At 40.2% G+C, this 243,793-nt stretch overlaps 1 protein-coding gene and 1 long non-coding RNA gene across 3 annotated transcripts; one reads left to right on the top strand and one right to left on the bottom strand.

The window, feature by feature from the left end:
• Positions 1-45,566: 45,566 nt before the first annotated feature.
• LOC113007093 (uncharacterized) lies at positions 45,567-48,077 on the bottom strand. 2 transcript variants are annotated; one of them, XR_013902038.1, is made up of 2 exons: positions 47,538-48,077; positions 45,567-47,454 (listed from the first exon to the last, which is right to left on the bottom strand). It is a non-coding gene; the product is annotated as an uncharacterized LOC113007093 (long non-coding RNA). The 2 variants fall into 2 exon arrangements; XR_013902039.1 differs by having other exon boundaries at positions 47,533-48,077.
• Positions 48,078-74,310: 26,233 nt separating this feature from the next.
• man1a1 (mannosidase, alpha, class 1A, member 1) lies at positions 74,311-243,250 on the top strand. The gene is made up of 12 exons (XM_026142320.2): positions 74,311-75,071; positions 114,720-114,816; positions 138,446-138,561; positions 148,705-148,785; positions 202,977-203,071; positions 217,825-217,948; positions 218,282-218,375; positions 225,196-225,311; positions 228,608-228,827; positions 229,841-230,013; positions 230,280-230,395; positions 235,961-243,250. The coding sequence occupies exons 1-12, from the start codon at positions 74,562-74,564 to the stop codon at positions 236,085-236,087; spliced, it is 1,869 nt and encodes a 622-aa protein (XP_025998105.2). The 5' UTR covers positions 74,311-74,561; the 3' UTR covers positions 236,088-243,250.
• Positions 243,251-243,793: the final 543 nt, after the last annotated feature.

Raw genomic sequence — 243,793 nt, forward strand, 5'->3', positions numbered from 1 at the left:
TTGGTTTTCATGTGACGTATGACCCTGAAGGTAAGCGAGTCATGGACTAAAGTAAAACAGTATGTTGGATGTGCCACGCAATGCTCAATTACATGGGTGGGAACTAGTGTGTTAGCGCAGTTAGCTCGTTAACGTGTTGGCCGTCTAGCCCTATTAACGGAGATTTGCCATGTTGTGGCGTTAAGGTCATTTCAACGAGATTAACCTGAAAGCACTAGTGGGAACACAACGAATATGACTGCACATTTACGCCAACATCATCCTAGTGCAAAGACAAAAACAACAAGCATGCTACTAACTTTAGCCGAGTCATTTAGACAGCTGTTAGCACATGATTCTCCTTATGCTGCTGAGAATATAGCCCAGAAGAAGCGGATAGTATAGCTTTTATTTTGGAAAGAGACATTTCTCTGTAATAAACTCTCTTTTCCAAAGATGAGTGATTCCTCAATCAGATACAGGGCTTGCAATATCGCTAGCCCGACGTCCTGGGGCTAGCGATTTTTTCAGTCGGGCTATTGTAGGAAGGAAAAATATATGTCAATGCTTTTGCATTCTTTCAGAAATGTAGCTGGGTAATTATGTCATTGGCATCGGTGAGCCACTGTCAATATGTGACATATTGAAGTCGCGTTTGAATTTGCGCTTGTTTTTTTGCTTTCACTTTGCAATCGTGCGAACTGTGTATAGAGAGCGACAGCACTGATCTGTGAGTGATGATAATTTGTGCACCAATTCCTCTGACATCGTCTTATTAATCGTTAGCTTACTATGCAAACATGACAAGTGAAATCTCCTGCAGCAAGCTTAAACATGTGAGAGGTTGATCGCGCAGAGAATTGCTGAGCTTATGTGAGTGCGTGTGTAAAACCAGCAGCATATATATTTTAGTTCTGCTGAGCCAAATAAGACAGGTCAGGGTGAAGAAGTGACAGCCAAAGAAAAGCTTACCACAAAACGGAGAAGTTATGACAAATCAGACTATAAGGCAAAAAGAAAGTGCAGCTTTATGGTTTCATGGACAAAAGAATGTGCAGTCATATTCGTTGTGTTCCCACTAGTGCTTTCAGGTTAATCTCGTTGAAATGACCTTAACGCCACAACACGGCAAATCTCCGTTAACGACCTACCGCCGATCGCCCCGTGCATGGGGCTAGACGGCCAACACGTTAACAAGCTAACTGCGCTAACACACTAGTTCCCACCCATGTAATTAAGCATTGCGTGGCACATCCAACATATATATATATATATATGTTGGATGTGCCACGCAATGCTTAATATATTATATATATTATATATATATATATATATATATATATATATATTTTTTTTTTTTTTTTTTTGTTTTTTTTTTTATAATGTCACAAGAAACTGATTTTTAAAGTCTGTGCTTTATACTTATCCTGCAGGTTAACATTTCTCATTTTAAGGCATTGCAGTAACTGAGAACATAAAATCTTCTCTATTCAACATAAACTTAAAGGGTTGTTGCCTGTAGCTGATTCGGATTCACATATCAGCCCCAGGTCCCACCCTATGACTTTCTGCTGCATACACAATACTTGTTTCTTTGACTTTGGCTAATACAATTCAGAGATCTGAGGGCACTGAAAACCTGATTATGCTGCTCCGGCTTTCCACAACACTGCCCGACAGTCTGATGCTAAGTAAGTAAAGTGATTTGCTGCTGAATTAATATAGTCGTTGAATAATCTAATTAGGATGCGGTTACATTGACTGTCAGACTCTGTTAGACTTTCCTCCTTCTGCTCCCAGAGGACAGGAGGTTGTAAGCTGCCATAAGACACAGGGAGAGAGGCAGGGGTATTAATCAAACACACACCTGAATTTCATCTACTCATTTTTCATTCTGAAGAGAGTGGACGTAAATCTAAATGCACTTTATACCAGTTATTTACAGTGTGGTGTTACTATTACTGCAAAGCTGAAAGGGTTCAAATACACCATCACTTCTATAAATCACAGTATTAATATCATGCATGAGTACATTTTTCACTGTTAGAAATGTGTGTGTAAATTTAAAACTTGATGCACTGTTCCTTCTCCTGTTGAGATTTACAATATGAAAAGAATATTAAAAACAGCTTCAACAAAATTTTGTGTGGAAGTTTGGATTTGTTATTATATTAAAGCATATTTACCGTTTTTGCGTTCTTCTTTTAACATTTCAGATTTTTTTTTTTTTTTTTTAAATGGGGGTATTCAACTAGGTTATAGAACTGCATGGCAACTGTTTTGAGGGTAAATCCTTAAAAGCTTAAATATTGTGGTCACTTGGTAGAAACAATGAAGTGCATTGCACAAAAACTGCTTTTTGTTTGTATCTATTCTAGCCGTTAAAGCAGTTTTGAGTTTGATTAGATGTTTCCCACAGACTTAATTCTATTATCTAGACTCCAACTAGAGAATCACTGATTGCGGTTGTCCTGGTCAAAGCGTGACCTGCCAATACCACAGTTTTATATTGAATGCACAAAATAAATAATGAAAATTCCTCCAAAATGCAATAAGCTCTCTCACCACCGACCACCTTTACCTGAGATATTTTATTATGTCACATTTTATACAAACAAAGGCAAGTGTAAGGTGGTTTCCTGGTGGACCATCTGCAGTTTACTTTGGTAAAATTAGTATCTTCAATCACAGTGAAGCGCTTCCACACTAATGGGATGTTTGCATATGGTTGTGAATGTGCACAACACAAAGCAAAGCAGGACTAAATAACAGAGCAAGCACGTATCTCCGCTATGTGGTGCCTATCACTACCCATCAGCACAATATAAACAGGCAATATCTCACTGTGCTGTCTGGGGAGCTTCTTGAGCTCACAGCTAAAGCCAACCACTGCTAGCTACAGTCCAGGACAGACAGAATACAAACCACCAGGAAAAACATAGCAGCATGGTTAATTAGCCCATACTAAAATATAAAGACAAGGGCAAAAGCAGTTGTCCACTAGTAAATAAAATATACATCATGAAATTTGCAAATTGATTAACAAAAAGAATAAATAATTTTTAAAAAATCAGTTTCAAGTTCTTACTTTTAGACTCGTGGGTTAGTCTGAATCTTTATCCGTAAAAATCAACCACGAAATTAACTTTAAACACACAAGATACTTCTAAAGATTGTTTGGTCAGTATGTAGACAAGTAGATGTGTAAGAATATTTTCCCCCTGAACTTAATTCCACTTAATAACTATATAACCCTTTCCTTTCTTTATCTGAGGAACAACAGTCAGCAGTGGGCAAAATGTGAAACATATAGCGGTTTAAAAAGCTGGAATTATATTAGTTTTTATCAGATGTGCATGTTACTTTTACTTTTTTGACATTTTTAAAGTAGTGATATGTTAAAACTTACACTGTAGGTACTCTTGATAATAGCTGGTAAATCATCTTTCTGGTTACAAAAGTGGTAAATTGTCTAAATTGTTTGTTTTGTCAGAACATAAATAACAGAGAAAACACTGTTTCTGAGTAAGATTAGCAACAGAAAGCTTGAAGGCTGAGGCAATCTTCAAATATCAAACTCAGATTCTCCTAAACCACTCTGCACTGCATGCCATTAATACATTGCTGTGATAAACCACTATAGTTTTGTACACAAACAAGCTGTTTTCTTACCCTTTTTAAAATAAATGTAGTGCTCTCAAAACATTGCTCAGAAATGTAGGAGGCTTTCAGCCAGCAGCCTGAGATATTTCCACGATATAAAACAAAGATAGGAAAACACGGTCACACATAGGGTTCACAGATTGTTCAGTGCAGATAACAAAAAGCCCAAAGGCAACAGCGAATTTTTCTCTTCCAAATAATTCAGAACAGAAAAATTCCAGGATGCAAAAAAAAAGGAGAGAAGAGCATTCATCAGAAAAACATTTGTTTATGTTAAACATCTATATGCCGCTCTGCAACAAACATTAATATGAATAACTAAAGAACTGCAACATATTTGCATCCCCTTCTAATACTGAAATAAAAAAAATGTTTAAGCTCATTTCAAGGAAAAGAAAACATGTCCTTAAAGTATGCATAAAATTAAAATCACATGGACTTTGAGAGGCCAATTTGCCATTATTTCCATGGTCATATCATGCATAACATAGACGAAGGTAGACATAGGATTAAATTAAGTCACTTTCAAATACTTTTTACTGATTCTTCCAAACAGGATTGGTAAAAGTTGCTTAATTAGCTATTTTGCATGATTTAATACAGACTTTCCATGGCTTCACCTACTCTCACTCACACAACACCTCGAGCAAATCACCAGTCACCATCTGTTTTATGACAATCTAACCCAAAAGTCCAAGGTGGAAAAGCAAGAACAATGGAACAGAACTACCTGCTGTGCAACAAGGACCACTCTAGATATTTAACTTTTTTTGTTTTATTAGAAGTCAGTCAACCCAACTGTAAATGTCAACAGAAATAGTATAATTAGAAAAACAAAGGGAGAAAAAAGGAAATGCAATTATATGGAAAACAGAAATGATAAAAGTGTGAATATTTCTGAAGATGAGTGATTATGTATATGGAGAACACAATAATCCACCTCATCATCACCCACTTGTGTTGTTCTTTGTAACTCCCTAAATCAGGAGCAAACCTCTCAGTAATGTAGCCATGTTGGAGACAATATCAAGCAGTAATTATTCTCAGGTCTTTTGGCTTTCTCTTGAGACTTTGTACATTTTCAGGAGAGGTTTCATTTGGTTGTTTTAAAAAACCTTCCTTGGACATGCTGTATTCTGGTAAAACGATTGGACATATTTTGTCAAGATAAGCCAGATATCCATTCATAAGTCAGTTAGCAGCCTGTGAAAAAGCAATAACAAAAACATGATACAAACTGGACCCGCCAACACAAGTAAGTAAGTGAAATTTAGTGATTCATAAGGTAAGAATTCAAGAGGAACAATGTTGAAAGGGACTTGCATGTCAAAGAGGGGTTGAAGACTAAAAACCACAAAGACAGAGAAATTCTGATTGTTCTGGGTTGCTGTAGTTATTATTTGGTTTTGTTCTTTTAAATGTGAAAGTAATCCAAAAAAAAGGGAGTGATGAAAAAAGTGTCAAGGAGAACAAAGTGAAAGGAGGTGAAATCAGTTTTTAGAAAATAACCTTTGACCTGAGACATCTACACTAACAAGAACAAAAAGTGTGAAGCAAAACTCTAGTGATCAAATGAAGTTGAATCCACAAGTCATTTAAAAAATAAAAAATAAAAATACTCCTTCACCCAGAGGAGTAAACAGCCACAACCACACAGTTCCTTTGTGCTGCCAACACAAAGGAACTCTGGCCTCAGCCATCTCCTCTCTGTCAGCTTAAGGACTCCCAGGCCTAATTGGTGAGTGGAGTCAGTCAAGAAGAGAAGAGAGCGAGAGAGAAATGCAACAACCCACGGTCGGTCTGTGGGGACATAACAGTGAATTTATAAGCAGAGACCGAGGTTTGAGATGTTTTAGAAACAGCATCAACATTTGACAATTTACCCATCAGGAAGCAGCGACAAATTCATTTTCATTGTTTCTTTCAAATACCCTTCCCTCAGTGTTCCTTGGTTCTTTTACATAAAAAACATGTTTGAGTATCAGTATCAGCCTTTATAAGTGATTGTGGAAATGGGCTCATTCAAATTTTATCCTCAACTTCTATTTACACATTATGTTAATATAGGAATTTGCATAGATTTTGGTCCATACTCACATGACATCATCACACAGTTACTGCAGGTTCGTCAGCTGCACATGCATGATTTGAATCCCCCATTCCACCACATCCCAAAGGTACTATGTTGGATTGGGATGTGGTGACTGCAGTGAACTCACCGCCATGTTAAAAGAAAAATCAGTTTGAAATGAAGGCAGGATGGATCTGTGCTTTCATGTTGTTTACAACAAACTCTGTCTCTACCATCTGAACATCACAGAACAATCAAGAATCATCAGGCAACATTTTTCCGAACTTCTACTGTCCAATTTTGGTGAGTCCATGTGAATTGTAGCTTCAGTTTCCTGTTCTTAGCTGACATGAGTGGCTGGATGCCACTCCTGTCAACCTGTTGTGCATTTAGAGATGCACTTCTGCACACCGTGATTGTAACAAGTGGCTATTTGAGTTACTGTCGCCTTCCTATCAGCTTGAAGCAGTCTGGTCATTCTGCTCGGACACAAACAAGGCATTTTCCCCTGAGAGAACTGCCGCTGACTGTGCCTGCATGTCTAAATGCACTCCGTTTTTTTTCCATTTGATTGGCACAAATATAAAAATCAGCTAATGAGCAGTTGAAAATTTGTACCTTAGATTATATATTATATTGTTTTTGTCATCTTATAATAATATGGCTTACGTAAAGAAGATGACTTGATTCACTGGAGAAAATAAAGGTGAGTGAATACAAATGTAATGTGATTAAATCTGTGATATTCACAACAAAAAACAAAAAGATATAGGTTACATTTGCTCAAAGCAGAAGACACTGGACATTTTCTTACGTAATCTCTCAGAATAAACATCCTGTCGTTATGGAACAATGTAAACAACTGATAGTGGCTGCTGCATACTACGGTGGAGAAATACTTTCTCGATAGGTTGAAAGGTTTCACAAACAAAAACCTCTCACAATCAAATTCAACAATTAAAAAAATCCACAACCTATGCTAAAACTGAAACTTTAAGAATAATAAAAATACAAGTAGTTTGTGCACAGACTATTTTTCAGGCAGGATGTTTTTTTCCTGTGTGAGATACTCGGCTATCATCGCTGCAGTCCTATTATTTGAATTAGTTTGCTTGCTTTTTACATGTGCAGCTATCCTGACAGTATCTGTAAGTGTAGGTGAACCACACAACAGCGCTGTGCCTGAATCCCAAGTAGACTCTGATGGAAGACTGAAGCTGCTGTACTGCTGCTTTGCATGTCGACACAGCATTAAACACAGGCAACATTTATTTAATATGACACAGCATGACTCGGTATTATATTCTTTATACGAATGATGCAAGGTATTAAAATATCTGAGTAGGTAGTAATCCTCTTAATGCAAACTCAGTCTTGAATGGACGTAACGTTAGAGGTTGTCAGTCTTCTGCTTTGCATTCGCCAGCACACAGATCCATGAAGCATTTAAGGTGAGAGGGATTTCTTTCCACCAGTCACTCAGCTCAAGAGACTGTCGACAAAAAATAAATAAAATAAAATAAAAATAGGGAAGTTATTCTCCTCACAGTCGAAGGAAACTTTTGCCTCCACTTCTGAAGAAAATGCGAGGACACCTCTCAAGGTGAGGGACTGTCCGCGAGAAGAATTTCATTAAACGAAAAAAGCAATTACTATCCGAGTGTAGGTAGCACAGTGTTTTCAGCCCACTGCAACTGAGGTCAGACATCCTCATTATGACCCATCCTCTTCATTAGTGTCCATCAGGGAAGTTTATATCACATACAATTTTGTTCTGTTTAAAATGCATAGACTGAAAGTAAAAAGAAGTAATCGGTTGTCTATATGGAGGGAATTGTTAAAGAAAACCACAAGGGTACTGAAACATATTCACATTAATTCTATGTGTCACTGTGACTACTACATTTATCTGAAACTATTGCAAAAAAAGTTTTAAGGAGTCCATTGCTCAATGAACATGTGATAACAGGGTCTGCAACCTGGCATCCAGATCAGTTTGATGTTAAATCCTATTAATATAGTGCTAGCTCAGTGTTCAAGCACTAATTGAAAATTGTGCCGTAGCACAGACAGAACAGCAGGGCTGCTTATGTTCAGCCACTTAGTTTGTTTTCCACGTCCAGCATAGAAGAAAAAAAACATATCGTATCTAACCTTGTTTACAGTGATGATTGATGTAACCAGCTTCAATAGCGGCCATAAGTGGATGAATATCAGCAAAGCAGGTAAAGATGTATTAGGTTATAACAGCTGGCTGGATGGAACATTTCTGTGTGGTTTCCATACTCTCCTTGTGTCAGTGCAGAATTTCTCCAGGTACTCCAGCTTCCCCCACAGTGCACAAACCTGCATGTTAAGTTAACTGCTGATTCTAAAAATCAGCCAAAGGTGCAAATGTGAAAGTGAATGGTTGGTTTTACTCTCTCTGTGTTACCCCTTCAATAGCCTGGTATGCCTACAGGGAGTGCAGAATTCTTAGGCAAGTTGTATTTTTGAGGAATAATTTTATTATTGAACAACAACCATGTTCTCAATGAACCCAAAAAACTCATTAATATCAAAGCTGAATGTTTTTGGAAGTAGTTTTTAGTTTGTTTTTAGTTTTAGCTATTTTAGGGGGATATCTGTGTGTGCAGGTGACTATTACTGTGCATAATTATTAGGCAACTCAACAAAAAACAAATATATACCCATTTCAATTATTTATTTTTACCAGTGAAACCAATATAACATCTCCACATTCACAAATATACATTTCTGACATTCAAAAACAAAACAAAAACAAATCAGCGACCAATATAGCCACCTTTCTTTGCAAGGACACTCAAAAGCCTGCCATCCATGGATTCTGTCAGTGTTTTGATCTGTTCACCATCAACATTGCGTGCAGCAGCAACCACAGCCTCCCAGACACTGTTCAGAGAGGTGTACTGTTTTCCCTCCTTGTAAATCTCACATTTGATGATGGACCACAGGTTCTCAATGGGGTTCAGATCAGGTGAACAAGGAGGCCATGTCATTAGTTTTTCTTCTTTTATACCCTTTCTTGCCAGCCACGCTGTGGAGTACTTGGACGCGTGTGATGGAGCATTGTCCTGCATGAAAATCATGTTTTTCTTGAAGGATGCAGACTTCTTCCTGTACCACTGCTTGAAGAAGGTGTCTTCCAGAAACTGGCAGTGGGACTGGGAGTTGAGCTTGACTCCATCCTCAACCCGAAAAGGCCCCACAAGCTCATCTTTGATGATACCAGCTCAAACCAGTACTCCACCTCCACCTTGCTGGCGTCTGAGTCGGACTGGAGCTCTCTGCCCTTTACCAATCCAGCCACGGGCCCATCCATCTGGCCCATCAAGACTCACTCTCATTTCATCAGTCCATAAAACCTTAGAAAAACCAGTCTTGAGATATTTCTTGGCCCAGTCTTGACGTTTCAGCTTGTGTGTCTTGTTCAGTGGTGGTCGTCTTTCAGCCTTTCTTACCTTGGCCATGTCTCTGAGTATTGCACACCTTGTGCTTTTGGGCACTCCAGTGATGTTGCAGCTCTGAAATATGGCCAAACTGATGGCAAGTGGCATCTTGGCAGCTGCACGCTTGACTTTTCTCAGTTCATGGGCAGTTATTTTGCGCCTTGGTTTTTCCACACGCTTCTTGCGACCCTGTTGACTATTTTGAATGAAACACTTGATTGTTCGATGATCACGCTTCAGAAGCTTTGCAATTTTGAGACCCTCTGCAAGATATCTCACTATTTTTGACTTTTCTGAGCCTGTCAAGTCCTTCTTTTGACCCATTTTGCCAAAGGAAAGGACGTTGCCTAATAATTATGCACACCTGATATAGGGTGTTGATGTCATTAGACCACACCCCTTCTCATTACAGAGATGCACATCACCTAATATGCTTAATTGGTAGTAGGCTTTCTGTCATGGTCCCTGTGCCTCACCAGCTGATTCTGTATTAGGCAACATGTTTTCTCTCTCTCTCTCTCTCCTGCCGGGGCGATGCTCATTATGGGCTCCCGCCCCTGGCCCACGCACCTGCTGCCGATCGGGATAATCACAAGGCCGATTTAAGACAGCAGCACTGTGTCACTCGTCGCTGGATCGTTGAGTTATCAGCATCTATCCCGGACCTTTCCCTGCCTGCCTGTCATCCCGTGGACGAGTGAGTGGATGGTGTTTCCCCAGTGTGGGGAGTGAAGAGAGAGAGCCTTTGGAGGACGTCAGATTCCCGTCTTTTCCCTCACATACCCCGGAACCCTGGACCCCCCTCCCCTCCCTCCAGCACTTTGTAAATAGCATCACCTGGTGTCGTTGTGTAAATAAAATCTGTAAATCCTGTAAGGAGTCCCGGTCTGCGCCTGAGTCCGTTAACTGAAACCTGACACTTTTGAGCCTGTACAGCTTGGAGTAAGACAACATGCATGAAGAGGATGATGTGGACAAAATACTCATTTGCCTAATAATTCTGCACTCCCTGTAGAGTGCACCCTGTCTCTCGCCTGTGTCTCTGTATGGACAAAATGTGTTTCTTCCATCGTATTTATTTCAAATAAATACAATTACTGCAGTATAATAGAGCATGTCCACTGAAGCTTAACGATTGGGACCATTTCTTACATTTTCTTATCATTATTATCTTATAATTTCTTATCATTTTGCCCCATTTTCTGGTCAATTTTCTACTTCTTTCCTATAAGTTTCTGCATTTTGAACTTTTGACTTTTATATCTGTATTTGTATCTGTATATGAGATATATCTATATCCATCTATATCTCAAAGTAAGTGTCTTTTTTGTACAAGATGACTTGATGAAACCTGTTCAGCTTGCTCTGACTGGAAATAGAAAATATTAACATATTCTAACAGCTGCAGAGACCCATGTCCTGTCTCTTTTAGACAAATTGATGCAGTAAGATTCACGAAGCAATCTATGTCTGCAACTGTAGGCAATAGCCTTATTGTGCACTGCCTATATGGCTGGGTAATTTATATATTCTGCAGACATGGGCATGAGCTCTTCACTGTATGACTCAAATAAACCGTAAAAAGCTGAAGTGATTTGTTTAGGAAGATCATAGAGACCAAGAAATGTTAAAAATCACACTTTTCAGGAGGAAATGCACATTTTCAGTTAAGAATTAAGAGATTTTTTCACTCTCTTGTTAGTCAAAACTTTCACCCTCGGTGATTTTCTTTTTAAAAAGCCTTTATCACTGTCATCTGTGCACAGCTGTAGATTTGACTACAACTGCTGCTTGTTATTCATGGGTGAATTTGTAGGAAGCTTTTTAAACTTCACCATCACTCTACAGGTAAGTTCTTGGAAGCAGGACAGTGAGTCCAAATGTGTTATGTGTAAGAAAAATGTTCCTCAAGCTGAGACTCCAGCAGCTCTCAGCCCTTCTAACAGCATCCTAAAACACTGACCCGAGTGGTTAAAGTGCCTTTTTATTCAGTGACACCCAACCCAGTGTCTGCAGTGAAAAGTCTGCAGATTTTCATTCCAACTTAACATGTCATAGTAGCAGATTTCTCGGATTTCAGTTTCTCTAAATTGAGCTGCTAATGCTTGATAATGCATTCATACAATGAAACAAGCGCTCAGTAGCAATAAAATTGAACGGTAAGATCAAAACTGAAATGTTTTTGAGGAAATGTGGCCTCACATTTGTATCCCTCTCTGCCTTTTTCTTTAAATCACTGATTACTTTACGTAACAGTAAACCGACTGTACTTATATAGCACTTTTCCACTCTATTTGAGCACTCAAAGTTCTTTTTCACTACGAGCTTCCTTCACAAAAGCAGTTTTTTCGATGCTTAAATGCTTTCACTCAATCTCCAACAGATGCATCAGCAGCAAATCGGAGTGTAGCTTGCCAGCGGAAACTTGGACATGCAGACTGGAGGAAAGAACAAACTTTCTTCACTGTAAATATAAAAATTCAATAAAGATAAAAATGCAAAACCAGTCAGACGATTCTACAAACATTCCTTTGCATGGTTTAGGAAGCAAAACATGGGCCAGAAAAAGCCTGCAAACATCAGTGTTTTAATTTCCTTCTTGACAGAAGGAGGACACCGATTGAAGAGATTTTTAACCGTTAAATCAGGGCAAAAAAATCAAAAACATGCCCAATGGAAATTGGCTAATAAACGTACTTCAAATGAAGGTTAAAAGCAAACAAAATCATGCTAATGTGAGTTAAATGTACAGTATAGGTTTTATTCTTTGTGATGACATCTGCACAATGAAAAGCTGGTGACACAAACACTGTTCAACATTTGCTAGATGGTTAAATGCAAAAAGCTGCAAATGAATATAATAATGAGCATTGTTTCCTCAAAGAAGCTATTATATCGAGTAATCTTCAGTGAGAGTCGACTATAATTTATGTTTTAGTAAAAAGAATCTGGCCGGCATTGCTTCTCTGAAAGTGCACTTTACTTCGCAGTTTCACGACTATTAGCTCAGAACTAATTATTTGCATTGGTTTTTACTTTCCTGGGTTCCCTGGCCTTTTCCCTAGGATCTGTTTCATCACAGTGAGTCTAGCCTCAGGCATTTCCTTTCTCCACTCAAGTGTACGAGAGACTAAGCATGCGTTTTACGTGGTGGAGTTTCAGAGGGGTATAGAGAGGAAGATTTTTTTTGCTGTTTAAAAAAGAAGAAACTTTTTTCCTGTCAGAAATTAATGCCTCAAAAGCCTCCCAACCAATGCACTCTAAAACCATCATTCATCTCTTGCAGAGCTGAAAGCTAAAGTTAAATAAATGATGACATTTATGAGACGCACACCTGTGAACCCCCAACACATTTGTCACTCAGAAAATAGAGGAAAAAAACATGCCACTGCTAAGACTAGTATGTCTTCTTGAAACTAGAAAAATAATCACATTAGTCTTTTTTATTTGTCCTCCCACCACTTCCATCTCTGTCTTCTTCACCACAGTCATTATGTCTCAATGATCCCCTCTCAGTCCAATTCTCCCTCTGTCTCGCCCTCCCTGCCAAAGTGCCTCTCTCGGCAACAGTAATTCTCATTAATTATCACTGCAGGCATGTTCCGGTGCCAGAGAGCCCCAGGTGTCGAGCCTCGGTCAAACCTCCCTGTTCCTGTTAGGGGGGAGTCAAGCTTTTCTGGAACAGGCAGGGGGTTAGACATCTTTACCACCCATCAGTGCAACAGAGCTTAACTTTATCTCAGAGATAGGGGCAGATTAATGAGCTGGTTTCACTGATTATACAACTAGAGTGTGATTGTGGAGGCCACAGTCAGGTTTTTTTTTTTTTCCAGCGGGAGATACACAAAGAGATTGTTGCTCCTTCACGTCAAAAGGAGCCAAATGGATGGTTCAGGCATCTGGAATAAAACCAGAACTCACTAGACAAATTGTGTCATTTGTTTATCCTGGTAGCACAATGGGATCGGGAATGCCCTGCTCAGTCACTGCACCCTGACTTCAGGAGGGAGGATGGATGGATGAATGAATGAATGGATGGATGGATGTTCATCTTGCACTTTTTTAACAAATGGGTTCTTGATTCAATCAGTCTGCACTGATTTTATTCACATACTCTGTATGTATTGCATTTGGCTGTTATTTTTGGTCAAGCTACTTTCTTTAAACTCCTCTGCTGTAAGCTTCAGTGTGTGTGTATACATGTGTCCATGTGAAAATGCCCTCCCTTTAACCCACACCTAGCAGAAGGATGTCAGCAATAGAGAAAACAGTGAAGTGAAACTAACTTTCCTCAAGTTCAAGACAACTTAAAACCTCACAAGGTATACCAGGGAGAAATTTTATTTGAGTTCATTAACATGGTGTCAGTTGTCAGGTGCCGTTTCATCAAGATGAAACCTGAGTATCTGATCAGTAAATATAAGATTAAGTAAGTTACACTGAGCGATCTCCATCATATTTGGGTGATTCAAAGCCATGAAAGACCAATGGTTTTGTTGTCTATTCCCTCAATTATTTCTAAAATTAGCAAATATAATACATTTATTTAAAATATAGAGGTATGATGGGTGTCACCAGGTAGGGAGTTTGGTACTGACTAGAGTATTTTTGGGGTGTAAAGCCAGTCTCACAAAGGCAGCTGCTGGTCCTTTCTGGACTGCCTCCAATGCAGGTAATTCAAGGCACAGAGGAAAATAGAGGTCTGCGCTGTAGTAGATTTACCATGAGTGACAGAGAGCTGAAACTGACAGCGAATTCTCTGCACTGCAGACAACTTGACTGTAAGCAACTGAGAGTTAAAGGCAGCTGCAGGCTGTCATTAATAATCTTTCAAAGAAAACCTTGTGAGTTTTACTTCCTTTAGACTCCTGTTGTTGACCACAGATTCTCCTGCAGTCAACTTGGCTCAAAGTGAACCAAACAGGAAGAAAGTTTGAGCTTTTAGGGATGGCACGGTAAAAACAAGAAGTACACTTTATAACAAGAACAAAAAAAAGAGTGTTTCATACTGTAGTTGTTGTGTTTACATACACTGCTAAGATGGTGAAGGGTTGCTTACAAGGGGGACTGAATATGAACATATACTCAGTTACCAGTAGGGGGCTCTGTGACTAAGGATGATGGAAGGAGAGAAGAAGTGAAGTGTATGGTGAGATGTAAAATGGCGAACTACTGCTGAATATATACGTTCCATTACAAACCAAGCCGTCTCCGTTCTTCTGTCGAAACACCACAAATTGGCGACGAGGATGAGTGCATCAGTTCCGAGTCCACCATCTTTTCTTCCACATGTGGGTGAGCCGCCGATTCCATTTACTACATGGCGGAAAATATTCGACAATTACATGCTAGTAATCAATGCCACGGGAGACGCATGGCCGGATGCTAGGAAACGCGCGGTTTTGCTACACTGCTTGGGCCCGGAGGGACAGCGGTTATTCTACACGTTACCGGAGCAAGGTGATACATATGCTGACGCCATGAGCACACTGGAGAAGCACTTTGTGCCGAAAGTGAATGTCGTGGCGTGCCGTCATACATTCAGACAGCGTATGCAACGAGCGGATGAGACTGTTTCTCAGTATGTGGTGGCTCTGAGAGCATTAGCTTCATCTTGTAACTTTGGACAAATGGAAAGTGAAATGATAAGAGATCAGTTGATCTCCAATGCTCATCTCAGCGCTGTGAAAGACAAACTGTTACTGGAGGATGAACTCACACTGGATAAGGCTCTAACTATTGCGAGCCAGGTAGAAGCAGCAGTCAAAAACGCTACTCTACTCTCCACACCCGGCTCGTGTCCGACCGCGCCTGTTCAGACAGTCGACGCGGCAAGTTCCCACTCTCACCAGAGGAGAGGACCTCGCCCCGCTAAAGGCTGCACTCCAGACCAACGCAAATGGGGAGGTTCAAAGCAGCAGCAGCGGAAGTGCTTCAGGTGTGGTTCTCACAAGCACTTAGCTAATGATAAAAACTGCCCGGCTGCTTCTTCAAAATGCAATAACTGCGGGAAAAAGGGACATTTTGCCAAGGTATGTAAGTCGTCAGTCAGTGAAGTGAGAGAAGTAGTGGTTCCAGAATTGGCAGTACTGTGCGTGCAAGATGCTAAAATGATGGCAGCTATTCAAGATAAGCTTACCTGCACTGTCGACATTGAAACTGTACAAGGTGGCTCTAGGACAGTAGAGCTGATAGTAGACACTGGAGCTTCTGTGTCTATTCTGCCAGAAACTATCTACAGACAGTATTTTGCAGACTGTTCACTGGTGCGACCTAAAGTCAAACTAGTTACTTATGCTAAAGATGAGTTGGCTGTGATGGGTTGTCTGCCTGCATCAGTTGCACTGCATGCACAGAATGAAAAAGTTCCTGCTTCCTTCTACATTGTCAAAGCTGGTTCCCCGCTATTAGGCCTCGACCTCATTAGAGCACTGAACGTCTGCATCGTCGGAGGCAAAGTGGACCGTATTCAGGATGAAACTGCAGATGAGCCGGATTCGTCTAACCAGAAGTCTGCTGTGTACAATGTTGATCCTATTCCACCAGCTCAACTTGGATGTGTTAAAGGGTTCATCCATAAAGTACAGGTAAACAACAATGTGCGGCCTGTACGCCAAAAGCTGAGACGCCTGCCATTAAGTGTACGTACAGAGGTGTCAGCAGAACTCTCTCGCTTACTCAAAGCTGGCATAATTGAAAGGATCCATGCAGCTGAGTGGGTGAGTCCTTTGGTCGTGGCCAGAAAGCGAAAAAAGGAGTTGAGACTGTGTGTTGACCTTCGTGAACCCAATAAGAGCATTATTGCTGACTGCCATCCTCTTCCTCATATGGAGGATCTGTTTTCTGACTTGGCAGGTGCCACTCACTACAGCCAGATTGACCTCAGCTCAGCATACCACCAATTACCTTTGCATCCGGAGAGCCGCAAGCTGACTGCTTTCATCACTCATGAGGGACTGTTCCAGTTCACACGTGTCCCATTTGGCCTAGCATCAGCACCTTCGGCGTTCCAGAAAATGATGCAAACGGTCCTGAAAGATCTGCCTGGTGTTCGCAACTACTTGGATGACATCATCGTCTACGGAACATCAAAGGAGGTGCATGATACACGCCTGCAAGCTGTTCTCCAACGTCTCAGAGATGTCGGCCTGCAGATTAATGCTGGGAAAAGTTCCTTCTGCCAGTCACACATCACATTCCTGGGCCATGTAATCTCAAAGGAAGGCCTACGTCCAAGCCAACATCACCTTACTGCTATTGCTGAGGCTCCTGCTCCAAAGGATATGGCTGCATTGCGCTCGTTCCTGGGTTTGTCATCCTGGTTCAGTAAATTTATTCCAGATTATGCTACACTGGTGGAACCACTGCGACAGTTGCTGAAAACAGACATGAAAGTCGAACTCCAGTGGAACGAGGCAGCACATGAGAGCTTCAGTAACCTGAAAAAACTCCTTCTGGAAAGTCCCGCACTTGCCGTCTATGACCCTGACTTACCTGCTTTTATCACCACAGACGCATCAGACTATGGGCTAGGCGCTGTGTTGACACAGTTACATCCAGATCAAGTGGAGCGGGTTGTGGCGTTCGCCTCCCGAACACTGTCTCCTGCTGAAAGAAAGTACTCCACCACAGAAAAGGAGGCGTTAGCCTGTGTCTGGGCGGTGGAAAGATGGCGTACATATGTATGGGGCCGCAGATTCACACTTCGTACTGACCACCAAGCTCTTACTACCCTTCTCAGCACCAAAGGTATGAACAGAGCGGGCATGAGAATCGCACGATGGTCTGCAAGGCTGATGTGTTTTCAGTATGATGTGCAGTACCGTCCTGGTGTTCAGAATGTCATCGCAGACTGCCTCTCACGGGTTCCCCTGATGTACTCCAGCACTGACATTGATGCTGAAAAAGACCTTCTCTTGGAGATAGCTGAAGTTTCTCCTCTCTTGACAGCGACACCGTTGACGGATTTTAAAGCTGAATGTGAGGACTGCCCTGACCTTTCTCTGCTGCAACAGGTTATCCGCTCAGGCTGGCCTAAGGTGAAAAGGTCTCTCCCACCTGAGATACAGCCGTATTTCCTGGTGCGACATGAACTTGCTGTGGAATCACCGTTGGTTTTCCGGGGGACACGTCTGGTGGTCCCAAGGTCCCTGCGGGAAAAGGTGATATGCCTCGCACACGAAGGTCACCAGGGCATAGTTCGCACAAAGCAGCGGCTCAGAGAGCTTTACTGGTGGCCATGCATGGATACTCAAGTCCATGCGATTCTGTCATCGTGCTCAGTCTGTCAATTGTGTGACAAAACGGCCAAAACTGCTCCTACTCCCTTACAGCCGGTTCAGTTTCCAGATGGTCCCTTTCAGCATGTGGCCGTTGACATTGTTGGACCTTTTGACCGCGGGTCGCAGGACTGCAGGTTTGCCATCACACTGGTCGATTACTTCAGCAAATGGCCAGAAGTAGCCTTTACTTCATCAGCTACTACAGACACTGTGATTAGGTTCTTGTCTTCAGTTTTTGCACGGGAGGGAAAGCCTTGTGAGCTTACCACAGATAATGGACCACAATTCACTTCATCTGCCTTTGCTGATTTCCTGACGGAAAGGGGCATCAAGCACATCAGAACAAGTGTGTATCACCCTCAAGCGAACGGGTGTGTTGAAAGATTCAACAGAGTGCTGAAGGACTGTGTTCAGGCTGCACAGGTGTCCCAGAAGCTGTGGAAGCCCGCCGTGACAGAGATGCTACAGAATTACCGTGCTACAGCTCATGCAACGACTGGAGCAGCTCCGTTCCAGCTTCTCAGAGGGAGACCCATGAGAACAAAGCTAAATGTCCTGCCGTTTCCCAAAGACACAGGACAGTATGACCAATGCAGGGCCAGAGTCTCTCACCAGCAACGTAAGAGTAAACGCTACACTGATGCAAAGAGGGGGGCAAAACCTCCCCAGCTTGTGGTCGGTGACAGGGTGCGGATACGTAAACCTTTCCGAGTGGGGAAGGGAGAGAGACAGTTCACTGATCCACTGTCAGTGCAGCAACAGACTGGACTGAGCACCTTCATCTTGAGTGATGGAAAGAGATGGAATGCAGCCCATCTCTCACTCTGCTGCGCAGAGAATGCTGAGCCGTTGCAGGCTGGTGACGAGGTTGAAAATAACACAAGAGAAACTCCTAAAAGACCTTCTGTTCCTAACAGACCGAGACAGTTACCAGCTTGGACCAAGGATTATGTTATGAAATGAGTTTAAAAAAAAAAAAAAAATGAAAAGAAAAGAAAAGAAAAGAAAAGAAAAGAAAAAAAAGTGAAAAAAACACGCTTGAGCTGTTGGGTGCTAATGTTAAGTTCCATACTGCTAGTTCTGAGGTCCAAGTATAATAGAGGATTGATTTACTGTGATTTATTTGTGAGTTTTGTGACTTAAGGTTGTTAAGTTACTACAGTAACCTTAACGGTACAAGTATTCATTATAAAGGACGATTTAGGCACCATAACAAGATTGTATGTTAAGATCACGGGTATAGTTCAAACACCCAGTAATGTTATAAGTGAAATAGGTATTGAAAATGCTGTCTGGTTGCAAAGTTTACTACTGATAATGTTCTGTGCAAATAGTAATGTTGCCATGCTAAGTAAGTAATACTGAGGTAGTAGAATTCTGTGAGAATGAGGAGAGATGTTGTGTTTACATACACTGCTAAGATGGTGAAGGGTTGCTTACAAGGGGGACTGAATATGAACATATACTCAGTTACCAGTAGGGGGCTCTGTGACTAAGGATGATGGAAGGAGAGAAGAAGTGAAGTGTATGGTGAGATGTAAAATGGCGAACTACTGCTGAATATATACGTTCCATTACAAACCAAGCCGTCTCCGTTCTTCTGTCGAAACACCACAGTAGTGTGCAAAGGATAATCAGTTTATCCAGATTTTTTTTTTCATAATCACTGAAAACAAAATCCTAATTAAAATTTAAAATGTGATTAATCTCCCAGCCCAAGATTGACCCTGGAAAACTATTGGAGCTTCCTCCTATAAAAATTGGTTCTTGATCCAAGGCAAACTGTAGTAGTCTGAACAAAGTATTTTTAAGGCAGACAGTTAATGTGCATTATGCTCTCGATAGTGTCCCAAAATTGATTCTAAAATCCGGAAATCTTAATGCAGTGTCATGAAAAAGCAATAAACGAAATTATGTACTGCTGTACAGTACTTGCATCCTACTTCATGTATTTTCTCATTTAATGGTGAATAGGAGATGACTGTTTTTCTATGTGTTCAATAATTTCAAATTACGCAGTTTTTTTGTTTGTCTTTAAAGTTCCTACTAAATCAATGTGACTTTAAGTTTAAAGCTCCTGGTTGAGTTGCAGTATTTGGTAACGTAGTAAATTAATCAAAGATCAACGACCCTGACCAGGTCTTTAATATTTGCACTTAGGGCTGTTGATGACGATATAAAAACGTCTATCGTTTCATTTTACGCTATTGTTTGTTTCGTGGTGTTGCAAAATAAACTGTTTACGGCAATATTTTTTCATCGTTTTGATGGTCACTGTAGTGGCTATATTAATTTCTTAAAGTTCTCTCTTTCTCTTATATTTAATATAACCACACTATCGACGGACGAGCGCCTGTTTTTATGCATTAGCAACAACGAGGGTAAAACCATCACGAAACACTGCTTGTTTATTTTCCACATAAACCTTTCACAATAAAGCTCAAGATCCTGTTGAGACTTTTCAAAATAAACTGAATCACGTGAAATAGTATGCAGAGTATTTACCGATGAGAAGCAAAAAAGAGCCGTCAATTGCTAAAAAATAAACCTCAGACTCAAACATTAGAACAGGCTTTTCCCTGCAGCACGCCGCAAAGAAAACGGTGGCCGTTACAACTTATGTCTAAAAATGTGTAGTTTCATGCATCGGTAAAACACTCGACTCCAGATAAACGACGCCCAGCAGGAAATACTTCAGCTACCCGAGATTCAGAGAATTTACAGAAAATGTTAAATTTTTGTGATTTATGTTGTTATCAGACGATAGATGTTTTATATCGGGATATGAGATTTTGGTCATATCGCACAGTCCTATTTGCACTTCATAAATCAACATTATTGAACATTTCCTACACTGAGGAGTATCCTCATGTTTTAATGTGACTAAGAAGCCATCCTTCTGTATCACAGAACCTATTCCACACTAACTGCATGTGTCTGTGTAAAACACCTCTGCAAGCGCATCTTCCCAGACTAATGCACTTGACTATAAAATAACCAGATTGGACAAGCACGAAGCCCCTCTCTAGGCCAAATAATGTGATGGTGTATAGGAGCGGGGTAACACAAACTATAAGAATCAGACAAACACTCCCTCTAGCCAAAATGGCAGATAACACAGAGGGGGGGGGAAACAGCCTTGGAGGATTAGAAACGTGTACGATCTCCTGGGAAAATGAGGAGGCTCTGGATAATAGAGTAATCCAATCTGCATCAGCACAGCTTTATAATCCTTCACCTTTTTGGCCCCTATCCCACCATGAGAGGATGTTTTTCTTCATCTCTATGACAACATAACATCTTCCAAATACAATACGTGATTGAGAGGCCACAGTGTCTCGTTAACACTTAATGAAAAATGTGATGATATGCGGCGTTGTTTATCGCAGTTTTGCAAGATATTCTTATGGCTACAGTGCGCCAAGGATTGTTCGGTTTTCAGCACAACTGATTTTTAGTCAGGCAACTTCATCCTGAAACTTCATTACACCCAGATTCAGAAGCAGCTGTAATGTAGAAAATGTTCTGTTAGGGCTCTGCACAAGCCGCAGTGTGGCCATTCCCCCACATACCACCTCCAGCCAAGTGAAATTAGATGTATAAATCTACACTCAGCACTCCAACAGATATTCAGCAGAAGATAATTATTCCATTATGCATATTAAAAATCACAAAAATATATGGCTTGGAGCAGACGATCTCTCCTTGTGAGGCCTTACCCAGCATTGATAAGCAGAAGAGAACCATCAGTACATGGAAATGATCTTAAGGTGTGCGGCTGAGTGTAGCAGCAGCAAACGGTAGAAAGGCAGCTCAGCAGTGGAGATGTAATTATGATATGTCATATAACCATACTGCTGAAATATCTTTTAAAGCATGGCATGAATGAAAAATGAAACAGGGACACGAATCAGTATTTGTCATGAAACACACACACACACAAAAAAACATCTGTAGGCCACTTCCAAGACAACGGTGAGGTTGTCATGCATGAAGGAAGCATACAATATCATAACCTGGGTCCAGTCTACATATCCTCACCTGTAACGACTGACTTTAATGCTGCATCCTGAAACAGTGGAAGGTGGAAACAATAATACAATGAAAAATATGCTTTCACTGTCAGTCCTTGAAATACTTTATTTTAGCAGCGATAACGTGGTTCTATCTCTGCTGTCAAAGTAGAGGTGGGGCGATGATCCTGGTGCGATTCCAACCCTACTTTGATCCATGCATGGTCTTTCCATATGGCAACAAGCATAAACTACCGCAAGTTAATGCCTTGTGGCCTAGACACCGGACCCCGGCCTTGAAACATCTGATTGCTATGGGAAAATGTTACTACTCCAGTAGTTGATGGGTGGTTGCTTGAGGTTACTGGTGGCCACCAGCACCAAAAACATCCATTCGATGGCTTTGGCACTTTAAATGTACATGTATAGAGCTTTTCTACTCTGAGCACTCAAATCACCTTCTTATTAGAAGCCTCATTCACCTATACACATCCATAAAAGTACTTTTTTTCAATACCTTAGTGCTTTAAACCTAACCTAACATTGTCTAGGAAGGCTTGTGTAGTTGCATGCTAAATCAAAAAAGAAAATGCAAAAGATTGATAGCAGCAAAACTCTATCTACAGTTACATCAAAATCTCCAGATCAGAATTCCCTGCTTGAACTTGTTGATCTGCATGCACTGGAGTTACTGTCTGTATCATCCTGCTACAAGACCTTGATATGCAGGTCATCTGTGAAGAAATGTTTAGCTCGCGGCGTGTTGGCTTTGGAACCTGTGACACACAACTGTTATGATGAGCCGATACTGTGGAGCAGCCACACTCCTTCATGAAAAGAAACTGTCATGAATAAGTGAGAACCAAATAGCCAGGTGATCATATAAAACATTTGCCTACCTTTCTGTCTGGAGGTTTGCAGATGTGGAAACCAGAGTGAACGTCAGGTTACTTCCTGTTTTATTTTGTTACCCCTTTGTCTTGTGTGTTTATTGGTTTAGTTAGTTTAGTGTTACTTTCCCCAATTGCTTGCACCTCTGTTGTTTTCTGCAGCTGTTATAACTTCCTTGAGTTTAAGTAGCTTTAGTTTCCCCTCTTTCTTTGTCAGCGCATTAGTTAACCCTTCCTGAGATGTGTCTAGTTGGTTTATGTTCCTCATCTTCTGTGTACTTCCTACTGGATTTTTTTCACTGCTAGACTGTGTTATGTTTGGACTGTACCCCAAATGATCATTAAAAGTACATTTTGAGTTTTCACCCCTGCAGCCTTCCCTGGCCTGCATTTGGGGTCTGCTGCCACAACCATGACCATGACAGGTGTTTTGTCAAACAGGATATAATTCTGGCATGTTAAAAATATTATGTTTAAATGCACCTCGTGTGTCTGAAAGAGAAAACATGAGTTTGAGAGAAACGCTCAGTTGTAATTGAACTAAAAAGATGAAAATATTCTTGCAAATGCCATGTTTATGTTGAAGACTATTTTTTCAGTTGAAAGTCATAATGATCCTATAAACACTGCACTTACTGTAGTATTAAATAATAAATAACCTAATATGGGTCCAGCGTATAAGACGAATGTGATTCCTGAAGTCTTTTTAAGAAAATAACATTCAAAAACGTTTTCCCCTCTCACAAAACACACTTTGATTATAACTCGATGCTTCAAACTTGGTTTCTTCTGAGACAAAAGGAAACCCCTCAAAATAATGGCAACAACGAGAAGCACAAACGCACATATGTCACAAGCCAGGCAGCCAGCAGAAGAAAAATGAGCCGAATAGCTTCAAGAGACTCATTCAATATCAATAATAATAATAATAATACACACAATGCACTTAGATTGGCAGCAGTATAATTTAGTGGAATATCACACAGCCATATTAGCCATAAAACACATTTGAGAGAGCAGCAACAACCAGCCAGCTATATCACCTGACACATAAATGATGAACACAGCCGATATCCATTCACAAAGTGCATTTAGAGGAAGCTGCAAACATTTAGCTCCATACTCTGTATCCCAGTCGAGAATGAATGCAATGGCAACCTCCGACATCTACCAAAAACAGCAGGCTTATCACAAAACCAGCCGCCAGCTCACTTCTCTATATAAAAACATGACTTTGTAAAGGAAACACTCGTCACACTCTACTTCGCTCAGTAATAAATATTCACTAAAACACACACTTCAAGACCAAACACAAATGTAGAAACAAACTGCCTTACCTGTATGCTATACGGTGCTTTCCTGGTTCACTTTCTCGTTTAGGTAACTGGGTCTTCTTCAATTTTTCAAACTCCCCACGTTTCCATATTTACAGGCTTTACATGTCCCAAAAGAAAAGTAAATGAAAATGTAAACGCTAATTTTAAAATTAATAAATAATAATTATAATTCCACGTAGGTGAGTTGGCTGCAGAGCGCAGGCACTGTACAAGTTAAAGTGGAAAAGCTTGTGAAGCTTCTGTTTCAAATGAGCATTTCCTGTCATGACAAATCACCTGCAAGGAGGCCCGGAAGGCAGCCTAGCAAAGCAGACTTAGCATATCAGGTGTGTATGTGGTTTGGTAACGTAACTCAAACTTTCAAAATCCTCAGTAAGTTGAAGATGTAGCATCATTTTTCCCAGTGGGAGAAACATTTTTATAGTTCTTCGATATTAAAGTATAAAAAAATGTTCAAAAGAGATAAACAGTAAAGCTATAATGTTGAAGTCTTTAGTTCAGGGGAAAAAATGTCCACGAGCAATTTTAGGTTACCATAAATAATCTTAGATTAACGTGATAAATATGAGGAAAATATAAAAATGAGGATAAACTCCCTTTTTTGCCTTTACTAGATGGTGGATCTGTGAAAAGTGGATAAAAAGGGGCAGAATGCAGGAGAAGAGGCAAAGAATGGCAGGTTTACCTGAAATTGACTCGAAAGGTAGGTTCTTGGTGAAAATCTATTTTTATGAAATGTGTATTTAAAGCAGGCATTTTTAATGTCCTCCACAAGCTAAGAGGTTGTCATATCGTGTAAAATTGACCAGACTAAAGTGCAACACTTTATAGAGTTACTCTGATTCTTGAAAGCGATTTAATGTAGACGGTGTTCAAAAATAGGACCTTTATTTATTTATGTTCAGCTGAGACAAAGCAGGAAAACAATTAAGATTTTACATTTTTTCTTTTTGTTCCAGAGTTCAATTTATAATCTTTAAAGCATAAGAATCAGTTTCCCCCGTTCACTGTTTCTTTAGTTACTGCTTCCTGCCCTTATGTGGCAGGGAATTTTGTAACTCACAGGCCCAACCCTGCTGCCCTCTGCCTGCAGCCTGTCACCCGTGGAAAGTGCCCAGAGGTGGCAATTTAAGTACTGCACACTTATTTAGTCAACTATAAATACACACACACATTCATACACAGGCTTGTGCATGCCCTGTATAAATGCTTTAAGCAGTCATTATTCTGGGTCCTGGCACTGGACTAGCAGGGACTCAGGTCACCTCGTGCATCATCCTCACAGACTTTCAGTTATGATGACAAGCACTTCAGGCATATCACGCCTCCCTTAATACGCTGTATCTAAAGATCATGTTTAGCAGTACGTGAATCTGATTGAGAGTGCAAAACAGGAAAGTTGTACTTTTTGTTTTTTTGTTTTTTATAATGTTGCATTTTCATTACATCATTTAAAGCTGAAATGAAGCAGCAGTGTTTGCTTTCACAGCATAAATAACATCTCGAGCTACAAAATCCACAACAGGACCAGATAATTCTTGCTTTGCATAAGCCCCTCTTTAAGCAATAGCACACTTGTTTATCTGCTCTCACAGAAATTGTGCTTTTCACAACTCCAAAATTATGTTGTTTGTTTTTACAACGAGAGCCGGGATGAGGCTGAAGATGAACAGTTTGTCTCACTGAATTTTCCTTGTCTGGTCCATGAATTTGCTTCAATGACCATTTTTTTGTTGAAATATTGATTTAAAATTGAAATGAAAATTTGATGTAATTCTAAGGTAATACATCAAATAGATTTCATGATTCCATTATCTCGGATCACCTGTACAACCTGCAGCCTCAGCCGACTGACTTTAATGATTCCATCACAACTGTCTGAAAAGTTGACTTTTACTTCTTGGTCCAAACCATCTCAGACATGCCTCTCTAATTTTGTCTCCAAAGCGCTCAACCTGAGCTGTCCCTCACTCTCAATGGAAATCTCAGAATTTTCAGATCAGAAACCTACAGATGGCCTCCTAACAGGTCTCACTACCATCTTGTAAACCTTTGCTTTCACCCTTGCTTCTGTCGTTGTGTCACAAATTACCCTTGAGCCTTGTCTCCATCCACTCCACCTTGCCTGCACTCTCTTCTTCACCCCTCTTGTGCACTTTCTGGAGTTTTTTGGATGGTCGAACCCAGATGTTTAAAGACCTTCACTAAATCGGTTCCCTGGAACGTCACTGTTAAGTGGTCAAGGTATGTTGTGTTGTGTACTATCTGGATTCTGGGCTAAAATCAAATAATGACTGTTTTCATTTAATTGTTACATCTTCTTATGTCCTGTCTTTGCCTCCCTAACCTGTCTGTATATTCATGTGTCCTTTTTTTTTTGGTGATTTGGTGATTTTTGGTGATTGTTTTTCCTTGTTTTTTCCTTGTTGTGCTTTTATTTTGTGTCTTTAATCTTTTCTTGATTGCCACACATGAATTGTTTCCACCCTGTTCATACCTGTGTCAACTTGTGTAATTTGTCCCCTACCCTACATACACACTTGTGTTTCTCTTTGGTTTTGTCCCTTTATTTTTTGTTTCCTACATTTTTGCAGTTGACCAATAAGAGCTCATTTTCTCATTACATTGCCTGAGTGCTGTCCTCAACATCAGGGGATCTTGCCCCCTGATGTTGGGGCAAGACTATCTTTCTGTCACTATCCAAAAAAGGGAAAATGCCAAAAATGAAACCCATCCATCCTGTTATTTTTCACCATAAGTTGATAAACGGGATAAAGAGAGAATGAAGACTTTATTGCACAGCTTTATAAAGTTTCGCTCTCAGTGTAAAAGTAAGCACAACAGCCACACAATACTTCTGATAATGTTCTTCAGCTACGTATTGTTATCTTTATTTGTGCCAGCAGCAGTAGATTAATGTAATTTCTCAATACAAAGCTCCGTGTTCATCCAAGCTTCCTCTAAAAAAGACCAGCTTAATAAAAATTGAGATACATCATACTGTAATCAGCAGCCGTACACCCAGGGGGTGCTTTACTACAAATGGTCATTAAAACACTGACAGCTACAGGAACGTATTACGTCCTATAACTGCTGAATGGAACATTTTGGCAACATGCTCTTTTTGTTTAACAGTTTCTAGGTGTGGGTGAATTTACTGCAAAAAAAGTATTTCAGATATTATGACAGAGAGTTATGCTGCAGGAGTTTTCAAGAAGATGCTTAATGCATCAGAGATGAGAGATGGTAGTAGCTGTGTCATAGGTACAGATCTTGTGTTTGGGAAATGGAAAGGGAACACACAGGGTCAAAGTGAATTTGCTTTCATGGTCCAATCTGAAAGCAGGCGCTGGCTTGATCAAGTCGACATTTAGCTTGAGCACAGAGGTCACTCCACTGCTTTTGTGGATTGGAATTAAATGAGTTTTAAGATGGGGTGCACTCAATTTAGGATAAGAGAAAGGAGCTTAAACGGTTCTTTAAGGTGAGCTGAATCTGTATGTTTGCAACAAAACTGAAAATCAGGTTATTTCAGAAGCTTATTGATGAAATCACGTTTTGAATCCATTTAGTCTCTCATGGTCTCAAAAGGAAAATTTAGCTCTGAGTTATTTTGAGTTCTCTTTTTTTAAATTTCCTCAAAATTGATGTGTTTCATGCAAAGAGGGGGGAAAAAAGTCCGTTTACACAGGAATGTGTGCTTTGCATGCATGCAGTCCAAAGACATGCATGTAACATTATTTGTGTGATTAGACGAAGCGTTTAAAGTGCACAGGATATAATGATTCATGAATATGTGTGCAAATAGGTTGATCTAAACAGCATGAGAATGATCTAAACAGCTTTGAATGGTAAAAAATTTCGACTATTTACATAGATGTTTTATGTAAATCAGTTATTCTCTGTTTTCTTTGGTTGATATTCATGTTTTTTCACTTAGTATATTAGTTCTGTTTAAACTGAGCAGCCTGTCACCTTTAGTGAAGTTAAGAATTGCATGATAGATAACATGTCAAATATCATATCTCAGATTATATTAGGCATAATTGAAATTATAGAAGCAAAAGCCACAGTTTACTTCTTCTACTCATTTAAATGGTTACCAATTGATGTTGGCACTAACCTTAGGACCCCATTATGCTTTATACTGGAATGCTTCTTTTAGCAGCTCTAGCTAAACTGTTTTCTTTATCTATGATCAATATTCTGCAATGTTCTAACTAGTTATGATTTTATTGTATGTACGGTCGGCAAGGTCTGTCATCTCAGTTGTTGTCAAGTGCAACCGACAAATAAAAGAATTTCTCAACTCAATCATTTTTATACAAAAAATTAGCTTTTAGCTTGACAGTTTCACCAGAACTTCACGCCAAACTTGGGTGTTTTCAAAGGGATGTGTAGCTTGAAAGTTTCATCTACACGTACAATACAAAGGATATTGTGTTTGTGGCCTACAAATCTTGTCAAAACATCCCAGAAACTGCAGGTTTGTCCATGATCTGCTGTCTGCCCTGGTTGTTCATTTTGTCAAAAGGTTTTTCAGATACTGAATTTGCTATCAGTCTGTTAGCCATACGTTGCTCCGAAAGATTACACGAAAAGCAACAAAGTTGTATTGAGTTAACTTTAAAAAGACATGTTGTCAAGCAGCTCCACACAACTGGGTTACATAAGGCATAAGAAATAGTTTAAGTTTGCTTGACTGGTTTCTGTTATTATGGTTTTTTCATTGAGTACATTTGAAGCACTTACTTAACACAGGAGGTGGAAACACTTGCTGTTACATTTTTACAGTTTTTTACAGTCGCTAACAAGCGCCTACCCATACTTCAGATACTTTTTCTAAACTCTTAACACAGACCCACACCTACAAAACACAATTGGCCAAATGGATAATATCCTTCCCAAAAATACACTTTGTTAAATATATACTAACTCCTCATTTCAAAATTAGAACACATCTTTCTCTGCACACACTAACTGTACAAAAACACTATAAATCTGACTCAAAATGAAATTAGTCTGTCAAAGAATAACACTTGTTTTCACCTCACAAGGTACATGCAGTCAATCAAAGTACACCAGGTTTCAAAATACTGGCTATTATTGACATTACAAAAACTGCATAGACTTTTATGTTTCAGTTTTACAGGTATTTGCATGCGAAACATGCAATCCACCATATTGACACCAGAAATGTCTTGGTTGGTAACTGTATGTCCACATGTACAGTAATGTTCACATTCAAAAGCATTCCAGTAAAAAGCAAACAAGTTTTTGTTTCTCTACTGTTTACTACAGGAGGTACAGTAGAAACACGGTATGATAGGACAGAGAAAGTTTTACAGTATTGCTTACAGTGAACAAAATATCCATGAAACACACAAGAGCATTCTGAACAAAAAAACAACAGCAAAAAGCCAAGATAAAAAGGGGGGGAGGGGGGCTAATAAAAGGCAAAAAAGTTGCATCTAATCTCTGCGATCTTCAGGGTTAGGCCACATGTTTTCATCAACATCACATCTGATGTTATCCAAGTCGATGCACCTGGGATAAAACCGCCTGGTATGTCGGATCCACCCTTGGCAATCGTCAATTGTGATGTCCCTGGAGCCAGCATCCATGGCTTCAAGGAGGGACATCTGGTCATGTGGCTGATGGTCATAAACCTTCCACCTCCATGCAGAAAAGAACTCCTCTATGGGGTTGAGGAAAGGTGAATAGGGTGGAAGGAAGAGACTTACCAGTCTTGGGTGGACTTCAAACCATGTTGTTATTGCTTGCGAGTGATGGAAAGCCACATTGTCCCAGGTAATTACAAAGGTCCTCATGTTTTCACCCTCCTGACCCTGCTCTGGAACCAGGCGCTGGTGGAGATCATTGAGAAAGGCAAGCAAGCGCTCTGTATTATAGGGTCCAACCTGACATCTGTGAAGGAGTAATCCTGCATTTGCAATTGCTGCACACATGGTAATGTTTGCCCCTCTCTGTCCTGGCACATCAACTGTGGCCCTTTTTCCAATTACATTTCGTCCACGTCGACGCCTTTTGGCCAGATTGAATCCTGCCTCATCGATGTCTATGAATTCATGAGGGGCCTGGTTGGCCTCCAATTCCATAACTCTCTGAAACAAAGTTTATGTAAGTCATGTTATTACTGTATACCATACTGTACTGTAACCTAGTATTGTGTAGGTTACCTACTTGCAAAGTGCAAAGCTTATAGAACTGGACATTGGATTGAATATACACTATACCTGGACATATTGTCGTCGTAGCTCCTTGACCCTCTCACTGTTCCTCTCAAAGGGAACAGTGTAGAGCTGCTTCATCCGCACTCTGTGTTTGGACAATGTCCGCGTAATGGTTGTGAGGCTGATTCTATCGATATTGTCAAATATCTTATGGTCCGCCACAATTCTAGTTTGAATTTCATGCAGTTTTATTGCATTATTTGCAGTAACCATTTCTACAATGGCAAGCTCCTGATCATTACTGAGGAGCTTTCCTCTTCCCCCAGAGGGTGGAAGACGTTGCATTCTTTAGAAAGACAAAAAATTCAACATATGCATTACTGTATGACCATATTGACATGTCAAGTGAGAATAGAAACAATCCATGTAAAATGCAATACTTACCTGTTGGTTTGTTGAAAGATGCGTATAATGGAGGCAACCATTGACCGCCTCAAATTGGGCTGCACTCTTTCACCAGCCTCTCTTAGTGAAAGACCATGGTTGATTACATGGTCAATGATAGTGGCATGAATTTCATCACTGACTACTGTTCTTGCAGCCCTTGGAATGCCACCACCACGCATTCTTACACCTCTACCTTGCCCTCTCCTTGGGCCTGCTCTTCTCCCTGGGCCCCTTGCTCTTACTCTTCCTCGACCAGACATTACAGTGTTTGTCTTTTTTTTGTTTCCAAAAACATCACTCCTCAAGGTCTTGCCTTATAAACCCCACTGAGTCTAAGCCAGAATGGAAGAAGCTGTCGTTGGCCCAATTTACCCAACATAAATCAGCTGTGTGTCAATTATTCAATTGTTTGTTTATTATCAGCTGATATATATTTTTGATATTGATATTGTTTTTGTACTGATATCATTGCAGAAGCAGAGGTTTTTATACTGTATCTACGGTTTGGAATATTGTTTTTGCTATTGTGGGATGTTGTTTGTTAACATTTGTAGATACTACAAAAACAGTCCATAATTTTGTTGGGAGGTATAGCTTGTCTGTTAAGAAAATGTAAGCATTGTGGAAATGTGTTCACTGACTGCATATTGGGTGAACACGACATGAAATGTGTGAATGGTATGGCCACAACAGACCGATGCTGTGCTAATTGTGTTTAGAGTTTTGCAAATGTGACAACTGTTTGGACAAACGCTTGTTAGCGACTGTAAAAAACTGTAAGAAAATTTAAAAAAAAACAACCAAAAAACATTCTAAGCCCATCATATTTTGGTGAAATAACACAAATGACTAAAAACAAAAATAAAATAAATTTGTTCAACAAATCGTTCCTCCTGTTTAAACTGATAGTAGATTGAAAAAAAATCATAGTTGGAACCATTGTTACCAATAAAAATGTCACCATTCATTGCAAATTATTTCAAGGATCCCTCAGCTTTAAAGTGCATTCTGAGCATTTTAATTGGTCTTTAGAGGAAACTTTAGGTGGAGAAACTGATATCTTTGTATTTTCTGTGGTGGATTTAGTTCAGTGGAAATGTTGAACATCAGTGTTTGATGGTTAACCAAGAGAAGAGGCTGACAACAAACTCCAAAATTCAGCTTCAAGCCTTTGATCACCGACACTTATATCCTCTTTTCGTACTCCAAAGTAGCTGCGCTGGAAACATCTCAGGTTAGAGTTGTCTGCAATGGGCCTGGGAGCAAAGACAATATAGAAATCTTCTGACAACAAATCAACAGAACCGGCTCACGAGATTGAGGGTGAACACGTTGACCCTTGAAACTGCAGTTTGACAAAGACAAAACTTTGACTCATGGTCCCCCGAGCTTCTCTTCTGAAATGGTGGGATTATAGCAGACATAACAAAGAGCTTGTTTTATTTCTCAGTAAGTGAATACGGAGAAAGAAAACCTCAGTTCCCTTTAGAAATTTCAATTTTTCTCAGTAGTTAGTCAAAAGATTTTGTTCCGCACTTCTGATACCAGAGGCTGTTTACACAATAAGCAGAACAAACTGCTATTTGATTTGAATTACCATGAATGTTAAAATCTTCACTGACCTTTTTAAGAGAACAACAGTCCCACAGAAAAAAGCAAAAATGCAGAAGATTATGCTTTGAATAATCCAAACAATAAGGCATTTTTGCAATAAGTTTACTTCATTTGTGATGTCAAAGTAAAAAAAAAGACATGGAGCTACAATCTCTCTTAAAAACATAAAGTCAGCTAACCCATCTTTCAATTTGCAGAAATGGAAAAGTTAATTACATTTGCATTATATCCCAGTGAAACCAAAATTTGAGCTATGAATCATTGCTGTGTCACTATGAGTGTGTGGACATTTGTTTATCCTTTTATTTTATCTACACTCTAAAGCAACTCTTCACATTTTGAATTAAATCATGTTAGCCCTTTAGAACTGGGATGGATGAAGTCTCACAGCATTACATAAATGCGGATACTCGAGCGTGACAGTCTGCCTGTGGACAGATGGTCACTGGTGCTTGTTGCCCTGCAGAGCTATAAAACTAGCATCACTTCCTTGTACTTGGGAGGAATATGCAGCATGGCTTCAAATGCATCAATGTCACATCTAAATACAGAAGTTATTTTTCTGCATTGTACAATGAATTATCTGTCAGATATATGAATATTGTTTACATTTAGGCCCTGAAATCAGCTCCTGATTTGCTCCTTTCACAACAAATACCAGTACAGATCAGGTCTTTATTTTTGTAAAGGTACAGTCAATTTATTAGAGAAAAAGCATATACATAAATATACATTTATTAGTGTTTACACATGACTTACAACACCCTGATATTTTTTCATGGACAAAGAATAAATCCATTAAAAATACAGAGGACTGGACACTGGTCTGTGAATACGATGGCCGAGATGGATGTTGTACGTATGTAGTACACCAAAGATGGAGGAGAAGAGACGCCATAGGCATCAGCAAGCCATGGGGGCAATTTCTATTTCACATCTGCACTCTCAGACTCAAGATTTAAGGAATCATAGAAGAAGAAGATAAGAAGTTGCAGAAGTTGGAACAGTTTGAAGGACCCGTCCCATCCTGGCAACAAACTGTTCCAACTTCTGCAATCTGGTAGAAGGTTCCGCATCTTCCGGGCAAGGACAGAGAGACTCAAGAGGAGCTTCTATCCCCAAGAAAGAAGATGAAAACAGAATTCAGATGTCTAGCGGTGAGATTTTATACTCTGTAACTTTAAGACTTGATTCTCCTGTGTTTTTAACTAGCTGCCAAATACTTCAACAAATAGCATACTTGTTTCACTCCTGTGTTCTCTTCATGTGATATACAAGTTAGCGTTTCAATTTAGACGTTACTTAATCAAAACACTCTTTTTTTCTTTTCTGCAGGTGGATCAAGTTATGCTGAAAAATGACCTTTAAATAATTACTGTTGTGAAAATGTTTATTCATGTGAAAGGAAATTTATTAGATTTATGCAGGGGCATTTATTGCAATAAGCTCCGTATCAGAGAAGCAAAGATGACCACGTACCATCAAATTTGGAAGGGTGACCTTTCAGGGCATATTTTCACTCAGTCTCCATGTCTACAATTTGTTCATATCAACTTATCTAGCCAGGAAGGTCCATGTAATTCTTATCTCATTTCTAAAAATTGGATTACAGTTCCTAAAATAAGATAAAGGAGGCTCTTGCGAGGCTTGGGATGTGTGCAGACCCAGTTTCTGTGATGCCCATGCCGAAGTCCTGAGTCATTTGCAGACACTTGCGGATCCTGTTCTAGCTAGAGGCCCGGCTGTGTATCACTTTATGAGATTTTACCAGAGAGATTGTGACCTGCTCTAAACAGAAACCATGCTTTAGAACAACATAATCATTAATCTGAATGAAATTTGTCCCTGTTGAAGGTGTGATTGATGATTGTGTATCATTATGTGTATCAGTGTGTGTGTGTGTGTGTGTGTGTGTGTGTGTGTGTGTGTGTGTGTGTGTGTGTGTGTGTGTGTGTGTGTGTACTGGTAATTTTCTGTAGTTATAATTTACCAGTGTCCCCCAAACACCTTGCATGCAGGTAATTGGTTGCTATGAAAGCTAGCAGACACACAAATAATGTTATAAGGATACAACCATTAAACATTTGAGAATGTTGCAAAGCACATGAACCGAGCACACAGAGCAGGGCTAATGCTAATAGATCCAGGTGGGTGATAAATGATAAGGGGAAGTCACCATGAATGTATAATGTCAGTAAGTGGCTTTACAAACACAAGAATGCAAACATGTTGCACTGAAGTAGTTGCCGGCAAAGCCAGAGTTGCAGTCTGACTGTTACAAACTGGTCCAATCCCATTAACTAGTGGTATATACAATGTCCACAAAAGAACACATAAAGCATGAAACAATTTATCAACTTTACCTGTATATTGACAGCAAAAAAAATATGTAAAGTCTTTCCACTCAAGCTCAAAAAGGCTCTCAGTGGAATGGGACTAAAGAGTCAAGTTTGGAGTACTGTGGTCCTTTGACTTGACTCAGGAGTGATCGCTTCCGGGAGGGACTCTTTGTATAGCATAAATGGTGAAAGCTTCTCAGGGATGTGTGTTTGGTTCGATAGATGATGGGTTTCTGGGTTTGGTGAGGTGTTGTGAGGATTACCAGGACACCAGACTGAGCATGAATCTAACAAATGGTAGGTTTTTTCCATTGTCTGTCGGGCTGCTGACAGACAGCCAGACACATGTGTCCTTGCTCCCAGGCAGAGTGGAGCAGACAGCTGTCAAAAAAAATGGAAACTTTGCTAAAGGAGAACCATTTTTAGCCAAAATAGAAGAGCTGCTCTGCTGAACGACCTCAATGTTGGCACTGCACTTAGTCCCCAGCAACACAGCCACCAAATATGAAGTGGATTGGATGAATGATTGTAGACAAAAGCAAAGACCAGATAGGCAGATTCACACTTGCATACAGATTCCTGGATGGATTAGTGAGATTTTGATGTAGGTCTACACACAAATGCAGTTTAGGGGTCCACATATGATTCAGTGGTTTGTTAGCTATGCAGCAGTGAGGCAGTCAAATGTATCAGACAGCTGTAGCCATTTTAAAACCATCATGCTCTTGTGTTGGGATTGCTGGCAGTATTATCACAGCAAGTCATGTCACTCCAGCTTAGACGCCTTGCAGGGAGCCCAGGTCGTTGTGTAGCTGGATGGCATCATGCCTCTGCTGAGTGCACAGCAAGGTTATGTCATTCCAGCAGGCATATACACCACAGAGGAGTGGCTTCTGCCAGGCTGCATCACAGCATCCCAGCTCCTGTCTGAATGAACACGGCTTATCCTCTCCACAGTCTCACTTTCTGCCTCACAATAGAGCTGCTTTCACATCACCCGGAGGCTGTCAGCCAGGCCACAGTCGCCTCACTCTCAGCTTACCGTAAATGAAAGCAGCGACAGATAATTAGGTTTTCCGAATTATCTAGTATTTGCACACATCAAAAGATTTAGCAGGTGCAAAATAGGCGGGGAACAAAAAAAATGAAATTTGATCCTCGTAAAATCAGAGCTTTCTTGTTAACATGTAAGCAGTTTAGAGCTGTAGACTTATGTTGTCTGTCTTGTTGACTTGTACTGGTTAATTTGCTATTCTCCCTCTGCTTCTCTTAGTAGTTTTATTACAGCTGCCACTTGAAATTCTTCCACTTTTCAGAAGATGTAAGTTTTGAAAACACAGAATTTTCCCATTTTTCTTATATATATATTTATTTATTTTTAAAATCTTGACATTGTTGAAGATTTTTCACAATGCATCACTGGCTCTTTATCTTGTGAGATTGTTTATGATACATCCATTTGCGATGTGTCCCAAGGCGAAAACTTGAAAGCCCTAAAAACTCAGCATATTGTGTCCCTGTTTTTATGTTTTCTGTTGCATAAAATAATATTTAAATGCCAAAGAAATCATCTCTGCCGAAAGGACTAACACACATCGTTGTTCCTAATGGTGGATAGTTAAGCTGTTTAGTCACGATTAAAAGAGAAGGTCATAAAATGGGGAGGGAAAGATTTTAGTTTTTAAATAATGAGATTCACAAGAAAATCCATATGTAGATGGATTAGCATGACACGCGCTTCTAAAAAGTCAAATCCTCACAAGATACTGACATTCTAAAGTTTTAAAACTTTCACTGAAATTACTTTTGTCGCTCAGTTTGATTGAGGAAAGCCTGGCACCATGGAACTCATTAACAGCCAGCCTATTATTCAACCAATTGTTCTCTTGTTTTGGCATTGGTAATTTGTCTACACAGGAAAGGAAATTACTTTGTCTTTGGTAGTTACTCATTAGAAGTGTGGTTCATTAAATTCTCTGACCTGACGTCACAGTAGATTTTTCTTGCTGGTGCAAAATAAAGGCATTCATTTATTACAGTTAATGGCTTTTCCAATTTATATTTGACTAGTCCTTCTTGGACGACACAGTTTCCTAAAGAGAAGACACAAACCACAAATTTACCTCTGCATTGTGACAGGTATTCCTGTTTTTCAAAGCAAAAGTGAAACACATGATGTGACACTGGATTTAAAGGAACCTATGAGAGTTACTGCAAATGTGACTGTCCTACCCTTCTCTCATAGAGTCACTCCACAGTCAAACAGGGAAACGTGAGCAAAACAGACCTGCAAAGCAAAACAGATTGAGCTGTGAAGTGGCAGGCAGATTTACCCCTCCACTGTAAGTAAGTGACTTATTCTCTTCCTTGGCTTACCGCATCCATGCACATGAATTAGCATGCATTTATTCCATGCCACGATCGACTGCCTCAGACAGACTAAAATAAAAATAGCACTGCTACCTCCTTACAAGTAGGAAAAACTACTGGTGATTAGATCAAATTTTAATTATTCTTTTATTTACTTATGATTGCCCACAGGTTTAGCACACAGTACTTTTAACCGCTGATCGACCAATTTAACTTGTGTGACAGGTGCAGAGGCAACCTGTCTCCAAACAATCGTCATCTGATTGGCAAGTAACTGCTCTTTAATTTACAGGTGCAGACAGATTGCTGTCATTTTGCAATCTTTCTGATTTAGTTTTCCCCAAAAAGTGCAACTCATCTTGCAACTCACCAAGTACGTCAATTCCTGTAAAGGAATTTCTGAATTTCTCATTTAAATCTTTGATATTCTGGCTGGACTCTGAATGTAAGTAGTGTGAATTTCAGTGCATGTAGACAGCAGATTTTAAATTCACCTGTTAATTTCTGTATTGTCACAATCAGATTGCATATAACTGCTAACTTAACCCAATTCAATTGCAAACTGATGGCAGACTCATTCAGTTTTATTACCATTTTATTGCAGTTGTAAAGCACCAAACATGTGTTGAAACTGTTAAATGACAAGAAAGTTGCAAGTAGTCACAGATGGGGTCCCAGTTTTCAAAGCAACCGTTTCAAAGGTAATAAGATCACAGTTTTATTGAACATGGCCACAATACGCAAAATATGTGCTTCAGTCTCCGACCACTTAGTGTGACTGTAGCATGACTGTGTTGGCATTCTGGATTAAAATAAAGCTGTATTTGTAGAAATATAAGGTGTAGGGGGAAAGCGCATTATTTTGAGACTACGTTACCAGACAACCTATAATTCTATACATAGATATATACTTTTTATCTCCTGTTGACAATAAAAATGAAATAAAAATAAAAATACTTAAAAGCAGTTAGATTGCAATATGCTAAATCATGCTTTGTCATGCTTTCAGAAAGGTGTTAACTTTGAAATCAAATCTCTTACATGCATCCTGCCCTTACATTTAAAAGAATTCCTTTTGATTATCTCAAATAGAAAAACGCGGAAGCATGACTTTTAACACACCCTCACTTCTAACCCTAAACAAGTTATCAACAGTCTGGTGGCTGTTAATAGGTTGAAGTAATCCTCCTTAGCTCAAACCAGACCAAATAGCAAATAGAGAAATGACAACTGAGTGGGAAGAGGCTTGTTTTACAAGGTAGGTATTAATATGGGGCCTGTTCTCCTCCAGTGAATGCCATTGTATCAAAATTGGCTGCTTTTTACCTCGAGGAGCTCGGAAATTTGTCCTTGATGAATGGGAGTGAAGTCGGTTAAAAGGCAAATCTAATTATTTACACCTGCTCTTCCCCCAGTGGTGTCCATTTCCAAACAATAGCTACAATAAATGTGGCGATTGCTATCAGGTGGCTGCAGAAATTCTATGCAGCTCCTCGTACCATGCCCCAGTAAAGTGGCTTGGGGCATGGTACCAGGTGATGATGACATCTTGCTTGTGGTGCAAGATGTCATCAATACTTACAGAAAGATAATTTATTAATAATGGATTGGATTTATATAGCGCTTTTCAAGGCACCCAAAGCGCTTTACAATTCCATTATTCATTCACACACTAGTGGAGGCAGCTACAGTTGTAGCCACAGCTGCCCTGGGGCAGACTGACAGAAGTGAGGCTGCCATATCGCGCCATCGTCCCCTCTGGCCATCACCAGTAGGTGGTAGGTGTCTTGCCCAAGGACATAATGACCAGGACAGAGAACCTTCCGACCTTCCAGTTACAGATGCGCTTCAAAACCCCCTGCAAACTGTTAAAAACAGTTAAATGTCTAAATATGGCTGTACTGGTTGTCCCGACGTCTTATATATAAAATATAATGAAAAACTCTTTTTATTTCAGTGCATTATTGATTTTTTTACTGTGGCTCTGTAGGACTAAATTCCTCTTACCCTGCACCCATGGCTGTTCTCCCTATGTTGAAAATTCCTGGTGAATTCTTTTTATCAAAAATAGATTAAAAAAATAGATTCACAAGCATTTTTTCCTCTTGCAAAAACAAAATAAAAAGTCATTTAATGAATTGATAAAATGGGACACGTTTACAGGACTTGTTATTTTAAGATTTGGCAAACACAATTAGAATTGTTGTTATTCCCACACATTACCCTTGGAAACTGAAAGGCACTGAAAAACCTGACACATGGTCAAGTTAAAGAAGTGAGCCAGTCACTCAAAAAAAAATGGAAAAAGGTACCTGGAGTGCTGGCAGCTGTGGCAAGCAGTGCTGGGCTGAAAGCATGATGAAAACAGGGCTGCACTTGACTACCAATCTACCACCCTTGGGAAAAGGGTGTAGATTTTGAATGAGCTTGATATCCACTGAATGAGAAATAAATGCCTCTCTTAAGTACCTGTCAGCAATGTGAGCAGAGCAGCAGCTGTGTTACGCTTCACTCAGAGCTTTTTAAAGACTCTTTGGCTGAATACTTAGGATGTAGAGGTTCGATGAGCTCATAAAAAAAAAGGAAAATGCTCACATAAATGCATGACAGATTACGTTTTCATTTGACCTTTCACACGTGGAGCTGACACTCTAAGCCAGGAGAGTTTTAAGCGAGGGGAGAAAAAAATCCATTCCACAAATAAAACCAAAAACCAGGATGTGATCATGATTTATTTGAAAATACAGATGAGTATGATACACGTGGCAATCTTTGAGTGACTAAAATAAAATTAATGGTAAAAACAGGCATTAGAAAGGAAGAAATGTAAATTCAGATGAAGGTTTTTTAATTATATTGGTTGGTTTCCATGCATTCCAGTAGAGGATGTCAATTTGGTGGAGGACTACAAGAATGTGGGTGTCTACACTGACAGCATACTGAAGTGGAAGATCAACACCAAGGCTATATATAAGGAGGGGATGAGCCGACTCTATTTCCCGAGGAAGATGAGATCCTTCAACATGTGCAGCAGACGGTGGAAATATTTCACCAGTGCAATGTACGTAGTCTGCTAAGAGAGCGGCACCGGAGCCGATGCAACCAACAGACTGAATAAACTGATCAAGAAGGACCAATCTGCAGCCGACTGCAGACTGCAGGTGGAGAGAAACTGTTAGCCATCAACCTGATTACGTACCGTGCTGCCACTGTCCCACTGCTATGTGCAAGATATCTGCTGAGACACCCAGTGAAATTTAAGAGACTTACGAGGTCCATGTTAGAAGGTTACAGGTTTACCACCCCGGAGAAAAAATGGTTTGGATCTTTGTGTTTTACCTTTTTTAAAACTCATTGATTTGTCTTTGTTTTGGGTGTGTGATTGTGTAATTAGGCTTGGAATAAGATGAAAACATATCCCTTCACAACAGTAACCCTTCAAGTTGGCAGATTACTTGTCCTTCACAAAGCTTTAAATCACACCTAGAGCACAGAAGGTCTTTTTATTTTTGAAAAGTGACTCAATTCTCTATGGTCTCCCTGCCCTCCTCATCTGCTTTGTCCATTTGACATGGCTTCTTGGGGAAAAAAAATAGTGCTGGCAGTATTTTAACTGAAGTGCAGCAGAGAGACACTTCTGGGACTTTTCTGAAATGCAGGTGTTCCCAAGGGGGCAGACCCAGGGCATCACACACTGCTGCAAAAGGACACCTTGTGAGCAAATGTGACCCACCACCCAGTTTGACAAATCGGCATTATTTGATGCCTTGGGAATGAGAACAGGGATTTTGGAGAGAAATGATGGATCTATTTTTTTTCCTAACAGACTGATTCAACTGTCATCTTATTTTTAGGAAAACAGGAATGATAAGGTAAGTTCATACCAGTTCTTTAATATAAATAGAGGCTGCAGCCACGCTAGTAGCTCTATGAGGCTTTACAGAGGCACACTGAACAAAGACGTTTTTAAACATCTAATGTATCTAACATAACCAATCTGCAAGCATTTTTCTGCCGCTGTTTGAATTCTCTGCAGATCCACCTCAGAGTTTTTCCTTTCTCTTTACCTTAGTTGCCAATGTTGAGTGAGAGGCATCCACCTTTATTTGTTCTGTAGGAGGCTGTAAAACTTTCCCAAAGGACCCGATACGGCTCAGTGAGTCAGTGAAGCTCACGTCTGACCAATGACAGGAATACTGAGGTGAGTTGTTGAGGATATGCTGAGGTTTCCTGTCAGTAAGTGTTGCTGGTTTTGCTTCTGTTAACCTCTTTAAAGTGGATCTAATGCTGGACTCTGACTCTTGTTGTCAGCTGTTATGGCCCGTCTAGGCGCAGCCAGACCACAACATAAAGGGTGATCCATCCCCATCCAACCCCAAGCAGCACGTCACACAATTAATACTTTGTGACAGTGATTTATTTACAATGAGTGAATTTAAACAAAGGAAGGGAGCGAATTATAAGTTCGGGGTGAACCAGAGGCCAAAACAACAAACAAAAGGTAGCCTCTCTCAGGAGTAAATACAACTTACCTAGTCAAAAGAACTAAACCAAACGACAATTACTTTCCTCCCTACCTAACCAAAACAGGAGAAAACTAATTAAACAAAAACTCGGGCCACCCCTACATGCTCCTACATTAAACCAACATAGTGAAACAGTGAACACACGGTCTGCCGGTTGGGTTGGGCCGAGGATGAATGACCTGGCAGTCCCTGGCGGCGTCTTCTTATGCGCTGCCTCCAGGTCGTTAGCCAATGGGTACGATCCATCCACCCTGGATGCACCAATCATGGAGGAGCACCTGCACACTCAAATTTACATATTATAATTACGACAACAGTCGTAACACAGCTGTCTGAAAATCCTGCATGTCTAATCTGCTGGTTGTAAATAATTGTGACAATATCAGATATAAATAAGCATGTTTATGCATGTTTTAATTTTTTCTGACTTCAGTGTAGAAGATGATGTTTGAGGTGAGGAGGAAGAGGAAGATATTTTATTAATATGCCGGTTCAATTTTCTCTTTCTTTTGCATTTTTGCTTTTTTGGTGAAGGGGACCCCTCCCACAATCTGTAGGTACAGGCGTGAATTCAAAATCCAACTAATGGCATTTTACACATGTGGCTAAAATCCAACTAATGGCATTTTACACATGTGGCTAAAGATATATGTAAAACCCCATTAGTCAAAACAGACATGTCCGTGCTGGGGAGTGTATTCAAATAAGGCGGAGAGAAACCGCAAACCTGCTCCTGTGTATTAACATTTATGAGTACAATATCCTTTTTTTCATTAAATAACTTACTGACTGCTTACTGACTGTACCTGCAAGCTCATGGACATCTGAAGAAACCTGCCAGTACTGAAACTTGTGGGAAGTGAATATTTGGATTTTACTGCAGTTTGATTTTTAAAGCCTGAACCTGCTGCAAACATTGACCTGTTGTATTTACCTGTGCTGCTCATTTAAACCGCTGAACCTTTTCCAGCCACCGAGTCTTTTGGATTTGCCAGATATTGGCACAAAGATACGATGTTTGGTGGCAAAAGCTAACAGTCCATTCAGTGGCAGCATAAACTAAAAGTCTGTCAACCAGGAAACCATCTTGGTGCCCTGTTTTTGTACTTTGTTTTGCTTCAATTCTTCTTGTTCTTTGGTTAGGTTTGCAATAAGAAGGTATTTTGGATTCAGATGTGTTCAGTCACATCAACTCTTCATATTGGATGAAGGATTGTTTTGAAAAGTAATACCAAGGGCTCCTGACTGAGTGTGCTGTAACCGTTGCGGCACAGATTCAACAACAACAAAAAAAGCACATTCAGCATATCTTGAAGACTCCTGCAGGTTTGACAAAATAGCAGAATTTGACACCCTGGAAGCAAGGACATACTCCAAAAACCAAAGCACTGCATGACATGAAAGGGTCCAAAACCCAAAATACCTTGGAAAAAGAAGTTTGATGAAATAGCCCTGAAACAAGGTGTGCTGTCTTTTGCAAGGTGTGCTGTAGTTTTTAACCATATTCCAATCATTAGTAGAGTTTGCTCTGAAACTTCTCTGGATGTCATCAGATGTAAGCAATGAAATGAATGAGAAATTTATATATCCGGCTCTGAAGTATGGGCCTTTTTTGCTCCATCACAAGAATTGTTAACGATCCCCTTCAAACAGAGAATCTGCCTCCAAAGCTCACAGACTGCATTAAGATACAGTGAACGCAACCAAGACACAACCATTTCAAAGCAAGTCTGTAAAAAAGCTACAAAATCTGTTAATAAAATTCCACGTTCCTCACCTACTACATGAGCTACATCACCTACTAGAATCAATTAATGCAGTTCTAATTTTAGCCTGACAGGGAGAGGGGAGAAGAGAGGGAGGCTGGTGTCTGTAAGGTATGTTCAGAGTGTGGACGCTTTCTTTGTCAGGATTTGGAGAGTGCTGACACAGTGCTCACTGTAAGAACAGTGTAACTTCTGTGTCCATGCTTGTCAGTCATCTTTTGGCCAAGTTCCTGTTTCTCTTGCTGTTAGGAACTTTAATGATGCTGTGCCTGTCTTCCCCTCATTTTTCAATCTTCTTTTCACTACAGTTCGATTCATCTATCTTCTACTCTTTTCTGCTCCTCTCCCTTTATTCTCTCTATTTTGCTTACATCTGGTCCCCCTGCTTTCTCCTCGTCTTCTTCCTCCCTTTTATCAGTATTCATGATGATGTGGCCTAGCTATCCTAATGAAATGCTGTTGCATTTAGAAATGTTGAAGTGCTTCAGCTCAGCCACCAGACTGCCAGCTAACTTTGGATCATTATAATGAAAAATAACTGGGACTTCTGGGAGTGTGTGTGTGTGTGTGTGTGTGTGTGTGTGTGTGTGTGTGTGTGTGTGTGTGTGTGTGTGTGTGTGTGTGTGTGTGTGTGTAAGATAGAAGCAAGTGAAGGTGTGTGGGTGTTGCAAGATTTGCTATATTAAAAAGAATGACAGATATTAAATGCACACTTTTATCATCTCAATGCATCGTCACATGATCATATTTAAATAATAATAATTTACACATTTTCAAATATGGTGTGTGTGAGTGTGTGCATCTCTACCTGTTTGCATGTGGGTTTGAAAGTCCCATGCTTCTGGTTGACCCATAAAAACAAGCCATGTCCACACCATTTGCAGATTAAATACAGATTAATAAGCCCCATTCAGTTAGTGCTCAAAGCTGTTCGCGTTAAATGTAAATTACTTCTATAGAATTGTCGCAACAAACTATGACTGCAATGAATGGTATGAAAGTAAAAACAATAGATACCAGGAAAGATGAGTCAGTGACATCAGCAACAACCATGACCCTGGTAAGATGAAAGAAAAATAAACAAAAAATGATGAGAATTTAAATGTTACAAGGAAAAAATGTCAATAATAATATCTTTGACTGTTGTACGCCAAAATCTCCATCCAATGGCTGTAGCACTCCCCCTCAGCAGTGGTCTCCCACAGCAGGGTGATGCTACAAAGCCCACTGAGGAATGGTTCATATATAGAAAAATGCAGAAGAGCAAAACACCCCAAGGCTTCCAAACTTCCCATATCATAACCTTATAGAGCAACTGTGCGCTGCACCTAAACAAGCCTGATCTATGAAGGACCCCTTCCCAGAGCCAGCTTCCCTCTGCCAGTCACAACAGGACACCTCCAGAGGTGTTGTGTCCATGCCCTGATAGGTCAGAGGTGTGTTTGTGGTAGGACAGGAAAATGTCATCATATGATAAAGAATGTATAGACCCAAAATACAAACTTGGAGGCTGGAGCTGAATAAAAAGCAAACTAACCCATATTTAAAAGAAGGAATTTTCCAGCAAGTGTCAGAAAGCAAAGTCGACAAGTGGAAGAAAATAATACCCAGGAGGGAAAACCTCACAGGCAGACACAGAGAGTGAACACTGGATAAACCCTATGATGCATCAAGGTACTAAGGTGGGGAAAACACGCAACTGAAAGAAAGGGAAGCAAAACTAAACACGGTGTACGCAAGATGAGAGACTATCAAAAGGAAACCGGAAGTAGCCAAAGGCAGAAATATTTAACACAGAAACATAGACTTAACAAACACGGGAAACACAGGAGGGTGGTAAAACTGAAACTAAGAGAATTAACTGGACAATAACTATGATAGAAATTACAAATGAAACAGAGCCTGAAGGGAGAATAATGTCATGGAAAACAAACGTAGCCAGCATACGTCACTCTGTGACAAAAATAAAAAGCAAACTAAGCAGGAAACATGACAAATAAAACTAAAATGTTGAATTTGAAGCACAGGGTTGAAGACCCCCAGGGGGCTGTGCAGCATTGACTCATGGGGCTGTTTGAGTGGCTACATACATTCAGATCTCATTTCTCTCACAACAACAGACCAATATATTTTGCTCCACTCACCAAGTGAGATATCACAGCTGCCCAGATATCTATTTTGTGCTGTCTTTAGTAAGCTTGGTTGCAGTCAATCTTCACAGGTCAGTAGCAGTCAATAGGAAAAAACATAAACACACACACAGATGCACACACCTGCTGTTTGTAGCAGCACCGCTGACTTTGCATTTACAGTCTTTTTTTACAGCTCGCTTATTGGCTTAGCCAATGCTGACTTTGCATTTTGCAGGCAAAATGAAATAACTGTAACGCAATATGTACAAGCTATAACAATAGATTTCAGCGTCCACATACTGTATTCGAGTTATAAACCATATCAACAACCACTCCATAAGCCCTGTCAGTCATTGAAAGAATAAAAATACTTTATGGATGGTTTGTAATAGCTGTGCACAGATAAAAATCAAACTGAATTAATCACCTTAATTTATGCCAATAATCTTCAAATATGTTTCAGGGATACTCACTTTATAACTATGTTCACTATTTGTTATCAGTGACACACAGGTTATGTGTGGATTATTCAGAACAGGCTGATTACAACAGCCAATCGTTTAAATCATCATCCAATGTGACCTTGAACACCATGTCAGGCGATTTCATCAGCCTTTCTACAAAGCCTCCCAAAGGGTCCTTTACACTTGATTTAACCTGGATTTCACATGAATTTCATATCTGAGAACAGACTGTGTGATGATGTATGTCTTTTGTTTCCATCTTTGACTGTCCATATTCAATATGCATTTCTGTTGCTTCCAAACTCACATCTGTATTTAAATTCAGGGAAGGGACTAGAAGCAATTTGCTGAATTGCCTGTGAAAATATGCATTATGAAATGAAAAGAAACAAAATGAGAGAGAGAAACAGTGGGAGATCTTTATGGTGCTTTGTGATACATTATTCTGACAGACCAGTTTTTATTATTCAATTGAGCATGAAAATGTCCTAATTTTGTAACGCATGTGTCACCTATAGATAATCTTCATTTATATGTATTGACATAATCTCTTTTAAGCCTTTGGTGATTGCAAAAATGACCAAAGGAGGCCTCAGATTTGCAGGGCAAACGTTAGTGATTGTAGTTGCATAGCCATTGATCGTAGGCAACCTGAGAGTGGAACAATCTCTAGTGATCTGAAGCATAAACTTAGGTTTGAGTCTTCCATTCGTTTTCTCGACTGAATCATAACATTCTTCTTTGGAAATGTGGTGGTTTCTCCAAGCATCACAGGAACATTTTTCCACATGCTGGCAGGGTATTGTCATCATTCCTCGGATGAGGCAGCGTGGAAACCCTGCTTTGTCAATGCAATCTCAATATCAGTGACCTCGAACTCAAGGTAAGCTCAGAGATAAAATTTTCTAAAAATCTTGAATGTGATAAAACAAGAAGAAAGTCACCTAGGATTTTCACATTTGTGCAATAGGTTTATCTACTAAAAATCTCACATGAGTTCACATCTCGAGATCACAGGTCAAGTTTTCAGAAAATCTTTTCAACGTGATACCTCAAGAAAGATGTCACCTAGGATTTCCAAATTCATACCCTAGGCACATCTACCAGGAGGCTTAGGGGTAGCAATAGCAGCTGCCAGTGTTTTTTGTTCAGTTTTTAGACAAACCAGCGAACCATATCTTAACAGTGGTTTACCATAAAATGTGGTCCAGAAAGTCTCCTAAAGATGAATTATACTGATTTTGTTGATGCCCTGTCTGTCTCCAGATAACCTCAGTCACAGCTGAGCTGGTGCAGGACAAGCTTTACCTTCACGCTATTTAAGAACCAGATATTACATAAATTTATGTAGCAGACGTTGGGGTACTATCCATGAAACAGAATCCAGGCTGCATATGTCATCATTGAATTTTTGATCCTCACTTTATGGATCAGCAGCGTGGTGGGGTGCTGGTGTCAGCTTTTTGATACCATCCAGTTTTGTTTTGTTTCGATTCAACCAGGAAGTAACATCCTTGATTAAGATTCTGTCCTTTGAGGTATCAGTGCTAACCATGCTGTATTTTCCTTCTGGTAGAAATGCATAAAACCTGTTATAGAATGGAGAGGAGAATAAAAGGTACCTGCAGGTCATCAACATGTTCATCAGCTCATCAGGTATTTAAATTCTATGTCACAATGGCCCGAAAGCTGGTACCAGAACTGGACTCAAACGCAGAAACCCAAGGCAGAGATGGCAAAATGTTTTAAACTACCACAGGTTAGACTTAACAGTACTGGGCACCAGGAGAAATGACATGCATCTATGGCGTGTGGCGTGGTGCCGAGGTCCTGGACCTAGATGGGAATGGGACTTGGAGGAGCGACTGGAGCGTGACAGGTATGGCTAGAGGTCGTACTGAGGAAAGAGGAGAACGGCGTTAGAATGGTGGAGTAGAGGAGCACTTGAAGGATATGAGTATATCTGGATGTTTACCTTACTTGTAGCTGGAGTGAAACAGGCTTTGAGGGAAAGGCGATGTGTTCGATGGTGCAGACTGGCTGACCTGAGTTCTGCAGGATCCGATATTGTGTGATGGCTGGAGGGCAGGCAGGTGAGGCTCAGAGAGATTTCCAGAGTGAGATAATTATCCAAGACGAGAAGCTGAAGCCAAAGGCAAGTGTCGTAGAGAGTCCAGAAGATCTAAGACACAGGAAAATTTGATTTTAAAAAAAGCCAGACACTTAATAACAACAGCATGGAGGCAATTACCAACTTGGAGTAGATGACGAACTGTCAATGAAGGAGAGTCAACTAGAGCTTAAATCTCTCAGCCTGATTGTCTTGAATCAGCACCAGGTGCGTGGAGCTGCTGGAGAGGTGGAAGCCCTGCCCAGGGGCGGAGACTAGAGAAACAAAGGAACCAGGGGGAAATTTCCAGCCACTCACCCAATTCATGACACCCCAGAAACTATGATAGAGAATTTAGTCATCCAAAGTGGTGCACTAATGCTTAAGCTTAGTTTAACTTTTTTGTATTGTTTTTTGTGGTTCTACTAACCTTTGTCATATGCTTAGGTCTGGTTCTTTCACTCATGTTTGTGCTCGTTGCCTACCCCATATTTCCACCTCTTACTAAGCCTGGACAAAGCCAACATAATTTCTTTGCTTTGGCATAATCTCAGCTCTCATTAGCACCAGCAGTACCTCACTGAGTTTCAGCCAGTTCTTCCCAACACTCTCCAGCCACTTGTCTACAGGGTACCACCAGCTGTACTTTGTACTCATGCATGTGAACAGACAACATATTATAAACATCACTGTGTGTTAGCATGCTATAAGAAAGCTACCTTTGAGGCCTAAGTAGCCCCACTGAGTTGCTAACATAGTGGTAGACTCTTAGCATACCATTGTCCCATAAATTAGAATACTGCATCGTCATTTTAACCAGGAATTTGGATTAGAATTAAAGAGTTCCTCACAGCTAGAAAAAATGTACAGTGGGGCAAAAAAGTATTTAGTCAGCCACCGATTGTGCAAGTTCCCCCACCTAAAATGATGACAGAGGTCAGTAATTTGCACCAGAGGTACACTTCAACTGTGAGAGACAGAATGTGAAAAAAAAAAATCCATGAATCCACATGGTAGGATTTGTAAAGAATTTATTCATAAATCAGGGTGGAAAATAAGTATTTGGTCAATAACAAAAATACAACTCAATACTTTGTAACATAACCTTTGTTGGCAATAACAGAGGTCAAACGTTTACTATAGGTCTTTACCAGGTTTGCACACACAGTAGCTGGTATTTTGGCCCATTCCTCCATGCAGATCTTCTCGAGAGCAGTGATGTTTTGGGGCTGTCGCCGAGCAACACGGACTTTCAACTCCCGCCACAGATTTTCTATGGGGTTGAGGTCTGGAGACTGGCTAGGCCACTCCAGGACTTTCAAATGCTTCTTACGGAGCCACTCCTTTGTTGCCCGGGCGGTGTGTTTTGGATCATTGTCATGTTGGAAGACCCAGCCTCGTTTCATCTTCAAAGTTCTCACTGATGGAAGGAGGTTTTGGCTCAAAATCTCACGATACATGGCCCCATTCATTCTGTCCTTAACACGGATCAGTCGTCCTGTCCCCTTGGCAGAAAAACAGCCCCATAGCATGATGTTTCCACCCCCATGCTTCACAGTAGGTATGGTGTTCTTGGGATGCAACTCAGTATTCTTCTTCCTCCAAACACGACGAGTTGAGTTTATACCAAAAAGTTCTACTTTGGTTTCATCTGACCACATGACATTCTCCCAATCCTCTGCTGTATCATCCATGTGCTCTCTGGCAAACTTCAGACGGGCCTGGACATGCACTGGCTTCAGCAGCGGAACACGTCTGGCACTGCGGGATTTGATTCCCTGCCGTTGTAGTGTGTTACTGATGGTGACCTTTGTTACTTTGGTCCCAGCTCTCTGCAGGTCATTCACCAGGTCCCCCCGTGTGGTTCTGGGATCTTTGCTCACCGTTCTCATGATCATTTTGATCCCACGGGATGAGATCTTGCGTGGAGCCCCAGATGGAGGGAGATTATCAGTGGTCTTGTATGTCTTCCATTTTCTGATGATTGCTCCCACAGTTGATTTTTTCATACCAAGCTGCTTGCCTATTGTAGATTCACTCTTCCCAGTCTGGTGCAGGTCTACAATACTTTTCCTGGTGTCCTTCGAAAGCTCTTTGGTCTTGGCCATGGCGGAGTTTGGAGTCTGACTGTTTGAGGCTGTGGACAGGTGTCTTTTATACAGATGATGAGTTCAAACAGGTGCCATTCATACAGGTAACGAGTGGGGGACAGAAAAGCTTCTTACAGAAGACGTTACAGGTCTGTGAGAGCCAGAGATTTTCCTTGTTTGAGGTGACCAAATACTTATTTTCCACCCTAATTTACGAATAAATTCTTTACAAATCCTACCATGTGGATTCATGGATTTTTTTTTCACATTCTGTCTCTCACAGTTGAAGTGTACCTCTGGTGCAAATTACTGACCTCTGTCATCATTTTAAGTGGGGGAACTTGCACAATCGGTGGCTGACTAAATACTTTTTTGCCCCACTGTAAATAAACTGCACAAGCTTGTGAAATGGACTCAGAAATGCAGTGGAAAACTTAAAGCAATAAATCTTAAGTATTTTGGGTTTTAGTTTAGCCACGAGTGTTATGAAATTGTCATTGATGGATGTCTGATGTTGAATATATTGCACATGTCCATACAAATCCATACATATAATCAGTATGTATGAATTTTGGACTGAGGATAATCTTGTTTGCTGTCATGTACCTGTCATCATCATCACAATATATCACAAAGATGCCGTCGCTGAAGTCAGCACAGTTAACTAAATGCTGCTTGACCAGACAAGTGTGAAAAGGTTTGCCTCACATCAGTGTAAGTGCTGTCAAAAAGATGATGGATGAGCTAGTCCATGAGGCAGAGTGGATGGGCTACAACGCATTTAAAAAGGCACTAACAGACTATGTTCTTCTGGCATGACTGGACCCTCAGATAAAAACATAAATAGTTTTGCTAAACCTGCTAATTACAGTAAAAGATGTCCAAATGCAGGCGGTTTGAATATGAATGTGAGACATATCAGTTGCAATAAAAACTGGAAACAGTTACGTTCTTAATCATATAAATGTAATTTAGCTCATATATATTTATTTGCACTTCATGACATAGAAATGAACATAACTTTTCAGGAGATGCTCATTTTTAGGGTCTTCATTAGTGCATTTGATCTAATTTAAGCTACATGGCTGTGGCTCAGAATGTAAAGCAGGGCATCTACTGGAAGGTTGGTGGTTTGCTCCCTGGTGCCTCCAGTCTGCATGTCAACGTGTCCTTGGGCGAGACACTGAACCCTGAGTTGTGCCCGATGCATTCACTGAAGTGTGAATGTTACACAGGGTGCTTAGGCATAAAAAAACGCTGTATGATTGGGTGGATGAGGCATATAGTAAAAAGCACTTTGAGTGGTTAATTAGAATAGAAAAGCACTTTATAAGCACCAGCCCATTTACTTCCTATTAAATGTTTTACTCCACCTGAAGGACTGATACATAGTTGGTGCATTATATTACTATTACTGTTAATGAAATTATTGTCACTGGGATACGGATACCGGATGACCACAATAGCACAGTTGTCTTTTAGTTCATTTCAGTTAATATACTAGAAAATTGGTTTAAGAGGGTTTAAGCACTGAAAATAAAGCATATTTAACGTCAACTTAAGACAAACAATACATGAAAAACTAATGAAACAACTTCATTTATCCTCCTTTCAGCACAAATAAGACTTGTATGTTTAATATAGTATAAAGAATTCAGATATAGGCATGGAGGGAATGCGTAATGAATTCATGCTTTATTTTAAATACATTATGCTGTGAGCTCCTGCCTCTGTGCCGATGGGAACCTTTTCAATTTGAATGTGCCCAGATAAACATAATTGCAGAATCATGTGTAGGCTCGCTCGGAGACATGGTAAATGTATCTGTGCCAGCCTGCAGCAAAAACAAACCATTTAAATGGAGTATTTCGTGGGACTGTGACATGAACAGAGTTGGCTGATGCAGCAGAAGTCCTTGAGCATGAAGCAGGAGATGAGTGTGCTCGGGGCTGCAGATGAGTTGGTCTTTCCAGTTTATTTAATGTGAGTTTAGTTAGAACAGTCGCAGAGCACAAAGGAAAAAATCTGCACTGCTGGGCTGTCTTAAATTTGTCTTGTCCACACTTTACTGATTATAGATTAAAGTGGAGGAAAAATCAGCAAGCAATGACCCTGAAACATCATATAGCGCCACATATTTGATTGCTACATTCACTGTGTGATACCTCAACAATAATTCACAAAAATATAGCATCTACATAATGTGCTGATGTAGAAGATCCAGTAGCTTCTTCTTCACGTCCTTTTTTTCACTGAATAAGATAAGATAGAACTTTATTAATCCCTCGGGTGTTTATAATGAGTTTATACACAACTCTGTATTTAAATCATTAGTTATTATTAATTTCTGGCTTTTCCTGTTAAAATGATGTTTTTCCTTCCCACAAAGCACTTGCTCATAGAGGGTCATCAGATTGTCGGGATTTTTCTCTGATTTCTCTGTATAATTGTTGGGTCTTTACCTTATAATATAAATCACCATGAGGGAATTGTTGTTGCAATTTGGCATTATATAAATAAAACTGAATTGACAAAACACAAAACAAAGTAGTTAGGTGATCTTTAACGTGGTGGTAACTTTTTATATGATCAACAATAAATCATCTATAACACCAGATTACTTTTTATATCGTTTTATTTCATCTTGCCACGCTCTGTCTGTGGTTTATTTACACAACAGAGTTAATTCTTTTCCTAGCTGGATAACTTTTGTCTCTGCTGCCGGTCTTTTTGATATACTGTTTGCTTATGGGCAAAGGCAACATTTCATTATTTTATCTAACAGATAAAATAAGTAAATTGTCAGTGACTTCTGAGATAACATTTAAGACCTTTTCTATATTTGCATGCAGTTTAAAAAAAGATTAACTCAAACTGCATTCAAAGGTGAAGGCCAATGGTGGTTCGGTGAAATAACAAGACCTGAGTTCAGTACTGTTTTAACCAGGGGTCCCCAATCCCAGTCCGCGAGAGCCGGTGTCCCTGCAGGTTTTAGATCTCACCCTGTGTCAACACACCTGAATCACATGATTAGTTCATTACCAGGCCTCTGGAGAACTTCAAGACATGTTGAGAAGGTAATTTATCCATTTAAATCAGCTGTGATGGATCAAGGACACATCTAAAACCTGCAGGGACACCGGCCCTCGTGGACTGGGATTGGGGACCCTTGGTTTTAACCCTCAGCTTCAGGTAACATGACTATCTGTTTACAAAGGATTTGAGTTAAAGTAGACGCTCTGTTTGGCTTTTTTTCCTGGGGTCAATACAATCTCCAGACAAGACACAAACAAGAACTACTCCCTTCTTTAACTTTACAAATATTCAAGTTCAAATAACTTTAAAGATTAAAACTTGGATAAAATTGTTAGATGTAAGAAAAGAACATGAGAAGTTTGAGATGTACCAAGGGCTCAGAGTCCAGTGGGAACTTCCAAGCTAGGTGAGTGGCTCCAGCAGATCCCAGGAATAACATCCGAGATCTCTGTCCAGAAGAGCGTAGTCCTAGGAACAGCTAGGATGCTGCACAAGACCCTCAAGCTCCCGGGCCTCTGGTAGAGGACCCGAGCTTGAAGGATAGACCGCCGCGGGGGCAAGTGGGGAATTTTTATTTTTTTATAAACTTTATTGTAAGCATGCATTTCTCAGCTTTCTTTTTAAAGAGGTTTTGCATGCATGTTACTCCCACAACTAGACTTTAACCCCCTTCAAATATCAACCACTTCTGCCTGACAGCTGTTATTTTTCCAGTGAGGCGGACCAGTGATGTACCAGTAAAACAGCAGCCCACAACACAAAAGTTACTCTTAACTCATAAACATAAACGCACGAATGCCCTTGCTGCATACAACTTTAGCTTAATGAGCCAACAAATAATCATGTACTGGGGAGACGTCGACCACTACAGGTAGCATTTGCTGCAGAAGTTCAGACGCAAGTGAAACCTGTCCAAAATAAACGTTTTCATTATCTGATTATTTTCTTGTTTCTGCAGTTTCCTAGAAAAGGGTAAAGGGGACACGAACCAATGTTTTGGTTTGAAGAATAAATTTAGAAGAATAATTTGAATTGCTTTCTTCTTTTACTCAATTCGTGGAAGCTGCTGAAAAGTGAGAAATTTGAACATTAATCCTTTTTCTGATATTTCTTTGTGGGATCAGCAGAAGCTTGGATAAAAAAGTGTTCCTCCCTTGAACTACCTCGCTGTCATTTACAATCTCTGTCTCACAGTCATGGTGCGTGGGGCGGTAATGGGAAGTGAGGCCGCATTGTTAGCTGTGAATGTGTGTGTCTGCTAATCGCCTAATAATTGGATATGATGGCAGAAAGTAGGCCCGTGATGATGAATTACCGGCAGCCGAGCACTGAGCATAGCAGGTAGGTGGCAGATGCTGCAGGTGCTGAGTTGGAGAGTCTTGTGGCTTCCTGCTGGTTTTACCCACCCACAGACACACACACACACACACACACACGCAGATACTGGCACATGCAAAGCACACAACTGTGTCAAAGGCACACGCTACAGGTGAAGAATCTGCATATAGGCTTCACCATGACAGTCACACACCTATAGGAAGACTTCAAACGTAATGTCAGAAGGATACAGATCAGTCATAGCTTTGACACACACTCACACATTCAGACTTGCAAGTCAGTCATATGGGAAATCCACTGAAAGAGAGCTTATATAGAAGCTGCTCCCCATGCTGAGATCTATCTCATGTGGCTAGCTGCACAGACTGCTGAAGAAAACTTGTTTAATCTACTCTGTCTGTGAAGCGGTGGCAGTCACGCTGGTTCAATCACGGTTTCGGAGCTCTGAAGGAAAAATGTTTCCTACCATTTTCTTTTGTTCTTTCATTTCATTGTGAGGGCTGATTTCTGGCCTGCATAGAGTTGTCATCCCACAGAGTCAAGCTCGATTAAACTGGTGAGATTGGCACTTGATTTCCCACAGAACTGGAAGGATTTATTCCACTTAAATCTTTCAGTGACTTCCTAATCAAGGCTCAAGAAAATAACTAGAGAAGCAACAAGTATCACTCCAGGAAATTATGATTCATGAAATAGACTGTGCCTTAAAGTATGTGATCTAATTGTGTCAGGTAGTAAGTAGGGTTTGGTCAGATTTTTATGTTTCCTGATATATTTTTTTCATCGTCTCTCTGGAGTTTTTTCCTTCCTGTCTTTGTCTCATTTTCTTGCCATTATAATTATGTATATTCTTAGCACCATCTCTCTTTTTTTGCCTACTATCCCATTTTATTCCTCCTTTATCTGAATATTTTTTCCATGTCTTCCTTGTACTTTCAAAGTTTTGAGATTGTTTCCCTTTTCTTTAAATCTATCCCGGCAATGTTAAATGGTGTCTTTTTAAACACTAAGGGTCATGAAAGATTCATTTTTTCCTACCTGACTCCATTTGAATCCTCATTTTGATGTTGTGTAACAGTTTAACTATATTTTCATTCAAGGGGAGAAATAGTGCTCCTCGGAGATGGTGTTTTCCTGTTGTGCTGTGTCATATGCTTACTTTGCAATAATGCTGAATGACAGGCAGCATATGAATGAAAAGAGTAAAAGTAAAAGAGTAAATTCAGTAATGGCTGAAGCTCACTGAACTTATTGGACTTCTTGCTGCACTTCTCTCACAGCACCTACGATGTCCCCTCCCCTCATCGAGTGATACAGAGGACTTGAGTCCTAGTCCCAACAGCAAGCTGAGATTGTGTGGCTTCTCCAGCAGCATTAAGCACTTTGGTTGATGGATGATGTCCATGCCAGCAATAGTAGATTTCAAAACTGGCTGTTCTAGTGTCTGTGTCCTGTAGAATTTAAGGAAGAAGAAATAAAAGCAAAAGCAGCAGGACTTAGGATCCAGAGCAGTGGTGAAACAACTGAAACAACAGAAATAACTTCTACAGTAAGACATGTGACACTTTTAAAAGAGTAAATACATTCCCTGTCAGGCCATTGGCTTCATTACCATCTTAATCTAACCTTAATCAGTCTGAGTTTAACTTTTTGTTAATAAGTATTGACTTAAAACATGCTGCTTATGAGCATTTTGCATCTAGAAGGTGTGATCAAAAATCCCCAAGACTGAGCACAAAACAGAAGCAGCCATCCAGCCATCGATCGTCTTCCATTTTTCCAATTCAGGGTTGTGGTGGTGGTTTCTCCATGCAGACAGGCCCTGGCCAGATGGTGGATTCAAACCTATGATCTTCTTACTGTGAGGTGACAGTGCTAACCACCACACCCCCATGCTGCCCACAGAAGCATCCATTTTTTTCTCCTTATCAAATTCACAGTCATGGACAGGCTGCCAGTCTGTTGCAGAGCTAACACATAGAGATGGAAAGCCATTCACACTTACATTCACACTAATGGCTGATTTAGAATCATGAGTTAACATACCATGCTTGTCTTTAGACTGTGGTAGGAAGCTGGGAGTACCTGAGAGAGCCAGCGCGGGCACAGGACAACATGCAAACTGCACACAGAAAAGGCCCAGATGATCAGTGGATTCAGGATATTCTTGTTATGAGGTGACAGTGCTAAGCCCCACACCAGTGAGCAACAAGAAAAAGTTCTCTCTTTGTGGATGAACTAGGAAGTTGTAAATGCCGCATTATGGGAGAGAGATGAGTGAAGATTGTGCTGGCGTGGGCAAAAAAAGCTCTTTCGATGAGCTGATGCCTCAGATTCTTCACACAAACTCACAATAAGGAACATATTCACAGTTCACTACTTTGTGAGTGTGGAAAACAAGTACAACTATATTCCTGGTCACACTCATTCAAATGAAAACTGGTGGATCGAAGCTCATAACCCATCAGTTTCAAACAGAAGTTGATGCTTCCTCTCTGCAGGTGTTTGAAGACCGTGAAGGGGAGACGTCCAAATTTAAATAAAGTGTGTTTTTTCATTTATATGAGCTGAATCCTGGAGCTTGTTGGTCACATCATTTATACTCAAAGTTTAAAACATTCTTCATTATCTCGATTAAAAACAGAAAGCATAAAAATTCCATGTAGGATTAGGGATAGAACATCCAAACAATCAGTAGGCAGTGGTAATGAGTAAGGACACAAAGCTTGTTTTTGATCTATTGTGCTTCTCTTTGCTTTTATACTATAGAAAATGTTCACTTTTTCTGGTAGTTTTGAATATTTGTCTTTGTTGTGGTCTTTTATTCCTTTTGTCTTCTGCTAAACAAGACCCAAATCAACAGCTTATCAAAAAGAAAAAAATCTGTTTCAGTTGACGGCATTCTCATATTATTTTTCACAAAATTCCAGCAGACTAGGCTTAAATGAAGTGTTTTTTGACTTGCACCACTGCAAAAATTGATTATCCTCCCTGTTAAATAAAATTGAATTCACATCTCAGGTTTTTGCTTTGCAGGTTTTTGCCATTGCTGCAGATGTGCTTGCTTGCATGCTTGCTGTCATAGCGTACAAATGCTAAATGATTCAGAACTAGCCCCAGGACAAGATTTGGGAAAGAGTACATTTCAGCAATGACAGAAAAATAGAGAGAAGGATCCCTAAAGCCCAGGCAGAACTCCGTGTTCCACAACAATTTTGTTGGATTGTCAAGGACCTCTCGACTTCATCCTGCTGTTCACAGTCAACAGTTTTGGAGAGCTGCAGTTTTCTCACCTCTTCCCTGGAGAGTCACCTGTTCAAAGGGTGCACTCTTAACAGCACACCTGACTTTTTCAAACTGTTATCTATCACCTAGAGCTCCCCCATCATGCCAATTCATACATTTATTTGAGCGTTTATAAGGCTCATATCATGGATTAAAGCTGTTTTTACCTGTGCTCTCAGAAAGATTTCATAGGTCAAGTTTACAAGGTGTTGGCATCTCTTTTACTTTCACAAGTGTCAAGTATGATTTAGGGAAACACTGTGCGAGCTGTATACTAGAAAATGTCCATCAGACATGAAATGAGCATCTGCTCAAAAGCCAAAGAAGATCCTACATAAACTGAGGACGATCTGTTTTTCCTGAGATATGAGGGCAGATTCTTGTTGAGGTTTTCGTCAGCTCCACGAGGATTAATGGGGTAGTTCCCACAGTTTGTCTAAAGAGATGTACACAGACAACTGACAAAAGAATAAATAAATAAAAGTGTATAGTGTCTGTGTCCCTGAAGTTTCTAAAAATTCTGGAGCAATGCAAGAACATTTGTCCAAAAGATCAGACCTCATTTGGTATTCGATGGCACTAGAAAACACTTTTTAATGGACCCGTCCAAAATCTGCTTAGCTGCACAAATGGGTTCATTGCAAAGGCCTTTGGCTCATAAGGTGCGTCATTTTCATACTCATCAAATCATTTAGTGACCCCTGAATGACATTGTCATGCTGGAAGAGACCACTCCCATCAGGACATGAGTTTTTCATCACAGAGTAAAAGCGATCACTTAAACTTTGTATTGATTTGTAGTTACCCTTTCCTTTAAGCGGGCAAATGAGTGCAAAACATGCCAGCAAAGTGCTCTGCACAGCATACAGATGCCTCCACTGGAGAGATTGCGCGTCAAGGTTTTCCTTTTAATTTGTATATATGACAGACTTTAGGAAGAGTTGGTTTAAGAAGCTTAATGCAGTTATTTTTTTGGGCTTGTTGATCTTGACTGATAATATTTAGTCTCTCCTTCAAGGTGCACGAATTCAAAGAGCTTCTTTTTTTTCGGCTCTATTGAAAGGGCCCATTTTTCAGCTCATTATTTTGGTTTTATGGACTTCAGCTTTTCTGCAGTTTTGCTATAGTCCCCCACTTCACCCACCCCCAGATGATGACCCGATGAGCTTTCATGAGATGTTATACCATATACAAAAGCAGTTTTTGGAGGGGAGGGGGTGTTTGATCTTTTTTTGTTTTACTTTTTTACACCAGACATAGGCCAAGGTTGACTTGGCTCATGATGTCTTAGATAATTAAGAACTAAAGGGATGCGTTGGACTTATACTTTGCTGACATATTAATTACAATGTAGGTCCATCCTACAGCTTATCCTGCTTTATTGCTTGTTGTTTTTTTGTTTGTTTGTTTGTTTTGCAAAATATGACCAGCATGTACAAAATGAACATCAGCTTGTATCGAAGAAGACTTAAATCTAGCATCTGAGAGTATTAAAAAGGCCAAGGTTGGGGGTTATATCAAATTCCCATAGACTTCTACACAATCTATTTGCACCTATAAGATTTGCCCCCCCTGCTGGCCATTAAATGAGTGCAGGTTTAAGGTGCTTCACATTAGCTTCATTTTTTAGTCTTGGAAGTTATGTCCATCCTCTGGATGCAGTCTTCAGATTCAATACAATAAATTGCTACCACTGTTAGGCTTTGTATTGTTGATTGTCATTTATGCTTAGAAATATCTACTTATATATGCTTAGAGTTTTATAATTAGTTGTAGATTGGTAGAGGTTTGATCCTTAATAGTCTGAAAACTTTGTGTGCATTCCAGAGCACTCTGGGAGCATGGGAGAGGTCGTACCTTCTCTTATTGTTTTATGGTAGGATAAACGTATCTATATCTGTTTTAGTCTAAGTGCCTTTTGTTTAGATCAGGGGTGCCCAATCCCGGTCCTCGAGAGCTACCGTCCTGCAGCTTTTAGATGCATCCCTACTCCAACACAGCTGAATCAAATGGTTTGATCTCTACAGCATGCCATCATGTTTGGCAAAGGCCTGATAACAAGCCATTCATTTGATTCAGGTGTGTGGGAACAAGGATGCATCTAAAAGCTGCAGGACGGTAGCTCTCGAGGACCGGGATTGGGCACCCCTGGTTTAGATGAACTGCTGGACTTCCAGACCAGCAGGTTTAGGGAAGTCATTTATGGGGTCACACTCTGACCCCACACACACACACACACACACACTTACACAATGCACAGGCAAGGTACTCTTTGTTTGTATGTAGACGTCATATGTTAATGAACCTATGCATATTCATGTCACCTCAATAAAAGAGCAGTGTTACGGGGGAGCGGATGAGAGCAACTGGGGTCACGCGAAGGAACGGCGTTTGTCCGGTTCTCTCCCGTGCACGAGAAACACGAAGAACTTTGCCTACTTCGTGTCTTGCTTGCTGTGTAATTATATTGTCTTCAACGTTCTAGCGAATAGGTTCAAGCTACAAACCTATCAACCACCAAATGAAATATGAAGACAGCTGGGAACATGTTTGAACAACAAGAAGTTAAAGAAACCTCATCTCAGCAGTAACCAACAATAGACACTTAATCCACTTAGAAAGAGAAAATGTGATTCCTTTGACATTAGTTTGACATTTTCATTATCAGATGTGGAACTACTAATAAAAAGTGTACAACACACAATGAAATTGTCTGACTGCATAACTACTCTTTGCCCACTTTGTTAGGTGCATCTGTTCAACTGCTTGTTAATGCGATCTAGGCATGTACACATGATGAACATTTTGATGTTTGCTTTGAACCGCTAAGTTCAAAGCAAACATCAGAATCCATAAAGGGTGATTTAGCTGGATGTGGTTGTTGATTCTAGACAGGCTGATCTGTGTAAATCAGAAACTGCTGATCTACTGGGATTTTCCCAAATTACCAAAATTTTCCCATCTCTAGGGTTTACGGGGAATGGTCTGAAAGGGAAAAAATATCCAGTGAGCAGCAGTCAGGGAAGAAAATGCCTTGTTGATATCAGAATTCAGAGGAGAATGCGAGACTGCAATGAGCTTGTTTCAATTCTGCATGTCTTCCCCCACTCTCTCTCCCCACTTTCTTGTGCAGCTGAAAGAAAGCAGCATCAACTATGTATGAATGAATGTATGAATGTTTACAGCACCTTGCTTAATCGATGCCATGAAAAATAAAGGTATTACTCTTCCACCCGTCCTCATCAGGGTTAAGAAGGGGGCTGGAGCCTATTCCAGTTACCATAGGGTGAGATGTGCAGTACCTTTTTAAAAAACATACGTACAAAGTTCAAGTATTTCGTGGTGATTATTCAGCTGGAATCAGCATTCTAGTTTGCACTAAGAAAAAAGAAAATCTAAATCAGTGTTACTGCACATGCTGTTTTTTAATAAAAAGAAGTATCTGATCACAGTTGAGAGCAGGGTTGGCAGCATCACTCTGTACTTAACTTTGTCACAGTTGAAATATCTAATGAAAGATTACCAGAAACACACGTCAGAGACTGTATATGCTGGCCTGAGCTTTCTTAAGTGTCTTAATTCGGGACACTTGTTATTTCGTTCCAGTAATGTTCCCCTGTCATTCAGTCGCTTGTATTTGTCACCGTGTGAATTAACATAATTCTTCTTGCTCTTATAAAAGAATTTTCAAAATAATTTGACTTCTGTCAGGAACGAGGGGAAGGGACTGCCGGGGAGCTACAAGTCTCAACCCAATTAGTGACCTCGTTCACTGAGCACATCGTGTCTTTTTTTCCCCCTCCTCTCTTCATCACGCTTTCTATTCACTACCACCCTACATAACCCTCCATCCTCTAAAGCCATCCTTTTCTTCTCCACAGGACCTTCTGTACTCCCTTTTCTCTGCTTTCTCCTGTTTCTCCCTTCCTGTCTCTTCACGCAAATGAGTCCATTTTGCCCCGGGGATGAGACCACAGTGGTTAAATCAGATTGGGGCGAGGTTATATTTGGACTGTGGAGAGAGAGAAAGGGAGAGAGAAGGAGGCATCAAACAGCTGGGTGATGACTGCATGGCCTATTTTACATCAGCAAATTGGCTGACAGTGAATTCTCAGGGCACTTTGAGCTAACAATATTAGTAATATTAGTTTATTTTAAAAAAATCTCCAACTCATTTGAAGCTTCCTTGCCAATTATAATGAACACACATCGAGGAGATACAGCCCTGAGCCACAGTGCTGTTATGCAGGAAAATAAAACTGGAGATCAAACTGTGACCTTCAGCCAGAGTTAAACAAATATTTGACAATGACTAAGATTCAATTATAACGCTTTATGCTGTGATCCAGATGATCCAGATCCAGATTAAATGAGTAACTGAAACAGACAGATAAACGTTTCGACTTGTTTTCGCAGGTTTTGCATGCAGCAGAAATAAAGAGTTTAAAGGCTTTAGGTTCCCTTTAGTTTCCTCTGATATCACAGAGACTTTCAGTGCCACACGGAAAACACCAGCATCTCTGTGCCAACTGCTATGATTCATACTTATATAATGGCATGAGGTGTGTGGAGGCACTAAGAAAACAAGTGAAGGAACATAGTTTGGACAGTAGCTTTCATCCTCCACCAATTGTACCAAACTTTGCCTCAGAGCCACAGTTAGAGTATATTTTCATATTTTACATAAGTTTGTTTTGTTTTTTAATGGCATTAGTTTTAAGTTAGTTTCTAGCTTTTTTTTTATCTTTATTTTTTTCATTCAAAGAAATTAGGGGCAAGATTTCAGAAGTTCAGAACAGGCATTGCAGTAAAAAAAACAGCTGGCAGGGTCGCTAGGTCTTGAACCCAGGGTGTTTAAGTTTGACTCTATTTTGTAATATTAGTAAGGTTGCTATTTTCCTTTATGCTATTTGTTTTATCCTCTGTTTGTAATCTGTTCATATTCATTTCATGAAATGCTCCAGCTAAGTCCATGTGTCTTGGTTATCTCCTTTTGTGATCCCTTTCTGTTTCCCCAGTTGTGTCCTCATGTCTGACCGGTCTCTCTTTGTCCTGTCTTGTTATACCATTTAGTAGTGTCAGGTTTGGATGTTTGAGTCTGTATTTCGGTGTTTAGTTTCCGTTTTATTTTGATAGTTTCGTGTCTTGTGTGCTTCGTATGGAGTTTCGCCTTCCGTGTCTAGTTTTCCGGATTCGTTGCAGCTGTGCCCTATGCTCCAATGTTTCCCATCTCCCTAATTACCTGGTGTTTATTTATTGTCTGAGTTTCCCTCTGCCCTTTGTCATGCCCTCCCACATGCTAGTGTGTTTTCTTGCCCTCTGTTATAATCAGGGTTGGTTAATGTTGTGAAATCTGTTTATGTTGTCCTAGTAAGGCTACCATGAGGGCAGGCACTAGAGGTCGCTAGGAGACCGGTGTGTATATGTGTTTTCCAGAAATTGATGTAGCAACGTACACTGCTGCTACAATTCAATAAAAAGCGGTTCGTGCTTGAGAACCCTGTGTCTTATTGCCTCCGAACATGACATGGTGTCAGAAGTGGGGACTTCACGCCGAGTTACACGAAGAAATGGCTAAATTTGGACCTCCAGAGCCGTTCGACTTTACACAGCCGGCAGAGTGGCCGATATGGCGGCAGAGATTCTCCCGTTTTCGAGTGGCGTCCAAGCTAGGGATGGAGAATGTGGAAATATGTTGGAAAATTCCTGCCAGGCCTGTCCACGGTGCTGCACCCCCTCTCCAATCTACTCAAAAAAGAGACTGTATGGGTGTGGGGCGAGCCTCAGGAGCAAGCATTCAACAAAGCAAAAGCAATGCTCGTGGCTGCACCGGCACTTTGTTATTATGATGCAGGCCGACCAACAGTTGTCAGTGCGGACGCCAGCAGCTGTGGCCTGGGTGCTGCACTGTTACAGGACAATGACGGGGAGTTACGGCCTGTTGCCTTTTGTTCTCGCATGCTCACAGACGCAGAGAAGAGATATTCGCAGATCGAAAAAGAATGTTTAGCATCTGTCTGGGCCTGCGAACGTTTTACCCGCTACATCCAAGGCATGGGTCATGTACGTCTACAAACTGACCATAAGCCCTTGGTGCCTTTGATCAACTCATACGACCTTGATAAAACGCCACTGAGATGTCAGAGATTGCTGATGCGACTGATGCGATTCAATGTTACTGCTGAGCATGTTCCTGGTAAACAGTCAGTGGTGGCGGACGCACTCTCCAGACATCCACTGCACGGATGCTACCCGTCCGAGACAGACAGCCAGGTCAAGGCATATGTGAGCAACGTAGTGACAAGCAAACCTATCAAGTCACATAAGTTGGAGGAAATTCGTAGAGCTACACAGAGGGACCCAGAGCTTCAAAAAGCAATCATCTTCACCAGACAAGGGTGGCCTCGGAGAATGGCAAAGAGCTCACCACTGCAAGGCTTTTATGCAGCCAGAAGCCACCTTTCACAATCAGATGGTCTAGTGCTCTACCACGATCGCATCGTAATTCCCACAGCACTCAGACCCAGTGTCCTTGACCAATTACATGAAGGCCACCAAGGACTAACTAAATGTAGAGAGCGCGCAAGATCAACAGTGTGGTGGCCCAACATTGGACTTCAAATAACACATAAGGTGAGGTCATGCAACTTTTGCAGAGAGCACAAGCCTACACAGCGACGGGAACCTCTCGTGACTACTCCTCTGCCCAATGGCCCCTGGCAAAAGATTGCAGCTGATCTTTGCGAGCTTGAGGGTAAGAACTTTCTTGTCGTTGTTGACTATTTTTCAAGAGACGTTGAGATTGCTTCCCTCTCTACAACAACCACCAGACAGGTCATTAACAAGCTTAAACACATGTTCGTTAGATGGGGCATCCAGTTAGAACTGGTCAGTGATAATGGGATGCAGTTCACATCATCGGAGTTCCAAGACTTCAAACTGAGTTATGGCTTCACCCACACTACGTCGAGCCGTCATTACCCCCAGTCAAATGGAGCTGCTGAAAGAGCTGTCCAAACGGCCAAGTACATTCTCAAACAGCCTGACCCCTGCTTAGCCTTAATGAGTTACCGCTCTACACCAATTGCAGCAACCGGTGCAAGCCCAGCTCAACTTATGACAGGACGTCAAATCCGCACCACCGTCCCAGTACTCGAAAAGACATTGCTGCCCAGTCCAGTCAATAGGGACACGGTGTGCCAAAGAGATGCTGCAGCTAAGGACTCTTACAGATTCTTCTACAACCGCAGACATTCAGCTCGTCCACTTCCTGAGCTTCTCCCAGGCCAGGATGTTGTAGTGAAGCTTGACGGGGAAAAGGGGTGGACGACTCCAGCTAAGGTCATCAGTAAGTCTAAGGAGCCGAGATCCTACTTGGTGGAGATGGCGAATGGGAACGTGACTCGCGGCAACAGACGACACCTTCAGCCTGTCCCAGGCACCGTTGATCCTGAGGAGCAGCAGCAGAGCACTGTTCCAGCTACACCGACTACTCCAACTAAAGGGGCGGCTGCTTCCCAAGAACCACCAGTAAGGCAGACATTGCCAATCCCTGTCTCGGGGTCTCCTCTCCACCCTACCACACCTGTGAGAGTGACTTCCAGGGGGCGGGAGATTAAAGTACCTCTCAGATTCAGAGACTGAGGACTATCTCCTTTCTATGTTCTAAGGGCAGAATAATCCCTTATCAGGACTGAGGGTAGTCTACCCCCGTGATGTCCTGCGTTCTGACAACACTGTTTTATGTTTAAAGTACTTTTGTTAAAGGGGGAGATGTTGTGAAATCTGTTTATGTTGTCCTAGTAAGGCTACCATGAGGGCAGGCACTAGAGGTCGCTAGGAGACCGGTGTGTATATGTGTTTTCCAGAAATTGATGTAGCGACGTACACTGCTGCTACAATTCAATAAAAAGCGGTTCGTGCTTGAGAACCCTGCGTCTTATTGCCTCCGAGCATGACAGTTAAATTCCCCATTCAGCATATGTTTTGCTTTAAGTGAGTTCAGCATTAAAAGCATTTTTTGAGTTCAAGTCCTGTCTCCTGATTCCTGCACTGGGATCCACTTCCTGACTTCCACGCTGTGAAACCAGTTGACTCGCAACCATTTAGACCAGGGGTGGCCAACCAGTCAGAGACCAAGAGCCACTTTTTTTTTACTGTGTTACCGCAAAGAGCCACATCATACGCATGGGCACACATGAACATCACCCATCCTTTCCTCTCTCTCTCTCTCTCTCTCTCTCTCTCTCTCTCTCTCTCACACACACACGCACACACACACACACACAAAATACACACATCTCTGCTCAGCCAGATTTATTGTAAATGTCACACACACCCATGTTAATGACAGAAATGGACTCCTACAGTACTAAAACCACAGACCAGTCATTTTCAACAATGAACATTGTGTGCACTGTCTCACACACACAAACTCTCAGTTCAACCAAGTCCACAAACAAAAATATAATAATCTACAATAGCATTTACTTTTATAATGCATGTTGTTTAGTGGGACTTCTGGCATTCCTTGCCTTGAACAATCCTCTTTAAATCTGGCTTGTATTCCGTTGTTGTCACTCGAAGCAATTCTTTCACATGTGTGTCAGTCAGAACAGATCGATGCTTTGATTTCACATGTTTTAGGGTAGAAAACACAGACTCGCAGACGTATGTTGACCCAAACATTGACAGTATCTTAAGCGCAGCCCGTTTGACATTGGGGTATTTTTCCATTGGCACACTTTTCCAGAACTCAATGGTCCCTTCCCTTAAAGCAGGTTTCAATTGGTCCTCTTCACAAAGATCGATCATCTCCAACTCAGCCGCAGCTTCATCTGTGACTAGCGGGACTTTCAAACAGCCGGTCTCTGCATTAAATGGGTCGACGAGGAACGTAATCTGTGGCCTTTTCAATTGTAGATCATGGAACCGGGTCACGAAGCTTTCGTGCAAGTTTTCAATCAGCGTTGCATATCTGGCTCTTTGCTTACTCAGGGCAGCGCTGGCGACTTGCCCGCTGGCTTTTAGCAGAGTGGGAAAATGCGTTAAATCTCCCTTTTGAATATGTGTCTTGAACAGCTTCAGTTTGTTGACAAACGCAAACACACTTTGCACTAGGTCAGGGAGCATTTTTAACTTACCCTGCAGGGTCAGGTTCAGTCTGTCCAAGTGACACAGCATGTCGACCAAAAAGGCCAGATCCATAATCCACTTGAGGTCCGAGAGCTCGGGATAGTCCTTGTCCTTCTTTTCCATAAACAGTTTCACGGCATCCAAAAGCTCAAAGAAGCGAGAGAGTACCTGGCCTTTTGACAGCCACCTCACAGTGCAGTGCAGCGGCAGGTCACCTGGAAGCCCTTGGTCCAGCTCAGCGATGAGATTCTTGAATTGCCTGTGGTTAAGCGCATGTGTGCGGATATAGTTGACGATTTCCATCACAGGCTTCACGACGTTATCTAAATTCAATGATTTAGACACGAGTTGCTCCATGTGGATGATGCAGTGGAAATTCCAAAAGTCAGGAATAGTTTGGTCAGCTTTGCACAGCCCCACAAGCCCGTTCACAGATCCCATCATGGCTGGTGCTCCATCCGTGGCTATTGCAGTTAATTTTGTTATGGGCAGATTTGCTTTTTCAAATGCAGCCATCATGGTTTCTTTCACATCTATGCCACGGGTTCTGTCTTTTAATGGCACAATATCCAGGAGTTCTTCTTTGATCACACAATCGTTTGAAACAGACCGTGCAAATATTGCCAACTGAGGCTTGTCTTGTATATCACAACTCTCATCCAATGCGACACTAAAATACTCACATGCTTGAAGGTCAGAGTGCAACTGTGATTCAATAGCCGTGTTAATGTCCGATATTCTGTGTTCAACAGTGTGGCGGGACAGTTGGACGTCTGATACCATGCGTTTTAATTTGTCGTTTTCAGGAGACAAGATTTCAACAACATCACTGAGGCATTTTTTAACGAACTCCCCTTCATTGTATGGCTTTTTAGCCCGTGCAATGTTCCAAGCCAGCTGATAGGATGCGAGCGTTATGGTCTCTGACCGCTTCGTAAATTTTTGGAAAAACTGTATCTGCTTTTCTGCCTGACTTTTCAAAGTGGCCAACTCGTGCTTGCGAAGTTCAGTCCCTTTTGGAAATTCCTGGTCGATGTTAGCATGGAGTGAGCTGAAGTGGCGCTGAAGATTTGAAGCTTTGAAATGTGCTAATGACGTCTGACATATAAGGCAGAATGGCTTACCATTGCGTTCAACAAAAAAATATAAACTCTCCCACTCCGTTAAAAACGTCCTGTGTTCATCTTCATATTTTCTTTTTGCTGTGCATTTTTTTCCTGCCATTTTAAGGGCGAACTTGCTCCTACTGGGAAACTTTGCGGTATTTTCATCTCACACACATGCGGATTTGATGAAAATACCGTATTGAACTCAAGTGAAGCGAACGCGCACATTTTAAAACAACAACATAAAAAAAATCAAAACACAAACTTTGATATGAACGTAAGAGCCGCATGAAACCAGGCAAAGAGCCGCATGCGGCTCGAGAGCCGCGGGTTGGCCACCCCTGATTTAGACACTCCAATACACTACTGTAATAATCAATGTTTATGAATGAATATTTCCTGAGTTTTATTATGGCACGTTTTGCAAACACAAAATATTATTTCAGTTGTTTTTTTTTAAACGTCTAGTTGTTGCTTTTAGTTCTGTGAACTAAAAGTGGGCACTGTGGGTTTTAAGCAACTGGATAAGAGAAGCGATTAAGGAAATTCATGGATAGACAAACTAAAATGTATTTCAGTGTATTTTAATGTGGTTTTAGTTACCCTTGTTTGGGTGTGAAGAAACTTCACAGTGTAACCAAGTATGTAATCAGCAGATTATGTTTTAAAAAGCATACATAGCAGATCGTTACATGGAGAAACCTTTTGAATACAAGCGTGCTGATCCACACAGGTGTTCACAGACACAAACTACTACTGTCGATCTTGCGTGCTGCACAATAACATGTAATATTTAGTATCTACTGTTATCTACTGTTAGCTAGTTTATTGTGATGGTGTTGTATTTATTATGTTGCTCTTTTTTGTTTGTTTTCTCTTCTGTGTTTTTTTTTTTATCTCCATACAGGTGATCCTGGTGTTTTGTTTGTTTTTCTTTTTTTTCTTCCCCCCTTTCTCACCATCTCTTCTCCCCTCTATTTTTCTTTCTCTCCCTCTATTTCTTTCATTCTTTCTCCCTGTCCTATCCCCCAGTCATGTCTGTCCCGTCTGTAACAACCAAAAATCAAATCAAATAAATACATAATTATAATAAAGATCAATCAAATGGACCAATATGGCAAGGCCATGATAATTCAGTTGGTAAAGTAGATCCGCTTGGCATCTTTCTTGCCCTTCAGACAACAATTCTGATGGCTAAAGATCCAAACGGGACAGGCAACAAAAAAAAAAAAGTGTACATTTGAGAAATCCATAGTAGGGAGATGAACTGGAGTGCACACCGAGTGAGAAAGTGATTAAAGTTATTGTCTAAAAATGAGAAACAGAAGACAATTATGCAGCCCTATTTATCTTTTTATTGTTACCACTTTGTCCTCTTGCACTGGCCCTGCCTTTGTTTTCTGCATCTCCTCTGCAATTGCAGGAGTGTGTTCCTCGTGTTTCAGTGGGTAGGGGCAAACCCAGTGCATTCAGTCATCCATCCTTCCCTGGATCATGTGCTGCTCACCTCTCTAGAAAAGTTACAAAATAATGGGTTGTAATCTGATTTCGATTGATGTTTGTAGATACCTGGCCTGTCTTCCCCCTTCAAAGAAAAGAAGTTTGGGTGTGTGAACACCACCCTCTTTGTCGGTCCAGCTGATGGACAGATAACAATTCAGATGTGTCTGTTGCTCTTTGAACCAAGAAGGATGTGCTGGTTACAGGATGTTGCAGTGTGTGCTGGGATACTAGCAGACACTGCAACACTACTGGAACGATAGTGATGTTGATTATAATGGTTGCTTTGATCCTATACTGCATCTGTGAAAATTTCACAGCATTAATATGTCTGAATTTAGTCACAATTTCAGCAATTTTTACTCCACTCTTTTACTTGCACGTATTTGTAGGGATCCACCCACGTATATAACCATGAAGTGGCTGCTTTTTATACCCTAACAACAAAAACAAGTTCTGGCTTATATAAATTCAGGAAAACGCTGACTAAAGAAACCCAACCTTGTTATTTAAGTTAGGAAAAAAAAGTGGCCTGAAAACATCAGACCAGATCCAACTCGAGGAATCTGAATTTCTTTGCCTGATGTGAAATTAAAAGAAAGAAACATGATTGCTACAACAATCCTAAGATGAGCTATTGGTGATATACTGTACCATAGATTTCTCTGTTAATTTTGTTGAGTATATTATCTTCTATGATAGCAGTCCACTAAAGCAGGTGATCCAACATAACATTCACAGGGTTCAGTTCCACCCCTGCAGACTTAGATAAATAAATTTCATTCTCCCATCAATCACGATAAAGGAGCGAAGGCCTCATTCCTGCATAAAAATTCAAAACCGATGTCTACCAAACACGATAATTCATTGCGGCGCAGTAAGAATGACACGCAGTTATTGTTGGTTTGAAGGCTTCATGTGTTTATCTCCTTTGAGACGCATCTAACATATCATATGAACTTAAAATATGTATACAAAAGATTTCTCACTTTCTCCGAGTGGGGTTGCAGCTGATTATTTTTGATTTTTATTATGCGGGACTGCTGACATCAGTAGATTTGGTAGAGTGCTTGCCTCCAGTGTTGACATGCTGTCACAATAGTTTATGATGTGAAATGAAAAATATTGCAGACTACAAAAAAATGCCCCTCGTCCTATTTGTAATTGCCATGTAAAGGTCGACGTGAACAGCTTTCCCCATGGGGTTAAAGGAAAATGAGTACAAAAAAACTAAGTACAACTCTTCATTTCTAAAATAACTCTTAGGGACCTTTAAGATCTAATTGCGTAGGATTGTACAGAGAGGACTTTTTTTTTGAGTGAGCCTTAAAAGTGGGTTTATCCTTCTCTACAAGTTAAACCAGCCTCACAACAAAGGATTACTTGTTCCTCCTCACCTAGAAAACCACAGCAGCACTGGGAAGCTGTTGTTTCTTTGATACATACATTATCAAAAAATACAAATGCAAATGCGACTGAAAAAGCTAAAGACAACCTTCGCGCAGTGCCGGAGTAAAGACTGTCAGTTGTCAAAACCGTTTCCACAAGAGAGTCTTAGTTCAATATTGAGATGTCACGCATTTCATCTAAGATTTAATTTTCTGCTTGAATCTCGGAGAGAGAAAGTAATCATACGGACGTGTGTCATCATTTAGACAAGTTGTCATCCCAGCATTGGAATTTCAAAATGGCAGCAAACATCTGTCATCCCCAGATTAGACTCTCCATCTCTCCACAGGTGAAGTATGGTATATACTAACAAAGATTTCGATCCAGACAGTTTCCACTTCTCAAGCTCTGCGATTCCTATTGGCGTGACAGTAATTTGTCAGATATGTACAGAAATGTAAGCTTTTATCAACCAGCAAGTAAGATGAACTTTTCAGTTTGAAATCAGGTGCACACACATCAGTAACAGAGAAGAAATCCAAAATAGATTATTTCAGTTCTCTCTTTCATAAAATATGCTCTTAGCTGTAGCTAATTCCAGTCCCATTTAAGGTTAAATTGCATGTTTTATAACCGTCTGGTTCCTCAAGCCATTACGAGTATGCAGTGGAGACAATTGAAATGATTGCCATTTATCTCTCACATTCAAAAACGGACTAACAAAGATCATGGATCTCATCAGTAAAAATCTATGTGTGCAATCATGCATGTGTGCATGTTCTTGAGCATCGCGGGACTGAGGTTTTATCCAATTTGTTAAGCCTATGAATAATAACCAGTACCCTGCACAAATGTATTATATGAGGTTTTCAATGGCTGTCAGCTGTGTATTATGAGGCACGTCACTTGCTGCACTTCTGCATAAACAAGTCTGGCATTTTTCTCTGTATAGCTGCAACTCTCTAAAGATCAGACCACGTTTTATGAGTGATCAGTTCAGAAGACTTGGTAATTACAAAAGATTCACACAGGTCACAATAACAGAGAAAACAATCTGACTGATTAACACGTAAAAGGTTGTACTTTTGATGTCTTTGTTACAACGCTGAATAATCTATCGCAGCGCGTTGGAAAAAACAAGTCAGCTCAATAGACTGATATAAAAGATGGATGTAGTGACTGTGATATTTCCCGCTTGTTAGTAAACTCTGTGTTCTGAAGCCTCTGTTTTAGCTTTTATAATGACAACCTGTCAGGGTCTGCGGAGGCAGACCGTGCGGAAACGTGTGTGGTGGACCCAGGTGCGAACACAGGCGAGGATGCAGGAGTGGATTTAAACAAAAGCGAGCCGTTTATTATGGCTGATGAAAAGGAACAAAACAGAGTGAAGGCAGCATAAGAGTAACCGTTCAAACGAAAACCTAAACTGGAAATAAACTAAGGAAAAGCTATGGCTTGGAATACGGAACACAGAGGTGGTAACACAGACGACGCGACACAGACTGTATGAAACACAGAGACTAAATACACATGAGGGATGATCAGGGGAAGTGGATGCACACGGGGAACACAGGTGACACTGATAATCATAACAAGACACGGCAGGAGTGAACGTAACACTGATGGGAGATGGGCAAAGTAAAACAGGAAGTACACAGAGGTTCAAACAGGAGGGGAGAGAGCACGGGGAGAACGCAGACATAACGGGCTGGGGAAAACATAGAATAAAACACAAAGAGAGACGAGGGCTCATAAATACAGAGAGGGGCACACAGGGGGTGAGAGTCACGAAGGGAAAACACATAAGGAACAACGTAACAGATCAACCCAGGAAGCATGGCCTAAATAAAGAACAAAATACAAAAATACATGAAAACTAAGAATACTGGGCCCACATGGCCCAGGACCATGACACAACCATCTTCATTTCCTGGAACGAAATGTGGCCATGTCTTAACAAACAGCTCATTAGCCTTGACAATCTAAGAAAGTGATTTGTAAAATAAATAAATAAATAAATCTAATAAAAAAATTCTTTCACCAGATTTTAAACATTTTGACATTACGGGAAAAAATCGGAATCTATGAGGACTGACCCTTTTGGAACAGCCTCAAATGGCCATAAAGAGCAGCTGGCGTTTATAGCACTTCTACAGTGGCTTCATTGTTCTTATATTGTGTTTCCTGTTAGCAGCCTTCTTTAATAGTGTCTGTCACCATCTGATGTTTCCTGTAGCTGCTTATAAGCCTTGCACAACAATCAAAAGGAAATGTAGACCACCACTTCCTCCAAAAGCCTTAGTGCATCAACATTGGAGGAAAGTCTTGGTTGAATAGCCTTATTCAGGTCATGGCAGAGCATCTCAAGGTTAGTGCTCTGACTTCATTTTCCACTGCTCTGATTTACCTCTGTGCTCTGAGTCTTTCCATTAAGTTTTAAGTCATGGACCGAAGCTATGTATTGTCCTGAAAGATTACTTGATGTATTCTTGAATTCATTGTTTCCTCAATAATAGAAGGGATACAAACTATCTCCAAACCATGATGCTCCCTCTGTGAAGCTTTGTGTTTGTGTGTAGTGCCTTTTCCCTGCAAGCACTGTGGATTTTTACTAAGAATTATGTTTTCTAGATGAGCATCAAGGTCATTTAAGACACGGGGGCTTTGAGGTACCTTTCCATTAACACCCATGGTGTTCACGTGTCCTAAAGTTGACACATGAACAAAGATTTTAGCAGGTTGCAGACATATCCGCAGGTGTTTCCTGTTTCTCCTGGCCTCCTTTTCAGCTCTTTCACCTTCGTCACATATTGCACCCCTGGTGTGATCTTTGCAGGACATTCACTCTTGGGCAGTTCCTTCATTTGTTGTCTTATCATACACCAGAAACACCAAGGCCCTGTGACGGTTGTTATCATGGTTCACACCAGCCAGTCTTTCTTGAGAAGATGAATGTTTGTCTTTGATTATATTTTCCTTTGGCATGCAGAACATGAGATTCTAGGGTTTTTAAACATAAAAGTCAATAAGGTTTTTCCACATCATCTGTCTTAATGGGCCTAAAGCCGCTATTGTTTTGCCCACCCTCAATCCCCCCAAACCTGTGAAAATTAACAGATCACATGACTGAAGTTCAGACAGAAAGTCACATGATATGCTTTTCTCATTTGTTAGAGAGGACTAGACTTACAAATGAGCCAGTGAGGAATTTAGCTTGTGGCAAAAGTAGTATTTAACTTTACTTTGTAATGCAAAACTGCTAATACAACAATAATAAACTATTACTACAAGTAATGTGCTCCGTTAACATGTTTGAAGAAATAAAAGTACAAATGTATTGGTGTTTTATTGTTGTTGTTGTTTTGTATGTGATGTTATTAGCTAATCATTGTTGTGTTGCATTTATGCATTGCTGTTGGTAGTGAGGTGGGTGCAGAGAGGCGCTTAGGCATTTTATGATGCTTTCAGGTAATTCTTAAAATTCCTCATTCAATACCATACCTACTTGTCTGTATCTTGGAGAGATGGTGGAGAATTTCGTCTAATAAATCCTACTTTTGTGTATATTGCTTAGGAAAGTAACAAGCTCAAAATCCCGTGTTTTACATTCCACTCAAACTCTCTCCCCGCTTAGTGAGAAATGACGGTTTCCGAGGCTGTCAGCGGCTTTATACCACGCAGTTATTGGGACACGCCCACATCAGAGCTCCCACCACTCACAGGGACGAACGTGATTAGGTCATCGCGCCTTTCAGTCACGCCCATCTACCGTGGCTTCCTGTGTGAGCCGTTGGACTCGCTCTATCTGCAGCGAGTCTCCGGTATGGACACAAGCTTCACGGCAGAACTTTTCACAGGAGATTTTATCGCTGTTGTTTTCCATCTGACACGGCTCGTATCACTCGGAGATGGATTTCTGAACGGAATAAGCCGAAGCTGAGCCCGACTCTAGTTAAATCTCCCATTTGAAATCGTTTTTTGTGTGTTGTTTGAGTTGTTAAAGGAAGAGGGGAAAATGCCAGTTGCAACTCTTCTGCCTTTTACCGCGACCCCGAATAGGAAGTCTGCCAGCCCGACTTCTTTCAGGTTGACAGAGAAATTTATTTTGTTATTAGTGTTCAGCGCTTTTATAACCCTGTGTTTCGGGGCAATTTTCTTCCTTCCGGACTCCTCCAAGCTGCTCAGCGGAGTTTTCTTTCATTCCTCCGCGGTCGAAACGAACACCCACACCGGTCCGGACAGCAGCGACGCGGGTTCGGCTGGAAACGACGACAGGCTCCTGGCAAAAATCAAGAAAGACCACGAAAAGGCTCTGTTAGAGGCTAAGGATACTCTACAAAAACTTCCCGACGTGATACAAAATGACATTCTAGCTGATAAAGCGAAAGTTACAAAGGAGAGCATGGGTAAAGGTGCGAAGGATGGCAATAATTTACCTTTCATAGAGTACCACCGCCCGCCAGGGGCGACGGGACTAGAACCCCAGGACCCAGAAACCAGGGAGAGACGGGCTAAAATCAAGGAGGTAAGGATCTGGAGAGGATTCTTGTCAAGCTGAGCTCCTTCTAAAATCCAATATTTTAAATGTGCCTTGGCGTGTGGCTGTTTGGAGTCATGGGAGAACGTGACTCAACACGTTATAGGGATTGTTCACAACCTGTCTGCTATTCGGCACACACATAAAATGCAAAAAAAGAACTAATGTAAATGTAAATTTAACTTTAGCCACGACAGTCTTGTTATCCCGAACCGCTGATTTACTTCACGCAGAGCGGTGGGAGTTGGCGAACACCAGGTACACAATTAATCATTTTAGTTAGTCGAAACAAACTGTGAGGTGGTTCTTATATCCGAAATTCACAGGATATATGTTAATGTTTATCTAATCATATTTCCGCGTGAAGAGATCTCTTTATGCTCTTCGGTGTACCTGGCAGTTTAATTAGGGAGCTTTTTGAACGCAGTTAGTAATACCGTTTTGCCTTTCCACTACACCGGGGGAAAATCAGGAATGCTTGCGAGATCCACTGCCCCCCTCCGGGCTGACCTACCTGTCTTTCAAGTTTCCCAGTCTCAGGGGCTGGTGCAGAATCAACTGGTATTAGTTGGTATATTCTCGGATGGTGGCTGGGAGAGGGGGGTAAAACACACCTTTTGCATCCTTTCATAGATCTTTATGTGACCTAGATTTTCAGTGAGCTCCATCATTCCTAACCTAAAAGGATTTGTTTTAAATAAAGAACGAACGTGTGCGTCTCTCTAATTAATAGTATTAATTATTGCAACAGAAGCTTAATTCGCTCTTGTGTTTATTTACAGTGGTAGTGTCACAGCATCTGTGTTTTTCGTTATTGAATGTTTTTTTTGTCACAGCAGATGGAAACAACGTTAGCCTTGTTGCCTGCAGCAGGGTGAAAATACCAACAGGTAGCATGTCTGCTATTATTGTGTTATGCCAGTGCACAGTGTGCGTGTGTAGAAATAAGGGGAAATCCCAGCCTTGAAGTCACAGAGGTGGTTTCAGGCAGCATCTTATGAAAGCAGCCAACCTGCTGTTTCATCTGTGATATTATGATCCTCGCAGCGCTCGACTGATACTAAAACATCCTCACTAAAACGTTAAATCAGATCTAAACCACTGTGATAGTGGTATGTGTTTGTGTCATTTTGAAAATGTGCATTGCAGGTGATGATCTCAACACTAAACGCATGTTTTGAAAAGTCCAAAGAGGGACTTTTTCTTGATATAATGCAAATGGATTTTGGTGCCAAGACTTGGGAGAATCTATAAAAACAAAAGCATTGGAGAGCAAAGAGGTAGGAAGAGGGTCACCACAGCTCTTAGGGGGTTAAAGGTACCAAACTAATATAGTGCCTGTCCCCTTGTGCTTCCAAAATTCCTTTGACACATTGGGGCATGGACAAAGGGGGCCTTTAGGGTTGTCATGCGGTGTCTGGGGACTCCAGTTTATTAAGCCAATCCTATGGGTGCTGAATTATATCTGCGCATGTAGTTTTTTCTTTGTTTTATTCCTTGAGGTGGTCGTTGAGGAGGCTGCTGCAGTCTGCAGGCAGCACTGCAGTCAGTCTCTGCTTGTAGACCCGTGGTCAATATTAGCAGATACAAATATCACAGCAGTGGATTCGCCTGACTCCTTAAATGATCCCTGACATTAAACCATGATATTTTTACTCTCAGGAGAGAATTATAATAGGGTTTTTACCTCGATACCAAAAACACCAACCAAATGATCAGGGTTGTTGTATGAAAATATATTTTAGGGATATACTTTACTCAAGAGAGAAATGCATTTTTGGCGGTGGCCAAAAAAATAAATAAACAAACAGACTCACTAAAGTAACTGTATGGAGACCAGTTGTTTATGAAATCTTGTCATTTAACATTGATGTAGCTTACTGAAGCTTCATAACAATTTAACATGGCATAGTTTCATATTACAACAGGAGATTTTATTGATACATCACTCTGTATCTGTACTAAAGCCTTTTTTCTATTGTCTGTTATTAAAGACACAATGTACTGCAGATGGTTGACAAGCCGAGCTTAAGATGTGTCAAGTACCATTGAATAAGTCAGAAACCCTGCGGTCGTGCCATCAGCCACATGAATGTGGCATTAAATAAACCATGTCAACAAGAAGCCACTCTCTTTACAAACTAAGCCATGCCAAATGTGCATTTACACGTACTCACGGTCTTCCTGCACTTAGTATCATGATGTTAGGCAAAATAATACCGTGTTAATGTTTGTGTTTTGTTAGTGAGGTCCTAAATCCCATTTCCAACATCTCAGATGGATGTTTATGCTTTAGAGTTCAGCTGTGATTTTCAAAGCGACTTTAATAACCTGGGGGGAAAGTCAGCACACGACTGTCCCATTGAAAACACAATGGTTCTGAACCCTGTGGGGTTTTGAGGTCAGATTTTCGTGTTTATAAAGTACAGTTGTAACACATTGTATTGCTGTTTTGTTTTCAATAACAAAAAAATAATAAGTCCTGTACACAATACTTTGTTTATTTTCTTCCATTTTTGAAAATATCAGACGCTGTGTCGACTTGCATGCATGGTTATAAGTTTGATTCAGGTCAGGTGCTCTATTCAGAGCATATTTTTGAGATGAACTGTAACAACCTGCAGTAGTAAATCATAAAAAGATCCAGTAGTGCTTCAAGCAGTAAAATGCAACTTTTTCTTCATGAGTTCAGCTCCTGTTTGCTTGGCAGTAAGAGACTTTGAGCTGTGATCTTCTTTCAAAACAAAATCAGCTGCGTGTTTTATTGTTAAATGAGTAGACTGAGGCTAATCGGAGGTCACTTTAGATCTCACCCAGACATGCATGTTAATCTCAGTTTCTGTAACTCATAGTCTTGCAAAAATTAAAAAAAAGGCAGAAAAGCAAACGTGTGAGGCTTCACCAACCCCAACTTTAACGAAGCGGCTAATAAACATATTGTAATCTTCTGGGAGAAGCCTTCCTTTGAACTAGAAAACAACACTACATAATAGTTGCTTTATGGCTTCTCATCATGGAAAAAAGCATGTGGCATATATAATAAAGGCTTATAAGAACTCAAAAGAAGTGTACTGACTAGATGTGTACTTGTACCGATGAGATGGTTTGAGCATGTGAAATTGGGAATATATTGGAGAAAAAAATGTTGAACATGGAAGAAGACAACAGAGGAGGTTTGTGGATGTAGTGAAGGACGACATGCAGAACCGGCTGTCGGTGTAACAGAGATTGCAAGGGATGGGAGATGGAAGAGATGGTCGTTGTGGCGACCCCTAAAGGGAGCAGCTGAAAGAAGCCTCTTTGATCACCACTGTTGAGTTGAAACCTCCAGCAGTAGCTGACAGTTAACAAGTTCAGTAAAAAAAAAAAAGTTTTTTTTTCTCCTATCACACCTTTATTACACTGTAGTAGTGGCTTCAGAGATATTAATATCCTTAAAGATTACATAACAAATATGAAGCTGATTTGTATGAAATTTAAGCACAGATGAAGGAAGCAGTCATCAGTTTGGTTTTGAGAATCACCGACTTGATAAGGATAAGCCCAAGATGATGGATGGATGCGTTGTTCACGGTGGGGCATGTGCTGTATCAGCGCCCTTCTAGATATTTCTGAGTTGATTTTAGCCATTCACGTAGTACAGTTGGACCACACAGGTCTCCAGGTTTGTGCTGAACTCCTCTACAGATCACACTTTTATCTTTCTGCCATTTCTGTAAAGCCAGTAAATTTGCTGACCAAACACACTCTTACATGCACCCCATGATCTTTTGTGACCTCCTGTGCTTTTTTCTTTTTTATGTGGAGGATTTTTAAATTATCTGAGATCTGCTATCTCCCAGCTAAACTTCACCATCTGATCGAGTTATCAAGGGATCAGCCCTGCACTGAGCTGTCGTGTCAGCGGGCGCATGTTGAGTTTGAGATGGGCAGAGCGCATACAGCATGGGTCGCTCTGTAAAGGATAAATAGTTTGTTGGGAGTGACCGCCACAATCCTACAATCAGCTCAATCTGTTTGTCTGACTCAAATCAGGCTCTCTGGAGAACCCCGCCTCCCCACTGTCAGGACCCCGGGCTTTCACATAGCAAGCTACTTTTCTGTTAATAACAATTTCTTCACCAAGATTAATTGGATAACATTTCAGTAACATTTGCAGGAAAGTCCCCTCCTGGAACGCCTTGCGATTTTATGAAGAATGAGAAATGTATTTTCTACATTTGTATTTTAACACAACCTGGCAATGCATTGAATAAACTCTTGTTAGCGGTTGAGTTAATGGGCTTATTGCTGACCCGTGTGCTCTGCACTTCCTTTGACGTAGGCTAACCACAGGTAAGATGCAGCTTGAAGCCTTCATTATGCGTTGCTGTGGACATGGACAGCTGGAGACCTGATGGCCAAGTAGCCATTCCTGTTATACCTCTTTGAAGTCCACCACCTGGGGTGCATGCTTAGTTTGTGGATTGCAATGCAAATTCTCCACACGTAACTCCGCGCGTACACAAAAAACAAGCAGGCACCCGGCACCCACCTTCTGATGAAATTTGTCACTCATACCTGAGTGGGCCGTAGTGGACGTGGAAAGTATAATGAAAGATTGAGGGTATTTTTCTTATTCTGTTCGATTTGATTTGATGTCAACATATATTAGACATTATAATGCTGTCGAGGTGAATGTGTAAACCAGTGTTTTTAACATTATTGCCAGCACTGTCTTCTGTAGCTCACAGCGTCTGAAGTTGTTTTTACACGACGCTGTTTAAGCATAGTTTAGCTTTTAAACTTGTCAGCTCTCTAACTGCTTTGGTTGAAAGAAGTAGTTGGATGTATTGTTTCTCAAAAACCAAAAAATTATCGGTGATGGTGGACAAGCTAAAGCTGGTCCTCCCGCAGTGCAGTCGCCTGTATAACATGATAGTTAACGTGTCATAACATTAATTATAAAAAGACTGTTTAGAGTCACTTTCTTTTTTTGTTTTGTTATGACTGTGTCAGATTAAAGAGGCCATTTCCCAGTCTGCAGTGAGCTGCATATTGTCCACAGCTCTTGTTGGTAGGCAGCATTCTGTGCACCATACTGTGCCCTCCCCCGTACAATGTTATGCAAACACAAACATTAGGGAAAACGCCATCTCCGTCTCTTTAAGTTTCAAAAGACAGAGGATGAGGCAACAGTTTGCATTTATTTGCATCTTGTACTGTGGAAATTTTATCTTTCAAAAGACATTTTTAGCTGCTTTTTTAGCCCAAACAGTCCAAGCATTTTTTTTTTCTACCAGTGAAAAATGGTTTGTGCAAAGGTGAGCACAGCCTTAGTTTAGGCAAAGCTGCACATAAGAATGCAAATTTCTGTATCAGTTTGATAAGGCACACAAACACAGTGTTTCACCTACAAACTCTCCTGTAATAGGCCTACATGATGCCTGATTATATCCATAGGAGCAGGTAATTGTCCAAAAATAGGAAGTGGCAGTCACGTGCCTTCTGCCCTCCTGTGTTTAAACTCATGGTTCCAAATTGTGTGACCATTGTCTTTGAGCATTCTCATATGGCTTCAGGTGATGTGTGTCAAGTCAAACCAGTCAAACGAGTATGTCACCTAACAGGAGAGGTTAGCTGCTGCTAATAAGGTGACTCATCAACACCAAAGAAACGTGGCTTATTTCAACAAAGAGCTCAGGCTGAACCAGAGGCAGCCAGACTATTTATTGGACTGTGTGAAAATGTTTAATAATGTATTGGAGACGAGTAAAGTACTGTATATGCTAATGGAGAGGTGACACGCTTGCAAAAAACAAATTGCAGTTGTCATGCTATGTGCAAATTCTACAAGGGGGCTGTCTGAAATATAATCAAAAGAAGAATTGAACACGTGTCAGATCACATAAAGGCTGTGAGTACATTTTGGCATGCTATTTGCTTTGCCTTGGGCACAGAAAGTTTGGAAACCACAGGCTTAATAAAACTGACTCTTTCTAGTAACGCCTGTGAGAAAAAGTGACTGCAAGTTTTGTTCCAACTAGATTCTCCCAGCACTGTTTAGAGTTTGTGTGAGAATGTCAAAAAAGCAGGGACTGGAAAAGCATGTGGATACAGCTTAAACACTGCAGGTCAAAGTACATTTGAACAGTAACAGGCAGAAATTTAGCCACAGATCAAATACATCACATGACAGTTTGAAGGACATGTCGTCCTATTCATAAAACCATGTGCAAGGTATCAGTGCTGGAACTCAGACTGTTCTCTAAAAAGACTTTTCTCCAACTGAAAAGCAAAATCTTTGACAGCTGCTGGTTATATGCATGCCCTGTATATACAGCAAACCTCGTCTAATGGCAAACACATTGTCTTGCCCATTCCCCACGTTATAATGCCTCATAATCCATATCTGAAGGTTCACACATTTTCACTTTGGAAAAATGAGCCACTGTTATCAGCAGACACCTTAAGCTGAAGTATTTAAATTTGTATAGGAAGATGAGGAGTTAGGGCTCTGCTAGAAAACTTATTTAGAAAGGTTAAAACTATTACTTGAAATTTTAACTCTACTTGAAGGCAGAGTAGGGGGGTCATAGGATATTATTAAAATATAGGCAGAATTCATACAGTTTCTCCTGGAGAATTCAAGTGAGGTTGTGAAGTGAAGTCGGTATCGCCTCGGTGCGGTGACCAGATACATTTCTGATCTACTGTGCCCCTTCGTAAAGACATACCAGCAGTATAAAGTGCAGACATAATTGTGCTTATGGTTTGATTTTGAAGCCAGACTTGAATTACAACCTAAAACACACCTTGAAACTTTTCCTTTCACGCTGGGGATGTCCCCGTCCTTAAAGACTCAACACTGAAGCTCTATATTTTGAGGAAGATTTTCGGTGCAGTGAAAGAGTTGTTGCAATGTATTATGCATACACTCACCTTTTCTGCTCTGAGCAACTGCTGCTGTCCTAAGTGACTCATCATCTTGTTCCTTGGTGAGTGTTTGTGTGTGATGAGGTGGAGCTTGTTGTTGTTTAGTATGCAGATGAAATGTAAATGAGCTATAAGGACAGTGTGCCTGCAGTATGTATCTTAAAGGACACATCATCCTGTCAGTCCTGTTACCTCTGTCAGCACAGACTCGTCTTTAAACTTTACACAGTGGAAACTCTAAGGAGGGGCTTGTGCGACCACATCCTGCTGTTCAGAAAACGACGGATAAATGCTGGTTTGTAAAGGTCTTTGGCTATCACGCATCAACTGCTGAGCAGTGATGAAGCATTAGTCTTCACTTTCTCTTCTGACATCTGTACAAGCCAGTCATTTCCTTCCCCCTTATTTTCTTTACTTTCCTCTGTTCTCTTCATCCACTCTTCTGCTACCTTCTCCGCTTTTAACAATTCCTGTGTTAAGGATTCAGTTCAGTGGTTTTTGCCCACTCCCAACACAGTTATGTGCTTTACACTGTGTCTGGTGCTGTGTGTGTGCATGTGAGTGTGGGTGCGTCTTTGCAAGCAAGCATGTGTTTCACAAAAAAGTAAAAGCTGCTTTGCCAGGCTTTGGAGCCTGAAATAAAATTCCAAGTCTTTTTTTCGGGCTAACTTGGCAGCCTCTTAGTCCTATTTCTGTATTGACCCTGTATGTGTGTGTGTCTGTGTGTGTCAGATAGAGTTACTGCCAGCCCCTCCAGGTGCTCTGTTTAATTGTCTAATGGCTATAATAGCTGAGGCCCACAAACAGCCCAGCAGCCTCCTGCATAAGTGTGTGTGTTTATATAGAGTAAAGGACTTGTGTGTTTGCCAATCCTGACAGTGGCGCCTCTCTTCAATAGCAGTGCCATTATTTTGAAAAGACATTAGTCATCAATAGCTGTGTTTACTTGGAATCTTTCATGTCAATAATCTGAATAAAACCCGATCGAAATGGAATTGCCTGACGCAACGCTTTAATCTGAACAAATTGGCTCACTTGGAAAGTAATTTAATGCTTTAAACATTTGTATAATTTGATCTCCAAAGGGAGATTTGTCATATAAAAGGCCCTTTGATTGTGCTGTTGTTTTATTTAAAGGCTGTCTAAATCGTCTTTACATGCACTCGTATTTAAATGAAATCGATAGATGTCACATCTGTTTTCCAGTTTCACAAAACTGTCTCTATGTCCGGTAGAAAGGAAACTAACATCTGGTTTACTTTTTCTTCAAAAAGCTGTGTAATTAATAGAATTTTTATTTGAATTTCTGTTTTAGCTTCTACTGATTATTAAGATAGGATAATGATTGTTGTCCTGCATCTACTTTGTTCTCTGGAAATGTAGATATTAAGGAAAAAGAAGTCTGAATTCACTTCCCACCAGGCCGCGGTATGTTTAGTTCAGTTTACATTTATTTATTTTATTTATTCAGTTCGTAGTTGTACTTCATGGAAATGCACTTTTTTTTTTTTAAAAGCCTGTTTTTTTTCTTCTTCTGTTTTTAAAACGTAAAAATATCACAATTTTTCCAAAGTATATCAGTAGTGGAAGTAAATTCTGTATGAAACTTTGTTTTAAATTGTGTATTTTGTATTTACTTTGAAGATTGTTCTCCACCCTGAATGACCCTCGAATGACAACACATAGTTTCGGCAGACTTGTGACATATTAGCTTCAGCTTGTGGTGTTTACATTAGACCTAATTTAATGTTAATTGTTGCACACTGCACTTTTTGACACCTAGTAATTGTCTCTGACTTTGAGTGTTTATTCTGTTTCTACAGAAGAAGGCAGCTCGGAATTGGAATAGAAAAACCACACATTTGATCCAAGCATAAAATATGTATCTGTATAGATCAGAACTTTCACAGTGAAGATTTGATTGTAAATTCTAATTGTTAATGACTAAAAATGTTGTATGTATCAGGATGTGTACTTTCTACCTTGTGAAGACAGATTATACTGCACCTCTACCCTGAGGCCAAGACACTGGGTGGCACGAAGGGCCGAGGAATGAATACTGTATTAGTGTAATAAAGTCACTGTGGATATACGGTCCTAGTGGATAGCCCACAAGCCTTTGGATATTTTAAATCCATATATTAATATAGATCGTTACTACAAGGCTCTTAAAGAGTCAGTAAGGATTGATTGGTGCAGTGTTTGGGTTTCTGGAAGGTATATAGTAGTTTGTACTGGGAGAGGATGAGGATGAATGTACATGTTCCAGGTCTCCTGGCTGTGAGGTCTCTCTAATGACTCAAGGTGAATGATAGGGGTAATTCTGCATATGCGCACATACACATGCACGCACACACATACTCATCCTATTTCTGTATGGGTGTCATATTTATGTCTATGTGTGTCTCGTAGCCTTTGTATAGTCAGATCATATCACAGGGTGATGCCCTGCATCCCACACACAACAGACCTAAATGCACTGAGGGTGTGGTGTATATTAAGCCTATAGCCTGCATCCGTCTCAGTGTACATCAAGGCCTTTACTGCTGTTGTAGCATCTATCCTCCCAGCTCCTTTTTAGCTCATGCATAGTTATTGGTCTGATAAGCATACGGAAACTGTTTTTCTGCCATGTGTAATTGAAAGGCTAAAATATATATATATTTATATATATTTATTTGTTGGGTACACTGGTCAGACAAAACAAGTAATTTCAGTGTTTTATTTTCAGCTTTAGAGAGTCATGACATTTCACTAGCGAGTGTCATCGGTTCACTGTGAAAATTGGGGGACAGATTTACCAATGCTGAAAATAGTTTGCATGTTAATATTTTGCAGCTTTCTCACACATACACTTTACTTTGTCTGTATATTTTAACAACTCATTCTATTAGTTTTCTGGGTTTTCTTTTTTCTATAATCATCTGAAGAGCAAATGAAATAACTCTCTCTGCCCTTGATTGACCTGTGAATCTTCCCGTTCCCCAACGTGCTCATTGTTTTGATAGAAATCAGTGTTTTTCCCCAAAAGTGGATTTCATTCCACTGTGGGATAGATGCTGAGCAGACGAATGCCAGCTGCAGTCCACGATGGTGGATTAGTTCATCCACAGGGTGAGAGACTAACTGGAATTGCAGCTGATAATTTCTCAGTTATTTATTAGCTTCATAGCATCGACTCTAAATCAGTTTGGACTGTGGATCTAGAGATTATGGCGTATAGACTGGCATAAAGTCGAGGTTATTGCTTATTGCAGAACTAATTTTGATATACAAATCTTGGTAAGGTATTAATAAGTTAAAAGCATTTTACACTGAGCTTCATTTCAGAGGTTTTGATGAATTAAGATGTCAGGCAATGCCACTTCAAACTGTTAATACTGCATGTTTTTAAGCATTAAGTGATGTTAAATGAACACAGTTTGCTGCACAGGATAATGATGTTTTGTTATGAGTCATATTGTGAATCTGGAGGTTTGAAATGTGCTTTCACTCATCCAACAAAAGTAAAATTGTCAGTCAGCTAATGCGGCAGTGCCTTTAGCGTAGACACCACTAAGAAGCTAGCTAAATGAATTGTCAATAACGATTCATCAGTAACCCTTCGTGGGCCCTCCACGGATCATCCAGATCACCTCTGTCTCCTTCAGCCCTCTCTCCTCCCTCTCTCCTCCACTTACATCATATTGTTTAAGCTTCCAGAGTGCTTGCAGTCCAACCATCAGCAACAGGCAGAAACAAACTGAGGGCTTTTAAAACTGTCTAAACAACACATGTATTTGTAGTCCCACATAAAAAGATCTGAAATGGATTTGCAGGTTGGTCTAAAGGAAGTCTTGTGGTGTTTCAATTGGTACTCTCGCACTCAGACTTCCAGTGTACACCGGCTGACATTTTTACCTAAAGGTGTGCTTTGCCTCTCTTTACCAAGTCCTGTCGATACACCACAGGCTTTGGCCGGCAGTAGGCAATGAAACTGGGTTTTGGCATTGGTGTGTATGTGTGTGTGTATATTGTTTTCTTCATCTTCATGCTGTGGGGAATTGCCTATTGACAGATTTCACTGACTCTACCACTGTGACTGTGATTTATCTGAGAGCATTGCACGTGGATTCTGTTCTTTTTTCCCTACAGTCATTGTCTTTGTTTCCACTCATGTTCCCGTTCTCTTTTTACAAACAGAAATCATAGTAATATATGACAGGGCTGTATTTTTTTATTTTTGTGTATCTGACTGTACTTTGATAAGAAGGCTTCTTGTTCTCCGATCTACAAGGTTTTTAATGTGAAACATTTATAGGGAGTGTGTTAACTGCAAGGTAAACCTGGAACAAAGAAAGGAATCAACACTTATCAATTAATTAGCGAGCTACAACAACAGTGATGTTGAAAGGAGAAATTAGGCTGCTCAGAGTGCACTGGGGCATTCAGTATGTCATGAAAATGCATTTCATTTCATTCGACAACTATTATATGGATAATTAGTCCGTCTCTTCAAACCTGACTGTTGTTTGAAAGCAGGCTTTTGTCGTGTAAATTGGACTATTTGTAGATAGAAGCTGAAAAAAAAAAGAAAATGGGGAAAGAATGGGAAAGATGCAGGTCCCAGGCTGGTTTCAGATCTGGAGTGCATGCTGTGGATTTTATTTTAGATCATTAGCTATCTGCCGTGGGAGTGCAATATTATTAGCCTCCTTTTTCCTTTATACAATAATATATGCTTTGTGGTGCTGCTGCATGGGACTTTGGGTGAGCACATGCATGTAAAACATGTTAATCACCATCCACACTTTTAGTGAGATTAGTGAGGCCAGGAGGTGAGATAAACAGTCAAAAATAAACAATCTAACAGTCCGAGCTCATTATAAGTTACAGATTACATTTTAAGTCCCTTAAGTAACTAAATTGGAAAATCACATTTTGTTGAAACCAAACCAAAAGAGAGAATTGAAACAGAATTATCTTAAACGATTTAAGGTAGTTTAAGATAAGAAGATATTTAAATTTATGCCAAGATGCATAAATTCAACACTGTGAGTCTGCTGATCTCAACTAAACCAATATTGTTCTTTGTTGTAATGACTTTCATCTTTAGTCTAATCACTTTGTTTTAATAGCATTAGCCATGTGAGAGGAGCTCGTGATTAGAGTATTTGTGAAAACAATTGGATACTAATGACAGAAAGTCAAGAGAATAGGTTTGTTGAAACAGGTTTTTTTTCTTGTTAATCATCACTATATGACAATAAAACATTTTTATCAACCACCTACATTAGAAGAATAATTTAAGATTGTTAGAGGATGGGCTTCGTCGCTCCTATCTGACTTTAAAACTGAAAATTATATTAAATTCACATCGATTTCTTTAAAACAAATTGATTTAACTGTTTTCGTAGATTACAGCGGTGCGATCTGTACCCTTTTGTTAAGTACTGCAGTCAAAATGGGTCATCTTTGTCATTCATGTAGATCTGAGGGGGAAAGTTAATGACAGTCATGGGGAAGTATTTCTCTGTCATGGCTTTCATTGTCTGCACGCCTGCTGCAAAGGATTTTTGAAAGCAAACAGTGGGATAATCCCCTGACTGTTAATTAGCATGATAAAAATGTTTGTTTTGTTTTTAAGTGTGAGGAAATGGAGCATGGGCTGCGTGGCAGGTAACTTTAACTATCCTTACAGTAAAATCAACCAATAAATCAACATTTTAAAGCTGGCATTTAAAACCCTTTTCTTCTCAGGGTGGTTTACATCTTTGTCACATTAGTTTTACCCTTAAAGAGCTCGCACCCCTGAGCCCTTTCGCATTCTGACACACAATGATAGACGAGAACTGAGCTAATCTAGTTAAAAGTTCCGTCCCTTTATACAACTTTCATATTTTACATTTCATGGCAGCTGCAACAAACAACATTGATTTAAAAAGATTGAAAAGACCAATATTCCCATGAGGCAGTTTAGAAGGGCTGATTTCGTCTCAGGGGAATACTGTTTTGTTTGAAGTTCAGCATACAGTAACTTTGTATTAGGATTCTGATAATGCATCTATGATATATTTTCTTGTGTTATTAAGGCAAGTTGTAGGTGGATTTCTGTTTACTGCAGATAAGTGATTTTAATTCTGGTAAGCATTATGGTTGTTTAAAAAGTGCATAAAAATAAACACAGAACAACAGTCGTCTGATATATATTTCTTTATTTGTAAAAAATAAACCCTGAACACAACATGTCAAAACTAGTCTGCGGTGGTTTTTTGGTGGATTGAAGTTGCTCTTTATTGTAACATTGCCTGGAAAATGAGACAAAGTTCAGGCCATAATGATCACATGTCATTTGATAAGAGGCCACAGTCAGCTGATCGTGTTTCCTATAAGGTTAGGTTGCAGCTCACTCAAGTTTCCTCTTCATTCACTGGTTAGCTTTGATGTCAGCACATCTTTATATGCTACTCAATCACGTAGACAAAGTCCAAGAACACTAATGTGCAAATTCATCTCCTGTCAACAACTTGTCTGCGTATTCTTGGCAACCATCAGCTTTTAGAGGCTGGCACAAACAGGCTGGCAGCTTTCAAATGCTTGAGTTGGTTTGGATTTGAAGCCCTTCAGGCTGTGTTCTCCGTAGGAGATACGGTATTTTGTGACCAAGCTTTGTAGCCCACTGATGGTGAATGCTCTTGGATATTCAATATTAATGTGTCTCAAGCACTCCAGGGGTTATGGCCGGCTGATTCTCTTCTCGTAATCCAATTCAGACTAATACCCAGAATCACAAGCTGTCAATCACATACTCCATTTATTTTTCAATCTCCCCTTCCTTCCTGCTTGCCCTTTTTTCCCAGTGTGAAGGCTAGCATTTTAAAACTGCAGCCCCTGACTTCTTGCATATTATATCAGCTAAAGACCTGCTGATCTCCTTTCACAGGAAAAGATTGGAAGGATTTTTTTTTTGGGCTCTTGCAGGGAAAAGGTTGTGTAGTATATTGTGATTCAACAAGTGTGTGGCTGTGTTGACCACAGAAAAGACCTTGTCCTGCTTTGTACTAACTCTTATTACAAAGTAAGAAACTTTTACTGCTACTGCTGTTATTGTTGCTGCTGCTGTGCTGTGGTTTTGGTTTGAATCTGGATGCTTTGTCCTTTCATTCAATCCAAACAGAGCAGCTGAAATAAGTTTTAAGAGCTCAAGCAGCATAATAACGTACACGTCTAACTGATTAAATAGTTTTGGAAGTTGGACCATGTTATCCACCAGTATCAGTCAAGTAATAAAACACAGATTAAAAACAGAGTTGATATATATTTTTCTGTAATTTCTAAACTGGTGCATCCATGTACCATAGGTTGATACTGATTGCTGTCCAGGATCATCAAGTCATCATCAGGCATTTGATCAGGATGCCTCCTGGATACCTTCTTTTCAAGGTTTTCTGGGTTGACCTAAATAGGAAGGAATGCTAGGTTGGACTCCACTTGGTGGAGAGACTATATCTCTCCCTGTGAATGCCCAAGGATCACCCCATAGGAACTGGAAAATGTTGTTGGAGCAAATCCATCCATCCATCCATCCATCCATCCATCCAGAATTAAACAACAGGGCAGTGAAAGACTGATGTTTTGGTGAAATTATGTAACTATATATACCATCTATTTATTTATGTTGCTGATGATAACAAAGTCAACTAAAAGGATTTCCTTGTTGACTTGGAAGTTCATGATCAATACTGGAATACTGAGATCAGCATCTTCAGATGTAAAGCCAAGATGCAGTTATTCTGAAATACTAACAAACTAATGACATCTAAAAATATTTCAGAAGACTTCTCAATGCCTGCTGTGAAGGAAGCAAAATACTGCTTATCAAAATCCACGCCTCCTGTATAGAAATGTCTCACAAAGAGGGGTGCAGTGCCAGAGTGTCTGTACATCACAGTGAATGTCAAGTTTAATGACTGTGTGGCTGTTACTTTGGTCATTAAATTTGTTTTCTCTTTGTTTTTGTAGAAATGTTTATCAGGTAGTAACAATGCTTTTCTCTTTCTAGAAACTTTCCCAGTACCGCTTTCCTGCACTTAAAAAAACAATTACATGCCCAACCACTTCTGTCACATTTATGCCATCACCCTAAACTTTTAGGCCACCCACCACATTCTCCCTGAACATAAGATGCAGATAGTTGTCTATGCAAAAAATTTTAATTGCTGTGAATCTTAATAACTCAGGTCAGACAACTCACACCATTGTATATGTTTTCATGCTTTTATATAAAATTGCTTCAAATTGCTTCAGATGGCACTGAAGTAAAAAAGAAAAAGAAAATCACATCACATGGCTTGCAGTTTTGTATTCAACAGTAGAATAAACTTAGAGGTTAAACCCCAATTTGTTCTCTAATGTGAAGGTGGGTACTGTAAGACTAAGTCGTTTGCCTTCTACCTACCTGTCTTCTCTTTATTTATGCCCTCTCTGCTTTTCCCCCAGTGGTTTGAACTTCAGCGTGGATTCTTTTTTTCCCCTCCTGTCAGACACTTGCACTGGCTCTGTGCTGTAATGTGCTCAGTTCAAATTACTATGGAGCGAGGCAAGCCAAATACACAAGCTAAATTATTCAGCCCAGCATCCTGCAGCCACTCTAACACATAGGAGAAAGACGAGTGTCTTTGTGTTATAATGGTAACAGCTGAGAAGTTGCATTCAGTGTGTTTTGAAAACAGTTTAAATAAATGGAGTTAATGAGGCTTGAACACGGAGATGTTTGTGGGCATTTTGCAATTTTACTAGAGGTATTTAAATAGAAGAGTCAGCAAAGGCATGAAGCAACCATCCATCCAGCCATCCGTCCATCTGTCCATCCGTTCATCTGTCCATCTTTTGCAGCAATTCTAGATATGGGTTGTAGGGGCCATAGACCCAGACCCCCTTCCCAGCTACCTCCTTCAGCTCACCTGGGAGGATACTGAGGCATTCCTTTGCCAAAAGGCATACTCTCTACTGGCTTTAGGGTGGGACCCTAGTGACCTTGTCCTGGTTTTACCTTGGGGTCTCCTTCTAGTTGGCCAAAAGTTTCACTTATAAGGCATTCAGGAGACATCACATCAGAGATTTATTGAGTGCAAAAGGTCATTATCACCAAATAACTACATCCGTGTAGCCATAATGATCTCAGTAGCTGTTTTCATAGCCATGAGCTAAAACTCCTGTCACCTGATGTCGACAGTTATGACTGTGAATCTCGGTGTTTAAACACATCTACCAAACAGCAATAAATGTATCCCCGTGGCACTAGACATTACCAAACTCCACACCTTTCTCTCCAACTCATTATCTTTTTTTCCTTCTTTATGGATTTACCTGTTTTATAGATTTTTCTCATAGCAGACAGTGTTATGGGCGAAAAAATACAAGCATATCTAATAACATCTATAAAGGCTTTGTTTTGCCTTTTAAGTGAGCCAGTAAGTCAAGCCGGTGAGTCAATATGCACAATACCGAGGCCGTGGTATTATGTCCTCCCACAGGTTAAATTCTCCAGCAGCAGGAGCCGGTGCCCTCACATTACCCTCACTGAATGGTATCTTTACTTTAATGGTCACATAAATAAAGTCGGGGCATTTATGACCCATCGAGAACTACTGGAGACGACTTGCGCTTGTGTGTTTGTACCACAGCGAATGTAGTTTATATTACTTACTCTCCGAATCTTTAGGTATCTTTGTAGAAGTGGTCTTGGAGAGTTCTTGAATTAATTTATGGGATTTTCTTTTCCCCCACTAAGGAAAAAGACTGATTATCACTCGGAAACATTGAGTAATATAACAGAAAACTCTGGAAAAACAACTGTTATTTCCTGTTTTGGTTTCTTCTCTAACCTCTAAACTCTGTGTATGTCAGTGAACATATGTCTATACTAGAGCTGGGCGATATAAGATTTTTTTCATATCACGATATGTTTTTTTCATTTCATGCGATAACGATATCTATCACGATATAAGCCAAATAACTATATTTGTAAGATTTAAATGTGCCGTTGCTCACAAGTAAAATGTGAAATAATCAGCAGCTTGTTTTGATTTAAATATTTATTTCCCATAATAAGTTCAACAGGGTAGATGTACTTAAGGAACATGAGACTTTTTCAGATAAATAAAGGCAAATAGTGCAAACTACACAAAAGGCAGCCGCTAAAGCGTTTAAGTTTCAAAATAGAACAAACGAAACAGACTAAATTGTCAATTCCACTTAGAAACAAAATATTAATTCTAAAAATAAATCTTAGTTTGTTTTACAGAAGAACAGACAAAACTGACTAACTTTTGTTAATATCAAATAAACTGAGAACTAAAAGGAAATTCTTAATCTCTCCTTGTTTTATAGCTTAGCTTTTCAAACAGTTTTAACAGTTACTTTAGTCTGACAAAAGCCGACTGACGAATTAGCGCTTTCAGTCAGAGATTGAGCATGCACCAGTTTATTGTATTTCCAGACTTGCTTTCGGCACAATTTACAGTGCGCGCTACTCAGTTTTTTGTCAGACAGAAATAGCCGAAATACCTTCACACTACGGAACTTCTATGGCTCTTCCGTTCGACAATCTCTCCGGCATTGGAACCATCATCTGTTTTCTCTTCGGTAACCCTCGGTCACGCTTTCGGTTGATTTTTCTCTAGTTGGCACACTCATTTCCTCCATTATACGGGCGGCACGGCGGCTGGCTGCTTCCCAAACAAATACACATGTGCAGCTTGGCACTTATGCTGTACGTAACAAGTCACGTGACGTGACACTGCGGCTGTGATTGGTTCGGCTCTGCGCTACTTAATTTGGATTGGCTGTTCTTCTTTTTTTTTTAAGAGTACAAGAGCGGTGAGGTCTATCGCAATAGTTTAATTTTTCTATCGAGAAAAAGTTATTTCGCAAAACATATCGTTATCATTCTATCACCCAGCTCTAGTCTATACCTTAACACCGTAGACTGATGAAGACTGACCCCACCCCCACCAGAAACTGCTCTAAAATTACCGTGCACAGTTTGACTTGTGGCAGCTTTACCAGGAGCAGTTTGCACATAGTTGTGTTTTGTTTATGTAAAGGAGTTACGAGCAAGATATTTTGACAGCTCAAGTCAGTTTTTGCTTTACATATTTATAGCTGCTGTGGTTTCTAAACGCTTTCAGCTTGGAATAACGCCACTGAGTTGATTGTGTAATAGCAGGAAGGGAAGAAACATCGCAAACTAGTCATAACGGTTGCACCTTATTACAGTGCCGCACTCAAACTCTTTAGAACGACTTGTTCTTTCATGCATGTTTGAAAAGGCAGACTACACGGCTAGTTGCTTCATTTAATACACCTGTGGGAATGTGTCTAAAAAAAACACCTGACTTCAGTGATTAAGAGGTTTGTTCATATAGTGTATGTTTTACTTTTCCTGAGCACTCAGTGGTTTTACACTACAAGTCACATATACCCACTCAACCACACGTTCATACAGTTTTATTAGATGCTTTTACTTTTTTTTTGTTTTTACCTTTCACTCTGATGATGTATCAGGGGCAATTTGTGGGTCATTATCTTACTGTACCCGAGTTACAGCCTGTGTTTGGCTGCCTTTTCTGGGACCTCAGTTACCATTTTCCTGCTGAGTTTCCTGCTGGGCTCATTCTGTAGATTCAGGTCTTAATAATACCAGCAGCAATGTTGATTTTGTGAATTACAGTCCCTGTGCAGTGGTTGTACCCTCATTTTATATGCAGTCTATGGAAACAACCAGAATTTGGATTTAATTTGACTCATAATCCAACAAAAACTACATTCACATCAAATCCTCCAGCAGAAATCCACTTGTAGAAAGCATGCCAGTCTCACACAGCCACTTCTGCTTTTCTGGGAGAGGAAAGATTAGGACCGATCTGTTTCACAGAAAAGGAAGAAAGGATTTGGGCTGGCCATGTCCCGCCACTGCTCTAATAGTTACAAATGGAAGACTTTTAAACTGTTTTAGCTGGCTAAAGAAGATGTACCCAGATAGTGCGGTAGAGGGATTTGTGGGTTTCCCATTGGGACCTTTCCTGGACAATTTCTCCTGGAGTTTATCTGCGTGTCTGCGATGAAAATATATTCAGAGAAAAGCTTTGTTTTTGTGGGAATTAATCAATTGTTTCTGTCTTGAGTGCAGCAACTTTATAAGCAAATTTTAACCAACAAACTGAAAAAGCCCATTCTTGTTTGGTCTGAACTTGTTAATGTATCAGGTAGGGCACCAGAGCTTTTACTTTAGTGCTTAAACAGCTGACAACTTTATCCTTTACAAGGTTGGAATAATAATAATAAAAAAAGATAAAAACCTGTTTTCCTCTACCTTTTTTAGGATGCTATGTACCACATTCATCCTTTAATGTGATATTCAGTAGTCCTAAACTGCACTTCAATGGGCAGGTTTTTAATCACTGCATCTTCCATAGCTGTAACTGTGCAGTAATTATGGCTGTGACTTTCCAGGTAATTTCAGGTAATACATTTGCCTAAAAGATTACAACATGCCATGGCAACCTCTTTTTAATGGGAAGCGTAATTACACTGGAGTAGTGTGAAATGTTATTTGGTCTTTTTAGTGGAAACACGGTCTAATTGTTGCATTATCACAAGTTAACTGTCAATAGCCGGGAAAATAATGAATCTAAAAAGAAGAACAGCATCTGAAAAATAATACGTAATGAGAGAACCGTACATGTTTTTCTGTTCCTGTTTTTGCTTTGACAGCAAATTTCCCTAATTTATGTGGATGGTTGAAGACAATGAGCCTCACCTATTCTATGGAAGTCTATGGAAAATCTGCCTATGACCTCAGTGAAAAGTTTACTGAGGACTTTTTGGTTTCAATTGTTAGTTTCCAGTCTGGCTAAATACAACATGATGTTCATTTATATGTTATTGTTGCTGTAGAAGTCGAGAAGCAGGCTAAAGCAAGGGTTCTTTGGATTGATAGCTCAGATCTGTACAAGTGTACAGAGTCCCTTGATTTTTCAGTCAGATCCAACAAGCTGGTGGTTAGGAAAACACTTAGGTTGAGGCCTCATCTTGGGAATACAATGGGACTGGCTGCATCATCCTGCACAGTGTGGCAGGAAGTCGTCGGACACAGGAGTGGTATAGAGAACCGGCCAACTTTTTATATAAAACGGTCCAATGCAGACTGAACCCAATTCTGAAATGCTCCTAAGATGATTTTAAACTCTCCAGACGATAGTGGGTACATAATGATGGTCATGCCAATAGTTTGCAACCCTGTACTGGATGAGTAAATGTGGTCTACATGAATTTTAGTGGGACGCATCAATTAAAGAGTTGCAGTAAACCGGGCCCATTTGTTTCCACTTGAACACCAGTTACCAGTCCAACTGATTAATTGTCCAGTGTCATTGTTGATGTTATAGAAGTGTTTGAAAGCATGTTTAGTAAAAAGGTTAAAGCCATAATAATGTGGCAGCGGAGACAGAAAGCTTTTTAATTTGTTTCTGTCAAATGGCCAAAATGGTCAGTTTCCAGATTTTCCCCTCAAATCAGCCAATTCAGTTTCCAAATGTTATTCTCTGTTCTGCTGGCCCAACTCATTTGAACAAGTGCATTTCATTTTCTGGCGTCCTCTGCCGTTGACTTCTCATCTCTGCCAACCTGTTAAGCAGATGAGTGATGAGCTCAAACTCGGCCGCCTCCCGCCTTCTCTCCCGCCTGCTTGTACTGAAGTAGGCAGTGGACGTAATAGAGGGCAGCAGAGAAAAATCAATTTGCTTTTCGCAAAGTCTTCATTAGTTTGCCTTTCGTCACGTTCTGGGTCAAACCCAGTTGGACTGCTTCCTACAACCAAGAAAAAGGTCAAGTCAATAATTGTGTGCATGTCTTCCAATACAGCTGTACAGAGCGTACTGCGCCACTGAGAGTTTTGAAAGAGAACGTTTACTTCTCAGATGTATGGTGCCAAAGTCACAGTGAAATAACTTTTGTTTGATAATGCTCAAATAAGTAAAATAATCAGAAGATGTCCTGATAGGCCGAAGGACACTGTCTCAGCTAAACTATGGACACGCACACACACACACCTACACTGATAAGCACTCACTCATCCCCCTCCCTTTCCAACGCCTTCGATGCTTGTGCCCTACCGGGGATGATAGCAGTCAACTGGACCAGCACAGATGCTGCAGGACCGGATGCGCTGTCTACGCCGGCTCTCTCTTACCCTTTACCCGCCCCTGTTGCTTGTCTCGTGTTTCTATGGTGTATTGATAGTCATGTGCTTTTGTGCTGAGGTGTTTTTTCTTTTATCAAACTGTTCTCCCACTAGGAGCTCAGTCTGAGTGGAGTTTTTTTTTCTCCTCCTCTTACCTCATGTAGTGTATTTTCGTTGTTTTTTTCCTATCAGCCTACCTTCTGACATGTCTGCCCAATGTGATGTTTGTGTAAAGTTGGTCAGAAGGTTCCTTTGTGAGTGCGCATGCGCCATTAGCGTGCTGCCTGCTGTAACCCCTAATTTCCCTCGGGATGAATAAAGTATTCTGATTCTGATTCTGATTCTGATTTATTGTTTAGGAAAAAGTTGCCAGGAAGTAAAGCAAAATTTGGCTCGTAGTTCAAATTCCTTTCCAGCATTTTGAGCCAATGTGTTGTCAGTGACCTTTCTCTTGACCTAATACATCAGGGTTCCAAGGATTTTGGCCTTCTACCAAAGGATTGTAATAAATATTTTTAAACCAGTTTCCCTAGTTGTAGTGCAGCCAATAGCTGTCACAATAATTTCAAAAGTGGATGCCATCACTAGATTTGTTTGTTTGTCCCCCGCAAAATCCAACTAGCCACTTTATTTTCACAAGATATCCAAGTTATTTTACAACAGTTTCAATCAGCGATTAATTTAATTTTAGTGTTCTTGACTATAAAGTAGCCAAATGCACAAAATAAAATAAAAAAACTTCAGCCATTCTTTGGTCTATGTGCAACAAAGAAAGGCAAATGTTGAATTTGAAATACCGGTAATCAAACAATACAAATCATTGTGTTTTGACAGTGTATAGAAGGAAGTACTTTCTTGGAGCTGTAGATGTGATTTGGAAAAGCTGTAAGAAGAGCAATGAGTCCACCATTGCGATTAGGCTTAATCAAAAGTATTACCTCTACTTCACCTCCACAGATCTGGCAGAGCAGTTTCAAAATAAAAAAGTTTATGCATTGTTTAAAGAAGGTTCTGAATGATTTCACACTTTTGAAGATGGTTGTTACATTGCAAAGCTTTGACAGAAAATTTGACACTAAATTCACTCAAAAAGACAAATCCATGCATCTAAACAAAAACATTTTTTGCTCGTGGCTATTTTTCAATCTCAATTTTCAAACAGATGTTGAGCTCAATCAAAATATAGTCATGACATAGTTTATGTGCCAATTTTGATACTTGATATGTATCCATTTATCCAAATAAATCATCCAGTGCACAAATTGGGCATGATTTACTTGATCATAAAATATTTTTTTTTATTAATCACATTACCAGAAACAGCAGGAACATGCTTGAACTTATTTTAAGTAAAGATAAAGGCCCTTATGTATACATACATATACTCAGTTTGTCATGTTTTTCTGCAGATAAAATGGAAACAATCACATCACCACTATTTTAATGTTCATCTTTTATTGTAACATCTTTGTTGGTGATAATTGAGCTTCCACTTCCACAGTTATTTAATGTCAGGTCTTTAACCAGTCAGTCACAGATATAGATTTCCTCCCTCTCTTCAATTTCATCCTCTCCCTTCCTCTGCGGACTGCCGTCGGCTAGTATTGATTAGTGTGTATTGTTGCTTTGTAGGTAGGCTCAGTCTGCTGACCATATTATCAACACTGTTAGGCACCAATCAGGCTCTTGGAAGCAACACATTTATGACCCCGATAAGGCCAACGAGTTGTGGTACAAGCTTGGAGATTTTTCCTGTACAGAAGAATTCCTGGGATACCCCAAAGAAAAATCCACCCACAATATAATAAAAACTTTTTTTTGTGAAAATCTAAATGATTTATTAGTATTTAAATACATTTTCAACTGGATTGGCTGAAATACAAGATTTCAGTATATAATGGCCAGAAATAACAACATCCATGGTCACCCTCCAAGGGCTCATTCTGAACCAAGAAGAAAACACAGGAAACAGCAAATATTAGATGTGCTGTCTGCAAATGACTTTACTGGATTGCAACTGAAGTACTCCTTGAAAGAAGTCCAGCTTTATTTAGCCAGGGAAGGTTTGACAGGATAATTTGTTCGTCTGTAGCTCAGAAGTTCTTTTTTTAAAATGCAGAGAAAAACCTCTGAACCCTATCCATTCAACAGAGATTACTAGATACTGTGTCAGATTGTGTGTGTGATAAAGCAGACTGTGTTATTCATTAGTTTTACTTTGTTTTGATATAATAATATCACAAAGATGTCTTGCAAAAACATGAGTTTGACATGAAACTCAGCGATGTTGTGGCTGCTTCTCTTTTATTTAACCTCAACTGGTGCTGCTGATTGTGTTGGGAATAAAGTATTAAACTCAGGATTTGCCAGCAGACTGTGAGAAAGTAGTACAAAACTGACCCATACAGTATATAATTGTTCGAAACACTTAACTGCTTAGGAAATCCCCCCATGATCCCTTAAGACCCTGGGCCCAAGAGAGGGATTTCTTCCTGGGTTTCTGAGCGATGAGGACATGTGAGGAAATGGGGTGGAAAAATGGTGAGGTGGGGAAGTTGTGTCTCAAAGCGGCAGCAATGTCAGGGATTTGTGGGCTGTATTTTCTGATAACTTCCACTGGCACAAAAGCAATTGTGGCTTCCAAGGCATTGTTTTCTGCTTAACTAAGTCAGCACACAGGGGAATTGTCCTGGGAATAGTGCACTCATCTGAGTGACACAGCTCTCTTGTCCTTGGGGCTAATTGCATATGCATTCATGCTGAGTTAGTGCTATCAAACCAGAACTCTGACAACAAAAACCTGTCAGAATTACAGCTACCGTCCTATATCTCAAGCTCAGTTATGATACAGCAAATACAAGAGGGAAGCGCCTCTCGTGCCATACTTATGGTTACATTTATGTTTTTTAGCTGCCAGCTTCTTCTTTGAAAATGCCAATTCACGCTTATTCTCAAGTCTGAGATGTGCACGACGTGATATGAGCTGAAGTCATCATAGTTCAGACTGTTGGAGTTTTCTATGGCAGCTCTGGATTTTGACTGCAAGAACTCAATTTTCTAACTGACATCTTTGCCCTGCGGCGGTGGTGAAAATTAAATTGTTTTGATCAAGCGTCCAAGTTCTCAAAGTTTGGAACATCAAGTTCAAACTTTGAACTTGATGAAAAATCATCTTTGTGTCAAAGTTGTGCTTATCATTTTGAGGGTTAAGGCAAAAATCTCAGGGACTAATCATGCTGATGGAGATACTAATAGACTACCACTATTATACCTCTAAAGAAGAGCTTGAGCTCTTTGTTTTATTTTGTTTTTTACTAGGATCTGGTCAATTCTCCCATTCATCTTCACTCATCTATCCTATGTGGGAAAAAGGGCCACTGTACCTTCCTTTTCCCTGCCTTTAAGCTAGTCTTCTTTTGATTGGTTGCCCCTCATAACAGGTTGAAACCTGGGTGGGTGTGGCTTATAGTCTATGGTTTTGAAATAACCATATAAAGCAGGGGTGGGGAACTCCAGACCTTTAGGGCCAGTGTCCTGCAGGTTTTAGATATCACCCTGGGTCAACACTCCTGAATCAAATGATTAGTTCATTACATTACGACTGTTCTCTCCTCTGATCTCTGTTTCCCCATGTCTGCTTGTGAAACTGGAGCTTAGGAGAGACAGTGGCAGTGTCATTAGTTATCCGTGTTGTGTATCTTACTGAAGGTCACCAGTGATGTCAAATGTGCATACTGTATGACCTTTTGGAAGAGTTCCTCTGCTTTATATACAATGATTTCTTATCATTTCTCATCAGCTTACATAAATTAACACGTGTTACTGTTCCAGATAGTTTTCCTTGTAAATGCGTTTCTGTGAGTTGATGGATAACTTTTATGACAATAAAAAACGGAACACATTATGCTTACTTTAGACAAACTACGTGACTGAAATGATGTTTTACAAATTGATTTCCATGCCATAGAGGGAGCAACTGACTGCCTGGGAGGCACGAATCCATGCTGAAACAAACTCAAAAACACTGCATCATGTTGGAAAATAGTCATCAGTTAAATGAAAATGTGATTTATAGTAAAAGAGTAAAACGATACAAAAACATTTGAATGATCCGTCAGGCCTTGAGGAACAAATGTCTAACTGCTACTCGTCCACAGCTTTTACGCCTTCACACATAAATCCAAATCTTGTTGCTTTCGTGGAGCCTTTGTTTCTTTCATGCTCGGGTCTGGATAAGCATTTTGTGTCACAGGCTTTTACTTTGGTTTGATTGTTTTTTAGTTGCTTTATCACGAAAAATCTGCCCCTTTATTTCACCCATTAAACTGCAGCTCTGTGAGGAAATTGCTGCACCTGGGTTACTGGCCATTATATTTGCGATGCTAATTATTTGTTCCTGCATTCATTTCCATGTCATACATGCATAAAGAAATACTGAAAGTACACTGGCTGCTCAAAAGGCACCCGCAACTGCTTTTATGCTGTGCCTGGATGGCGTCCTTTGAATGGTAGTCAGTGTGAACCACCTAACACGGGTGTTGCTATTAGCTCAGATAATGGCTGCATTGTATTGTATTTAGGTGTGCTGCTTGCATGGTCTTAGTGTTGTGATCAGAGCTTTAACAGCTCCATCTTTTGTCTTCACCCAGTGGACCCATTTTATTTGCCTCTTGAAACTTTTGTATCTCATTTTTCATGTTTTGAACATAATGATTTCCTTCACCAGGCTTTCTGTGTAACGGCACAATAGTTCATACAGTCTTCCGACATCCTCTCTAATATACAACATCTGATTTTAAAACACAAAAATGTTTCATAAAACTTGAAAGCTTTTTGTCGGATCTCCCATGTAAGATAAGGTCATCTCCTTGTGCATGTCCAGTCAGCTTCAAGCAGAGCAGAGTTGTGAGATTGCTCCCTGGAAGTCTTTTTCTTACTTCCATCAACTTTATTTCAAATTGGTGCAAACACAATGGTAAATGGGGTTGGTTGAGGTTGTCCCGACCAGAGATGGGCAGTAACGCGTTACTTGTAACGCGTTACTGTAATCTGATTACTTTTTTCAAGTAACGAGTAAAGTAAGGGATTACTATTGCAAAATCGGTAATTAGATTACCGTTACTTTCCCGTAGGAACGCTGCGTTACTGCGTTACTAAAACCGTGATTTTTTTTGCGAGAATGTCTCATGACAGTGACGTAAGCAAGTGCGACGTTGGTGACAGCAGCTGTGTGCAGATCAACAATGGATAATATATCGAGTGCGGGAGAGAGTATGAGCGTGCAGCGTTTAAAGTGTGGAAGTACTGACCTTACTTTGAGTTTGATTCCATAAAAAGTGACAAAAACATTAGCGTCCATCGTGCGTGGGAAGAAAACTTCTTTTTACAGCGAAAAAAACCCCTAAACTTCCGAGCAAGCACCGAGTAGCTACGACGTGATGGGAAACTCACAGAGACACTCGCGCGGATTCTTCAACTGACCGCAGCACACCTACACCAGGGTAACCCTCCGCCTACCCTGCTCCTGCTTTACAGGTGAAAATAGAGCAAAAGGACCGCTGAGTCTTTGACTTTATTTATTTTCTGCTGTGTTTTACTTGCATCTGTTTGAAAGAGTGAGTGAAAACACAAAAAATATTTTATTTTATGTGCTGGAATGTGTAGAAAATAGGTTTAAATGTTAAACTAATTTATTCAAGTCAGAGAATGTTGCATATAATTAAATGTTTTGCTTGATGCATAAAGTTAAAAGATTAAAACTGATAAAACAAGTTTTAAAAAGAGACTTTTCCATTTGATTACATTTTGTATGATGGATTATGTAGAAAAAGTAGAATTGGGCTGAAAGATCTATCACTTTATCACCTCTTCAGGTTGTAAATCGTGTTTTTAAAAAGTAACTAAGTAACTAAGTAACTAAGTAATTAATTACTTTTGAAAATAAGTAATCAGTAAAGTAACGGGATTACTTTTTTGGGGGAGTAATCAGTAATTAGTTACTGATTACTTTTTTCAAGTAACTTGACCAACACTGGTCCCGACTCAGTGTTGGAGATGCAGTGCCCATTGTGGGGGTTCAAGTTGAAGGCACTACTAGCAGATGATGGCTAGATAGCAGATGATCCAGAACATGAGATCAGCTGAATCTATAAAATGTTAAAGACTTTTAAAATGTAATTTCTAAAGGTCCACTCTGATTTGTGACATAGTATGCATCTGCTTAATGCCAAGTAGCTGCAGTGGCTGTCTGGGCTCAGAGATGGAAATGAGAAGCAATTTTCTATATCCCCAAAATAAATCAGGGGATGGATAACAGACAGATTCCCAGTAAACACTCACAGCCCGATGTGAAAAAAGCGAAAAAGCAAATGCTAGTATTTAACCAAACGTTGACGTGCTTCTCTGCTTTTGCCTTATTGTTTAATATACTGTTTAAAATTTATGATGAATTACTGCCGTTTTTTCTTTTGCTTTCTCATCTCTTACAACTCTACATGCCTTTTTCAGTCATAAATGTTCCACAAAGGCTTCACCTGTGAAGATATTTTTTTTATTTTAAGACATTTAATGAAAGCCTAAGGTTTGTTCTTATAAGCACCACCCTGCACACCGAGGAGGACCAAGCAGAAAAAGCCTTGCTTATCTGTTTTTACCAGAGGTAAACAGGAAGTCACATATTTAACATAACCGCTGTCACAGAAATAAAAAGAAAAGCAAATTGTATCTGATTTCTGGGTAAGCTCACGTCCCCGGCTGTTTGTGTATTCTGCAGCTATGATCGACTGCTACCAGTGTCTGGCTCCTGTTCATGTTTCCTGCAATTTGTTGGCTTGTAAATAACATAATTGGGCAGGAAATGTTGATCTGAAAATGCTTATAGTAGCAGTTTCACACACACACACACACCCAAAGTATAGAGGATTTATTCTAGTGAATTCGTGTGATTTGAAAATGATTTGACTCACAAATATCTTATAGTTTAACATTACCTGAAGCTAAAGTCACACCAAAATTAATTCTTGAAGCATAAATGACTTTTTGTGAGAGCCCAACAACTTCAGATATTTGGAGCAGGTACCAATAGAGTTCAGGAATACCAATTTTGTCAGCTGTGGTGCTACCCTGCTGCATGCACTATGCACTGAAGGCAGTTATTATGTTTTCTCTGTGTATTTCTCATGCTGTCGTATTTGAGGGTCTTCAGCTTACAATATAAAGCACCCTGGGTGTAATTTGGCCATATAAATAAAACTGGACTGAATCTATGCCAGTTATATCAGTTACGGTCTTTAATAATTTCTGTGTAAAGAAAGGCTTACCTCTATCTCACAGTGCTGGATATATTCGAGGGGAGAATTTGTTTGTGTTCATGTTTGTGGTGTCCACATACGGTTGGGTTTTCTCATGTCCTTATCTACCCGACAACCATCAGGTCACCTAGCTTTCTCTGATCTCACATTCACAGTCGCTCTCATTTGCACAAGCCACCTGTTACAGGGCGTTGGCACAAGCATCTCCGCAGAGAGATGCCGTCGGAGGATTCGGTTTCAGCTTCGCTTTCACCACAGCAGCCCCGGTGGGAGCGCGCACACACAGACGCACACCCACACCCCCATCTCTTTCACAAAACCTGTTTTACACACATTCCCTCAGTTACAGAATACTAAAGAGACCCTAGAGCAAAGAGGGTCATTAACCCCATATCTTTGCACAGCAGTTAATGATTTCCCACAAAGTGTGTGTACAAATAGGAGTAAAATACACACACCGGGGACTTTTAAATAAGGCCTCCATGGACTTCTGCACCCCATCGCTCACCTGTAGCAACACTTGCTTGTGCTTTATGTCATTGAAATGCTCTTTGGCATGCTGCTCAGTAAGCAGCTGTCAGACTTGGAAAAAGCTTCTCTTTTGAGTTGCTGCGGGAAATCCAATTTTTCCATTATAGATGTATTTTTGAGAACTTCATGCCCACTTTGATGTGCTGTCCTTATTGTTCTGAAGGTGAAATTCTTCTTAGTGGAAGAAATTTGGAAAAATGTTATCTTTTTAAGCACAATTTCTAAACATACTGATTTTAAAAAGAAATAATTCAAATCTTCTGGAGTCAGTGAAGTAAAGCATAAAATCTCACAGTGTTAGTGTGAAGAAATACATGTTGAATTCTCCAGAGTTGGAAGTCTGACCATATTTAAAGTGATTTGCTTACCATGCGTAGCGAGCTGTAGTTGAAGCTAGGTCCCATTGGTAGTCACTTCATTTGCTTTCCTCAAGGTTGAGATTTGTTTAACCCACCCGAAGGTTACTTTACCTGACACTGCTAAACACTGCTCTGGTTGCCACATTGCTTCCTGTGTGGACACTGATTTTGTATCAGGTGGGTTAAACTCGTTAACATGTGGGCCACAGACATCTTAGTTTGATGTTGAGTGAGCCGGGCCAGTGAAACTCCACTTTCTGGCGTTGTACAAAAGTTACACATTTAATCCCGAGGTATAAGAAAAAGAAGTTGAGTTAAAGAAATGCTGCTGCTAGTGAATGAAAGACGTCTGTCAGCATTGACTCTATGGGCTTCAATTGTGAGGAAAAAAAGTGTAAAATAACAGGAAGTTCTGGTACGCACACTATCCTGTAATTATAAAACAACATTTTTGCTTTTTTTGTTTTTAAAACTGTGGAACCACTGTAACAAAAAACTATGGGCACGGGAAAGATGTATATTAGAAACAAGCTGTAAAACTAATGAAAACAGAGTTAAAAGTCCAAAATTTGTGCACTTCTTCAGACTTTCCAAAGGTGGAGGCTTTGGAGTGCTTAGAGGATTTTTTAAATTATCATTGTGAACTGTAATATTTAGGAGCATGGGTATAGATCAATATTAATGCAACTTTTAGTCTTTTGTCAAATGTTTAAAACAAATAAACAGAAAAAAAATTCTCCAGAAATCTACGTATGCAGCCAGATCTGGACACCTGGCACCTCCTTCCTTGCAAGGCTGATGAGGTTGTTCTTGTCCGTTTACCCAAACAGTATCCCCACTTCTTAAATTTTTTTTAGTTTTCTCTCATTGTCACAGTCTTTCTTATGACCTTTTGCATTATGGTGTAACCTTACTTTCTGGTTTTGCCTTCATGTTCCTCAGTATTTTCCTTTTCTGGGTTCTTCCTGTCCCGTTTACCTTCGTGGTTTGCTCTTTTCTTTATTTTGAAGGTTACGTGCTCGTGTGGCTTTGTGCTTTCGCTTTCCACCTTTGTTCCCTTTCCAGCCATTATTATGTTATATTATCTCTTTCCCTAATTATTGACGCACCTTTGTCACATCTTCCTCTGGTTCTCGTGTCTCTGTTTTTTTGTGCACTTCTGTGTCTTATTCTTTGATTATGTTATTTAGTGTTTTCCTGCCAACACGCTGCGCTCCTTTGTTATTATTACCAAGAGTTTGTGACTCTCTGTTTGTGTTTCAATTTACTTTGTGAACCTTAGATTTGGATTTGGGGTTATCAAATCAAACATATTAATGAATGTAAGATGCTTGATAGTTGCCTTTTCTCTTTTTCTAGGTAGTAGAAAACTTTCAGAGTGTTTTTGTGTGTAATCCTTAGAAGTTGATGAATAGGCCTTTATGACTTAGAAGGCTAAACGCTCTGGAGTTATTTTGTATTCATACTCCTTAAAACCCAGAGGTCACCTCTTGTTACTTATGCTTACGCATCTCTGTTTGTTTGCATTGCACTCTCTGTCATTTATCCCAGTTATATTTCTCTCCTTGTCTGAAGGAGAGAAGTGACGTCAGAGTGTACAAATCAGATCCCCACCTCTTTTAAAGCCAAATGACCAAAGACAGAATTTATCGGAAAGGAAAATGGACACTCAACCTGTTAATCCCCTGCGAACTTAAATACTCACGAGTTAGTTTTTAGAAATAAAATCTTCTGAAATTTCATCAGAATTTCAGAGTCGGTCATTAAAATTAAGTTCGAAGTTTGAATTGAGCTTCGAGAAGAACATACCGTGACCGAATTGCGCTCCGTTTTTGTCACTCGGTGAATGGTTGCTGTGAGTGTTTTGTGTTTGTACTACATTCTGATGCGTGTTGGCATGCTGTAACACTAATTTTCCTCCATTAGTTGTCCTGCTGACAGGAAACTGTTTTACGCAGGCAAGGTTCTGGCTCTGTGTGCGGATCTGCGGGTTTGTGCTTGTATTATATCAGTGAACACAGCTCGGATATTGAAGCAAATCAATAAACGGAGAGGGGAGGTGGAGCAGGGGGGACAGTGGTGATTGTCAACACTTTTCACACAACCTTTTTTTCTTTTTGTAGAAAATAAGCTAATTTTTGGTCTCTGTGTGTCCGCGTGTGCATGTGTCTGATGTTTTGTGTTTGTGTATCTGCATGCTCTCAACAAGAACAGGTGTGTGTATACTTCAGATCTTCCAGCTAGACTGCACTTGATGATAGTGCCCTAGAAAACCATTGCACCTTAAACACAGAGCCAATTAGCATGGAGCTGTTGTGTGTCTGAAATAGCTTCAGCCACCATATCCACCGGTCAACCTCGAAAATCCCAGGCAGTTAATCCAATTAAAGTCAACACATAGGGATCCTGGACATTTAATCCAATAAGAGTCAACACACAGGAATGTTTTAGTAGTGAGAGCTACGATATGAGCCAACCGATGATTTAGAACACTGGTTGCATGTTATTGGCTCAAATTTATAATTGTGACCGTTTACTGTGGTGATATCATGGTTCCAAATCTCTCACTTACTGGCAGATTCTTATGTTTTCAAGGGTTGAGTAACAGTCCCACTTCAATTCACCCCTTATGTTATTACAGCAAATCTTTGGTTAAAGGGCTCTTCCTTTTGTCAACACTGTTAACAAAACAAAACTGGTGAGAGCACACAGTCTTAATAAAACTTTTACACACATCTTAGCTTAAAGCACATTGTAAACACAAATAGCACGTATTTTCTGTAATAACATGTTTACAGTACAGACAAAACTGGTCAAGTACCAGAAGTCAACAAGTTTCCATTATTGTGGTGAGGGCTCCATACTCCATACACTTTTGCATGCAAGCAGACAATAATCCTAATTTGACTTTTAATGTAGTTTTGATAGTTATTTATAGGAAATTAGGCAGAACCAGTGCTGATCTCAGCTGCTTCAACAGAAGCAGCATTGGACTCAAGCTATATGCAAAGTAGACAAGCATTTACTTCATAAAGAGTGCCCTACCTGAGACCAAACGCTTTGCGTAGATTTCCTGGACATGCAGAGGACCAAGATGGCTCTATCAATTAACATACTTTGATCTCAATAACAAGATCAAGGAAGGTTTCTGTTACGAGTTGGCAGTATCCGAGTGACTGGAAAGTGCATATATAAGATGGCTGTAGTCACCATGAAGATTTTTGCATTTTGAAGTATCAAAGTTAGCATTTTGTCTACTGCCATCCTAGTTTTATGAAGCTAAAAGTTACAGTATTTGGATTAGAGAATTAGGTGCCAAGTTAGCAGCTAACATTAGCATGCTTGGTTTTCTCGCTGCACGGGTGCTTCAAATAGACATGCAAAGTAATAAACTGGTCTGTCTCTACTAAACAAACAGCCAAGGTATTTGTTAGGTAATTTCATTCAAACACTGCTTTTACTTTTACACAATGAATTCAGAGGGAATCCATTAGAATTTCAGGGCTATGCTATGTACATGCTATCTAGTGACTAAAACTGAAACAATAGCAAAAGGAGCCTTTGGTAATAATGTTAGTTAGAACTGATCCCAGGGTTTTAAGTGAGCCAATACTGATCATGTGGAGTAAAACGTGTGTTTGAGTGGATCTTTTAATGTGACATGCATATAGGGGCAGTAATTAGCAGCTTCAGTAGCTTTAATTTAGGGGGGTTAAATGGAGCACGGCTATCACCTCACGTCCTTTAGATGTGCGTGGGGGAGGATATCAGAATGAAGTGCCATTTGTCATGTGTTTGTGTGTCTACTTAAAAAACCAACACATTTGACTATTCTTGAACCAGCTTAAAGTCCATGGATGAATAAGAGACTATGTGAATGTGGCATACTTGAGTGAGAGATGCACATGGAGCACATGAGACAGGAGATGAGTGTAACACTAATTAGGCCGCCTCTATTCCAGCAATGCTATGGCATATTTTCCCATGCAGGGCTCTCTAATAACCAGTTGTTCTGTGGAAAAAGCTTTAAATCAGAGGCTATTCATGCACAAGCCTCTTCTGCCTGCATGATGTAACCTGCCTAAGACCCAAACTGAAACGTTGTCAGTCATCTGAACAATGCGAATAAAAGAATGAAAGCAGAGTTTTATTCCTCTTCTGCCGTGCACAGCTCTTGTTGCCGTCGGTATCATCATGCTTTTAAATCACCACAGATACACCGCTTCCTTCAGCAGAAACATTCATACCTTTCTCCTACAGTTGTAGTCCTAGTATGTTACTTCCTATATTTCCAGGCTTTTGCCTGACAAACAGTAACAGTAAGGGTCTCTAACCTTGTAATAAACTCTTAGTCTTTTATTTTTATTAAAAAATATATATATTTCTTAGCTTTTGTTTTTTTTTTTTTTAAAAGGAGGAATAAATAACTTTAGGAAATTCCACTGTTAAGAGATATTAAAAAAAAAAAAAAAAAAAAAAAAAAATATATATATATATATATATATATATATATATATATATATATACATATATATATATATATATATATAGTGAAACAAGAAGTTTCACTATATATATATATATATATATATATATATATATATATATATATATATATATATATATATATATATATATATACACACACACATATATATATATATATATATATATATATATATATATATATATATATATATATATACATCTGTGGATAATCTCACATATATATTAGGCTTCTTTCATGTGCGTGGTTGTGTTGTAGCAGTGGGGAAACCGCTTTTCCTGGATTCTTGCTTAAAGTCCTGCCTGACTGACTTCCTAATTGGCTGTCTCGTTGTTTGACTGCTTTACCAGCTGACTTTGCTAACTTTCCCTGGCAGCCAGTCACACTGACCGAGTGCCTCGTTGACCTGTTGGTTTGCTGCCTGCTGCGGTCATTTGTGTCCGCCGTTAAAAGTGATCACAGTTAATTGTTGATACTCTGAGTGAGTGTGTGTCCTTGAGTGAGCTAGCTGTCAGTGAGTCAGCAGCAGCTACAGAAGTAGCTTTCTCACTCAGATCTGTTCACCACAAGCATGCATGCAAATGAGTGCACTCATACATGCATGTACGCTTGAATGTGAGCAGTGAAAGAAGGGTGTGTTGTACAGAAATTCACTTCAGCTTGACTGAATGCAAAGTTTGTACTGCACTTATATTTAGGTGTATAAAGATGGCAGTGTGGTGCATGTGGAAGGGGGGCATGATGTTTGCTGTTGGTTACGATGCAATAGCAACCTCTCTGTGATGAGAAAACAGTCATTTAGAGTGTGTGTTTGTGTGTGGGCAGACTTACTGTTTCAAGGTGGAGGATAACGGGGCTTTAGTGTGTCTAATCTGCAGCTAGGTTCTAAAAAGATCCGGGACAGCGCTACATAACCTGGATTAGTTGAACGGACGCAGGCAGAGCTGGAGGAGGAGCCACATCCAAGACTGAAATAAGTGTTAGGGTGTTAAATTGGAAAGCAGCGTTCACATTGCAATCAAGCCCCGGCCAGCGCCAGATTAAAATGAGATGGAACCTCAATGACTCCCACTGGGGAATCAGGTGGTTTCAGCAGCAGATAATGGGACTGAGCGGAGGAAGATGTCCCTTCACACAGGGAATTGAGCGATGTGTGGATTTAGCACAGATGAGGCAATCAATCAGCCACAGTCATAACTGGAAGAGAGAATAACATTAAGTAAAAAGCTGCTTTTCCACATGATTGATATGTTTGTCTTGATGTGTTCAAATAAACAAAATATTATTAAAAATTTACAAATGGAAAGAAAAAAATATAATCACCCTGAATGTCGACAGCATTCCTGCAGATCTTCAAAAGCTCTTGAAATTCAAGGTGCATCAAAAAGAATAATACAATTTAAGTAAAGTAATGGACAAGTTTTAAAATACATGAAAGAGTATGAAGCCAAATGTAAAGTTTTACATATGATACAACTCTTCCCATACTCGAGCAAAGTCTGAAGTAACTGCACTTTTTTCCTTAACTTGGGAGGAAACAAATAGATGCTTTTAGTTAAGGTTACATTTTGTTTGTTACTGTTATAATTGCAACTAGAACTACAGCAATTAGAATTTTAAATGACACAACTACATCAATAACAACTACAACAACTGAAGTTGCCTAAGGCTATAATCTGGCATATTTACATTTCTTAAAATGTTCATTAATAGTTATTGTCCCTCTTTTTTATTTAAAAAATGAAATAAATAAAGTAGCTACAACAATACCTAGAACAAGTACAGCAACATCTGGAAAATCAACAGCAATATTCTATTTCTGGAACAACTGCAACCAATAACTATAACAACAACACTACAAAGACTAAAAATAACTTGAACACGTACAGTATTACCTAGAAACATTATTTATAGATTACTTTTCTTAACAAAGATACAGAGAGCTTCACAGACAGAAAATTCAAATAGTAAGACATACCAGAAATAATTAAAAGCAGAAAAGAACAAAAAAGTCAATTCACATACTGAGAAATCACTTCTTGTTTAACACGTTTTAAAAGAAAATAAAGAAATTGTCACTCAAAGCGGTCGGCTCCATTTCTCAGATCAGGTCAGGTGTAAATTCTTTGTGCTCATGATAAACAGATGCCATTCCTATAAACCAAACAACAGCATTTAGACAGTTTTATGATGTTGTTTCTGGACTAAAGCAGACAGGGAAGACACTGGGATTAAAACACTTAGCATGGCTAGAATTAGGATTGTTCTACCATGGAGTTTTCTGTTTTTCTGTATTTTGGTCTTAAAAAGGTACTGAAAAAATCTTTTGTTTGTTTATACTCTGTACCCCAGATACCCTGCTTTTTTCATGACTTTTTTAGGACCTTTTCTTGTTTTTCTGAATAAATTTCGACTTTAAATTCAGGTCTGTCTAAACAGACTTTTAAGCTCGATTCAGAGCTTAAAATTTCACAGTGCTCCTTTTTATTTTTGGGAAACATGATCAGTGAGCATCTTCAATAAGAGATTATTAAATCTGATATCAACTCAGTCCATTACACTTGTAATTAGGGCTGCCACAATTAGTCGAGTAGTCACGATTACGTCGACTATCAAAATCGACTGATTTAATAGTCGACGCGTCGTTTGAAGCTTTGTAAGATCACAAAAGACGCAGGAATAAGTAGTAGAATTTAAGAGTGTAATAACGGACTGAAACAGAAGATGGCAGCACTGCATGTACAAGGATGCCAGCTGCCATTAAACCACAAAGAAGTAGCTCTGTCCCAGAATTCATAGCGCAGCCCAGCTCAGTTTCCAACAATGGCGGCATCTAGTTAGTTTTAATATTACTCTTATTATTCTTTCTGGGTCACAAAATAAACTTTTAACATATTTTTAGGTGTAAACCTCAAATATCAGCTCAGTTTATCAAAACACCACATATTTTCAAAATCGCTCCGACGTTTGTTACCCACTAGTTCGATAGCTAGCCGGGGGCAAGGCTTACTAGAGCCTGAGAGAACACCGGACTCCCGGCAAATCGTTTTCAAACCCACCGTGGTCTTTCGCTACTCAGGTTAAACATATACAAGTCACTTAGATAACTTAAAAATGTTATTGTTTGGCTTTTTGTTTGTATTTTATTTGTTCCTGAGTAAATCGGTTTGGCTGAGATTAAAGTTATAGTTTTTACACAGCTGAATAAACGTCAAGCAGACAGCTGATTATCAGAAGTGTGAGATGCTCGAGAATTTACTCCAGTGTCCTGTTATATTTTAGATAGCAAGGAGTTTGTTAAACTTCACCGAAACAATCTGCAAATTTCATTAAAATTTAATGAACTATCATCTTGTCTTTATTTTTAGTTAGCACATACCTTAAACACTTCAAGCTGTAAGCTAATGATAGTTACATAAGAGCAGATGCATGCTGGTGCAATAAGCTGTACGCTGTGCGTCCAATGGATGCATGATCTGATTAGTCGACTAATTGCAAAAATAATCGGTGACCAGTCGACTATCAAAATAATTGTTTGTGGCAGCCCTACTTGTAATTAACCAAAGAAAATCTTCATTGACTGGTTGGAGAGTGGGAATAATTTCAGTCTGTTGGTTGCAGAGAAAATCATTAAATCATTAGCCCATTTTGATGAGAGACACAGCTTGACAGCTGGAGCCCGTGAAGCTTTGGCTCGAGGTTTTGTAAAAGAACTTGACCAAACATACTTAGAGATGTTTGGATGTTCGTGTGCTCAAAGTTAAAGCCTCAAGTGTTCAACACAAGCTTTGACAGAATACCCAAACACTGACAAGTTAGCTTAATGTTTTCTGCCTGCAATATGAAAATAGCTGCTCACTGCTGAAAATTCAATATATTAACATAAAAAAAAAAACAGGTTTGTCATAGATCAAGTTAAAGACAATTCTACTTCATTTTATTTGAATGAAATGTTCCTCCCTCCCTCACTGAGTACACATAACACGAAGTAAAAAAAAAAAAAAAAAATAGAAGTCAAGTTTGTTTTACAGTCTTGCCTATCAGTCTTTGTTCTCTCTTCTTATTTCAGCTGTTGCTCTGTCTGATCTCTTTTGTGTTCACGTGTTTATCGATAGCTTGCATGAGTTGACTTTTGTAATCCAAACACATTATATCAAAAGGCTGGACAGAGAACAAGGGATGAAAATGCTAAAAATCTGTTAGAAAGTTGGATACCTTGTCAACTCCCAAGTAAATGTTGAGTAAGCATTAAAAAAAGCTACAGGGAGCAGTCTTGGTGTACGATGGCCAAAGTTGTCAAAAGCCCGGGGTCTATTCAGTACACCCTGTTTTCTTTTTTTTTTAAAGCAGTCTGTACCAACCTGCTGCAATAAGTAATGAGTCAGTTTCGGAAAGACTTCTGAAAGGAGCTGCATGATAAAACCTGTGGATGATACAGCACTGACGAGAGCCCTGATTTAAATATCCCTGGTTGTAGTCAATACATGGTTCAGAGACTTCTGAAGCAAAACCTTTTCCATCTGTGGATAATCTCACAGATGCAGAATTTATTTCCCTTAACAGTGACGGGGAGATTAAACAGGCACGATGGTTATGCTATGTTACTCACTGGTCCTGATTATTTTCCCAGAAGGAAAGTTGTTCTTTTATTATAATGGTGTTTCTTGAAATCTTGCGCTGCAGTCTCAGACTTCCTGAACAGAAACTTTTATTGTATGTTTGAAGGGCAAGAATGACAACATGTGCTAACGAGACACATTGTCACCCTCCTATGAAGTTTTTTCCCTGCTGTATTTGTCATGTATTTGTCAGTCATGTGTCCAGATAAGACCGACAAAAACAAATCTCTGAATATCTTTTAAAATTTTGATTGAGGGAACGCCACAACAGATAATGTGATTCATTATATTCATTCATGAAGCTCTAGACCTTTGAGACCGTACCAAATAGAAGGACTTGCCCTAAATATAAAAATCGTTTTACAAGAGAGCTTTTGGTCAACAAGATGTGACTGAGAGGAAGTAAACCTCTCAGGGTTTCCTAGATGAACCTGTGGAAGGATCATTAAGGTTTGCCTGCAGCTGCCTTTATCCCCAGATAGCTCAGGGCCCCTCGTGCTGTTTGCATTATGCAATAATTTACTGCTGGCTTTAGCTCTGTGTAGCTACAGTTGACCAGAGGCTCCAAAAACCTCCAAACTGCCTGATCAGGGAGTAAATCCTTACACGTGTCCCCACTACCATAACCCTTAACTTTTAAAGTTTAAGGAAATCCTCTATAAATAAAAGACACCTTGCTTTAAGTTGAATAAATACACAATGAATAATACTAGCAGGCAGTCCACATTACAGCATTGCCCAAAACAACTCTGACTATGATTTTTTTTTTTTTCGAGTATCCATTATTTTTCTCAACCTTCAGTGACGTTAATCTGAAGAACTTTGGGTCTTGGAAAGTTGGCTGATTAAATCAAGACATTGTGCTATGTCAGCTTGAGCAGTGGGAATATCTTTCCGACAACCATTGATTGAATTTGGGGTAGTTGATGTCAGTTGCAGCTCTGTATTTATTCATGCATGTGCTGGATATTTTTTAGGGTAGTTTAGAAACGCATAGTTAAACGTACAGGCTGATTCACCGAGTGAAAAACGAGCCTCATCGCTCGGTTAAAATGATTTGATTCTGTTGTTACGGCTCACAGTTTATTGTCCCGTTTAACTCTCTTCATTTCTCATCTTCTCCTCCTCCCTCTCCCCCCCTCCTACCCCTCCTCTTCCTCTCCCCTGTCAGATGATGAAGCATGCGTGGGACAGCTACAAGCAGTACGCCTGGGGTTCCAACGAGCTCAGGCCTGTCTCCAAGCACGGCCACTCCAGCAATCTATTTGGTGAGTGAAAGACCACGTATGTGTGCACGCCCAAACACGCGCACACCCAAACACACACGCACGCACGCGCGATTGATCTCTTGTCCCTGCCACCAGCAGCCTTGGCCTTTAGATTAGCAGCCAAATTGGCCGTCAGTTAGAGTCATCCATCTACACATGCCTCTAAATGTCAACTTTATCATATATTTATATTCTGTTTGTGCTTCTTCCCAGTTGTCAGTGTCTGTGCTCGTAATGAGTACGGTGATGCGGGGTGTTTTATTCTCTCTGTCTTCTTTTTTTTTTGTTTTGTTTTTCCCTCTCCTCGGTTTCACACTTTTGTAACTCTTCTCTGAAAGTCTTAATTGTCTGTCAGCCTTTCAGTTTTGAGGCTAGAATTACCACCTCTTGGTTGAATGTCTCCTCTCAGATCTGTCAAGTTTCAGTTTACATCCATGTCTCTCCACACTTAGAATACATGCAGTGAAGACTTTGAAGCAATTAAATAGGTGGGCACCAGAGATTAGTGTCACCAATTCAATAGCAGACTGAATGTGAAATATGATCCTTTCTGTTCCTTAGTGATAGTGGTAAATAAAGGCCAAAATAATGCTTTATGGCAGTCTCTGACCTTTCTCTTATGAGTCTGCTCAGTTCAGTTTTATTTATATAGTGCCGGTTCACAATAAATATGTCAGACCTACAGTATTAGAGATAAAGCACAAAGAGACAATCACCTCAGACCAGAACTCTGTAATGCCTCTTATTTTTTTCATTTGTATTTAGAAAAAAGACCCAGAGCCAATTTTATCCTATTAGTTTTTGTGCAAAATTTTTACCATAAGTACCATATACATTTTTGAGTTACTGCCAGAAATATTGTCAAAATTCTCACATGTAATCCTGACCTTTGACTATCAAAATCTAATCCAAATGAACACAAAGTAGTACAGTGATAGTAAATGTATTTATATTGCCTCCTTTACATCAAATGCAACCCCAGAAAAAAACCCCAAAACCCCCCCAATGAAACTGAATGTCCCAGCGCCAGTTTAAAAAGATGAGTCTTCAGCTGCTTTCTGCTTGAGTCCGTCGTAGACTGGACGGCAGAGAATTCCTAAAATTGCAAATTCCCTCTAATCTTTAGTTTCTTAGTGTACATTAGTGTACCCTGATCAGACCTAAGAGCTGCTAACATATCGCTGCACAGATCTTGGCTGCGTTTAACTGGACTCAGAAAGACAGTATACTGACAGTATACTGCTACTGATGATAACACATTTAAAAATAGGTATATGATAATATTGCAAACAATCCAGTGGCAACACAGTTATAGTTACATCCTCACTACTAAGTTCATCACAGCTCTCTTCTCTTGATTGATAGCACTTTAAAAACAATTCTTCATTGCAATCTTTCAATAAAAATGGTCATTATCTATACTGTATATTCTTTTAGCCATGCTAGTCATACAATGAAAATCTGAACTGTGACAGCTTTATTAATGTTAAATGGAAGTGAAGCATACATCATTTCTGCAGGTGTTTGTGTGAGCTCTGTCTGTATGCGCCACAATAACTTTAATTAATTGCGACCGATTGAATAAACGGGAGCAGAGACTGTGTTTTTAATTTAAGATCTTTCTCTCTTTTGTCCTAATAACCCCAGGGTGTTTGTTTGGAGTCCTTTAGCTGTGCATATGTAGGTGGTGTATGACGGTTTAGTGTGGGTTTGTATTGTGAGCTTTTGATAAGATGACAGCCCCATGTGACAGAGGTAGCTGAGCCTCTTCTGCTGATAAGGTTTATGCCACGATACTCTCTAGCTTGATCTGGTTTGAAGTTTTCCTGCACTCTTGCATTTTTTTTCTTTAAAAGTTGCCCTCTAATGTCACGGTGCAGTGAAGGCTTTTCATTTTTAATTCCCTCGATAATTTCAAGTAAACTCCCTGTAATTAAGAAAAGAATGAATGTTAAATGGGTGTGTCAGCTGAGTGGAAGGAAACTGAATAATTGAAGTGTTGTTTAAACTGATATAAATTAATTATTTTTTCACTCAGAAGCAGCTGTAAAAGCTGTAAACACAACAGTGACGCGTAGATTTAACATCTAGTGGGTGTTTGTCAGTTTGCCCTCTTCGTTCCTAGGGTGGTGTAAAGCTTTAACAATCAACCTGTATCCCCTCCCGTCAGATCTATCTGTTTTGGGGCAATATTTCCAGTTGTTGGTATATAAAGCGGACTATGTTATGTGGATCCGGTGCATAAGTAGGACACGGCAAAGCTATTGCATGCATTTAGTACTCCTTTTCCTCTGTTTTTATATTTTGAGGTTATTTTCCCTTAATATTGGCTTTAAAAATCAAAGCTAGGAGCAAAAGATGCTAATATACTCTGCTGAGCTGAGACTAACCAGATAGATTACATAAGGAGAAGACATGGCGCTCAAAGATTCCTGACCTGGAATCTATGGGAGGATTCTGCAGCGCAGATGGAGGGAGAAGTCTAACTTCATGTGAAGGTGGATTAAAAAAACAAAACTTTTTAAAACCTTATTTTGGGGGACACTCTGCAAACTTTTGAAGAAGTTTTCATCCGATTCGACTGATTCTATACATGCAGTTTTCAAACCCTGACGACAATTGAAATAAATTTAACTTAACCTAGAAGAAGTGCCTGAGGTAGTTTAATGGCTGCTGGGTTGCCTCTGGAAGGTCTTGTGGGGTAAACTGCAGATTTGGCTTCTCAACTACAGCTGGTTTCATAATATATTGAGAAATTATTCCACTGTTAAAAATGTGAGACAGTGAGAGGGGTTTTAAATTGTAATTGTAATTTCCTATTTGTTTTAAATAAAATAAGTTGTACTTCCTCAGGAATGATATTTTGGCCAACGAGTGCTATTTCTGAATGAAATAAAAACCTGGTACAGTTGTGAATATTACTGCACCACTTGTCCACAACTGTTTTGTTCTGTTGCATTACATTTACAGGAGCTGTGGTTATTTCGTTTTTTTCTGCACACAGTTTTATGCAGAGTATAAAAAATAAAGAAAGTGAGGTTTTCTTGCTCCTTCTAAGCAGAACTTCTGAAATTTTTCTGTTCTATTCTGTTCTATTAGCAAAAAAAGACAACCAGAGATTGGCTCTTATTTAAATATTTGGCCGGAAATATAAATCGTAGCATATCAAATGTAGACTTGGCCCTGTAAGACAGTGTTTTTCATTTTAGATTATGCCACTTTGAGTTTTTGCCTCACAAACCCCCCTCAAAGTCTTTTTCAGTACACAGTCAGGAAGATTCGGAGCTCATTTTTAATGATTGCCTTCTTATGTTTAATGAGGAAATTCAATCAGCTTTGTGTAAATTTCATCTACAGTTTCATTACTGAAATTTATCAAACGTAAACGTAGGACTAGGGAGGAAGCTGCTGTGTGAATATTAATTGTCAGATCACCTCTTAGAGTTGGTCTTTCTACGTGTTTCTCTCTTTCTCTATCCGTCCCTGTGTCTGTGTGATAGAAAAGTAAATAGGTTTTAGTTGGTTGCTCCAGTAGACCCACTTCCATCAGTAAATAAGACAGCTTGGCCCCAGGGCCTTGTCACTGCCTTTTCCAGCTCCTATAGAACATGATGTAGGACGATGATATTAGCCTGACCTGAAATATTATGCAATGAAGCCACACACCTAAGGCTGCTTCCATGATATATATACTCTTACTTGGATTGCTGAGTCAAACTAGCCAGGAGAGGTGTCAATTAGAATGATGACAATGTCCTCTCAAAATCAACAATAAGAGCACAAGAAGTATTACGAGACCTACTCTGTGTTTTCCTCGAGACAGGATTTAAAGGATTATAAATTACTCATGGTTATTCTTTGCCTAATACCACTTAATGTTAATACACTTTAGCGTGTTGCGTAAGCGTGACAACTGTCAGAGGGATAAAAATGAAACTTCCAGCTGCCCGTTTTATTTTGGTGGTGTTCGACTTTCTGGCTCAGAAATTGTCACAGCGGGTTTGAAACCAACGGTGGTTTAAACCTTTCCGATTGTCCCATTTATAATAAATGTTAGGACTGCAACTTTAAATGATTGTAATATTGTTCTGCCTCCAAAATCTTTATTAGCCATCCATAATGTTGTGCATGGTACTGTCAAAGCACAATATAGATCATTGTTCAGGAGTTTAAAAAAAATATACAATAAATTGACATTCTGATCCTTTTTTGTGAGTTGGGCTCATGTGGGTCTAAATATGTGTTTTTGAACAGTGCGATGTCTTGGATAACGCACATTTTATTTCTGTCAAACTGCTCCAGATGGGGTGGTTCTACTTTGGGGAAAGTTGGATGCGTCTCCTCTGTGGTCACTCCCTGAAGCAACAAAACTCCTTGGTCTCAGACGCCAGCTGTGCTGTCAGCTGTTTCCACTGTATCGAATGTGTTTGGCTGGATGTTGCGGCACTTTTGGGATGTATTGCAGTGCTTTTGTTTGTCCGCGTAAAAATCCTAGTGTACAAAATTTGAAGAGCTTAAAAAAAGAGGGCAACTGGACTTCTTTGAGTTTTGTGAAGACGTGTCAACTCTCATCCAACCCAAAAGACCAGGCCTCTCAGTCTTCTGGGGACCTTTGATAACACTGTGATGGCTTCTGCAGTCTTTTATGCAGTGGTCTGCTGGGAGGTGGCAGCACAGAGAGGGGCAGGAAAGAACTTGTAGACTGAAGAGGGCCAGCTCTGTCCTGGCCTGTCCCCTAGACTAGACCGCAGAGGAGGAGGGGGGAATGAAGTTTAGCCAACCTAATGTCCATTATGGACAACACCTCTCATCCCTGCATGAGACTGTGGGGAGGCCCTGAGCACCTCCTTCAGCAGCAGATTGTTAGAGCCATGGTGTAGGACAGAGCAATCAGACATAGGATAAACACCTGCTAAAATATGTGTATATATTATAATTCCCACTGCACCTTATGCACTATAAAGAATGTCAGTAACAAGGTTTTAGTCCATTTTTGTGTAAATAGTACAATTTAGATATTGTAAAAATTACTTTTGTATTGTATTTTATTGATTTGGACTTTTAGGAGTTTTTATTTATTGATTTTGTATTGTTTTTTTTTTATATTATCTCATTCACTGGGTCTTTCTGACCCTTCCACTGCTGTAAAAAGTCTAATTCCTCAGTGTGGGATTAATTAAGTCTATATCTATACCTATCTATCTATAGCAGAAGGTGAAAAGCCTTAAGAGTGTTAACCAAGATAAAATCATAGCCAAAGAGCACTGTAGAGTTGTCTGCACAGATCTCGAACTAACTTATTCAAACACCTGAAAAAGACTGGAGCACAAACTGGAGTGTAATTAATGAGCGAAGGCCAGAAAAAACAATGCAACAATTGCTAATGTGAATCGGCCAACATCGGCTCGGACGTCCATGAGAACGAGCCTGTACAGCACATTAGCACATCCATTCAGCTCACAAAGATGCACTGGAATCACCGGTGCAGTCGCATTCCATTTAGCCAGCTGTGTTATCTCTTCATGCAGTTACTTTTCCAAAGTGGTAATACCTGCACTGTGTGCAAAGTACAACAGAGGAAATGTAGAGGAATCTCACTGCTGTCAGCCACTTTGCTGCAAGTTTTATTCACATTGATTTCTAAAGATTAATTAGCATAATGTATGAATGTAGCATATTACGGCAGCCTTTTTGGTACAGTTTGCTTATAAATGTACTTTATTTTTCATCTAGGACTTGAATATTGCTGAATTTGAGTGAATACGGAAGGCCGGTTTTGTTTTCATGCAGACATTTGGACAGATTTGAATATGTGAAAGGTTTCTTCTTACATGGCGGTGCATTAAAAACATCAATGAACATTCATGATCTCAATATTTAACTGAGTAACCATGATTATCATTTTTGACGTAACCAAGTATTATTATTATACTTGCACCGCATAATATTTGCAATATGCAGCAAATTTTCCTCCGTTCTTTCAGCAGCTGTATACAAAATGTTTGTAAGAGTTACATGATGCATGGAGGTGCTCGGGATAAACTGGGAATAAGCTGAATTCTATCCCAGGCTGGGAAATTTACCAGTTGCCACATATCCTCCTAAAATATTGGCAGACTACTGTGTTTATATTCTAAGCCCTCTACTTTGGCAGACTACCAACGGTGATTTGGATATTATTTATCAACCAACATTACTAAATCTTTCTTAACCCAAACACTTTAACAAGAAAGAGCCAGAAATAATGAGGCGGATCAGGTCCACTTCTGAGCTTGTATTAGCATATAATTAAATAGCCCTGCCCATGTCTTTCCATTTGTGTAATACAGTTGCTCTCTCCACACAAAGCGTCTTTTAATTTAGGTAGTGTTAAAGGGAAACCAGTATTTAAGACATTTTTGAAAAGGTCAAGATGTTGATGAAGTGACTTGAAATGTGTTGTAGAAAATGGCCTCTTGAACAGAGGACAGCGTAGAGGAGCATCGCAGATTGATTTCATATACTGTTGCAAATGAACTGCTTCAGTTTTGGTTTGAAATTAAAAATGACTTTCAGTAAAAGTTTATTATTATCACATTTAAATGCAGGTTTCCATTAGAATGATTACTGAATTTCACAACATTGACTCTCTAATGTTTTCATCCAGCGTCTAGACTGCAGCAGCGGCTTTTCATCATGGTGCAGCAATTTCAGTCAGAAGCAATATGTCAGCTGCCCACTTTTCAGCACTGATCAATAAATACAAATTGTGCAGCTCTCATATGATCTGCTTAGCTGCGTAGAGGCTGTCTCACAATGGCATTTTGGATGCCATTTCAATACAACTGTTCAGAGGTGAGTGATTAATTTCATAAATGTGCGCCGTCTCATCTGTCTCAATGTAGGTAACAGTAGTGCTGCTCCGTGGCAGGAATTTCAAGTCACCCTCTTCGCCTTCATCCGTCTTCTCCAGATGTTTTTTTAAATGGTTTTGAAAAAGAACAAAACTGGTGCTTTTGAGCAAATATCTTAAAACATAGCCGAGACCGTTTCAGCTCCTGTCCCATGAGATGCTGTAGATTCAGCGTGTTTGCTAAAATTAAATACAGCCCGAGGCATTGATGGCATCCATCTCTCATCCTGTCATTTCCACTCCAACTCTTCCGCTCGTAGCACTCACCTCAGCTGTCTATAACCAGCTTATTGCGGTAGAGAGTCACCGACAAAGAACAGGTACAGGCAGGCACGTCCAGAGGGAGTTCGCTAGAAGGCATAGCAAGCGCACTTCTTTTATTCATCAACTTTCACAATAATTCCCACGATGTTTCGCTTTGGAAAAAAAAAGTAGATGTTTCTGATTAGCATCACCTATTTTCATGAGTTTACCTCGTGTGTGTGTGTGTTTCTTTTATTAATTATATCTGGCTGAAAAAAGGGCGATCGTGGCTCAAAGAGTTAGTTCGTCCTGTAACCGGAAGGTTGCCGGTTCGAGCCCCGGCTCGGACAGTCTCGGTCGTTGTGTCCTTGGGCAAGACACTTCACCCACCGCCTACTGGTGATGCCCAGAGGGGCCGATGGCACGATATGGCAGCTTCTGTCAGTCTGCCCCAGGGCAGCTGTGGGGAGTGTGAATGTGTGTGAATGTGAGAGTGAATGAATAGTGGAATTGTAAAGCGCTTTGAGGGCCCCGAAAAGCGCTATATAAATGCAATCCATTATTAAAAAGAACCCCATTGGTGGTGAAAATGCCCAACTAGCTTTCCAAAAACTCTCAGTTCCAATTATAGGATTATACATTCCAGGATATTTTTGAGTATTACACAGACACAGACATCTTGTAGCTGTCCTTTAAACTTCCATCATTAAGAGCTTTTTCCCCCCCATCCTAATTGTGATGACTAGAATATGGAAAATGTCCCCTGGAAACTGAATTATCGCCTTATTAAGTTTCTCCAGATCATCTAGAGCTCATTTGGATCTGGATTTATCGACCCCAGCCTTCAGCTGTACCCTGACGCCTGTTAGACATCATTGAATTTAATTTAATCTCAGCCCCATTATAAGCCAATTATCCTGAGGTGAGTCTTATACCGGGACATGACCTCAGTGTCTTCAGTGGTAGCAGAGAGCTGGAGTCTGATAGTCATATACGGTATGTTATTATTCTGTATAGTAAAGATCATTTAATGTGATACTGAGCACAGATATGGTGGGTGGATAACAACTTTTTAGGCCACATCTACTCAAAAAAGGGGGAAAAAAACCCGAGTCCCACACAGACTCCTCTGGTTTCTTTTAGAGCGTACAGCAGTGGCTCCAGTAATGATGTTTGTGTTGCTCTGAGTGTCTGTGTGGTTTCCTCTCTTTAATTGACAGCGCTGACAGGCCACTGGTTGTGCTTCACATCCGCCAAACAAGCTAAAGCGAATTGTTTCCCTGTGGCTTGCCTCTCATTTCAACCGAGGCCCAGGACGGGAATGCTCTCATGTGTTCAACCGACAGAAAACTCAAACGGGGAGTGTGTGTTGTTGTTTTTGTTGTTGTTGTTGTTTTCTCCCTGCCCATCTTTTGACTATGCCACATTAAAGGTCATCTCTTCTTGGAGAGCGAGAGTAAAAAGAGCGAAAATTTTTACGTTAAGTGATTGAGTGCGTTATCTGGTCACGTGTATGTGCGTGTGTGTGTGTGTGTGTGTCTAAGAGCTACACTGCCATCTGTCTTGCTGGTATAAGCTTTCGGCTGTTTCTGAAAACACCTGAAGATCTGACTTTTTGCAGATGCTGTTAGACAAGGAGATCTAAATCAACACTGGGCTATATGTCTCACAGTACAGTTTAGATTTTTTTTCTCTATCCTCAGCCTGCTCCCCTTTTCTACTCGGGGCTAGCTAATTCACATTGTCCTCTGACAGCCTCTTCAGGTTCGTTATTTGCTGGACAGTTGGATGGATCCATTGCCACAGGCAGTGTGAGGAAGTAAAAGGCTTGTGTGTCTTCTTGTGAGACACACGGGCTTTGCATTGGGGGTTATCTGCTTGGCCCTGCCTGCAGTGCTTTGAAAGCCCATTGGATGAATGGCAGGGTTTGCCACAGATGCTGCCAGGGTTTTGTGATGGTTGTTTTTCTTTGTGTTGTTTTTCCTTCTTGTCTCCCGTGGCCCTCTACTTCTCGCCAGACCTCTCAATGGCTCAAATGCTTCTTGTAGAGTGATGCTTCAGCTCCTCGTATCAGTTACGTGATAGTAGAAATACCCATTTGGTGTAAGCCTCTTCCTCGACTCATTTGATCCCAAATGCCAGGTTTATGTTGCATTATAAACAGCCGTTATTAGCACTCAGTAGCACAGTGATCACAGAAAGAACAATGGTACTTGTAGTCTCAATTTCCCCTATTTAATGGGCATACGCTTTTAATGAGCTGCTCCCTTTACGGCTCGCCACAGCAAATCATCTGTCTCAATCTCACCCTGTTCCCAGCATTCTCTTCTGTAACACTGCCCTCTTCATGTCCTCTTTCACTATGAATCTTAAGTGATTGTCCTCTTTTCCTCCTGCCTGGCAGCTCCATCTTCTTTCCTCAGTATATCCACATCTCTGCACTTGTCCAAACAAACTCAGCTTTGCCTCTCTGACTCTTATCTCTAAAACTGTTCAACCTAAACTGTTCCTCTAATGGACTCACTTGCAATCCTGTCCATCCTGGTCACTTGCAGTAAAAAATCTTAGCATCTTGAATTCTGCACAATTCTCCATACATCATAGCAGGTCTCCCTAACATCTTGTAAACTTCCTATTTGAGTCTCGCTGCTATCCTTCTGTCACAAATGACCCCCTACACTCGTCTCCACCCACTCTACCCTGCCTCTACTCTCTTCTTCGCATCTCTTGTGTAGTTGTTTTGGATGATTAACCTCAGGTATGTAATACCACAGAAAAACAGTCCACAGAAAAGCACAATAGCTCTCCTTTAGTGGTTAACACATCCACCTGACATGCAAAAGATCCCTGGTTTGCGATCTGTGCCAAATCAAATATGCTGATTCATCTGCTGTGGCGACCCCTTGCAAATAAGGAAGAAGCTTTTATAATAGATCTTTAAGGTTTTACTATAGTCTCTACAATTCTATATACCAGCACATTTTGCTCACCTGGGTTTGATTATTATAGCTTGAAAGCAATTTTCTGTGCCTCTGCTGGTTTTCTGCTCCAGCTGATTTGCTGAGCAGTATTTCCTGTTTCTTTTCTGTGAATGTTATATGAGATTGAGCAAGTCTTTGGCTGCAGTAAGCTTGCTGCCAGAAAAACTGATTTTGGTTGTTGGTTTAAGTCCAGCACAGATGCCTGTTTAGCCCCGGTCTGTTGTACCATTAAATGTCTTCCAGCTGGCTTTTCCACTGGCTTTTAAAAAAACAACAAATATACTTTGCCTTTGACTTCAATGTGCCTTTTGTTTATGACACAAATGAGTCCGAGCAATACAGTTAATTAAACATTAAACTATCTAAATATCTGTTTGGCTGCTCTGTACATCTCATGATGCTTATTAGTATTTTCCCACATTTTATAGATGAACAAGGACATGCTCTGTGGTTAAAATTTGATGGGGTTCACAGAGGAGAAGGTGAAAAAAGAAAGAAATACACCTGCAGTTCAGCATTGTGGGATCATTTCTCTTCATCTCTAACCATAAATAAAAAGGAGAGGAACTTCTTCTGTTTTCAGATCACACCCTGCAATATACACACTGTCTGATGCAAGGTCAGATGCGAAGAAATATTTTTTAGGATGGACTAAATAATTCCACCTATGCTGTATTAAGCAGAAGGCTACACCACAATAAGGATGATTATATCAGTGCTGAAATGACTTTCAGCCTTGAATGCAGCAGCCTTGTGTAAGAATAGACCTCGGAGATATTTCGGGGATTAAAATGTAATAAGAGGCCAGACTTTCAAGAGCTGGGAGTTTAAACCAAATGTTTACAGGGGACATCAGTTAAGTGAGGCGAGCTGAAAGACGCGGCGTTGAACTGTGCTGATAGTCTGCAGTTACTTAATGTAGCACTGTGTCAGTGATTGTGGGGTCCAGATGGGGCAATAGAGCTGTGTTGGCAATGAGAGAGAGACTTTGTACTTTACTTTTTCATACTTAAAACATTACAGTCTATTCAGTGCGAGAACTGGTTAATAAAGGGCAAAGAACTTACCTTGCTACACTAGCATATAGTGGACATAGATCAAGTAAAGGCTTGAACATTTGTCTGGTTCATCATTACTTTTTGTAGCTTTATAGGTTGTTTCGTATGTGTAAAATCGATAATAGAAACAGTGTTTGTATTGAAAACTAAATAAAATCCCTTGTGTTTAGGCCTGGTGGGTCACTGGGCTCATAATACCCTGACAGAAACCCTCACAGGTCCACAGAGCTGGCTGCCCACAGTGCCAGAGTGATGCCGCACAGCAGCATTTCAAGTCAGAGCTTTTAACAAACCTTTTAAAAGGTTATCTTGCCAGCACTGTTTTATTTTCTGGGGTTTCACAATCAAATCAGGAATGGCTTCAGGAATCACTGCATTAGTTTGCATGACAGACTTTAATCTTTAATCATACTTTATATATATCATATATATTTTTTATATATTAGCTGCAGGGCAGTAGAACTCAAACTCACACATCAGATGTTCCAACATAACATCCATGATCGCATGTGATGCTGTGTGTATGCACTGCAGCCAGGAACCTCTGGTTTCTCTTTCCTCCCACCCTATACCCTCTTACAGCCCTGCTGTGTTGCTAGCAAGGCTAAAAATAATGTCAAGTCATGAAGGCTTATGTTTTTGGTGTCTTTCTATTTCCAGACAAGTCATTTAGTTGGTTATATAGTTTGACATTGAGTCCTGGGCTGCAGCTTCGGCTTCCACACAGCACTGTGTGTGTGTCTAAATCAGATATTCAATCTCGATAATTGAAATGGATGGAGTAATTCTGCTGTGGCCTTCCCTCAGGTTTTTGGGGTGGGTGGGTTGGTGTGTGTGTGTGGGAGGAGGAGGGGGATAGAGTTGTATTTGGTGTTGTCTGAAATGATGTAGATCACGCTCTGCACAGAGGTGGGTGGGGCGCAGATAAGGGAGCACCGCTGCAGCTGAAATCGGGGTATCCATCACGCCGATGGACACCCCTTGCAGCCCCGTGTTGTAAGAACTCATCTCCTGAGCCTTTGTTATAGAACCTGGAGCCTGCCTCCACATTAATTAATCACACACACAAAGACACACACTCATGCAGCTCAACAGCAAGCCGTCTCACCTGGGCTTTGCACGCCCGCAAGGCCTAGAACAACGAACACAACGTGAGCGAACACACACAAACACACACACACACACACACGTTTCCTCAAGTCTGTCTGATACCTGGAAGTTCTCAGGCCTGAATTAAAGAAGTGGCCAAACAAAATTTACTGTACTTGGTGTTATCACAGCTTTCCTTTAAATCCCTCCTTTCTGTATCAGCATCGCAGTTTTCAACACACACACACGCACACAAATGAAGGGTGGAAATGCCTTTCACTGTAACCTTGACAAAATGTGTTGATGCTCGAGTATCTGGCAGCTGAAGTCAAGAGGTTAATGTACTTTGGGATGTGTGTGTGTGTGTGTGTGTGTGTGTGTGTGTGTGTGTGTGTGTGTGTGTGTGTGTGTGTGTGTGTGTGTGTGCGTGCACACACGCACATGCTTTTTGCCTACGATAACATGATTAGCCAAAGGCTTAGCCATCACTTTTCCTCACCTCCCCTCTGCGACCACCCAGAAAACTCTGTGTAGACTCAACGTTGACATGCTAGTTGGGGCTAAATGGGATCACCAGCAGGGCTGCGGGTGTTCAGATCAGGATCAAATTGCAGGATTAGGGATCAGCCCTGGAGTTTGCATTACATTAACATTAGGATATGGGACACGTTGTATCTTGGAAACATTGTTTTGCTGAAAAAAGGCAGTGAGCTGAGGAGAAAAATTCAGAAAAGGATTTTTTTTAAAGACTGAATTTTCATAATATGAAAGCAGTCTTCAGGTCTGTGACACTTTGGCTGCTGTCAGTCTGTAGAAGGCCGAGGCTGCTATTTTTGAGGCGAAGCTGCTGAGTCAGGGTGTTTTTTCCGATATTCATTTATCTCTACTGGTAAATCTGGATGTGTTTCTGCTGGGTGCTCGTTTATATGTATGAAAGTTTTAAAAAGTAGGTAATCTGGTTTGGATGATGATATAGAACCGATGCTTCTCATGTGAAGCAATTGGCACCTAAGGCTGCTCGATCACAGCAGCACACTATCACAGGTAATTGCTGTATTATCAGAGACAGATTGTATGTAACTCCCAACTTGACCCAAGTCAGTCACAGGGCGGTCTCCACCCGGAAAACCACCAAACTTTGCTTAAAAAAAAAAAAACCAAAACAATTTCTTTTTTATTTAAGTGGATTTCTCAGAATTTTAGTAAGCGAAGTGAACTAAAAACTAACTAAATGAAAAATATAATAATAATATGAGCTGAATTAAACATGCCACATGGGGTGGTGGTGGGACTTAAATGAAGGTGTAAAACTAAAGAAAAGGAATGAAGATAATTATTGCAAAACATAATGAGGCACAATTATTTCATCGGGATTATCTCGTTTTAATAATCAGTAACTGTGCAGCATGCTGTTCCCTGGCAGTTCTCATTTACTTTTGAACATATAAGTTAATTGTTTTTGAGTCGTTGATTTATTTCTAAACGCAAAGGAGGTAACATGCAGCGAAGGTTTGTGTTCCAGATTTGACCTGGGTTGTTAGGGTTATATTTCGTTAGTTATATTTCTGGCTGCTGGCATTGCGTCATTGCATAAATCACTTACTTTCTAACTGCTCCGGGGTGTTCATTAACACTCCACATGCACCGTGAACTTAATTTTACCTGAAGGGAAAAGTAATTATTTCAGGCTGTGCTGTGGAGGTGTGGGCTCAAGCTGGGCTTTTGTCCTCCTCGAAATGATCAAAAATGCAGCAAATTGTGACTTTAAAACAAATTTACATAACATATAAAGATTTATTCAAGAGAACTGTACTTCCCCTCTGCTGCTGTTTTCATTCAGCCTTGTGAGTCTGCATGCATACTGTATAACGACAGTTTAGTTTCTTTGCTGAAACCTGTGGTGATGATCAATTAATCAGATGGCAATTGCAATTATGATTCTGGGCTCCTAACAATCATAAAAACAAGATAACTGGGATACAATAATTACTTTTTTTGGAGTCATTCTACTCAGTTGACTAATCAATCAATTTTACATGCAACCATTTCCTTTACAGTACCTTTTGCCACTTCTTAAAAGCCCCTGACTTTTCCCCTCCTATTTACTTGTGTTTTTTGTTTTTTTTACATTTGAATGATATTTAAAGCTCAAAAAACACACAAGGTTTGCCTTAACAGTGCATCAGATTTTGAGGTCCTCGGTGGAAGGACAAAGCCGTTGTTTTTCCAGTGCAATTCAAGGGGAAAGTTGACACCGTGGAGTAAAAATCTTCAGGCCAAAAGGCACCACAGATTGAGTCAAATTTTATGTGACCTGTAGTTCTAGAGCTGACTTTATTTTGTGAGGGCACATTTGCTTCACAGGGCTGCTGTGATATAATCTGCTGCTCCACGCTGGGGTTGGATTGTGCACAACAATGAGCTCTGAATAAGTGTGAAAGGCAGACGCGAAAGCTTCATCGAGGAGTTCAGTGTGACCCAGAGCTGGAGGGCACAGCTGGCTGTTGAGGTCACGCTTTGTGTTCAGTGTGTTGATGATGTAATCCACATGACACATACTCCAGCAAGAGGCCGAACATGTATGTAGATGTTGCATTATCTTTTTCACTTAAAATATAATATTTTAGTTCAAGTGATGAGTTTGAAAATGGAAAGCTTTTCATAGCCTAATAAATTACTACTCTAGTCATACTATCTAGTCCACAAACTCTGGCATTACTGCTCTACTTTTCAGGCCCAGACATTGCAAAGCTAAATGTGACATTTTGGCCCTTTTTTCTCAGCTAGGATTACGCTCCCTCATAGTTGTCTGCTCAACAGAGCGATGTTTCTTTTGTTTTCATCAAAAGTTGAAGTTGTTGCAAAGTTGTTCATCTTTCCATACTTTTCTGTTTGAATGAACAGATTTTTTTGCACATCTATACAGGGAGTGCAGAATTATTAGGCAAATGAGTATTTTGTCCACATCATCCTCTTCATGCATGTTGTCCTACTCCAAGCTGTATAGGCTCGAAAGCCTACTACCAATTAAGCATATTAGGTGATGTGCATCTCTGTAATGAGAAGGGGTGTGGTCTAATGACATCAACACCCTATATCAGGTGTGCATAATTATTAGGCAACGTCCTTTCCTTTGGCAAAATGGGTCAAAAGAAGGACTTGACAGGCTCAGAAAAGTCAAAAATAGTGAGATATCTTGCAGAGGGATGCAGCAGTCTCAAAATTGCAAAGCTTCTGAAGCGTGATCATCGAACAATCAAGCGTTTCATTCAAAATAGTCAACAGGGTCGCAAGAAGCGTGTGGAAAAACCAAGGCGCAAAATAACTGCCCATGAACTGAGAAAAGTCAAGCGTGCAGCTGCCAAGATGCCACTTGCCACCAGTTTGGCCATATTTCAGAGCTGCAACATCACTGGAGTGCCCAAAAGCACAAGGTGTGCAATACTCAGAGACATGGCCAAGGTAAGAAAGGCTGAAAGACGACCACCACTGAACAAGACACACAAGCTGAAACGTCAAGACTGGGCCAAGAAATATCTCAAGACTGGTTTTTCTAAGGTTTTATGGACTGATGAAATGAGAGTGAGTCTTGATGGGCCAGATGGATGGGCCCGTGGCTGGATTGGTAAAGGGCAGAGAGCTCCAGTCTGACTCAGACGCCAGCAAGGTGGAGGTGGAGTACTGGTTTGAGCTGGTATCATCAAAGATGAGCTTGTGGGGCCTTTTCGGGTTGAGGATGGAGTCAAGCTCAACTCCCAGTCCTACTGCCAGTTTCTGGAAGACACCTTCTTCAAGCAGTGGTACAGGAAGAAGTCTGCATCCTTCAAGAAAAACATGATTTTCATGCAGGACAATGCTCCATCACACGCGTCCAAGTACTCCACAGCGTGGCTGGCAAGAAAGGGTATAAAAGAAGAAAAACTAATGACATGGCCACCTTGTTCACCTGATCTGAACCCCATTGAGAACCTGTGGTCCATCATCAAATGTGAGATTTACAAGGAGGGAAAACAGTACACCTCTCTGAACAGTGTCTGGGAGGCTGTGGCTGCTGCTGCACGCAATGTTGATGGTGAACAGATCAAAACACTGACAGAATCCATGGATGGCAGGCTTTTGAGTGTCCTTGCAAAGAAAGGTGGCTATATTGGTCGCTGATTTGTTTTTGTTTTGTTTTTGAATGTCAGAAATGTATATTTGTGAATGTGGAGATGTTATATTGGTTTCACTGGTAAAAAATAAATAATTGAAATGGGTATATATTTGTTTTTTGTTAAGTTGCCTAATAATTATGCACAGTAATAGTCACCTGCACACACAGATATCCCCCTAAAATAGCTAAAACTAAAAACAAACTAAAAACTACTTCCAAAAACATTCAGCTTTGATATTAATGAGTTTTTTGGGTTCATTGAGCACATGGTTGTTCAATAATAAAAATTATTCCTCAAAAATACAACTTGCCTAATAATTCTGCACTCCCTGTACTTGTTGCCATTGTCACGTGGACGACCCATCGCTAGAAATGAAAGCCTATACTTTCCTACACTATTAGCACATCTTAAGGTTTTCACCTTGTTTTTTTTAATCATTCGGACTTTCATGTTATCCCACACAGATATAGAAAAAATACAAATTAGGAATATACTGTATACAGAAATAGGAATAGCTGCATGGCAACATGTGTGCAACATGTGTATGCAGTATAAATGCAAATGTACTAACATGTGAAGTAATGGGTTATAAATATGTGAAGATATTAGAATATTTTTCTATAATGCTTGGAAATGGATGTAAATGGATTCATGTTGACCGCAAACTGAATAAGCAAGATTTGTGTGTGTGTGTGTGTGTGTGTGTGTGTGTGTGTGTGTGTGTGTGTGTGTGTGTGTGTGTGTGTGTGTGTGTGTGTGTATGCGTCAGTGAGAGAGCAACCACACATTTGTCAATCTCCCTAACTAGCTCAGTCACTCATGCACACACCCACATCACAGATTACAGCTCTGACTTTGCTGCCTGATTGCGTGAAGTGAAGGTTATTTTGTTCTGAATAAGCAAACAATGCATCACTCTCCTGTCCAGCACTCACATCCGCTCACACGGTGCGACAGTGTAGGAAGGGAAGGATTCAGTTGGTGTTACTGAGTGGTAGAGCACATTCAAAGTTTTCAACTTGGTTAATTATTATGCTGTTAACACTGAATTTCTCCTCCATGTGCGGGTCTGTGTGAGTGGAGGATTAGTGCGGCCTTTACAGGTGACGGATAACGATGCCTTCAAAGTGTGCTGCTTTCTTTTTTACTTCATCCATCATTCTATTTTTTGCTTTTTTTCTGTTAGATTAAGGAGGAGGGGGGTAAGAGGTGAATGAGGACACAAAGGAAAAAAGAAAACAAGGTGGTGAAACTCTTTAAAACGTGAAGTTAAACACATTGAAGAAGGAGAACGGATTGATGGATGCCTCAATAAAAGACAAGTGGGTGTTCGAAGAGGAGCAACTGGATGGATGATTCACAGGGACAGAAGGATACTGTTGGTTAATGACTTTTGGACCTTCACACTCCCATTTTTCTGTCATCCCTCTCCCATTTATTCTTATTCTCTGTCTTAGTACAGAAGGGTAATCATTCTTGTCTTTGCAGGACACTGGCTCTTTCATTTTTCATTTTTCCGTCCATTTCTCTCTCAATCTTGCTGGGCTCTATAGGTTATCTCAGTCTTCTAGTAGCATTTGGTAACATCAGCAAAAGTGAACAGGAACTTTAAATTCTGATTTTCACATGACAACAACTTATTGGAGCCAACCTTCATGGGTAGATAAATCTCAGGACTGTTGGTTGGTGAAGTTTGAAAATTACAGTGAAGGTATTGGGGGAAAAAAGGACCTACCAGCTTTGAAGCCTCACTTTTGGTGCTTTAACTTTTCTCGCCATTGCAGAAATGTTGTTAATTTGCACTGTTTTAAATAGCCAGCAAGGCTCAACTTTCATGTTGCAAAGACTTGTAGTTGTAGTGAAATGTATGGGAAAAGAATGGCTTTGGTTCCTTTATTCTCTGTAAATAATTTTCTGTCAGCCGTCAACAGAGGTGTGGTCACTGATGAGCAACCAGTCAATCCCAGCCAGACTTTAATGAGCGGATGTGACGGCTAGCAAACGGTTGGACAACATCCTTCTGTCACTCAAAGGAGGCACAACTTTAATAATACAAATTTTATGTTTCAGTACAGTTTTATTATTTACCCCTGACACTGCTACGAAGGGATAAATTAGCCATAGAGACCAAAATCATATCTGTACCGAGCTGTTAACACGTTTATGTTTATGGCATTTTAACGTCAGAATTTTTGGACGTTGACTTACTTTTAGAGCCTGCCTCAAGTGGTCATTAGAAAAACTGCAGCTTTTGGCCTTTAGAAACAAGCAGCAACCTTCTGGAAGTGGAAATATAAAGCCAGTGTTGCAGTTATTCTAAATCCCATTATGGCTTTTTCCAAAACAGAATCAATCCCCATGAACTCCTGTGGTAAAACTCTAGACTAAACACCTTTAAAACGCAGGTTTTGGAAATGTTGGTTTAATTTTTCAGTCCCAGAGATTACCGCTTGCCTAACTTGAATCTCTCAACAAAGCGTGGACAGTCCATTTGCAAATGCAAATAAATCCATGTAGAATAATGTGTGGAGTTGTGCTGCATACATTTAGTCTTTGTTCCCCTTCCTGTCCCTTTTATCCCAAAGGGGATAAAAAGTTCAACATATAACTTTCGTCAAATAAATCCATCTTTATCCTTTTCACCTTGACATGCAGATATCAGTTTCAAGCTAAAGCCAGAAGGCAGACGTGATAACCACAAAAATCAGAAGCAATAGAGTAAATAAAAAATATAAGTTAAGGAGACAAAGACACTGAGAGACGGTGCTGAAAAGAGCCTTCACCAATAAAATACTTGACATGTTTGTATGCAGCATTTTTCTGTGTATCTGCCAACTTGCATGCAGACTTAGCTTGTTGCTGTGGGCAATAACAGCAACGAGCCCAGAACTATTTGTGGATATGTGGAGAGAAATTTTGACTAATGTAAGAATTCCCCCATGGCGACAAGCCCACTGCCTACAGCAAATATCAGAAGGCCTGCCCTCCCCCTATACTGCTCCATCTTCATAGCAGCATCGCTGTGGTTCTCCTCCTCCTCCACTACCACTCGTGTTTTACAGAGGCATCAAAGACTCTGCCCTCTGCTGAGCCATCTGCTTCCTTACTATGTGCACAGTCGCAAACAGAAACAAAATCCTCAGCAGCGCACACATCACCTCCAAGATCATCAGACTTTGCTTTCTCAACCTCACAGACCTCCGCCGGATCTCATCACGGCTTTTTTTCTCTGTGTGTGTGTGTGTGTGTGTGTGTGAAATCCCATCTGGACATTGACACAAATCCTGGATCTAATAAAGGGAAGGGAGAGAAGGGGGAGCTGATTTTAGCAGATTCTTGGCATTGTGACCCTGCACAAGCTGTCAAACTAACATCACAGATCTTAAAGCCCCAATACATCTGTGCACTCTCTGGAAAGAACAAAAAGACAAGTGTTCTTCATTTTATGAGGCATCAATCAATGAGCAGGAACGTAAGGTCGTAGCTATCTGCTATTTTTTATTACTGATCAACCTGCCAGCTATGTATGTTGGCATTTGCAGGGTTTATCTGCACTCAGAAAGCAGTCTGTTATTTTATATAAGGTTGATCATGCTCACACTTGAAATCTTTGGAGGGGACTTCAAGTGTGAGCATGATTGACCTTATATACAATAAAGGACTTTTTGGGAGTGATGGGGTGGAGTACACCCAGGACAGGGTAACCACTGGCAGTCACTAGAAAGTCTAGAAACCATTACGTTCCTCACAAATACTTTCCGTTTCAGTGTTTTCGTATGTGGCATTAGTATTCTGGGCACTGTTTTGCCATCTGTATCTCTCACATCTCACACACACACACACACACACACACACAGAGGCAGATATAAGATCAGTGAGGGGAGAGGAAGCACAGCGACAGGACAATGGACGGCAGGAAAGTGTCTCGTCCTCTCTTTGTTGCTCTGAAGGCTTCAGTGAACAGAAAATGTGAGATGGATGAAAAACAGGAAGGGCAAGTGACTACAACAGTAACTGTATCTGCTGACACTTCCAGTTACACGCTTCCTTTATTACTGGAGTAAGAGTTTGAATAAACATTAAAAACAGATGACCATAAGACATCAGTATTGCTTTAGTGTTAATCTCTCATTATAAGTTGGATTTTTGTCCCATTTCTGATCATTTTAATGCTTAAATGCTGATTTTTCTGCCACTGTTCATCTTAATCTCTTTATGTGGGACTGCACAGCATCATCCCACATTTTTATTGGATCTGGTTTCCAACTGCAGGAAGTCTGGCTTTAATGCAATGGATGTGAGGGAAGAAGGGAAAACTGTTATCATGGATCAAGCAGAGGTTAACATGTCGCCGTCTTTTGCTGCTCGTGCAACGCCCAAATGGAAAAAAATTGTGAGTCTATGCATTTTACTAGACAACGACAATAAAACATGATAGAGAAAAGGAAATACAGCAACATTAAAGCTGACGAAACAGCTTATAACTTGGTGAATACAGTTTTTTTTCTTTTCTTTCCATTTCCCACTGCGGAGAATTGTGACTTGAGTCCATATATTATATGAGAATTTCTCTCTCTCACTCAAAAAAATAAAAAGGTGGCAAATCTAAAAAACGAGATGTACCAACCTATCTGTGCACCCTTACTGAAATCTAGAGACGATTACCTCAGTTATTAAGATGAAAAAAGGAATACATGAGTGTGAGAAGACATTCTTAATGCCTACTGTAATTTGCCTGTATGGGGTACCAGAGATCTGTGCTTGTGAACAAATTCTCAGACTAGTTTTCCGCAGTAGTAACGTGTCCTACATTTAGTTTGTGGATATCTGATCACCCTACTCTCGTCTGTCTGCAGTGTAACTGCAGCCTGAGATCCTGTGATTGATACTCAAGCCTGGGGGTATTGCTTTTGTGTTTGATATCTCATTATTTGAATCGGTCCACAAACATCTAGCAGATGCAGCCATTTAGGACAAACTGGTCACAAAACCAGTACCCTCACTTTATAGTTAAACTTCTTGAACGCTCCTTTCAGTCAATTTAAAGGCTATTCATCTCAGATTAGTTAGTTTAATATTGGTTAATTTAAATCATCAAACTTTGGCAAATTGTGGCCCCAGGGGAGGCTGTAGCTCAGTAGGCAGAGCAGGTCATCTACTAATTGGATGGTTGATGGTTTGATCCCTGTATGCACCTGTCTGTATGCCAGAGTATCTTTGGGTAACATACTGAACCCCAAGTTGCTCTCTGATGCATTCATCATAGTGTGATTGAATGGAAAGCACTTACCCGAAGAAAAAGTGCCTGTATGAATGGGTGTGAATGTGTGAATGAGGCGTGATGTATAAAGTGCTTCGAGCGCTCGAGTAGAGAAACACTCTGTGAAAACCAGTGCATTTGACATTTATAGAACACCTTTATTTTATTTTTTCCCATTTTTTTAAAACATGTTTTAAACTTTATTCTATTTAGATTTCTAACTCATTCTTTTAAAAAGTTCATTTACTGTGTAATTTCTACTTTACTGAGCTGTCTTGTCTCATCATACCGCCTTTATATTTTATTGAGCTATTCTACGTTTTTGTTGCGTGTGTTGTGTCTCAGATTTTGAATAAATTTTCCAACTCAGGATCTGTAGATGACTCATGTAACTAATGCACATTTGCTAATGTCATCAATTGTCCAACTTTGTACAGTTATAGACTGTATAGGAAAAAAAACAAAACAAAAATACTGGTAAATTCTACCCTTAACATTTCATATATTGAAAATTGAATCAAGTCTTTTAATGGCTGGTTTCTGCAGAGGCCATGAAGCTCCCAGTGCACAGTTTTTGTGCTGATGTTAATTCCAGAGGAGGTTTAGAGCTCTGCACTCGCTGAGTCTGTGGACTATTACTCGACAACCCTAAATCACTCGAATTCAAAGATTCAGAGGAGAGGCCCAATACTTTTTGTCCTTTTTTCCCCTCATTGGTTATTTGGTATTATATAGACAAACATTTTGAAATATTATTCTGGTCACATCCCAGTGAATCTCCAAAACCTCTTTAGTTGACACCAAAATGTGGGTATTAACGGCAAAGAGCTTTGGTATTATCTGGTAATGAATGTGCTTACTGTTATTCACATATGTATCTGAGATGTGTAATTATAAACCTTTTTACAACTGGAAACAGTGCAAAATAGTTTCTCACTGTGATGACTCTAAAGAAATAATAGATATTTCTAGGGAGTGAGCACAGTAGTTGTGATGGACAACAGTGTCTCTGTGCCTCGGGCTGATGATTCAGCGATGTGTCTAATGGAAAGCTTTTAGCCGCTTTTGAATCTTCCCACCACTCACAGAGGAACATAAACCAACAGATCCACACAAAAAACAAACCAGCCGCCCTCTCTGGTTTTCATCTTAACTCGAGCCACTCTGCAGCCGCATCTTTTTCAAACTTGCTTTAATGACTTGGTATGTCCTTATTATTATTTCAGTATGTTCTCCGCCCTCGCTGCTTTTCCTTCTACCTTCACTCCCTGCCCTTCTCTCTAGGTCAGCCTCCTGATGCTGATTCGCTGGTGTTTTTGTTTCCCCTGTTTCTCTCCCATCCTTTGCCTTTTCTTTCTCACCTTTAAGTGGTCAGATACTGTAACTCCTATCTGGTGTTTATAGCAAGTATGCAGGAACTAAAAGCTTTACTCAAGGCTCTACTCTGCATGCATAATGATTTATTGAGGTGTTGGGATTGTTGGGTGGGGGAGCTTGGATAATGACGGTGCTGAAATGATGGTTTGTGTCTCTCTGTGTGTCTTCCCTCCTGCTATGAGGCTAATCACTGGAGATAAGCAATACTCCTGCCGTTTCATCAGTGCCGATAATCGCTACCTCTCACCATCTGTCGAGCAAAAATAATTTATTCAACCTCCAAACATAACTTCTAGCTTCTGCTGTTTATTCACCGCTTTTCTAGTGAGTGTGGCGCCAACACCTGTTGTCATCCCTGCTATAAAAGGAATGGTTTGCTGACTAACAAGCTTTTAACATTTTGAAAGAACTTCACGGGAGTTTTTGCTCATTTCAAAAGTTCAGCTTGAGAACTTTTGTTACCAGCTTGCTGTCTGACATTCCTCTGTTTTTTATACCGGGTGCTATATGTAACAGACAAAAGCCTGCGGGAGTGTGTAATCTGTTTTTAACCTTTTGTTCTGTGTTCCTTCTAGGAAGTATAAAAGGAGCGACAATAGTGGATGCTTTGGATACCCTCTACATCATGGAGATGTTTGAAGAGTTTGATGCTGCTACTGACTGGGTGGAAAAGAGCCTTGACTTCAACGTGGTAAGTTGCGTGTGTGCTCTTGTTATGGTCAGGTATATAGCAACAATAAAATATTGAATATTATATTTTTTTGTGCAGGTAAATATTAGATTTTCTTGATATATACGATATAATTTGGAGGCTACGTCGCTCACCCCTACTACCCACTGTCCCACTGTGTAGCCCACAAAAGCATCCAGTATTAGTAGTGCATGAGTCTCTTCTATTCTGCTGAAGTGAAACTGTCACGGTCTGGCTGGGGGAAGACCGTATGTGTTGCAGGGAAGGACTCAAGCGCAGACCAAAACGTGGTGCGGATTAACAAAACAAGCCGTTTATTGAGGTTAGCAACGAGGGTACAAAATAATAGGGCATCGGTGAAAACTAAACAATAACCTAAACTGGGTGAACTAATAACAAAACATGAAAAACCTTAACCATAATGAACTGACATGGGTACCTGGAGATGAGACATGGATGAGCAGACGACCTGACAAAGAATGGCTGAGATCACACAGACTAAATGGACACAGGAGGATAATGAGGGAAGTGGCAACACATGGGGAACCAGCTGACACACATGAACATAACGACGTGACAATGGGAGAGTAAAACTGAACACGATGAACACAGACACACCAGACCTCTTCACAATAAGACAGGAAACAGTGAGATATAAACATGACAACCTGGACTGACAACATACGCCACAGACATAAAATACATGAAAGCAGGGGAGACTTAACATAGTGGAAACACGAGGGGAAAATAACTAGTAACACCTAGGCATGATAATGATAAACTTAGGAAACCTGAAGGCTACATAAACTAAACACAAAACGCTGGGTCAGCAGACCCAGGATCATGACAGAAACAATATTTAACTACATCACAGAATTACTGTGCGGGTAATCAAAGGTCCTCGACAGGTGTTATGTTGAACCAGCATCCTTCTACCTTCTAACATATATAACTCTCTGATAAATTATTAGCAGAGTAAGGTGAGTTTCAGTTGTGTCAACTAGACCACAGCTTGTGGTTAAGTAAAAGTTATGTAAACATGAAATGAAAAAGCTTTTGACGTAGCCGGTCTGAAACGCCTCCGAGGTGGTGTTGCTTTACAGTTAGTTTCCTCTTTGCTGTGTTAGCTCTCCTGCATGGTATGCTGAACAAAAACTAACATAGAACTGAGCTGACTAGATCGGCTTGCTGGCAACAATATCTGTTGCGGGATCAGAGCAATATCTGATCCAAATATCGGATTGATGCATTCGTAGCGAAAATGCCTCTAACATTTTGCACAGAAGACCAGTTTTCCTATAGGTCAATAAAAGTGTCATTGAAGAATAAGGTTCTAAAATGTCTTTTAATTTCCTGATAATTTGCTTGTAGGTATTTAATTTGAAAATGATTTCCTAAAGACTGGTAGAAAAGAGTCATAGCTCATGAATTTGACCTTTTTATACCACCATAGTGGATTATAATGAAGACTTCAGCTTTAATTCAAGAGGTTTAATAAAGTATTGCATTATTAAATTTTAAGAATTTAAATGCATGTAAATTTATGGTTCTTAGGCCATGCATTTCTAAATAAACTAATAAGATGGGAAAAAAGTGTGTGGTTGGGGGGGGGGGGGGGGGGGGGGGGAGTCAAATTTCATTCAAATAATCATCAGTACAAGCATTTTTTTATACTTTCCTCTATAAAAAGGACATACATTTAACTGGGTTTCACTAAATATTACCCCCCCCCCCCGATCATCCATGCTCCACCTTCCCTATTTGAGAATCACCGGCTTGGCTACTAAACAGTGGACGAATGTCACTTGAATATCTGAAGATAAAATAGAGAAAAATCTCAACAACTTTTTTTAAAAATAACTAACTCCTAACTCCCTCAGAAACTTTTCATATATAAATTCCTTACTTTAATTTAAAAACAAATCCAAACGTGTATTAGTTCACATTCACTTATACAAAATAAACGTGGTGTACACATCTCTCTGTTTATATCTGGTGGCATGATCGTGTGGTGGTTAGCACTGCAAGAAGGTCTAGTTTGAGTACTTTGTGTGTGTAATTTGCAAAATCCACAATAACTGTGGTGGTTCATGTATTTGGATCTTGAAAAAAGATTGATTTGGATTATTCATGCCATGTCATAAATTATCTTCTAAGTGTTCCAAGTGTCTGGCATCTAAATAACTGCAGAGATGAAACTAAACTCAAAAAGCAGTTAGCAGCTTTGGTCAAGTGGTGCTTACACTCAGCATTGTTTAGTTTGTCATGTGACGCTGAGTTTCTTGCAACAGCAAATGAAATCACAACTGTTTGCTCACAGATTTCCTGAATACAACAGTCCCACTTAAGAAAAAAAAAAGAGTCTACTACTGGCGGAAATCCCAAATTTAGATCACCACCTGTGTGCTGAGCTTCGAGCCAAATCAGTTCTCATTTTGAGATTTGTTCCTGACCAACACAGAGGAGTGAAAATAAATTCTTGAGAAGGTGTGATGTTTACTGTCAGTCTTAAATGGTCTTACAGGAGGAGGTGTTGTATATACAGACATTTAATTGAAAGTAAGAAAGATCACATTTGGAGGCCTGGTTTGTTTTCTGCCCATGTGTCTCCACTGAGTCATCACTTGGAATTTAAAAGCTTTTTTAATCCACAACACGCTGAATTACAGAAGTATGGATGTCTACTCAGTATAGCACACTTAAAGAAATGCTTCAAGTTGAAAGGTCCTTACCAAGGACACATGCTTTCACGCAGCACTCCTGAGGCTGTAAAGTTTTACTGTGAGCTTGTGAAAAATAGCAAAACATGTCATTACTTCCTGTAGGTCACACGGTGCTACTTTCCAGTTTGAAAGGCATGTTTTTATTGGAAGTTTGAATGAATGTGATCCAGCCTATGACCTAATGTATGAAATCTAACCTTTATATAGATACATGAAAAGGTGAGCAGGTGTATAAATACATATCACAGTGAGGGCTCTTTGTTGCTCTCTTAACTTGGATGTTAGATGAACCCTGCTTGTGAATGTATCTTAGACTGCATATAAAAATGAATGGTACAAACACCACGTTTGGAAGAGAGCGTGTAGTGTTGAGTTATTGGCCTAAATACACTCCTGTAATAAGTTGTACTAAAAATGATTCACATAATACCAACAGCACAAACGAGATCCCAAAACCAAATTCAATAGCGGATATAATGCAGCAGAGAAGTGACTACAGCTATAGTAACTAGCTCAGCACTTAAGTGTTACACAAAGCTAAGGCCCATAGTGTTGTGAACTTAAGCCTTAATACTATTTAAATGTGTAAATAAAAATTCACTGATGCTAAGCCTAGAAACCAGTGGGTGATGGGGAACTGGCTATATCTGTCTTTTATATACAGTCAGTGCATAAGCATTAGTTTCCCTTTAGTTTAAACCAAAGATCTCTAAAAGTTGATTTTGGACGTAGCGTCATCCAAATGACTTCTTCAGTCTTCCTGAAGATGAGTGACGAAACGTTTCTCCCACAAAACGCTGCGTCCACATGAACAGAATCAACTTTTGGAGATTTACTTTCCTGGATGATTGAGAATGCATCAAGACGTTAAACCAAAGATTTTACCACGTTTTTGTACAGGAAGCAGCCTGTGAGCATGCACTTTTTTTTTTTAACAGCAATAACAGTTTAGTTTTATTTAAAGTGCATTTCCATTGCTAAGACATAGGCTTGTGCTCATTTTAAGGATAAGACACAATTTAATAAAGATACTAAGCTGTAAACTGCCTGACATTCCAGTATTTAATGCAGGAAATGTGTCCTTAGTGATATTATATATAGACTAATGTAATTTTCTGCTGTCTATAAGGTTAGAAACAATTACCTGGTGTTCCAAAGAGCTCTGCTGATAATGGATCCCAATACAATAAATGCGTTACCAACAATAAATGTGTTACCAAAATTGTTAAAAATTATGCCACTTTGACTCTCCTGAACATCTGGAAGCATCCAGGAAATTGGTGTATTGACGCTGAATTCTGTTCCATAATGGTATCAATAAAAACCCAGAGAGAGAGCCCACGTACAGGTATAATGTTTGATATGTTGCTCTTGAGTTTTCCAGGTTTATTATTCATCAACTTGTAATTGTATGCTCATGGTGCAGGAGTTTACTTCTAATGAGCGTATGTGAATATGTAAAGCAAACAGTGAATAATATTAAAGTGCTTTTAGAGCACTTTCTGCACGAGTTGCTCAGTATTTACATACATTTACACAAAGGAACATGTTAAACTTTAGTTTGTAGAAAGTTGCGAGCAAGCACACGGGATCGTAATTGCCACCTGGGGAATATTGATTCATCAGATATAAATCCTGTCAACTAGAACTTCTCAGCTGTTATGTCCACTCGTGGAAGGGCTTATAATTCTAATAAAAGATTACACTTAAAAGTTACAGATCTAGTGCAGATTTCTTACACAAAGTCTGACGTGGATATCTCATCTACTGTATGTCATTTCTGCTTTTGCTGATTAATTGTGTGGGCACATGTTAAAGAGTTAAACACAAACATTTTCCCTCCTTCCTTTGATGTTTGCCGTCCTCATTATAACATCCCCGTTAAGAGCTCCTCATTAGGGGGAAACAGCAAAGCAGTTTCTTTGTCTTTCTTTTAGCATGGTTCTGATATCAGATTTATGAAGTCTAATTCTGAAAACCAAAACATACATCCACCAAACATGATATATAAAAGCTCAAGTAGTGTTGTCAGTTATTCCTTCAGATCAGCTTTAATCCTCATTACTGTCTCCGAAACTGTGCATGTTTTGGATGTTTTACTCGTTGAGGTTTCCACGTCTGAATTTTTGGTACCACTGCTTTGTGCATAATCCTTACTGATTTCCAGTATTTGCCAGCAGTCGCCCTGTCAGTCAAACGGCATTGTAACAGCAGGAAGCCCATTGTTTTGTGATCATTTCCTGCAGTAGCATAATGTCGAGATGTAAAGCTGCTTTTGATATTCCACTAAAATGCTTTTTAATGGGAAGGTTTCTGTAGGCGGCTTTGAAACCACCCTCACTGGGGTTAAAATATCAACTGAGTTAGCCGATGTAAGTCTGACAAAAAACCAACCCAGATTTCACTGAAGAAAAACACTAACCGGCATCATGTATTATTAGCAACAATTAAGCATTTGGGGTGAAACGAAGCAGGAAAATGAGTATCAACAGTCAGAAGAAAAGGTTCAACTTTACGTTTGGGTTGCTTATTTTTAAAGCAAAGGAACAAGGCAAGTGAAAGAGATTAAAACAAAGAAAATAATAGCAGTTGTTTGAGACGTATTAATATTAAAGTGATGCCATTACTAATGCGTTTGCCATTGAAATGTGTACAAAGAGGACATGAAGTACATAGAGCATAAATATTTCTCTAATATTAAAGTCAGTATTCTCCAGTACTTTCTGTATGTGCTTGCCAGGATTATCGTTCATCCTATAGGCCATCATCAGGCTACCACAGAGGCTTACAGTCCTTAAGGTTGGATGGAGTCATCCAATTTTTCTATGACTATATTTGCACCACATGCAATAATATCTGGCAAGATTGTAATACTCTTTTTTTCTTAAAAATAGGATAAGCTGTTAAGAAGATGGATTGATTAATGAAATTCTTCCTGAAGAGCCATATGTCAGATCATCGTTTAGAGATCCTCCCTCCTCCTTTGTAAACCAATAGATTTTACTCTTGCCTGTGGGATCACACAATCTGTGTATGTAGCGACTGGAATGGTGTCCAAAGTTTGCTTGTACCACAACACCTGAGAAAGTGTGACACCTCACTTAGTCTTTGAGACTTTAAGAGCCCCACTGGTAATTTATTACTGTTTATTTTCACTTAAATAGCGAAGTCCTGAATCTTTTGAAAGGCAAAGAGGAATAGAGTTGGAATTGTTACACTCTTGGGACGGTTTGTTCATTACAAAACACTGAAACAACATTTCTTGTGATGAGATAGCGGGACTTATAGGCCGGTACAGTTAGATTTTTACAACTGGCCATGCAAGATCTGTGGATACACTTTGATCTGATGAGTTGTTGCTGGGAACATTATCTCCTGGGCTCATCTTGTTTCAGTCCTTAATTAGTTCTCTGCTTGGAAAAGCCCATGCTTAGTCAGTTTCCTGTGCGGAGTGTAATGGACCGAATGTTGCAACATCAGGAGACTTGACTGCTTGCCTGCCAGCTCTGTCAGGAGTGAGATAATGTCACACTGCTGCTGACTCAGAGGGTCATTGTCCAGCAGTTCAAAGCAGTGTTGGCTTCTTCACACAGTCACAAAACACTGCAGGATGACTGCTGGCTGAAGATGTTTCCGTCTTTAAAATTAAATTTAAGTATTTTTAAAATTTTGACTTTGATGTAAAGCATCATCTTTTAGCTTATTAAACCTCCGCTGCCAATAGACATTAAAACGTAGGAAGAAGTATTCATTGTACTTTTGGATTACAGCTGCCTAAGTGTTAAAACAAATAATTAAATTGTAATTAGAACGAATTAGTGCTGCAATCTCCCCACTCAATCAGTCACTAAGACTTGGGGATGAAAAAAAGACAGGACACATTTTGTGTGGCACATAATTTGTTTTTTTCCCCTCCCCCTTGCAGAGTCTGTTATCCTATCTCTAGTCGACAGCAGTCACTTATGAGAGCTGTCAGTCAAGCACAAAAACTTCATCCGCCTCGGGAATCTGTTCATAAAGGACGGACGTGAGAGAGAAATTACGCTTCATTGTTCGACTACTGAGACAAATGGCTATACAACTTTAAATTTTTTGTTATTTTTCCCTCCATTAATTCTGCCCAGAAATAAATGTATTGTGTTTTTAAAGATGGCACACTTTATCTCCGGCTTTTAAGGCGGTTTTTGGTACCTAAAGATTTCTTTAAAAACTTTGGAAGTCACTTCTCTTTTTCAGGCTGCCGTACGTGTGCCCTTCAAGGTATGCAGTGCTTTATCAGCATTCTTTGTTTTTTCCTGTCAAACTTAAAAATATGCTGATGAACCAATGGTCAGAATAACTCAAATTTTGACACATACATTAAGGGATGTCCTTTGCATAAACTATAACAAAGGATTACATATTATTAACCAGGTAGTTCTTTAAAAAGTCACACAACTGTGTGTCATACATTTGAAAAAGTAATGCTTGCATACTAGACTAGTATTTATCTTGTGTTTTATAGCTAATTTGTTTGAATTTAACAATACTAAGACTCATCACTCAGAGCAATGACATTCAAATAATACTTTTTAATAATACTAATAATACTATAATACTAATTTTTGTCTAACATTGTTTATTTTATATAAAAAACTCTTTATGATCCATCTCTATGGATACATTTCTAATGCTTATTCAATTCCAGCATTTTGCTGAAAAAGCATAATATTCATAAAAATAGACAAATATCGTCATTACTATTAGACTTTACCATTAGATGTGATTTCTGTTTTCCCCGGTATCTTCTGAATAGGGTCGTTTTTAGTGTCAGAGAGATTAGTTATTCTGTCTTGGACCTCCTGAACAATTTTTGTCCATTCCAGTTAGAGCTGGGCGATATGAGATTTTTTCATATCACGATGTTTTTTTTTCATTTCAGGCGATAACGATATCTATCACGATATAAGCCAAATAACTATATTTGTAAGATTTAAATGTGCCGTTGCTCACAAGTAAAATGTGAAATAATCAGCAGCTTGTTTTTATTTAAATATTTATTTCCCATAATAAGTTCAACAGGGTAGATGTACTTAAGGAACATGAGACTTTTTCAGATAAATAAAGGCAAATAGTGCAAACTACACAAAAGGCAGCCGCTAAAGCGTTTAAGTTTCAAAATAGAACAAACAAAACAGACTAAATTGTCAATTCCACTTAGAAACAAAGTATTAATTCTAAAAATAAATCTTAGTTTGTTTTACAGAAGAACAGACAAAACTGACTAACTTTTGTCAATATCAAATAAACTGAGAACTAAAAGGAAATTCTCAATCTCTCCTTGTTGTATAGCTGAGCTTTTCAAACAGTTTTAACAGTTACTTTAGTCTGACAAAAGCCGAATGAAGACTTAGCGCTTCCAGTCAGAGACTGAGGCTACGTCCACACGTACACGGGTATTTTTGAAAACTGAGATTTTCTGTTTTCGTTTTAAAAAATAATCCCGTCCACACATAAAGGCAGAAATGAAGGAAAACGCTGCTATGAACATGCCAAAGCAGCAGGTGGCGCTAGATTCCTAACCGTGCAGAAATGTTGGCCAATCAGAAGTCTAGAAGCCTCGTTGGGAAAAAGTAAACAAAGCTGCGGCATAGAAGCAGAACCGAGTCGTATGTGTGGAGGGACAGTAACTGTGTGTATATGTAAGCATTTAAACACTGCAGAGAGTAGAATTAACAGTAACAGTATTGTAGAAATTCATTTCACCGAAACAATAACGTGGCGCACAGTGTGACGCATGCTCCAGTTTATTGTATTTCCAGACTTGCTTTCGGCACAATTTACAGTGCACGCTACTCTGTAGCGGCTCTACGGCTCGGCTCTGCGCTACTTAATTTGGATTGGCTGACCTTTTTTTTTTTTCTTTGAGGACAAGAGCGGCGAGGTCTATCGCGATAGCTTAATTTCTCTATCGACTAAAAGTTATATCGCGATACATATCGTTATCGTTCTATCGCCCAGCTCTAATTCCAGTGATTGTTGGAAAGTTTTCAGTTAACCATTCCTTAGTCATTGCTTTCTCAGCTGCAGTTTTCAAATATCTGTCTGGTTTTTTGAGTACAGTTGGCAGATTCCCCAAACACATAACATTAAAATCAAAGTTGATCTATGGGCAGATTGATGATCTTTCTGTTCCCACATCCAGCCAGTCAGAGCAAACTAAAGAATGGTCCTGAAAGACTTCAGGAAGTGTCTTTTTTTTAATATCAGTTTTGCTCACTAAACACTAAAGCAACATCTTGGATGGCCTGCCCACAGGGGACCGTAATGTTGGACCGATAATCCTGTTAAAATGCTCCAAAATAGAAAGGAGAGGTGTGACTCCAGGCTGTTGACTACATTTGAGCACACCTGTCAGACAGAGTGTCCACTACCCAACTGGATGACATTTAACAGTCATGGGGAAATTACCTGCAGAGATCAAAGACATTTTTGTACCAAGCTGTAAACATACTGTGAGGGTTTCTGGATTGCTGCCCGGGAACAATATGTTTCAGATGGTTTGGAAAATTTGGTGCTGGTTCTCAACTAAAAACATTCGGTAGATCCCTTCTTTAATGTACCATCCTTAGCCATACACAAAGCATGGCTAACCCTAGTTATTCAAAACTTCTGAAACTTTTAGTGAGGGAATTTCCTTCTTCTTGGTCTATCAGAGATCACTTACCAGAGTCACCCCACCCCACCCCCAATCTGGGGAAACCGAGTTCTTCCCTTTTCTGAGCTTGCCTCGAATAGTTAACATGCCTTAACTCCTTTATAAAAACCTGCCACATACCTAATGTTGTGCATTCAAGGAGTGATGCATGGAAAGGAGCATGCAGCACACATGATTTGCTTCAGTATAAATGCTCTTTGTTATCGCATCATTACATATGTCAACCGGTGTAACAGTCCTCTTTTGTCCTTGGCCAATCGTGCTTGCCAAGTGGTCCTGCGCAAGTTTCCTGAATGTCCTCCCTGCACGAGTGAACCTGATCTCACAAGATTTCCACAACCCTACTCATGCGGCGTACTCGCACGCCTCCTGAGCAGATGCTTTCATGCAAACACTTTGTGGGATAAGCCACTTTCTCTTTCATTCATCCTGGCTCAGTTCTAACACACTCATTTGGCTACTCGGTCATTCGTAGCAGCGCGGAGAAACCTGGTATTCAAATTTATTCAGCTGTTTACAGCATCAGCCTGAAAATATCTGTCTAGACTGTGAAAAGCTCACCTCTGTCTACTCCTCCCTGAGGCCAAGAAGAAGCCCAGGAACGTTTCAGTTTTGAGTTGTCTGCTTTCTTAGCTCACTGTTTGTGGGAAAACAAATGTGTATTCATGAGTAGTTAGCAGTTATATTTCGTCTCATATTTCTTTTCTTTTGTCTTTGCCGCAGAATGCAGAAGTGTCGGTGTTTGAGGTGAACATCAGATTTGTTGGAGGTCTGCTGTCCGCCTACTACTTGTCTGGAAAAGAGGTAAGTAGAGAAATAAACCTTCCTCTGTTTTGCTTTTATTTATTTATTTATTTATTTATTTTTCCGCCACCTCTGCACTGAATGAAACTTCGGGGAGTCTTTGGGGAATCTCAGCCTGTAGTCTGATTGATGAAACAGATGGTAGAGTGGAGACTGAATGAATTAATGTTTTCATGTGCTCAAAATCTTTGGCATTGTCCCCTTTAATAGCTGGTACAGTTAGATGTCTCCCATATTGCAGGGTGAATTTAAGTTCTTTGTGAGTACCATTGCGCCGTCATCTAGTTTGATTGATTTGCTTCCAGCCTTTCTATGGGTGGAAGATTAACTTCTGTGTTGTTGTTCTTGGATCTTGTCTTCTGTAGCGCCTTTTGGCTATTAACAGTTCTGAAAGCTGTTGTATTATTAAAGAATTGAGCAGGGAATTTGCTTATAGACAAAAAACCTTTAGAGGAACTACTGCAGGGACCAGGGCCTGAATTAAGTTCTGGAGTCACCCCCTAATGTCCTTACTTTGGTGCTGGTACTTTAGGTTTGTGGCTTACACCACCAAAATTTGTGACCAGTCAGTCTTCTGCATTACCACAGCCTTCTGGACTTTACTGGAGACCAGTGGCATTCAGCAAATCATGATTAGAAATCTATGGGAGAATTCTGAAGTGCTAATGATGGTTGGCTATCTGCTTCCAGCGAGCCATCAACAGACAAAATGGGAAAACATATCAACCAATCTGGTTGTTATGCGGACACATGCGAACATTACAGCCTCACACTACTTTCAGCTGTGTGGTGGCAGCCATGACTATCTCCCCTTTATAGTTTAATAAACATACTTTGTTTTACTTTTTCTTTGCATATTAAATCCACAGTGCAAATTAGCGCAGCATTTGTTCAGTGTTCTGGTTGGATAAGCACAGATCCTGTCTGCAATGTTGTGAAACTATGTGCAAGTGTAGTAGAAGTGCAATTTTAATAAAAACCAACCAGATTTTACTGCTGTTTTTATGTCAGTGTGACCGAACGGCTTCAAAATAGCTGCCTGGAAGTAGAGCAGAGCGATATGACTAAAAATATTTATCACGATATACATTTGAAAATTTGCGATAACGATATAACTGACGATATAATTGACACTAGACAAAATACTTTACAACTCTACAACTTTATTAGTGCAAAAAAACAAAACAGAACATCAATGTATTTTCACTTAAACAAGAAGCTGTTTTTTATGTGCATTGAAGTTATATAAAAATGTAACAGTGCAAATGCAAATTCCTTGCTGACAGTTCAAGCGGTGCGGGTTTGTAGCTTAGCAAAGTCGTACTAAAACATCTGACAGATTTTCGAGCACCGTGTACCACATAAAAATTTTTCGAGGTCAGTAAACACAACCAGAATTCATACATAAGGCACACGGGATAACATGCTCTACCAAAAATAGTGCTTTGTTGTGTATCTGACGGACGAAAGCTAAATCAGTTCCACACCACTGAAGTTGCAGCATTTTTACAAACCAGTTCTGGTTCATCCGTTTCATTCAATGATCCACTTTCGCCCTCCTCATTCTCCGTCGCTGCCATGCTTTTTCTGCCATGTGTGTATGAAAACAAAGGCACTGCGCAGGCGCGTTTTACCCATATTCTATCGCGATATTTCATTTTCTTATCGTTGCCCAACATTATACCGGTATTACCGTGAACGGTATGATATGGCCTAGCCCTACCTGTAAGTATTTCAGAGATGGCTTCTGAATGGAAAGGCTTGCTTCAGGAACACGTGAGCAAAATATAAGCCGAAATTGGCCAGCAGAGTATCTCACTCATGTTTACAGTGGCCTGAAAGGTGTAAGAGGCAGCATTATGCAGTTATTCAGCCTGACACAATTCTGTGAATGACTTTAAAGAGCTGCTATTTAACTCTGTTCCTATGCAGTGAGATTTATTAGCGACCTTTGCAGGAGTGGATATCAGCCAGATGGCAGAAAATGTAGGCTGATTTAAATCTCAGTTCAGTTGGGTTTCTTTATGTTCTAAAGTAATATTTCACAGACACCTGAACCATGTTTTCATTTAGTCGTTAACTTGTCTTTCACTTACTTTATTTAAGTTTGTCTCACAGTCTTTTTGGGGGGGGAAAGTTGCTGTGGCCTCTTTTAGATGAAGTTTTGGCTGTGCACAAAATTGGTTCAAGTTTGCCTTTGATGCTTTCTCCCAGATGGGCTCTGTAAGATGTTAAAGATCCTGCCAGTGAGGTTACTTTTCTTGAAAATGCATGTTTTAACCCAAACCCTGAGATCTTCTTCCAAATCTAACCAAGTTGTTTTTGTTGCCAGACTGGAAACTTTTCTCACTTGTACAAAAATAAGGTTTAAAACAGCCATCCCTTTGTCATATGTCAGCAGACTCATTTCCCTCCTCTGTGCTGGTGTTTACATTGAAATGCACCCAGTCATGTGGTCTGAAGCAACTTTTACTTTCTTCTGTAGTAAAAGAGTGAAAGTTCAGGACACTTGGGGTCAGCGTTCTGCTTGAAAGGGAACTGAGCGGTGGTGTTCCCTCCACCCTCAGAGACTGAATATGTCCTGAAGTGTCTTAGTGCTGAAAAACTGTTTCTGCAACCTTGTTTTATGCAGGAAAAACAAGCGAGAAGGGAGATTCCTCAGGGCTTCTCACTTTACTCATAGTGCCAGACCTGTTGTGCTTGTGTGCATGTGTATAAATCTGCTCAGTGACAAGAGGCTGTGAAAATGACACCTGCTGGGTATTGCGCTACTCTGCCGATGCAGAAGTGGTGTCTTAAACTCAGTTTTTTCTTGATGCCATATCTCCTTTGTATCTTCAGCTTATGACGTTCAGTCTCTAAATGAATGATGAAGCCCCACTAAAGAACAGATAATTCTGCACATCATTACAGCCCCAAAAACCTGATACCAGCATAAGTATAGCCCATACCCCAAAGATCTTCACAGTTGATTTCTGTTTTTTAGACTGATGTCACCAAGTGGGATTTTCCTTTAAGTGGCTTCTTCATTACCGCTGACACTTCAGGAGTAATCAGTTCTTTACATGCAGGTATACACCTTAATCTACATCTTCATCTCGGCAGTGAATGAACGAGGCTTGTGAGGCTAAGCGCTTCTTTATTAGCAGAGGGAGGCGGTGTGGGCAGAAGTCAGACTGGAGAGCAAAACCCATTTCCAAGTTCAGTGAGCATTTCCATGCTTCACCACACACAGCAAATCTGGAGGAATATTTTTTTCTTACTTGTCAAGCGTTAGATGTATGGATCATGTCATAAAACTAAACAGTAAAACTAATAAGAACAGCGAGCGCTACTTAAAGAGTGCAAAGTGGTTACGTTGTAAGAAGACAATAGTTTAATCTTTCCTACTTTGAGTCCTAAAGCTGATAACAAAGTGGGCAGTATAATACTAATGACGGTATGAGCCTATGTGTGTGTCACCATAGTAAAGCTTTTGAATAACCATATGTGAGTCATTTTTTCTTTTTTTGTTGTTGTTTTTCTTTTTTTTTTATTATCCCTTAGTCATAAAAAGGTGATTGGGTATTGTCGTCACCACACCGGGTGGGTGGGTGGACAGAGTGGACACTAAAATTTGTGGACACAAAAACTTGATAAATATGTCTCCAAGGATTTTCAAATGGATACCATAAGTGTATCTATAAAAAAAATCTCAAATGAAGTTGTCATGATTCGCTGTGTGGCAGGCAGGAGGAGGACCCAAACGCAAAACTCACAGACACGGGGATGAACTCAAAATCACAGCTTTAATGCTGGAATGGCAGAACATAGGAAATACAAAACTAAACTGGGAAAAGTAAACTAACATACGCAGGGAGAGCCACACAACATGAGGGAGAACGCGACGCCGAACAAAGGGAGACGCAGACAGAAATACACAGAGGGTTAACGAGGAAAGAGGGAACACACGGGGAACACAGGTGACACTGATAATCATAACGAGACAGGGCGGGGTGAACTGAACATGACATGTACAGGCGTGAGAGTCACAAAGTAAACAGGAAGTGCACAGAGGTTCAGACAGGAGGAGAGAGAGCACGGGGAGAACACAGACATAACGGGCAGGGGAAACATGGAATAAAACATAAGGAGAGACGAGGGCTCACAGATACACAGAGGGGCACACCGGGGGTAAAAGCCATGAAGGGAAAACACTTAGGGAACAACACAACAGGGCAACTCAGGAAACATGGCCTAAATAAGGAACGAAATACAAAAATACAAGGAACTAAGAATACTGGGCCCACATGGCCCAGGACCATGACAGAAGTTGAACCTTGGTGAACTTGGCCTCAAGGTCAGAGGTCAAGTTTTATTAACTCAAGAAGGAAGTAAGCTTTGATTTTCAAATATATATTATAGGTGCAACTACTAGAAGGGTCAGGGGTAGCGCTGGCGGCCGTCAGTACATTTTTTGCCCACACGCTATTTGTCTGTGGTGGATTTGGCTACAGTGTGGCTGTGGTTCAAGAGGTAGAGCACAGGGTCAGAGGTTTGATCCCCAGCTGCTCTGGTCTGCATGTAAAATGTGCTTTGGCCAGTAACTGAACTCTAAAATTGCCCCGATTCAGCCATTAGAGTATCAATGTGTGAGGTAGAAAATGTTTGAAGGCATTAAAAAAAAAAACTACCCCCCCCCTCATTTTTTTTTTAATGTTTTGAAAGCTGATAGCAAGCTTCCTGCATTAATCTTTATTGGCAGCCATAATAATGAGAAAATTAGAAGCTTTTGGTATCATCTGAACTGATTATCCTCTCAACATGAGCGAGACAGTGAATTGAAAACTGACCCCCCTCTTTCTCACTCACCATCACTCTTAGATCCATTTCTTTTATGAGTGTCGCTCAGTTCACCATCCTCTTCTATTTCATTGCTGCTACACAAGGTCCCATTCATTCACCTGAAGGTCAGGGTTCTCTCATGGATAGATGGACAACAGGTAGCCTTGGAGGACTGAAAGCGTGTGATAGTGAAGATGACTGAATGTGGGTAGTGGTGATGCTTTAAATGACCGTCGGTGTATGGTTGCAAAATTGCTGGGTAAAGCTGCTTTGCAGGCTTATGCTTTAAATAAACATGTTCAATTGCTCATAAATGTAAATATCTAATCAGGCATCTAGCAGCAACTTCATTTAGTCATGGCAACATGGTTAAGATGGTGAAGTTCAAATGGAAAGGAAGTTCACGTGAGTGATTTTGAATGTAGCATGGATGTCAGAAACTGCTGATCTGCTGGGATTTTCCTGCACAACTATCTCCGGGGTTCAGAAACAGTCAGAAACAAGACACTCTAGACTGTCGCGAACTTTAACTCAAACAATCACTCATGGCAACCAAAGTTGGAGCATATCTGGATGCTCAACACACTGCAACCACTGAACATCCAAGGTATGGACATTGAGGCTGTGGACAGCTACAGGTACCTTGGTGTTCATCTGAACAATAGACTGGACTGGACTCATAACTCAGACGCCCTCTACAGGAAAGGGCAGAGCAGGCTGTACCTGCTGCGGAGACTCAGGTCGTTTGGGGTGGAGGGCCCACTCCTGAAGACCTTCTATGACTCTGTTGTGGCTTCTGCTATCTTTTATGGCGTGGTCTGCTGGGGCGGCAGCATCTCTGCTGGGGACAGGAAGAGACTGAACAGGGTGATCCGAAGGGCCAGCTCTGTTCTAGGATGCCCTCTGGACCCAGTGGAGGTGGTGAGTGACAGGAGAACGGCGGCTAAGCTGTCATCCCTGATGGACAACATCTCCCACCCCATGCAGCAGACTGTGACAGCACTGAGCAGCTCCTTCAGTGGGAGACTGCGGCACCCACGGTGTGGGACGGAGAGATTTCGCAGGTCTTTCCTCCCCACTGCTGTCAGACTCCATAATAAAGACTTTAACTGATCAAGCACACACATCCATACATATGCAATAATACTAAGTGCAATAATCCTTTCTGTCATCGTTGTATTTTTACTCAGTTGTATATAGTATTTGTATTTGTATTCTATTTTTATCTTATTGTATATTTATTTTATTTTATTCTACTGTATATAGTATTTTATTTTATTCTATTCTGTACAGCTGTGTACTGTATTTATTCTTATTGTATTCTAATTTTTGCCTCATAACTTTTGCACTGTCCACTTCCTGCTGTGACAAAACAAATTTCCCACGTGTGGGACTAATAAAGGTTATCTTATCTTATCTTATCGGACCTTGAAGCAGAAGACCACGACTGTTAGCTAAGAACAAGAAACTCAGGCTACAGTTCACATAGACTCACTAAAACTGGACAATAGACGATTGGAAAAATCTGATGTGACTCGATTTCATCTTTTGATCATCGATTGATCATCTCAAACTGGTTTCTGGCATGACAATGAGTTCACTGTACTCAAATGACTGTCACAGTCAAATCGCATAGAGCACCCGCCCTGTCAACATGGACCTAAATCTCGGAGGAATGTTTATTGAGTCTAAAAAGCAGTTTTTAGGGCAAAGAGGGTCAAACACACTACTAGCAAGGGTGCAAATCTAATAGAAAAAAGATGTGCTCCCTGCTACAAACAAGTTAAATTCCATCCCAAAGTAAACAAACATCTATATTGTCTTACAGGTGAAGTTTAAAGCAGAAGACAGAAGAATTTGTGTTTTTCATTTTCACAGTTGGTAGGATTACAGACCTTTAATTCTTCATTTTCACCTAGCGAGGTTTTCTAGACGAGTCACTGACAGGCTTAAACTCCCACTACCCACATCCAGGTACATTATGTGGAGAGATATTTTTATAACAACTGAACACTTGATAGACATTATGTAACTTCCAATTTAGAGTAGCCAAAGAAGATACTTTTTAAAGCGAGAGGCAGCCAGGTGAATACAGAAAATAATACTGTAGATAAGATCATGACCTTACAAAGCATTCCGCCTCTTGACTTTGTCTGCATTTTCTAGTGTTGTCGTCTGAATTGAAAATGAATTCATTAGAGATAGGAGACCTTGTCAACAGCCCACTTAGCATATTCAGAAATGATCCTTTCAATTAAACAAAACCTCCCTTAAATGCATCAAAGTGTTCGCTCTGACCAGTGCAGTTGTGTGTGAGGCCTTTTATTGGTATTTTAATGTATTAGTATTAAAAAAATGCTATAGAATGTAGTGAACAGAGATGGGCACTAACGCGTAATCTGATTACTTTTTTCGAGTAACGAGTAAAGTAAGGGATTACAATTGCAAAACAGGTCAATAGATTAATGTTAGATTACTTTAAGCACACTGCGTTACTAAAACCATGATTTTTTTGCGAGAGTGTCTCATGACAATGACGTAAGCGAGTGCGACGTTCGTGGCATCAGCTGTGTGCAGATCAACAATGGATAATATAACGAGTGCGGGAGAGAGTATGAGCGTGCAGCGTTTAAAGCATGGAAGTACTAACCTTATGTTGAGTTTGATTCCATAAAAAGTGACAAAAACATTAGCATCCGCTCTTCACTGCGTGGGAAGAAAACCTCTTTTTACAGCGAAAAACCCCCTAAACGTGCCTGCCCCACTCCTGCTTTACAGGTGAAAATAGAGCAACAGGACCACTGAGTCTTTGATTTTATTTAGTTTCCGCTGTGTTTTACGTGCATCTATTTGAAAGAGTGAGTGCAAACACAAAAAACTATTTTATTTTATGTGCTGGAATGTGCAGAAAATGGGTTTAATGTTAAAATGTTAAACAAATTTCTTCCAGTCAGAGAATGTTGCATATAATTTAATGTTTGCTTGATGCATAAAGTTAAAAGATTAAAACTAATAAAATAAGTTTTACAAAGAGACCTTCATTTGATTACATTTTATATGATGGATTATGCAGAAAAAGTAGAATTGGGCTGAAAGATCTATTGTTTTATTACCTATTTAGGGGATAAATAACGTTTTAAAAAGTAACTAAGTAACTAATTACTTTTGAAAATAAGTAATCAGTAAAGTAACAGGATTACTTTTTTGGGAAGTAATCAGTAATTAGTTACTGATTACTTTTTTCAAGTAACTTGACCAACACTGGTACTGACAACCTAGTGGTTGCTTTAATACATGTACGAATAAAATACAATGGTCATGTTTGAAGACTAGAGTGTATATTCAGACTTTTTACATAATGTCACACCATTATGTGACAAAACCATTTTTTCTTCTGCTGCCTTTCAAGTATTTTACCAGTTTTTAATTCAGATGCAGTTCAGATCAAGCCACTAAACTTCTTACAGTATAGGACTGCATGTGGACATGCTTCTTCAACCCTTTTCAAACAAGTCCTGTTGACCGGTTGCAGAAATCCCTTCTCCACAGCAACTCAGATTGTCAGTTGTTGGGTCATCTAAACTGACACTGGTGAGAATTTTAAATGGATCGAGCTTTTGAAGTTTTTCACTTCTCAGTCTTGATCTTATGACCTCTGGACTCTTGCAAATGAGATTTTTAATCTCAAGAGTATTGTTGTGCCATGAAGTGAAGTTTAAGTTAATAAAAAAGTTCTAATGACCCTGAAACTAATGAGTGATCTTAGATAGCTGGCTAACCTTTGCTAATTAGAACTTACCACTGCAATAAAGAATATCCTGTCCTCCACCTCCCAAGCAGCAGAATTATTGACCCGTCTCTATTGAAAATACATGGAACGGATTCTCCAAGGGATAATGTGTAAATCTTCTTCAAAGTGGAGCTCTGGCAGGAACTTTGCTCCTGTTAGTGACTGAAATACTGCAGCAGCTGCTGTACACCTGCACATGTACAGAAATCTGTATTTTCATGTTTTAGGAAAGATTTTGAGAGTGCCTTTATTAGATGGTTACAGCTAGATGACAGGAAAGTAAAGGAGAAAGCGCCGGGAGGTGACAAGCAGGACATGGCCTGCAAAATTGAACCCAGGCTGCACAGCCTCTGTGCATGTGGTGTAAATTCCACCAGGTGAGCTGTAGGGTGTCTGATAATTGGCAGGGTTTTGCTGCATTCGTGTGGAGTGTCCAGCACTGGCCAGCATCCTGTAAAACCTTTTTTCTTCTTTTTGCCTTTCAAGGCTCCGTGACAAAAGAACTTGAATAAAATGAACTCAATACTCAAAAAAATTAAATAACATGAAATAAAAATTAAAACAACCTTGCAAAGGCCTTCACCTGGAGATCTTAAGATGTTTTCATGTTGAGATGTTCATTGGGTGTTAAGGCTGAAGAGCCAAGAACACTCGAAAGGTCACTTTAAATGTTGAAATATCTTTTATATCAAAAAGCCTTAAATGGGAATAATTAGCTTCCCATTGTAGCTGCCGAAAACAATTAAAAGTTTAAATCTAAGGCCTGTTGGTGATTGAGCTTGGATGTGAAAACCAGTTTTTGAAAGTTTAGAAGATGAAAATAAATGAAGTGTAAGTTAAAGTCAGGTGTCATGTTTTAGGAGCATTCAACAGCTTTTATCCATTTTGGAGTCTTCGCCAGTCTCGACACCATCCTTCTTGAAAACAATCTGAACTGAAATGCATTTTGCAATTCTGCTTACAGCCTAAATTTTGGGGCAGTGGTGAGATTGTTGTCTTGACGAGTGTGATAAACCAGGAGAGAGTGGTAAAAAGTGCTAAAGATGGCCAGAAGGAGCAGATAGTAGAGCAGAGGGACTCTGTGTCTTTGGCTCTGACTCAGAAAGACTGACTCTTTGATGAAAATCTGATCAGAAAAGTACACCCGGTACTGCACCCTACTGGCAAGCTTTTAACGTCTCTGCCTGCATACAGATGTTAGGATGTGACTTCATCTACTGACGAAAGGGGGGAAAAAAACAAAGTATAGAAAGGTGTGCAAAGTGTGCGGCTTCCAGTCATCTTCATAATCAAAGCTAAGTGCTTAACGTGGGGGAAAGACAAAGAAAGGACAGACTGAGTAAGAAATGTGAGCAGGTAAGCTGAGAGAGTGAGAGAACAGGAAGAAGGAAGCAGTGCATGAAGGAAGATATTGTCTGTGGGAGACCTGAAGGAAGTGTGGAAAGAGGTGATGATGGATGGAGGAACGAAACTGAAAGCAGTGATGGAAAAAGTTTGAAATAATACAAAATAGAAAATCAGGCAGCAGGTGCTGTGTCCCAGCTTCATCCACACGATAAAAGCAAAGAGAGGAATTTTGAATTGTAATGTGTAAAATTTAAATTACAGCACTGGAAGAATTAACACGTCCTCACTGTGAAAATCTAATTACATTTTGCATTATTCATTGTAAGAAGAGATTTTCATCCTCTTCAAACATTTATTCCACAGTGATTAGAATGAATTGAAGTGATGAATCCTGATTATGATGAAAACTAATCCCAATCTCCTTTAGTTGTGTCTGACAGAGTAATCTGATGATTGCAGGGATGAGTGTCCCAGCTGCTTACCTCATCCCTTAAACCAACACAGATTAAACTGAAAAATCCTGTCACATGATAACAAGCCTAGACACTCGACTCTCGGGTGTGTCATGTACCTCTTTTAAAGACAGATGCCAAAAATAATCATATTTATCTAAAAGTAATGTAAAAAAAAAATGATCCTGTTGTCTTTGCAGCTTTGCTTGTAGAAGACAGAGCATCCACACACTCACGTGATATTCAAATGTAATGGTGCAGAATGGGACCAAACTATCCTGACATTGACAGTATAGGTGGTGTTAGGAAATAGGGCCTTAGTAATGGTTAAAAAAGGGGGTATGTGTAGTTGACGATTTAGTGTTGCTGTATTATCATTTCAAGGTATCAAAAATGGGAAGCATCATGGTCATAGTGTGCAGGTATTGGTGGTTGCTTCAGTTGCTTGCCTCTGAAGTTAAGAGAAGTCAAGAGGAGCCCCTTTGCTCTTCCACCAGCAGGCTTTTCATTCGATATTGCTAAAGGTCTCTGGTCTCCATGTTGCCGCTTGTCACTTCCTGTGTGGACATCCCTTAAAGTAGGGATTATACATGGTTGGACATCTACAGAAACAGGTGAATAGTCTCTCTGTCACAGTCTGGCGAGAGCAGACTGTATGTATTGTGAAGAGTGGACCCAAAATGCAGACACCAAGGAACTTGGATCAAAACTTGAGTATCAACAAAAAGCGAGCCGTTTAATGAGGCTGGCAGAAAAGGTACAAATAAAGGGCAAGGCAAACAGAAATAAAACTAACATTAACCTAAACTGGGAGAACTAAACAAACAACATGGAAAAACCCGGACATGAAACCTAGAAACATGGCATGGAGAACATGGCGTGAACAACAGACGACCTGACAAACACACACTGAAAACAGAGGACTTAAATACACAGGAGGTGATTAGGGGAAGTGGAGACACATGAGGAAACAGCTGGCACACATGAACATAATGACGTCACAGTGGGAGAGTAAAACTGAACATGATGAACACAGAACACCAGACCTCTTCACAATAAAACAGGAAACATAATGAGACAGACATGACAACCCGAACTTGACAACGTAAGACACAGACATGAAACGCATGAAGAGCAGGGGAGATTTAACATGGTTGGAAACACGAGGGGAAAATAATAACTAGAAACACTTAGGCATAATAATACAAACTTGATAACAAATAAACTTAGGAAACCTGATAAGCTTAAACATACACTATGAACATCAAAAGAACTGAAACTCAAAACACTGGGTCATAAGACCCAGGACCGTGACACTCTCCTGTTTTAGTTGTTTCAGTCTGACAGAAAGGGGCATACATAGTTGGTGCTAGAGCAGGGCGATATGGCCAAAAATATTTATCACGATATATATTTGAAAATTTGCGATAACGATATAACTGACGATATAATTGATGCGAGACAAAATACAACTCCACAACATTACTAGCGCAAAAAGACAACCTTCCATTTATTTTCACTTCAACAAGAAGCTGGTTTTTATGTACATTAAAGCTTTATAAAAATGTAACCGTGCAAATGCAAATTCCTTGCTGAAAGTTTAACCAAAAGGCATTTCCAGTAGAAATGTGCTGACATATCCTGAGCATAACCATGTATAATATCCACTGAAGTTAAAAAGAGGTGCTTTGCAACATTAAACTGCAGTGTGCAGTACATATTTTTTGGACCATAAGGTGCACGGGATTATAAGGCACATTAAGAAAAACAAAGCAGTCAGATAAATCAAACTTTATTAAACTCATTCTTCTTGCTTCCTCCACTTCTGTACCATTGATTCATTAATGTTGAATTCTCTGGCAGCTGCTCTATTCCCATGTTGTTGCAGTATATTAATGACTAACCTCGTATTGTGGATGGATTATCTCAGTTGTTCTCCTGACTGTAGTTTGGTCCGTTTACAGCATCCTGCCATGCGATTGCATTTGTCTCTAACCATGAGGAACCTTCAAGCTAACTTTTATAAGTGGAAAAGTGTTAGTGTTCGTCCTCCAGCTTCACTGTTTATGTTATGCTAACATAGCTGTGTCGCTAGCGATCACGTAGCACATCATTATATACCAGCTAGCCCAACTTCAGTAACCCTACAAATGTCACTGCTGTTTAGTTTCCTGTCTTCATTTATGTTGGAAGTGATAGCAGAGATGTACGTTTGAATTTTTTCAGAAATCTCTCAGTCAGAACATGCTATATCATGCTTAGGTAACTAGCGAAACTAGCAAGCTAACTTCCGCTAGCTTCCTGCTAACTTCTAACTCCGTTAAATGTAATAAATTTTGTTTTAATGGATGCCTGGAAGCTAAACTTCATAGTTACACCTGGTAAAGCAGCAATGCTGATCGTTTTACTAAAGATGAAAGAATTTAGACAGTTTTTAACGCTCAGTGATGCTGCAGTGTTGTTTGACCTGAAGCATACAGAGTTTAGGACCCAGATTACTCCCAGATTTAAGAGCATCTTAGTCCGACAAATACGACAATAACGACGGCCGCTTGCATGTTCTGCAAAAAAAATGTGCTTTGTTGTGTATCTGATGGACAAACACCAAACCAGTTCCACATCACAGAAGTTGCACCATTTTTACAAACCAATTCTGGTTCATCTGTTTCACTCAACAATCGGCCATGTGCGTATGAAAACAAAGGCACTGCGCATGCGCGTTTTTACTCCCATTCTATCGCGATATTTTATTTTCCTATCGTTGCCTAACATTATACCGGTATTACCGTGAACGGTATAATATGGCCCAGCCCTAGTTGGTGCATTATAGGGTATTGTCTTTGCATTTGTCCACATGGAGCCTCTCTCTTGGTCTAATAACAAAAGTTATGTCAATCGGCTACAATTGTTGGAATAGTGTGGAAGCTACACTGTTAATCGTACCCATGTGAGAATAATGCTTCTTTCAGCTGCTTCCTTATTCACACACCAGGCGGCACACTGTGGTACTGGATGGTCGACCCCAAAGGAATTTGTGTCTCCTTCCGGTCTCAAACCAGAGCTCTTCGGTGCGTTGGGCAAACTTGCAAAGCATTGAGTGCATTGTCATCCTGTGTCTGTACTCGGGCCTCGCTCTGCCCTAAACCTAACTGAGTAGTATTTCCAGCTGTGTAAAAGCATCTCAACTAGACACTGCTGTTGTGTTCTCATAGGAAAAGGAACAGTTTTAGATAACATCCTGTCAAAAATAAACACTTCTAACTGCTTAAAAGCTTCTCACCCAGATGATCTTAATCTCAATTATGAGATATATGAGTGGGTATTTGTGACAGGGTTCTACTTAGTGCTGCTTTCTTATAACTTAGCCATTTGTCTGGAGAAGCATTAGCTGTCTGGCCTCCCCCCCTGCATTATTGAAAGCACTTGATTGTTTCATGGATCTCAATGGCATCGAACAACAGAAATTAGCTGAACATTGGGTTCCTCTTGCCAGGCCTTGATTCATTTCCTGAAAGGTTTTATTGTCACTGATTGATCCGATGGCACAAGAAGCTGGGCGGCCTGGCTTGGGATAGCACAAAACGCCTTTGCCAATTCCTTCAACTAAATTATAGGTCTCCATTAAGATAAGTTTTCCCCAAGTATATTCACAAATTTTAGCAACACTCTAATCTCCAGTCTTTCACTCTGATACTCAGCCTTTGTGATCCAATCAAACAGTTAAAGCTGCTTGAAATAGCCTGTGAGTGAGCTGAAATCAGGCTCCTTGGCGCTTTTATTAATAATTTTCAGTAAGCCTTGCCCATATTTCAGAGTCATTAAATAATACTAGCATTACTCTCATGCAGACTGTGAAATCAGTTACAAAATCACTATTACCAGGTTATTGCTTAACATAATTTGTTTGGTTTGTCACTTTTCTATCTCTGTTATTTAGGTAGAAACCAGGTTTACACAAGTCAGGATTAATCTTTATCTTATAATTCTTGCAGGACTACATAGAAATACACACAATGTTTATCCTTAATAATATGTTAAGTCAATATGAAGAAATGTGGACTGCCTCAACAGAGAACAGGCATGTTCACTTCCTGCATTTAAACACTGCGCCTCATGATGACAAGTACAAGAGTCTATAAGTGCTGTTTTGCTTATAATAACATTTCTCCCAGCCAGTCGCTGACAGTCAGTCGTTCTAATATGACATGAATGCAGCATTACACAGAAAATAGAAACGAGGCAAGATCAAGGCAGAGAAACGAGGAGGCACTCTGAAAGAGGCTCAAAGAGGAGTTGGCAGTCCCTAAGCTAAAGTTGAGAAACAGCAGGAAGTCTAGATGTGCACTTTTTTTTATGTTATTCGGACATATGGCTGACAAGGCGGTAATTTGAATAGCTGCTTCCTTAAAAAAAAAAAAAAGGAAAAAAAACGATTTTTGTGGCTTCTTTCATTTTTTTTTTTCAAATTTTCTTAAAAAAAACCCATCTTCCAAGCAGCTTCTTCACAGATGTTAGCCCAGCAAATAAAGAACAGAAGCAAATAAAAACAGCTGTAATTACTATGCTTACCTCTGTGCTAGCCCTTATTAGCCCTGGGCTTGGAACACTCATGTGACTTGTAATAGCAGATAGTTTATCCCAAAGTCCGACTCGTGGTGGGCAACAAAGCAATTGAATGTTTATTGCATAAGCAGAATTAAACTAGATGTCTGCCATCAGCAATCTTAAAATGTTCATTCAAGGCTGTATTGTTGAAGCATGACTCATAATCCAGCATTTAATGACATCCCTGGGTTAATAATAACAAATAAAATTAGGGATGTGTTTTTAATCTGGGGTTTAGGTTAGTGCATGGCTAAGCAGTACAAGTTTTTCATTGACATATTAAAATCAAAATATTATCAGAGTTTGCTCATACACTCCACCTTCTTGGGTTTTTAACTCCAGACTCCCTCTGGCATTTCTTTATATTGTAATGTTCCCTTATAATATATAATGTAATCAACTGATATGTGTCCAGTCATTTCCCTCATTTAGTACCAATGAGGATGTGCTCGGCTGCGGCAAATCTACTTTTCTGGTTGTTGCATGGAGAGAGAGTCATGTCCAAACAGAGGTCCTGTGTTAAAAACAACAAATGAGATGATGATGTGAAGGTGTGGAGATAAAAAGAATGTGCTCCTGCTGTTAGCCAGAGGCTCAGACAATGAGAAATACATCCGAAGAAGAAGAAGAGCAAATATAGTTACGATAGGTGGCTGGCGTGAGAAAATAGAGGAAGGATGATTGTTTGGGACCAGGAATGAGACGGGAAGCTGCAGATAACAGGCTGTTTTGTTTTTGTTTGTTGTTTTTTATTTTAATCTAGTTATTCAGGAAGTACAGTAGTCAAAAAACCTCTGTGTTCACTTGGATTTTCCTGACCTATAACATGTCTGCTGATTTCCAGCTCCATATTTTTATTGTTGGAACCCATTAGATTAGCTTTGTACAATCCACAGATCAAAATAATCCTTATTTGTCTTATACTGAGCCTTTGTGCTGCCTCAGTCTTTATCCTCTGTTTGAAACAAGCAGCTTATATGATAAGTTTATGGTGCTTTTGTCTATACCTAAGTCATTTTATCTAAAGTTCGGAGTCTAGTGTATCAGGGGCAGTCTTGCCCATGGATACTTTGCCACATGAACAGGAGGAGCTAAGGATTAATCCACGGGCCTTCTGATTGGTAGATGACCTGCTCTACCACCTGACCCATAACCAGCCCAATCATCACAATGCATCCATCACTATATGAGGCAAAGAATGATGCTGCATGAATGTGTGTGTGTGGGTTACAGTGACTTTAGATGTACAAAAAAACACCAGTCCTTGGTAATAGAATATACAGTACATATCAGTAAATATGGAAAATCACAGTAGGTCCCCTTTAAGGTCATATCGGATTGTTTAACCCACTTAAAGCCTTTGATTAAAAAAAATGAAAAAATGAATCAGACAGAAGATGAAGCCAAATGGAGTGATCGAACATAGACGGCGGAGAAAAACTCAATTTATGGATTGAACTGGAAGCAACGTGGATACCTACAGACAGGAGCGCACATGCGCGCACTCACACACACACACACACGTAACAAAGCCAAAGCAATCCACATTGATAGACCGCCTCCTGAGACTGTGACTTCCCATCAGACTCCCATCGAGCGTGACACACAAACACACACACCCACTACCACAGCTTTCCATTTACCTCATCTCACTTCATTGTGCTGCCACAAAACAGAAGGAAGAGAGAGATAGAAAGCTGGCTGGATATCATTTTATTTCACATTTCATTCAATCAGTGTTTTATTTTTGTTGTGTGTTCAGTAAGGCTCTTAAACAGTCAAGGTTCAGGTTTGATTTCCATTGGGACCTGCGATTCTAAAAATACTGGCAGGCATGGCACAGTAGGGCACTGTACCTAGACTTAAAAGCATCCAATAAATGGTGAAACCTTGTGTAATTGCTATGAATGTGAAAGTGTAGGGCTCTTGTCTAAATGGATCCATGAAACACTGCAAAAAAGCACCCCGTTTTATATCTGCATTTGTCTGTTTTTTATGTATTTATTCATTTTTAAAAAATGTAAATATAAAGAGATTCGTAGGCACTGAGGAAGTTTGATTCAGTTTATTAAAAACTATTTAGTGTATGTGTTTTCATCCCCATGTTCAGACCGTGTTGGGTATTGAGGGTTCATTTTAAAGTTGTAAGACATCATATGACTGGATTATGTGAATCTGAATAGGTTTTGTTGTTAATACAGTAACACCTATTTGTAAAGCTCACCAGCTACACAAGCCATTAAAACCCTGACTGCTGGAGTATTTTTTAAGAACTGCAGCTTATGAGCCTGAGAGGTTTCAGTATATTCAAAGATTCCTAACAAACTGTATAGATTTTTAGAGAGTGCCAGGTTAAACCAGTTGAACTTAAATTCTTTTTTATTATTTTAGCCCATAAGCCATTTCCCCAGTTCTCTGCCAGTCTACTGCAATCTCTCCAGATATCATTACAACAACTATGATGGTTATTTTGTAAGCAACGTTTAGTTCAAACTCCTCATGTGAAGAAAAATGTAAAATGGAGCAGACTGGCTGATGGACGTAACCAAAATTCATCCTGCTGTTGGTCCTTTAGCTTACCTGTTGCTCTGCAGGTGACAGAGGTCACAACAAACACAAAACTTCTTTTGTAGTATGCTGTAACTGTTAAAAACAATAAGAACCCCTATCATCATCCTGCTGAACTCAAGTGCATCCCCATAACATCAACACTGGTTGAATTCCCACAACTCCCCTTTTTGTGTAGCCAAAAACCAGCCGACTCCACACAAACAGTGGGGGACCACAGGTAGTGCATTAGTTTGACACACCGCACTGATCAGCCTTTGAATGTCAATAAGTAGAAGATAATTGTTGTTCAGTTTTGAAAATGATCTTGTGTGTGTCCAATCCCAGAGAGAATTAGCCTCGTGGTGCTGCTCTGCTCCATCAGAGGTACTTCTCAGGTGGTTGAATTGGTTTGGAAATCATCTCTCAAACCATCTGATATGACAAGAGAGAATATTTTGTCCAATAACTCCCTCCAAAAGATAGCAGTCTGTGACATTTACAGCCAATTCGTTATTTTGATGGGCACACGTGCAGTATATAAAGAAAGACGTATGATCACTACCTGACTCTGGTACACACAGAAGCAGGCAGGGACAAGCTCATTGACACAAAGCCACCCAGGGTGTAATCCCATCTCTGACCTCTCGCTGTGCAGGTCAGCACACAGCGCTATTGACCACTGACAGGTGAGACATCCACAACACACACAAACACACACGCACACACAGGGTAATACATTGTGTTGGGCGGAGCTGGCAGACAGCTTCTATCTTCTGTCCTCAGGAAATCCATTTCACTCACTGAGAAAATTGGCTTTGCTGGAAGAGAAGGAAAGAGAAAAACAGCTCCCCCCTCATCCCTTTCCCCTTTTGGCCATCTCTACTTTCCTCCCAAGTAAAGCCCCTTACATATCTACACACATTCACACACATACACAGCCGAGTAAAGGTTATTCACCAAGCGTAGAGAATGGATATTCTTCTGGATATCTATCTTAATCTCTTTTTAGACCGGTCTAATCTGCGCTGAGGAAAGAGAGCAGGGCTACAGTTGGAGAGAGAAGGATTGAGGACAGAGGAAGGGAAGGAGAGGTGTCAAACTAGCGTGATACACTATTTTGTGTCCATTCCCATAGTAACCCTAGTTGACTTGTTCTTTTTCTCAATCAGATTAATCTCTTTAATTATTGTTGTTATTTGCAAACCTGTGAATCATGAGGCAAGAGTGTTAAAGGTTTACCTGTCAAACACCCACCTAACATTTACCGCTGCTGTTTTTTTTTTTTTTTAGATGTTTTCAACTCTGTAGTTGTACCAACCAAACCATTTTTATCATGTAATGTTAGGTAGAAAATTTCACCAGTAATCATAGGAAGTTTACAGGTAATTTGTTTTAGATTGAGTTTTTATGGTTGTATCATTGAACGTGCACATTACAACACTTGGAAATAACTGCTGTGGTAACCGGCAACAATGTTATTTTTAGATCAATTTGAACCACTTACCTTTGAATTTATGGCCAATTTATCTGGAGTGTGGTGTACTTATAAGGGAGCACGTCAACAGTAGTATACACATTGTTTTCAGCAAGTCACTTTGCTCTCTGTTAGTGTCCATTTAATGAGCAAGTGGGGAAAAAGGTGCAAACGTAGGATCATTGTTGGACATGAGTAAAACGTCTAACAATGCAGGTTAAATAAAACAGATGCTGAAGAATCTGTTATACCTGGTTTGGGGTGCTACAGCTCAGTCCACGTTTTATTTTGGACTCTACTGAGCCTTCACTTACAGGTCAAAATAACCTTATTTATCCTCCCTATTATCCTCACATAAAGCCTTCCTTCTTATTGGCTGCCTCTCTCAAACAGAAGGTGGGTGGGAGTGGTATGTGGTTAATATGTGAGATGATTAAATTACAGACCCCCTCTCAGGCTGTGTGTGTAATACAAAAATGCACACTGAGTGAAAAATAGTTTTACTATAAACAACTTAAAGATGCTCAGTTATACAAGGAAAGCAGAAAATGTTTACACCATTACATTGCCTGTTTGATGAGCAAATTTGTTGCGATTCAGCTTCCCGTTGACCCACCAGCTGATAAACTGAGTGATCCCAGCTCTACCTACCCAGTTATCAGTTTTAGTCATCATCCCTGTCTGGTGGCCCACACCAGTTTTCCACTTGTCAGGACACAGTAATCACACCATAGCCTAAAAGCCTTCAGTAGGTCAGCTAACACAGAAACAAAGGTAGTGTTGTGCGTTTCTGTCGTCTCTCTCATTGGCTGTACTTTCCATGAGCGAAACAGGAACACTATTAATACCACAAATTGATGGTTATCAAAAACACTCATTGGCTATGATTAAAGGAGTAAAGGGGTTTGCAGCTCATTCTGTTTGTAACACTACTGAAGTTTAATAATGTACGAGTTATAAAAAATAGGCACCAAAGTCCTGCAAAACATAAATATTTAGGGTTTCACTGTAAAGCTGTATTCTTATGTGATCTTTAATGGGAAGGTTAAAAAATAGCCAAATTAAAAATGCAACCACACAAGTCAAATCACACGTGTTAAAGGTGAACCATGTTGTGACGCTTCCAACAACTTAAGTGAATCAGCAGTATACATGAAAGTGATGAAATTGATTATCATCCCACCATAAGACAATTGATCAGCAGAAGGCTGTAAAAAGGATTGGCAATTAAGTAGTGCAAGATTTTTCAGCACGCCACTCTGATCTGGTTTTTATATTGTATGTTGAGGCTAAAATTAATGTAGTTCATGGTGATGTTAGTGCTTCACAGTGAAGTGGTAACAAATTGGAGTGGATAAAAAGCTAACAGGGTAGTCGGATAAAATTATGCAACATAATAATGTTCACGAACAGCAAGAAAAAGTAACACAAGCAGATGCTTTAAAGGGGTGAAATAAGGCCGTGTAAAATGAAATACACTGACAATAAGGGAGCAATATTTAAATGAATTGAAGACAAAGCAGATAATATTTTTTGTCAGTAAATCTAAGCCCAACATAAATTTAATGTATGATTTTTCAGTCTCCAGCCTGATGTTGACATGTGCCGTTGAGATATTTCAAATCTAATCGCAACAATGTTTTTTAATTTAATGGGAATCGGTACTGGAAGTATAGAGGAAAGCTGTGTGGAGGCATTTATGTATAAATTTTACATTTTAGATTTTGATTTTTTAGTGAGTTTCCACTTCTAATCATTACATCATAATGCTATGAACAAGGTAGCAGAGTTGAGTGTCCATGTTTCCCATGGCTTACGGAGTAGAGCAGCGAGATTTCAGAGGCTGATGGTAAATGCCGGCTCAGTTGATGAAGATGAGTCAGGTTAACTCCTTAAATCCTCATGTCATTAAAAGACAACATTTTAGAATATCTGTCGTGGATAAATAAAATGGTATATTTGTATATTCCTTGGTTATTTTAGTGTGCACTGAATCCCCAATCCTGGTTTATTTGAAACTATTTTTTCCCTGTTTCCATTGCTCTCTTGCATGCTCAGGATATTTTACAGGCTGTTCACTGAAGGCTTGCTTTCTGTTGTATTAAAGCAGTAATTGGCAGATTTGTGTCTTTGGAACAGAAAGCGGTGAGGATAAGTGTGTGTGTACGTTGGCAGCATCTATTTATCTCCTATTACAGATTTGGAGTGATGGATGTAAGAAATGCACCCTATGCTTGTGATATTAATGAATCACAAATAAATCCAAATCTGGGACAAGGTTAACAGTATCATATTATCATCTTGTTACTGCTCATGAGATAAAGCTTATTCTCTCAGAAATAGGTTGGTATTAATAGCTTTTATTCTTTAATGGTCTCTGAAGTTGTTTTGATTCATTTGTGGAAACAATTCTAAACAATGGTATGTGGCTATATGTACAAAAGTACGTATGATTATTAATATGAAGGGATACATTTTGCAGGAATCATTTCCTCCTCTCCTGCAAAGTGTATTCCTCACGTGCATTAAACACTATTGTAGTTAAGCTCTTATTTAGATGTCTGAACTCGTATCCAATCTCAGTGCTAATGTCTGTCCGCATGTTAGGTAACGACGTCGTTTAAAAAATGTTTCCAGGACCAAGCATCTCTATGAGGCTTTTGTTTCTCTATTGTCTAACATGACTCAGAGTTTCTCTTGTTTTTGAATGGAAAAAAAAAATCTTCCAAAGCTTCTCATTTTTACCCCCCAACTGTAAAAGGCTGATGAGGTATTGTCACCCTGCTGGGCAGGCAGGCAGCGTGGACAGTTTATGAATAATTTGAGAACGAGGCAATGTCGAACCTTCCAGTTGATACCGTCGCTGCAAGTACTAAAAATCTCAGACAATCTCAGCGACATCAACCTCAAGGTCAAGTTTTTTGAAAGACTTGTAAATACGATAACTCAAGGAGGAAGTCGACGAGGATTTTCAAATTGATATCATAAGTGCAGCTACTAAAAATCTCGCATGACTTTGAATCTCACTGACCTTGATCTCAGGGTCAAAGGTCAAAGTTTTCTGAAAATCTTGTGAATGCCATAACTTGAGAACAAAGCAACATGGGATTTTGCTGGGAAATTGATAGCGTAGGTGTGTCGACTAGGAGGCGGAGAGGGTAGTGCTGGCAGTCGCTACTGTTTTATAGCACAATGCTTGTGTCGTGTACATCTGTAAGCTTTTTAAAGGTCACTGAGTACACCGCAGATCACACTTAAAAAAAATCACTGTAGGGTCGACTAAGATTTAAATTTGGACAAAAAATGTTTTCACAGCAGATGGGATCTGCTTACATGTTTTCTTGGCTAACGTTTTGTCTATTTTGGTGTCCTTTTACTTATAGGATAGATAATTTAAAGATAACTAGGCCAACTTCACTAACCCTCCAAATGCTGTTGGTTTCCATCTTCATGTCCAAAGTTATATCAGTGCTAAATGCTTTATTAGTTAATTAGTTAGAAGACGGTATATCATCCTCACATGCTAACTGCTAGCTAATTCAACTAAACCTTGTAAATCCTCTTTTACTCTTATTTTAATTTTAAAACCAAGGTGAATGGCCACACCGATAGATTTGTTTATCTGGGCTGGTTTGAACTCTCAGTGACGCTTCAGGGTTTTTTTTTTAACGAAGCATTTGGACCCGGAAATGGGAAATGACGTCAGTGTCATGAATCGCTGTGCGGCAGGCAGGAGAAGGACCCAGGATGCAGACTCACAGACACGGGGATAAACTTAAAGAACACAGCTTTAATGCTGGCACGGCAGAATACAGGAAATACAGAACTAACTGGGAAAAAGTAAACTAACATTCGCAGGAAGGCACAGGAAGATCCACACAACATGAGGGACGACGTCACACTGAACAGAGGGAGACGCAGACAGAAATACACAGAGGGTTAACGAGGAAAGTGGGAACACACGGGGAACACAGGTGACACTGATAATCATAACGAGACAGGGCGGGGTGAACTGAACATGACATGTACGGGCGTGAGAGTCACAAAGTAAACAGGAAGTGCACAGAGGTTCAGACAGGAGGAGAGAGAGCACGGGGAAAACACAGACATAACGGGCTGGGAAAACATGAAACAACCACAAAGGGAGACGAGGGCTCATAAATACATAGAGGGCACACAGGGGGAAGAGAGAGCACGGGGAGAACTTAGACATAATGGGCAGGGGAAACATGGAATAAAACATAAGGAGAGACGAGGGCTCACAGATACACAGAGGGGCACACAGGGGGTAAAAGCCATGAAGGGAAAACACTTAGGGAACAACACAACAGGGCAACTCAGAAAACATAGCCTAAGCAAGGAACAAAATACAAACATACAAGAAAACTAAGAACACTGGGCCAACATGGCCCAGGACCATGACAGTACCCCCCCCTCAAGGGCTGGCTCCAGACAGCCCAAACACAGAAAAACAAAACCAAACAGAAAACAACCCAGGGCGGGCGGCGGGGGCCCAGGACGGAGGGCTCGGAACAGAAAACAAAAGAAGAGCACAGCAAACACCGGAGCCCAAGAAAACAACCCAAACACAGAGCAGTTCAGGGGGCCGACCATGCGGAAGGCAACGGCGGAGACGTGGAAACAGTTCAGGAGGCCGGCCGTGCGCAAGGCAACGGCGGCGACGTGGAAACAGTTCAGGAGGCCGGCCGTGCGCAAGGCAACGGCGGCGGCGAAGGAGACAACAGAGCAGTTCAGGAGGCCGACCGCGCGGAAGGCGGCGGCGGCGCCGAAGGAGACGACGGAGCAGTTCAGGGGGCCGACCGCGCGGAAGGCGGCGGAGGCGCCGAAGGAGACGGAGCAGTTCAGGGGGCCGACCGCGCGGAAGGCAGCGACGGCTCTCCAGTCCCAGGCGTGCTGGCCATGGCCTGGTGGGCACAGGACCAGTCGAGGCAGGACCAGACGAGGACGAAGACTCGGAGGCCGGACCAGACGAGGACGAAGACTCGGAGGCCGGACCAGACGAGGTTGCAGAGGCTGAGGCCGGACCAGGCGGAGCTGCAGAGGCTGAGGCCGGACCAGGCGGAGCTGGGCCAGGCGTAGCAGAAGCAGAGTCTGAGACCGGACCAGGCGTAGCAGAAGCACAGGCAGAGGCTGGCCCAGGCGTAACAGAAGCACAGGCAGAGGCTGGCCCAGGCGTAGCAGAAGCACAGGCGGATGCAGCCGGACCAGGCGACGACGAGGCGGTCGCAGGTGGCGGCTGGACAGGCTCCTCGAGCCCTCCAGCTGATGCGGCGTGAGGCTGAACGGGCCCCTCGGACCCTCCAGCGGATGTGGCGTGAGGCTGAACGGGCCCCTCGGACCCTCCAGCGGAGACAGGAGGCTGAACGGGCCCCTCGGACCCTCCAGCGGAGACAGGAGGCTGAATGGGCCCCTCGGACCCTCCAGCTGACGAGGCGTGAGGCTGGACAGGCCCCTCGGACCCTCCAGCGGAGACAGGAGGCTGAACGGGCCCCTCGGACCCTCCAGCGGAGACAGGAGGCTGAACGGGCCCCTCGGACCCTCCAGCGGAGACGGGAGGCTGAACGGGCCCCTCGGACCCTCCAGCGGAGACGGGAGGCTGAACGGGCCCCTCGGACCCTCCAGCGGAGGCTAAAACAAAGCCAACAGGCATGAAGTCCTCTGGCGGACATGAGGACAACTGGCGCTGCACTGAGCACTGACTCTGCCCAGGCAATGCGAACATGGTGCAGTTCTTAGGGGGCTGCTTAAACTTCAGGGGTCCAGAATCAGCTGGGGACTGAGACCTAGCCTCTGGGGAAGCCCTGGAGTGGCCAACTGTGCCAACGGCGGCTAAACCATGAAAAGTACCCTGAGTAGAAATCAAGTTACCTCTCTGCATGGAGTGAATGAGCAAAACTGGCGACACAGGAGACTGAGCAGAGAGAGGCTGCTGGGCAGCTAACTGAGCTACTGGAGACACGGGTGAGAGTGGGAGCTGAGCTACTGGCAACACGGGTGAGAGTGGGAGCTGAGCTACTGGCGACACGGGTGAGAGTGGGAGCTGAGCTACTGGAGACACGGGTGAGAGTGGGAGCTGAGCTACTGGCGACACGGGTGAGAGTGGGAGCTGAGCTACTGGCGACACGGGTGAGAGTGGGAGCTGAGCTACTGGCGACACGGGTGAGAGTGGGAGCTGAGCTACTGATGGTGGTGAAGTAGATAACTGCACGGGAGACTGAACTGAGGGCGTCTGCACTGGCACAGGGGACTGAACTGATGTCTGTTGTAACGGAGGTGGTGAGAGCGGAGTAGGCAGGGGAGTTGATGACTTCACAGGAGAATGAACCAGAGGTGAGTGCACAGGAGACTGAGCTAGAGGTGGCAGTGATAGTTGAGGGGAAAGTGGAGCTGGTGATTGAGTGGATGACTGTGCTAAGGGATGCTGCACTGGGGACACTGGAGACTGCACTGGGGACACTGGAGACTGCACTGGGGACACTGGAGACTGCACTGGGGAAAGCAGGGCTGCAGGAGGCTGCACTGGGAACACTGGAGACTGCACTGGGGATTGCAGTGATGGTTGTAGTGGAGGTGTGACGGGTGGAGGAGTGGCTGAAGTGGCTGCGGGTCGGGCGGCTAGTGGCTCAGCTATAGAGCATATTAACGGCAGGGCTATGGGTTGAATGTCTGACTGAGTAGCAGCCTGAATGGCTGGGTGTAGTGATGGTGGTGGTGGAGGGGAAACAGGTGGTAGTGTGGATGACGGAACTAAGGGCGACTGAGTGGCAGACCGAACTGATGACTGAAGCGATGGTAGAGGTGAAAATGGAGCGTGTGGTGGAGTTAATGGCTGTGCTAGCGGGGACACAGGAGATGGAGCTAGCGCTTCTGGTTGGGCAGCTAAGTGAAAAAACACAGCCCCGGAATAAACAGTCCCAAAGTCAGGAAACTCTTGATTGTCCCTTCCACTCACCACAGCTGGCAACTCAGACGTCTCGGGGTCTGGCTGTGGCGGTGGGTGTCGGCGGCGTGAATGCCGTTTTCTTCGGGAAGCCGGAGGTGCGGTGATGGAGGAAACTGGCAACGACGGAGAGATCACGGCCGGCTCCTCATCCTCCGACCACATTGCTGCGAGAAAAGCAGCGGGTGAGTGACAGTCAGAGTGGAGGGTGGATGGAGAGGAGTCCAGTGGCAGCGGCGTGGAAACGTTTCCCGATTGTGGCGGTCGCTGTTGCGGTATGACGAGCTCGCGAGCTTGTACTGTCTCCTTGGCTTTCTGCAGATTGGACAGTAGGCCCGAAAATCCTGAGAGCTCGCGAAGATGGGGATTCCCCTTGAGAATTGCCTCGATGGCGTTTATCCCAATGGACATTGCTTTAATGTCCGAGGCATGGGAAACTCGCTCCCACAGGCTGAAGATGCGGGCCAAATCGCTTTCCCGGGAGGAGCCTGCTGGGTCCATGTCTGGTGACGTCGTACTGTCATGAATCGCTGTGCGGCAGGCAGGAGAAGGACCCAGGATGCAGACTCACAGACACGGGGATAAACTTAAAGAACACAGCTTTAATGCTGGCACGGCAGAATACAGGAAATACAGAACTAACTGGGAAAAAGTAAACTAACATTCGCAGGAAGGCACAGGAAGATCCACACAACATGAGGGACGACGTCACACTGAACAGAGGGAGACGCAGACAGAAATACACAGAGGGTTAACGAGGAAAGTGGGAACACACGGGGAACACAGGTGACACTGATAATCATAACGAGACAGGGCGGGGTGAACTGAACATGACATGTACGGGCGTGAGAGTCACAAAGTAAACAGGAAGTGCACAGAGGTTCAGACAGGAGGAGAGAGAGCACGGGGAAAACACAGACATAACGGGCTGGGAAAACATGAAACAACCACAAAGGGAGACGAGGGCTCATAAATACATAGAGGGCACACAGGGGGAAGAGAGAGCACGGGGAGAACTTAGACATAATGGGCAGGGGAAACATGGAATAAAACATAAGGAGAGACGAGGGCTCACAGATACACAGAGGGGCACACAGGGGGTAAAAGCCATGAAGGGAAAACACTTAGGGAACAACACAACAGGGCAACTCAGAAAACATGGCCTAAGCAAGGAACAAAATACAAACATACAAGAAAACTAAGAACACTGGGCCAACATGGCCCAGGACCATGACAGTCAGACTTTAAAATCAGGTACGGCTACGACTGCAGTTCATTTAACAGTCTGATGTAACAGGATTAGAAAGCTGAGCAGACAACAAACTACGACAGGATAATCCATGTTGTGTTACACATGCAAAGATGTGTGTGTGTTGGGGGGGACCTTATATCAGCCTTGAATCAGCCTGTGGCTTAGTTCCCTAAGTACTTTATTAGTACACACTCTTAACTCCATTCGGCTTCAGAAACACACACACACAGCCTGTCACAGCAGTAGACTACTTGACAAGGGGAAAATTGGTTTGGTCAACAGGGTCGCCATGGGCTGAGTCTTCGCTCTTTCCTGTAGCTTACCAAAGCCTTTATCAGCACTGTGTATGTCCGTGTGTCTGAGGGCACACATGTAATTCAGCCAGTTGTGAGGTGTGATTTTGTAGCTCCCTAACAACTACACACTCTTGAAGAGTGTGACAGAAGAGGAACCAAGCCTTTCCTCATGCAGTGCTTTGACAGACTGTGTAATTGCTACACCACACTATGCTTTATTTTCCCCTCGCTCCCCTTTTGTCCTGTGCCTTCACACACTGCGAGCAGGAGGACACATTGGTCTCTGTAAATCATTCATGCCAAGTAATATTTGAACCTCCACCATTTATAACAAAAAATAAAAAATAAAAATTATATATATATATATATATATATATATATATATATACATATATATATACATACATGTATGTATGTATGTATGTATGTATGTATGTATGTATGTATGTATGTATACAGAGAGGAGAAAAGGAAGATGTGCAGCTGTGGTTAGCTCAACCAAATGAGGGGATTTGCTTACATGTGCAGTACAAACACGCTGCTCTACAGCCTCCTAACAGACTGCAAGGAAGAACAAACACACAGGTTGTGCTGGTACCTGTTATCATGCTGTCATTTTTTTAATTCACTGTCTGTCCTGTTTTTTTTGTCTTTGTTATATTTTAATGCTTTTATTTTGATGCTTATATTTTTCAGTTTTATTATTTGGTTAATTATGTTTTTGCACCTCTGTTTTGTTCTTTTTTGTGCTAACTCTCAATTTCTAAGTCCATGCTTTTATTCTTGGACTCTGCTGGAGTAGATTTACATAATTCGCAGTTGAACTTGATGCTTTCTTGTGTTATACTGGGTGCTAATTCTAGAGACTTATTCATCATGAAGAAAACAAGACAGTCGATCGATCCATTACTTGCGCAAGGGAGGCCTCGTCTGTGTCCCGCACGACAATGACCACGATGGTGGCCTCCTCCTCCTGCCTTTTATTGACAAACTTCAAACAATAGTTTACAAAACACCTCCCCTTGCAACCCCCTTTGGTTACAAAGACAAGGCACTGTATGTAAATGTATATGTGTGAACTTCTGTAAGAGTGTGTGTGTGTGTGTGTGTGTGTGTGTGTGTGTGTGTGTGTGTGTGTGTGTGTGTGTGTGTGTGTGTGTGTGTGTGTGTGTGTGTGTGTGTGAGTGAGACCTCCTGCTGACCAAAGGGTCATAAACCCAGGAAGCTTACATCAAAAGAAACAGATCTTCCAGATAGGATGTATCTGCAATAAAACATTACAGCCCCCACCAGAACCTCGAGAATCTGGGGGGAAGGACAGTGGAATTTCTTTCATCAGAGTTATCAGAGCCTGATCTCTGATGACAACGAGACGGCCTACCTGAAGGAGATTAGGAATCTGGAGAACTGGTGCCAGAGGAACAACCTCCTTCTAAACGTCAGTAAGACAAAGGAGCTGATAGTGGACTTCAGCACTAAGCAGGAGAGGAACTACCAGACCCCCGACAGCGTCTCTACCACCTCAGACGCTTGAGAGACTTCCAACTGCCCTCCAAGGTGCTCAGGAACTTTTACTCGTGCACCATAGAGAGCATCCTGACGGGAAACATCTTAACCTGGTTCGGGAACAGCACCATGCAGGACAGACGAGCTCTACAGAGGGTTGTGCGATCAGCTGAGCGCACCATCCGCTCCGAGCTCCCTGACCTGCACTCAATCTACAGCAGGCGGTGCTGGACCAAGGCCAGGAAGATCGTGAAGGACCTCAGCCATCCCAACAACAGACTGTTCTCTCTGTTGAGGTCAGGAAAGCGATTCCGCTCCCTGAAGACCAACACAGAGAGACTGAGGAGGAGCTTCTTCCCGCAGGCGATACGGTCTCTCAATCACACCACCACACAGTACTGACCCACACATATGGTTCTTACACACACACTGGACTTTCTGGACTTTGGTTTTGCACAACACTGGTTACTATATTCTTCATTTCCGGTTAATACTTGTACAGCTGCTGTTATTGTGTATATATTTATTTATATTTAGATTTCTTCATACATTCTTATATAGTTCTATATTGTGTATTTTGTTGTACAGTTATTTTATTTTCAACTTTAATTTATATATTTATCTTTATCTTATTCTTCCCAGTTAAATTTACCCTTCATTCTAATTTGTGTTGTACAGTTATTTCATTTTTAACCTTAATTTATATTTTATTCCTTCCTAGTTAAATTTACCCTTTTTAATTTTTCATATTTATTTCCTATCTTATTCATAGCCTTTTCCTTTTTTTGTTTTCTTTAGGTCACGAGCAGTTGTCCAAGCATTTCACTACATATCGTACTGTGTATGACTGTGTACGTGACAAATAAAATTTGAATTTGAATTTGAATTTAAAACAATGTACAAATGGTGAACATAAAAATGACAAACATCTAACAATTCAACTCTAACAATAGGATAGAAAGCAAAGTAAGGAGATGGCAAGGGGGGGGTGGTAGCCTGGGGCAGCTTGAACAGGCAGCTCGGTAACGACTTCAGTCTTCAGTACATGGGTTGCTACAGGTGACCTGTCTGGAGGGTTTAGCATCACTATACCAAACGAATTCATCTGACTGTAGTGCACTTTATCTGTGGTGTAATATTGGGCTTTTGTCTTCTTGTGACTGAATTAACACCTTGGAAATCATAGAAGTAGCATCAATTTTTGGAGATTAGTTTTCTGAACAAAACTTGGAGTGTTATAAACTGTTTTCTTCAACACTCCAAAGCTTAATGGGAGACTGTCATTGGGGCTTTTTTGGTCGAGGGAGCCACAACAACCCTAATTTCAGGGGTTGCTTTTAAAAAATGTCATTGCTGGAGTATTTTGTTGTGAATATCCAATCCCACTGACATCACACAGACCCAATGTTAGAAAAAATGTCAAGCAGATCTTTTAGAGCAGTCTAAAGCCCGTGTTTGGCCCTGGTTAATATGAATATGCACTACTGTCGCAGAACATATACGACAAAGAATAAGGAAGTAAACTTTAATCTTACCTTGATGTTATTTCTTTGATCATAACTCTATTTTTGGATTTTACTCTTAGTAACTTTATTTATGTAGCACCTTGAAACAGTTATTATAATCTTTCTCGGTGAGCACTGGAAACATTTTTAAAAAATCAATATTTATTACAGGAATAAGAGAAACTTTCTGCTGGGTTGGAGAAGAGCAGCTGCATGGCTGCAGGCTGACACTGCAGAGGCAAATTGTGTTAGAAAATGGACACTAAGATATTTTGATGGGTTTTCTCCACGAGGTTTAAAGAGTAAGTTACTCTCCCTGCCTGCCCTAAATAAACATTTGTCACACAGCCTCATTTCTGAGATTAAACTTTCCACCTGCATTAAATAGCAAGACATTCCTGCCAAAAATGAGTTTTAGGAGCATATTTGCACATGGATTAATGCACAAGTTTGTAAATTCACCTGAACTTGTCTCACTATTTTTTTTCTCCTTTTAAGTTTCCTCAGATGTATCTCTTGGGTTAGCCTATTTAGACATCAAAACAGTAATAAATAAAGGCACTGCTGCTGTACAGGTGAGAGCTCTAAAATCAAACATATGATGAAAGAAACAAAACCATAGAGCAAGCACGGGAGGGCAAAAATGTGTCTATACTTTAAGTATTACCAGGGAGTCCCAGGCTTAAAAGCAAGGAGAAACTATTTTCCAGCTCAAAAATAAAATCTGTGCTCTAAAGGATTAAAATGGAGTGAACAAAATACTGTTCAACATTAATGCTGCTGCAGTCTGGGGTGAAGATGATAAACATTGCATAAGCTTAGCATTAGGATTCTTGCTTACAGGGTGAGATGCATATAAACGATGATGCAAGATTCAAACCTAATGGAGTAAAGACTCCTGTTTCCTGTCTCATGGTAGTAGGAAGTTTAAATTTTTATTATCCACTCAGGACCTTAACATTTCACTTTCCTCTAAAGGGAAGATCATATGCAGGAGATTTCGTTTGCTTGGGGATTGAGTAGATTACTTTGATATTTCTGAAACTACAACGGTTGGTGTGCAAATGACCCATGAAGAAAAACACCAGTATATACTTGACTATTCCTTGGCTTTTATTTAAGGCAGACTGAACCCAGTTCTTTAAGGAGATAAAAACTATTCATTATTAAATTCAGAGAAGTTCCTGGCAACTTATGTAAAAGAAGTAAAACTGTGAAAATTGACCTGAATCTGACAAACGGATTAAAAATGGTCCATGCAAACATATCTTGTGTAGTTATGAGCTATTTGAAATCGCTAATCACATTCTTTAATAATCCAACACTGGTTTAAATGCCAATGCTGCAGTTCCACAACAGAAAACGGTGGTTTTGGACCACTGCACAGTCAAAACTATTGTGACTGTGTTGCTTCAAAGATTGGGAAAAGATCTGCAACCACTCACCTTCAAAAGTGACTTTGATACGTCAAGACTGCGATTAAAAAGGGAATAAGAGTCAGTTTACTATAAATTTGAGATCAAAGGGCATCAAGTTAGCATTTAAATCTACGTGCAATTTGTTTGTGATAATACGGCGTTAGCTGTGATAAATTAGTGAAAATCACAAATCTGTCGCAGAAAATTACCTGAACCTTGAGAAAATCAGAACGTCTTCCACAAATGGACACATAGTTGCTTGAGCGTGGTGATTTCAAAGCAAAATAAGACTGAAGTTGCTGCTTGCTTTTGCATTCCTCTACTGCAAAATGACACGCCTTAAATCAGTTGCACTCATTGGTGCAGACCCGCTCGATGTTGCCAATTTGTCTGCTTTTATAAATTAGACGGCAGTTATTTGCAAACCTTCAACAATCTGTCTGAAAGTGATTGCAGTCGGTCCGAGTCAGCTATACCAGCTATGCTTAATCGTCTTCTGCCATCTTTGAATTTGAGTAATTTGATCAAATCCAACAACAAACAACTAGACCAGTTTTTACTGAGTATATACGTTTATCACAACGTTCATACAGGAGGTGCCACTGATTAGATATCTAGTTTTTGATGAAAGACTCCCACATAATCATGCTTGCTTTTAGCATTTGTAGAACATTTTGGAATGTGCTGATTGTGAAGTTCTTGGCCAATACTTTTTGTTTGCTTTTGTTGTTGTTATTTAATCCCCGTTTCTTTCTGTCAGACAAACTAACTTTGAAAATTTAGACAGTGCGAGGCTGATGTGACACAACAGATGAACGTCTGCCATTGCCATCGGTAAATATTAAATGTTATCATTTTTGCTGATAGCTCAAAAGCAGTCAACAAGCAGGATTTTCAATTAACATATCACTGCATCCTTAGTGTAATAATATTAAAATTATACATGTTTGCATTTAAAAGTATGTTGATATGTCCCTGAGGTCACTGATGGCAGATCTGCAGGAGGTTATTGTTAGAAACCCTGAAATATCCCCAGAGTTTCTGTCTGCTGCCTGGTTTCTTATTCCTGTCAGTTGGCCTGGAGGGAGCTTCCCAGACCTGCTCTCATTGGACCTTATCTCTTACCCTGCAAGGAAGATAAAGCGTGGAAGCTATTTGGCTTGTTAATATACTCAGACACACACACACACACACACACACACACATCTTTGAGTGACAGAGGACGCAGAAAAAGAGTCTCTCCCTTTGCTCTCACATTTGAGTATTATCAAACCGAGGCGCTATCTAATCACAGATTAGCAGTTGACTCTGGCATGCCTATTGTTCAGCTTTCTCTCGCCACTCTTATCGCTGCCTAGTTCGCCTGTCATTCATTCTTTTTGCTGTCTTTTTTTAACACTGCTTTGTCTCTAATTTTTCTCCCTCTTTTATCTTTCCTTTGAATATACATGAATATATCGGGAAATGTTGAGTTTAGAGCCAGCTGGCTTAATTTAGCCTTCAAAATCTGTGTAATCTCTGTTTTGTCCACCACACCTCTGGGTAATTAATTACATATAGCATTTTCGTTAGAAGCACTTTATGAAAACCCGTGAACTTTACAGGTCTGTATTAAAGAAGGTGGCCCCTGTAGTGCTCTGAAGCTGAATGGCCACCTTTCTGTTGCCACAACAGCATTTTAAACCAATGTAATTAACTAACACGAATTGCCAGAGCGCGCACCAGCTCACTGTAGCACAATATTTCAGGTCCAGCCTCAAGGCTTTTGCACTCATTTCGAAACAGTTCCAGCAAATGCTCTGATTAAAAAGCTATTGACCCAAGCAGTTTCACTTTTCCCCAGCACACACTGTGAAATACCAAGCATTTCGGCTTAGTGTACTCATTTTTATTTAATTACAGCTCTAGTGAGCATGCTGTACCTAAATGTGGCATTAGAATGCAGCCGGCCTTTGCTCTGCTCAGCAGCGTGAAAAGACCAAGAGTTCCCTCTGGCGAGGCCGCGGGCCTGCGGGCTCATCCGTCAAGATGCATCTCTGGGTCAAGCCCAAGATACATGTAAAGGACGAGCATGGTGATATTCTGTGTTTTTCTTAGCCGAAACCAGCTAATAAACCTGGCTAATAAAATATTGATTGTCTGCCGTCTTATTCCTCTGTGTCAAAGAGTTTCATTGTTGTTTAAAAACTATATAAAAGATGGACGTCACCATAGGGCTTTCAGCCAGCTGTTTCTGATCGCCTATTTTTAAAGCCTCTACTTTGGTTCATTGGCTCTTCCAATTTTAGTTTTCTGTAACCAGACATGATCATATCTATAAAGGACAGCAGACTTATCAGCTAATATGAGCAAGTTTGGTTTAAAAATGAGTCACATACATACGTAAGTAATGTAAGTAACACACAAAATTGCCACATGGCTTTGAGATGGCCTCAGTTGGCCATTAGAGGAACTACAGCTTTTGTATTTCCCCAGTCAGCTTCACTTTCAGCTCAGTTGACACATGATCAGTGATGGGAATAACGGCGTTACAAGTAACGGCGTTACTTTTTCAGTAACGAGTAATCTAACTACCGGTAATTACTATTTCTATCGTTACAACGCCGTTACCGTTACTAACAAGAAAATGCGGTCGCATTACTGTTTTTCAACAAACAGACGGTTGAAGCTGTGTTCAGCTTACCGCACCTTATATCAGTTGCACGGAAGTAGCTGTAAGTAATCTGTTCGCTACAGCTTTAAGCAGCTGCACGCGCTCCTGCGGACGGCAATCACTTTCTGCCCGACGATCACTTTTTGGCGCAACACCTGGAGCTAAGGGGCAAAACAATAGCATGAGTGCTGCTGTTTGACTAAGGAAGAATAAAGTATTCGTGGTAAGCCAATCACATGACCACTTCAAGATGACAAAGCAACAAGGTGACATATACCAGTTTTTAAATTGTGTTGATAGGCCACGTAAAACCAGAGTCATGATAAACAATATACGCAGCGTTTTTTCCTCAATAGTTTCATCACGTTTACTGTCTAACGACAGCGCTAGCATGCACTCTCTGCTTATGACCAAAAATACCCCAAACAAACAAAAAAATCTGCCCTTTCGTGTTGGTGGAAAAATGCACCATGTCGACCAATCAAAAATGATATGGCAACAGGACATTTGGTTGTTTAGGAAGAGGGGGAAACTTTAGGAGTGATGGTGAAAGAGAGAGCAGAAAAAAGAGAGAGCAAGTTTTGAGATGTGAGAGATTTGTGACGTTTAGCGTGTTTGGAGTGTGTAGTTAATGTGTCGACTTGTGTAATTAGTGTGTAGTGTTGTGGCGACTGAGGCGACTGATGTCTCCAGGTAGAAAAAGGAGTGATACACCTGCTGCTGTCAGACCTGCAGGTATCAGGCTGTGATGTTCTCCTTTATAGTGGACAGAAATTATTTTTTTGGAGTGGCACAAATAATTTGTGTGGCATCTTATTGAATGCAATTACTTTTACTAATTACTTTTTCAAAGTAACTTGCCCAACACTGCACATGATAATAATTTGCTACTGGAAATGAGGCTGAAACCAATTAACAGAAAAACATAAACTAACCAGAGATAAGATTCAATATATTCAAAGAAGGATATTGGGTATATTAGGTATGTAGTGTAAGCCATTGTCACACAGTCAAGAAATAGCTTGTTGAAATTGTTGAGCAGAATTAATAAAGATGGTTTAAAGCTATATGTAGAAAGTTGGACTACTTTCATGAAATCTACAGTTCACGTTGCTCCAGGCACAAAGCTCTTGAGGTCAGCTTTGAGTCAAACACGACTGTGTCCATATTGTCTCATCTTTGCAGCGGGAAAAAAAAAATAAAAGCTCAAATTTCAGTGGGCGAAAGTGGACCTTGCCCCGCGGCTCTGTGCTCAATATTAATGCCCAGTGCCAGCTGCGTGGCTCTTAACTCTTCACCAGGCAACTTGCTGCTCTTTGGGACTTACAGTCCAATTACATCAGCTATCTCCCAGGCTTTGTTAGCAGGCCTCTGTGTGTGTATGTGTAAATCTGTACATCTATGCATGTGCAGCAGCTGAAGTCCCCTCTGATGCCTTTTTGATGTTATACTGGTGCTTTTAAGGGCTAATACAGCATGCCAGTCTTTCTATCGTGTCTAACCTGGCTTTGAAAAAAAGTATGTGTCTCGGTATGTGTGTGCCGTCTCACTGTGGAGATCTGAAGACTTTTTTTCCTCTTGCAGACAGCACTTTGACAGGTAGCTTTGTCTAACACTTGTGCTACACAATGCCTAAAAGATCTTTGTTCTCTGCTCAGCCTGTCTGTCTGCCTTCCTCTCCTCCTAACAGCTTCTCTATTTTTTTTATTTTTCACAACAGCAACAACGCTTCTTTGTTATTTTAACCAAACGTACCTGATTGATTGCCCCTCTGTCAGCTTGTTTCACTGTTAAGGATGCGTTTATTAATATAAAAATTGCCTCCCACTTACTTTGGATGCTAACAATCTGTGCCGACTTGACGTTAAAGCCACCCTAATCAATATTTCTAAATTCGTGGTGTTTCCGAGGACTGTTTGTATTGGATAACAAACATGCATCCCTCTTAGCTCCAGAGAGAATTTAAACATCTTTCCACTAATTGTTTTGTTTTTGTATAACGGCAGCTTTGCCTTCATTCTCAGCACTCTTATCAATAAAACTCTAATAAAGCCGCAGTAAACTCGCTGTATGGGGTGCGCCAATAACAACTCAAAACATCCAAAAAGACCACAAGCTGAGATTAGTGTTCACAAATTCAGAGTGATTGTACTGCCTGTCTTTAACATTCCGATCTTTCTTTGTAGTCTTTCACTGTCCTCTGAATCGCTGAGCTCGTTATTTATTTATTTTTTAAATGACAGATAATAATGTTTTTGGCTGCTTATTCATCCAGTGGGAAGTCCATCCCTGGTGAATGGACGATCAGAAGATTTTTGCCAGCAGAGAAGTTGTCCCCCCTGCTGGCTATTAGAAACAATACAGGTTTAAGGCTTTGCGTTTCAGGTGTTTTCACGCTGTCTGTGGGTTCCTGCTGACATTACATCACTCATAACTTACTGGATTAATCCTCTTTCCAACACGACAAAAGTTGCACACTGTCAAAGAGCTATAGCTCAAGTTAGAGTCATATAATAATCTAAAACTAACATTTGGATATTTGACTTTTGGTGCTCACTGCATACTGAATGTCCAGATCACAACATGCCTCTGGTTTTATTGTCATTATCCATTAGCCTCATTAAATGCTTTGTTTTTCAAGTTAGCACCTTTTTAAAAAATGTGTTCTGGTTTTTTTTGTTGGTTGTTTTTTTTTTTTTACCTCATTGTTAATGCATTTAACCACAGTGTGCGCCCTCCCTTTTTTTGTGTTAGCCAACAAAACTGACAAGGACGCACCTTGTTTCGTACCTTGTTTCCCACTCACTGTGCACTCCCTTAGTTCATTTAGCTGCACTCCATTAAACATTATTTCCACTGATGGTCTTCATTGAAGATGTTATGTTTAGGCTGTTGCTGTTACATTTGACTAAGATGTTGGTGTATCAAAGTTAAAAAAAAAACGAAGTTTTGTGGTTGTGTCAAAATGACAGTTATCAAAGGCGGAGACAGAATCCTGTTGGCCGGATTTAAAGTAAATTCCTCGGAGCTGTTGTGTCTTTACAAAAAGCCTGGAGTAAGGCATTGATTTTGATGTTTGTTGTCTGTGTCTAAATTTACCAGTCGTCTAAACACAAACTGTTCTCTGTAGACTTTCAGTCTGTCACTTGCAAGAAACCCCTATAAGCTTGCTATGTTTTGTTTTGGTTTAGGGTGTTTTTTTGGTAGGCAAAAAGACACCAAGAACTGAGTGGTTTCACAAGAGAATTAAACTTTTTAAACTTTTTTGGGGGTGTTGTTTCAAAATATGGAAATATCTTTTCTGTTTTTTTAATCAATCAAACCATCCACTAGGGCAGGTCTTTTTGCTTGAAAGCCTAATTTTTCTTATCGCAGACCTTTAACAAGAAGGTCTCGCCACAGACGTTTGCATTGATTGACATTTGCCAGAGACTCTGTGACATTTAGTCCCGCGTGTGATCCATTTTAATACTTTCGATTTATTATACCTTTTGAAAATCAGGTCTGTAGCTTATTTGTCACCACACTGAACAAACCAGGTCATCGGTTCTCTTGTGGTTCGCAGCACTTTACAAGCTCCCTTTTCTCATATTAGAGGCACCCAGATGCCCACGAGGTTGGGTTACCATGTCGGTGTAAATCCCATCAGTGGTCAGGCCTTTTGTGCATGACGTTGCTCCTGCTCTGCCCCTGCATTTTATTCCCTATTTAGCCAAATATCACCCCCAGAAATGATCTTAAATAAATATGTGTGACAAATATCACACAACAGAATGTGGAAGACCAATTTCAGGTGTTTGAGCTGTGAAATGAGTTAGCTTTGCTTTTCCTGGGGTGAGTCAGCCTGTTTATGATTTTTGGCCTTGGGGAAGTGTGCGTATGAATATTTGACATTTTCTATCACATGTAGAGCTGAGCGATATGAGATTTTTTCATATCACGATATGTTTTTTTCATTTCAGTCGATAACGATATCTATCACGATATAAGCCAAATAACTATATTTGTAAGATTTAAATGTGCCGTTGCTCACAAGTAAAATGTGAAATAATCAGCAGCTTGTTTTGATTTAAATATTTATTTCTCATAATAAGTTCAACAGGGTAGATGTACTTAAGGAACATGAGACTTTTTCAGATAAATAAAGGCAAATATTGCAAACTACACAAAAGGCAGCCGCTAAAGCGTTTAAGTTTCAAAATAGAACAAACGAAACAGACTAAATTGTCAATTCCACTTAGAAACAAAATATTAATTCTAAAAATAAATCTTAGTTTGTATTACAGAAGAACAGACAAAACTGACTAACTTTTGTCAATATCAAATAAACTGAGAACTAAAAGGAAATTCTCAATCTCTCCTTGTTGTATAGCTGAGCTTTTCAAACAGTTTTAACAGTTACTTTAGTCTGACAAAAGCCGAATGAAGACTTAGCGCTTCCATTCAGAGACTGAGGCTACGTCCACACGTACACGGGTATTTTTGAAAACTGAGATTTTCCGTTTTCGTTTTAAAAAATAATCCCGTTCACTAGGGCTGAACGATTATGGAAAATAATCTAATTGCGATTTTTTTGCCCCAATATTGCGATTGCGATGCGATATGCGATTATTTTTTAAGGTCTTTGTCTTCTGTATTATTAAACAAAGACAAGCAATACATCATATAGTATGGCCAATACTATATTACATTAATTTTAAACTGTTCTTTCCTGGAAGACAGACCTCTGTTATGATAACATGAGGTGATGCATGAATTGATGACTGACATTTTTATTTAACTTCTTCAATCACAACAGTATATTTGAACATACACAATAGTTTATTTTTAGCTTACAAACATCTGAGCATAAAGTGCTGACAAGGAACCCTGGTGTAAACATTAAAATGAAAGTCAGTACAATGTGCAGATTGCAGAAATATACATAAACAAAATCAGTGGCTTTGCCACACTCAGTTTTTCGACATCTGTGAACTACTAGACAGTCATTCAATTAAAAAATAATATTAAATAAATAAAACTAATAAATAAAAAATACACACATCTTAATGATCTCTGCAGTCAGTAACATTACACATAAAGTGCAAACATAATAGCAATTGTATAAACACACACACAAACAGGCGTGAAATTGGACGGTCTAGCCTTCTGATTAGCTAATCAGAAGGCTAGTTCTGATTAGCGTCACCGCTGTCTCGGTGGAGTTTAATAAACTCGGCCGTCTGCTTCTTGCTATTTAAAATATAACCAGACACTGGTGTAAATTCTCGACTGTCTCATACTTCTGTTTAATAAGTTTTCTGTTTGACGTTTAGTCAGCTGTGTGAAAACCAAGGAGGAACCCACCCGGGGGATTAATAAAGTTTTATTTTATCTAATCTAATAACTTTAATCTCAGCCAAACCGATTTAATCACGAACAAACAAAACACTGAAAAAAGCCCAACAATAACATTTTTAGGTTGTCTAAGTGACTTATATATTACGTTTAACCCGAGCAGCGAAACTCCGCGGTGATCTGAAAATGATGTGCCGGGAGTTGTGCCGTTCTCGGCCGCATCAGTAACCCTCGAGCTCCCGGCTAGCTGTCGAGCTGGTGGGTAGCAGACGCCTCTGAAAACGTCGAAGCACTTTTGCAAATATGGGATATCTTGATAAACCGAGCAGATATTTGATGTTTACACAACTACTTTCTCGCCTGAAAATATTTTAAAAGTTTATTTTGTGACCCAGAAAGATTAGTATGAGTAATTTTAAAACTTAGTAGTGGCCGCCATTGTTGGAAACTGGAGTTTGGCTGGGCCGCGCTATGAATTCTGGGATATGGTAGTAATTTGGACAGCCTTCGGCGCGTCGCTGTGACGTAATCGGTCTACAAATGCGGCCTCAGGAGGATGCAGCCCATGAATTTGGACATGTCCAGAGTATAATCGCAGCCTTTGCGGTTAGAAAATTGCACTTGATCATGTCGCGATATTATCGCAAATGCGATATATCGTTCAGCCCTACCGTTCACACATAAAGGGAGAAATGAAGGAAAACGCTGCTATGAACATGCCAAAGCAGCAGGTGGCGCTAGATTCCTAACCGTGCAGAAATGTTGGCCAATCAGAAGTCTAGAAGCCTCGGTGGGAAAAAGTAAACAAAGCTGGGGCATAGAAGCAGAACCGAGTCGTATGTGTGGAGGGACAGTAACTGTGTGTATATGTAAGCATTTAAACACTGCAGAGAGTAGAATTAACAGTATTGTAGAAATTCATTTCACCGAAACAATAACGTGGCGCACAGTGTGACGCATGCACCAGTTTATTGTATTTCCAGACTTGCTTTCGGCACAATTTACAGTGCACGCTACTCTGTTTTTTGTCAGACTTGAAATAGCCGAAATACCTTCACACTACGGAACTTCTATGGCTCTTCCGTTCGACAATCTCTCCGGCATTGGAACCATCATCTGTTTTCTCTTCGGTCACGCTCGGTTGATTTTTCTAGTCGGCACACTCATTTCCTCCATTATGCGCTGGCTGCTTCCCAAACAAACACACGTGCAGCTTGGCACTTGTGCTGTACGTAACAAGTCACGCGACGTGACGCTGCGGCTGTGATTGGTTTGGCTCTGGGCTACTTAATTTGGATTGGCTGACCTTTTTTTTTTTTTTTTTTTTTTTTTTTTTTAAGAGGACAAGAGCGGCGAGGTCTATCGCGATAGCTTAATTTCTCTATCGAGTAAAAGTTATATCGCGATACATATCGTTATCGTTCTATCGCCCAGCTCTAATCACATGCAAGCCTTCCAGTCTTTTAGCTCAGTCCTGTTCTCTGACAATACAGACTTTCCACATCGACATTTAAATGATACCTCACTACATTGAACGCTTATTCACTCTGACTCTGTCTCTTTTTCATCTCTACTTTTTGTTTTATGTTTGAGAATATTTCCATTTGAATTATTGAGCATTGTTTGAATTAACTCGTTTGAGTTCGTATGCTTCCTGGTTATTCGGAAAGTGGCTGCTGAGGCTGGTGAATGGACCTTAATCACAGGTTACGGGCAAAAAGATTAGATGGGAGATGTTTCGTGAAGCTGGGAGTGTTGGGTTATTTAAAAAATTCTGTTTAAGATGATAATCAGCATTTTTCCTGACTCAAACTAGGCCCTCGAGAGGGTGGGTGACTACAACTTTGATAATTAAAAATTCTATTTATGAAAATCCTGGTCAATGTTACTATCGTAGACTACAAAAACATCTTTCACAGGTCATGCAAACCACACCAGGATGAAGCCGCCATGTTTTAATATGCATATTTCCAACACAGCCCTCTTCCCCTGCTGCTGAGCTCAGAACTGTTTTCTGTTTGTCAGCAGTTGAATGTTGTTGTTTTTTTTCCCCCCTTCGACAGGTAAAATCAAATGTGAGCAGGGAAGCAAAAATCCAATCACAAGTAGCCACTTGTGCATTTAAAATCAGAATATCATGTGTGAACCGCAGTGTGTCTCAGCTGGATCCAGAAGCGAGCTGGATATGAGATCTCCCGTCTGAACTGATTCCCATCCTCCCACCAGACTAGACACTTCATTACTCTCCCTGAGTGATATAAAACTCTTCTGCTGACAAAAAACACGCAGTGTCCTCTGACTTTTTTCTTACATTTCAAAATGAATTGATTAGTTTTAGACATCGATCCTTAAAAAAAGTACTATAGTGATACAGGAAATCGATACAAAAGGCTTTTTGCATGACAAAAGTAAACGCTCATTGCAGCAGAGCATTAACCTAAAATTACTGCTTGATGCTCACATTGCAGTTTTTATCCCTCCAGCCCATCCAGTTGTGCACTCCTCCCCTGTAACTTTCCTACAGAGACGGCAATTTTCTATGTAAATTCGCTTTCTCCCGATCGTCTTCATTTCCATACCAGCGCCGTCAAAAGAGCTGACTGTCAAAAGTGTGCCGAGTCAGCACCGACTGTGCCACGAGAGAGCAGAGGAAATAATAACGTCAGTCGATCCTCTTTGCACCTGTGCACGCACATGTGTGTATGTGCGTGTGTGTTTTATTTTTTAATACACAAGGCGAGGATTGCTACTTTTGAGATGGAAGATAAAGCCAAAGGTTTTACCCGTCTTAGAAAGAGATTCTGCTTCTCCTATCAAGTGTCAGACTCGAGAAAGGTTTCCAGCTGTGAAGCCAGAGGTGATCCAGAAATTTTCTGTCATCTTTGTTTGACTGACATGAGCTCAGCATTTCCTTGTTTTTTCTTTTTTTTTTTTATTGCCTTAATACCTGTTAACAGAGTGTATTTGAAACTTTTCTTTTTCTTCTATGAATTACACTAGATTCACTAATAGATGAGTAATGTTTGAAATAACAGCAGAAGAAAAAAAATAGGTTTGCATAAACAAAAACTGCGCGCCCTTTAAAAGTTCTCATGAATGGCATCGCTGTTACGGCTGCCAACAGGAGACGTGACATTATGATCCCGATTTGTTTAATGTAGTGAAAATTAAAAGCAGTGGTGGAGAACATGACAGTGGAGGCCCTTCTTTCAGGGTGGATAGAATGAGTGGAGCATTGTGCTAACTTTGTGCGTGCTTATATGTACCGCATTCATACACCGTGGAAAACGGACGCATGAGAAACACAAAAAGGCCACATTCATTATATGTTCTGTCATAGTACGCTTTTAGAATAAACTCAAGAAGCATGTAGTGGCTTTAATTATACTGAACATAGCGAGATGAAAGAAGAAGCCTTTAAAGGAGCTCCAGCACGGAAGGCTAATTACTAAGTGAAGACCAGTCTGCTCTCAGCTGCTATACAGTACCTCCAGGCTTGACGTCTGGCCCAAGTTGTATTGAATTAGGGCCAATAGATTAGCCAACAGTGAGCGGCATCTGTTTTGCTTTTGTTTTTTATAACTCAGAGCTGCATTCGACTCTGTCAGCGCACTTGGTGAATTTAGCCAGTCATTAGTACAGAGTACGGTCAATAAAACATCTGTACATTATTCTGCTGGATTCAAAACTGCACACAGTAGATGACAATCTGAAAGGAGTGGTTTGAAAACAACAAGATCTCAAGTTTCAGAGGCCAAAAGTTCTGTTTTGTGTCTACTACTGATTTGTATTTAATGTACATATTTAGGTCAGTCTATGGTTAAAAGTCTTCATATTTCTTATGTCTAATAAAGTGTCCAAATTTTAGATTTTTGATTGATCCATTTTAAATGAGCTTGGGCCCAAAGAAGATGGTAGTTTTAAATTGTTGTAAATGCAGCGGTGAGCTTCTGGCAGTGGTTCTTAGAAGTGTTCCCGTGCTGTGATTTCCGTAACTCATCGTGTCTTTTTAAGTGCAATTTACTGCCTTGCAATCAGTGCATGCTTACTGTTGTCACCATCAGGAACGGTGGCGGGTGCCAAAAGTGACGCCACAACTGCTGGCGCGGCCTGCTTTGATGTTGTTTAGGCTTGCCATGCATTTCTCGTTTTCTCTTTTTAACTTGGCCTAGACACAAGTTTAAACTTGGAGACAGTTTTACTCTGTCTTCACTGCCATTTCCATTATATATCACAGCAGGAGCACAAAGGTTCCTCGAAAACCTTGAGGACAAACCCCTCAGCGACTGCTTTGTTTCCTTTTTTAACTTCTATTCTTTTTTTTTTCTTTTGAGTTGTGACACATGATATTCATTAGAAGACTGCGACAAATCTAACACAACTTTGTTTTAATTTTCATGCTAAAGCAAACAATGCAGGGGCCATCAGTATCCGGTCCCAATGGAGCACGGGTTCTCTTTTAGCCTGGTCCCTTTCTCTTGATCCTGTAAATTTTTAATTATATTATGTCTCATAAATAATGTCCCAAAATTCTTGCAATGTTTGGTTGAGAAATGTTTTCCTTAAATGACTGAACAGTTTTCTCCTGCAGTCTTCTTTCTTCTAAATACATACATACGTACGTCAGTGTTACAACCTCATTAATTATGAGAAATTTGACCCTTTTTTTTTGCCCTTACCCTACATAAGCAATGTGTAAGGGCTCCAAAAAGACCTTTCAGACCTTTGCAGCGCTTGACTCTCTCATCTTTTCACTTTTTCCAGTTAAATGCAGGCTTTAAATACTTGTAGATTATTGCATTATTGGTTGTTGTTCCTTTATATTACACTATTTATTCTCACAATAACAGTGAAATGTTCACTGTCACTGGGTGACATTTGGGACACAGACCACAAAGGACAACTTGCATACATTATAGCTCATATCAACAATCTCTCTGTCAACATGTTTCATTCGCCGTCACCTTTTACGCTAACAGCCGACCCTCTAAACGAGAGGTTTGTATACCCTTTTGTGTGTTATCATGGCTGACAGGTGGCCCCTGCCGAAACAGCACAATAACTCTGGAGTTGCTCTCTCTCCATTTTCTTCATCCAGTCTCATTAGCATTCAAACTGTTTCACCTGCAGGGCTCTTTAGTAGTTGAGGGTGAGTCAGAGTTTAATTATTTTGGACAGTAAAAGGATTTTTTTTTTTCCAAGGTGTAGTCTGGACAGATCCACCTTTTAACACCAAAGTGACCCTGGAGGGGGAAAGAAAACATGCTGTAAGAGCAAATGCATTCATGGGGTCAGGAAGGTGCCAGCATATACCAGTGAACTGTAATGCTGAAGTTCCTTTTTCTCAGTATTTCCATATCATTTAGATAGACTTGGAGGAGAGTTCCCCTTTAAAAACCATCAATTACGCTGGTTAATATTCCACCCTGAGGCATCCTGCCCGGAAATGTTTTTATACCTTGCAGGTATTTGCATTGCCAGCGTTGCTTCCTCCTGTTGTAATTCAAGGTTATGAGTTCAGACTCTGCTCTGACCCACACAGATGACTCAGTAAGTTATAGTCTGGGCTTTTTGCAGAACTTTGTACGGTTTTACTTTTATTTGTATATCAGACAACATGTAAATCAATACTGGCATTTTTTTTCTGTTCTTAGTTTCGCTCCTTCCCATTTGCTTTCCTTAAATGATTACAATTCCATCTCCCATCTCAAATCCGTGTTTGTTTTTCTTCCCTCATTCATCCTACTTTTTCCTTCCCCAAAGCAAGTTATTAAACCCAGAGTGAGCGAGCGAGTGAGACGGACACAGACAGAGAGAGAGAGAGAGAGAGAGCGAGGAGGACAAGAGCAACCATTCACACAACAGCGGGCTTCTTAACTACCGAAAGCTGTCACCTCCTCAGAGTGGTTTGTGTGCAAGCCTCTCCAATACAGCTGTCAGGGCAGCAGTCTCCAAACGGGCCTCCTTCAGCTGACACTCAGTCGTACCCTCGCTTATGTTTTCCATATTCAGTCTGCACTCATCGCTGAATGGATTAATTAATTCATGAAGTGAACAAACATCACACTTCTGTGTCCTTTTAACTCTGCGCTAGATGTGCAGCCCCACGTACAGGGTAGGGAATGCTGTGTGGTACAGGAAGAATTAAAAATTGGGTGTTTAATTGTCAGTTAGGAAAGAGAAAATCTTTATATTTCGGAGGCAAAATTGAAGAGATATACAGGGAGGTGAGGGTGGACTGTTTAAAACCAGCGGCCTCACAGAAAGCTAAAAGTCCCGGCACAGTGGTGGGTTGGGCAGTTGAAGTCTGCTTGTAGTGATGTAAAACCATGTGTTTAATAACAATAAAAACCCATGTTTTGCCAGGTACAGATCACACGTTAACGCCACATGTCAACCGAGTTCTATGGATATCCCACATCATCACCATTTAAACCATTTGTTTAAAGTCGGACTGGACGGTGTAAAAAGAAGTTTGTATAGGTAGTTTCTCATAGCTCCATTCTGATGCTATTAACTCGTATTCATGACACGGGGTGCGATGCAGTGCTGGAAATTGATCTCGCCAATCAGTCAAACTGTGTTGGCCTGCTGCATTGAGTTTGTTTTTACAGACAAAGACAGACAGTAAGGCAGGAAGAAACAACAACAGAAAAGAACCACACCAAACCCCAAATCCACAGCTTTGGGAACCTGTGTTTTAAGCTACTTAATAATCAGTGACAGATGGCTGAATAAAAACAAAAAACAGTCTTTAAATTAATCATGAACTAGTCATGTGTCTGTAAATACATCTGGGTGAGGATGCTTTTCAGTTTTGTTTATTGCCAAGATAACAGAGCAGATACAGGGCAGGAAATGAAAGAAAAAGAATGAGATAAAATGTGAGTGTTATATATGCATGAGTAGAAATTTGAATTGAAGATGGGAAAGGGGGGAAAAGGGGGGAGACAAAGGAATAAATCAATTTTCATCAGGTGTTTAGCAATGATGAGCACTGTCAGTGAAATGAGGAAGAAAGACGGAGGTGGTGAAGAAGGACAGAGGGGAGGAGAAGAGGGTAGCGTGTCAGGATCTGGGAGGGAGGGAGGTGTCGGCTCGCGCCGTCCCCACAGACGCCGCTGTTATCTGGGCCACGTGTCCCAGAATGCCTGCTGGTCACCCAGAGGCTTGGCTGGGTGATTCATCTTAGTTAGGGAGCTGTCCAAGCGACTCCCCGCGGACTGCAACACATAATCGTACACGCAAAACACACACACTGCAAACATATGTGGTTAGAGAAGAGGCGGAGGTTTGATTGACTGAACACCCATACTTAAAATTTAAGGTCCTTGGTTCCACCTTCCACTGTCGTCTCCTCACTCTAAACATAACCTGAATCTTATAAATGACCTTAACTCTGACCAAAAACATAATAAATCTAATTTATCTCATTCATATAAGTGCGCACACCTGTCAGCTATACTCACAACAGGAAAACACACTAACACTATGTTAGTTATTCTCTACTTGGAGATCACTGAACCAGGTGAAGCTTAAGATTGTTACGAGGGCCATTATCTTCTCCACACAGTTAATGCAGCTTTTACACAAGCATGGCTGATGTCTGCTTAAATTCTGCATGTTCTATCATCTACCATCTTTTGTAACAACCTTAGGCAAAATTTACTCATCACTCCCTCATTTTTGAAACGCTACAGCAACATACGGTTTAAGAGCTTAGCTTAAAACTTCATTCTTGAGCTCAACTTTATCCCATACAGAGCTGCAAAAAATAAATAACTATTTAATTATTGATAAAAAAAAAAGCTATTTTTTCTCCATTAAATTATTAATTATTTGGCCTAACGAAATGCCAGAAATACTATAAACATTAAGTTTTCCAAGGATAAAGTTTGTTACCATAGAGAAATTAATGTGAAATAACTTGAGAGCAAATCAAAAACTAATATATATATTTTATATATATTTTTATATTTTATATTTCTTTGATGTTCCAATTGCTTAACTGTTTAAATGTAAGTAATCCTCTTCAACAATCTTCAACACAACACAGTGATGTTCTGGACATGCTGTCACAGCCATTGATTCTTCACTTATGGTTGATAGCTTTAGGTAATCTTGGAAAGACTTTTAAACGCGTGAATTTACAATAAGTACTTTGCCATCTTTCACTTTAATTGGTTTAAATAATTTGGATATGCTGAACATTTGCTTGCAGCCAGCCTAATTAGTAGTTCTCATTTATTGTTCCTGTACTTGAGTCCTTTTTATTTATGTTGCTTAGCAGTTCGGTTGGTAAACTCCAAATTAATTGAGGCTGTTGTCTGTAATTTTAACAGGCTATTTTTAATAATGTTTCGTATTTCACTGCAGGACTCACTGACGTCATCTTTCTCGTTTTTGTTTCTTTAGTGTTCCTGAGATCTAAATCTCGATCGTTCCAGAGAGCAAAACACGCATATCAGTGTTAATGCCTGTGTTTTACACCTCATTGACAGGTGGCCGCCTCATTTGTTGACAGTGGTGATAGCCAGTCTTGACCCTGTGGAAATAAATCAGTCTTCTTTGTGTAAAAGCTGTATTGACGGGCCTGATGCTCTCACATTCCCTGCCTCATTTAGTTAAACCTGATTCAGTGGCTGATGTTCAGTGAATGTCTCAGCATGCGTTTAAGTATAGGACAATGTCACGATTTCAACCACTAGCTTTTCACACTGAGCTCAAGAAATCAATGTTTAACCATCATTTCTACTCCCTTGTATTCACTCTGACGAGATCTTTGAATAACATTTCACTGTGTGTTATACTTGTATAACTATGCATGTGACAAATAAAGAACCTTGAACCTTGAACCCTTGAACCTTGAACCCTTGAACCCTTAACTCATTTGTAGACTAAAGACCAAAGCCAAACACATCTAATGGGAGGAAAGTAGAGTAAATTTTCCTTCTTTCTACCTCCTTTGTTAATGGTTTTATTGCATGAAAACCATGGGAGTGTGTCACATTCAGAATAGAGGTTTCTGACACAGCTTCACCTGCTTCCAAGGTTCATGGAGAAGAACAAGGCTCTAAAGAGGCTCTAAAGCTCCAGCAACAGTATAAAGAGCAGCTTTATTACTTGACCAGCGTGTTTTGGGATCGGTTGTTGATGACCCTGATGAAGGCCACAGGCTGAATCATGTGGTCAAATATATTACACTTTATATTGCAAGTGTTGATGGAGCGTTGACCTCTTTAAACCCCATTCAGAGATGAAGCCTAGCAGACAGCTAGCAGGTATAAGCTGCTTTTCAGTTGAAGTAGCAACTCCCTTAATGCACACTTTAAACCTTAATACAAATTAAACAGATGAGTTATTAAAAAATTGGACCTTTTAACATTGTGTTTAATGGAGATTGACTCGCTTTTCGAGCAGGCCTCGAGTGGCCATGACAGGAGCCATTTTCAAATGCGAAAATAATACTTGAAAACCTATCGTAATGACTGACTGTTTATTAAATATGAAAAGATGAATACTCTTTTTTTAACTGTTTGATATAGTTATACAGCATAATATTCTGTATTTAACACAGCTATGTGCTTGTTCAGATGACCAGGTTGTCTCGCCGTAAAGGGCACACAGAAAACTCCTGGTACTTGAGCTGTTTGGTGTGCAGATTGATCTATTTTCACGTCTCTAAAGCAGATGCATCATGAGTTATTGGATGCTGATATGTGTTTCATCCATTTGCTAGGGTTAACATATGCAAACAAACACACTGGTGTGTTTTCCTGAAGCCTTTGCTGTCAGAAGCATCGAGGTGTGAAATGTGATTATCAACATCAGCTTTTACTACTGACATCAGCCACAGGTTTTGCGTGTGCTTTTCGCTTTCTGTAGTACTCATTAAAGCTTGTTGGCAGCTTGCTTGATGGCCTTGGACGCGGAGTGTGTTTAATTCATTCATGGGCGCATCCCTGGGAGTGTTTTTATTCTTCCCCTCAGTGTGCTTCTAGCATTATTAAAGGCATTAATCACTGTGATCTGATGCCTTGTTACGACACGGCTCTGCTCCCACTGCGCAGCTAAACACACACGCATTTCGGTGTCCACAGTGCCATCAAACATCTTGGCTTGAAAGTACTGCATTGTGAAAGTCTCCTTGGAATACAGAAGGAACCCGTATGAGCGGATATATCAATGTTTTCATCTGTTAAATTATTTTTTGCTCATGCCGTGAATCCTGCACAAGAATCCGTAATCTTTAAGGGAATTTTTTAACAGAAAACATCGACTTTCAGATCTGGCTGCTTTGCTGTTTCTCAAATTCTTGTTAATATCCCTCTCGGCAAGGTGCATGTTCTTGAAATCCTTTTTAAGTCCTCCACCATCCAAACTCCATCCATCCACTTTCTTAACTGATTTTCCGATCCGTGAGAAGAAGTCACAGGAGCAAAAAAGGAATTAAAATTATCCATATTTTTTTCTTCCAGTAGAGGGAGATATTTTAGATATTTCATTTTAAGCCAGCATGAAATAATTTCAGGAAAGTGTTTAAACAGATATTAACACATTTACACTTAAATACACATTCGCCGCCTAGCTTAATGGTTTCTATCCATTAAGTAACCTGGAACGAATGTACTCTGTATGTTTTTTGCTCATTGCCAACTTTGTGGCTTTAAGTATTTTATCTCCCCCTGCTGGTAATGCAACCTCTGCATGCGTGTCCATTTCATGTTTTGCAGATTACACGTTACATCTATTATACATTTTGTTATGATATTGGGTTGGTAACTGTAGATTTTCAAGTTGATACGCCTCAAGAGGTTCTTGAAGTGTTAAAAAGCCAGTTTTCCTCATCTCATACAAGCATTTTGTCCTCTGTATTTTTACCGAGCTACTACTCTGCATTTCCTCCACTGTAGGAATGTAAAACACTGGTGATTTGAAACTAGCCCATTCGAAACTCGAGACTCAAAGTCTACTGAATTTAGCATGCACTGTTAGGTAATAACTCAGATTTAGGTGTGCACGTGTAATAAAGAGTAAACATGTTTGTTCAGCCTGGTAAGAAATATCTCCTGGCTTTTCTCATCACTTTTTTCATCTTTTTATGAATCTCTGTTACTTTATATTTAAAAAATCTATTAACTTTTGTGTTTTTTCTGGTAATGTATAAATAAAAATAATTAATTTAATCTTCACTTAGCAAAACATGTTACATTTGTTTTAGCTCTGGCTAAAGACTCAGTTCCTTCAATTTAGTCAAATTAAAAATATATGAAATATAAAGAAATGTGTGTCAATATTTGGTAGACCTCATAAAGTCTGATATATTGGAAATACTCAGGTGTAGCCTATCATCAGTCTCTGTCTGCATGTCAGGCGGACAAAAATGTAATAGGAGAAACATGGCTCATCTTGACGGTGTCAAACACATCGACACGTTGCTCCGTCTCACACGAGGATATCTGACATTTATTCCCAGAATGCCAGCAGTTAATTTTGGCCACATTTCTGTTACCTCTCTCGCTACTTTAACTCTCAGTAACCTTTCCTGCCTCTGAATTTTGAGGAGAAAGTCATAGAGTTGCCACATTGTTTTGACGAGTGGCCTCTTGAGCTTTTCTTCTTCGCAAATCTTTTTCTCCCTCCTGCCCCCGTCTCTCAGACCCCGCTGAGTGGCTGATCCCTCGAGTACAGAGCTGCCAGCTCATGACGCAGTGTGATACTGCACTGTCTCTGACTCAATGTGTGTGTAAAAAGACACATTTCCACATATAGTAGAATAATGCATGAATAATAACAACAGAGCTCATTAGCAGTAGTTGGATAGTTAGTCGGTCCTTTATTCGTGGTGATTAAATACCAATTTGGGGTGATCATCATCATCAGCCAATTATTTCACAGCGTCAGTCACAAAATATTGGAGGAAAGCTGGCGAATTAATCTCCTTTAGGTATTTGTGGCTAACTGTACACTGCTGGTGACATCTGGTTTCAAAAACATCAAGATGGAGACAGCAACTCCATCTTAATACTGTGAACATGAAAATCTGCATGTGCTATTAAATTCAAATAAGCTTGAACTGGCTTTGAATGGCAAAACTTTACATATATTTTCTACCTTGTTGCAAGACTGCGAGCTACATAGCAGCCTCTGGTTGAAAGAAATAGCGCTATGCAGTTCAGTCACACATTTCAACAAGAAACATCTCTGGTGTTGTTGTTTTTTTCTCCCCTTATGAACTAAGGCAGCTCCCAGAAGTGGGAATAAGTCTCACATGTGCGAGTCACAAACAAGTCTAAAGTCTTAACCTTCAAATCCCAAGTTACTGTGGGGAAACCAAGCAAGTCAAGTCCTATGAAATTCCGATGATCTATCCCAGATTTCACATTTTCTGTCTTGCACTGGTCATGAATGTTCAAAAGATATATATATTTTTTTTAGCAATAACCCTTGGAAGCTTTCTGATTTTTAACATTTTGTGGTCTCAATAAAAACTCTCCTAACAGCACAAAAACAAGAGGATTCAGAGGTGCTGTTCATGAGAGGTGTGGCAGGATCTGATTGACTTGAATCTGTGGGACAGGTGCCACTTAATTCTACACCTAGAGTCAAGTTATAAGAAAAAAGTCCAAATCCATGTGGGCTGCATTAACAGACATGAAGCCATTCTCATTCGTGTCAGTGGGCAGCAGCACCAGTTTGAGTCAAGCCGCTGAAACCCTGGCAGCAGTGTCAAACTGTCCACTACGTCTTAGGCCAAATCCCATTTCGTCTTTACTGCTTTAGTACACTCACACCAGAAGCCAAATATGGAAGTACACTTCACTTTTACAGCCAACAAAATCAGACACCTTGGAGACAACCAAAGCCCTCGGCTAGAACTGCTACAAAGCTGTCTTGTCAGATTTGCTAACACAAAAGATTAGACTGGGAATTTAAATGCACTTGATAAGAGATCACCAGTCAAGGAGGAAATTTGCTGTTGTGTTGCTTGCAGCAGAAAACACCTGAACTGTGCTTAAAAAAAAGGGAAAAAAAGTGGAACCAAGAACGTGATTAGCACAAGTTTTATACAGGTTAAAAAACAAATCAAGTCTTACGTCACGCTTTTAGGCTGTTACACAGTACTGCAAACAACCAAGGAGTGGTAGACATCCAGGAAAAACACCAGATATTACCATATTAATCTAAGAAGAATGAGCATTATTCATTCCTGTGGAAATTGAAAGAGTTAAAAGTGCACAAATCCACTTTTATAGGGCATCATTTCCCAGTTTCCTGCAGGTCTGAGCTCCAGGTGTATTTGCTCTTGTTTTCAGGTTGAATATTCATGACACTATTTAAAGCCACACTGGGCCTCTGTGGTGGGTCCAAATGGATCTGAAGGTTACATGCATTGAAAATTCAACTCTAGCAGTCCGTAACTGTGTAAATTGATGTTAGTACACTTAAATACACACCACAGGCTTGTGTTTACCAGCACAGGCTGTGATGTCTCACCCTGAAAGATACCAAAGGGATGAGAGGAGATCAAAGATCCGCGAGTCTGGCTTTCTCTGGATGGAAGGCTGACTCACTGCTGGTTTTTTGGTTGTTTTTTTGTTTTGTTTTTTTAAGATGTGTTTTGCTTTCACGTTTAAGCTAAAGTTAAGCGGTTTTCTCCTTTTAGCCTCACAGATTGTGATAGAGTTGCAAATCTTACTTTCTTTGGGCAATCAGTTTGGTGAAAGCAGCAGGAACACATTAAATAGAGGGGAAACGAAACATTGCTGGCTATATAATGGCAAAATGGTGAATTAGACGTAAGCTGGAGAGCCATAAATCAGTTTTTTTGTAGTGAGAAACTGTTTTTAAGATATCTATGTTGAGTCAGCGACGTTTTAAACAACTAAATGGGCTAAAGTTTCCTCACATTACACATGGAAAACATCAGTATAGCTCCAAGCAACAGTAAAGCAGGCAAGGAAAGATACTGGCAAAAACATTACTGGGATAAAAGGAAGCAGACAGGAAAGAGGAAAAGCCTGGAATAAAGGGATAAAGAGTGGAAGGATGGGGGAAGCACTAAGCTACAGGTGTAAGCCTTGGATTTTGAGCAGAGATGGAGATTCGCAAATGTTGAATTATATTTTCTGCTGAAAATTCAAGGAAATGTAGAGGCATACATCAGCTGCTCGAACCATCTTGTAATGAGTTGCTTGTTTTTGTTCTGTTTCTTTCTCAGGTGTTTCGCAGAAAGGCAGTGGAGTTGGGCGAGAAGCTGCTGCCTGCATTCAAAACGCCCACCGGCATCCCCTGGGCTCTGCTTAACCTCAAGAGGTAAAACAAACAGACAGCACACACACTTGCTCTTTGTCTCCCAGCAGTCCACTTTCAGGCAGCAGGTCTGTTTTGATGGCCTGATGCTTTAAGGGGTGCCATGGTCTACCCCTCTCTGTTCCACTCGCACACACTGAGCTGAAATGCTTTAGTCTTACATGACAGAGCAAACTTGTCAGACAGAAACTGTTTGATTTTTTTGCATCCAGGGCTTCATCCTTGAAACTAAACTGCATTGGAAAAGACAAACCCAAAGAGGTTGGGGTTACAGGCTAGTTACATGGCAGTGCTGGTGATGTTTCCTTTCCTCTGGCTGAAACCCTCTTTGTGCTCCACCAAAACCTCCTCCATATATAAAAAAAACCCCCTCATACTTCTATTTTAACATTTTTTCCATTTGCAGAGATATAAACTGATTTTAAGAATCTAAAAACCGACTTTTTTTCACTCATCTAATTTCCAAGTAACAGTCATTACTGGTTTGCTTTAAAAAATTGCTTTAATTTGACTTTATTAATAAGGTCATATAAAAATCACAGGTGTCTCACCTGTGGGTTGAACCTGCTGTTCAAACCTTTGTTTAAGGTGAGGAGCTAAAATGCTGCATTTCAGATGATGGATGAACCGAGCGATTAGAGGGTTAAAATAAGTAGGGATTATTTTGGACTCTCAGTCATGCAAAGCTACTCAAGCAGAGTCCAAGAAAAAAAATGTGCTAAGAACACAGTTTTATTTATATATATATAAAATAAAATGTGCACAATGCCAAAATTAGAACTTTAAAGCAATTAAAATAAATTCCAACCAATAAGCACATAACATTTTGGGGTCTTTAATAATAATAATAATAATAATAATGGATACTTTATTGATCCCCATGGGGAAATTACTTGTTTTTCTCTGCATTTGACCCATTCACTCAGTGAAGCAGTGGGCAGCCCACTAAGCAGGCGCCCGGGGAGCAGTGTGTAGGGACGGTACCTTGCTCAGGGGTACCTCAGGGTAGCCGTTAAGTGGATTCGAGCCACCGACCTTCCGATCATGGGGCGACCACTTTACCTACTGAGCTATCCCTGCCCCCCTTTAATATGAAAATATGAGTATCTCTGTATAAAAACAATTAGAGGTCTGCAACTATTTTTTGCTACAGTCCTTCTGTCAGTCACACATGATGAGGAGAGCACTATTTTCTTTCTATCAGTCGTTCCCCAAAGAGAGACATGACATCCAGGCTGTTTGTCAGCCCGTTAATTAAAAGGCAGGTTGTCATGACGATAAGCGCGCTGTAACAAATTAATTTTCTCTCTGTCTGTATGGGTGAATGGACTCTGCCCGCCTTGTCCTCTTCCCTGAAGTGAGAAATACCCCAGGGAGAGTGAGTGTGTAAGTGAGTGAGTGTGTGTGTTCATGTCTGTGCACATGTATGTGACTCTGCACACATACGTGATCCCCAGAGGCCTGAGCAGATTGCTGTTGATGATGACTTTACCTGCATGACTGAGTTATGATAGCTTAGAACCATACAAGCACAACCCCATATTCCCACACACACACACACACACACACACACACACACACACACACACACACACACACACACACTCAAATAACTCTGGAAACAAATTACAGTAACAAATATACAGAGCAACAGAGAATGTAGGCTGTTAAACTGCTATTTTTAAGCTAATTTTTTTTTCTTGTCTATGAAATTGACAGATTAGCATTATAAAGATGTTGGGAAGTTGGTTTCTTTGCAACACTAATGGATTCTTTTTTGAGAAGAACAATTTTAATCAAGTTATTTTTCAAATGATCCAGATTTGCTAGAAAATTCGATGGGTCTTCCTTTCCCTATCCAATTCCTCGCCACCAGATTTCATAAACTTTGTTTTTTAGTTTTTGTATACTTGCTAACAGACACCTTGGTTCTTACCTTAACAGAAGAATGAGCCGAAGGAAGAACACCTTACAGGGCCAGACTTTGTAAAAGGTGTTAGGTTTCTTTGTATTCCATGATTGTACAAGAGATATAGGGACAGGGCCATGGTACTCAGTGAACCCTGAACAGAAAATCTTTGGGTTACAGTAACTTCGGTAAGCACAGCGATGGTAGTGGACTGAACTCTGGCCCCAAATATCCAACCACCATCTGAACTGAAAAACCTATCAGCCAGTTGTGTTGTTTCACTGACACACAGACGCAAGTTGACATTTATCATGGTTTCGGCTGATAGGTGTATGTCCTTGTTTTTTTGTATTGTAACAAGTCTGACTTGGGCTGACTGCAGTTATTCTCAGATGATGAGGGCAACCTGACTGCAACACTTCTCTTTCCAGTAAGGGACTCCACTTGAAGGGACTTGAAGACAGAAACTGACTGCAAGTGGTTCTGGTTCTGGCAACTACTGTTTTCCCTAGTGTGACTATAGTATTTGTTTACTGTAATGTGAATTAGAGTGGTATTTGTTCAACTCCTCCAGTGGGATCAGCTAGAGACACTGATCATTGCAGCCATCTGTGAGGTTGTGAATCCTTAAAATAAACTGAGTACAAGAATGCAAGTTATTCTTTATAATCTTTTTATAAAAGATTTCAAGATCATTTCAATATATCTGTTTCCTCCCCTTCCTACTGTTGCAGATATGCACCATCTGGGAATCCCTATGCTATTGTATTGATATATCATAAAAGATCAGCAGAACCATCAGTGGCAAGCGTAATGTAATCCAACAGACAATGGGGTTTATGGTAGCTTTTAATCCCATCCTGAGTTATGTAAAGACCCAGAAGATCTATAAAACTATAAATCTAAACTTCCATATCCACTGATACATATCAGACAAGTGTTATCAATATGTCTCTCTGGTGATAAAAACTCGTCTGTGCTTTGAAAATGTTAGTTATTTCATTTCTTTTGTTGTTAAAACATCATTAAAACAGTCTATTGAGGAAATTAGACCATGTAGACATTATACAGAGAGAGAGAGAGGTAGAGGTCAGTTGCAGAAATCCTAAACTCAGAGTGACGGCTCTGAATGATCTGTGGGATAAACAGCACTCAGTCAAAGTTAGATTATGTTTAATTCACTATGTGCAGGTCAGAGAGAAACGAAGCAAGAAGAGATCAAAAGATTTTAGGAATGAGAAGTTGAGAAGAAAAATTGAAAGTGCTTTTGAAGTAGGATAGTTTTGAGTTAGAATACTGCCCATGCAACCTTGACCCAGATTGAGGTAAAATAAATCTGTAAAACACGCTTGCAAACGAGGCCCAATTACTGAATCATCTCTCCCTTTATCCCCCCGTCCTCCCTTCTCTGTTTTACATTCCATTCTTTTATTCTCCTCCATTTTTTTTCTTTAAAGTTTTTCTCACATCCCAGTCTCTTGTATTTCTGTCCTTGTTCAGCCCATCCATCTTATCTACAGTGACCCAGTATCTCCTTCTGTTTCAGGATGTGTACTCCAAGTCCACTCCACTCCATGGCCTTGTTCTTTGTATTCCCTGTCGGTAGCCTTTCATCGCTCTACCCTGCAGCTATCTGCAGAGCCCAAGAGAGACCATAAGAAATAAGGCCACAGTTTAAAACATCTTATTGCTTCTATACCAAGTGAACCTTGTTTGCTCAATGGCCCTGTGTTAATTTCAGAAAACAAGATAAATGCGATGTCCTCAGTTTGGAAAGGTTTTTGCTGCATTTCCTTTGGGAATTACGAGTGTGTTCAGACAAATTAATAAAGGCTTAAGATAAACCTGCGGAGCTGCATTTAGTTAATTTCTAAAGATAAAATCTTTGGCCTGAACACAGCACGTGTTAACATTTCAAAGAATCAGGGTGTTTTACTGGGTTCTATTGGGAGTATTTTGGAAATGAAATGTTTGAGATCATTTTTATCTCACTAAATCTCAAAAGAAAATCTGAACATCAGGTTGAAATCACTCACTGTCTGGTTGGGTATGTTCAGTACGTGTTAACATGGTAATCATAAAATAGGAACAGATCTGAATACACTAGTGTGTAGCTCTTTATTTGTTTTCTTCTTTCCACTCTTTGTTTGCTTTTTGTTTCTGTCACACCCTCGCTTCACCTTCCCTTTATGCTGGACTTTTTTTCTTCTTTTGGCAGCATGTAGAGTTTCCATAGTTACTCCCCCATCTACCATTTCAGCTAGGGAACAATACCAGTACCTACTGGGGAAAAAGTGTTATCCTTTTCCCCTGGAGAATTTGTACCCAGTGGCAGACAGAACTGCAAATTGAAAGTAAACCCTAGAGGGAACCAATTGAAATACCAATGATGCATTCAGTAGCTCTAACATTAGTTTCATGGCTGTAAGTAAAGTAAAAAAAAAAAAAAGCTTTTCTTTTTTCACTTTAACATTTAAAACCTGAAACTAAAATCTGCGTATCTGCTTGTCGTGGATCATTATGGTGTGTAGAGACCAAAGTTTAAATAGAGATGTTGCAAATTCATTACAGAAAAATCTAATTTATGAAAGGTCATAAGAGCTGATCACATGTCTCATCCTCTGAATGACAAGCCACCAGGAACAAAGGACGATGGAAGGTTTTGAAGGCCGTCAGAGAATGTAAAGGAATAATTCATCAACGTGAGAAATTTTGTCTTGATGTCCAGCTGATTTATCTTCAAAAGGCACTTGAAGGTGGATCAGCTTGCTTGCAATATCCAATAAATCAACAGTTCCTCATACAGAGTCAAAGGCTGGCCCGGCCTTCCTCTCCGACCCCCCGTGACCTTTAGTTTGTACATCAACTCATTGATTGCTACTAACCGAGTGGAAAATGCTGCTAAGATCCAAATGATTTTTTTTTTCCGGTTGATCTGCTGCAGATTGGGGCGTGTTAGGGCAGGACTGCAGCCAGATGGACAGAGACACAATTGTCCCTGAAATGAGCTTTAAATATTTGAGAAGGTGAAGAGGTGCATCACTGAGAAGGCTGGGGTAGTGCTCCTCTAAACTAGTTTTTGCATTTGACATGATTATTTTTTCCCTTTTTGGTGCTTCTGATTTGTTCTGTGTGCTTAATTCAATTTTTTGTAGTTAATGTTGTTTTTATATTTAAGACAAAGGGAAAGGGAATACGCTAAGCACATAACAGTCTTTAAGAAATAGATTACTCATATTTTCATTTCTTAGAATAGCATGACTCATCGTCTACCTTTGCAGCGTGCCCCTTAATTAACACTGAGTTACTGAATCGAGATATTATAAGGTGGGTAGTGATGAAAGGGTTTTGGAAAAGAATAACTTTATTTGTGCTGTGTAAGTAACTAGAAAATATCGTTATGTTTAACTGGATTTTATCTACAAGATTGATGTAAGCGGTAGGAACTCACAAACTCACTTTTTGCAGATGACCCTGTTGCATATCTTATTAAATCTGGCCCAGATATCTGCATCCGTCTTAAAACCACTACATCGATTGGGTTTTAATCCAAATATAGAGTACATAGAAATGTACTATGTTCACACTGGCACGTGTGCAAGCCAAAATACTTTAACCTAATGCAATGACTTTTGTTTGCATGTGCATGTCTCTGTGTATAGTGCAGAATACAGTGTGTAGTATTTAGTTGCTGTGCTTTAGCAACCGACAACATATAACTGCGCTGTACCAACTAAACTAATTTCCCTTTTCCTCTGACACTTTCTCTAACTTTTTTACACACAGGCACACACACACACAAACGCATACATGCACACACACACACACACTAGTTTCCCAGTTGTTATCTGCTTTGGCCAGTAAGTCCCATAGCTCTTCTATTAACATTCAGACTGATAAAGCCCTTGCAAATCACTCCCACTGCACTGCATACTGACTGGCCTTAATGGGATGAGGCATTGTGTAAATGTGTGTCGGTGTGTGTGTGTATGTGTTAGGTTTTGCTGAGGTATCTGGATCCGTGCTCCACCCTGAAATTAGCTGCTCATTCCTCTCTACAGGCATCATGGTGATGATTGCTTCCCACACACACGCACACCTCTGATTGGCAGTAAGGCATTTAAAAAGTGCTCGAATCTGCATCACCATTCCAACAAAAGACTTGGTTAAAATGACAAGTGGCAAAGAAATCATGCTGAAATGTTAAGTGGTACCTCTGAACAGGTATTTATATGTGAGGTCTGACACCGTGGGATGAATTTATGGGAAAATGTGAATCTTTTTGCCTTTTTCAGACTGAATCAAAGAGCTGTATACATTTCTGAAGTGGCTCCCCCACCACGGCCCTCTGCATTACAAAACGCAGTAACTTGTGGGGAAGTGTTTGCTTTCCAGGCGAACTGCTCCTAAAAGCAATGTCATCATCTTCATGACGTTGCAAAGTTAAAACTAACCCTCGTTCCGTTTCCTTATCTCAGAGAGGAAAGTATTTTAGAAAAAACTGTCAGCTTGAGGCAAATTTGCTCCTTTTCAGCTCTTGGCTCTGGGACTGAAGCTATCAATCCTGAGCTCTTTGGGTCTTGGAGTTTGATTAATAGGTCTGCATTTGAGAACGGCTCTATTAGTGCAGCCTAGTGAGGGTGCCACACTGGGTGACCCTGTAGTGCCACTCTGTCATAGAGCCCTTTCTTCTCGATGCGATAGGAAAATTAACTTGTTAATCCAGAGCATGTCTGGAAATTCTTTGCTTAGCAGAGACTGATGAATTAAAGCAGCTAGCTCATATTTTAATTTAGAGCTACAAGAGTGCTGGAAGAGTGCTAAGTGCTGAATGTCATCAGCATAGCAGCAGCAGCAGAGAAACCAGTAAACAACCAAGATCAAGAGGTTGAAGGTAATAAGAAGCAAGAAAAATAAGTGTAAGAAAATACAAATTCTCTCATGCCCAAATTCCCTGCTGTGTCACATATTCACTGGATTCAAATGCAGTGTATTTGAAGCACTTTGGGCTGCTCTGCCCTTTTTACTACACAAAGGCTAACTCCAGGTACAAGTCTTGCCGTTAGCAGTTTTCCACATATAAAAGCAGATTAAATAAAGATTTAAAAAGACAATAAAGAACCAGGCAAACGTCAAAACTTGCTGGTTTAACTGTTCAGCTGATACCCGTCCATTTACGTCAAGTAATTACGGATTATGGTCGGCTACTTAGCTCTGTGCCGCGTGTGAACAGCAGTCACCCTGACTCATGGTCTCTCCCTGATATAAAGAGGAAAATAAACTCACCGTGTCCGTCTCTCTGTGTCATGTCACCCACTGTGTGCACAGAGATGTACTTAGACCAACACAGCTGTTCCTGCTGTGCCTCACAATTAACATTATAGCAGTTTAATAGCACTACTTTAACTGAGTGCAACATTAAATGCAGAAAAAGCTGGCTAATTGGAGTGAATTAGAAATGAGCTATGAGAAAGAGGCCAATCAGTACTGATCTTTTTGAGACAATACAAACAGCAGTGTGTTCAGTTAATATCAAACAGTGTCGATGAGAATGCTGGATAAATCTCAGCATATGGCAATAGGCTGTAGGGTGGCACTGCAGTGCAGGGAGTTGTCGCCTCACAGCAAGATGGTTAGTGATGGTAATGCCAGGGACGGGGAGAGATGAAGGCAGCTGTGGTGACCCCTAAAGGCAGCAGGTAGAAGAAGAAGAAGAGTTTAAGTTTCAGTATCGGCATTGCTATGTGACTAAATTAATAAGTGTAGTGCAATGAGCTCTTTTAGTGTAGTTTCATTCCTGCAGCTGTCATCTAAAATTTTAGGGTTGTATGTATCTGGATGAGCAAATGACAGCACCTCTGTTTTGGCCTCAGTTATTAACTCATTCACTGCCATTGACGTCTATAGCCGTCAATTGCAGTGAATGAGTCAATGGGTTTAACTCATTCACTGCCAATGGCTGGCAGTGAATGAGTTAATACGCACAGATATATGCAGCAGCAATGCACTCTCACTGCCCTAAAGCACGTTTTTAAAGCAAAGAAAAGGCTAGCGTTCGGGATGTACAGAGATTTCTTTAAAGAACAAGCTACACAAAGCCAGACATCCATTCTCAGTGCAGCTCTCCTCAGTTGTAACCTGAGGCGGTGGAAGGCAGCCATGATTTAAGGGCTCTAATTAAGTTGCTAACTGTGAATCTATCGCAATTCACATTTTCTCTTTGGCCGTAGGGAAAGTACGATAGATTTTAAGACGCAGAGGAAGAGATGTACAGCAAAGGAAATCGAGAGGAAAAGGAGAGGTAAGAGAGGTCGTGGCAAAGATGAGATGGAGGACAGTGAAAGGCTTTCCAGAGAAAACAACAAAGAGAACTGGGCCAAAGTATTGGCCTCACCCAGCTATAGAGTACAAATGAATTGGAGTGCTTCCTGACATAATTTTAGAGGAGCGTGAGAGGGCACTGCCTGGTGTGACATGCTAATTTATGGAGATGTATTGCTTTTTCTGTTTTTCCAGGTTATAGCTTGGCACCACAGAATTAAAACCTCTGTTTTTTGGCTCTGCAGAATTCACTGGAGGGTTAGAAAACTAGCAGGCTATGATTTGTTGTTTTGCAGCTGGCCAGGAAATAGCTGTGGGCGTTAGAGGTTGAATGATAAGAGCATTGGACAAGACACCAAGAGGATGGGAACATGTCCTCCAATGCAGACTATTTTAATTCACAGTGGCATCGTTTTGTAATGACTTGTTTTCTGGGCTGAGGCTTTGGATCTTTATTTGTTGCATGCAACCCTTGAGCCCCTAGCTATCCCCATAGTGAACTTAAATGTAGTGAACTAAGTTGGTCTTGAAGCATATATAATGTAATGCACGACAATGCTCTGGAGTCTTTGGGGTAGGGAGGCTAATCACGTTAGCATGATTAGCACCAAAGGCAGCAAAATGGTCAAAATCAAAACTAGACTTTCAAGACACACATTGTGTATTTTTGAAGGTAAGAATTTGTTTGTTGGAAAACTGCAGAGTGCACCTTTGAGGTTATGGTTAGCTTTAGATTGAGTTGGAAAGTGGACAAAAGTGAAGTTTTTTTTCTTACCTGAGAAAAATAATAACAGTCTGGCCACAGACGTTCTTTCGCTTCTGGATATAATCAGAACTGGAACCACAAACATCATAAACCTTTTCAGAGCGGACTCTTTCTCCTGGCAGTCTTTCCAAACAACCCGTACTTGTTTTTTGCCTTTCTAATGGTATCATCATGAGCTAACTGAGGCCTGTAGAGTCTGTGTAGCACTTGGGTTTTTTGTAAAAAAAAAAAAATTTTTTGCATGGGTTGAATTTGCTGGAAAGTCCACTCCCAGGAATGTTTTGGCATTGTGTTAACACACACCTGAATGCTGCAGACCAGCAAACAGCAAAAATGTGCTCACATTTGCTGATAATCAGATAATCAAGTACAGTGGTACCTCGCTATAACGATTTTTTGTGTGTGCAATTTTGCATGCTGTTTTTTTTTGTTTGTTTGTTTTTTTACTGTGCATTGTGTTCTGCGTCCTGATTGACTGTAGACCATTGTCAATCAATCTCATGCGATGTTTCCTGTACAGAATGCGTTCAGCTTGTCAAATTTACATAAATCTTTGATAAATCGAACTTTGAGAGTGTTTAAACAAAAGAGAAAAGTGTGAAAATGTTCATGTGTGTCTGAGAAAAGTGTATAAAGCATGTAGTGAGGGGTTTTATAGCCTTAAAACATCTATAATAATTGTAAAAAATAAAGTTAGCTACTTCACGGATTTCACCTATTGCGGGTTATTTTTGGAATGTAACTCCCGCGATAAACGAGGGACCACTGTATGTCTGATTAGTAGCCCCTGGCTGCTTTTTACCCTTTTAATTGCTATGGAAGCAGTAGGAGTGTACATAATTTTTCATAGGAGTACAAAAATTAGGAAGAATGGCATTGCTTTGTTTCTAAGAAGGCTTTCAAATGTATCCATAGTGTTTTAATAAGCAGGACCTTGTCAAACTTTACCCAAGTGACCTGGAATCATAGGTTTTTGAAACTTAAGTCAAAAGTGAAACAGTGATAAGTTACCGTTTGGACTGAATGATTAATAGTCAAATGTAAGTAGTGTGATATAATCTGTTCTGTTTAACAGAGAGATATTACTGGGATTAAATTCTGCATGGCATAATATCTGCCCCTTAATGAATATAAAAGGGGAAATGTGAGGCAAGGAAATTAATTTAAAAAAGAGTTCCTGTTAAACAAACAAACGCCATCCTATCACTCCTATCAGAGGTGGATCATGTTGGCTCATCTTCTTAACTTATAATGAAAGTTCAATATCGGCTTTAATACGCTGATGTAAGCCTCATATAATCTCTGAAAGTCCTCTAGTTCTAGGTCACAGTAGCAAATTGATTAACATTTACAGCTTGGTTTTTAAAGAGAATAACCAAACGTTTTTCAGTGTGCTGCACTCTAATATTACTGTTTGGTATAAAGCGTGGCTCATCGGCACAACATTTTATCAAAAGCCAGCATGTCGATGAGAAGTGAGAAGCACCGCTGTGACTGTTCGAGAACTGAATTCAATAAACCGAGACTTTATATTCATCCAGAGTTTAATATGAACCTTCATACCCCTCGCTGCTGTGGAAATGAAGCCCACTGAGATCACAAAAAAAAGAAAAACAGGCAACAGGGAGAACTCTGTTATCATTTTGGATTAGACATCTTGGGTGAAAATTTTCTGCAAATTAGGACGAAAGCCAGCTGAGGCGAAACTTTGACCAGTTGTACAACGTTTTTATAATATTGCACTTTATGTATTCTGTAGTGCAAAGACTGCATAAACTAAATAATGTGTTTCAAAGATTAGAGCTAATAAGTCCTATTACATGCCATGTGAGAAATGGGATGTAGAGCATGCTGTTGTCAACAGGGCCCTGGAAACTGAACCACTAGGACATTTGCATCAGTAGTCAAATACAACAGTAGACTCAAATAGTCTAAGACAGATGCATTGTTCTGTATGCCAATGGATGGATGGAGGCCAGTTTCCAGTCCCAGTACAGGAGGGGACTGGTTTCCATCAGAATAGCGATAACAAAGTGTTCCTCCACAGGTTAATTTAGTCCAAAATGGAGCAGAGCCGGATCTCTGACTCCAAATTATTGAGTTTATGAGCATTAATACATCATTTCATCCACGCATTTGTTCACACTGTTTCTGCAAGCAGCCAACAGCAAAGAGTCAGCCTTTAGCCCCATTCACACAAAATTAGTCTCACCAGGAGAACACATGTGCTTTAGGAAATAAATCACATGTTTATGCTCACATAGGACAAGCAGCTCTGTGTTTTACTTGACGGCGACATCTTTGGTCCCTAGCTACAGAGCTAGCATTAATATTAATAGACTGTTAAGCATCTCATCTATCTCACCACCCTTCGAGATTTCACTCTTCTAATGGATGTGACCTGGATCTCGCTGTTGATAGGTCTCCATGTTGTTTGGCTACAAACAACATGCCGTCCAAACTTTCTTTTGTAATTACCAGAGCAGCCTCTTTTGTGTAAGAAAAAGCCAGGAGAAAAACATTTAAAAATAAAGTTTGCAAAAGGGAAAAGGTCATCCAAAACAGCCTCATGTTAATTTGCACCAGACTATTAGTGTCTGGCTAAATGTGGAGGGTAATTTTCAGTGGAATTATGATTATTTTTTAATTATTTGAATTCCCCAGGTAAAGACTACCACTACCTGATCTCTTACAGTGTTTAATCACACAAATACGGTTTCTGGATTGTTTTTGGAAACCCACAAAGATTTGCTCACAAAAACCAACAGGAACAGCTGGACAAAAACCACATGAACAGATTTGTAGAACTTACCAAAACAGTCCTACAGTTTTATTGTCTTTTCTTCAAGCCAAGAGCACCCAGAGTAATCACATTGCTCTGGGTGCTCACAAGAATCAATGTGAACGTCTGTGAAGTAGATTTTTCACCATCATTTCACCCAGTGCAAATTTGTTTCAGTAGCTGTTTTTAAAACTGAACACAGAGACTAAAACTGTTTCTTTGAAACTGGTAGTAAAATGCTTTTTAGTACTCTAAAGCTGGACATTTTAACACGAGAGTCTGAGGATTTCTTAGAGTCAACGTCAAGTGGCCGTTAGAGGAACCACATGTTAGCTTTATTTTTTAGCCCTGAAGCTTTGTTTCTAACATGCATTGCATGCTTTGCTAAGAATGAAAGAAGTGAGATTATTCATCCAAGCACAGAACTGATTCAGTAATTTAAGCATAGTGTTATATTCATGACATTTGTTAACGGTACTGCACAAAAAAAGGCCGTAAGTACTAAAATGTGTGATTAATCAAATCAGCAATCAAATTAATTTCACTTTGATCTGTAACAAATTGAAGTGATTTCCGTGTCTTCTTTATATTAGGGGACAAGTTTCAGAGCTTTAATCTCCAGCTGTCACCTTAGAACTAAACAGCAGCACAGAGAGCGCGTTCAGCGATAAAATAATTAACTTGAACATAAATGTTTGTTTTACCACTCTGTGCACTAAATCACCAGGTTATTTTTACATCATAATTTGATAACTTATTTGATTGGGAATGGTGGCGCTCACAGGGATCTTTCTGAAATGCCCCTTTTTATGTGGGCACACCCAGAGCCTGAAGCAGAAAGCCCTTCTTAACAAAGAAAGTTGAAAGGCACCGTTGGGGGTTTTAGGTTTTGTCTGGCTCTCTTTTGTTTTAGACTCCCTAACATGGATTTGGTGCTTCTTGCAGCGGGGCTTCAGGGGGATTGAGGTGGACAGGGGCGAGCTGGAAAGGTGTGCGTTGTCTCTCAATCCCACCCATACAAGCAAAAGGATTTACTGTTCATCACAGGGTTTATAAAGGGACTAAAAATATGGATAGACAGATCAAAACTACGGTTGAATGATAGGCGGCGGAGATGAAGGAATAGTGTTTGACTAAAATGTAGCTTAAAAACTTAATCCAAAATATATGTGTGTGTTTATACACAATCTCAGCGGTGTGACAGTGCCAATTAAATTTTTGCTGGGAGCTGACCCCCAAATTAATCAGGGTGTGCAGTGATGGGATGTTTTCTCACCATTCCTGCTTTCTGACAGTTGCCAGACTCTGTGTTCGCTGCCTGATGCGGCAGTGGTCGTCCCTGTGTTTGGTTGACTTGATTAAATCTGTGGTGTAATGGGAAACAAATTATGGCTTATGCAACATGATGAGTTGAAGAAGGGGGGCATAATTAGTATGTTCATCCACCTCTTTAAAGAGATGTGTGGGTTTGTCTCTATGTGTGTGTGTGTGTGTGTGTGTGTGTGTGTGTGTGTTTGTGCAGCACATCTCCCAATCCACACTCCTTCTCCTCCCCCTTCTTCTCATTTGTTGGATGTCTCCTCTGCTTCAGTGTGTGTGTGTGTGTGTGTTTGTGTAGTACATGTGTCCATATGTAGTTGCTGTAGGGCCGACATCCCGGTGTGCTTGACAGTGTAGTAAATAGTTCATATGTATTCATGAGTAGTTACTTCAGGCACCACCACCAGAGTCATCAGTCCTTGGTCTGAAAGTGATCTGTCAGTGGCTGTAATGATCCAGCACACACACTTACATGCACACACTCCCAGTTGCAAGGTCTTCTGTCCTTGTCATACACGCCAAGGTTGGTAACTCTCACATATGGCCCGAGAGCAGACGCACCTTTTTTTTGTTTCCTGGCAGAGAACAGGCTCCAACAAGTTTCCTTTTGACTGACGGGTAAACTCAAAGAATGATGTGCTGCCAGGTGAAGACTGTGGGAAAAACAGACATGTGCATAAATATAACAAACGGAGTGTAACGTTTGGTTTAATTTTAGTGTCATTAACATACCCTGCTCTTTATCTATTTAAGGAATCTATTTGTAAATGCCTTCAGAGTGAAAATCGGTTGAATAGTAATTACTTTTAAAAATAAGATCAAACTTTCAGGAACTGTTTAGCAGTCTTCAGATTTTTAAGGAGTTTGGTTTCTAAGTAAGAGTTTCAAGATGGCTTTTTAAAGACTTTCTGCCTGTTTAGTGGGAATGGGTGTTGTAAGTTTGCGGGTATGTGCCCAAGTTAAAAGTTTTATTATGTTACTCATTTGTTCTGATTTGCTTTATTTTTGTCATGCATTTGTTCGTCATTCATCCATCCATTTTCTGTCACTTATCTGAGTCCGGATCACGGGGGCAGCAGTCTAAGCCCATACCTCCCACTCCTTAGTGACCTCATCCAGCTCTTTTGGGAGTGGATACCAAGGCGTTCCCAAGCCAGACAGGAAATGTAATCGCTGTAGTTGTTCAAGAGTGAGGGAGCGGGAGATTGACATATGGATTAGTTCAGCATCAGCAGTGATTTGCACACTATACCAGTCTGGTGTGGTGCAGCAGAACCAAGCATGAAAACTAAGCTGTCAGTCTATGTTCTTACGCTCACCTATAGCCATGAGCTCTGGGCAGTGACCAGAAGAATGAGTCTGTGGATACGAATGCAAGCGGTGGAAATGAGCTTCTTCTGTAGGGTGTCTGGGCTCTATCTTAGAGTATGAGGAGCTTAGTTATTTGGGAGAGGCGCTACTCCTCCATATCAAAAACACCCAATTGAGGTGGTTTGGACATTTGGCTAGGAAGCCTCCCGGGGCACCTCTGAGGTGAGGTGTTTCTGGCATGTCCTAAAAAAATATTCCATACAGTGAAAATCGAAAAATGTCACACTTATTATTGTTTTTGCGTTTAACATACATTTCTGTCTCCTTCTGCTTCTGTGTTTGTGCAGTGGTATTGGTAGGAACTGGCCATGGGCATCGGGTGGTAGCAGCATCCTGGCAGAGTATGGCACCCTGCATCTGGAGTTTATGCACCTCAGCAGACTCTCAGGAAATCCAGAGTTTGCTCAGAAGGTAACAGACACAGAGACTTTTAAAAGATGTTTTTTTGTAATAAAAAATATATCTAAGCAATGAAATATACCAGTCCAGAGTCCAGATAAAGATGAGTATGTAAGAGTATTAGTTCTTTATTACATAAAGAAAAACAAAAATCCTAAACCGGAGATAAACAGTTCACATTAATTGATATCAATTACATCTTAGTATTGTTGTGTATAGATATTTAGTAAAATTAGCCTGCTAACTAGCTAGTCCCTTGTATAATAAAATATAATGTGCATATTTTGCAACTTTTGAGAATTTTAAGAAATATTTATGTTCTTTTTTTCTTTCTTTTAATATTAGGTAATGAACATCCGTAAAGTACTCAATCGCCTGGAAAAACCTCAGGGGCTATACCCCAACTACCTGAATCCCAACAGTGGACAGTGGGGCCAACGTAAGTCCTGATTCCCAGTTTCACAACCTGTATTTTGTTCTTTCTTCCCTTTTTATTTGTATTGCTTACATGTATGCTAATACTGCTTTAAACGTTTGTATAGTACTTTTCAAAAACAGTGTTACAAAATGCTTTACAAAAAGAAATAATCCACACAATAAAATATAGTTATACAGCAGGGAAAAAGTAATAAGAGAAGATGAAAGCTCAAAGGATAATTTATGAGAGGGGGGGGGCTCAAGCACCAATTAAACCTCTGTGGACGTTATTTTCTGGGATAAATCCAGTCAGCCATTCAGAGGACTATTTAACATCTACATTTGAAATCTTTTCACTCTATTGCAAAGGCTTAAAATCAAGCTAATTCCTGCTATTCACCAATTAACTTTTAACCGCTGAATACTCTCACTAGGTTGGATATCTAATGAATGTCTAAATGGCACTGGCTAAAAACAAGTAAAAGTTCAAAAATGATGTGGTAGACGTCTATATTGGCTACTTTTAAAAACATATGTGACAAGTCATTGCCAGTTTGACTGACCAGTCAGGCCATACCGCCACACGTGTGTGGTTCACTGAGCCGAGAGGTGTGCTGTACGAGGATTTGAGGCAAAATGGTGCACTGTTTATTTGCAGTTTACATATCAGAAGCTGTGCAATAAACTAAATTTTTTGGATATAGTTATGAGAGAGCTTTATATAAAGTCAACGTAAGATAACAAACTTTGGGAATCCAAGTTGTTTTGATTGCATCATTGAGAAGCTGTTTTGTGCACATCCAGGATTCTTGCTCCATATTTTTGGCCGTCGTTAGATCTTTCTTTTGTTTGTTTGAAGTACCTACTTAAGAGAGTGAAAGTGCACAAGCATATCCTTTGTTTTTTTATGTAGAATTCATTGCTGCAGCCAGGGCTAGTACAAAAGTGACTGCCTTAGACTGATTTATAGGTTTAGTGTCTTTTAGACTTATTGGTCACTAATTAGCTAACATACACTATTGTAGGTCCATTAGCAGCACCACAGTGCTGTCACGTTCTTTATAGGCACAAGATGATGCTAAACATACTCTAAACTTAAACTTTAGATGCTTCTTAAACCCAGTTTCACAAACAGTGTTAGATCTGTGAGAGTTTTTGAGAGTAGGCATCCATGGTTTCAAATAGCCTCGATACATGTAGTGTTTTATGTCCACTTTAAAGTTCCTGCCTACTCACCAGATGCTACAGTCAGAGTGTGCCAGATGTTTCACAGATGGCATAACAGAATCCAAATCAAAGTTACCACTCGCATGAACTGTTTGCGTTTGTTTGTCTTGACACAATAAAAAGGCAGTAACGTTTCAGTCCCAGGTTTCCGCTGGCTAAGCATCACCAATCACAGCCAACACCCTTCACATGTTGAACTCTTTCTTTCTTTCTCATTTGGGGATTTAGCTGCCCCCCAGTTCTTCCATTAAAGCTTATTTGAGATATGAGTGTTTAGAAGGCTGCTTTGAGTACTCTGGGCCATCCTTAACATGTGGCGGATAAAAACTGTGTTAATCTTCTCGGGTTCGTTCACTGATTAACGAGAAAGTAAACATCTCCTCTGTGTGCTGTAATGCTCGACCCTTGAACTTGTCGTTTTCTTGCTAGTTTATGCCTTTGCTTTGGACAATAATTTTTATGCGTAATACTAAAGTACGTTAATCAAGCGTTCCTGTTGTGTTTGCACATTTTAAGATTTATCTCGGGCACAAATGCAAGACTGAGTCATAACTTCCTCCACAGAATAAAGGTGAAATGGATCAGTGTGTAATTAAAATGAAAATTGTGGGTTGAAATCTTTGGGTTAATAATTAGCGAGACTTTGAGTCTGGTATCAGAAATATTAATAAAATTTGCATTTATCACTTGAAGAATGTCAGCAAGGTTAGATCGTTTTTATCCACAATGACAATGACACACTAATGCATGCAAATTACAGCTCGTCTAGATTACTGCAGTGTACTTTGTGTCGATCTTTTAAAGAAAAGAGATCTACACCTGCAATTTGGACTGACTAAAACCAAGAGATACCATCTTATTGTAGGCATTACTCTGTCTTCAGCTCAGATTGACACTTTGAAAGGGTGGCAATTATTTTTCAAATTTTCTGTGAACTTACCACCATTTATTGTGCATTAATGATCCTTTACCATAATTTTAGATAACTTCTCTTTAAACCGTACCAGAGCACGAATGTCCCCTCCCCTCCTTATCTGGGCCTGAGTATACTTAACATGCCCCCCTCTCTTTCTTTCATGCACTTTGCTGTTTAATTGAGGCTCTTTTTGACAGAACTGACAAACTTTCCTCTTAAACGTTGGCTTATAGATTTGCTTATTACTTACTGCATTCATTAGTGTTTTGTGCTTAGGTTGGGTATACAGAAGACTATTAATATGACTCGTAACCTGAAGCATGCGCTGCTTTATTGTCATTTTTGGTTCCAATGGGGACCATAATTTACTAAATGGACATGGTGTTGGTTTCAGTGAGGCTTGAAACTCACAATTGAAACCTTGAGTTCATCAGCAACGTGGATTTTACGGTCCGTTGACGCCAAAGTCACGAACACGAAGGTTTGGCTCGAATTACTCACATGAAAGCAACGAAAGCAAACCCTGAGAAAAGAAGCATCACAATAAACAGTGAAAATAACTGCTGCTGGTAGCGCTTTTACTTTGTAACCATTGTAAACTTCGGAGTATTGAGAAACTTGGGCTTTATGTTATCTTAAGGATCTGCACTTTCGCCGTAACGATTGTCACTTTCATAACTTTCATTCAGATTATTTCACTTTCTTTGTTTTTTGTTTTATCTGTCTACTTATGTCTTACCCAGTTGTGTTTATCTTAAATGATCCCTATGCAAATGAGATTTAATTAAAGTTTACCGAATGAAAGTTCTGTATAAATATTATGGAGCTCTGTTAACAGTGACTGAAGATAAAGAGTGCTAATATTTGTCCGTTAAACAAAGTTGATATATGCTGTTTCAGTAGTTAAACAGGCTGACAGAATGATCCAATATTAGTTTAAATTAGCTTAATAAAAATGTGTTAAGTTGTACTGCTTGTAGCTGTTGTGGAGCTTTTGTTAGGCCAGGGACACTCAGGAAGCTGGAATGAGTCATGCAGAATTACCTATGCAGTAATCTTGATATAGAGGATTAATACATGTTGACGCATTGTCCCCCAGTCCCGAAGTTTGTTCCAGAGCGGGGTATCTTTAAACTAATTTGCCACGCCTCTCCCTTAGTCTATTAGATAACCCTGACACCACTCTGTGACACATTTTCCTAAATCCAGATAGGAAAGATGTCAGTTGGGGCTCAGATTAAGAGACTAATCTCCAAGGCCTTTGAATGACTTGGACACTTCTAAGGTCATGCCGAAATGGAGAGGCCCACTCTAAAGAGAAAATCCTTTACACTAGCAGCAGAGGAAGTGTTTCTGCAGATGGGCCTAAAGTGGAATATCCTCTTCCTGTTCTCTTTCTTTCTCCTCACTGTGTCATCACACTTTCCATTTGAACCTTGACTTTCTTTAAATTATTGAAACCCACTATTTACCCGTGTCACTGTCAGGTATTTTCATACTCACTCCAAGGCACGTCTTTAACATCTCCGGTGCTGCACAGGTCCGCACGCTCATGCTTCTGACAAGGCGCAGGTAACAGGGTGTAATTTTAAAGCCATTATCGGACTCGTCACACCGTGCGACTGAACAGGTAATGATAATAATGATAGAGACGTGAAGCTGGAGGAAGAGGAAATAATGGAAGTCTTGATCACAAAGAGAGAGGAGAAAGGACAAGAACATAAAGAAAGGTGTATAATGTGGAGGTGATGTAACTTATAGTTTGGGAGAGGAACCCAGCACTAAAAACCTCTCCTTTCTAACAGCACTTGTCATACGTTGGAGGAAACTGCCAGCTGGGTACATATAATTAAAGTGACACTGACAAGCGGAAAGAGTGGGCCTGCATATCAAAATCAGTTTTTCAGCCTGTTCTTAAAGCTGGTTTAAGTGGGGTTGATCACTAGAGAGCAGAAACCAGTGGCTTAATAAATTTATTATAGTGATTTAAATTAGAAGGTGGATGCCAGGTTCTTGAAGCTACAGAGACAGACACATGTCCAAACAACATTTAGTCACCTTATTACAAAAATGCCCACATGGAGGGCAAACAGGGGTTACAAGGGGAGATTGTGATTCTCCCAGATTCATATCTTCTCACTTGCTCTCTGTTAAATCCTGAATTTGTTAAGTCCTCACATATATCAGCATGAATCATCAGGCCCCATCATGCCTTAAAGACCTCATAGCATCATGCTATCCCAGCAGAGGACTTTGCTGTCAAGCTACAGGCTGACATGTTCCTAGAGTTTCTAAAAGTAGAATGGGAGCCTTCAGCTTTCAGGCAACCAGCTCCTTCTTTAGTTTCTGGAGACATTCCTTCTGGTTTTATAAGATTAGGCTTAAAACTTTTCTTGTTTTTATAAAGTTTGTAGTTAGGGCTGGGTTAGGTAAGCCTGAACAATCCTTTAGTTATGGTGCTAGATGCTCAGACTGCTGGGAGGTTCCCATGATGCACTTCAATAACCTCTTTTCACTCCCGATGTGTTTACATGCCACTACTGTATCTCTCTCATACCTTGCAGAGTTTTTTTGGCTTGTTTGTTTGCTTTTTTCAGTTTTAACAGACATCTGCCCCTCTCTGACTCTGGTTCTGCTGGAGGTCTCTTCCTAAACGTCATCTTTTCCAAACGTCACCTCTGTAATCATAGGGACTGTCTGGCTAATATTGCAGGATCTTAACCTCACAGCATAAAGCATTTTAAGGCAACAGTTGAATTTACTGTACTACCTTCCAGATTATTTTTACCAGGTTTGTTTAGCCAAAAGAAAAGGGATTATTGGAATGCATGGAGTATTGGACTGTGTGCAAAAACACATGCTTTGTCACAGCAGCTCAAGCAGTCAGCAGAGACAGATTAAACCAGTATGAGACTGGAGAAAAGTTTTGATCAGGTGCCCTTTTTTGAGCATTTATCTTAAATATCCATGGCTTCAAACAAATCAAAAAAAATTGTCAGGTTACTGCCAAACAGTTTCTTCTGATATGTTGCATATCTAGAAAATTCTTAGTCATCATGCTGCATTTTGACCAAATTTAGTCACAACTGTGGAGCCCCAGGAGTTAAACACAACATCGGGAGCGGCACCAAAATTGCCCTTTAGCCTGCTGCGTTTTCATTTCAGCTGCCTGCCAAGAACTGCAAAGATTAGGCAAATTAGCGTAATAAAGGATTAGAAAGTGACTTTGCTTGAAACATTGTTTTGCATACACAATACAAGAAGGATCATGCGCTTTGTAATTTATTGCAGTTAGACTGTGGAGTGTGAGTTGATAGGTAGCAGTCGCACACAGAGAAGGGAAAGAAGACTGAAATTACTTTAAAAACTGTTTTTTCTTTTTTCCACTTTTAATTCTTTGTGAGTATTTTACATTTAAAATAAACTATTATTCAATTTTACATTATGATAGTGCCATGTTTGCAACACCTTTCCACATAAAATCTGATACAGGTCTTTTGATTTCCACAGCAAAACAAATTAGAAATCCTTTAATCGACTTTTATTAATGTTTTTTTTTCCTTTCTTTTTTTCACTGATATGCGTTCAGCCTTTATTAGAGTTCTGTCAGGTATTGTTTTTTGCCACCTTCTATTTTATTAAAGGGGTGTTAGTATCTGTAGTATCCTAAATCTGAATCTGCACCTGTGGTTTACTTGCTTTTATTATGTGATGGGCTGAAAAACCACTGAGAGCACATCCACGATTATAATGGTTGGCATTTAGCTGACACTCTTAACCAGAGCCAGCTACTATGATTTCATCCAAGTATTTTATGCAAATGATGACATACTCAATTAGAATTGAAACTGGAAGTTCAAACAAAAGAAGGAAAAATCGTCGCTTTTATGCTCGTCTTAGATTTTTTCATCTAGACAGAAATTATGCAACAGTGATGGGGAAGGCATTTGTTGAATAAATTATAACTCGGGGATCTCTGCTGCTTAACACTGTCTGAAAAAATATCTCCACACCGCAGCTCTCCAGAAAGGCTCTCTCTTTTACATATTGTGATTTGAAGTGTTTGTATTTTATCCAAACAGCTGTGGCAGTGACTTGTGATGATTAAGTCATAGTTTCCATCCTCTCTCTGTTTATAATATATTAAAAAAATGTTTGCACAAATTTATTCCAATCGCACAGCTGTAATGCCGTTTGGCAGACTGCTGATGGTCTGTTTGAAGCGTGTGTCATCTCTCCTGATTGGCTGGTGCTGCTGTTCCTGTTTTTTGTTATTGAACTTGAGGAAGGCCGGGTACCGTTATCAGCTCAGAAACAAACTGTGTTCAGCTCCGTCCTCCTTTTTGCCTCACTTTAACATTATCACAGTTGACATTTAATCTCTGCACACCACAAACAACCTCAGACTCTGTTAATGATGCATGCATATGGATGAGGCTTTGCTGACCATCAGCAGGACGAATGCGAAAATGCTGCTCGGCTTGCTCAGCTCTGTGAAGGCTCACCAATAAAAAATAGCACGCACACACATACAGAGTGCTGTTGTTTATCTTGGATCACCGGTATTCCACATACACCGTGTCATGTGAGGATGATCTTTGGATGGCAGTGTGATCTAACCCAGAAGACAGATGGGGAGGCCTGTTTGTTTCTGTGTGTCTAAGTGAGTTTCACTCCTTTCTTTATCTGTGTGTTGCAGATCACGTGTCCGTGGGTGGCCTGGGTGACAGTTTCTATGAGTACCTGCTCAAGGCCTGGCTGATGTCTGACAAGACTGATGAGGAAGGCAAGAAGATGTACTACGATGCCCTGCAGGTACACACACTCACACACACAATGACACGCTTTTCAAAATGAGCTGAGGCGACTTTGACTGTTTGTGATTGAGGGGGGAAAAAAAGAAGTATTCAGAGTTTCAATCACAGACTTCACTGGAACTGCAGCACGTAGTAAAATGAGCTATCATTCAAGTGATAGTGGATCTCTTTATAAACAGATATCTGCAGGAACGTTTTACTTTTGCACCAGAAGCGTTCTGGTTTGGCGTTTTTTGTGTATTTGCGATTTAGGTGACCACATCGCAGCAAACCAAACGTGACACAAACTGTGTGTTTGTGTGAGTAACACCACTAATGCTAAGAGGTGATCTTTTTTTTTTTTTGAAATACATATATTTGGCACATAAATGACAAATATACAGTAGTTTATCCAACTAAATTTCCAAGTTTCCTTACAATCATATTCCTTTTTTTTTCTATCCAAATAACTGTTAAAAGAGTTACCTGTTAAATCTACTGTGTTTTTGTCTCTTTATTATAATAATAGTAACAAGAGCAAAATAAATATCTGTAACCTCTAAATAAAACCTGTGAGAATTACCTTTCAAAGTTTCGTCCTTGTTGTTCAGCTGTTGCTCTAAAAGTGTCTGTCCTGCTTTGGTAACTTTTGTAAACTCGAGCCAATCAAAATGTGGAACATTGTCTCATTATGTGGTACGAAGGGATGAAAACGAGGTGCAGTCTCACATAAACTGGGACACATCGTCAACCTTCTGTATTTGTAAAGAATGAGCAGCAGATGTAATGGGAAGGTTTGGCCCAGATATCGCTTATTTGTGGAAAAAAACTGCCATTGCGGCCAGAGGCCAAGTCAGCAAACAAGCCTGTGGGTTTCCGGACCGAGTGATTTTGATAATCACTCAATCATTTTTCAGGCAAAATGTCAAAAATACTGTCCAGGTTCATCCTTTAACTTAGAGGGATTTGCTGCCTTTTTCTGAATATTTGGGGTTTTAACTGCTGATGAAGATATTTGAACAATTTTTTTTCCAATTAACTAGACAATTGTAAGATTTTGTGTTACAATAGTGCATGTTCATACAAAAGCTTAGGATAATGAGATTGGTGTATACAGGTAATGCTGCTCAATACGCTCAGTTATAAACGTCTGTTTGTGAGGGCAGCCAATCAGAAGACAGTTGGCTTAAAGGGGGAGGAGCTAAACTGCTTGTTTAAAGCATGGAATGAACTGAGGGCCTGCACCAGGACCTAGTATAAGATAAATAAGGATTATTTTGAATAGTGAATCACGCAAAGCTGCTCTAGTAGTGTCCAAAAGTATAAATAAGTCTGTGTAGTACTAAATTAATTTTACAAAGTATTAGTCGTGATTCTATTTTCCAGTCTTTATCATGTGTTAGCACTTAGTGAGTAATGCAGACAGTATTGTGTATCTGCTTTGTATTTTATTGCTAATATATGGGGAATCCCGAGGTAACCTCTGGAAGGCTGTGAGTGTATTACACATACAGCCAGTGACCTCTAATTTGAGGCTGTTCTTGCTGAACTGACAGCATAAGGGTCTGTTTACAGATGGTGAACTGTGTGGATTTACTCTGGGGTTTTGCATCCTCCGTGCACCCTCTGAGTCATAATAAATGGTTGTTGGGTAATAGCGGAAAACAAGCATAAGGCCATCTTTTGATATTGAAAAGTGGCCTTTTTGTTGTATTTATTTCTGTCTAGCTTTGAAGCTTTGCAAGTGTTACTTGTTGCCTCTGTAGTTTTATGCTAAAATATGCTATTTCACAGATTTAATTTTAGTCTAAAGTGGAGAGTTTTGTGATTTTTATCTCAAGTAATATAATCTTCAGGAGCTTGATACAGAGTTTGAGCAGATGGAAGGATGACACAGCTGACAGGACTACTGCTGAATAACAAAAGACACAACTACAGTAACAACAGCACTCGTAAACCCAAAGGATAGATGACACACGCACAGACAGACACACGGAGACAGCTTTTCTCTGTTAGAACAAATTGTCAACTTAAGTTGAGGTGACAAGCGACGGGTCTCAGCTGGAGAAAGCTGATTGTCCGTCTGTCTTTCTGTGGCACACTGGGAGCGAATATATTACACAGCGACTAAAATTCAGACTTAAACACGCTGGGATAGTTTACCCATAATCCCTCTTGATCTTTGAGGATTATGGGCATTCTTGTTTTATTTGTCAAGGAGAGGCTCGGGAGGAAGAAGCAGCAGGAGGTCTATCAAAGTCACAACAAAACAGAAAAAGGAATAACTTTTACTTTTTGCACAATTTGTGCTCCTTAAAGGGTCTGTAAATAGAAAAATACAAGGTTTTTCATTTTGGAGCACTACTTATCCATTAGAGATAACAACTGGAACCAACACAAATCAGTAACTCTTAAGATGATTTAGTTGTAGTTTTTCAATCATATCTAGCAATCTAGTCTTTGGTGATGAAGGTAAATCACAGCCACAAGCATTTCTATATTTCCCAATGGGATTGACATGTTTTGTTATCTGCAGATATCTGCTGAGACTGAGTATAAGGAGGAAATTATTATGACATATTATGACTAGAAAGAAATGTTTGTGCATATGCACTTTTCTTTAAGTTTCACATTTCCTCAGGGTGTGCTGAGGGAGGGAAGGAAAACAAAGCTTTTTTTTTTGTGCATATGTTTTCTCATGTGCTCAGGGGTCATCCCAGATCTCTGGCGGTATCAATTGTAGCCTCGTTATAACAGTTTCAGTCTAATACAATTGATTTTCCCAAGGGGCCACATGAGAGACTGGGACTGTTGTTGAAGGCGACACGAATAAGATGAACTCTCTTATGCTCAGTGTGAATTTTATCCCTTTAGAAGCTTATTGGTCTATAGAGATAAATCGGTATAAAGAAATCAGATAGTTATTGGGCATACCTGAAGTTAGCTAATTTATGCGGGCCTCCACAACAGTCCCAGTTTCTCATGTGGCCTCTTGGGAAAATTAATTGCCCACCTCTGATCTAAAAGCTCAAAGTGGATTTTTGTTGTTCGGTGATTCAAATTAAAGCAGGTGAAGCTATGAAGACGCCGATTTGCCGCACTGGCATCCACCTGTCAGTCAAATAAGCCATTAATAATGGATAAATTCAACCCATGATATTATATTACCATGGTCACTTTCTAGAGTCTTAGGTGAGCCTGCAGTTTAGGCACATCTGTGTTGACTGTTAATGTTCTCTTCCTCATCTTTAAGGTGCGACAACAGTCACATATTTTAACCAAAGCTAACACGTTTGTAATCTGCGTTTCTTTCAGGCAATAGAAACCAACCTGATGAGGAAGTCAACCAATGGGCTGACCTACATAGCGGAGTGGAAGGGGGGGCTTCTGGAGCATAAGATGGGCCACCTGACCTGTTTTGCAGGCGGCATGATCGCTCTGGGTGCTGATGGGGCGCCCGGTGACAAGACGGGCCACCAGATGGAGCAGGCAGCGGAGATCGCTCGCACCTGTCACGAGTCTTATGCCAGGACAAGTAAACAGACACTCCACTTCATCTTTTTGCCCCACTTCTGATTTGGTTTGTTAAGCGTAGATGCATTTCATTGTAGAAGTGAATCTGTTGACATAAATGGTAAATGGCCTGTATTTGTATAGCGCTTTACTAGTCCCTAAGGACCCCAAAGCACTTTACACATCCAGCCATCCACACATTCACACACTGGTGATGGCAAGCTACATTGTAGCCACAGCCACTGACAGAGGCCAGGCTGCCACCGGGCCCTCTGACCCCCACCAGTAGGCAACAGGTGAAGTGTCTTGCCCAAGGACACAACAACCGAGACTGTCCAAGCAGGGGCTCGAACCAGCAACCTTCCGATTACAAGGCGAACTCCCAACTCTTGAGCCACGATCGCCCCATAACATGTGTAGATTTCTGAATATGGCTCAATCCAAACGATTACTACTCTCCAAATTATCTTTCATGTCAGGTTTTTGAATGCTGTCCATGCACTGTTCATTTTTTTTAATCAAGACACTCAAATTAGTGCTTACTGAGGGGAAAGTGCTTTTAGACTCATTTAAAATTCTCATTTTTAATCAATGCCATATTTTAAGAGGATGCAGTTTTTTCCCTTTTTCCTCTTAATTCAGATAATTGTATTTATCTCCCTCATTTAAATGCATCCTTAGGTTGTGTTCTGAGTCATCGTGATTTGAATGCAGTTCTGGAGAAACCTCACCGCTAGCAGTTGAATAGCATTATTCTTTTCAGTGACCACTGACCTCTAAGTTAGTGGTGTTGCTCTGCACAGCATCTACATATATTACTTATTTACTTACTTACATATTAGTTTACTTTATGTAAATATATGGATAAATAATAAAAACAAAGTGAAAGGGAAGAAAACCAGGCATGTTCACTATTCTGTAAGCCATGTGGTTTTCCATACATGTGCAAACATGCAAAATATATAAATATGCTGAAAAACACGGTTCTGTTCTTCATCTCTGAACATTTTCTTGTCTTGTTCTTGTCTTTTGCAGCTTTGAAACTCGGACCAGAGGCTTTCCGTTTCGATGGCGGCGTTGAGGCCATCGCCACCCGCCAGAACGAGAAGTATTTCATCCTCCGTCCTGAGGTCATTGAGACCTACATGTACATGTGGAGGTTTACCCATGACCCCAAATACAGAGAGTGGGGCTGGGAGGCTGTACAGGTAAAATATCTATCTATGAAAACGAAGATTGTGTTAATTTGAGAAAAACTGGAGACAAAATTCTGAAAGGAAAAGTAAAGTTTTTCTATTTAAAAATCCATAAATTGCCTGTAAAAACAAAAACAAAAAAACCTCACACAAGGTCACTCATGATTTAGTGAATAATCCTCCCTAAGGTTCAGTGATTTATGTCACCAGTCACCGATGGCCTTCTTTGTCTCCCTCTCCCTCCGTGCTGTCCGTCTCCATCACCGTCTCTCATTCAGGCCTTGGAGCAGCACTGTAGAGTCGACGGAGGCTACAGCGGCATCAGAGATGTCTACGCTTCATCTCCAAACTACGACGACGTGCAGCAGAGCTTCTACTTGGCCGAGACGCTCAAGTAAGACACAAACTGAACACCCTTCACTTCTGTCCTCTTATGATTGTGCTGTCATTGCATTTTATGGTGTGACTAGGACCCTGCAGCCCCGAACTGACAGAGATGTCAAGCCCCACACAGACACACACAGGTTGTCATTCATTCACACTAAGCTCCAGGGAAGAGTGTCACACACTTCCTGAAATTGAGGGACTTTTGTAGCTGTACAAAATAAGTAAAGTACATTTTAGGCCCAAAATTGCAAGCTACTGCAAGACGGAAAAAATATTAGGTTCACAAATGAGGCAGAAATAGAGGGGAAAGTGTTTAAAGCAGAATCTTTAGGTCTTTTTGCTTTTAGCAGATAGTTTAATATGGATTTCTTAGGAGGAAGAATGTGGGACAGAGGGAAAGAGGGACAACTTGAAGTGTTAAAAAAAAAGTTGGACTCAAACTGTGAACAGTGGGATTACATAGCTGTTGCTGTTATACCTGGACAGCCCAACATTGTAACCAGAGTATCTACAGGTCCTTAAAACACATTTAGTATCAAATTGTCCTAATGTTGTTTTCACTGTTTATGTTTTTACAGATTATAAATGTGCTGTTTTCAGAATAGGCCAGAATCCAATTCACAGTGAAATTCAGAGGTCAGAGGCAGAGAGAAAAGCCGTGAATCACAGTTAACCTAGTTATAGTATAAACCAAAGATTTAGCTTTCTGTATTTAATGAATATGAAGTAGAGGAATATCAGCTGTAAGGATTTTACTTATTTATTAATAAATAACTACAAAGAAGTACTAAGAAATATGTACAAAGGAAGACTGCAGTACAGGGTTAAAAATAAAATGCAACAAAGTACAAACCTTAATTCTCTCAGCAGTAGGATATAAAAAAGAGCTTTCTTCTTCTATTGCCCCAGACTGTGCAACTCAGTAAAATGCACTGTCATTCCTATAACAATTAAACCAGATGATTTCTTATAGACTGGTTATGTTTAATCAAAAAAAAGTGCATTTTTTGGCATAAAAGATGACATGAAGGAGAACCAAAGTGACTTACCAGTGGCAAAGATCTTGCTGTACTGCTGTAACACCAGTAGCATCTACAAGCTTAAGCCTCATTTATACGCTGTTGTGGACAGACAGCTGGAGATATAAACAACTTCAAGGTCTCATTTATGTTATTCTTTTTAAAGTCCAATTGAAGTCCACTCCCTCATGCACATGCATAGTTTTCATTCTGCCTGAAATATTTGTCAAAGCGGAGCTAAATTGATGAATTTGGAGTTAAACAGCAGAGCTGGTTACGTGGGATGAATTTACATTTTAAAAAAAGCCAAAACAAACAAGAAATATTGTGTCTAGAGAAAAGCTGTAAGACATCTGTCATCTCTCATTTAGTCCTAAATATTTAGTAGCTTGTAATTCCAGGACTCAAAAAAGCTTCCTTTTGGTTAGTTTTCTTTGTCAGAAGTGGGATGCGGTCAACACCAAAGGCTTAATGTGGATGGTTTACTGTTATGTGGCTCAATTCCGTGTCTTGTCTTGGTTAGAGTTGACATTTCGGGTGTGAATGTCATATTTGTGCCCTCCTCTTTTTGCTCTTCTGGAGTAAAAAACACTCAAACGCAGCTGGGACTTTCTATCCTGTAGATGACAAAGAGGCTTTTAGAGTTACTGGTAAACCAGAGTATATTCATCTTTTTTCATTTCAACATCTGTTTTGCATTCCCGAAACAGTCCAAAGCTAAACTAGGATGATTTCTCCTCTGGGACGTATAATAACATGAAAAGAATTGGATACAAATGTGCAGAACTTGTTCTGAATAAAAGAATATTTTGCAGCATTATAAATAAACTTCCTCTTCACGACTGAAAACGGTGCCTTGATACATTAGATCTGAAATAGCAGAAATCTAGTAGAGAAAACCAGAAACTGTGAAAAACACCGCATGTCCTTACACACCACAGGCAGCACGCCGTCTCACTTTTTTCTTAATACATGGCTGATATTTTTACTTAACTGCCCTTATGTGCACGTCTCAGTTTGAATGTGTTAATGTGTGCGTGAGGGTGTGAGCGTTTGAGTGTGCAGCCAAAAAATGGCTCTTTAAACGTGTTGTCAGCCACGCAGTATGATGTCTGGTGGCTAATAGGGCTTTCTCTCGCCTCTCCAGCTGTGCTCAAGAAGACAAGTCTGTTTAAAGCACGAGGAAAAGTCTCGGCTACAGCTTAACGTGGGTGGAAGCGTGTGGTCATGCACTCTGCTGTGTGTGTTTGTGTTTACTTTGTGTGTCTGACTACGCAAAGGAGGAACAAGGAGAGCATTCAGTGTTAGTGTCATTATGAAACATTGGGTCAGTAGTGCCAGAGTCAGGTAAGTAGTAGTAGCAGCTACACAAGAGTTATTCATTACATGTTCTTTTCAGGTACTTTTATAGTATTTTGCTCAAAGTTGCAGCTTCTAGTTAATGTATTTTTTATGGATGTAACACAATCAACCATTCACAGCGTAGAACTATGCTAAAATTAAAGCTTAAAAGAGCCGGGGAATCAAGGCTGAAAATTCTGCATTCATTGCTCCTGTTAATCGAACATGGTTGTAGGGCACGGTTTTCTGACCAGTTATCCATTTTTACATGAATATTTTTAAGTTGCCTGAAGCAAATAAAGAAAAATGTTCAAGGCGAATTTAAAATCAGCTGTCAGAGACTCAGCAGCATTGAGAAAGCGCGCACAGGCTGTAAAATAGCTTAGTGCAGTTGAGCTTTAGAGCTGATACGACTGGTGATCAGATATCAATACTGTGGCTTCAGGTCTCTGCTGATGCCGAGTGACAATCTGACAGGAGTGTAAAATTATGCCAAGGGTCACACTAGAATATAAACAGGACAACAATGTCCTCGTGACGAGGAAAATTCGGTGGTTTGCATTGAATGTTTTTGCTGTTGGCGACCGATTGCAAGTAGTTATGGCAACCAGCTGTGTTTTACACACATATGATGATCACAAACAGACTGATCGCAGACTGACTCTGTCTTATTCCCACTTTTATCACCGTCTCAGCCCTGATTCCCATCTACAAAGCAAACAATTCACACAGCACACGTATCCAAACACTTTTTTTAGTGTGACTGTAGCATAAAACTCTTGTTCAGCTTAACATTAAACATCCAAAATGGTCCTTTGTGCGAGTTCTTTCTACTGATCATCAATCACGCTGGGTCTTCTTTTACTGCTCTGTCTGAGGGCACGTCTTTACTGCCCGTCTCTTACACGCCAACAGCTCACAAAAACAAAAAATAAGATGATATGATGAATACAGCTTAGGTTAAGTGCACCAAAAGCTTCCCAGCAACTGTTACAACAAAACATAATGAATGAGCGATAGAGGGAGAGAGGCCAAAGCCTCATCGTCTGAGCTTTTCTGCTAGTATCAGCTCATGGTGACCACAGTTTGAGGTTAAGTCACAGATTTCAGAGGAAGAGCCAACAGTTTCTATGCCCACACGACATATAAGAGTGTGCAAATGAACCCCCGCCTGCCACAAACAGATTCTGAATCTGTGGTATTATGGCACATGTTTTAAATGCTGCTAAGAACTGTTTTTAAGTTTTGTGGAAATGTAATGAGGACTCTTCAAAGGCTTTAAGATTCAATGTATGGAGTACATACATTACAAGTACAAGTATTACAGTTACATTACAGTACAAGTATGGAGAGAAGGACCCTTTGGTTGTTCTCTAAAGAGCATTAAAGCTGTTGAGAGTTATGTTTTTTGTTTTGTTTTGTTTTTTTCACAGTACAATATTCATTTTTTATTAAGCAATTAAGCTTTAAAGTTGAATGGAATGCATTTATTAAAGGCACAAGATACCAAATCAATACATTGATTTCCCACATCTGATATCAGCGTTTCTCACAGTTACCATTAACGTCAGCATGAATGTCTTCATTACTGTGTTCATCTGCTGATTATTGTTCAAATTACATCCTTAATTGACAAGAAAGAGTTTAAAATATACATTACAGGTTTCCACAGCTTCCCTAATGTTTAGTATTTGATCATGTGAGACAAATATAATAACATAAAATCAAAACCTGTGTGCATGCATGAAGCAGTGGACTTCATGGATGGACTGATTAAAGACCAAAGTTTCTATTCGCCTCTTTCTCCCGAGCCTCATGCAGATTTATCATCCTCTCCGTTTCCTTTACTCCCTTAGAAATGATATCAGCCACTCCTCCATCTCCCCCTCCTCCTCCACCTCTATCATTTTTTTCCCTCCCCACATACCAGACAGCTGTTGACAGGAAGTCAAGGTTATCCTAACAGAGCCTTATGGGGGCGAAGTGCCATCCAATCCAGCTTTTATTTTATAGGCAGTATATTTTAACAAGCGTCACCTCTACTCCTGATTAAAACACTCACGGACACAGAAACCAACACAGCCAAAGTGTCCGACTTCCTTCTCAGATCAGTTTGTAGAGATTTATTTTTCCTCTTCATCGACATAAAAGGGAGAGCTGGCTATTTGTCTAGGCAAGTGGAACAGAAAAGAAAAAAGTGTCTCTGAATGCTAATGTGTTATTAGCATTTTCTCACATTAAAGGCCCCCCACAGACAACTGGAAGGCAGAATAACTGCGTAACTGACCACGAGCCTGGACACTAACATAATAATTACCCCATCGGTCAGGCAACTGAAACAGACCTCGGCAGACACAGAAAATATCAATCCCATTTAGCTGCGAACCCACAAGTCTAATCCTCCTAATGTGACTCGGGGACTCTGGCATCTTCCAGCATTCATCTTCCCGATGCTGCCAAGGACGCCGTCGTACTTCACACTCCTGTCTGCCTTCAATCACTCGCTGCTGTCTGCTTGTTTGGCTGGCAGGCAAGCAGAGGAGGATGGGGACTCGTCCTGGAGTTTGAAGGCTTCGTGGACAACCAGCTTCTCTACTGAGTCATTATTTCATCCTTAGCTCACGCTTTCTTTTTAAGCTTGTCCCTTTTCTTCAGCTCCATTGTTTAAATTTTCATTTGCGACCAGTTGAAAACAAATCGTTTGTTTTTCACTCAACATGATGAAATCTGATAAGACGCCACAGGACCGCCAGCTGTCCTGAAACTCTTTCAATTTGCTTATCACTCCTTTGATGGATAATAATATTTCAGGGCCGTTTCATAACAGGGCGGTTTGATGACAGCGAAGCACAAAAATTGCATGACTTCAAGTTTCATAAACCAGTCTGAAATAGAGTCGCACCCATTCTTCGCTTTCAGTTCCACATCGGTCTCATCACAGCTTTGGCGAAACCATCGAATAAATATTGCAAAAGCTGAAATGCTCAGGAGTAAACTGTTTTTATTTTATTTTATTTTATTTTGATTTCCATAACTCTCATAAAGAAATCAAGGAGGGAATTGAAGCGCATTTAAACAGTTTATGAATAATGAATTCGGGTGGGACCACAGCACAGTCACAAACATTACTTTATTTTGGATCATTTATGCTAAGTTTGCTGCAACATTTCGTAGTTTAGCAACTTGATCTGACCCCTTCTTCTCTCCCACAGATATCTCTACCTCCTCTTCTCTGAGGATGACCACCTACCATTCGAACACTGGGTCTTCAATACCGAGGCTCACCCCCTGCCCGTCATAAGGAAGGATAAAACGGACAGACCCAACGAAGTGGAGTAACGGACCTGCCTGCACCGACGCCCAGAAACGTGTGAGAACCTCGATCCTGTATACTGAGCCTCCAGCTGTCTGAAACTGTTGAGCCGCTTGGAGCCCTGAGTGGTTACAGATCAGACTTCACCTGATATTGTTGATGGGCTCAAAACTGAACCCACTTGTGCTGGAGCCGGGTTCTCGCTGGAGACTCCAGGGGTTTTTGTTTTGTTTTCCTTCACTTGATTTTTTTTTCTTCTTCTCTGGTTGAGTCCAAAGGCTGACCCAAAGCAACATATGTACTGCTGAATAACATGATAGCTCATCAAAATGTAGACATAATAATTTGAATCAAGATCTAAAGAAAAAAAAAAGGCTGTTTATTTCACTCCTCGGTTTGACTTCCTTCGCTTTTCTGTTCATTTGGAGGGACAGTGTGACCAGCTATCACTTTATTCATCAGTTTAATTGTTGCTAGTAGCCATTTTTGATGAGGAGGAGGACGCTGACAGTCATTCACCACTGATATGAACTACCATGGAGCCCGAGTGTTTGGGCACCACACCAAGGAAAAGCTCCCCACTGAGGATCACAAGGCTGGCTGGCCACGTGAACGGACACTCAATTCCCTTCACATGTGTCGTCTTTTACCTGCTGCTCTACCACAACAACATCTGAATAGGAACTAGGAACCGGTCTTTCCTGCACCGACTTGAGTGTTTCATAGTGTCGTCAGAGAACTGCTGGTTTTCTTAAAAAAAGAATAGAAAAAAAGGAAAGCCGCAGCACAACCCGAGCCTCTTTTTATAAACCTAACCGACTCTTCTTCCTCCTTCCTTTCTCTTGAGTTGGATGTGACAAATGACGACCAGCCGCACCAGCTCATTACCTGCCAGTAACTCCACTTTCTCCCCACGAGGTTTACACAAAGCCATCCTCCTCCTCCTCCTTATTCTTCTTCTGCTTTTCATCTGCATCTTTGACCCGCTTTTAGATTTCTTTCTCCTTTTCATATGTGCTCTGGGGGTTCGACCAGCACAGGTTTTTTTAAAAACTGAATCAGAATTCGTTCGACAGTTTTTCTCCATTTACTGAAAAATAAAATACACATTTTTTCTTTCTTCCTTTTAAACACTGAAAAGAGCATGAACCAAAAGAAAAAAAAGGAACATTTGCCTCAGTCTGATGGAGCGTTCAACCACTTTTCACAGTCTTACTCCAAAGATGATGTCTGCACAGCTGTAATGGAGCATGGAGATTAGTTGGAGTGCGGATGAAAGCTGTAGAAAGAATTAGGTACTGATTAGGTCCTGACATTCAACAGAAATCTTCTGAAAATGCTAATATCCTCACAATTGACCATGTGTATGCATTAAAAATTTAGCTTCCAGGCTCTCTACAAGAGGAAACTGATTTATTACAGTCCTCTGTAATCCTTGTGCATCAGTCGAGCCCTCGTCCTCTTCTTCACCGCGGTGTTGCTTCTTCCTGTTTCCGTCCTCCAGGTCCGCGTAGGGCAGCCTGTAGGATCTTCCCTCCTCTGTGAGGAGACGCCGTCGCTCGACTCTTCTATAACTATCCACCTTCACACACACAAGAAGCCATACTACTGCAACGCAGCTTCACCGTGTTGTCGTTAACGGGTTTTTTTGTTTCGTTTTTTTTCATCCTCCACTCACATGTAGAGTTTGTGACCGTGTTTGCTGCTTTTGTATCTTCACAGTCGCGCTCGCCTGGTCATTTTAGTTTAATTTCACAGTGAAGACTTCTCCCGATGCCACACAGGAACCAGATTTAATCCAGTTTAGTCTTCGATCTAGTGCCTTCGCTGTAGAGAAGGAGGGAGAAAGCAGCTCTCGCAAACACAAAAAGCAGTTTCAAAGCAGTATTGCAGCTTTAACTAAGAGCTCCCATTGCTCTGATGAGGATTATAATAAATCTAGACATGGATTAAAGGATGATAACTGCTTTTTAATTTGACGTTTGGAGTAAGTTGGGCTTGATAAATGGCTCAAGAGTTGGTAGGAACTTGGGCTTTGTTGTGCTAAGAGGGAGATCAGAACACCAAAGTCTTGAGTTCAGAATTAAAATCGAAAATAAGTCCTATGCGCTTTACTTTTTCCATCTCCAGAGTCTGCGTCTCTGTTGGGAATCGCAGTCTAATCATTTGAGACCTGTGCAGGGCTCAGTCAACACATATTTGTTTGGCTATACTGACATCTAGTGGTAAGTCTAAATATTACAGTCTAAATAACCGTAGTCTGATAAGTCAACAGCTACTTCTATGTCCATAAAAGTATTTACAGCTCAACAAACAAGGAAAGGGAAAACAAGCACTGTTGTACTTTGAGCCTTTATATTGAATATTTGATGGAGCGAGAGCCTAGCTCATAGAACTGCACATTCAGTTCTGCTTATCCTCCAAATGAGCTTTAAACTGACAGATGGTGAGTCATTAGAAAGTTCAGTCAACAACAGGATGACTGCTGAGCTGATTTATTTGTTCTGGCTGAGCGACGCTTGTGCAGGTTATTTTTCTCAGCAGGTTAAAGAACATTTGCCCCAGGTGTCTCAGAGCAGGTAAATCAGTCTGTAAGGATTTCAGAATCAGTGCTTTCTGGGTTTTTTTCTTGTTTCGTCATCAGTTCTGCATCTTCCAGCTTACCTGCAGTGTTGTTTTATCCATCTAGATTTTTTTGGTGTGAGTCCTCCAGTTTTGGAGAACATACAGTCAAGAGGAAAACATCATGGGTTTATGTGCACTTCTTTCAGCACGTTTAATGGGCACAGTTTGATGAAAAAGAAATACATGAAACCGCTCACAAGAATGTTTGTAGAGTTTTGTGGATTCATAAAAGGTTTATCCCCAAAAGTTGATTCTGTTCATCTGGACGTAGCGTTTTCAGTGGGGGAAACGTTTCGTCACTCATCCAAGTGGCTTCTTCAGTCTCAGCTGACTGCAGGTTTCTCCAGTGTTATAAACAGTACATAAGATTGGGGAAACCACAGTTAGCTGAGACTGAGGAAGTCACTTGGGTGAGTGACGAAACGTTTCCCCCACTGAAAACGCTACGTCCAGATGAACAGAATCAACTTTTGGAGATTTACTTACTTGGATGATTGAGCATGCATCAAGACATAAAAAACTCAATACTCAAGAAAGGGCAGAAATCTCTACAGCCAATATCTACAAAAACAGTCGGCTAACAACAAAATAATCTAGATGGATGAATAGCACTACAGCACTACTTCTCTCCCTTTAGAAGAGCCCATTTTTCCCGATTCAGTGCCCAAGCATTCAGAATTTTTTACTTCCTGCCACCTCAAAATCGCCACTATTCACAAAAGATGAAGCTTTGACAAACCATACCACAGTCCTGTGTTTGCACGATGCTAAACTCCCAGATTTTTTTAATTTTGTTTGGAAAAGTAAAGCCCAAAATGCTCAAGCCCCGGTTTTTACCAACACTGACATATCGTTTCTTATTCTCTGAGCTGTGACCAATCTCTTCATGTTCTTTCTGTCACTGTACAGACGGCAGAGCTTACTGTTTGGTTTAGTTAGAGTGGCATTTATTACCCACGTGATGGTGTATTGTTGTAATTCTGCTGATTGTGTTAATTTATTCTGTGCTAGAGAACATAGGAAACATTGGGAGCCGACCCCTAGGTGGCGCTGTGGGTTTTTAATTGGATTAGAGACAAAGACTGGCAGAGAGAAAGCTTCACAGCTGTGTGCTGGTCTGTTGGGTTTTAAAGAGCTGGCACCTTTACAGAACAACAGAAAAAAGGGGCGAAGGAACCACCTGGGAGTTGATGGGAAAACCTATAGGGAGCCGCATGAATGTACCATCCAATGTGAAGCGAAGAATATTTTGTTTGTATTTTTGTCTTTGTTCGCTTCAGTGTGCTTTGTTATGTTTGTTTTTTGGGTTATTTGGGGGGTCGCTTTGTTTTGGGGTTTTGTTTTTTGGGGGCTTTCTGGTATCTTCCACAGAAAGTGGAAGCCAGGCGTGCAGACAGGAAAAGGTTTGAGAGCAAAACAGATGGAGAGCTGCTTAATGTAGCTGTTTATGTGGGAAATGACCAAATCTATCACATGAGGTTTATTTCTACACTGTAGGGACATTTTTGTTGTTTTTCTCTGGATGTGACAAAAAAACATAAAAAGAGTTAAAGACATAAAGTGTTCGTTGTACAGTAGAGTGTTAGCACACTGTGCAGCTTTATATGAAACCACAGAAACCAGTGAGAGCTGAAAACAGCACGGTTAAACTATGTAAACATCGCTGTCTGATGGCTGCTGATCAAAGTAACAAAATTCTGCTTCATCCATGTTTTGGGTTCAGTGGGACGGGCTCGCGAATCTTCATCCGACAAGTTTGGCAATAGAGACGTCAATTAATTGAAACAGAAAGCCTCTAATGAGGGAACGTGTGATTATTTTCTTCTGATTTCTTGTTTTTATTTTTATTCCTTTTTATGTTGCTGTATGAAAAAGATGAAAACTACAGGAAATTTGTACTTTACTGGTAGTAAATGTTAAGATACTGAACAGTGACAGTTATCAGCTGGCTGGGTTTAATTTGTAATCGATTACTTTGATCTCTGCCGACTGCTGTGACAGGCTCCGACTACACGATATGTTATAATGTGTCAGATTAGATTTTAAATTCAAAATATTATGTTTTACTTATTGGCTACGCCCACAGGCACGGAGGCCTAGAAATTCGTCAGCTACCACCTAGAAACCTAGAAGCTTTGTATTCCCTGAGTGGTTGGTGGAGATTGTAGACAGTGATGAGGTGAAACTGATCGCCATGGTTGCCTGTAGTTTTTATGGAAGACACTGGTGTGTCTGCAAACACTCTTAGACTACTTTCTGCGCTCTAGTGAAACGGTGAGAAAGGGCAGCACAAACCAGAAACATAGACCGTAATTTCCCTTCAAAGTAGTAAAAGCTCCAACTGTCAAGCTCGACTTTTATTTTGAAAAAAAATGTTCTCCGTTTTTGGGTTGAGTGACTTTTTTTTTTTTTGCTAGCAAGTGTTTGCAGACAGGTCAGTATCTTCCGTGCAAGCGATGTGACTACAACAATGTGACCAAAGAAATCACAAGGATGTTTTGTTTCACCCCAAGTCCGTTACGGCAGATGGCAGATGGCTGCCCTTCCCTGAGCCCGGTTCAGCCGGGTTTTCTTCCTGTTAAAAGGGAGTTTTTCCTTCCCACTGTTTCCAAGTGCTGGGTTTTTTCTGTATTAGTTGTCTCTGTACAAAAAAACTGAATTAAATTGAATCCGGGGCACTAATGTGAATCATTTCTATCTATCAAAAGACTCTAAAATATTAGAGCGAAAACTCCAACAATCAAAGAGTCTCTTATGAGCAAGCACTAGGTGACAGTGGAAAGGAAAAACTGCATTTTAACAGGAAGAAACCTCCGGTAGAACCAGGCTCTTTAATGATGCAGACTTTGGGAGAAAGAAGATAAAAGTTAACGACGTGTAGCAGTGGTATCTAAAAACATGGTGAGAAGAGGTCTGTGGACACAAAATACTTCTTTTTGAAACCAGAGAGGTCGCCCCCTGATGGCCATTAGAAAGAAGGCAGGATTAGCCTCACTTTTAAGGTCTTGGCGTTATTTTTTATTTATTTCTTTTACACTTTCTGCAGTCAGGACATGGTGAGGCATTCTTTCGTCCATAACGCCAGTTCTTGTTCCCGAGTTCAACTTCTCGCTGATGTCGTGTAGTCTGAACCTGGCATTGGCCGTTCACATTGATCCTGATGGTTTTAGATACTTTATGTACTTGGCATTTAAGACCTGCAGCTAACAGCCCGAGTATTTTCTCTATCACGTCATTCCCTAAGATGGTCAAGTTACAGTCTAACATGTAAATATCTTCTTGAGGTCAAGAATACCCTGTGACAGTCCTGAACCCACAAAAATGTCCAGTGTGCAGTTAGATAAAAGAGAGAAAAGAGTTAAGGCTACGTTTCACCATTAAGGTACTGATATCTCTCTGATGTGATTTAAGTTATTTAAAATTTCCGATGATTTCTGTCCGGTTACAGATCAAAACATTTAATGGTGTGTGGGTTATACTTTCTTTTCTTTTTTTTAAGCCTCAGGTAAATATGATCGTTAATAGAGATTTGAATGGGTGAGATTTCGTGATATTTTCAGCAGTCATTTGCAGCATTTTGAGGAGTAATCTCCCAACAGGGAAATTTGCTTTCCAGGCATTAGTTGAACGCAGTATACATATGATTATAAATGTTGTTGTTGTCGATTTTTAAGCCCTGTGTGCAGACTTTTGTTTTGAAGGTTTGTATTCTTAGAAACATTTGACCCAATTAGACTTAAAGGGCTCAGTCCCAGCTTTTTCTTCCAAAAAATTTAGTTTCTCTTCTGCTCGTGTCCACCTGGATTTTTATCATTTTAACATTTTTTCTCTCTCTCTTATTTGACACTGAACTGGTCGTTTCACTACCTGCAAAAGGAGATCTGGAGAATGTATTTGGTTTCTGATGTTTGCTTTAGCTTCACGTTGTGTGACATCAGGCTTTTGTTCATTCTCACATGCAGACTTTTTTTTTTATCTGTTGTTTTCATGATTAAGCTGAAATGTCTTTGGTGATTTTATGATTATTGTGTTGACGGTCTGTTGCTTTCCAATGCCTTTCTATTAGTGAATATTAAAGGAGAATTACACCAGTTTCAGGAGTTCAAACCAAAGTCAGTCAGTCCTCTTTGAATATACACCACCTTAAACGTCTCATACAGACCACACTGACATTTGTTTTTCATGGTGGTACACGACCACTAGAAATGACTGGAACTCAATCTGAATTCCTGCAAATGGTCGTAAATCTCCTTTAAAGGGTTTAAACGTGTGAACCTCAGAAATGTATCTGTACAAAATATTGCTGATAATCTTTCCATTGCACATAGTTTACTTTGCATTTATATGCAATATTTTAATTTTGTGGGGAAATCTGTTTTATTGTGTTAATATTATAATTATTGAGTAAAAATGTAAATATTCCATTCCGGCAAACTGGCTGCTTGACATTTATATAAAAATCTCCTGAGCTTATGGATTAAGATGATATTAATGAGCAGCAGACTTTTTAATAAACTATATTTGTTACACTTCTATTGTGAATAAAAAATCTTTTAATATGTGGTTTCTTTGGATTTGTACTGTGTTATTTTAATCTACAGACCTGTTGTGGAATTTATTGGATTTGTGATATGAATTTAAAACCTGTGCTAAAAATTTGTCTGGGCTGCGAACACAAAACTACTTTCAGATTTAGAGCTCTAAACGTGTCTTTTCAGAATAAGAGCATGGTATTAATGTGTTCATTGGGATACTTAAGTAGATGGATCCCCTCTGTCAAACTTTTTACATCAAATTATGGCCTTACAATCAGTTGCAGCAGAAACTGGATCTCACTAGAACAGGCAACATTTTTTTAGGCTTCTGTCCAATTTTCGTGAGCCTGTGAACGGTGTAAATTGTAGCTTCTCTTTCCTGTTCTTGGCTGACAGGAGTGCCACCCGGTGTGGTCTTCTGCTGTTCTAGCCTGTCTGCTTCAAGGTTTTGTGCATTCGTACTCGTTCCTCGCTGTACCTTGAGTGTAACAAGTGGTTATTTGTTGCCTTCCTCTTGAAGCAGTCTGGCCATTTTCTAATGTCAACAAAACATTATCATCCACTCTGTTTCC

The sequence above is a fragment of the Astatotilapia calliptera genome, chromosome 15 (genome assembly GCF_964374335.1).
Source record: "Astatotilapia calliptera chromosome 15, fAstCal68.1, whole genome shotgun sequence".
NCBI classification, from domain to species: Eukaryota; Metazoa; Chordata; class Actinopteri; order Cichliformes; family Cichlidae; genus Astatotilapia; species Astatotilapia calliptera.

Bases quoted from the DNA above. Each gene is read 5' to 3' on its own strand.
- man1a1 (XM_026142320.2), top strand. From the start codon at position 74,562: ATGCCAGTTGCAACTCTTCTGCCTTTTACCGCGACCCCGAATAGGAAG. The intron at 75,072-114,719 runs GTAAGGATCTGG...CTCCCCTGTCAG, and splicing joins GACGGGCTAAAATCAAGGAG to ATGATGAAGCATGCGTGGGA. The intron at 228,828-229,840 runs GTAAACAGACAC...TGTCTTTTGCAG, and splicing joins CGAGTCTTATGCCAGGACAA to CTTTGAAACTCGGACCAGAG.